Raw genomic sequence first — 204,140 nt, forward strand, 5'->3', positions numbered from 1 at the left:
GCTCTGGGTAGCCAAGCATAGGCAGATTTACAAATTCAAGTGTATGTGTGCATGCGTAGCAAATTCCAGAGGGGCCATCCTGTTAGGCTGCAATAGATTGCAATGAATTGCTTTGAAGTCACTTCAGCACTGGATGGGAGGGGGGAATGTCCACCAACTGCCCCACCCTGTCCTGTATCTTGCCAGAACAAAGGTGGCAGGTGGCAACCCTACCTGGGACAGAAGAGGACAAGTGAGATCAAGCACATCCGGTGAAGCCCAGTGACGCTGGGTTTTAGTAATCACCGCGTCCTTTTCCAAGTGCTCACAGACTGTTGAATTATCTGTTCTAGGACCTTTCCTGGTATTGATGCCAAGCTTACCAGTCCGTAGTCACCCGAGTCTTCGCCCCACCCTTTGAAGAAGGGGACATTGTGTCTCCCTCCAGTCTGTAGGGACCACACCTGTTCTCCAAGAATTCTCAAAGATTATAGACACAAGCTCTAAGATTACACCTGCAAGCTCCTTTAGTGCATCCTTGGGTGCAGCTCATCAGGCCTTGGAGATCTGAATTCATTTAAAGTAGCTAGGCATTCCCTTACTACCCCTTTTCCTATCTGGGCTGCAGCTCCCAACTTACATAATTTCTTATGATATCACCAGGTTGGGCGTTGCTTTCCTTTTGGGTGAAGACAGAGGCAAAGTGGGTGTTGAGCAATTCTATCCAATAGCATTTCTCTATCTTCTCCATGCAGAGGATTTGCTTGGTCTTCCTCTTGCTTCCAACATAGCCAAAGAAACATTTATTATTTTAACTTACCTTGCAAGCCTGAGCTCATCCTGAGCTTAGCTCGCCTCACATTCACCCTGTAAGGTTGAGCCCCAGCACCGAGATGGTCTCAGTGTGTGTTGCCTGGTACACTAAAACAGTGTACAGTGGTACCTCGGGTTACAGACGATTCAGGTTACAGATGCTTCAAGTTACAGACTCTGCTAACCCAGAAATAGTACCTCGGGTTAAGAAATTTGCTTCAGGATGAGAACAAAAATCGCACGTCAGTGGGAGGCCCCATTAGCTAAAGTGGTACCTCAGGTTAAGAACAGTTTCAGGTTAAGAATGGACCTGCAGAACGAATTAAGTTTTTAACCTGAGGTACCACTGTAGTTCCCTTTCCCGGGAACGGTCCCCGGATTTACACACCAGTCCCCATACAAAATCCATTGAAGTTGAAAAGTGTCCCTGGATTCATTGAAAAAAATCTGGTAACCTTACAGTGCAATTGCAAAAACAGCCGTACTTGTGGTTAAATCTGGATCTGAAGTCACATTTTACTTCTAGGATACATTACCAGAGACCCCAAACTCAATTAACTGAAAGGATTCAGTCAGTTGATACACAGTGCTTTATTCGGATATTATCATCTTCATGGCTTACAAAACTATGAATAAATCATTGAACTGCACATTTGCAATGTTTTATTAAAGAATATTGCCACTAGGTGGCATTGTGCTGCAAGCTTAATGCACTTCAACAAACCTTTTTATTGTTAACATCGGTAGGAATTTGAATGTTATTTGAATGTTAATGTTATCTGAACGTTATTTGTAGCCAACAGCATTTATCTGCTTCTGTTAAAAGACATACATGGGTAGGTGCAAAAACAACAACAACCCCAGCCCTGTGTCCAATAGCAACTGGTGTCTATAAAACTGAACAGGATAACTGGAGTCTAGGCTGCTGCAGAGTTGAGACCCCACACCATGTGACTGCTGAGAAATCCTGCATGTGTAGACACAGAATTCACTTCCAATATAGAAACCATGCCGCCTAAACAAAAGTGGGAGCATAACATGTTTTGGCAATCCGACACTGGAAGTGTGTCAAAGGTCTTTTCGTGAAGAACCACTTATACAACAGGGTCCCAGTAGCTCATCTTTCTTCCCACTCCCAGATGGATTATTATCAGTCATAGTCCATGTTTATGTAGGTCCATCCATGTGAACATTTATATACGGTATATGGGGGAAAATATGTTTCACCAAACAATCTGTAATGCAATGCTACTTATTGGTTCCTAGCTCCAGACTGAATACAGAGGTGCATAACCAGCATGAATAGGGTGCTAAAGGGACTGTCACTCCCTGGCTTACCACCTTACCCTTCCTCTCACTTTCTCATAGCACCTCTCCCATCTAAACCATACATTTAATGCACATTTAACACACGGCTTCCCCCAAATAATTGGAACCGTAATTTGTTAAGGGTGCTGGGAACTGTAACTTTGAAAGGAGTAAAGATTCATTCCCAGGATTCATTGGGAACAGCCAAATGCTAATGCTTTAAATGGATGGTGTGTGCATGTGAGCAGAGCCTCTGATTTATATGTACTGTGCGCAACTCCAAAGTCTACCCCTTACATATTTATTCCAGTATTTTTTGTCAAAATGCATGCTTCAGACTGCGGAATAACTAACATACCATTTGAATTGTAACAACCAATAGTTAAATAAAAGCTTTTTAGTATTATAGCTGAACAAAACATATCAAATATGCAGCTACCTGTACTTGTATTTTGACAGCTCATTGGTACATATTTGTGTGTGGCATGTGTAGGTTGTCTTAGAATACCTGTGTTGGGGTGTCAGGCTCCTGGGTTTCCTGAATCTATGTTTATTACAGAAGGGTGGGGTCGGGAAAGAGAAGTCAAGAAATAAACATCAGACGATGTCGCAAATCCCATTAACTGTGACAAGGGTAGTAAAGTCAAGTGAGCTGCTGAGCCATGTTGCCCGAAAGCAGCTTTGTGCTTCAGATTTCACTAGAGAAGGCAGGAGACCGCCTGAACAAAGAGAGAGGGACACCAGATTGTTTGGTTTACTGTTCCTTATCAGGGTTCCCTTTATACGAAGCTTGGGATACCAGTTTGCCCGTTCAGGTGCTGTTTCAGAGCATAAGTAGCAGGAAATTCTAGCCATCACAAAAAAGGCAAAATACCTATTCAAGTTGCAAATGAGCCAGAAAACACAATTATCATTTGAGTAGTAGTCAACAGTACCCACAAGACAGCTCTAAGCAAAGCTTTAAGGCAGCTTTAAGCAAAGCTCAGCTAATAACTCTTGAAGAAGCAATTCTCCTGGGCTCTGTGTCTGATTCAGAAAACCAGACAATCAAGAAGCTTCCCTCTTCCTTTTCCCAAATATGTCTTATGTCGGGACCATAGCTGCCAAGTTATCCCTTTTTAAAGGGATTTTCCCTTATGCTGAATAGGCTTCCTCGCGAGAAAAGGGAAAACTTGGCAGCTATGGTCGGGACTGATGGAAACAAGGCAACTGAATCATGAAATTCCTTATTATCTTTTATAAGCGTTGCAAGCTGGGGCAAGGAGTGAGTAAAAAAAAGCCTCACGGTAACTTTCTGCATGGTAAATTGTCAGTGTGTGCCAGTAGAGTAGAATGTGGGTTAGGTTTTGGTATAATGGACAATTAAATTTTGCTCATGAGTTTTTGCTTGACATTGCTTGACTTTTTGCTTGAGCTCCAGTCAGCGGAACCCTGTGATCTCTTAATCCCAGATGTGTTTGGTCTCAAAACAATCACCAGTGGTGAGTAAAAGTCTCTCTGCACATGCTCAGTGGTACTCTCAAAGTTATTCAGCTGGAGTATGTGGAGTAACCCTCAGCATATAAACAACATGCTTAAATCTAATTAACACATGAAGGAGTTAATACTATAGAGTAAGCTGTCCTCCCAGGCTTAGCTATGTCCACTTCCCCTCTCCATGGAACTAAGTAATCAATTTCTATGTAATTTGTTTCCCCTCTTCTTTTTACCTGAGAAGCTCAGAGTGTGGGGAGGTTTGAGCTGGTTGTTCCACCTCAACAGCATGGCTCTCACAAGCCACTTGAGTTCCTATACCAGTGGTTCCCAATTAGCTAATTACCGAGGACCCCCTATTTTTCAAAAGCCAAGCCACGGACCCCCTACTTTTGAAACAATTTTTTGCAAAACAATTCTTTTTTGCAATTGTTTTTGCAATTGTTTTTGAACAAAATGTGCTGACCTTTAAAGCCCTAAACAGCCTCGGTCCACCCCCATTGTTCTGCCCGGACACTGAGGTCCAGCGCTGAGGGCCTTCTGGCGGTTCCCTCGTTGTGAGAAGCCAATTTGCAGGGAACCAGGCCCTGTGGAACGCCCCCCATCAGACGTCAAAGAGGAAAACAACTACTGTACTGTACCAGATTTATAGAAGACATCTGAAGGCAGCCCTGTTTAGGGAGGTTTTTAAAGTTCAATAGATTATTGTATTTTACTTTTCTGTTGGAAGCCACTCAGAGTGGCTGGGGAAACCCAGCCAGATGGGCGGGGTATAAATAATAAATTATTATTATATTAAACATTGGGATATTGCAATATATCACAATGTCTGAAACTGGAGATCAGGTGTGAGGATGAGGGAAGCAGCAGCCGCAGAGATCAGATGGGTGGAGGGAGGAGAGGAAAAGCTGCTCCACCTCGGTACTGCCACGGTGCCCTGAGGTGAAAGCGATCAGCTACCCTGGTCTCCCTCATCATGAGGGAAGGCAGCCCAAATCAGCAGCATTATCAGCTGAGATCAGCGGTGCCTTGAAATCGGCTGCCCTGTTCTCCGTCACAAGAGGAGTGATATATTGCTGCGTATTGCCAGGTCAAAATCGTTATTGTGGTGTGATTTCAAAACCAATTTTGGCCAAAATATTGAAAAATCACACAGCGCTAAAACAGACCATAAAATTTGTAGTATCGCCATGCAAAAATGACAAACATTTAGTTTGAGGGAGGCAAGGAATGGGGCAGTGGACCCCTTGGGTGTATTCCACAGAACGCCAGGGTCCCCAGACCGCTAATTGGGAACCACTGTCCTATACCAATAATTTAGGAACTTTCACTACTTTGTAACTTAGCTATGTTTTACTGATTGTGCAACTATTCTGAAGCACATGAATCTGATCTTTGTAGAGTTTGTAAGTAAACCATTTTTTAACTTGCCAAACGTGTTATTTTCCTATGCTGGGATAAAAGGGAAAGTTTGGAAAGAAACTTTTTAAGGGGACAATTTGGTGCTCACTTGGAACGGTATATTTTAAAGGTCTAATGGCCTATGTTTCCATTCTTTTCTTTGTTGCATGTTTTGTGACTTTAAATCTCTGCTAGGGCTTTCTCACCGAAGAATACCCTAAATTAGTTAACCGTTTTGAATGAGGAGCCTCTGCATAAATTCAGACTATTGATTGACTGTTTTTATATACTGCCCTATACCTGCAGGTCTCAGGGTGGTTCACAGAATATTGAACCACCTAACTGTAGTATACTGATTGGCAGTATAGTTTTACAGCTTCATACAAGATCCTTCCCAATCCCAGTCTTAGCTGGAGATGCTAGGGATTTCATCCAAGACCTTCATCTATGATACGTGCTCTGCCACTGAGCTATAGCTTCTTTGCTGCAAAAAAGTTGTCCAATGGTACAATACAGGTATCAGCTTTCAACACTCTTCTGGAAATGTCAGCGATAAATACTGGAAATGTTGTAGGGAAAAATGTGACCTTATTCAGTACTTGTGGGCCTGCTGAAGAGGCAAGCAAATAAATGTAGAAGTAATGTGTTGGGGCACACGTGTGTGTGTGTGTGTGTGTGTGTGTGTGTGTGTGTGTGTGTTAACCCTTCTCCTCCCCTTATTTGAAAGCCTACAAAACAGGCTGTTTATTGCTCGAGTAACACTGGACAGAAATGTAATGAAAAACCTGGATATAAAAGCCTAAATTTGTTCTCCTCCAGCCCATAATAATAAATGTAACCCTATAAAACTATATTTATACAAGTGTAAAATTTTATATGCATCTAAAATAAACTTGCTAACGTATATAAAAAACACAAACAGCACAATCCCACCTCATTAAGCATGCTTGTGTTCCACTTATTCTAATAAAAGGGTTACAGAAAACCCTATACACCAGTTACACTGGGAGCAGGTTGGGAGACATAATACCTCTACACCAGCAGAATGGCTGCTATATCCTATGCTCCCTCAGCCCAGGATGGGAGAAGAAAACCACCATTTGGAAAATCCTGAACTAGCTCCCTATATGTCATTATAGTGAGGGTGTACCTGCTGATGCAAATCCTATAGCTCATCAGCCAGTGTGATTTGAGTATGGGATTGTAGAGCTACCCACAAATTTACAATATAAATATGTATTTTCATGCCATAAGAAATAACAAATACCTCTTTCTCAATAATGGTTAATCAAATTATGGAACACAATCATTATGACTAAGCTGGTAACTTCTGGCCGGAGAAGTCACCAACTTTTAATAGAAGCTCTAGTCACAAGGAGAACCTGTTGGGCATCAGCTATGACAATGAGAGTCCAGCCAGAGGTTTCTTCCCCCACCCTACCCTAGTTAAGAATCCAAAGATACTCAGATAGTAAAGCTTTTAATTCCTTGTTGCATTGTACATATGCCATCAAACAAAATATTCATTCATCAATTTTACCAAATGGTGGTATTTTATCCTTAGGCTATAGATAAATAAGGCTTCTTCTCTCTCAACAACACTACTTTTATAACGTTTTAGGGCTATCATGCTAAGTGGCATGACTGTTATATAAAATAGCAAGTACTGTATCACGAGTTTAAAAATAACATATAAATGGCATCCAGCTTAGGATCTGGAGCCCTGAAATAGTTGTTCCTTTAAAAGGTAAAGGGGCCCCTGACCATCAGGTCCAGTCGTGTCCGACTCTGGGGTTGCGGCGCTCATCTCGCTCTATAGGCCGAGGGAGCCGGCGTTTGTCCACAGACAGCTTCCGGGTCATGTGGCCAGCATGACAAAGCTGCTTCTGGCGAACCAGAGCAGCGCACGGAAACGCCGTTTACCTTCCCGCCAGAGCGGTCCCTATTTATCTACTTGCACTTTGATGTGCCTTCGAACTGCTAGGTGGGCAGGAGCTGGGACCGAGCAACGGGAGCTCACCCCGTTGCAGGGATTCGAACCGCTGACCTTATGATCAGCAAGCCCTAGACTCTGTGGTTTAACCCACAGCGCCACCTGGGTCCCTAGTTGTTCCTTTATCCTCTCCCTAAGCATGATCTCCAGAGTGTTGGGGCTCATCAAATGTATTTTGCTGCTGCATGTGCAACAGGGAAATATTATCTCCACGTGAAATGGGACTACTAATCAGAACCCACTTATCACATCACAAAGGATTCAACTGCAAATGTTTCCTATATGCAGGGAATTGGGCCTGAAGTGATCCATTGCCGTCGCTTGAGGATCAGCTGGCCTCAGTGGCACAGAGCGCCTTCCACCAGCTTCGGCTAACTTCTGTCATCCATGCTCTGGTAACCTCTACGCTAGATCACTGCAGCACATTATATGTGGAGCTGTCCCTGAAGATAGTTCGGAAACTTCAGGTGGTGCAGAGTTCAGCAGCCAGATTGTTCACCAGAGGCAAGCCGTGTTTTTTTTTTTGAGCCGACTGCACTGGCTGCCAATTACTGCCAATTACTGCCAATTACTGTCGTTTCTGAGCCCAATTAAAAGTGCTGGTTTGAACCTATATAAAGCCTTAAACACCTCAGGACCGCAATACCTCAAGCACCACCTCTCCCCATATGAACCAGCAATCATCATCTGAGACGATAGGTTCAGAGGGTGGCAGATATCTGATTATCTGAGACGATAGGTTCAGAGGGTGGCAACACAAGAATGGGCCTTTTCTGCAGTGGCTCCGTGTTTATGGAATGCTCTCCCCTGGGAGACTCACTTGGTGCCTTTGTTGCATATCTTTAGGTGCTAGGCGAAAACATTCCTCTTCTCCCAGGCCTTTGGCTAATTAAACGTACTGTATGGCCTTTTAAACTGTATGTGACGTGGGGGATATAGTTTTTGTTTGTTATTATGGTATGTCATTGGATGAAGGGCAGTATAGAAATGTCATACAGTAATAACAAAATAATATTTGTTTGGTTTTGTTCAAATCTACTGTACTTATCATCCACCAGTACACTCCATCTGAACCCATGATGATTTAGTTAACCAGGAGAAATTGTTTAAGGCTGTTAACTGTTAAAAGTCAGGCATCCCCAAACTTCGGCCCTCCAGATGTTTTGGACTACAGTTCCCATCTTCCCTGACCACTGGTCCTGTTAGCTAGGGATCATGGGAGTTGTAGGCCAAAACATCTGGAGGGCCGCAGTTTGGGGGTGCCTGGTTAAAGTCATAGCTGAACAACACAGCACAGGTGGCTTGGAAAAGGTGGCATTGTAGAGCTTGGTTTGGGAACCTTTTCCAGACCAACAGCTACATTCCCTTCTGGGCTCTCCAGTTCTCAGGTATGGAGGCTGATCTTAGGGATAAGTTACATACATAGTTTGTTAGAAGTCCAGCAATTATACAACTCAATTCTTTAAAGCCATCAGGACCCAGCAATCCGTTAGTTTTAAATTTGTCAGTGAGGCCTAGAATGTTGTAGCAGCAATAGTTGTAATAATAATAATAATAATAATAATATAATTATTATTTATTTATTTATTTATACCTTGCCCATCTGGCTGGGTTTCCCTAGCCACTCTGGGTGGCTGCCAATAGAATACTAAAAACATGACAAAACATCAAACATTAAAAAACTTCTTGTCACCACTGTTTGCTTCCAATTGCCAGGCTCCCTTCCTGATGGAGTTTGTTCAGGAAAAGGTATCTGCCCTACCTCTTCCATAGTGAATGAAGACAGATGCAAAGAATCCATTCAACTTATTAACAATCTTCTTTTCCTCCTGTTAGTTAGACCCCATTTAGCATCTTGGGAGAATGGAAAGCAGCTGGGGGGGGGGGGAGAAAATGTATTTTAGTACTGAAGATAATGTTTTCAGTTAAAAATACATCTTAAGTATAGTAAACCTATTTAACCATAACACTTTAATATTAAGTTGTCACCCATGACATGAAAACCTGATTGTCAGAAGTCATTAAAATAGGGAGATTTTTGCTATAGTGTACACAAAGTAACAGCAATCTTCTATTGGTTAAATTCCATCATGCTCACTTATTAAGCTATGAATACCTGGAAATCCTTTAATGGATTAACCGTATCTGCCTGATAAGCTTTCAGAGGTTGTTAAAAATAGCTGGAGACTGATTCTACTGACACACTTTTAAAAGAAGCCTGCTCTACATAAAAATAAAAAAAAACCACGAACACACTTGATTTTTTTTATCTTTTAAAGCAGGCAATTCCACTTGCATCTTCTTCACATTTCCAAGAAGCATGCTTCAGGAGCAAACACCATTGAAACTCTCTCAGCCTTTTTTTGTCCTCTTGGCAGCAGACACCAAGTGACCCGGACCCAACAAGAGAAATCTGTGTGCGTCATTGGCCTCCAACGTGTGCTGCGAAGGCAGACATCCTTCTCCACGAGCATCTGTTTTGCACTGCGATGTTCTTCCTAGCCGATGTCTGGCTATATTGTTTGACACAAACAGGGATGCACATGTGCAGCCAGCCCCACCAATTGTTAAGTTGCCCCCCTCACTAAAACTGAACCGGCTGAGCTAATAAATACATGCCATGCTTTAGTAGTAGGTAAAATGACAAGCGGAGCGAAAATAATCTAATTTCAAAAATGCAAAAAAAATACATAAAGCATTCTTTCTGGTCTGAATAATTTATTTAAGAAAATAAGAAGAGCCTGCTGCACCAGGCCAATGGCCCATCTAGTCCAGCATCCTGTTTTCACAATGGCTGCAGCAGGGAGCGACAAGTGCAGGAGGCAGGGGGTGGGGTTCTCCTGGGGACCCCAGATCTGCCAACTCTCCCAGCTGTCCCCAGCCTGCCGCCTGAGGCAACTGCCTCACCCAGCCTCATGGGTGGGCTGGCCCTGGTTTCTGAGCTCCTCACAGAACTCTAGGACCAAAGTCTCCATAGCTACTTTCCTAAGTGGCACTTCAAAGCACATTTGAACCATCTCTCATTTTGTGTATGTGTGTCCTGTACAAATGTGGTTCATGCAGAAGAGAATGAAAAGAGGGAGAAAATGCCTAAGAGCAAGAGCTGGGATTTGCAAGCAGTTTTGTACTTCCAGCCAATTAAATAGTAACAGGCAGGAACACAGTTACAGAATGAGAAGTGCTATTTTTTTTCAAGGGTGGAGTCAGGATTTTAAAAGGTGAGGTCATGAAAGAAAAGCTGACTGAAGCAGAAAATAATTGTCTATGTTTTGAGCAACACGTTTGGCTGGTGCCTAGTTGGTGGGGATGATATTTCAGTACTTTGGGCCAATTTATTGTAATTGTGTTCAGCTTCAAATACAGTACCTTAGTCTAAAGGAGAAAATGGGATGAGGAAGAGCAAGCAAGGAAGAGCTAACATCCACATCCTCTTAGTTTCTGTTGTTATAAAACAGATTTCTCAGTTACTTCCTTCTTTATACATGATTTTTATCTACCCTCATTCACACTTCCTTTTAAAAATCCTCATGCAGTCAGGAAAGCTGTTTCTCATCAATGCTGTGTGTCTTGAGTGTGTTACACAAGCACATTGCACATGATGCTATATACAACACACTGAGAATATGCCTCAGGTGTCCTGACACGGATAGAACTGATGCTCCTTCGGTCATTGATTTTGGCTAGGAATTTGCTTTGTATAAGAAAGGTTAAGAATGAGGTGTGTGAATGAGCTTATTGGTGTAACATAGCAAAGCTCTCAACACAGAGGACTAATTGCGATGGCATACAACCATATAAAGTTATAAAAGAGCTAATTGACAACCAGTTATTCAGACTGGTCAGAGTGCAAATTCAATGTGTTTGTCTTTGATTTCTCTCTTCATGTTTATAAGTTGAATTTTTGTATTAAATGTCTAGTAGTTAATTTACCTCTTCATCTGTGCAAATAAATCACTGGACTGTTAGGACTGATCAATGCAAGCATGCACATCATTTTATATCTCGTAGATCATTAACTTATTGAGGTACAACCACCTCCTGAGTACATCCATTTTCTGGCAACCAGAGAAAGGGTCTTTTCAGTGGTGACACCCAAATTCTAGAATGCCCTCCGCAGTGGGTGCCTCATGCCGCTGCTACTATATTTTAGGCACCAGACAATGTTCACCTATTATTTTAGGTTTTTAGTAGATTATTTGCTTGGAAGAGTATGAGTTGCTCATTGGAAACTCAATAATTGTTTCAATGACTTCCTTGATTTTATTGATTGTAATTTATTAATTCTAATTTTGTCAAAACATGTTGACTGTTGCTGATTTTGCTATGTTGTTCTGTGTTGTGTTGTTTAAATTTGATTATTTATATTTTAACAAAACACCTAAATATTTTTGTTTCACAGTGGGCTATATATCTCAAATAAAATCTTTCTCACTCATTTTCTTTCTGCCACCTACTTTTTCCTGTCGTCCTGCCCGCCCACCCCTTGTAGTCATATGAAATTAGGCAACGGGCCACATTAACTGGGCAGTGGCAGCCCCAGGGTCAAAATTTGCCCACCATTGTTATAGAAAGTATTGGAAAATATTGCACTACTAGTAAAATGTGACTGCAGAATGCACTGGTCACCTGGGTAAATTCTGTATTAGGCTGTCAGCCACACACATTTACAACTCAATTTTCTAAAATGTTTGCCTTTATGTAGGATTCTGAAACCTGAGTTGTGCTTTTACTTCTCTATTTACAGGGCACTTTAAACAGTGTTCAGTATATAAGCTTCTCTATGATTCTCTGATTAAGCTCGGGAGGGGTGGGGAGGATCAAAGATTCAGGAAACACCAACTCACTATATGTGCTCATATAGTGCTGTCTCTGAAACACTTCTACGTATTCTGTATTAGAAGACTGCAGCTGATAGGCACAAATATGATAGGCTGGTCCACAGGTAGTTGTTTAGCCCAAAGCCATATTAAGATCTTCAGAGGCCCTAAGCACTGAAAATATTGTGGTGTCGTGCCCCCAACATATGCAACTCTAAATAAAAACAATACTAAACCATAAAATAAATATCTATTGGTTAAATTAAATTGGTGGCAAGCAACCACTTGCAGAGTCAGATGGTCCTACCTAGCCCAGTACAGTCTAGACCAGGCATCCCCAAACTGCGGCCCTCCAGATGTTTTGGACTACAATTCCCATGATCCCTAGCTGACAGGACCAGTGGTCAGGGATGACGGGAATTGTAGTCCAAAACATCTGGAGGGCTGAAGTTTGGGGATGCCTGGTCTAGACTCCTGCTAGAGCAGCCAACATGGTGCTTCCAAATACTGCTGGACTCCAACTCCTGTAATTCCTACTCATTAATGCTGCCTGGGGCTGATCAGAACCAGAGTCCAACAGCAACTGGAGAGCAGCATATTGGCTCCTCTTGACTATAAACCAGGCATCCCCAAACTGCGGCCCTCCAGAAGTTTTGGCCTACAACTCCCATGATCCCTAGCTAACAGGACTAGTGGTCGGGGAAGATGGGAATTGTAGTCCAAAACATCTGGAGGGCCGAAGTTTGGGGATTCCTGCTATAAACAGCCCTTCAAGGTATTGGGTAGTAACTTATTTTCCATCACAGCTACCCAGGATCTAATTCAGGGCTGGAGAACTAGATCTGGCCAGCACGTCACATCATTATCTTGCCAACTCTACCCCGTGAGCCTAATTTGACAGGTGGGTGGGGCTGCCACCTGTCCATCACCTAATGTCACAATGATGTCTAGTGATCCTCCTGCCCCCTAGTATGAACAGGAACCAAACACCGCAGCCTGGGAAGCGCCTTTCAAAACACAGGAGAATGATACATTGCAAGGGGCATTGTAAGACCCAACAATCAGCTGATCACTGGGCTTTGCAAAGCACTTTGTACAGGTTTTGGCAGGTGCCACTGGTTGGCTGAGCCAGGTCTTAGCTGCCCAACATCTGATGCCATATCAGGTGTGGGGCAGGTGGGTGTGGCTTGGACAAAATGGCTTTGCAGGCCAAATTGGGAGGCCTGGTTGTCGGCTCTTGTTTTACTTTGTATTTATGTAATTAAGCATAGATTATTTTTTGTAATATTGAATTTTGTGTTTGCCAACTTGTTGGTTTTCGTCATTTCTGAATTTACTGACATATTCTGTATTTTAAATACAGTGGTACCTCGGGTTAAGAACTTAATTTGTTCTGGAGGTCCATTCTTAACCAGAAACTGTTCTTAAACTGAGATACCACTTTAGTGAATGGGACCTCCCGCTGCTGCCACACATTTCTGTTCTCATCCTGAAGCAAAGTTCTTAACCTGAGGTACTATTTCTGGGTTAGCGGAGTCTGTAACCTGAAGTGTCTGTAACCTGAAGCGTCTGTAACCCGAGGTACCACTGTATTTGTATTTCTAATGCTCTGGATTTCAAAGTTTTGAATGTTTGCTTTAAGCCGCTTTGGGTTTGGACACAGCCTTTTGTGGGAAAGTGGCCTATACTGTATAAGTAAACTCAATCAATCAATCCCTGATTCAGTTGGGAGTGTACAAGGACTGAACACAGAGCCTTGGACATATAAAGATTGTGGAGTTGTGAGAATTATATATTATATATATATATATATATATATATAGAGAGAGAGAGAGAGAGAGAGAGAGAGAGAGTATATATATTCTTTGAGAGAGCCTTAAAAAAAAGACACCCCTCGCCTCACATAACTATAGTTTCCAAAGGCCTCTAGAGAGATGTAATGACTATTAGGCTACAATCCTGCTCAATTACACTTACTTTGGGTAGACATGTATGTGATGGTGCTGTTAACCAAAAATCCTATGTATGCTTATTCAAAATAAATCCCCTTGTGTTCAGTGGGGTTACTCTTAGGAAAGTACATATGGAATTGCTTGGTTTATAAAGGTAAAGGGACCCCTGACCATTAGGTCCAGTCATGACCGACTCTGGGGTTGCACGCTCATCTCGCATTATTGGCCGAGGGAGCCGGCGTACAGCTTCCAGGTCATGTGGCCAGCATGACAAAGCCGCTTCTGGCAAACCAGCGCAGCACATGGAAACGCCGTTTACCTTCCCGCTGTGGCGGTTCCTATTTATCTACTTGCACTTTGACGTGCTTTCGAACTGCTAGGTGGGCAGGAGCTGGGACCGAGCAACGGGAGCTCACCCCATCACAGGGATTTGACCCGCTGACCTTCTGATCAGCAAGCCCTAGGCTCAGTGGTTTAACCACAGCGCCACCTGGGTCCCTACTGCTTGGTTAATAGAGGTCTTTTAAATGTAGACATGCTGAATAGGTAAGGATTAAAGTGTATGTAGTTGCCTGCCTTTTTTCCCAAGTGTGGCTGCCCTGCTCCACCATTGCTTTTTTAGTATAGCACTCCCGTACCACAAAGAAGGAACATTATGAGTACTGTTATCATTTTTCTGTCTGACACAAATGTATGTGCAAAGGCACTGCTTTCCTCTACTGCTTTCTGCTGATTCTGAGCCTGTGCGCTGATTCCTAAATCAGCACAAATGACCGAACCTTTTTCCCTTTATGGCTTCTGCTGGGAGTAGATTGTGTGTGGGAAGCCGAAGCATTAATGGCAAACAATGACATTTCAAGGCTATGACCATCTGAACAACAGTGTGACAGGATATATAAATAGCCAAGAGGAATCAGTGATAACCACAGCAAAATCCTGCATTGCAAAAAAGGCCAAGCAATTAAAAATAACTTTTAAAATATAGCATAAATAGATGCAGAAGGAAAGGCAAGAATAGGGATGATGCCTCCAGCAAAACGAATGAAATCTGGCAGGTCTGTCACTAGCTATATATTTTCAGGAAGGAATAATGGCCTGTAAGGATACAAGAGAGTCTAGAAACAGCATTTCTCTGCATAGCTCTGTCCTCCAGTGATTCTTTTACTATCACCATGTGCTGTTACAGGCATATTTATATGTTTTTACTTCAGGCAGCCAAAGGTTTCTACATCCCTCACACTTTCTCTCCACCCTGATTTAGCTAGTCATTTATTTTTAAAGTTGCTTCTTATAGTGGCCTCACCAGATACAAATCTTTATTTTTATGAGGTTCCCAAAAGGGCAACATGGATGGGGATCTAACCCATCTGCTGCAAATAATAAACACTACAGATGCAAATAAATATTGACCGGGGCCACTTCTGCCAGCATTCTGTGTCAGGGTGCTCAGTTTAAATAGAAGCAGTAGCATTATTAAATTAAATTAAATTAAATTAAATGTGATTAATTTTAATTTGTGTTGGGCTGCTGTAGTCAAAATCAATTAAAACAAAAGATAGTTAAAAAGACTCTTCTTAAAAACATAAAAACTCCCTTAAAAGAATCAAGTCTTCAAAAAAGTTATATGATCTAAGAAAGTCTTTAAAAGAATCCTTCCTTTTGGATTTTTTTAAAAGTCCTTTTAAAAGACTTTCTTAGATCATATAACTTTTTTGAAGACTTGATTCTTGGCTAATGGGTGATCTGCACATAGCTAGTCTTGGAAGCCACACAGGCCATCTATAAAATCGGACAGTTTGAGCAGTTTCTTTGAAGCTCATGCACGGACTGATTGGTCCAGGGCTGTGCAAACTGAGGCTACCTGGGGGAGTCTCTTCACCACTTCTTGCTGTCCCTTATGGGGATCAAACCTGTAATCTTGGCGTTGCTATCCGTGCTACAAACTAACATGCTACCCCTCTCAAAATTTTATCTTTAAACATTACAAATAAGGATAAGCATCAAGATTGGAGCAGGGGGGGGGGGGCTATGGCCCTACTCACTGCAGACTTCTGGCATCTCACACCGGCAGCATGCGGTCCCTGAAAAGTTACCCAAGGGAATGTGGCCCTCAGCATAATTTTTTTCACCCACCCCCAGATTAGAGTATATGAAATAACATGCAGTTTATATACATTAAAAGAATGAAATAGTGAGCTGCCATTTGATTAGAGGCTTTTAACTATGAAACTCTACAATAATGTGTAACATTGCTTACCATTTTCAAACTAGACCTAAAAACACATAAGTCTTCTGTGATGCCCATTCATTTAGGGAAGTCCATATAAAGAACATTTTACAATATGGATTAGCAATGTTGCAATTCCATAATGAAGGACAGAATGACTGGAGAGACTATAAATTTCATAACGTGTTGGCATATTTTGGAATGTGTCCAAAAAAAATATATATATTGACAATCCTGAGTCAGCATACAAAAGGATGCACAATCACAGCATATTTCAAAACGTGTCAGAATAGGATCCGTGCTCTCAAATCCACAATCATTTTCAGATTTCACCCTCCCATACTTTCTCTATGCATGAAGTCGGACAGAGTTCCTTTGCCCAATCATGAGCAGAGTGAGGATTAAACTATGTGTGCATCTCTCCATGTCATTTTTATCTGCTGAAAGCAGTAACATGGGGTTCCCATTTGAGATTGCTACCCTAGGCTCCTCTGGGAGGAAGGGTGGGATATAAATTTAATTAAACAAATAAAATTTTAATAAATGGATAGTTTAAAACTTACAGTGCGGCACAAACTATATATGTGCGATGGTACCTACTGTGTTCAACATGCCAGGAAGGTTCTCTCTGTGGCAATAGATATATTAATTTACGGTATATACATCACCAGTGACATAGTGGTGCATTTTAAAGTGCAGGAGCTCATGACATCCCCATAGTCACACCACCATAGAGTTTATAGTTATGCCCCCAAGCACAGTGAAATAATGGAGACAGTTGTGTTGACCCACTCCTGTTTTAGTGTCAGCTGACAGTAGAATAGTGAACTGGCAAAGTGTGGCGTACTGGTTAGTTTGTTGGACTTTGGCTGAGGAGACCTGGGTTCATTTTGCTGATCAGCTTGAACCAGCCACTGTCTTAGCCTAACAAAAAGATCATGTGCTGGACCTGAACTTCCTTCACCCTCCAAATTTACAACACTGGCAAATACCGCTCCAGCAGATAATGCCTGTGTTCTAACTGTGAAAAAAGCACCAGAACTGCACTCACATGTGTGCATGCCCTGAACAAAAGATTCCCGCATCACAGAGGGGTTGGACAAAATAACCATTCAAACTCTGCAATTCTATGATTCTAAGTCAGTAGTCAATTTCACGGTCAATTTGGTAACCAAGATACAGTACATGTGTAACTGTTCTTGAATAACCAAATCTCGTCTGTCAGAGCAGCAGTCCTTCCATGAGGCAAGGTGAGACAGCTTTATTACATAGCAGTTTCTCAGTGTCATTAAGGGTGGGAAAGTGGATCTATTAAACATGAGTTGTGCTAGAACATGGGACCCTTGAGAATTATTAATTTGGTCCATTTGGATTTTCCACCTCGGACATCAACGCATCTCAGGTTCAGGCTAATGGCAAGGTTCATATGTTAGAGGAGAGGCAGACTTTCAAGTTTGGATGATTATAAATTCCAGTTGGGCAGCAGCTGTTACAGCAAATATTTAAGGAAGAGTCTTGTGGATGGCACCTTAAAGACAAACAGATTTATTGTAACAAAATAAAAAAATTCCTTCCAGTAGCACCTCCTTCCAGTAGCACCTTAGAGACCAACTAAGTTTATTATTGGTATGAGCTTTCGTGTGCATGCACACTTCTTCAGATACAGTACATATCAGGTATCTAAAGAAGTGTGCATGCACACGAAAGCTCATACCAATAACAAACTTAATTGGTCTCTAAGGTGCTACTGGAAGGAATTTTTTAATTTTGTTTCGACTACGGCGGACCAACACGGCTACCTACCTATAACTAGATTTATTGTAGCATACGCTAAAGCCCATATCACCCATGCAAATATTTAATGCATCGGTTGAAATGGATGCCAATCCAGGAAACCTGTGCCACAACAAACCTGCTGCGCTTCAGGTGTCACGAAAACAAAGAGTCCCTCCGCATATCAAAGACTAGCAAATTTCATTATGGCATAAGTCTGTGGACCAGGGAGTGTAATCTCAAACTCATGCATCTGATGAATCGGAATGTTCCACAAAAGATCATGCGGTAATGAATCCGTCAGGTCATGAAAGGAGCCAAAAAGACTCTTCCTTGCTTTTATTGCAAACAAGACCTGGCTCAGCTTCCCCTCTGGAAACAGAATGGAAGGTACTTCCAAGCAGTGCTTATTTCTGGGGGTACACATACCCCTAAACATTTTGTGAATTGAAGTTTGGCCTCATTGAGGAGCAGTATTTCAATATGAGTAGGAAAATGAGAGTGCCCCTAAACATTTTATTTATTTTAGAAAAAAAAAACTCTGCTTCCAAGATTCCTGTGTTTTCAGGCCAGAGGCGGCGGGTTTCCATAGAGGGCAGGGCTAGGTCATTGGTGGCGCCTCTCTCAGAATCACAGTAGGGAAGGAACCCCGGGGGTCATCTAGCCCAACCCTTCTCAAGGCCATTTTCAGGCTCCGTAATCGATACCTGCGCTTCCCGCCGTCGCAGCTACTTCAGGGGATGCTTTGAAAGAGGCGTTAGCCCTCACCTGTCCGAAAAGCAAAGCCGCTCGAAGACACCTGAAAAGGTGTGGCAGGTCGCTGAGGCGGCTGTGTGAGCTCTGCCCAATGTGCCATGCGCGCCTTTTCCGGGTTTTTTTTTTTGGTTTCGTCACACGGCAAGTCAACGTCAACAACAACAACAAACAACAACAACGTCCCAGTCAGGGAGGTGGGCTGCGCAGAGGCAACCGGGGTGGGGTGGGGGCGGTGCCGCCTCTCCCTCGCGCCTCGCAGGCCCGCCTACATCCGGGTCCCTCGGCAACGCCGTGTGTCGGCCGCCTGGCCCAGCTCCTCTTTTTCCCTCATTGAAGAGAAAGGGAAGGCGTCGGCGGCGCGCGCCTGCCCTCTGCGCGCTCTTGCGACTCTGTGTGTGTGCGCGCGCGTGTGTACAGCGAAGATGGCGGCGGCGATAGGAGGGCGAGCCGGCTCCTACGGTTCCTCTTCCTCGCCGGGGCTGGCCTCAGGCTACGGGGCTGCGGCCGCTTTCAACGCCACGAGTAGCGGCGGCGGCGGCGGCGGCGCGGACTCGCGAGCGGGTGGCGACGAGGACGACGGGCAGAATCTCTGGTAATATTGAGGACGCCCCCCGCCCCTTCACCCACACCCGGTCGCCTCGCCTCCTCAGAGAGGGACCGTTACTACCTGGTAGCTCCTCTCCATTCCTATACCCCCCACCCCACCCCCGCGGCTGCACTCCAGTCATTGCGGGCAAAGGTGCTTGCCTCGCCCTCATTCCCGCACCTGGCAGATTCCCGAATCCCTTCTCTTCACACCCCGCCTTTTGTTTGTTTTTAAGTGGGGCGTCCCGTGAACGGGGGAAGAAGAAGAAAACCCTTGTAATGCCCCCTCCGCCATGTTGCGGGTCCTCCCCTGTCGCCCTCTCTGAGGTGGGCGGGAGAGGTTTCTCTCTTCTTCCTTCCCCCCTACCTCCCCATTTCCTCCTTCTCTCCCCACATCTCTCACAATCCACCCCCACATCTCTCACCCTCTTTCCCCCTATTTCCCTCACCTCCCCATCTCTTTCATCTCTCCTGCACCCCCATTTCTCTCCGATCTTCCCCCTACATCCCATCCCCCCCACATCTCTCCCCCTACTCCCCACATCTTCCCCTAATTCTCCCCACTTCCCTACTCCCATTTCCTCAATTTCTTCCCCATCCCTTAATCCCCACCTTGCCCATCCTCTTCTCCCGCTGCTTCTCCTCGCCTCCGCTTGACAGGAGCTTGTTCCTCTCGCGCTGGACCTTCCCTCCTCCCTCCTCACTGCCTTCCTCGTTTCTCTTGTTTGCCCCTGCAGGTCCTGCATCCTCAGCGAGGTGTCGACTCGTTCCAGGTCTAAATTGCCGCCGGGGAAAAACGTCGTGCTGCTGGGTAAGCGGCCCTTTCTTTTCCTCGCCTTGTTTCTGTTCCGTTTGTTTTTTGCCTGCACGTCTCGTTTCCCGTTTGCGATCGTTTTCACTTGTTGTTAATGAGGGCGGAGGGTGTGCGCGCCGAATTGCTGGCCGTGGACCTGGTTGTGTTTGTAAGCTGTGCAGGAGGGAGGGGCATCCGCAGCGGTTCATTGATCGCACCGTTGCCTTCCCACCCACCCCCAGCCTTGTGCAGAAACTGGCAGTTTCCCTTCCACAGAACGGGAAATGCACACAGGGCTTAAATCCCTTTTCTGCTTATTGTTTCAAGGTACAGCTGCATGTTGTGTGATACTTCAAGCCTGACTTCCAAAATCCATAGAGGCCTCTACTGTTTGTTGGCTGGCAGGCTAGGGTAGTGAGCTCTGCCCATATGCATAAGGCCTGCCAAAGGCATTGTTGTCACATTATGTGTCAGCATCAGCCTGTCTGTCTGTTGCTGGCTTGTCTCATGGCTCCACCCATTTGATATGGTTAGCACCTCCTTCTGTTTTTTCTTTCTTGGCACTTAGAGGTGTTGCTTTCATTGGGGTGCTTGGGAGAAACTGAAAATTGGGTGTGTTAGGGTACATCTGCTGCATCAGCTGGTTTTTTGTTTTGTTTCTTTGGTGGGATGTCTTGTGCTATCTGTATCTTGTACTGACTGATGTCCCTGAATAGGTTCTGGGTTTTGTCGTTGGAGAAGTTAACTTCTCTTACTAGCTTCCCTTGAAACATAGTACTCTCAATAAGCTTGTTGCTTGAAACAGTAACGTTAAAGCAGGGGTCAGCAACCTTTTTCAGCCATGGGCCAGTCCACCGTCCCTCAGGCCATGTGGTGGGCCAGACTATATTTTGAAGAGAAAAAAGAACAAATTCCTATGTCCCACAAATAACCCAGAGATGCATTTTAAATAAAAGCACACATTCTACTCATGTAAAAACACACTGATTCCCGGACTGTGCACGGGCCAGATTGAGAAGGCGACTGGGCCGCATCTGGCCCCTGGGCCTTAGGTTGCCTACCCCTGCTTTAAGGTGTTTATGAGTAGACCCACATGTGGGTAATCCTTCCAGCTGGCTTTTTCAAGCAACTCCTGGCTTAGTTTTCACACTTTGGGGGTGACATTGATGAGAATACTGTAACACTTGAAATTCTACGTACTTGCAGTCCTGGTTGTAAAAAAACACACTACAGTACTGTACTAATAGATATTACAGAACAGCAGTGTACAAAGACAAGGAGGAATTTACCTCTCCATTTACTAGAAAAGCTTAGGAATGAGAGGTGATACAGAGGTAGGATCTTCTCTGTGGCAAATCCTTGTTGGTGGAACTCTCTTATTGAGAAAAAGCTGTCACCCTCAAGGATTTTTATATAACGACTTGAAACACATACTTTCGCACAGGCATTTGAGGGAAATCTGTGAGTGGGCATAACTTTTTTATGCTGCTCCAGAGCACTTCATTGGTTTAATGAAGTTTAAATTAATTGTTTCATAGTTTAGTTATGTGTCTTCATTGCCCTGAGGTTCTATGTGACAAAAGGGGGGCAATTTATAAAGGTAAATAATAAAGTAAAAAACTGAGAGAAACACATGGTTCTGCAAAATACAGAATACAGAATGTGAAAGGACTGTAGACAAGGCCATAGAGAGAGATAAAAATACATAATGTTTCATAGTCATAATATCATGCTATAGTCCTCTTACTTTGCACTACAAGTTTTTTGTGGCAGAGAGATTTTTTAAAATCAAAATGACAGATATTTAGCATGGATTATTTACATTATTTCATTCATAAAAAACATAGTATGAACTCTTTTTTTAAGAGTTAGATCAAACATCCAGACATTCTACTGGTTTGTATTCAACACTGGTTGGTCAAGTGCTTCTGGGAAATTTGCAAAAAGAACATAGTGGGAAAGCATGATAATACACTGGATGGATATTGATATTGCACTTGTAACTATCATGCCTTGTTCTAACCATTGATAGACTGATGTTCCCATGAACGTAACTTTTTAAAAAACTGTTTTTTTCTCATGGCAATGAATTCAATGAGTTAATTATGCATAAGCAACCATTGGATAAGATATGATGTCATCCCACAGCTATATCTTATGGGCTGGTAACTGATTAAAAAATAGGAAGCAGAGAACAGAAATACCGGTAAATGGATAGTGCTCCAATGGAAAGATATAAGAAGTGGAGCCCCACAAGCATATGTATTGGGACCAGTGCTTTTTAGTAAGTTCATACATGATATGATATTAGGGGTGAGCAGTGAGGTCACCAGATTTGCTGATGTCACAGAATTATTCTGTAAAAGCAAAGAGGGATAGCAACGAGCTCCATGAGGACATCTCCAGACCAGGTGAATGGGCATTAAAATGGAAAATGCAGTTCAGTGTATAGCGATGCACATTGGAGCAAAAAGCCATAATGTTGGGGAGGCAGGCAGTGATTTATCAGGAAAGGGATTTTGGGGGCTCATGATAAGTAGCTTGCCTTTACCAATTGTGAAAAGGGCAAATTATCCATTAGATAAAGGAATCTAATTACTTATGGTGCCTTTATATAAATATGTAGCACAGCCACACTTAGAATAGTCCAGTCATTGCACCTCAGAAAGGATATTGAAGAGCAGGAAAAGGTGCAGAAAAGGACAACCAAAAGTATCAAGGTGTTGGAGCAACTCTCCTATGAGGAAAGGTTGCAGCATTTGGGGCTTTTTAGTCTAGGAAAAAAGTGAGCATGGTTGACTATGGAATTTGCTACCACAAGGTGTAGTGATGTCCACCAGCTTGCATAATTTAAAAGGGGATTAAACAAATTCATTGGGCATAAGACTATCAATGGGTACTAGTTTGATTGAGGAGATGGTATATAGCCACCAGGGTCAATATGCTGCCGAATACCAGTCACTGATAAACAATATCAGTAGAGTGCTATCACACTCGTGTCTTGCCTGTGGGCTTCTTAAAGGCATGTGATTGACCACTATAAGAAACAGGAAGCTGGAGTAAGTAGGTCTGATCACGCAGGGTTGTCGGTTCATTTAAAATTTAGTTCTGAGCATCCTAAGTTTTATATTTACACTCTCAGTAATTTATAACTTTATTAAACCGTTTAATGTTTATTTATAACTTATGCAAGGTAGGTGGCGCTGTGGTCTGAACCACTGAGCCTCTTGGGCTTGCTGATCGGAAGGTCAGCAGTTCGAATCCACATGATGGTGATGAGATTCTGTTGCTCAGTCCCAGCTACTGCCAACGTAGCAGTTCGAAAGCATATCACTGTGAGTAGATAAATAGGTACTGCTGTGGCAGGAAGGTACACAACATTTCTGTGCGCTCTGGTACTCGTCATGGTGTCCCGTTGCACCAGAAACAGTTTAGTCATGCTGACCACATGACCCAGAAAGCTGTCTGTGGACAAACGCCAGCTCCCCATAGTTGCCTTTGCCTGGACTTAACTATCCAGGGGTTCTTTACCTTGCCTTTAACTTTATTAAACCATTTACTAGACCATTCTTTTGTCTTAAATTTTAAAATAAGATCTTTTCTAAATATGGATGACTATATGATGACCAGTGAAGTTGTAAAATGTAATATGATGGTAGCATTGCTTGCTTTAGTTAACCAAGGGCTGGTGTAGTCAAAATGTTCACTATTTGCAAGCATGCTTAAAAGATTGGTCAGCCAAGGCTCCTCTTGTATTGCGAGCAATTTCTTTTCTATTCATACCCCTCAGTTAATTATTGGCACCAAAATTAACTATGGAGCTTGTTGGGTGCAACCAGAGCAGTACCATCCCAGCAGCGATGTCACTGTCATTACCAGGAGAAGGAAGAGTGTAGTTCGGGCTGTGTGGATGCACTGGAGGCAGTACTGGATTAGGTTGGCCAGTGTGGCCCAACCTTGCTGCCATCTTGCCCCTTCCCTTCTCTGGCCTGGCAAGTGGCAGCAACTCTGCTGACACAGGAGGCTATTGCTACACCTCCACCCCACCAGGCAAGCCACTTTGGGGGTCTTGTCAGGGGTCCCACTTTACCCTAGTTGTATTATTAACAGGGAACCATAGCTGCCAAGTTTTCCCTTTTCTCGCGAGGAAGCCTATTCAGCATAAGGGAAAATCCCTTTAAAAAAGGGATAACTTGGCAGCTATGCAGGGAACTCTAGCTATCCTTGTGCTTAGTTTGCCTGTGCAAAGCTTCACTGTAATAAAGTGAAGTGGAATGAAGTGATAGAGAGGGATCTGGTGGTGGAGTATGCAATTTCATGGCTCATTCCCAATCACTTAACTGTGCTTATGAAGTTGAAAAGCATTATGTCTACACTGGCACTTACGATTGCTCTTTCTTTTGATTCATGCTCATCAAATTGTATTGGTGGTGGTGTTTTTTTACAAGATGATGTATTTATAGGAGAGCACAAAGTTTATTTTTGAAGTATGTATGTGTCAGAATTGAACCTGTTTTGCTAAAATACATTTTATCTTGACTTCTTTTTCCCCATAGCATCTGATTATACTGAATTTTTTATTTACATTATGAAAGGTTAGGTTCTTATAAGCACTACATAATACCAGCAGGCTTATCTTCTGCAACTCTTAAGACATAAAAAAGCATAAGAAGAGCTTGCTGGATAGGGCCAATGATCCACCTAGTCCAACATCCTGTTCTCACAGTGTTTACACAGATGCCTGTCGGAAACCCACAAGTGGGACCTGAGCACAAGAGCACTCCCCCCCCTTGATGTCCAGCAACTGATATTCAGAAACATGCTGCCTCCAACTGTGGGGGCAGAGCACAGCCATCATGGCTAGTAGCCATTGATATTTCAGTTTCTTTTACACACTAAGGCCTAGGGCAGAGTAGGGATAGAGATTTTCATTGGGATTTTCATTGCATTTTTAAATGAATTGACCCAATTCACACATCCTGGATTAATAAATAGATTAGACCATAATTATCCTTCAGAGTTTGCATTTCTCTAGTTCTCAGCTCAAAAAAGTACCTAAATGCATATTTTAGCATGAAATATGTACATTGAAATAAATTATGTATTTAAGTGCAATTTAAATACAATCTTTTGCACACTTTAAAAAATGCAGGTCAAAGATGATTTGGGACAGATTGGATTCATGAATATAAGCACATGCAAAATTGGCACAGACTGGAAATAAACTCATCTGTTCATGGCAAGCACAAATGTAACAATCTCAAACTGATCAACCATGGTTTTATCTGCCCAAGAATTAATTATATGGCTGCATATTCTTTTGTGTTCCAAGATTCAGTGCTGACATTTTGGTTTGTTTAAGCCACTGTTTCCCATTACATCTTAACTGAGAAACTGTGATTTTATTCCATGCTTCCTAATATGGTATTGAACTGAGGCAAGGGGTTAGAAGGGAACATGCAGGAATGTACCGGTATGTGTTCTTGGGCCAATAAATGGTGGTTTAGCAGCCTAAATTACAGATATGCCTTGCAGCTAACTTTAAAAATGATTCTTTGTGGCTATGTTTTTATTTAAATGTTATGTACCCAAAACATTGTATCAATATTTGTGATACAAAAACTTTATTACTTGAAATTTACTAGTGCAAATTTGTTATAAAAACATTAGGAATTGCATATTTTGTGGAGAATACTTTATAAAATATATTCAAAAGTGTCTGTGGAAATCAGAGTTGCTCTGTTTCTAGGTGACACCTCCAATTGGGCAATTCAGACTAACTTGATAGAGATTTTTTTGTTGGTTGGAAAAGGTTAAAGTCAGTGGCTTCCAAGGGTTGTATATTCCTACAAATGTTATAGAAAATATATGCAGAAAAGCACCTAGAAAACAGAAGATTTGCATATATAATGTGTAAAAGATCTGAAATGTGGGGATGACAGTGAAGCTTCTGGGAACTTTGCCAGACTTCTCTGACTACTCAGAAACTGACTACTTGCCTGTCATTTCTTAGACATTACCACCAAAATATCACAATATCTCATTATATCATGATATATATCTGCGGTGGCGGAGGGTCTTGCTGGGCCTCCCTATGGCAGCAGAGGGTCCTGCTGTGCATCCCCACAGCGATGGAGGGTGCATTGCACTCCCCCGTAGCAGCAGAGGGCTTTGCCACACATCCCTGCGGCCACAGAGGGTCCTGCCGTACCTCCCCGTGGTGGCAGAGGGGCCCGCCGTACCTCCCCGCAGTGGTGGAGGGTGTGCCACGCTTCTCCGCAGCAGGAGAGGCTCTTGCTGTGCCTGTAATATTTCCATTTCAATTTGTGAAACCTATTTTGCTTTAGGACATGTACAGCAGAGGGCCCACCTTACGTCCCCATATGAATTATTAAAATTACAAATAAGATAGCAGCAACAGGACTTGTTCATGTGCTTTTCTGCTAATAATGCAGTACGCATGGCAGAAGCATGGGTGAGCATATACCATGTCTACATGGCAATGTTTGCTACAGACTACTATTTTGGCCCAGTGTCCTAAAGCAAAAAAAAGTTTCACAAATTGAAATGGAAATAGTACAAGAAATATATTTCATATATCTTATTAATAAAGTCCACTTTTAAACTTTTTTCCAGGGGAAGACGGTGCAGGTAAAACTAGTTTAATTGGAAAACTTCAGGAAATTGATGGATACAAGAAAGGAAGAGGAATGGAATATTTGTACATAAATGTACATGATGATGAAGACAAAGAGGGTAAGTACCAGTTCTGATAACAACAACAGTGAGTAATTATTCATTGCTTGGGAATATTCCAGATTTTAAAAATGTATGGCATTTTCACTAGTCAGCAACTTCCAGATTCTGTCTCCAACTTATTATCACTGCCTTTCCTTGTTTTCTATTTGGGGAAGGGATGAATGGTATGGGGAGGGTGACTTCAGGGAGAATGAATGGGGTTTTTTTTGGGTGGTGGTGGTGGTGAGTTAACACCAGAGTGGAATAAGACCTGAAAGAGGACCCTGCTAGATCAGGCCAAAAGCCTACCTTGTCCAGCATTCTGTTCTCACAGTGGCCAACCAGATGTCCATGGTAAGATCACAAACAGCATAACATTCACCTGCTTGTGAACCCCAGCAACTATCACTTGGAGGCTTGTTGCTTTTGATATAGGAAGTAGCATAGTCATCAGGACTAGGTGTCCATGAATTTTTCGAAACAAAATAAAAACTATCCTTCCAGTAGCACCTTAGAGACCAACTAAGTTTGCCATTGGTATGAGCTTTTGTGTGCAAGGTGTGCATGCACACGAAAGCTCATACCAATGACAAACTTAGTTGGTCTCTAAGGTGCTACTGGAAGGATAGTTTTTATTTTGTTTCGACTACAGCAGACCAACACGACTACCTACCTGTAACATGAATTTGTATAACCTTCCCTTAAAGCGAATTCCATCGTTTAACTAGACATTGTGGGAAGTTCTTCAATTTAATTTGATGATCCCTAGCTCTAGTGCTATGAGATAGGGAAGGAAGGAAAACTGTCTATTGACTTTCTCCACACTTGTACACTTCTATTATATTCTTTCCCTTACTTGCCTTTCTTTCCAAATTAAAAAAGCCTTCAATTTGTAATATTTCCTTAATTTTGCCTCTTTTCTCTGACCTGGTCTCTCACCTTCTACTTCCCGTTTCCCTTCTCCCCTTTTATCCTAAATCTTCTCAACCTATTTTTCCTTTAGTCTTCCTGCCTTTTCCTTTTATATTTCTCCTTCTCTCCCTCCTTTCTCCACGCTCTTAATTTTTTTGTGTGCGCTCTGAAATATACATAAGAATCCAGATTGTGTAGCTTAGAATACTGAAAGCTTTATAAACCTGATCAACATCAAGATTGTCTCACCAGGCATATTGCTAGTCAAAAGATTTAATAACCATGCTTGAGAACTATCTGGTATCCAAATTCATTGAAGTGTTTCCTAAAACCATTATCATTCTAATAGTATATTTATAAATACTAGCCCACCTAGCAGTTCAAAAGCACATAAAAGTGCAAGTAGATAAATAGGGACCGCTCCGGCGGGAAGGTAAACGGCGTTTCCATGCGCTGCTCTGGCTCGCCAGAAGCAGCTTTGTCATGCTGGCCACATAACCCAGAAGCTGTCTGCAGACAAACGCCAGCTCCCTCGGCCTATAGAGCAAGATGAGCGCCGCAACCCCAGAGTTGGACACGACTGGACCTGATGGTCAGGGGCCCCTTTACCTTTAAATACTAGCAGTGAGTGATAACCAATGGTAGTCATATTTCAAGAAGAGCCATTTAAAGCAGTTCATTGTTTTTAATGAGTGAAAATAACTCATTTGGATATTGTCCACTGATAATAAACTATGGTACATGTTAATAACACCATGTTTATGTTTTTTTACAGATCAGACACGATGTAATGTATGGATACTGGATGGTGACCTCTATCATAAAGGTCTACTTAAATTTGCATTGGAAGCCATCTCTCTAAAGGACACTTTGATTATGTTGGTGGTGGACATGTCTAAGCCATGGGCTGCTTTAGACTCTTTACAAAAATGGGCAAGTGTTGTAAGGGAGCATATTGACAAATTAAAAATTCCGCCTGAAGAAATGAAAGAAATGGAGCAAAAGAGTGAGTACACTTTATAGATGCTAGGAAAAAATATTGAATTCATCTTTGTGTAAATGTACCCTTTTGTGATGTGTTTGTCTATTACAGGAAATGTAATGCCAACATGTTTGTCAGCTGATTTAACTATATTCACTCTTATGCTTTATAACAGTTTTATAAGAGGTTTCTCTTGACCATGTGAATTCTCATTATAATATAACTGTAGTATCTAATGTATGTAGCATTATCTTTGCAACCTGTCTTGGGAATATCATGGTTTAGCACATCATAATAGATTCAGTTGAATATTTGTTGTCAATATAAGATTTTTAAATCCATTGTAAAACTTTTTTATGTGAAATTCAGTGCCAGAGCAAAAAAGTTAGTTACATCTTTTTAATTCTGATAATTTTACTGGCTTTTTAGCTTTAATAATGCTGAAATGTTATCTGGACTTGGGTGCACTAAAATGTTAGTCATGTGGAGAGGGTGATTCAGTAGGCTCAAAACTTCTGAAAGCAAATATTACTAACATCTATTCTGCTACAGCAGCTCATTTTGTGCATGCATGGAGCTGTTGAGAGCTTCTCTGTATAGTTTTTGATAAACAAATAAAAGAGAAGTCCTTACTCATGCAGAATCATCAACACTGGCTTGCTATATCTATTGAAATTGATCCCTTTAGATTGTAAGCTCCTTGAGACAGGGCCCTGCCATATTGTCCATTATTATTATTATTATTATTATTATTATTATTATTATTATTATTATTAGAATTTATATACCGCCCTATACCCGGAGGTATAAAGTGCAATGCACATAAGTGGTGTTTAACAACAAATCTTAAATTGATAAACAATTCTTAAAATGATAAACAACAACTGGAAAAACGAACTGTGAAGATGTAATGCTTACGTTTAATGGGCTTGGAAGGGATGCATTGGGGTGTGTTCTCTGTTCTGTGGAATCCAAATTCTTCACCCAGAATATCAAAACCTGTGCTCAACAAATTTTATAGTAACTCAATTTAATCATTTTGAGTGCAGTATTTTTATTTCTCATATAGTTCAGGGTATTTATTTATTTTTGTAGAAAATAGTGAAGGAGAATAGTAAGTTCTGTGCATTAGTAAGAAGAGCAGTTTTATTTAGCAGAGGGCTTACCGCTGTCACCTTTGCTTTGACTTTTTGGAAGGTTCTGCTTTCATACCTTTTTCATACTCTTCTAAGCAGCTTCCTGGGATAGAAATTTCCTGTATTGTATAAAAGAAAATAGAAATGCTTTGCCTTCTAAATTCAGTGCACCCTGTACACGCAGGGGTGAAGAACTAAATTCAGGCCAAGGACCACATTACTCTAGTGGAAAGCTGACAGGAACTGCATTCCAGCCACAATAGTGTTTTTAATGAGACCTACACATTGTTAACACACCATAACATTCACACACAAAAGTCTTTCTTTTTGGAGATGGAAGTATATATTTAATTTTTAGTATTTACTCAGGCTTCATTTTCAATTTTCTCCATAGGTTTGTTTTTATAACGTTTGCTAAAGTGTGTTGGCGAGCTTTTTTCTGTTTTGACTTTACCTAAGGCACAGTCGCAGCACAAGAATTAAAATAACATCAAAGTACAGTTGAACTGTGAACTGCTCAGAGTCATCAACTTCAATATGCTCTTGCATCACAAAAATTGCATGCAATCACAAATTACTTGGGCACTTTTTGTATACAGTGGTGCCTCGCTTTACGAATGCCTCGCACAATGAAAAACTCGCTAGACGAAAGAGGCTTCCGAAGCTGCACCCCACACCGGGGAAGGCAGGCGGGAGGCGGCGGGAGAAGCTTCCCCCGCCGCCGCCTCTCGCCGTACACAGCCGGCATGGAGCGCAACTTCGGAGGTCTCCGAAGCTGCGCTCCATGTCGGGGGAGTCAGGCAAGGCGCTGGCTGGGAGAAGAGAGCTTCTCCCCCAACCGCCTCGCACACAGCCGGCATCGGACGGGGCTTCGGAGACCTTCTCCGAAGCCCCGTCGCATGCCGCCGCCAGTCCCCCAGAGCCTATAGGAACGCATTGATTAAGTTTCAATGCATTCCTATGGGAAACTGGGACTCGCTAGACGAAAAATTCGTTACACGAATTGACCCATGGAACGATTTAATTTCGTCTAGCGAGGCACCACTGTATTTGTAGGAAACCCAAGTCTCTCTCTCTCTCTCAAGATGTTTTCCCTTCTGCAGCTGATGTTCTTGCAGAGGAAGGAGCTGTTTGAAGCTTTACACACCATCACAACACAGCCCCTTTACTTCACAACAGCTCCCTACTCAACAGCTGGTGGTTTGGAGGATATTTATAGGGCCAGCTGAAATTCTGTTGATGGTTGAGGGTTCCTTGCCCCTGCTGTACTCATTCTGCATCATGTAGCAGGTATCTGAAATACACATTGCATTAGCATACCTCTCGTTGCAAGTTAGTGAAAGGAGTGATCTTTGAAATAATTATTTCGGGTGTGTGTGTGTGTTAAATAAATGTTACATACAAATAGGCATATAAGAGCACCAAAAGAGAGTTTCTCATCTTTTCACCCCTGTTTTAATTTTAAAGCAAAGCAGTTTTAAGAGAAGATTACTCAGACTTGGATAAATACTACCTGTTTCTCATATTTTAAGACATACCCATAAAATAAGCCATAGCAGGATTTTTAAGCATTCAAGGAATATAAGCCATACCCCGAAAATAATACATAGTGATAGGCGCAGCAGCAATGCCGGCCGCAGCAGGAGGAGGAGGAGGAAAAAAATAAGACATCCCTTGAAAATAAGCCATAGTGTGTTTTTTTGAGGAAAAAATAAATATAAGACATGTCTTATAATATGAGAAACACGGTAGGGAGGAAGAGGTGATTTGTCCCCTACCAGCTCCTTGTCCCAAATCACACCTTTCTGAAGTGGTTTCTAAAATAATGTTTGTGCTTTGACATGTACCTTTGGTCCATAATGTGTACTGAGCCTCTTAATGTAACTAGTCAGTTCCTTGTAATTACTATATGGGCTCTTCTATATGGCCCTACTATCTGTACACATTTCATAAATACGATCTCTTTTAATTTTTGTGTTCTTCCTGTATTTTAATTGTTGCAAACTGTTTTGATATTTTGTATGCAACTAATATAAAATATTTTTAACATTCCAGCTGCTAAGAAGAAGTTGGCTCTATAAAGTTAAAAAACAAACAAATCCTTCTTAAATTAATTCCAAAATAAGTTTGTGGTGGTATGATAGTGGAAGCTTGCATGTGTTGTTAGGAATCTGAATGTCTTCTCCATCCTACAGAATAGGCCTTATAAGAAGTCTTATAAGCATTTTGTCTTCCCTTCCATATGCTTCTATTGTCTTTTTACCATCTACTTTTCACTGACCAATCAATATACCATCCCCTGAAATTAATAGGTGTTGTTGACAAAGGGGGTACAAATCAGCAACAACAAAACAACAGTTTTCGTCACTTCTTTTCTTGGATACAATCTAAATTCTGGAATTTCCAGCACAAACAATATTGGCTTAAAGCCAAACAAATTAGTAATAAAGCTGGCATTGAGGGAGTTTAAGATGCCTAAAAGATCTGCATGGGAGGATTTTTTTGCTGTATGTATCTTTAATTTAGTGTCCAGAAGTAAGTTAATTCCAGTGTTGTTGAAAGTTTTGTTTTTTGGGTAACTTAGCATCTTTTTAAAATGCCATACTCTAGATTTACCAGTCTTCACTGAAACATTTAGAATGTAAATTCGATAACCTATTACAGTCTGTATTTGAGATAAACTTTACAGAATTTGGGTTAAATAAAATAACTACTGCTGCCCTTGTGGTTAAAAAACAAAACAAAACCCTAAAATGTTTGGGTTTGCCTCTTTATATCTACTTATATTTATATATGTTTTATCTATTAACTAGCTTGCCTTAGTTCATAACTTTTGCTGTCTATTGTGTAGTATAAACTTGTGCCAAAGAACTTAGTTACAAGTAGAGTATATTTCAAAATGTTTAGAACTATTAATTGAATTAAAATTGTTGTTTTGAAAGACTGATTTTTAAATTTTGCAGCTATCCCTATCTATCCCTTTTAATTGTATTTTTGGGAAGGGGTTATTGGTTTGATTTTGTTTTTATTATGTATTTTGTGTACTCATTTTGTATTTTTATGCTGTGAACTGCCATGTGGTCTTTGGATGAAGGGTGGTCTACTACTACTACTAGTAGTAATAATAATAATACTTTGACTACTTAGGAAAACATAAATTGACATTTAAAAACTGGCAAAGCTAAATAGAATAAAAAGTATTTGGTACAAATACAGACTCCCAGGAACAAAGTACTTGCTTGATTCATTTTTTTCTTTCTTATTTCAGTTGTAAGAGATTTTCAGGAATACACAGAACCAGGGGAAGGCTTTCCAGCTTCTCCACAGAGGAGAAATACTTCATTACAGGAAGACAAAGATGACAGTGTCATTTTACCATTGGGTGCCGATACACTAACATGCAACTTAGGCATTCCTGTAGTAGTAGTTTGTACAAAGGTTTGTTTCATGTTTCAGATTATGTTTGTACATCAGAATATTTTTTAAATGATTTTTAATTTCAAGTAACAAGACATATCTATACAAGGAAAACAGAGCGTACAGAATATTTTTTCAAATGGGGTGAGGGTGGGAAAACCTCTATTAAATGAAACCATTTTGAATACTGCACATTGGTTTTCCACCACCTTAAGTATTCTTCACTTTCTCAAGTGTAATATTTAACACATTGTTTGAGCAACTGAACAAAGATGCCTTGTATAGATTTTAATTAATAGCCTGAATTCTGCAAGACTGTATAATGGATGGCAGCCTTTATATAAAAAATTAGAAAGTTATTTTAACCATTTTTTCCATATAACAAAAATGTAACAATGTCATTGTGTAGCACCCATTGGAGGAGTTGTGGTGCCACATCATAATCCTAGATTTGCATGAAGTCAGGGCAGGGTAGGGGAACAAAAGTGAAGGCAGGTTGCACAATTGCAGGGCCATGGCATGGAAGTGAGAAGAGAAGACCACTGAGAGGGGGAAACCCACGGTTTAAAATAATGGCAGAAGTCTGAGTGAAGCAGGGATAGAAGTAACTGAGGAAAACGGCAGAGGTTTGAGTAAACTGGAATACTTGAGGGCTCCACATCCTTTATCTCTCTCACATGAGGCAGCTGAGGAATGAAGGAGGGAGAAGTTTGAGTTCTGCAAGGAGGGAGGGACATTGAAAAGTTAATATTAGATATAATTTTAAACAGTGCCAGAGGTTGAAGTAAAGCAGTTATGGAGAGGCACTGGGAGCAAAATGGCAGTTTTAAGCTATGATAGAGGTTTGAGTAAAGTTGTCTGAAAGAACCATTAGTCTAGTAAGTGGGTCAAGGAGTGCAGCTAAGTTATTATTTAAACTAAAAACTTGGCTGGAATTGTTCGGAAGGAAACCCCCCCCCCTCAATATTCTGTTGTTTATTCTATATATTTTATCACCTGTCTTCTCTATATCAGAGAATCTTCCAATGCAGTAAGAAAATGCATACTAGACAAATTCTTTAGAATATATTTTATCCTATAAATATTTTTACATGTTTTACCAAATGCCAAATATTGGTTCAGGTTTTTATTTATATCTCTTGGATTTCAAATTTTTATGTTCTAAATCTTAATGAGCTAAGTTCCCAAGAACCATAAATTAGTTCCACGTGCTCCAAGAAGCCTGAATTCCTAAAGCCATCCTGAAGAGACTTTCAGTTTCTAATGTAGCATCAAGGCAACAGTGTGTGAGAGATTGCCATTAAAAAAAAAGGAATGAAAAATGCTGCTGAGTGCATTGTAGCCCTGGAATGTGCTGAAGTAGCTCTTTGGATCCTGGCCTTTGGATTCCAGAAAGAGAGAAATATTAAAATATCTCTATAGAAATTTTTCACATTGGATGTAGTATAATGCAAGGATTATATATTTCATAGCTAATATGAACAGTGGAAAGTTCTGTAATTGCAATGATGGTAAGTTACAGGTGCAATCATGATTAAAATTGCATTATTATTATTATTATTATTATTATTATTATTATTATTGCTCCACAGTGTGATGCCATTAGCCTGCTGGAAAAAGAGCACGATTACAGAGATGAGCACTTTGACTTCATTCAGTCGCACATCCGTCGGTTTTGTTTACAATGTATCCTTTAAAATGTAGATTTATTATTAAAATTACAACTGGATTCAGATAATCTGAGAAGCCCCATGATTTGCTGGGTAGTCTTTTATCAAGTTACTGTAAGTCTTGGGCTCTCATGTAATCTGAATGATAGTGGTAAGTGCTGAGTTTATATTATCAGCCCTCTGTTTACTAAACTAAGCTATGAATGGCCTTTACAGACCCTCTGAACCAAAAAACCTCTAATCAACCATAGTTTCCAATTTCATCCAAACTAGGAAACTAGATTAAAGTATAGTTTGAATTGGTTTTATATCTTGAAATCCTTCCAGCAGTACCTTAGAGACCAACTAAGTTTGTCATAGATATGAGCTTTCGTGTGCATGCACACTTCTTCAGTGTATCTGAAGGAAGTGTGCATGCACACGAAAGCTTATACCTATGACAAACTTAGTTGGTCTCTAAGGTGCTGCTGGAAGGATTTTTTTATTTTGTTTTGACTGCGTCAGACCAACACGGCTACCTACCTGTATTTAATATCTTGGTTTGTTCTTGCAACCATAATATCCCATTTTGGATGTAACTGCAAACTGGTTAGCTAGAGGGTTTGTTCCTGATTGGTTTGTTAGAGTAGTGTAGGAGTTTAATATACAGGCAAAAAACTTCCTATCTCAGCTCACAAAGCCTGGATATAATGTTGTCTGAACCAGTGGCTCTATGAGAGTTGATAAGCAAAGCATATTTGGTGGTGCACTTATGTGCCATGGCCCAGAATTATTTCAGGGATGCCCAAGGACCTGGCCATGCCTAGGGGAATTTTTTACTTCGTATGGTAATCTATATCAGAAACTGCATTTTTAATAGTCTGTTTCCAAAGTGGCTATCTGTGTGGTATGAAGAGCTGCTGTTTGAGAAATACAATGCAAAAGCAACCCCTGGACATGCAGAATAAGCTTTATTGTTCTTTGGAGATTGACCATGTTACTACCGTTTCATAGCAATTACCATATATTGTTCAAAGTTAGTTTTGACAAAGCACATACAAATGCTGTTCTTCAGTAATTGGCATTCACACCAGAGCTGAAACATGGTGATTACAAGTATTAAGCACAGCAATAATTACTGGTATCCTGTTCTGCTTCCAAGACTCTCAGGGAAAGAAACACAGCTAGGCATGTGCCTTATAAGTCGAGATGGGAAGCTGGATAGTAACTAGTTAAGATGGGTGCTTTATGCAAAGGATATCATTTCAGTGAAGGAAAAGCTGTATACCGTGTAGATAGCAGCATGTTTGCCCATCACAAGGGTGATGAACATTTTTCAGATTATGACTAACCCCTTGCATTTAGGTAGGTAGAGCTGACTATCAGACGCAAACAAATGCAAACAACCAATTCTGCCCTCCCCTCTCCATCTCAAAAGTCTGTTAAGAACCACCTGAAAACCCTCAAGGGAACTGTCTTTCTTTGTCCTTTGCTTCTCCCAATGAGAAAAGTCAACATGGAGCTACGGGGAGGGGAAGAAGACAAGTACATGTAGTAGAACATCACAAAACCAGCAATGTCAAGAAAATTCCTTCCCTCACCTCTCCTTTTGGGGCTGGGCTTTGAAGACAAGGTGGGCCTTTGGTGGGTCAGATGTGGAGAGGCTTTAGGGCCCAGAAGAAGACTGGGGGCTGCCAGTAGTTCCCACCGCTAATGTAGTGTAGGTGCGAAGCCTTCATACCTACATGGAAGTGCGGCTTGTGTAGGAAAACAGTACAAAAGTTAGGAAGGCACCCAATTTGTCTTTTAACAGAAATGGTTGATGAAATGAAATTTCTCTTCCGCTTGAGAGTTTGGGCAAACCTGCTTTCCCCTAACAGTTTCTGTGTCAATGTTTGGCTTCTATACTCTGATGCATGTTTCACAAGAGGAGGTAATATACACAGATATTTTTAAGTATGTTATCACACACTTAATGTTATAACACTTTGTCACTGGATGAATATTACAGAAGTATTGAAAGTATCGTGAATAGTTTCTTGCCACTGCCAAGCAGAAAAATGCATTCGCATTTTCTTTAACAAATAACTCAGATGGTGCAGCACTTATTTACACTTCAGTAAAGGAAAATAAGAATATTGATTACGTGTATAAATTTATTGTCCAGAAATTATATGGATTCCCCTTCAATATATCTGCTGCTGTTGTGGAAAAAGATGCAGTATTTATGTAAGTTACTTAGTTATTGGGTGTCTTGCTTCATTAAAAAAAATGTAAGTGTTTCATTGTATCCCTAACCCCTAATAAGAGCGCTCCTGTTCAGGAACCAAGCCTGTCTGAAATAAGAGCATTGTAACAATGTTTGTAGTTCAATGGTATGGTAAAATTTCAGGAGGCGGAAGAGGAAATATGACACTACTGTTTTATCTTTTTCCTCTCTGCTGTGCTATATTTAGTGCTAAGGACTTCCAATTCCAAACTAAAGTGCTTTATTATTATATTTTGGGTTGGGGTTGCAAAAAGAAAAGAAACCCTATGTTTCAGGGGGGGGATTTTTTAACCTCATGGTGAGCATCCATCTTGGACTTAAAATGAAAAATAAAATTCCTGCTCTGCCTTAAGAAACAGGGTTCTTTGTATAGGATGGCATTGGACAGAAGGTGAACCAAACCTTGAACAACTGAAATTCAAGATGTGACACTGTATTTGCTTTCAGTCCTGCAGGATGGGACAATGAAAAGAAGATAGGAATATTACATGAGAACTTTCAGACTTTAAAAGCGGACGACAATTTTGAAGATATAATAACAAAGCCTCCGGTCAGAAAGGTAACTGTTTCCTGTGTTTAGAAGAAATACCTTTAATTTAACACATTGCCTTGTTAGTGGTCAGTGGGGTGGCAGGAATTCGTAACACTGATTGCTCAGTGCAGTGACAACAACTCAAGGAAGCTTATCACTGATAACAGCATCGTAACTTCTTTTCAACTATAAATTGGCCATCTCTATATTAATTTAGTCTACATAGCTGATCTAAATGTGTAATAAGGGTTGTCAAATAAATTAGTGTCATTTATTATGTGCCTTTACACTACATAACAACAAAGATACAGTTTTTAAGGAGTTGTGCCAGCTAAAAAAAACCTGCACACAATAAAGCAGGCAAAATGCCATTGCCTAATAATATATTGTAATGAGCCTCAGTCCAAAGATCTTGGAATTACAGATAAGAACAGTCCTGCTGATCAAATCAGCAGTCCGTGTGTTCCATCTTTTTTTATACAATAGCCAGCCATTTTCCAGGGAAGCTCAGCAGGAATAAAAGCAATAGTTCACCTTCATTTGTCTCCATCAGCTGGTATTCACTGTCCACATTCAGACATTGTGTTTGGAGAGAAAACAAGTAGGGGGTGTGAGGCTGCATGTGCCAGCCCCACCTGCCCAATACCTGACTTTCCTGCCTTGAATAAGGAGGTCTGAAAGGGGCTTCTAAGTGCATTTTGTTGAACATGCTTAGAAGCCTCCCTATGATCAGGAATCATGAAAACACAGGTTTGATCACAGAGGTCTCTTAAGTGCATTCTGCTGAATGTGTTTTGAAATCCCCTTCAGCCTTCCCACTCAATATGGGACAGGGATATTGGAGGCAGGGACAGTGCATATGCCCTGTGAACCCTATTTGTGGTGGTGTTGCATATTCAGATGTAATATCCTGAACATAGGAGATCTCTTTAGTAATCAAGCTGAATGGAAGAGCTTGATAAGGATCTCAACAGCTGTAACAAAGCTGTAAATCATCATTGTGAGGTGGAGACCTATCCTGACTCAACAGTGTTTTATAATGTCCCAATAAAGGATAAGAGCAAGGCTTCCCTAGCAGATCTCTAGAAAAATGTATTATTCACATGGGTAGAGACACGCCCAGACTGGGTCCAAGCTGTACAAGGCTTTGAATGAATGGGCTGCTGCATTGGGGATCTTCATGAGCTTTTCATCCACTTGTTCCAGTAAATATTTGTGATAGTGCTATTTTTAAAATTACTTAGTTGGACATCTCTTAATGGCTCCCCCCCCCATTGCAGTTTGTACACGAGAAAGAGATAGTAGCAGAAGATGATCAAGTATTTCTTATGAAGCAACAGGTACATATTCATTTAATCTACATTTCATTTAAACTAAAATTAAATTTGTGTTGGAATTTGCCAACAACTTCTTGTTCCAAAATTTCTCTTTCATTTTGTTTTTCAGTCTCTGTTAGCAAAACAGCCACCTACTGCAGCTGGAAGACCAGTGGTTAGTAGTAAATACTTAAATATTAATAACTTAGCAGTACATTTATTTGGATCCAATTTTGGAGCTCATTTTGGGTGAAGTATTTAATACATTAGTAACTCTGATTTATGTAGCTGAAAGCTTGCTTGCTGCTATTAGGCTTCAGTCCTGTACCTACTTACCTGACAACAAGCTCCAATGAACAAAATGGAACTTACTTCTCAGATATGTACAAAGTTGGGCTGATAATGGGTTGTATCCAACGAAGTCAGCATGTTTGTATATATATATATATATATACAATATATATATATATATATATATATATATATATATATATATATATATATATATATATATATATATATATATATAATTTTGCTATGAATTTCTCATAACTTGGAAATGTCCCTCTCAAAATGGAACTGACAACTCAGTATTTCAGTCTAAGTACTTCACTGTATTTTCTAATTCTATGTAGGATACCTCACCAAGAGTCCCTGGAGGATCCCCTAGGACACCAAACAGATCGGTTACTTCCAATGTTGCCAGTGTTACAACCATCCCTGCTGGATCCAAAAAAATAGATCCTAGTATGAAAGGTAAAACATAATAATAGTTTTGCAACCTAAATATTCTAAACATTGACATCATAGTCAGTAGCAAAAGTGTTGCATACTTCCCCCTTTCTAAAATAATTTTACTCTATTGAGTATTGATAACTTTTAAATTTCAAACTAAGGGAAGCAATTACTTATACTTTAATCGGATTAAATTTGCTGTAATTTTTAGATGAGGATTTCTTTTTTAAAATAGGAAGCGTTCTTGTGAATTGAATGGAATTGAATGAATTTAAGACCTTGCGAGAAATAACTTGATCTGTTAAGTAAACACTAGGAATGTGGTCTGTTGAAGAAAAACTGTTCTGGTAATTAGGCAGTGACTCACTGTTTCTAATGTACTCCGGGATGTTGACATTTATGTTCAGCATGCAAGGTAATCACTTTGATATAGTTGACTTCCTCAGTGGGTTAGATCCAGACTAAGTTAATTGAACTGGAGTCCCCTAAAAACGTGAGACAAGATAATCAGTTTTATTTATGGGTTACCTTGGGCTAGCCACACTTCTTTGAAGTCTCTCAGCCCCACTCACCTCACAGAGTGTTTGTTGTGGGGGAGAAAGGAGATTGTTAGCCACTTTGAGACTCCTTAAGGGGAGTGAAAGGTGGGATATCAAATCCAAACTCCTATTATGATTAGTATTTGGATCCCACTGAAATAAATGTAACAGAAGTTGATTTACATCTGAATCCAACCATGTGTGTTTAATATTGCCATTTCATGTTTTAAGAGTTCAGATACAATTAATATGCATTATCAAAATATCTGGGGGGGGGGGGTAACTTCTTTTCAGCTGGAGCCACAAGCGAAGGAGTACTGGCTAACTTTTTCAACAGTTTGCTGAGTAAGAAAACTGGCTCACCTGGTGGACCTGGTAGTGTTGGTAGTCCCGGAGGAGTAGGGAGTCCTGGAGGTGGGGGTGGCAGCAACTTGCCACCATCTGCAAAAAAGTCAGGTAAGAACAGTAAATAAAACATTTTGGTATTACATAGAATGGACACTCCAAGCTGGATGCAGTTTTTTGCTGAAGCAAGAGTATTTATACAGTACTGCCAAATGTATGACATAAAAAAATCATTTAAAATATTACTGTTATTTATCTGATCTCACCTTATAATGTTATGTGCTGGTTAGGATCCATACATTCCTGTGCATATTGGATTGTGTGGTATTCTGTGTACTAACTGTCTCTGAATTCCCAAGATAGATGGTGCTGTTCCCCCTTGACAGTCTCACTCAGCTATTGGAGGGTGGGTGGGTGCGCAGGACTAGATTGAGTTTTGTCATTTCTCAAAACAAATGATGGATCCTGTCAAAACCATTGTGGATGTGTGTGTGTGAACCTGATAAAGAAGGATCACTATGTGAGCAGTCCTGCATACGAAATGCGTATGCTTTTTTTTTTTAAAAAAAGAGCTTTGTACATTATCCCTCCTTTGCATGTGTGGCCCCTTTGTAATGATATCTGTGTGCAGATAGCCCTTGTTTGATCAAGGAGCAAGTTGATTATATACCTAAGGGAAAGAATTCACGAATGTTTGCCTTAGCAATCTCTGAACCCACACCTTTCTTGAGTCCTCTGTGGTTGCTAGAGAACTTGGGGTGGGGTGGGAAACTGTCTCGTATTGCATCAGGGTTTGGAATACATAACCTGAGCATCATGTAACCCCTGGATAGACTTATGGCACTGAGATACGCACAAGGCACATAATGGGTAGCCAGGAAAAACATTGGGTTTACCAGTGTAAAAACCTGGACCTTTCACCAACTCTAAAGTTTTACTTGCATATCATATATATGGGACATATTGGTCTTCCTTACTGTCCTTTCTGTATGCTATGAGGATCGAGCTTAGGGGCCTTTAAGTACAGAAGTTGAAGCAGATCCAGAGGTAAAAGCCATGAATGTCACATCATTGTTTAGCTCAGATTCTGTCCTGCATTCATGGCATTCTACCTGTATGAGCAGATGACACACACAGAGAACATATGGCTGTTCACATATATTGTAGGTACACTGTGTCTGCATACATGGTGGCTAAATGTGGGGGATTATACCCCCCAAAACTGCTCTTTTCTCATGTGTTGGTGTAGATCCATTTGATTGTGACACTTGTTTTGCAGACTTGTAAGCAAATATACTTTCCTATCAAACTTATCCTAAGACAATCTAGCTAATGGTAGCAAGAGCCTTGAATGTAGAGTACTGTAGTAATTAATCTTGGAATTACATGATCTCCCACAGTGGGACTGAACCTGTTGTGTTGTGTTTCACCTTAGTTTTGGCCTGTCTTTGTGTGTGCTACTTGTGAAAAACATTTAGCTTAAAATCTTATGTTATGTGCCCTCCTTTATGTATAGGCCAGAAGCCTGTCTTAACGGATGTTCAAGCTGAACTGGACAGAATGTCACGGAAACCAGATCTGGCCTCTCCAACAACACCTACATCCCCCACAGAAGGTGAAACATCTTGAAGACACCAAATATAGCAATTTATTCGATTTTTTGGGATAATTTAAACTTGCCTCTGCCTCTTCCTTCTGTGACTGGGACTAGGGAGCTGAACACGTTCAGAGAAGGACAAGCAGTTGATGTCTTTTGTGTTGCCCAACTTTGTAAAAGGGAACTGTACAGATGGAAAATTATCACACAATATAAGACTGCTGTTCACAGTACAATGTGGCATTCAGAAATATCGAATTCTGAATTTTGTTTAAAAGTCAGTGTAATTCTGTAAAATTGAAAGTGTCCACTTAATCATTTGTAATGCAAAAGGCTGCTTGAAGAGTTGGAATGGTGATACTCAACATGGGCACTTAATTTATATTGATCACCCAAACTTTTTAGTTTAATGCAATTTTGCAAATTAACCTCGAGAGGATTTACTAGTTTTTGTTGGAAAGAGATGGATCAACTGTTGTTCTTTTGTGCATCATCAATAAACTAACTCAAATAAAATTTAACACTTCATTTGGAATATGACTTCAGACTGTGCTGGTCTCATTTGAAATCTAAACTGTTTTGAACAAACTTGAACTCTTAAACAAGAACATATTGTTCTATTGAGGATTTCCTACCAAGCTCAGTGTGGTTTTTATATTACTAGGCTTAAAGCTGAATAAAATTTGGAATTTAATAATAAATGTTTCCAGTGTAACTGGAGGAGGTCCTGAAACTAAATTTGCTGGGAAACCTTTTTGGAGCATGGATGTATGTTGAAAATAGCAAAGGTTGCTCTCAAATTAAACAGTATAATCATCTGCAGATATAAATGTATAACAGACCTACCATACTTTTCATTTTTAAGGGTATATTAGTTATCCATAATCAAGCAATTTCTTCTCAACACATATATTTATTTCATAAAATTTATACACCACTTGATTGTAAAAAAAAAAACACCTTAAAGTGGGTTACAAAGATCTGTTTCTCAATACATTTAACAAAAGGCCATGCCAATTTTTGCCTTTGATAATGCCTACATCTGTTTCACACATTCCTCTAAAATAAGCTGCCTTCCGGATCAGTTAAATAAGTGTTAATACTTCTGGAAGACAGTGCTGTGTTCACTGTTTCTTATAGGACTGTTCACTGTTCTCTTATAGGACTCCCAATTGTCTCCCATCCAAGAAACTGATTAGGTTAGTACCTGCTTATCCTTAATGATTCTGCAGCCTTTGGCACTTCCAGGCCATTCACTGGACTCCAAACCAGAATTTCTAACAAACGCCTGTCAAATGCATAGATGTAATTGCAAATGAAATGTTTGCTTTCAGATCAGAACCTTTGCCACAAGACCCACACTTTATGACAGTGAGCAGTTAACTGGTAGTTTTCATTAAGATATACATGGGTTGGGAGCCTTACAGCTACTTTAGAATTGTCCACAGTCTTGTGTGTCCTCAGTAGATTCCACCCCCTCCTTCAAACACTGAGCCATGATGGCATATTCAACAGCTTTTGCAATTCCCCTCACTTTCAAAAGCCATGTAACATGTAAAGATGCTGAACAAAGAAACAAGTCCAAAACACTCTTGCACATAGACTGGCAATGATCTGTAAGTAGATCCATGTGTTTATGAATACTTTGGGCTTGTTTCTTTGAACAGAAAATAAACATGGAAGAAAATAAACATGAATATGTGAACAGTATAGCAAACTTGAAAGTGCTGCTTTTAAAACTTTCAGAAAATAGGAAACTTCTCTACTGTAGAACATCTACATTCTTGGGCCAGCATTGCTTGAAAAGTTAGTAGTCTACTTTGGGGCATTCTTCTTTGCATTTCCAATTATTGTTATATATATTTTAAAGAATAGTTTATCAATGTAAAGCTCTATGGATTGACATTCTGCCCCCCCTCAAAAAAAGTTCCTTTCTGAGAGACTTTAGGGAATTCCACAACTCCTTGATGGTTGTAGTATTTTACATCATTTAGATCTAACTTTCTTGACTGAATGCTTAATATGACAAGGAGCAACTGTATGAAAGGAGCAACTCTACAAAGCTTTTCATTTCCAATCACATGCATGGCACAAATTGTACTTTTGAACAGATTGCTACTATGTAACACAGCGAACTATTTGAGTGTATTTAAGATGTGCATGAGTATATGCTACTGATGTGGTAAGTAATGTATCTTTATTTCAGTTACTTTGTATCCTAGAGTTGAATTGTTTGTTTAATATATTTGTAATTCTTATGCGTCATAGGAGGTATCTTTACTGTTCACATAATAATATATGAAATGGCTTATCTAAAGACACTAAACAAATTATTTAAGATACATATTACACACTGTGGAGTTTATTAGAAAGTATCCCTCTTGCAAACAAAAATATTGGCAGATACATTTCTCTCTGCTGGTGTGAAGTGCATTAATAGCAATAAAAGCTTTGAAAGGACAAAAAGGTGCCAGAAGCACTTTTACTTTGTCAGCTGCCAATCGTACACAAGAAGCTTGAGGGGAGGAAATATGAGGGAGCATGACACAGATAGCAACATCATAAAATGAGTAAAAAAATAGGTAGCATACAGATGTAAAATATATTAAGCTTAGTTGTGTACACTAAGTGCTGGTCAAGCCTAGCATAGTTTTAGAATGTGCTCTATCTGCCTTCCAGAGAAAGAGATGATTGTGGAGCTACCAGGGGAAAAGATGATTGTGGCGTTACCAGGGGAAAATATAATTGTGGAACCATCACTGAAAATGTCATTATCCATTCCTCCTTCATTTGAATTTTGCACGTGGTTTGTGTCAAATAGTTCAGAATCAAATATCACAGTGAGATATAGCAGAAGCATCTATTCAGGTAGGTTGGAGTCTAACTGTTGCATTCAGTGTTTTTTTACTCGCTATCATTAGCGTCTTGCATTGTAGAAAAAGTACAGGGAAATTTAGGGCCATATTTTGCAAGGTGAAAAACATACACCTTATTGATGTACTGACATGAAGCTCCCTTCTAACTTTTTGTACATAACATTAAACCATAGCTTAACATGCACACTGCTCAGAAATTCCCATAACTCACCCCTTTTTCCTCCTGCACTGTGGACGAAAGAAGCCAGTGTCTGACTTCTGTTTGTCTGATCTTGTGCTTGTGGTCTGTTTCCCCCCAAGAAGTAATGAGAAGTAAACAAGGTTTGCTATTAGTTTGCTGCTTGTGGTTTATTTGGATAAAACAAGCTAGCCTGGGTTTGGATGACATGATAAGCCATACCTGGCTTATTTTGTCTGTGGCACAGCAGGAGGAGGAGTGGGGAAGAGCAATAAATATGTACATAAATGCTGTATGCAGCATCAGAAACAGTGTGACGTATCACTTAGTAACAGAAAACTGCACTTGACAAATAACATCTAAATTAGTATTTCTTTTCTTTAACTACTGGAATTTCCCCCAAAGTGCTCAGAATAATGTTTTCTTAGAAATACATGCAGTGCCCAATTACTGTTTATGGTTTGAAATCAAGCCATGCAGGCAAAGGTACAGCCTGCAAATTGTTGAGTCTTGCAAAGCACTGCATGGAGCTCCGCAAGACCTGACAACCTGCTTTGCACAGGGCTTTGTAGCCACTGTGGATCAGCTGTGCCTGAAGTATTGGTCCAGCTGCATCTTTCCCTGTTTCATTGCTATCATCATCTATGGCATCAAATGTAAGGCAGCTAGTGTGGCTTGGTGGAAATGGGCTGGCAGACTTAATTAGACCCATGGGCTGGAGGCCCACTGCTAAAGTATAGGATTACAGCCTTAGTCATTAGTTTATATTCCTAAATCATGTAATGACTCTAAAATTAATTTGAGCTCTCTGGCAGATATGACTTAATATTTTATAATTCTCTCACACACTTGTCATCTTCTTGTTTACACTAGATTCTATCAAGAAAGGGAAGCTTTATTATTTAAATGTAAATTTAAAATAATGCTAAATAAGAGTTTCTCACCTAGTATTGAGGCTGGAGGAAACCCATGCACACATACACCCCACTCAGGGGTGTGTGTGTAAACAACTGTTTCCTGTGTTTGCAGCAAGTTTCTGCGTTTATTTCTTAAACATCCTGCAGATTTCCATTTTGACCCAATGTTGCAACAACTTCCACACAAAAATAAGCTGGTCAGATAGTATGAGAGATAACTACAAGGAAGACTTGCTTTACTGTCTTTATGTACAAGTTCAGTCTTCTCTTGTACATTTTGGCCTGGTTCCCCATATCCCTTAGGGCAGGGGTAGTCAACTTTTTTATACCTACTGCCCACGAATGCATCTTTCTTGATGGTAAAATTTCCTTACCAGTGCTCGATGGAAGGAGGATTCAGCTTGTGCTGTAGAACCCCCTACCGCCCACCTAGAATCCTGAAATGTCCACTAGTGGGCGGTAGGGACCAGATTGACAATCCCTGACCTAGGGTATCAATTGACATACTGTACATTAAAATATGGAAGGAAAATGTGTTGGTACTTCATATAGATGTCCACAAGGGGGAGGTAGCACATTTTTGTGTAAGCTTAAAGAAAAAAAATAGTAAAGATCAAATCATGTAGATTGGGTTTCCTGTAACGTTTTCAGGATTCAAATATAATTGTGAGAGTTGGAAGGATGCATTGATCCCCATAGCTTTGTGATGCATGACACTAATCTTCTAGTGCTACAATTCTGAACATACAGTATTTACCTGAAAGTAAATCACATTGAAATTAATGAGGCTTTTGGTTTGAGTAAGTGCAAGAGCGCTTTGCTCAAGGTGAACCAGTAGAACTAAAATCCAAGTCTGCCAGCTCCAAAAGTTAAACACTCTATTGTACACACAATAAATGGGTCATCTGGAGCCCTTACCCTCTTTACCGGTAACATCTGTGCCACCTGTTAAAGCAGGAGGGGGTAAATTTGGTTATTGGTCTTTCTCTCCCTGTCAGCCTTAACTATGGTAGTACTGTATGGCCAATGGTTGGGGATGATTATGGGAGTTGGAGATCACAGCATCTGGAGGGCCCAGGCTTCCCACCCAGCTTTTTTGTGGATGATGTTTAGCTACACTGGCAGAGAAGTGTGCATGCACACGAAAGCTCATACCAAAATATAAACTTAGTTGGTCTTTAAGGTGCTACTGAAGGATTTTTTTTATTTTGCTTCGACTCAGACCAACACGGCTACCTAACTGTAACTACACTGGCAGAAATAGCCATTGCCTGAGAGGGTCCCTTAAAGAGACTCTTAATCTCAGGGTCTTGGGTTCGAGACACATTTGGGCAAAAAGATTCCTGCACTTTGGATTCAAGGATTCTATGAAATGGAAAGAGGAAGAGTCATGTTAAACTGCAATGTCGATATCAGGCATAAGTTCTGATAGAGGCTAGAAATATAGAAATGTTGCTGTATCATTGCAGAAGTTTGCTGCTTAACTTTTTTGTATGTGGGTACTGTAGGGATAATAGCTTGATTTGCCAAATGCAGCGGCTGAAACCTCTTCATAAGTTAATACCTTGGTTCTTTACCGTCTGTGCTCTGAAACACACCTTACCTTTACTTAACCTGCTCTATCCATTAAAAAAATACATTTGCTCTGGGTCAGTATGGGGTGGAAACTGTGAATTACAAGCAATAAATGTAAGTAGTGGGAAAATTCTGAAGCGTGGGGCTTCTTGAACACAAGCCACACCCCTTCTAAGCCTTTTTTAAAAACCAAAAGACCTATAATGGCCTCAATACAAAAAGCCAGCCTTGTTCTCTTTCCCCCCCACTTCTCCCTTTGCTTAACATCCAGTCTGATGAAGAATTCAGAGGGAATAAAAAAACAAACAAACCGTGCTCCCTATTTTGTGGCAGCGGGGCTTTGCAGTTTTATGTTAATAATGCAACTTAGTTGGCGGGTTCGTCTCTTAAGAAGGGGGGGGAAAGCCTATTTATTCGGCATGTAGGGAGGGCTAGCCAACGGCAAGAGGGCGGCGCTTGGAGCCTGCTCTCCAATGCTTCTGGGCAATAAATGAACAAGGTGAAACGGCGTGAGGTGAATTTGGCCGCCGGGTCTGAGGCAAAAGCCCCATTTCTCCTGACAGGAGACTGATTCACCTCTTTCCGCGGGAGGAGAGAGGAAAAAAGGCGGGGAAATTTCGACGGCCCTCCTCCTCCTTCCTCGAGGGTTTGGCGCCCGGCCCTCTCTGGGGACAACTCCTCCTGAAGCTGAAGTGGAGGCCGCCTTTCCCTTTCGTTTTCCTCGCAGGGCCTACTCCCTTCGCGGCCATGGAGAACGGGGCGCCGGTCTACGCCGACACCACCGTCCCCGCCGAGCAGCCGCCGGGGAAGGGCCCCCGCTGCACTGGCTGCACCGCCGACAACTTGGGAGCGAGGCGGCTGGCGCTGAAGGCCTCGCAGCTGGTGAGTCGGCGTGAGGGAGGGCGGGATGGCGGCCCTCCTCCTCCTCATACCTTTCCCCTCAGCCAGGGCTTCTTTCCCGCCTAGCCGACACACACACAGAGCACTGGGGAAAGGGAGGGAGCCAAGCACGGCCAGGCCCACAGCAGCCTCCCTACGGGGCTTCGGGACTACGGTACTAGCCGGCCTCTCGGCCCGCCTCCCAAGCTCGGATCTTGTGGCAGAGCCGAGAGGAGAGTCCGCCCGGCCTCATGGCGGCGCTGCAGCAGCAGCAGGTGCCGCTTTCTTCGCCTCGGACGAGGAAGGGAGAGCGGCCCTGGCGCTTGGCGTCCTCCGAGCTCCGCCCTTGGCTCGCTCACTGCCGGAGTTTTAGGGTTATGGGGCGTGCTTGGAAAAGGGGGACCCGCAAACGCTCAGGCCATTGTTTCTCAGCGTTGGGGCGCCGGCTGTCGTTGGACTACAACTCCCATCTTCCATGGCCGCTGGGCCTGCTAGCTAGGGATGATGGAAGTTGTAGTGCAACAAGAAGTGTTTTTTCAAATGGGGGGGTGGTCTTCTGCCGTTGTTGGACTACAACTCCCATCATCCCTGGCCGCTGGGCCTGCTAGCTAGGGATGATGGGAGTTGTAGTGCAACAAGAAGGGTTTTTCAAATGAGGGGGGGGTCTTCTGCCGTTGTTGGACTACAACTCCCATCATCCCTGGCCGCTGGGCCTGCTAGCTAGGGATGATGGGAGTTGTAGTGCAACAAGAAGGGTTTTTCAAATGAGGGGGGGGTCTTCTGCCGTTGTTGGACTACAACTCCCATCATCCCTGGCCGCTGGACCAACTAGCTAGGGATGATGAGAGTTGTAGTGCAACAAGAAGGGTTTTTCAAATGGGGGTGTCTTCTGCCATTGTTGGACTACAACTCCCATCATCCCTGACCGCTGGGCGCTAGCTAGGGATGATGAGAGTTGTAGTCCAACAACAAGTTTGCCTGGTGTTTCTCAAACTGGGGGGGGGTCTCCCACCATCATTGGACTACATCTCTCATCATCTCGGGCTGCTGGACCTGCTACTAGCTAGGGATGATTGGAATTGTAGTCCAACAACATCCAGGTTTGAGAAACACTGGGCAAAGTCTCCTATTGGGGCTGGGGGCAGGATGCATGGGCACAGCCTGGATTTGTGTTAGGGGGAGCAGAACGGAGCTATCTGTGATGCGATTGGTCAGTTAGTTAAGTATTTTTATTTACTGATTTGGGGAGGGGCAGTTGCCCCCTGGTTATGCCGGGGGGGGGGAGTGTGGCACCTTTCATACAAACACACATCTATAGGGTCATAGAATAGTAGTGTTGGTAGGGACCCCAAGGGCCATCTCACCCAACCTCCTTCAATGCAGGAATCTTGCCCAACGTGGGGCTTGAACTCACATCTCTTAGGTTAAGAGTCTCATGCTCTACCAACTTCAGCAGCAGTAGAATCACAGAGTCATAGAATTGTAGGGTTGGAAGGAACCCTGAAGATTATCTAGTCCAATCGCCTGCAATGCAGGAATATGCAGCTGTTCCATACAGGAATCAAACCTGCAACCTTGGCTTTATCAGCACTATGGTCTAACCAACTGAACTAGCCTGGGCACCTGTCATATAGGGTTCCAGTGTACGTGTGTTGTTGATTTGATACTGAGGGAAACATGGCTGTACGAGCAGAAGTTAAATTTGTCACCTAAACACAGGTGGCTTAATTTGGGGCTTCTTAAGAGCAGAAGAAACTGCCTTGGGCCCATTGCTCTGGCTTGGTATGTCTCTCATTGTTCTTTACTAATTGGTAGTGGCTCTGAAGGGATTCAGAAGTGTTTTGTCTAGCCCCACTTGGAAATACCAGGGATTGAACCAGGGTCGGCTCTAGGTAGAGCCCCGGTGGCGCAGTGTGCCAGGGGGCTGGTAGGTGGGGCGCTGCGCAGCAAAGCCGCGCGGAAACCATGCTGCGCCTTGCGAGGGGGGGGGGCGCCAGAGCAATTTCTGCCCCTCAGCGCCAGGGCGCCCCGACCTGCTCGAGACTGCCCTGGATTGAACCTGGGGTCTTTCTGCGCGCAAAGCAGGTCTTCTAACATAGAGATACAGCATGTTCTTTCCTCACCAGAAGCCCTTAGTCCCCCCTCATGTTCCTTGGTGTGCAAATGTGAATATCTATAACACAGTTTAAAATGTGTGGGAACTGAGGCTTATATCCTTCTAGACAGATGGATTCAAAATTGCATTTTGACTTAACTTCCCTTTGTTTGCACTGCATTTGTGATTGAATGCACGTACAGTAGAATCACAGCAACACACACACACACACCCAAATATGGGAGTATTATGTCCAATGTGTGTGTGTGTGTTGTTTCTAGAAATAGCTTACATATAAAAAAACCAATACTATTACAGAGCACTACTCTAATTGGCTAACCAGAGGTAGGTCCCACTGAGCTGAATTGGACATACTCTTACAGAAGCTTATGTGGGGTTGCAGCCTTGCAGAGGAATTGTAACCCCCATATATGGTGGCTGGAGAGGTTAGGATATGGTGCCTGTCCGTTTCCCCCTGCCCTGGCCGAGCTGACCTCAATAATAAATGACTTACCATAATAAATGACTTACTTATACTGGGTGAGAGGAAGTTAAACCAGTGGAAGTTATGTTGTGTGTAGAGAGCAATAAGGTGTGTGTCAGGAGCCAGGGAATTGGCATATTGTGGGCAGGGAGAGGGATAAGCAAAGTTCCGCTGCATCCTATCCCATTTCATTTACTGGTCCTCCACACAGAGCTCAGGAATGCAGGTATTCGCCCCAAAGGATTCAGTGGAAAGGCAGGAAATAAAGGTTTACACTGCCCCCTCTTCAATGAATACACCCTCACCAGAAGCAGTTAGGCTGCAGCTTAATTTACACAGGAGATACGGGGGGCAAAGCACCCCCCTGACATATTTGGCTGCTTAGGATTGCTTGTGCCATCCCTAGCTGAATCTCAAGAGAGTGGTATGCCGTTCAAAGCACAGCATGGAAAGCTGGGAGATTTTTACAGCCCTCCCCACTAGCATGCATTTTCCCACCTGAAATGTCTGGTAGACATGTAGCATGGTCTGTATGAAAGCCACAATGGAATTTTTTTTTTGTTCCCGCAGTAGTGCTTGACTTCTTAATTGCTACTCTTCCTATGTGCAGCATAGCCTTGTGGCATAGCCTTGAAGGCTCATTTATGATGGCATAAGCTTTTGTGGACTAGAGTGAGTCCATCCACTTCATCAGTTGCAGGAACAGTTTTCATCAGATGGCAAGTTTAACACACACATATACAGCCATGCCTTGGTTCTTGAACAGAATGCGTTTCGGGAGTGTTTGGATTCTGAAAATCGTTTGAAAAGCGGAACACTCACTTCCTGTTTTCGATCATTCGGGAGCCGAAATGTATGAGTTCTGGGGCGTTCGACAACCAAGATACATTGTCTGTCTGTACCCAAAGCCATGTTGGTGCATATTATATATGCACACAAGCATGTCTAATGCACCTGCTAGTTGCCTCTTGCATCTAATGAAGTCCTCTCTATTCCACAGACTTTTATGCTATAATGAATCCATTAGCCTTTAAATTGCCACAAATCTCTACATTGTTTTCATGGCTACTGACTAATATGGCTACACCCTTTGGAAGTTGCTACTTAGTACAGTTTTAAGTTGATGTTTCTTTTCAAGGCAGCACTTCTGATACAAGCAAAACAGTTTTCCTCATCACTTGATACACTTTTTGTCACAGGGGAAATGCATTCTGCTTCAACTCCAGGCCAGCACAGTAATTTCTACTGTATACTGTACAGTATTTTACATAGATATAGCTCAGTCAGTAGAGCATGAGACTATTAATCACTGGGTCGTGGCTTCGAGCCCCATGTTGGGCAAAAGATTACTGCATTTCAGGACGTTGAACTAGATGACCCTTGAAATCTAGAATAAGAATAAGAATCTATTATTTATACCCCGCCCACCTGGCTGGGTTTTCCCCAGCCACTCTGGGCGGCTTCCAACACAATATTAAAATACAATAGTCCGTCAGACATTAAAAGCTTCCCTAAACAGGGCTGCCTTCAGATGTCTTCTAAAAGTCTGGTACCGGTAGTTGTTTTTCTCTTTGACATCTGGTGGGAGGGTATTCCACAGGGCGGGTGCCACTACCGAGAAGGCCCTCTGCCTGGTTCCCTGTAACTTGGCTTCTCACAGCAAGGGAACCACCAGAAGGTTCTAAGATTCTACAAATTTAAAACATTTTGATATCAGCCTTAATTGAACCACTGCAATCTACAGCAGACCACCTAGATACTACACAACCCAATTATTAACATAGCCTGCAAATACCTGGGTGAACAGAAGGGTCTTTGGCAATCATCAAAAGCATATCAAAATGCTTTTCTTTTAGAGGGGAGGTGATCCAACAGGCTGGGTGCACCAAATTGGAACAGCTCCTCCCCAGGGTTTTCAATACAAATGCCAGCAGACTGAGACACAACCAAGAGGGCCTCATGCAGAGATCTTAGCATATTTGTGTGAAATGTCTTCTGCATTCATCTTTAAATATTTAATGAAAACTTTTTAATGCCACCATCAATTAAGGAAATAATAATAATTCTGTAATACCTGTAGCTGGTAATCTGCAACAATAGTTTTATGTGGTTTTTATTGTATATATAATTGTTGTAAACTGCTCTAATATTCTCCCCACCCCGAAATTGTGATATGTTAAGTATGTTTTGTAAATCAATAAGGACAGGTCTACTATATAGGAGAAGCGTTCCTTTCAAATATCCAGCTCCCAAATTGTTTACAGCTTTAAACAAAAGAACCTCATACTTTGGCTTGGTAATAAATTGGCAGCTGGTGCAGTTCTTTCAGAAGTGATAATGCATGCTTGCATTAAGATTGCCCTCCTCATCCACTGCGTTTTGCAGTTCCTGCTGCTTCCAAACCTACTTTTAAGGGCAGCCCCACACAGGGTATGTTACAGTAATCTAGTCTTCATAGAATTCTAGTGTTGGAAGGGAAAATGAGGGTAATCTGGTCCAGCCCCGTGCAATGCAGGATTAAGAGACGCATGCTCTACTGACTGAACAATCCCAACTGGTAACCAGTGCTTAGGCCACTGTTGCCAGGTTATCCTACCAGCTGAAGCTGATAGAAGACACTTTTAGTCACCATGGCCACTTGAGCCTCCAGTCACAGTGATAGATCTAGAACAGGCATAGGCAAACTCTGGCCCTCCATATATTTGGGACTACAATGCCCATCATCCCTAGCTAACAGGACCAATGGTCAGGGATGATGGGAATTGTAGTCCCAATATCTGGAGGGCCGGAGTTTGCCTGTGCCTGATCTAGAAGCTGGTTCAGTAAGATACCAGGGTCAATGGTATCAAAAGCCCCTGGAAGATAAAGAAGTGTTGCACTCCCCTCCCCACCAGCCACCTTCTAATAAGGGTAATCTGGCAGGTCAACCAAGACTGACCCAGTTCTGAAACCAGGCTAGATTAGAAGGCTTCCATAAGTGAATATCGGAAATAATAGGAAGGCTATTACTCTACCACATGAGTATGTTCCTGTGCAGCAAGACCCCACCCTCGAGATCATAGCTGGGAGGGTAGGGATTGGATATCATCTGGGAAGTTCGCAGTTGTTGTGAAGCACTAGGCTACACAGTGCGGTACAAATGACAGTGTATCCAGCTCTGGGGATTTCAGATGTGTCTCAAAGGACACTTCTTTTAAGCTTCAAAACAACAAGCTCCCATGCACCCCAAAGCCAGGCAAATCAAAAGGCAAATCCAACCCCACATATTCCAGGAATATTCCTCCAAGTGACTTGTTCCCCAGGCCAGACGTGTCTCCTGAGTTTGTAGCTCTCAAGTGATAAGTGGGCTTGTTTGACACAATAGTAGAGTTTTTGGTTGAGTCCTGGTTGCTTTTGTGATGAAGAAGCTAGTTGTTTTACCTGTGTGAAGCAACTTAATACCATATGTTAACATTTCAGGAGCTCTGAAGAAAGTTATGACCCTAAATATATTAACATAAACCCTTTTATGTACAGGGAAAATGCAGCCCATCCTTGTCCCCCAGTGTAGAAATATGCTAAGTGCCTGACCTACTTGCCTCCTAAAAATGTGGTTCTTGTGCCTAAAAGTTTGAACTGCTTCTTCAGCTCTGTGCAGCGTTCATAACTTGAATTTGGTTTGTTGGCTTCTGAACAGTTTGTTGGTGGTGACTCTTTGCTGTCCTGTTTTGTCCACCAGCAATTGTTTGTAGATAAATAGCGTTGGCATGTGGTTCATTTTGCAATGTGGTTATTAGGCAATTTAAGAGACCAGTTCATTCTAGTGTTTTCTAACTAATCAGCTTACACAATGCACCTCTTTTCTCCCACCCCACACCTCTGCTTCCTGGTCTTGCTTAGTGCATTTGCCAACACATTGTCGTGGTGTTTCTGCATGTCCCTCTTTTTGTGGCTTAAATTTTAAATAAACTTGCATGGTCTCAATATAGCTGCCTTTCTGAGGAAATTGGTAGATGGAGGTCATTTCCCAAGTGTGAGAACAAGGTAAATAAATGAAAGCCAACAGCCCACTTTGAAAGGGGAAACCCATCTGTCAGATTTTGTGTTTTTTTAAAAATCACATTTGAGAGAATGGAATGTTTCCCATTACAGTAAGATACCAGAATCAAAATGACTTAACAAACCAATAATCCTGCAATACTGTGGTGGTTTCAGATTTAAACTTTGTGTTCACTTTGATTTTTTTTTATTTAGTGCTAGAAGGAAAGCAAGCCACAGTCATTTAATGCAAAGTATTTGCTACCTTTAGACACAGACTGTAAGGAAAAGTCTTCTTTGTTTTTCATGACATATACACTGTACAGGGTACGTCCCTTTAAAACTTACAGCCTCTCTGGTCACCCTTACTTCCAAGCAACCAAACAACATAACTCCTCCCATGAGTGCACAATGCTCTGAGCAGACCATACTCCATCTAGCAGTAATAGAGCAAGCAATAAAAAATAAATAAACAAGCACCTAACCAGCCTAATCTCCTGGCTCCTAAAGGTGTTAAGAACACCTTCCTAACTAGCAGCAACTCAGCCAATTAGTTGCACTGGGCAGTTTGTCACTCAAGGCCTCCTCGGTGCAAACTTCCTTAGTATGGAATATTGTCCCCAGATTTATTTGTCCCTACAGGATGCTGCATCAAGGTTTTTAAGCAGAGGTTGGATGGTTGTCCACCATAGATGCTTTAGCTGAGATTCCTGCATTGCAGGGGGGCTGGACAAGATGGGGTCCTTTCCAACTCTACGATTCTGTGATTCTATGTTGTCTCGACATTGAGTGACACTACCTGTCAACAGGACTGTCTTCCAACAATCTTTGGTTGTTTATGACTTCTTGGGTTTTTGCTTTGCTTTTGCAAGCATAAATTGTGTTCTAGATTGCAAGATTGAATAATACCAGGGAAGAAAAGCCATTGACACTGTACAGTGGGACCTCGACTTACGAATTTTTAAATGCAGTTTCCTCGACTTACGAATTTTTCTGTTTCCAATGCATTCCTATGGGAAACTCAACTTACGAAGTTTTCAACCTACGAGTGTGCATTCGGAACGGATTAAATTCGTAAGTCGAGGTCCCGCTGCATATGGTGTAATCACTTCTTATCTGGTGGTATGAAAGTGTTCTTGGTTTTGCACACGGTATCACTAACCATGGTACCGTACCTGTAAATGCATTTCCGTAACCAATACTGTTTGCATACCACCAGGAAATAAATTTACTGCACCGTACACATGGTGTATGATGATGTGTGACCGTATCAGTGTTTCCTAGCAGGAATTAGTAGGTATTGTACTTCTCACTAGCCCTTCCTTCCAAAGCCAAAACTTGACTACAGAGAACTGTACATCAAGCATGGGCTTGGCATACTGGAGAGGAATATAGGAAGCTGTGCCATATGAGGTCAAGCCACTGGTCTGTCTAGCATCATATTATTCACATGGACTGGCAACAGCTCACCAGGGTATGGCCAGCATCTCTCCCAGCCCTACATACCAGGGATTGAAGCTCTGACCTTTTGCATTTCAAGCTTGTACTTTACAACCGAGCCCTGACTCTTTGTGAGGCAGTGCTCAGCTGGTAGGTGGATAATATACATGACAGCTGAGTTTTTAGCTGGAAGAGCCTAGTAGGGAGCACCTGTGCTTTTCACAAGCTTAATTGAGCTTACAGTTGGCAGGTAGTTTTGGCAGCCTCCAAGTATACTGCTGGATGGAGGATCTGTATTGATGCATACTCAGACAGCTCTGATAACTTGTCAAGAGTTGGAACCAATAAAATTGGTCGTGTGCATGAGGCTTCTTCATCAGTTCCATTTCTATCTACATGGACAAAGGTGTAATAATTATGTCACTGCTGCTGCTAATTTTAAGCCACATTTATGAGCAAGGAATTGGAAGCTTGCATTCTAGGAAGAACAGTTGAGAGCAATCATCCATGTGCATTGATTTCTTGAGAATATCTGCTGTTGCTTCAGTCATAGCATCACTAATCAGGGCTGGGAAAATTTCAGTCCTATGCTTTAGTATCTTACTTTGATACTATAAGCTTGATGCTTAGTAGTAATTGGATATTTATGCCCTCTTCTGTGCCATTGAAATACGTGTCTAGTAGAAAGAATTGATCCATTCTAGAATTTAACCAGATTCCAGATTACTTTGCACATTTATTGTGCAAGGCCAATTGACGTTATTTCTATGTAGGCTTGGATTTAATCACCTACAGCAGTGGTTCCCAACAGGTGGTCCGTGGACCCCCAGGGGTCCGCGAGCTATGCCAGAGGGGTCTGCAAGATGCTATTAGAATAAAAAATATATTAAATATATTTCGTATGATAACAGATTTTTTGTTTTGGCCGCTTCCTGCATGAGCAGAGTCTAGCGCAAAACTAGAATTATATAGAGGCAGTAGTTCTGCTGTATGCCGTTAGGTGGCGCTTTACAAACACTACTGTTTTGCAAAGAGGCAGTGCACGCATTCTACTAACACTCACCTCCCCAAGATGCTTTGCGCGTGTCGGCTTCATTTGTGCGCTACTGCGCAGGTACCCTGTCTTCTCCATTCCCCTCCCTCCTCCCTGGCGCGCGCTGCCTCTTTGCAAAACAGTAGTGTTTGTAAACAAAGCGTTGTTTTTCGCGGAAGCTACAGTTCGCGTAGTTAAAAATGGACCGTTGGTTAAAAAGTGGTTCGTTAAAACGACAAAGGCCTACAGATGAAGAGGAAGATAATGCATTTGATGTTCAAGCAAGTAAGTCAGTGACTCTCGAACCGATATTGTCGGCGTCCCTTGAACCTAAATTGTCGGCGTCCCTTGAACCTAACCCTTCCAAGATCAGTGTTAAGCTTACTGGAAAAAATAGATTAGGAATTAGGAATTAGATTTAGGATTAGGAATTAATGGGGGTCCTTGTCACAATAGCGGCTCGATGAGGGGTCCTCAAGAAAAATTTGTTGGGAACCCCTGACCTACAGTAAGTCTGTTTTGAGGCAGAGCTGTTGGACAATTTATACCTGCTTCTTTTTGTTGTTGTGCAGCAGTGATTGCTAGCACAGAGGGCAAAAACTGAAAGTAAAACAAAGCAGGAGTCATATTGTCCCCTGTTCCCTCGGCAATCGAGAGAGGAAGGCAAGAGGCAGTCAGGAAATGGGCTGCAGTGAGATAGACAATAAGTGGAAGAATTCATATGTAGCTGACTTCTGGAAATGATGAGAATCTGGAGCAGTGTGGCAGTACCCAAATGTTCTTGGAAAGTCACGTGAACGTCATTTTGCTTTGTTTTCAGATAAAGCAAGGAATCTTAGAAACTCTCCTGTGACTTATAAATATTGTCAAAATAGTATTCAGACCAAGAATTGCCTGCAGTGGAGCTTCTTATTCCCAAGAACATGCATTGCAAAACTGGCCGGCAGTCGCATGCCATCATATTTAGTTTTCTGCACCTTTGAGGTACTTTGCAGTTTGCCTCTACAGTTGCCGGGGAAATGGACGGCTTAATGCAGGGGTCAGCAACCTTTTTCAGCCATGGGCTGGTCCACCATCTCTCAGACCATGTGGTGGGCCGGACTATATTTTGAAAATAATAATAAATGAATGAATTCCTATGCCCCACAAATAACCCAGAGATGCATTTTAAATAAAAGGACACATTCTACTCATGTAAAAACACGCTGATTCCCAGACCGTCCGCAGGCCGGATCTGGCCCCCGGGCCTTAGGTTGCCTACCCCTGGTTTAATGCAAACTTGTAGCATGTGTGGCTCAAATGTCTCTGGTTCAGCTAAAGTCCTGTGAAATGGGAACTTTTAAAGAACATTTCTCACAAGGTTGCAGGAGATAAGATTGTAAAGCATTCTATATCTTAAAAGTGCTTTCATAAACATAGTGTTTGAGTCGTGGTAACACCATGCAATCTGCTAAGTGTCCTCCTGCTGAAGGGATGTTCTAACAGCCTGTGGTTTTTCTTCTTCTTCTTCTCCTCCTCCAACAGGCCCTGTCCTTCCTAGCCTTCTTGTGTGAAGAAATCGTGCAACATTGCAGCAGTTGCGGTGGCCTTTACTTCTTTGAATTTGTCAGCTGCAGTGCCTTCCTCTTGAACATCCCGATCCTGGTTACATATTGCACTTCTTTGTACGAGAGGACAGGGAAGGAGAAAGTAGCAACTGTGGTAAAGGGAGCTGCTTTTTATATTTCTTATGAATATCATAATTTTTAATAGCCATAGGCATGCTCAGGATTAGTCAACATGGCCTTGTTTCAGCGCTTGGAGGAGCCTGGAAAAGTTGCAGTTAGGAGAGTCCAAACTTGTATTGGCAACTTAAACATGTCATGCTAATTTGCTGAGAATGTCAGCTGGTGGGCAGGGCATAGACCCTGTCCGACAAGGAACAGTGATGGCAGCTTATGTTTACAGGGTCTATTGCCACCACCCCAGGCGGTTGCCTGTGGAACAATGACGCCGCTAGGACGACTAGGCGAGATGTGTAAAGGTAAAGGATCCCTGGCAGTTAAGTCCAGTTGCGGACGACTCTGGGGTTGTGGCGCTCATCTCACTTTACTGGCCGAGGGAGCCAACATTTGTCCGCAGACAGTTTTTCTGGTTCATGTGACCAGCATGACTAAGCCGCATCTGGCAAAACCAGAGCAGCACACGGAAACGCTGTTTACCTTCCCACCGGGGCGGTACCTATTTATCTACTAGCACTTTGACATTCTTTCGAACTGCTAGGTGGGCAGGAGCTGGGACCGAGCAACGGGAGCTCACCCCGTCGTGGGGATTTGAACCGCTGACCTTTCGAATGGCAAGCCCTAGGCTCAGTGGTTTAGACTGCAGTGCCACCCGTGTCCCAGGCAAGATGTGTAGCAGTGCCTATATTAAGGGTGGGGATCCTTTTTCAACTCAAGGACCGCTTCGCTTTCTGGGTTAATCTTCCAGGAGCTACAAGTTAGCTGATGGCATGGCTAGAGGGAAATGTGGGTGGAGCAATAGATAGATGTGGCCTTTGCACAGTAGGCAACATTCCAGGGACTTCTGACGTACACATCACCACCCTTCATTCATTCAGGCAAGCAAGCAAGCAAGAAGCATTATCGTTACAGTTCAAAGACACATTCCAACCAGGCAAAAGCCCCGAAGGCAGGCAGGAAAACTAGAGAGGATGGGGAATATGGTCTGGAAAGTAGGCATTTCATTTCGCAACCCGTACCTAAGGTTCTCCAGTCTCTGCTTTACAAAGCCAAGCATGTGTCATGTTCCTGTGTTTGCATGGGTTTACAAAAGCCCTTTTTTATCTCCAGAGGTTACCAGTTAAGATGCATTTAAAGCATCTTGGTATGCTTTACTACCATGCATCACTAGTACAGTATATTCCTGCATATAAGACTACTTTTTAACCCAGGAAAATCTTCTCAAAAGTCGGGGGTCGTCTTATACACTGGGTCGTATCTCTTATATGTCGAGTATATCCCAAACTCTATATTTTAACTGGAAAAGTTGGGAGTCGTCTTATACACCCAGTCGTCTTATACGCCGGAATATACGGGTACACATTTTTCACATCCAAGCTTCCTTTTGACATTTTCCTAATGAATACCACCAGCACTGAAGTTTTTGCTTTCCAATTTTCTCCACTTGCTTTTGGTGTCTATATTTACCTTTGCAGTTGGTGGAAGAGATTCTGTTGAGCATTTACAGTTAAAATATTTGGAGGGCAAGAGGGGCTTTACTTTGAAAGCAAGCATGGCGAACTGATCACAGTGGCATACCTTGAGGAGGGTGAATGCAGTTTCAAATTCCACTCAGCCACAAATGTACTGAGTTGCCAAGAGTAAGTCATTAGCTCCCGACTTCACTTTCCATCTGTAAAATGGGAGTATTAGTGATCTCCCTTGGCAGGTTTATTTGAGGGACAACAAGGTAAAAGTTGAGGCATTCTGGGCATCAAAAGTGCAGTAGTACTAGATTATAGAAATATTTATATGCATAATTTTTATTGTGTGCTAGGAATGAGGAGCAAAATAAACAAAGAACAAATTATTGTTCTGAAGCTACCTTTCACTTTCCCCCCCCTTTTGTAGGATTTCTTGATTGTTTCAATAGTGGCAGTCTTTTTCCTACTAGCTTCAATTGTGTTTGCTGCAACCAACGATAAAACACCCCCCGAAAGTGCTGCTATTGTAAGTACATGGCCCTTTTCTCCTCATTATTTGTGTTTGATATCTCATGGGTGGGATCAGTTTTGCATTTCCAGGCCTTCCCTTCTGCATGTACAGGAAGATGTGGCACAGGTGATGCAAAAAGAACGCAGTAGGATGCTGCTGCCACCTGGGCTGTTAAGACCTAGTGAAAAAGTTGCTGTGGAATAAGAGTCAATTGAAAATTGCTTCATTCCTTGCATGTGGCTTCCCCTCTGCCCAAAGCCTCCAATTATTGGCCCATTTGGGAAGAAAAACTCTTGTGCATCTTGTCCATATGGATAGTCTTGGTGTTACTTTTAAATTTGGTGTTCACTGCATACTTGTCTTTTGATAAAGACCAGTTATTCTTGCTCTCTGCACCCTTTCTTTCTACAGGGGATCTAGTAAGAAAAGAAAAATATCAGTGCCTCAGGTCATTTTATGAGTTATGCTATCCAGGACAATGATTTCTTCAGACATCCTAAAGTCTAGATTGGGGCTTGTTGATGCTAGGGGAAAATTCACCCCACCTTGATTTTGTGTGTGAAAGGAGGAATACCACTGGTTGTTTTGTACAGCCTGCACCACAACATCATGTCGGTTCCCAGTTGTTTTCTTGTGCTAAAATGAGGACCTCTGAGAATGGTTCTTACTATTGCCATGCTGTCCCTTCAGTGCTACTGATGGTTCCCATTTGAACAAAGGTTGTGCTAGTTATAAATTTTCTGCTAGGTCATTCCCTCCTAGTTCCTCTTGCCATTTAAATAAAATGTTTAGCCTTGATGTTCTTATGCACTTTCCTTTTAATGGCTGTTCCCCTTTCTTCTTCTTAATAATTTTCCACAACACACCCATCTGGATGTGTGCCAAACTGCTGCACCACGCTTTTAAATCTAAGCTTGCCCCCAAAGTGCATATCATTATCATAGCCAAGTATTCACGAGAAGATGATAATGCAGACAGTATGCATGGAGCTTTTGACAGGTGCTGCACTGTGAAAAACTAGGAAATAAACCAAATGAAATAATGTGTTGAAGGGAGGTGCACTGGCAGAAGCACAGAATGCACTTGAGGAAATGAATACAAGTGGAAATGCAGCACTGCAGTAGCAAAAAAAACCCGAAACCCCAATACTTTCAGACTAGCTCAACATATGCCAGATGCACTGTGCTGGTGAGTTGGAGGCTGCGATGTTGGTACCCTGCTTTAGGAAGTTAGTGTTTGCATTTGGAAAAGAGCTTCTAAATGGCACGATGTCATTACAGCAGCGTAGAGCCACACACTTTTCTGCAGCTCACACTTCATCAGACGGTGCAACATATGGCTGTGTAGGGATTTGCCAAAGCTGGGGCTGCCACAAAACTCTGACTTTAGTAGGCCTAATAAATTTCATTGAGCTCGGGCAAGCATGTAGTCTCTGAACCTAAGGGGAGAAACCTGTACTGTACTTGGGGCTCACTGTGTGGGAGATTTACCTTCATTGCAGGTGTCTTGCAAAAAAAAAAAATCCCGTTAAAATGTCACCAATCCTTTTATTAGGGATTGGAGATATATGGACTAGCCGGTTTCCTCTTGTTTTGTTCCTGGATGTCTTACCAGGCCTCCTACTCTCATCTCATCTATTAGTTTGCACTGCCTAAGTGCCTATTGACAGTAGTTCCAAACACTTTCGTTTTCCAAAACCCGCAAAGTGCCTTTCAGCATTCATCACCGGCAAATTTTATAGCAGGGATGGGGAAAGGGCTACAGCCTTTTCTGGGCGACGTTTTGGTGGCCCATGTGTCCGTGGTGTGTGGAGCTAGAGCCAAAGTGGGTGGAGCAATGAATGCTTTTATGTTTTGCACAGGGGACTGGTAGAAACTCGCACATCCCTCTCTATCCTTCATCTAGGCAAGCGTTATTAGAATTGAAGGACACAGTCCAGCCAGGCAAAAGCACTTAAGGACGGTGCAAAGGAGGGCCAGGGAGGGGTGTGGCTGAGCAGGGGAAGAGTAATCAGGGCCAGAATCCCACCCCTTTTTTATAGAGACCAACAGGAAAATGTACCTGGAGATAATCAGACTATTCTTGTATACTTTTGAATCTCAGTTGAAGTTATATATATATACTCTTCTCATACTTTGTTTAACAGGTATTTGGCTTTCTTGCAACGATAACGTTTTGTGTGGACGCTGTTCTGATGTATCTGAAGAGACGTAAGGCAGAAGAAGAGAGAAAGACAGAAAACCCAGCCAATACACTGAATCCAACAGAGAATCAGCCACTGAATAACTAGAAAGTCTGAGGTCTAAACCACCCCTTATTGTTATTATCCAATCCCGAGTGAAGCTGAAATGATTCTGCCTTTTAAAGAGTGCCCAGATAGTTAAATTTTGTTTCAGTTTTCAACTCGCTGTCCTAATCCTGCGTCTTTGCACAGTTCCCACACATAAACAGTTCAAGAATTGTGGGCTTCTTTTCCCCACACACACTCCCAATAAGCACTCGATTTTGTGCAATTGCACACTCATTTGTATGTGACTGTACATCACCAGTATGCAAAGGAAACTTGTGATAGGATCGTGAAATAATTGGGTTTTGCTTCTTCCAGAAGAAATTTTTTGACAAGTGAAAAATGGTTCAAGTTCAGAAGAAAATTAGTTTCATAAGGAAAAGGCCCCAATAATGAAGGGAATGGGATGAGCTAATAGCGGAAGAGAAAGGGACAGTGGGAAGTTTCCGCCCAGATTAATTGCAAAAGGGATACATGTCATGATTTTATATGGGGAAAACTAGAAAATGGAGAAATAAAAACAAAGACAGGAAATTAGATATTGTGTGGCCTGTGGAGTATCCTCATGTGAAAATCAGTAGGAAATCGATCAATAGCTCTCTCGCTCTCTCTCACACACAAAAACCAGGATGTGGTCCCAATTCTTTACCTAGGAGATTGTTTCCCCACTTAAATCATGTTCATCTCCCTGCCCATAAACTTGGGATTTTTACTGGCATTTTGAGAATAAGGTTTTTATAATGTAGCCAGGGGCCTGCAACGTAGTCTTGCAGCATAGTGTGTCCTCTATTCAGGATTACAGCTGTTTGATTTGACTCCCACCCCCCAATAGTTAATCAGCATTCTGACCCCATTGGGGAGTGGCATTCTCTACTGAAGGTTTTTCCCCTCTAAATATTTTTTAATACATGTGAAAATCTTGGGATTCCTTCATGTTTGCTGGTGCCCTGGCATGTGTGGGTGGTGTATATGATTTTTCATGATAGTAATAATTGATACTGTCCATATGGTCTTATACCATTTTGTAACATAGCAGTACATACAACTTATTTTATTTCTGTGTGTTTGTGTGTCTTCTAAGTCCAGGTTTAAATTATGTACAATGCAGTATGTAGACACCTGCATTTGCTGTATGTTCAGGACTCTGAAAGAGCTGTTACAATTTTAAGAAGTAGACAAAGGGAAGCACTCAGCCAAGAGGAAACAACTTTAAAACTGTAACAATCTGCCTGAAAGGAGATTGTATTAATATAAAAAGGGCTTGGCTGATGTGTTGAGGAAGTATAAAGAGCAACACTTGTCGCCTCCAATCTTATTCATAAAACATTTAATAGTGCGATGCTTTGGGGCTATTTATTTTGTGTAGTCAATTGCATGTGCAGCTTCTCCTGCTTATGAATGAAATGTTGTAGGCTGTGGAAGACTTTGGGGTGGGGCGGGTGTGCTGTGGGTGACAGGAAGTTAACCTCAGCCTGAAAGCGAGATGAGCGCTGCATCCCATAGTCACATGACAGGACTTAACCGTCCAGGGGTCCTTTACCTTTTTACCAATGAGAAGCCCACAAGCAGGATCTGTGCATAACAGAGCTCCTCTTCTGCTATTTCCAGCAACTGGTATACAGATGCATAATGCTTCTGACAGTGGAGGGAGAACATAACGGTCAGGGTTGGTAGCCATTGATAGCTCTATCCTCCACAATCTCTCATGTGTTAATTGGAATTGTCTTTGAGCAAACAGTTACAGGCAACTGACCTCAAGCTTCATTTGTCAAATATTCCCTTTCCCTTTCCCTTGAGGGGCTGGGATGCAATAATGCAGTTTCCCTTGTATAGTTCCCGGGTGCCCGAAACTATGGGGTTTTTTTTGGGAAGAATTGTGAAAGCTGTTATAGGCTGCTTGTTTCTACTAAGCATATAAAGGGAGGCCAGGGCTGCAATTCTGTACCCAGTTACCTGGGAGTAAACCCTACTGAACGCAGTGGAGCCTGCTTATGAGTAAATTTGCATAGGATTATGCTGTGAATTTCTGTTTGCTATCATGGTAGGTTTCTGCAAAACAGTGAAACATGAGATGCCCTAATTGGCACCACCTCAAGCAAGCCATACTGGTAATCTTTCCACATAGCTGGGCGATGCCAGAAAATGTGACAGCTTAGAGCCTCCTGCTTGTTCAGGCTGAATTTGCATAGAAGAAAAGGTACACAGCAGCGATTGCTTAACAATGTAGGTTTAGAAATACTCACTTGCCTGGTTTTCCATGGAGAGTAATGATCGCCTCAAAGTGATCTGGCAGGAAAGCTCTTGTAGATGGGAAGCTAGTTAGTGTCATCCCCACCCCGCCCCCCAGCTTCAAGTTGTGAGTGTTAGAACTTTAAAATATCTGTGGATAGATGAACTGCTTAAAGAATCCAGATACTATATCAGACTTGCTGAAATCTTGCTCATGTGAAGGGATCCAGTGGGTCTTAATTTCAAGTAAATCTGTTCAAGGTTGCACCGCCAGGCAACTTACTGTGGAGTCTCTGAAAATACACTAGCTTATTTCCAGTGTGTGTAAAGCTGTTTTGGGATTAAATAGGAATTGCCAGGGGTTTTTTATTACTGCACTTTCTGTTTCAAAATCTCATGCAGATTTTGATCGTACGGCCTCCTAAGTTTCCGTCCTTAATGTGCCATGTGCACACAAACACACTCCTTGGTGGCTCAAAGCAATCATACATAACCCCCCCCCCCTCAATTCAATAATCTCATTTTTATACCAATAGTTCAGCGCCATAAGACCAAAGCCTTTGAACATAGGTAGTGAGTAACTTGTTGCATAGATTTCTGTAGGACTAAAGCAGAGGTAGCTAACTCATGGGCTGTTTCCAGCCTCCCAAGCTGTCCTTTGTGATCCCCCAGGATCCACCAAATTAATCCTTTTAAATTAATTATTTAAAAATAATAAATAAAAATTGAATTCTCCTATGGACCCACGTCTATGACGCCATGATGTCAAAAGGTTTTTAAATGGCCTCTAGACCCCTCCAAAACATTTTCATTAAAAAAATTAATCTTGGATCAATGCAGCCACCAGCTCCCCCCAAATGTCAGCTGCCCCTCCCCTAAAGGAAGGCTGACTGTTTGGCTCCAACCCATTGTATTTGCAGTGTCCTACAGTAGAAGGGGCACAGGCTGAGATCCAAACAACTACTTGTGGCACCGCCAAGAGCTTGAGCACACTTGGTGGGATTTTTTTTTTTTACTTTCCCTGTTTCATACAGCAGATCCCCATCATTTCCCCAGGAGATAATGTCAGAAAGCCCCCTCAGTTTCAGAAGTGGTTTCCCACATGCCATGGAGATCCACTCTTTGGATAAGCTTAAAGGTGCCTAGGGCACCCAGAAAGGTGCTGTTCTTTGGATCTCAGCCCCTGTATAATCACATGCATTCCATCCATAATACAGGAAAGGTTTTGAAGAATGGCCCACTGTGAAGATGGGAAGATACTCAGCGGTTTTGAAAAATCATTTATAATGGGTGTGTTTTTTTAAAAAAATGTAGGCTAGGCGCAAACTTTTCTAATAGCATATGCTTCGTGAAAAAGGTTTGGGTGATTTTGAACTGTGAAATATAGCATTGTCTTAACTTTGGAAATGTGTAATGACAAACCACTGTTTGCCTAAACCAGGCATCCCCAAACTTCGGCCCTCCAGATGTTTTGGACTACAATTCCCATCTTCCCCGACCACCGGTCCTGTTAGCTAGGGATCATGGGAATTGTAGGCCAAAACATCTGGAGGGCCGGAGTTTGGGGATGCCTGGCCTAAACTGTTACGTACTGTATAAACTCCTATTGTAAACTGTATGCTATGTCAACTTTTTTACATTCTCTATTGTAGCCTGGCCTTTTTACTACCTATTTTTTATCTTCATTGGAATCACTTGATTACGAAATAATTATGTTTTTATTAAAAGTTGTAGAAAGCATGTTGCTTTGGAGTATTTCTCTTTTCTGCTGTTGGTAACTGGGCAGCAAGAACCCACTTATTCTTGAAGAAACAGTAATGTTCTTTCCCGCCCCGAGGGCTAAATCATTGACCTGTGTTACAAGGGAGCCCTTTGGAGTACCTGCCTTCCTTTTCCGGTGTGTTTTTTCAGGGAAATCTCTCATGAAACCATCCTGAAAATATCCCATGGTGCACTACACTCTTCCTGATGCAACTCTTTCTACAGATCACAACTCAAGACTTGTTTCGCTATATACAGGTGAAACTCGGAAAATTAGAATATCGTCGAAAAGTGCATTTATTTCAGTAATGCAACTTATTATTTTTTATTTTTCTTATAATTTTTACAAATGCTTTCTTTCGGAAATTCCACAGTAATAAAACAAATAGTTACAATAATACAAAAATGCTATTACATTTCATTAATTACATTCCATTTATAATTGATCCGCCTAACGGCAAATAATTACAATTACAACAAATAAAGGCTTGACATATCTTGCTTTGCATGTCATGCATCTATCTCATATATTGGTTTCACCGTTTAAGTTGCCTTACTGAAATAAATGCACTTTTCGATGATATTCTAATTTTCCAAGTTTCACCTGTATTATATTTTTTTCTTTAGGGCCACAAAAAGTGTTATCGAGCAGGACTGGAAGCTTCAAGGTTGTATTTCTGGTGGATCATATCCAAAGAAAAATGTGGGTGATTTCTAAGCGAGCAGAGCAAAAAAGTGTGCTTGACAGAAACAAGTCATTAAAACTTCCAGGCACACATGATGTAATCTGTTTTCTAGGTATGCTCCACCAGCCGTCGTGCAGCCCATATTTTGATGAGATCCCTGCATAGTGCTTCGTACGCTGCTTGTTGTTCTTGCTCTATGGATTTCCCCCCCTTTCAACCAAGCATGTCCCAGATACATTCCTGCTGTTGATACATTTTATTTTTAATGGAAAAAAATTGCTAATTACATTTTGTTTCTCCAAGGCTAATTACATTCTGTTTCTCCAGGGTTCTGCCACCCCTGTCTATCCTCACAACTCCTCTGAGGTAGGTTAGATAGAAGGGTTGGCCCAAGTTCACCTAGTGCGCATCATGGCTGAACTTGGATTTCCACCTGGCTCTTCCTGGTCTTAAGTCAGACATTCTACTACATTGGCTCAATTGATTTTTCTAATGTATTCTGCTGCTGTTTAAAGTGGTTAGACAGTCTTCAGTGTGAATTGTTGTGTTACATTGGTATCTTTGTAAGCCACCTTACTCAGGTAAAACAGGAAAGGTATAAAGTGCCAGTTTAATTTATAACCATTTGTGTTCTTCGTTCAGTATTAATTTGCTTAGGCACTGCACTTTTGTCCATTTCTAAGTTTGATGTAAGGTTTGGAAGCCTGTTGGGATTATTCCATCTTGGAAGCAAGACCACCTGTTCACACTGCTGTGAACCCAATGCCAATTTGGCTCATGATATTTTTGGGATGCTGCACAATTAGATAATTTGGGTGAGGTGTGGGAGCTAGGATTAATCTTGACTTCCCTACTGAACCAGTACTTTAAACTCTGGAATAGTAATCAATTCTTTGGCCATTCCCTAAATATGTCATATGGATTCAGAGCTGCTTTGGCAGCCATACTCAGAAGTCTCATGTTCCCCACCTTAGTAGAGCCCAGAGTTAGCTATATGCTGCGTCTTTGTGCTAAAGCAGGGACGCAATTATTTGCAGGATATTCCCGACACCTTTACTGGAATACAGCAAACGGGCTAGGGGTGGTGAGGTGGGCCCCCGCCAGGGGCGCAGGCATTTGGGGGGGGCGCAAAATCTGCTAAAAAAACAAGTCTATAAATGTAAATATTGATTATTGCCTCATAAGAAATAAGTTTAAATAGAGGGTGAATTGAACTGGGGATGGGGGTGGAGGAGAGGCAAAAAGAACTAATTTGTCCATGGCTAGGGGGCGTAATCTGGATGGTTCTGCCAGGGGCGCAAGATCACCTAGCTATGGGTCTGACTGCAAGGCTCTGACTGCAAGGCTCCCAGAGACTAGTGATTCCACGTATTCTCCAAGTTCAACAGCTGTTGAATTTCCCCTTTACTTTTCTCTGCCTTGTTTTGTTTTTTCTCCATTAACCAGCTTTTTCTTGCCACATCCTATTATCTGGCTTGCATGCTCTGTTTTGCTTAGGCACCTGAGCAACTGCTTCTTTTAAAGTAATTTTTAATTTAAAAGATGGAGATAACGATGATAAGTTTAAACCCTTGCTTTGAGGGGAAACGGGGTTGTTTTTGCTTACAGTTTGTGTAGCCTGAGCCTGCCAAGGGCATAATTACTTTGATGTCATGCATGGTAAACTGCTGTGCATGCAGTATTAATGACGGTTTTCCGTGAGCCTGTAGCACTAATGGCCAGTCTTCTGCACCCTTGCTCTGGCCTCTGATCATGCAAAAGCAAGTCTCCAACAGAAAGCATATCACATGAACCATCTCTGGTTACCTAAGCCTTTTTTGAAAGGCGTACTTCTATTCATGCATTGTCCTTTTTTTTCTCACTAATAGTGCTAGTGTGTTATTGGCAACTTAAAAACATAAATTACTTGACTGATCTTTAATTAAACATTACGGAATCCCCCCACCCACCCTGTTATCCTGAAACAGCAATGAGATATGCTGCCAGGCTGTGAAATGAAAGCACTGGATTAAATGCTTACTTACTTCCAAGTAAGCAGGCATAAGATTTTGCTGCAAGCCCCACTGAGTTATACAGGACTTGCTCTCAGCTAAGCAGTTTTAGATTATCTTGTGGAAAGGTTCCAATCCTTTTGCAGATTTGTTTATTCAAATGTTTCCACTCCGCTGTTTCCTGTAGATTTGCAAAGTGGCTAAAAACATTAAAAGCACAATGAAACAAAATAAAACCACACAATTTCACAAACACACCAGAGACATGCAGAACAGCCTGCAATGATAATGTTAAGACCATCTAGGACTCAAAAGTGCTCTGGAAGTGAATTTTCCTAAATTGGTACCTGAAGGTCATGAAGTTAATCCTCACTGAAGGCGTTCTATTAGCTTGCTGCTACCATAGAAAGAAGACACTGTCCAATGTATTGCAGTCAGACAACGGGAATACAAAACAAACCATCAGCAATAGAATCCCTATAAATCGAAATAGCATATTGAACACTGAAATAATGAAACAAGAAAACTTGCTTCTTCTTTTTTTTACATAGCTGCCGTAAGGAATCCCCATGAACTGCTCATTTGCAACACAAAATAAGATTTGATTGCATTCAACTGGGGCCTTCCAGCTAAAAGAGCTGATCTTCACAGACCAAAGGCTACTGTATTAATAATGCCAAGCAACATACTATCAAAACTGAAAACTTAGGGGAGTTGGTTTTGTCAATGGATATGGAAGTGAGTGATGTTTTTGAGGTATAAAATTTATTTAAAACTATTTTGTCGAGAATAAAAATACTTAAAAAAACAGAAGAAACACTAGGACACAAAGGAAACTCTTTCACTTCTGAAGAAATATTCACAGTAAGCCAGTCAAAACATAAATTATCAAATGCCTTTTCTCACACCGGGAGCCAAGCCAGGAAAGGCAGAGGTAAGCAACAGACTTTGCATGTATAACTTAATATAAAGCAGCTGCTGGTCCATGGTGAAATGTAGCATTTTCAAGCTGCAGAAGAAAGAGAAAACAGTACATTTCCCACCTTCAACCTTTATATGCAGGTCCCAGTTCGGATCACTCAGGTAGCTTGAGTTATATCAACGTGAAGAGAGGGAAGCTCACTCCTACCAAATTGTGGCATAGAATAATCATTTTTACATTTACACCCCACTTTTCCTTCAAGGAGCTCAAAGTGGAATATACGGTTACCCATCACCCTCCCCATTTTATCCTCACAACAATCCTGTGAGGTAGGTTAGGCTGAGGGAAAACATTTGGTCACCTAGTTAACTTCATGGCTAAGTAAGAATTTCAATCCTGGTTTCCCTTTGTTTGCAGAAAGAAAAAACAGATTCCCTAATACTTAAGCAATACAAGAATACTGGTATTAAGACAATGCAGTATAGAGGCTGCTGGTACGTATTAACAATCTGGACAAATGAATACGAGGAGTGTAAGACCAGAGCCCTCTGGTGGTCAGTCAGCTCACTTAGTAAGAGGTTTCAGGAGTCATTACAAAAGCAAGCCCTCAAGAAGATCACCAGAACAAAATTCCATCTTACATACATTTGCTGTCTGTTAGCCCAGTGTTTCTCAACCTTTTTTGGGCCACGGCATACTTGTTCCGTGAAAAAAATCACGAGGCACACCACCATTAAAAAAGTTTTAAAAATTAACTCTGTGCCGCCCTATATTATAATTATGACTGTAAGAAACACTTGCCAAATATTGCTTTCCGGCGGGTCAGCGCTGCCGAGTTCTTAAAAGATCCGGGTTTCTGATCCACCCCACCCGACCCCACCGTCCCGTATCTTACCCTGTGCGTGTTCTCGGACTTGTGAGAGGACGATTTGGTCTTCATGCCTCCGTGAATTAGCAACAAACTACCTTTTGAATGATGGAGATTGAATATTTTAAAAGTAGCTACTTGAGGTCCGCTCGATTTTCCAAAAAAGAGACACACGTGCGGCACTATTAGCTGGGGGCTGCCATCTTGGCTAAAGGATTCTGGGATGATCCTGTCACGTGAGGCATGGGGAAAATGGAAATAATGAAAGCTGATTGGTCTGTGGAAACTAGAAGGGGCGAAGAAATAGGACGCCCAGGGAGGTGGAGTTTGCAGCTGCAAAATCGCCCTTCTCGTCGCCGCACGTCTCGCGGCACACTAGTGTGCCGTGGAACAGCAGTTGAGAAACGCTGTGTTAGCCTATGAGATCCTCAGTTTGGTGGGTGCATCATGAGTGCCAAAAGACTCACACAGCAGCATCTGAAAAAGAAACAAAGAGAATGACTAGAATAAACTTGTCAAGCAAATTACAGACACAATTTATATAACTGCTCCATAACATGAATTTTCTAGGCAAGCTCACAAAACAATTTCATCTGATGAAAGAGGAGAGCTTTGTAAATGTTTGGGACATGAAGATGTAATGGTAGATTTGTCACATACTTAAAAGAGCAAGGGGCGACTTGGAACCACCCAATATCCATTCTGTCTGCATTGATGCCTCTACTGCGAGACCCCATCTCTCAATGTAGATGTGATATCATCCTATATACATAAAAATGTAAGGCTGTCATCACACTGCAGTTTGTGTAATCACTGGAAGGCAACTGCCAAGTCCAGGGTGGCAACAGAAGAGCAGGCAGGCAGATGAGTGCAGAAGCAACACAGGTGGCGAGAGGACCAGTCAAGCTGTTTAAACAGAAGGTGGGAGATGCTTCAGAGAGCAATTGGTCAAACCATACTCTGAAGTGCTTCTCCCCTCCTTTAAAAGAGGGAGGGTGTTTGGGTGACCTACAAGGAAATGGGTATGTTTGGGTGAGCTGTGAGGAAATAGGTGAAGGGGTACATTGATGTGGAAAGGGAGGTGGGGTTGGTCAGGGGTAAACTAAGGAGTTGATGCATAGATGGTATTGGTGGGGGGGGGAAGAGGTTGGCAAAGGGATTTGCAGGTAGACAGGGTTGGTACATGGAGCAAGCAGGTGTAGGAGCTTCTAGTAAATATTTTTAAATGCTGAACTATATACAAACAGTACCAAACCAGAAGATTTTTGTCTTATTTTTTAAAAAATATAGACATGAACAGGAAGAGATTAATACAGAATGAGAATGCAAATGTTCAGGCATGAGTAAAAAATTTTTTTGAATGTAAACAAGTGTGTTCAAATGCTTTTAGCCCTGATAAAGGTCACCAGCTATAGTTAACTGTGAGTATTTGTTTAAAATATTTTATTCCATCTGCTCAAAGCAGCTAATGAGCAGGTACACTTTTTTTAAAATTCACTCCTTTATATAATGAGTCATTTATTGAAGGGATGGCATGAATAAAATCAGAGGTGTCTGCACATGAGATGGAATTTTATAGGTACCAAGCTTATGCTTAGCAGGCCAAGAATATCTTACAATGAAGGGAGCCAATAGAGGAAGCTCTAGTGGTGTCAGTCTGCAGTATAATTTAAATGTGAGCTGGCTTGGGTCAAACATATTGCTGAGTTATTTGTTGAACCTTGCAACTACAACAGGAATGGAGTATCTAGGTCCCTCCAGCTTTGTAACAGAGGTTACAATCTAGGTTGCAATAGTCAGAGAACACAAGTGAACAAGACAATCCATGATGCCGCTGACAGGTTGGGGAAGGACAATGTCTTGGGTAGAATCACTTTATCTTTCTTGTCTAAGGGGCTCTTGCTTGTCATCCTCACCTACACTCAGACAGTTTTGCCGATGGACCACCAAATGGTCATTCCATGTTCAAATAAGGCATGTTAGCTATGGTTGGTGCAATTTAATTTGACAAGATACTTACCTGTTGACTGAGTGACACAAGAGACTTTGTAGGATAGCCATATACTTAAGATACACAGAAATGAAGCCAAGAAGCCAAATACCTGTTTAAAAACAAAACAAAAAGAGACGTGTGATAACTAAACCTTCTAGTATAGAGAATCCAATATACCCACATTTAAGATTTATCCACTAAGGATTCTGTTCACCTGCATGCATCCAATTGACAGATCCTACTCAGGATAAATTAGGCTTCAACATGCTGTTTCATGAACACTGCTGGACTAACATACTCCATGTTGCCAGCTTATTATGCAGCCCAAAGAGTGGCCATTAGCAGCTACAACCCAGAAACTCTGAAATCTGCATGACCCCAATGGCCCCATGATGTAGCCATATAGTGTGGAATCTGGCTGGAGAGGCAGAGTTGTAGAGAACCTAATTATAATTTAAAATGGGCAAAGCTTACACAGCCCTTGTTATTGCATGGAAATGTCTAGTACAGTGGTACCTTGGTTGTTGAACTTAATCCATTCCGGGAGTCCATTTGACTCCCGGAACTGTTCAAAAACCAAGCCGTGGCTTCTGATTGGCTACAGGAGCTTCCTGCACTCAATCAAAAGCTGTGTCAGATGTTCGGCTTCTGAAAAACGTTTGTAAACCAGAACACTTGGGAGCCGATTTGTTCAGGAGCCAAGCCATTTGATTCCATTGACTTCTAGGAGAAGTCCATCTTTAGTTTTGATGGACGAGCCTAGCTTTTAATCACGGTCAATTTGTTTTCCCAGTGTACTCCAGTCACAGTGATTTAGAGAAGGGATGTTGCAGTAAACTTCTGAGCTGTATGTCTCTGAGTTTCGACTGTGATAGCAAGATGTAAGCAGCAGAATTAGACTGCTGAGGTGACCTGCTTCTTTCCTAGTTGCTCCTCCTAACAATTACAAATCCTAGTTGTTGTTTTTTCCGGGGGGGGGGGGTACTTCCAGGAAGTGTGGGAAGGGAAAATATAATATGACTACGACTTAAATAATGGAAGGTAAAAGGGCCTAGCATGACAGCCCCTGAACCTAGTAGTCTGAAATTAGGGAGACCCCAGAAGGAGTGACCATACCTGCAACTTGCACCCAATTTTGGCAGATAATAATAATAATAATAATAATAATAATAATAATAATAATAATAATAATAATTTATTATTTATACCCCGCCCATCTGGCTGGGTTTCCCCAGCCACTCTGGGCGGCTTCCAGAAGGATATTAAAATACAATAATCTATTAAACATTAAAAGCTTCCCTAAACTGGGCTGCCTTCAGATGTCTTCTAAAAGTCTGGTAGTTGTTTTTCTCTTTGATATCTGGTGAGAGGGCGTTCCACAGGGCGGGTGCCACTACCAAGAAGGCCCACTGCCTGGTTCCCTGTAACTTGGCTTCTTGCAGCGAGGGAACCGCCAGAAGGCCCTCAGCACTGGACCTCAGCGACCTCAGTGTCTGGGCAGTTAGAGTTAAAATAAAGTTAGAGGCTTCGTTAACAACCCCCCCCCCATTTTTTTTATTGTAAATGTGGCAGGCTCAATCCACTGGAGGAGCTCCTTTGTCTGCACATTTCATCCACTTTAGTGAAAATGGGGGGGGGGAGATAGCCATTTTTAGATTTCCCATTGAAGTCAATGGGACTGAAACTGAGCTTCAAATTTAACAGTTCTGATTTGCATGTGAATAACAAAATTGTAACGGCACAGAGCGGATACAAAACAGATTGGGCTGCTTCCCAACGATACAGATACAGGGCAAATCTTGTGGTTGCCGCACACCGCTAGTAAAAAAGTGAAGTAATAAGAAGAGCCAGTAATGGATGAGAACAGGTAAAATAGGATAAGGCAGACTTCAAGACTTGCATTGGCCAACGGTACAAAAATATTGTAGCTTTGTACAGTCGTACCTTGGAAGTCAAATGCCTTGCGAGTCGAACGTTTTGGCTCCCGAACGCAGCAAACCCGGAAGTGAATGTTCTGGTTTGCGGATGTTCTTTGGAACCCAAATGTCTGATGCGGGTTCCACGGGTTCCGATTTTTTTTCCGGGGGGGGGGGGGAGAAAGCACCTTGGTTTCCGAACGTTTTGGAAGTTGAACAGAATTCCGGAACGGATTCTGTTTGACTTCTGAGGTGCCACTGTATGTGTACAAGGTTTTGTCAAAGTACCTCCAATACTCAACCCAACCAGGATACAGAGCACAAACAAGGGACAGATCCTGACTTGTGGTATAGACTGCAGCTCTACATGCAGCTCTACCTTACATGCATACAAAGAGTAATTATGCAGAAAAAACTTGGAATCTGCACTAAAATCAGATCCCAGCAGTAACAATGTAAAAGCAATTCCTTGTCGATAGTAAAAATAAAATAAAATAAAAGTAGCCTCACCGCTCCAGCTGTAAGACTTGCTGACCCAGAGCTCCTTGCTACCACCACCACAGATCCAATGAGAAGAAGGGTGGTGCCTATTAGGTAATGAAGAAACTCCTGAAAAGAAACAAGCACAGAACAGTTAGACAACACAATAAAAGGAGCATGTCAATGTGGCACAACACTGCCAGCCAATGAGATTATTTTGCTTTAAATCACATGTGAAAAAGGAAACATGGGACTGCCGTCTCTGACCCAAATCACATTTCCTGAAGGAAAGACAATGTTCTGCTGAAACAGATAAGGTTACTATCCCTTGCTCTTCCCACTCCCTGCCAAAACAAACAAACAAACAAACAAACAAACAAACAAACAAGTTCTTTTCAAGATTGCACAATGGGTAAGAACATGGGTAGGCAAACTAAGGCCTGGGGGTTGGATCTGGCCCAATTGCCTTCTAAATCCGGCCCGTGGACGGTCCAGGAATGAGTGTGGGAATTAGTCCGGCCCCACCACAAGGTCTGAGGGACAGTGGACCGGCCCTCTGCTGGAAAAGTTTGCTGACCCCCCTGGGTAAGAGAGATGCTGTAGACTTGCTGGTGCATGTTATTGATGAGGAGAGCGTAACTCCCAAACAGAAAGGCAAAGCCCTATTGATCTCTGAGGGTTCTGCTTGCTTCCCTTCCTCACTTTTAGTGTGCATCTGTGGCCAAATTGTCATTCTCTCTTCAGGCTTTGGAACAGACGGGGATCCTTTTTGGTCTTTAAACCATGGCGTATGCAGCATGATTTGCTGCCTGTTTATATTTGCAACTTTGCTATCTGAAGCAGCATTCATATCCGCTGTCACTTCCATTTCAAGAAATGAACCAACTTTTCTTTATTCCTCTGGTGTGAGCTTCTTGGGGCATAAGGTTAAATATATTCACAACAGATCCATGTTCTAACTCTCAGCTGAATATCGGGGCTGTGCATAGGAATACACTTGCATGTGGATTCACATCCCCCACCTTGTAACAATGCCACTTTGAGCTCCTGCGAGGAAAAGTGGCATATAAAACTGTAATAATACGTACACCTGATTTTAAAGCCTTTAACAGAGATGCTGCAGCTACATTTCCGAATGTTTCGACACCAGGGCTAGAAATGCCCTATGTTAAGAGGCAGCTCTCAAAGGATGGCAGCCACTAAAAAGCAGATTACAGAATCACATGTCTGAAGGCTACTGCGGAAAGTTAGCACATCACAGAGGTGGGTCTAGTCTCCACACACCCATGCTACTTTTTGACCTGCAAAGAGGAAGCATTTCAAAACTGGCAAGCATTTCCAAAGTGGTATAGTGGTGGTCCCAGGAGGTTTTAACTACAGTGGTGCCTCGCTAGACGAATTTAATTCGTTCCACGGGTCTTTTCTTATAACGAAAAATTCATCTAGCGAATCCCATAGGAATGCATTGAAAAAAATTTGAATTTTTTTTTTGCCCATAGGAACGCATTAATTGAATTTCAATGCATTCCTATGGGAAATCGCGATTCGTTAGACGAATTTTTCATAAAACGAATTCGTCTAGTGAGGCAACCTCCGCTCGAAAAATCCTTTCGTTAAGCAGAAATTTCGTTAAGCAGGGCATTCGTTAAGCGAGGCACCACTGTATGTGATATTTCTGAAACTGGGACTTTACAATAGGAAAGTGATAAAATGTCACCAATACACCTCTTTCTTTCTTTCCCAGAAAGACCCGAACTGCATGAGATGTTGTTTTTATTCTCTTGGGTACTAACACAGAGTTTGCGCAGCTACCTCCAGAGGGCCTGCAGTGGTTGACTCTTGCCCCTGAATAGGAAGTGAGAGAGACAGAGCAGACTCATCTCTCCAGTGGGTGCTGTATGCAGCAATAGCAGCAGAGAAGGTTGGGTCAAATCAGGAGGGGGGGAAATGCCATCGTCATGCATGTACTCTACAGTATAGTCTTTGACCATCTGCACAAACTGAAATATCGTGGCAGATGAGCAGCACAGCCGACACACATGCATCCCCTTCTAACTTGCTTGTTGCAAATGCAGATTGCAGAGCTCATCACATTTTAGGACAGCTGGGAATCACGGGACTCCTGCCGTTTCAAAAGGGCCTGAAAGTGTGCTGGGGGGAAACCCGAGGTTCCTCTTCATGTTCTGATAATGTAAATTTTCTTACTGTGAAAACTGATGACTGGGAACAGATCACTTACGATTTAATTCTCTTTACGTTTGGACTTTACCTAGATCTCACCATCACATTTTATGGCTTTTTGGCCCCACTGTCTTACTAACTTTTTTTTGTGGGGACAGGGGAAGCTTTTGTTTGTCTTTACAAGTGCCATGGGTCAATTTAATAAAAGCAACTTGTAGCTCCCCCCCCCCTGAAATTAAAAACAAAAGCTGTTTTAACTATGAGCAGGAACTTACTGCAAGTGGCCAGTTGATGCAAGTCAGCATCCGGTAAATTCTGAAGATATAGACGATGTAGAAAATGAAGATCATAACTAAGTCAAACATGGAGACAATTTTGAAGTAGGTATATGCACTGTGACTGGCCACCGGAGAAGCAATGATGCAGATAAATCCGATCAGGAGCAATAGCTGAAAGGCAAGAGATGAAAGAGGGTGAGTGAATTGGAATGCAAAAGAAACAAACTTCCAGGTTCCAACTCACAATAAAATGCTCATAATGAAAAAAAGAAAAGAAAAACCACTTTTTGAAGAGTCAAACAGAGGAAAACAATTCCAACTAAAGCAACAATAATAAAACTTAAAAGTTTAGATTACAAAAATATATTGGGGGAGGGAATATCACTGGGGTACAATCCTAAACAAACTTACAGCATGCAACTCAAGTTTGAAGTCACGAGTAAATGTTTGTTGGGTTCAAACTGCCAAGAAGGACTGGCAACAGTTACTACTGTTTTGCAAACAGAGATCCCGAACACAATGGCTGTATGCTAACACTATGTTTCATTCTAGACTAAATGAGGAAAACCTTGCATTTAAGAATAATTTACAGCTGTTTTTAAATATGAAAAACACCGCATGTAGTCCAGTATCCTCTCCCCACAAGAGCCAACTAGATGCCTATAAGAAGCCTGCAATGTTGACCAGAACTCAGTAGCACCTTCCCCTCCTCTTGTGCTACCCAGCAAATTATATTCAAAAACCCACGACCTTCAGTACTTAAGGAAGTACACATAAGAATCCTTAAGCTTCAAAATTCCAAGATCCTCCACATTTAGAGATGTCCAGCCTTATTTACACACTTCAGAGTCTGCCAATCTTTCTGGGCCTGTGAGTACATTTGCAAACCAGAGAAACTGTTCTGGGCACCATGTACATAATCAGAACACAGATGCAACACACAAATACACTTACCGGTAATTCTTCCCCTGCCAGAAATTCCATTTAACAGCTACAAAAAACTATGTCTTTCAAAACTAATCTCAGCTTGGCAGGTGGGGGAGGACAGGACCCCATAGGTGCTGGGGAAGGCATTTGCATTAGATACTGGGAAGGTTAGCAAACTCTACAACCAATGAATGTGCTTCTGATTTAGGTCGGCGGTTCGAATCCCTGCGACGGGATGAGCTCCCGTTGCTTGGTCCCAGCTCCTGCCAACCTAGCAGTTAGAAAGTACATCAAAGTAGATAAATAGGTACTGCTGCAGCGGGAAGGTAAACGTCGTTTCCGTGCACTGCTCTGGTTCGCCAGAAGCGGCTTAGTCATGCTGGCCACATGACCTGGAAGCTGTACGCCGGCACCCTCGGCCAATAATGCGAGATGAGCGCCGCAACCCCAGAGTCGGTCAAGACTGGACCTAATGGTCAGGGGTCCCTTTACCCTTTACCTTGCATTATACAACCCAACATTACATAGAATATGCAAACAGGGACGAGCATGATACCTCTGCCTCCATCACTGTACAAGAGTTAGAAGGCAGAGTGAAGGCATTGTGCTCCTATAGATTCCCCACAAGATGCAGAATACTGGAGAAATCCAGGCTCTACACCAGCCCTCCAGATGTTTTGGACTACAATTCCCATCATCTCTGACCACTGGTCCTGTTAGCTAGGGATCATGGGAGTTGTAGGCCAAAACATCTGGAGTGCCACAGTTTGGGGATGCTTGCTCTACACTGCCATAGGAAGCTTCCATTAAGTACCAGAGGTTCCTCACTGCAGACGGTTGTCCTCCAATTCATACAAGCTGATAGGGACAGGTGGAACAGAAGTGGCACTTTCCCCCCCATCCACATAGTCTACTAACTCATCCATATAATGCCTGAATTGAACTGCTCTTTCACACCAATTCAACAACCCCTCGTGGAGATAAACGATTCCACTGCAGAGCTGGTCCTCGACCGTAATAATAAATAAATGAAAAAATGAAATGAAATGAAATGAAATGATTCCACTGCACAGATGGAGATTTCAGAACCTTCACTTCCATGAAGGGTAGCTCTTCATGCAAAAAAGGAAACCCCAGCAAATGCAGCTGTATTCACTGAGGTGCATACAGAACCTTGATCTTCCAGTACACACCAGTCCACTAGTTCTTAATCAATATGCATTTTTGAAATAATGATCTGTAAAAAAAAAAGTCCTCCTTCTAGAGAAAAGTTAAGAGACCATATTTAATCCCCTCTCTCTATGTTTGGGGGGGGGGGGTAATGCAATTCCACTTGAGAAATCCTCAAAAAAATAATAATGAAAGGGATAGGGAAGAGATCCTGGAAAACTCATGCACCTTCTCTAGTGAAAGATGGATTCCAGTCCCCACTGAGCAATGCAACAAGTGCAAGATAATAAATTTGATAAAATAAGCCATAACGCATTTGAGCAGAATTCCCTTTTTAAATCTCCAGGTGTCGGGGTCACCATGTGCAATGCTTTCTCTAGCTTTGTTGTTCTTTTTCAAGGTTAGAGAAAGTAGTTGACAGTAAAACACCTCAATTCCCAGTGTCTTCTTTGAACAGGAAACACATTTTTGTGCCTTCCTGTTTTCACTCAGCTGAATCTTCTATTACTAGTTCTTTACAATACCACTCAAATCACAGCAAATCTTTCAATATTTATAGAGCCCTCCTTTTTTAAAAAAAACAAGCAAACAATAAAGCCATACTGAATTTGTTTTACATTTTGAAACCTCGGAGGAAATTCAGCTGCAGCTGAAATCGAGAGAGCCCTCACATGGGGAAAAGATTACAGCAAAAATGTTTCTCTTTCTAGCAAGTGATGATTTTTAATTCAGTCTTTCCAGAGCTAGCCTCCAAGCTAAAAAAGGCAAGGGGTTTAACAATCTTGAGCTTTAATTCTGTCATGTCCTAAAGAAATCTTAAATTGACATGTTTTCAATTCATATGCAGATGTAAAGCTTCCCCTTATTATTTTTTCTTCAGCTCTAGAAGAGAACCATGCACAACAAACACAAAACAAAGGGAAAGGACTGGATCCAAATGTGTCCTTCTTTCACGAGGAGGCTGTTTCTGGGGAAAACCCTAACAAGTGTAGCTCCCCTACCTGTGCCCCAAAGTACTTACAGTAATTTATCAAACAGTCGCGGCAAGCTTGTAGGTCTCTGTCCTTTGTGGTTCTTCCAGGGCATCTAAGCGGTGCTATTAGAAGTGTGAGATGCAGAGAGAAGGCGAGAGTTGAAAGACGAGGAAAACGGTAAGGAAGGAAGGAGGCTGAAGGAAAAGCAGTAAGTGGAGGGAGGAAGGCAGACAGACAGCTGGGCCGTCGGAAAGGCTGAGCAGAGCAGACCCGACCTCATGGCCGCGGAGGAAGTCGCTGGCGGAGCGCGAAAGACGACGGAAAGCAAACTTTTTCTGAGTTTCTGGTCCATGGTCTCTCCCGCCTTCGGAGGCGCAGATACAGCTCCTCGCCACGGACGCACTAGGGAGCCTAGGTACGCCTCTGCGTAAATATAGTAAGTCACAGTTGCTAGGCCATCAACTTTGAAACAAGCAGCCAGCTCAGCTTTCCCTCCCCGCCAAACAGGGTTGACCAAAGGCAGAGTGGAGCGATAACAGCGCGAAGAGCCGCGCTTCTCCTTCGCGCGCTCGACGGCGCAATGTGGCGCCCGCTATTCTTGCAGAGAGAGACGCGCTGGCGGGAGCAACACGTGCAGCAAACCCTCCGCCTCTCATTGGAGCGAGCGAGCGGCGCCAGATTTAGGCCACGTCGTACTTTCTTGAAAGGGAAAAAAAGGCGCTCAGCAAAACAAGCCAGGCGCGGAAACTTTCGAGAAGGAACTCGGACCCCCAGAATCCCTGGACCTCCCGCCTCGCCCCCTTACCATCTGGGCCACTTTGAGCAAGGCGGAGCAAGAGCCCGCGTAGCCTCTGTCCAGCAGCCCGGAGTCCGGCCCCGAGGCCGAAGGCGCCGCCGAGGATGTCGACGCGCCGCCGCCGCCGCTGCTGGCGTCGGTGCGGACGACCTGCAGCCCGCGAGACATCTTGGCGGGCGAGGAGACGGCGCGGCCGGCCCTTCCCTCGCGCGCTCGTCTTCTTCCTCCTGCTAGGACAGCTATGGGGCTCCGGAGGCGGGACAGGGCGGGGTTGGCTGGCTGGCTGGCTGGCTGCAGCGTCTCTTTGCACAGCTGGAGCGGGGCGGAGAGGACGAGCACGGCCCCGGCGCCCCTGAGTCTCTTCCACCAGGCGGCCTGGTGGAAATCTGTGGCGCGCATCCTGAAGAGGGAAGGTGGGCCTCAGCGGCGACCGCCTCAAGCAGAAGCAGTTTCCTAAAAGGGACGACGGTGGGGGTGTCAAGCAAGCCAGAGCTTCAGTCGGGAGACAGCGGGGCTCGGTTGCATGGGACGAGGAGGGGAAAGCAGGAACGAGGAGGGAACCCCCACCCTTGTTAAAGAACAAGAACTCTTAAAACTTGAGTTTACACGGTGCGAGAGTTCACACGGCCGAGGTCTCTCTCGCGAACGCTTTTGTTTGCCTATCCTGCCTGAGGCGGCGGGACCGACTCTCCTGTTTTGTTACTGAGGGAAACTCTTCCTAGAAAACTTAAGTCCACCACAATACATACCGGTATTTCAGTCGTCGAGGTGTCACAAGACTGCTGGGCTGTTCATTTCTAGAAGCTTTAAAAACAATGGCGGTGTCTCTCTCTCCCCTCCTTCCCCCCCCCTAATATCCAAAAGACTTTAGCTTTTAGCTTTGCAACTTCCTTTCCGAAAGGTCTCTCAGGGTTCACTCTTCTGCTTAATAAAAGTAGGTGGTTAATTACATGGAGGTGCAAGTGATGGATTTTCCATTCTGTGCTACCAACTTCTTCTCCAAAGGTTAAGCTCTGGACTGTTTTTTTGTTTTAATTAGATCTTAATAGGCAGCAAATAAAACTAGATTGTGAACAAAATATGCTAACAGGAGGTTCTGGTGGAAAAAAATAAAAACCCTTCCCTATTTATCTCCTGCTGCTTGTGCAAAAATAATGGCAAGTTGAGCCTTTTAGTCAACTTCTCCTTTTATAAGGCACTATGTGTGTGTTTTTTAAGACCGCTCAATTGTTTCAATTGAAGTTTTTACTCATTATCGCCAACTTTCCCCAACAAGGAATATAATTGAGGTGAGTAATAATGTAGGAAACAGTTTGGGAATGTCAACTTCCCTTTATCATTTCTACAGAGGGAGAGCCATGTTAGTCTGTTACAGCAAAATCAGCAGGGAGCCTTGCAGCACCTTACAAAACCAGCGAATTTTATTATGGCATAAGCTTTCATCAACGAATACTTACCACACAATTAATTTAAGGAGTTTGCTGTCACAGCCTACTTAGATGGGCTCAACACGCCATTAGGAAACAGGCACTGCCCTAAAGCTAGTCAGAACATTGTGGCTTGGTACTCCTATAGAACCAGAATTGTAGAGTTGGAAGGGACACCCCAAGGGTCATCTAGTCCAACCCCCTCCAATGCAGGAATCTCAACTAGAACATACGTAACAGATGGCCATCCAACCTCTGCTCTGAGGAAGGAAGAGTCTACCACAGGCATCCCCAAACTGCGGCCTTCCAGATGTTTTGGCCTACAGCTCCCATGATCCCTAGTTAACAAGACCAGTGGTCAGGGATGATGGGGATTGTAGTCCAAAACATTTGGAGGGCCGAAGTTTGGGGGTGCCTGGTCTACCACCTCCTGAGGGAGTCTGTTCCACTGTCCAACAGCTCTTTACTGTTGGAAAGTTTTTCCTGATGCTTACTTGGAATCTCCTTTTTTCTAGCTTGTATCTATTGGTTATGGTCCTAGCCTCCCGAACAGGAGAAAACAAGCTTGCTCCACCCTCCATGTGGCAGCCCTTTAGATATTTGAAGATGGCTATCGTATCTCCTCTCAAGTCTCATCTTTTCCAGGCTAAACATACCCAGTTCCTTCAACCGTTCCTCAAAAGGCTTAGTTTCCAGACCTTTGATGATCTTGGCCACCCTCTGACAACAATGATGAGCAGTGCCTCTCCAGGATTTCAGGCAGAGATCTTTGCAGCCATAGCCTTATATATCAGGAATTGAACTTCTATCCTTATTTTGCCCATACCCTGTGGGCCAGTTATAACAGGTTGGAACAGTGCCCACCTGTCAAAGTTCAAAGGGGCTTGCTGAGATCAGCAGAAATTTCAGCTTCATCCCAAATACACAGGAGGAATACGTAATACTTCTCCCTGCTAGTGTGAATAAAGGACCTTACTATGCATTTCTTCCTCTCTTCGTGGTGGAGTTTGTCTAATTTCTGGGGTGCCTTTCAGTGTGCAGGGGTGTATTATATAAACAGAGATAGTGCACATGGTCTCCACAGAAATCTTACCTTCACAGTAACATTCCAAGGGACCACAACGAAGGTTCATTTATCTCTCATTCAAATGTATGGGGGTGGGTGGGTGGGAGCATTATCATATCACAGCGACCCCAGAGACCAGACTGAGAAAGAGCATTAGCCCACCAGACCAATATACCATTTCCCCCCTTTAAATCAGGAGAGGAGAAGTATTTTGGCTTCATGGGCCAGGTCCTTATTAGGTCCATCAATCAGCTTCCTCCACCACCCATCCAGAAGACGACTTGGTTCTCCTGTCCAGGAGGGGTGATTGAAACCCCTGCTGAAATGGAGGAAAGGATTTGCCTTTTCTTCCCCCAAAGGTATCACGCGAGGCAGAGGGTATGGATTTTTCCTTAGGGTTTACTCCTGAAGCCTCTTTCTCACGAATGAGTATAATGGCATGCTAGAAATGTAAGAATGTGGAAGGAACCTTTTACCATATGTGGTGGATTGGCCCCAAAGTAAAAGACTTCTGGGAAAAGATTTATAATGAAATGAAAAAAGTGTTGAAAAACACCTTTATTAAAAAAAAAACCAGGAGCCTTTTTTATTGGGTATAGTCAAAGAGGAAATCCCTAAAAAAGACATTACGTTTTTTCTGTATGCCACAACAGCAGCAAGAAAATTGATAGCTAAGAATTGGAAGATGAAAAATGTACGAACAGTGGACGAATGGCAAATGAAGATGATTGAATTTATGGAATTGGCTGAGCTGACCAGGAAACTGCATGATCAGGGAGAAGAGTCAGTGGAAGAAGATTGGAAGAAATTTATACTAAAGATGATTTACAAGGAATCACAGTGAGGGGGGGCACAAGGAAGTCATAAACGTTAAAATATAAGAATTATAAATATGAATTTCTTCTTTTTCTTTTTGTATTTTTGTGTTTTATGTTCTCTTTTGTGTATTTTTGTATCTTGTATTTTTATAAAATGAATAAATATTATTTGAAAAACACACACAAATGAGCATAATGGCAAGGCATCATCTTTCCCTTCTAGAAGGGCAACCTTCCCAGGCTGACGAGCCCCATCTGCCCCTCCCTCCCTTCTATAGCACGTGTAGAAATCACTGCCTTGACCATTGGATCCTCTATTGGTCTCTTCCACTCAACCCACCAGAGCCTACTGTAACAAGTGACCAAAGTGGAGCACTGCCAATGTACGTGCAGCTGTAAGAGGCCTTCCCTGATACCCCTACAGTCCATGGCACCTGCTGAAATTAGGCATGAAAGGTTTCTGCTATAGTTAACGTAATATGTTGTGGTGCATGCTTGGTTGTAGTGTGTGTGCACTGCAGGGGGTGGCTCTTGGGGTCGCTTCCAACTCTACAATTCTACTGCAGATAACAGGATCACTCATTTGCAAGTGTGCCCAGAGACCCAAAAAGGTTGGTGACCCCATGTCTCACAGCAAAAGAGAGGAGAAGGGGTGGCTCTGCCTTGTTTGGGGCTCTCAGACTTGCCCAGCATGCTGGTCCTTGACAGATTGGTCCTGAAGAAATGAGACCTTTGACAGGAAGAAGGCCTGCTCACCAAGTCAAAGATCAAGGTATATACAGTGGTGTCTCGCAAGACGAAAGTAATTCGTTCCGCGAGTCGCTTTGTCTTGCGATGATTTCGTCTTACAAAGCGTGGTCTGCTGCGGCAAAAAAACAAAAAAACGCCGAAAAACTTCGTCTTGCAAAACGCTTTTGTCTTGCAAGTTTTTCGTTGCGCAAGGCATTCATCTTGTGAGGTACCACTGTATAATGCTCCTTGGATTGACATTCCATAATTTTTGAATTAGTAAGTGAAATAAAGAACACTGCAACAATTAATTTTTTTTAAAAAAAGCATTCATTTTTATGTACATTGAAATGGTTCGAGGGAATACAAATCCAATACTTTACAAAATGTGCAAAGGAGGAGGAGGAGATAGCCCGGCACTACACAGGTTGGAAGTGGTTTGCCGTTTTATATATATATATAAAATAGCTTGGTAATCGTAATACGCAGATTTAAAGATAAAAAGGAAATAATCGAATCATCTCCCAGCATAGATTCTGCTGTAATATCATAGCACCGATGTTGCTACTGGACAAATCCATAATCAAGGAAGGACTTGTTTGTCAACAATCAAATGAAAAAGAACTTATGTCTGAGATAAGAATGTATAAAATGTGAACATCCAGAGGATGTTTTTCTGTTTCTTCCACATAGCCACCCAAAATGAGCCACTTACTTAGAAAGTAATTTCTTTAAGGCTGCAATCCTAGACACATCTTCCTTGGGAGTAAGTCGTATTGAACTCAGTTGGACTTATTTCTGAGTAGACACATATAAAATTGTGCTGTGAATTTACAGTGTTCCTACTGCTTCTAACCATCTACCATCAATGAAAGCTGATTGGCCTACCCATATTAATTTGAAAAAGGATCCACTCTACAGTCTTGAAGATTTTCCATTCTAGTCATATGTTTACACTGTAGCAGCTTCAGAATAGTGCTGTACATTTAACTTTGGCCTTTGGCACTATTAGGTGGTTCCCTCTCATAAGCAATTGCCGAATTGTGTAACCAGAGGCAGAATATTTTCTTCCAGGCCAATCTAGAAACACTAGCGCTCCAAGGAGAATCTCATTTAGGTCTCTAAATCTTCAAGACTGTGTACAGTAGCATTTAAGCAGGAAAGTTTTCCTAAACACAGAAAGTTAACGTGTATAAAAATATGATACATTATTCTAATATATATCTCATCACCCCTTCTAAAGGTGCAGTCCTATGCGTATCTGAGTCAATATACACAGAATGGGACTGTGACAGTTATATTTACAAAGTAAAAAAATAAAGGGAGGCACATTTTGTTACAACAGAATACATGCACTGCCTTCTGAAACATATTAATTGATGTAAAATATTCACAATACTTCTTAGGCAGAGGACACTATTGCTCCTTGCTAAAAACGAGACACACTCACAGCGGCATTGGTGTGGGGACAGGAAGATAGGTTTGGTGCAGAAATTGGGCCCAGATCACACCCACGACTGGCCAGCACAGGCTAAGATTCTGAGCTGATGAGAAATCTTCAGGACTGATGAGAAATCAGTGGGTGGAACACTTTCAATGGGCAGAAGGGGGAAGGTCTGTGCTGGCAGAGTGGCATTAGTCAGCAGGAGATGAGATGAACCGGCAGAATGGGGAAAGAAATGTCTTCCCTCCCTCCAAAGTACCCCAGTCCAGCATAAGGGGTGGTGGAGGAGGATTCCAGTCTTAATCCCTTATATTTTCCATCTAATTGAGGCTTCTTTCTAATAATAATAATTTTATTATTTATATGCTGCCCATCTGACTGTCCCATCCACTCTGGGCGGCGCTCAACAAAATAGTAAAAACACAAAATAGTAAAAACATCAACCATTAAGAACTTCCCTGAACAGGGATGCCTTCAGGTGTCTTCTAAAAGTCAAATAGTTGTTCATTTGTTTGACGTCTGATGGGAGGGCGTTCCACAGGATGGGTGCCACTACCGAGAAGGCCCTCTGCCCGGTTCCCCGTAGCTTCATGTCTCACAGTGAGGGAAGTGCTCAAAGGCCCTCAGAGCTGGACCTCAGGCCGGGTGATGGAGGTGGAGACTTCAACTATACAGGGCTAAGGCCATTTAGGGCTTTATGGATATTTACTTGGAAGTAGGCACCATCAAACTCATTAGTCTCTGGTTCACACTAGAATAATAGAATTGTAGAGTTGGAAGAGATACCAATAGTTATCTAATCCAACTCCCTATGATGCAGGAATCTCAACTAGCTCATGAATGACAGATAAGTCACCCAACCTCTGCTTCAAAACCTCCAAAGAAGGAGAGTCCACCACCTCCTGAGGGAGTCTGTTCCACTTTCAAAACAGGTCTTGCTGTCAGAAAGTTATTCCTGATGTTTAGTCGTAATCTCCTTTCTTGTAAATTGAAGCCATTGGTTAGGGGCCTAGCCTCCAGAGCACGAGAAAACAAGCTTGCTACATCTTCCCTGTGACAGTCCTTTATATATTCGAAGATAGCTATCATAACTCCTCTCGGTACTTTACCAGGCTAAACATGCCAAATTCCTTCAACTGTTCCTCATAAGGCTTGGTTTCCGGATCATAGACTCCCCTTGGCCTCACATATTCTCATCTCTTCCTGCACGGCCAGGATGACTTCGGAAACCTCTGCTTCAGTTTCCCCTCAAACACAGCTTGTCACATTACACTAAAATTGGGGTTTGTAATTTATACCAACTATGGTTAGTTTAAACAAGACAGCTTCCTAACCCATGGTTTGAAGTTTGCTTGTTCTGAAATTGGCCAGAATTACTGTTATAGCATAAACCCTAATCCAGATGTTACAAGCCTTGCTTAAAGAAAATTAAGTAAAACTTTCTGATGTCCTCCTCCAGCTCACACAGGAGAAAGGCAGAGTGCATTGTACTACTGAATCTTGGTTCAGTATTAGATGCTAACATGATCACTGGTTGAGTTTAGGTATCATAGCCATACCATGAGTTTGGCCATTGAGAACATGCTATGAGCTTCCATGCTTTCTTCTCACCATCCCTCATGCTAATCCATAATCAGTTTCTTCATTTATGGTATTCTACGATTTGGAAGCCACAGGAAACAATGGTTACCACAAATCAGGAAGTAAGAGGATGGAATTAGCTTGCATGGGGGAGAGATAGGAAGGGGCATGCAACTCCACAGCATGCTCCTGACAGTCAACTATGGTTTGGCCATAATGTGAGCCATTGAAATTCTCTTGAGTAAAAATGCTTTGCCTGAGCATTAAGAATAACCACTGCAGGAATTGATAATTTAAAAATGATGCATTATACCCAAATGTGTTTTTTTTCCTTAATTTAAAGAGGACATTTATTGCAAGTTCCGCGATCTCCAAGATACAAAACTAAAGTAGGCATTTCCACCGTAGCAGGAAGTCACAACGAATGCAAAGAACTGTGAGGAAAAAAGAAAACAGCTGTTAGAAAATAATAAAAACCATTTAGCAGATTTATTTGTATCCCCAGATCATTCATGGGGTACAATACAAGGGTTTTAAAATAACCACTCATTGTTTTATTGTCCTTCAGGACCTTGTCTTGAGCACCCCTGTTCTGTTCAGCTTCACATGTGGTTAAAATGTGCTGGTAGTTCAGCATCCTTCACTGCTTTAATGGTCTCAGTTTAATGAAACCTCTTTGTTTCATATCCTGGTTTGTAAGCAGAGCTTAAACCACAATTTCCCCCTTTCGATGTGGCAAGAAAATTGGCACCTGTCTGTCTTGGGAGACAATGTAGGGGATGTCTTAAGGGGTGAATAAAAGTGTGTTTTAATAAACCCATGAGGTTTTGAATTCTAGTGTAGAAGAAAAATTACCATGCAGACATAAGGCTGAGTTCTGGCCTAATAAAGCATGGTTTATTAGACAGTGATAGTTATGTCTGAACCAGCCACTTGCAGTTTCTGTGGCTCAGTAGATTAGAGAACAATCAGTAGTACCGTGTTTCCCACATTATAAGACACCGTCTTATATTTATTTCACTCAAGAAAATAAGCCTATGGCTTATTTTCGGGGGGTGTCTTTTTTTAAATTTATTGTTACTGTAAGTACGGTACCTCCTTACTGGGTCCTGCTGGCTCAGGGCTCGGGACGCGCAGCAAGCCACCTCCTGCTGCTGCCGGATCCCGGAGGCGGCCTGCTGGGTCTGGTTGGCCTGCATGGCCCAAAGCTGAGTGGCGGCAGGAGGTCCGCGGGTCCTTCCCTGCTGCCAGGGCGACGGCGGAAGCGCTGCTGGCCCCTTCCGCGCCGCCGGAGCGTCGGGGGCTGCATGGCCCGAAGCTGAGCCCCGTGCTGAGGCTGAGTGGCGGCGGGAGGCCCGTGGGTCCTTCTGCACCGCGGGGGCGATGGACGCCAGCGAGAGCACTGCTGGCTCCTTCCGCGCCACCGGAGTGTCGTGGGCTGCATGGCCCAAAGCTGAGCGGTGGTGGTAGGTCCGCGGGTCCATTCGCGCCGCCGGGATGACGGGGGGCGGGAGCACTGCTGGCCCCTTCCGCCGGATCAAGGAAGCGGCCTGCCGGGTCGGTGCCCAGCAGCGCCGCGCAGAGCACCAGATCGAGTAAGCGGCCTGCAGAGTCAGCGCCCAGCAGCCCCGTGCTGAATTGAGGAGGCGGTGCTCCGCGCGGCCGCTTACTCGATCTGGTGCTCCGCGCGGCGCTGCTGGGCACCGACCCGGCAGGCCGCTTCCTTGATCCGGCGGAAGGGGCCAGCAGTGCTCCCGCCGCCCGTCATCCCGGTGGCGCGAAAGGACCCGCGGACCTCCCAACACCGCTCAGCTTTGGGCCATGTAGCCCACGACACTCCGGCGGCGCGGAAGGAGCCAGCAGTGCTCTCGCCGGCGTCCGTCGCCCCGGCGGTGCAGAAGAACCCACGGGCCTCCCGCCGCCACTCAGCCTCAGGCCATGGAAACTGGCAGGGATGGGGAAGGGGGGAGTGCCTTCCCTCCTCCGCATCCCTCCGTGTAACTCTACCCTGCTCGGCGAGCGCTTGCACAATGCAGCCGCTGCTTCACCCGGGCCAAGTGCTGCTCGGCTCACACACAATAGCGCTCTCCTTTTCCCGCCGTGCCGGCCTGTGCAGTTGCAACGCGGCACAAGTTGCTCCCAGCGCGGCTTGCCTGGTGACACGCTCAATTCATGCACCCCCTCCCACCTGGTCTCAAGCCTCTCCGAGGCTCTAAAGGAACGCAACAAGGTATGGCTTATTTTCAGGGGGTGTCTTGTATTTCACAACTGCTTAAAAATCCTGCCCTGGCTTACTTTATGACTACGTATTAAAAAAGGGGAAACACGGTAGATAACCATTTTGAAAGCTGGATGTTCTGTGTAAAGCAAAGCTCTCTTCTTATGCTGACAGTATCCACATTTGCCATGAACATTCAATCATTTATTTCCAGTCATGAGGACTAGAAACATACTTTCTTTTCAAAATGAAAAAACAAACACTTCAACATGACTTTCCAGCGTGATGACTTGCAAACCCAGTACCAAAATCCTGCTGTGACTGAATGGGTCCAAAGAATATGAACAGTGCTGGTAGTAATCCTTGAAGGTATCAAGGAAGAAATACCTCAAGGTCATATGTAAGAAGGTTGTTCTAACCGGAATGGAGGCACCAAGCACCGCACCATTCATCCGTGTGCCAAGAGTGTAATAATTACACACAAGTAAGACCCATCAAGAGAAATACAAACTTAAACAACCTACTTGCTTTGTCTAATTCCACTGTCAAAACAAGCTACCTTTGTGCATAGTCATAAAAAGGGGGAACAGGATCGCACCTGCTAACCACATCCCTGGGCCCCTGCACTCAGAACCAAAGCTCTGTAGAACAGCACCCACTTATAGATGCATGTGCATCGAGCACCTGTATCATCAGGAAGGCAGAACGCATAGGATTCCTGATCACACAGAGAACCAATGCACATGCACCCTTCTTCAAACTTTTGTTGCATATGCAGAGCCGAGACAACAAAGCAACACTGGGAGAGCAGGCAGAGTCTTCCACCCTCCTGATGAGCTTTCTTTGTGCATGGAGGCACTTGTGAAATGGGCCTGCGGAGAGCTTTTTTTTTTAACCACCTATATTCATTTATTTTGAAAATTCAGAGACCATTTATGTATTATATAATTTGTGAAATTTACGCAAAGCTGCCCATGAGCACTTTTACAGGTGGAAAGGGAGGACGAAAAGGTTACTTAAAGAAATAAATAAAAATAAGGAAGATGCTGCGCCAGTCTCTTTATTATGGTATCAACAATACTTATGTACAGTGGCACCTTGACTTATGAAGACAATCCGTTCCGTGGCCGTCTTCGTAAGTCGAGGTTTTTGGATGGCGAAGCGCAGCTTTGGCACATGTGCGAAGTGCGATTTCGCGCCTCTGCGCATGGGCCGACCGCGCACGCGCGGCGAAAAAACTTCTGGAGGTTGCCGACTTCAGAAGTCGAAACCTTCAGAAGTCGAAGCGTTCGAATGTCGAGGTATGACTGTATCTAGGTTACCCCACTTTCAACCTGCACCAATTTAATACCTCGTTCCTGAATATTTGTTGGAACGCATAAACAACTTCCTCCGCCCACTTCCATATTTTGAGAACTATTCATGATTCAACGATTTAAAAACTAACTTACTGAAGAAGCTGCCCAGCTGTTGTAGTTGTGGCTGTCCAATTCCTTGGTGACGGCACACGCGTCTACAATGGCAGCAATGAAGTACAAAAGAAAGGCACTCCCGTTAAAACACAGGCCCTGTAGGGAGGGGAAAGAAAGACAAGAGGGTAGGTTTTTTTCTCCATATACAGTGTTCTATAGATGCTTCCTATCCAACTGGAAGCAATGCGAATAACATTGAGAGACACCCCTGACCACCGGTCCTGTTAGCTAGGGATGATGGGAGTTGTAGTCCCAAAACATTTGGAGGGCTGAGTTTGCCTATGCCTGATCTAGTCCAACCCCTGCAATGCAGAAGGCCATCCAACCTCTGCTTAAAAACCTACCAATGAAGGTTTTAAACCTCCAGTGGAGGTCCGCAACGCCAAAGAGTAACAAAGAATGTTCTGCAAGGAGAATGGACAAGGAGGAAGAATGTCACATTCCTCCTTAAAGTAAGTGTGACGGGAACAACTTATTACTGTACCTTCCAGAAAAATCAAATGTTTACAATTCACACGGGCTTCCCTGTTCACTTAGGTGAGAGGGGCAGTTTTACACCTACATCACTACCACTGTGTGCTGGTTGGGTTTCTCGAGTGTGGCCAACAGAACACAACTGTATCCATTCTTTCAAGGATGTCAGATCTCCCACTCTCAAGCAGCCCCTCTCTGGTATGCTTTGTGTTTGATTTTGTACGTCAGCTGTTCATCACTTGAATTCATAGGCATGTCAAGACATGGAGTTGTCCAATTCCCCAAAGGGCTTATCCCGTCTACTGCACTCTTCCAAGAACTCAAGGAAGATTTTGCAGTTAGAACTGGCTGTCCATGGGGTAACCCTCCTGCCCCTTCTTCTTCTTCTTCTTCATGCTTCAATCAGAGATTAATATTCCATCCACACAAGGACAGCTCAGGCTTCTTCCCCTTTTAAGTGGCTTGAAATCAAGAGGGCTTTTGAGACACACAAGTTCTGGGAGCCCTCCCTGCCACCCCATTTCTGCCAGACAGTAAAGGAAGAAATGTCCTCCCCAAATTCCAAACACTTTATACCTGTCTTCTTTTAAGGTCTTTGAGCTTGATTATCTCTGCTTATGTACACGCTTGGCTTCTGATTTGTGGGGAATTATTATTCTTTGTCATTTTCTCTCCTGCTGGTAACGTTTTCTGTTTAAATTATTTTGTGTGTTGCTATTAAAGCTTCCTTTTTTATTATGCATTTTGAAACTTTATTCTTTTTAATTCCCCCTCCCCCTTTGAGTTATTTATAGAGGGATATTACCACCTCTGTTTTCATTTGAAATAAACCCAAGGCTTTCTTTTAAAGCCAGAACTCACAGGAACTCAGTTCCAGCACCTCTCAGCTGGGCTCCATTGCCATTATAAGAGAACAAGGGAGCTCTGGCACCTCTTTTTCGAGAAAAATAGCACTGAATAAACCCATGTCATTTTTTCAGTGCAGGACTGCTCCTTTGTCTCTATCCTTTGTCTGTCCTCACCAAACTTGCTATTGCCTCGGCCCAATATACCTGAAGGAGCGTCTCCAGCCCCATCGTTCTGTCCGGACACTGAGGTCCAGCTGTGAGGGCCTTCTGGCAGTTCCCTCCCTGCGAGAAGTGAGGTTACAGGGAACCAGGCAGAGGGCCTTCTCGGCTGTAGTGCCCGCCCTGTGGAATGCCCTCCCATCAGATGTCAAGGAAATAAACAACTATCTGACTTTTAGAAGACATCTGAAAGCAGCCCTGTTTAGGAAAGTTTTTAATGTTTGATGTTTTACTGTATCCTGTTTTTAATATTCTGTTGGGAGCCACCTAGAGTGTCTGGGGAAACCCAGCCAGATGGGTGAGGTATACATATATTATTATTATTATTATTATTATTATTATTATTATTATTATTGTCCAATACTGAAAAATTGAGGGGATATTTGTTAAAAGAGAACTTCGCCGTGTGTATAGGGGCTCAAGCACCTATGTTGACTCTTTCTGGTTTTTGGACTTTTTAAAAGAAAGAGGTAGCGGTCAAGGTTGAGAAGCTGAGGAGAAAACCCTGCTTGGTCCTCAGTCTTGTGTAACAATAACCCCTCCAATGAAGTGAATGGAAGGTTTTCTTGAGGGTGGGGAGCTTGGTGCACCCACAGGAATTTCCTATATGCATAATGATATGCTGTTATCATGACATACCCGTGCTCCCTTTTCCAACATAGATGAAAGCTGATACTCACAACAGTGGTCCATGGCACTTGGGGGATCCGAGTGTACGTCATTGTCATGTAGATGATTAGGAAGAACAACGTAAGGACCCAGTAAAACACAGCCACAAACATTACCCAGCCGAAGACAGGATACAGGAAATATTCTGTTCCAGCAATCAGCGTCCATACCAACAACCCCAACACCTGCAAATATGCAAAGAAAACAGGATAGTGTTACCCAGATGGAAGGCATGACATGTACAAAATATTGTTCTGCTTCATGAAAATGGGTTACTGGAATAGAAGGCCAACTCTAAGCAATTATTTGCTGGCACAGAAATCACAGAACATGACCACAAGGACGGGATAGAGCTCCTATCCTGTTAATGGGAATTAGGTTTGACTTTGCGTAGTTAGGATTTTACCCCATTTAGGTCTATCGTAAGAGGCATTTCTATACAAAAAGGGTTCGTACAAATGTTAGCGTAGCAGATTTGTTTCCAAAGCAATTTAAATAATATTTCACAGCAAAAAAACCACATCCATAGTTAAACAAGAGGCAATTTCAGTAGACAGACTGCTTGTATCGTCTAAAATAATGAAAGCTAGACAAAACATCAGGTAAACAGCTCTATAGTAAGGTAGGATAACAAAAAAAAAAGTTTGGAATCCTTTAGTGAGAGCTTCGTTTTGTCAACTCAGCAGAGACTCTACATTCAAAGTAATGTATGGAATCGTCTACTCTCTTCCTGGCTATGACCTTGAGGAAAATGTAAGTCTGAATAGCTTTAATCTATCTTTCCGAATCAGTAGGATTATATCAGTTCCAAATGCCCATATTTAACAGGCCTTAAAACCAAAAATTACATACATTTTCATATTGTAGAAAGAGGGGAAGCTGTTTTACTTTGGCTTAATTAAGGACCTACTATTATATTATTATTTGAGCGTTGCTCTGGATATATCCAAATGCAATGCTAACTTACACTGCAATAATAGAATTTTAGGAATATTTCACATCCTACATACATGTTCATTTTTCTTAATTCTAATTAACGCTTAAGAGGAACAACAGAAAGGGGCTACTATACTTTCAGGCACGCTTATCCACACTCTTAAATCTTAGATTTGTTCATTTATATGTAGGAGTATTTTATGCAAATGAAAAGCCTTTTAAATAACTGACGGGTGATTCCTTTAATTTGATAACAGTCCATATTAATATTCATTGTTGTATTTTTATATAGGTTGCCATCAGTTGCCAACTATCATTTCTAGAACCATTCAGCTTCTTCTGCCACTGGAGGTCACCATTGTTCTACACAGAAATGTGTCTTCTGCAGTACAGTATTAAAGCAGTTTCTAAAAACAGATGATAGAATTTTTGGTTGTGATTTTTGCCTGGATCAAACTTCCAGTGGTAAACATTGAGTTATCCAATTCTTCACATCTTCCTTAATGATCCATAACTATAATTTCTAATTAATCTAGAATAGTACCTAGTTAAAGTAGTTCTAACTGCCACAGCCACATAAGGGTGCAACAGCTTTTCTTTTCTCTTGCATTAAAAACAGTTGTGAGCTTGACTGTAGCTTTTTCTTTCCCAAGATGCTAGCTTTGCTTTCACTGGTCTAGTTTTCTCATTGGTCCAGTTGCAGATTTTAACATTGGCTCCTGTCACAGAGGAGGCGTTGTGACTACTCTAGAGTAACGACTCTCCACGCCGTTGCCTTTTCATGCTTTTATTATGTGCAGGCTTTTTTTAGTGCTAGACCTGTACAGGATACATGTTTTCAGTCTGACCCAGAACCCTGGAATGGAGGTTCCCGCGTTTTCTTCCAACATAAGAGCCGGGGCACTCCAAATCTCCTCCCCCGTTTCCTCCGGCGTAATTCCGGAACCGGAGGGAAGAAGGCTCTCCTTTCCATGTTTTCCTTCTCCCCCTCTTCCCCCTCTCTCTCTTCCTGTCTCACGTGCAGCAGAGGCCCTGTCCCCTTCTTCCTCCTCCCTCGCTGGACTCTTCCCCCTCGCCGCTGACGCTGGTTCTGGTGGAGGAACTACTCCTCAGGATGGAAGGGGGGGTGTCTGTGTACCTTTTGTCCCTTACAGCTCCCTAAATGGAAAAAAATTAAAAATGATGCTTTGCCGGGACGCGGGTGGCGCTGTGGGTTAAACCACAGAGCCTAGGGCTTGCCGATCAGAAGGTCGGCGGTTCGAATTCCCGCCATGGGGTGAGCTCCCGTTGCTCGGTCCCAGCTCCTGCCAACCTAGCAGTTTGAAAGCACGTCAAAGTGCAAGTAGATAAATAGGTACCACTACAGCGGGAAGGTAAACGGTGTTTCCGTGTGCTGCTCTGGTTTGCCAGAAGCAGCTTTGTCATGCTGGCCACATGACCTGGAAGCTGTACATCGGCTGTCTTGGCCAATAACGTGAGATGAGCACCGCAACCCCAGAGTCGGTCACGACTGGACCTAATGGTCAGGGGTCCCTTTACCTTTACCTTTAAGTTGGCAGCCAGACTCCTATCTTGGTACACGTTTTGCTTTCCCTTCCTCTTTTAACTTAACCATTGCTTAGAGGTAACCTGTCTACATAGGTTAATAACTGCTCATTATTTATTTTTGGCTTGAGAATCCAGCAAGCAAGGCGACAAGAAGAAATCACAACATATTCTACAAACCACGAAAGGGGCAAAGGGCTTGTAACACAGAGGACAAGCAGGATATTATGAGGCAGGCTTGCCTAATAGTGGTAGTCAACTTTTTTGACATACCAAACTAGTAAATAATGAATGGGTTGTTCTGGTAAGTCCCCTAGATGTCTCTTGATCAGTGTGTGTGTGTGTGTGTGTGTGTGTGTGTGTGTGTGTGTGTGTGTGTGTGTGTGTGTGTGTTACAGCCTCATATATTTTCTTAGCTGGCTGGGCCTGTGAATATTTAAATCAATTTGCCGGAGACATTTTTAACACTGTGGAAATGCTGTATTTCACACAAGTATACAGATATGGATTGAGCATAAGTCATCAGTCAACAGCCAGCCTGACCTTTTCGAAATTCTAATCAAGAAGTGTAATGTTGTTTTGGAGTTTTGTCAGGCTCAATAAAATACAGTGTTCAGCTTTCCTGAAACAGCTGAAAATGTCAAACACCCCTGAACCCATTATATCTCAAAGCTGAGACCAAAATTAATGAAGTGTGCCTCAAAGCTCACACGGAGCCTAGAAGAACATCTTGTTGGCCATCTTTATCAGGAAAAAAAAAGTTTTTGTCATGGATGAGGACTAGAAATATTCCTTCCTTATTTCAGAGAATCATAGAATGGTAGAGTTGGAAGGGACCTCTATGATCATCTAGTCCAACCCCCTGCAATGCAGGAATCTTTTGCCCAACATGGGGCTTGAACCCACAACCTTGAGATTAAGAGCCTCACATTCTACCAACTGAGCTATCCCAGAGCTTTTATGAATCTTTTCCCATAAGGCATCTCAAAGTGATTTGCAATGTAACTAAAAGAGCAGTCCTACATGGAAAGGGGATGGCATAGCCATGTCAGATGAAACATCAATCAAAAGCACTGCCAGCCTCACACGTGGGGAGGAATCTTTCCTTTCTTCTCCCTTTTAAAGAGACATTGGTCACCATTTGTAAGTATTGAAAGTAAGTATGTCAACTGGTGCCCTTGCTCTCTTTCATGGTGTGATGTCAGGCAAACAGAGGAGGGGTTTTGCATTCTGCATATCCAGAGCCCCTCCATAGATTTTTTGCCTGGTCCAAAAGAGAGTGTGGTCTCATTCACATAATGGCCTGGTACAGATTTCAATTTCCCCAGTTCAATAATTTTGGTTTGTTGGAATGGGAGTGAGTCATGAGATGAGGTGCTCCCCCTTCTCTCACACACCTGCCTTGAGAGGATACTTTCTGTTTGGTTAAACTACAGTTTCCCATGGTTCCTGCAAACCATGGTTTGCAGTCCTGGTTTTGGACGTCACCATTTGTTGGGCCAAGTAGGTTTCAGATGCACCAGGTCATTGCATCTATGAAACACCCTGTCTTCAGAAGCAACAAGATGCAACTTGCTATCTCTTGATCTAATCTGCTTCATAAAGCTACTACAATGATAAAATGGGAATACATCCTATAGGCTCCTCTGCATTTCTTAGGTGGAGGGTTCGTTTACTGAACGATCTCAGAAGTCATCACAATTACAAGTTGGAGAGAAAGTTAGTAACACAATAAAGAACTTTCATGTCCATAAACCTGCTATTCTTGAACCTCTGCCTAGATATTTCTTTATGAAGGAAAGAGCAAGTTTGTAACAGCATATAAAGGATATGATGCATACAAATCTATTGCTGGTGTGATAGTTTCTAATCCTTGATTTGTTATAGCAGTGTTGGATCCTGTTAACACATAACTCTCCCCCGCAAAAAAACCACCCCATAAACACCCCAAAAAGGTTTATGTTTTCGGACTTTATTCTAACATAGAACTTGGATAATCAAATACATGTGGACTATATTTCAGAGATCCATTGTGAAAAATAGCTGTGAGCGATCACTTGTTTAACCTTTGTTGCCAGCAACGCATACATTGATGAAATAGGAACATCTTTGTGCAACAGAATAAATGGACAAAAATCAGGCATTACATATGGCAAAGCTCAAAAACCTAGTGGTGCAGCAATAAAACTGCTTGCACATTTGCAGAGCTAAGCAGGGTTCAGTATGGATTCAAATTGGATGTGTTGAGATTCCAGCATTGCAGAGGTTTGGACTAGATGACCCCCGTGCCCTTTCCAACTCTACAATTCTATGACATGCTGTAGCAGACTTGAAAGCAGCTGTGCTTCAACACAAGGGTATTTAAGGAAGATAAGCTCCAAAGTTGGAATTCATGTGCACTGTTAGACTTGGGCTCAAGACAGGGAGCAGCTGGCTGACTACAGGAAGCAATTGTCTCAATCTAGACTTGTACACACAATATTCATCTGGCTTTGCAAATTCATCGCTGGTTGGATGGTGGGTTGCACCAACACGGTTTGGATCTTTTATTCATTTTGACTAATTCTCCTTATCATTTATGCCCTGCATAATAAAGTGACAGACACATGCACCTCATTGTCTTGCCGGGCCCCCTGGCTTCACTTTGTAATAATTTCTCCCCACTTTCTGCTCTGCTTTGCTTAGTACCAGTGTGGTGTAGTGGTTGAGAGCGGTAGACTTGTAATCTGGTGAACCGGGTTCCGTCTCCACTCCTCCACATGCAGCTGCTGGGTGACCTTGGGCTAGTCACACTTCTCTGAAGTCTCTCAGCCCCACTCACCTCACAGAGTGTTTGTTGTGGGGGAGGAAGGGAAAGGAGAATGTTAGCCGCTTTGAGACTCCTTCGGGTAGTGATAAAGCGGGATATCAAATCCAAACTCTTCTACTCATGACTATACTGTACCTAACCCGTCAGCTAAGAACATGTCATGTAACTGTCAAAGGGGGCACTGGCCCAGGATGGCATGTGCCACAATAAGACTGCTAAGTCTTTTAGATGTCATAGACTCATAGAGTAGGAAGGGACCCCAGGGGTCATCTAGTCCAACCCCCTGCAATGCAGGAATCTCAGCTAAAGCACCCACAACAGATGGCCATCCAACCTCTGCTTAAAAACCTCCAGGGAGGCTCTTTCTTCTCAAAGAAGACTTTTCATTGGTTTAACATGCACCCTTCTAAACTATAATAAACATATTCCTGTTTCTCAATGGAAAGCTGTGACACATTAGTGGGTTTTTTTTATATGTTCCAGTACTTTTCGTACCCAATTAAGAATGTTTGTTTCCTACAGTGGAGTACAATGCAAGATCACAGATCCACTGGGGAGAAAAGACTCTGGTTTTCCTTCTTCAAGCCTTGTCCCAGTTTGCTTCTGGCAGAATATCAGAAAGCCAAGGCCTCCATCCTTGCAAGGATCTCAGCTTGACCTTACACAAAAGGGACTGTCTGCTCCGTTCTCTTACAATTGTGACATAATCAGATCAAAGAAACACAGCTTTCCTCTCTCCCCACCCCCTTCCATCCTCCTTGCTGAAATGAATCTCCTTGAAATCTTCACTGGCACCAGTATTGTTCTTCAGCACACACCAAAGCATACTTAGGTTTCACGAGAACAAATGGGTCTGAATTTCACTGAACTGCAGATAAAATCTGGACTCCCTAAGTAGCAGCAGCTACCGGTAGTGCAAAATGCAAATAGATGGAAACTCACTTGGACAAAGGTACTCTGAGTATCTCCAGCTGTTACGTTGATGACACGTCCAAATACAACTGAGTTCAATAGCAGTTAAAGGTAAAGGGACCCCTGACCATTAGGTCCAGTCGTGACCGACTCTGGGGTTGCGTGCTCATCTCGCATTATTGGCCGAGGGAGCCGGCGTACAGCTTCCAGGTCATGTGGCCAGCATGACAAAGCCACTTCTGGCGAACCAGAGCAGTGCACGGAAACGCCGTTTACCTTCCCGCTGTAGCGGTTCCTATTTATCTACTTGCATTTTGACGTGCTTTCGAACTGCTAGGTTGGCAGGAGCTGGGACCAAGCAACGGGAGCTCACCCTGTCACAGGGATTCGAACCGCTGACCTTCTGATCAGCAAGCCCTAGGCTCAGTGGTTTAACCACAGCGCCACCTGGGTCACTAGCAGTTAATACAGCTAAAACTCTACTGCAGGATCAAGAAGTATTTTTTCTTGAGGGCTACATTCCCTCAAGAGCAGGGCCGGCTCTAGGCCCGTCTCCGGTGGCGTGGGGCGCCAGACCGCCAGTCCCCCAGGGGCGCTGCTGCGCCCGCTGAGAGGCGCGGCTGAGGCTGTCCCAGGTGCGCCTCCGCTGTTCAGCGGCTTCAGGCCGCTTTCCAGAGGCGCGTGGGCCTGGGGCCGCCTCCGCCGCACGCAGGGGCATCGCAACAGGGGGCAGGCAGCGCCCCCTGGCCCAGGGCCAGCCCTATGGCAGGCTAGGTGGCGCAGTGCAGCTACGCCGGGGGCTGCTGCGCTGCGCACGGCGCCCGCTGCACTGTGAAACGGGGCGGGGGGGCGCCGGAGGGATCCGTTGCACCACAGCGCCCAGCACTGGGCATGCTTAAGACGGCCCTGCTCAAGGGCAATATGTTAGGGGATGCATACTGGTGGTGGGAAGAACCAGAGACAAAGGTGTTGTGGATTAAACTAATTCAAAATAAAGGATGCGCTGCTTCAAACTTCATCATGACAACCTCAAATTAGAACTCCTAGGCTTATGCAAGTTTATTCAGAAGTAAGCCCCACCAGGTTTGGTAAATTTGCTCTCAAATGGGTAGAGAAAATATTATTTCAGTACCAGAGACCAACACAGCTATTGTTCTGGAAAGCAAGTGAAAGTAATTCTGCTCTGACTTTGATGTGTTTATATATCTACACACACACACACACACACACACACACACACACACACACACGGCAGGAACTTACAAGTCTGTTCTCAGAGAACTGGCAAAAGCCTCTCTTACCCAAACCATACAACCAGGGAAATGTTGTGGTTTTTTTAAAAAGAGCAATTATTATTTTTAAATGAAATACTGTCCCTTGTAATTGTTCTGAAACAAAAAAAGGCAGAAAAGACACTTTCATGAGCCAGATCTTTTAATAGGTAAGCTACCAAAATGTGGGTCACAGCTGTGGGAACTCTTATGGTATAAACCAGAGGTTTTCAACCTCTTTGAGTCCATGGCTCACTTGACCAACTACCATTCTTCCTGCAGCACCCATGTGGGGCTCAGGAGCCCAGTTATGTCACCCCTTGCCTGCAGAGCCAGTAACCTCTCTTTCACCCTTTTTCAAACACCTTCCTTTGCTGAGTGTTCCCTCAGCCTCCTCTCCCCTTTCCTTGGGAGTCCTTGGGCAGCGACTGCCGCAACAAATAGCTGTCCAAGCCTTTGGGAAGCAGAGACAGGAGAGGGCATCAGAAGAGGGATGGAAGGAAAGAAAGAGGCAGAGAGGCTAGTGTTGCCCGTGGCACCCCTGACCATCATTCAAGGCACCCCAGGGTGCTATGGCACACCGGTTGAAAAGCACTCCTATGGACCAACAACTCTGATGCCGCATTTCTTTCCTCAACCAAATCTAATTTTAAAATATGGAATAACTTTTCTCAGAAGCTGGCGCCAGGTTCATCCCCCTCGTCTTCCACACTAACAAAGGAGCTTGCAGAGAACTAGCCATATTCCACCATAAACTTATCAATTAAGGGGCTGTATCTTGTCAACTGGCTCAAAGCTGGGTACATAACTTCATAAAACCAGGGAGCAGTCTTACAAAAACAAATGAAGACCTTCACTGTTTCAACTTGCTTTTACGGTACTTTGTTTTCCAATGTACCGAATTTTTCTGTGTATAAGATGGTGGTTTTTATTATTTATTTATTTATTTATTATTGGGCAACACCCCCCCAAAAAAGCTCACAATTCTGGGCAATCTCCCCCCATTTCCTTAATTTGGTGTCCCCAAAAAATAGGGGTCGTCTTATACACAGGCGTGTGTGTCATATACACGAACAAATACGGTATTTCATATCAATAAAAGCAAATGGTGAACGCAATCAATAAAAGCAAATCCGCGAACAGGTTTTTATTCTGAAACTGGCCTAGAGAGACAAGTTTGAGAACTACTTTGCTAGAAAGATGTCTGGTCCTGCGGAAGCCTCTTTCTGATCTCACTTCCAAGTACATTTACATGGATGCACATCTCATCCTGTTTCTCAGTAGTTTGATTGTTTTCATTCCATTTCCCTTTTGCTTTGAAATGAGCTGCTTTAGGGACCCTTTGTAAGAGCCAAAAAGCAGTACAATATATTTTAAAAGTTTATAAATAAATGAATTCCAATTCCTGGGACTTACACTTTCAACTAAACAGGATGAGGGCCAGGCTGTCAACCTATGAGAGACTTAAAACATTTCATATGCCACATGAAAAAAACAATGTGTGGAATGTAAAATACTAAAGTATGTCCTTTGTGTTAGCAATTGCATAAAATATTCCATTTGAAAAAGAAACTGGGATTTGTTTTTTTTTACTTCAGTCCTAAAATTTGCCCTTTAATATTAAAAGGTTTTATTTACATTGCTATATTGTTTAAATGCAAATACACCGTTAATGAAGAGTTTTTTTAAATGGCTGCAGATTTAATATCCCATTGTATTACTGAGCCAGTGCTATGCCTAAATAATATCTGAGTGACATCCCCCCCTCCCCTGGCCCCGGTTTCTTTTCTGTTGAGGAATGTTTAACAGTGGCTGTTAATAACTCCTGACCAAAGATTTATTTACATTGGTTTGTTTGTTTAAAGAGTTTCTAACCATTGCAAAAGAACAATGCTGTATACATCTGCTTCATTAATAGTGGCAAGCTTTTTTGTTGTTTTTGAATCTCCACCTTCCTGCTACACCATCTATATATAGCTGGCACCATCATTGTTTTCTGTGAATCTGTTTTTACCATGAGAAAAAGCTTTTCCTAACACTTGTTAGAAACAAAATTTGCATTGACTCCTGTTGCAATAAAAGCTGAACATCTAAACAAGGCAGAGACAAAATGGAAACATGGTCCAACCAGACAACAGATGTATTAACATCTTCTCAAAGAAACCATTTAAGAACAATTCTAAATGTTTGTACTGTGCATCTTATTTATGACATTTGCATGCTGCATCACAAGTTTTCTTGGCAGCTTACAAGAAATAAGTATGAAAACAATTTGAATGCAAAATGAAACATGAATACATAAACTGAAAAGTGAGATAAATGCAACAAGAAAACAAAAGTCAATCCACAACCTCAAAGTTAAAAACAAAACAAAAAACAAATTCTAAATCCCTTCTGCAAGACTATTGATGCTTTTAAGTTAGAAGACTGGAACCTTCATTTATGCTTGTGAAGTAAAGTACTTTCAGCTACTCTGCATAATCCAACAGAAGCGTGAACATTCTCCTCTAGACAATTTGGAGCAAAACACATTCAGGGTAGACCAAGGCTCTCTTAACAGTTAAGCAGTATTTTCAAGCAGTGCAAACATTAACTTCTCAAACACCATAGAATCATAGAGTATGAAGGGACCCAAGGGTCATCTAGTCCAACCACCTGCAATGCAGGAATCTCAGCTAAAGCATCCCTGAAAGATGGCCATCCTACCTCTGTTTAAAAACCTCGATGGAAGGAGAGCCCACCACCTCTCGTGGGAGTCTGTTCCACTGCCAAACAGCTCTTACGGTCAGAAGGTTTTTCAAATGTTTAATTGGAATCTCCTTTCTTGTAACATGAAGCCACTGGTTCGAGTCCTACCCTCCAGAGCAGGAGAAAAGAAACATGCTGCCTCCTCCATGTGACAGCCCTTGAGATATTTGAAGGTGGCTATCATATCTCCTCTCAGTCTCCTCTTTTCCAGGCTAAACATACCCAGCTCCTTCAAGCACTCTTCATAAGGCTTAGTTTTCAGACCCTTGATCTTGCACACGTTCCAGCTTGTCAACATCCTTTTTAAATTATGGTGCCCAGAACTGGACACGGTATTCCAAGTGTGGTCTGACTAAGGCAGAATAGAGTGGTGCTATTACTTCCCTTGATCTGGACGCTATCCTTCTGTTGGTGCCGCCTAGAATAGTGTTAGCTTTTTTTTTGCTGCTGCATCAAAACTGTAACCCAATGGGCAAATTTGGAAACAAATTATTTTGCCTATGGAACAAGCAGCGTGAACTTGGGCACTGCCTGTCAGAGCAGAGCCCCAATCTATGTCCAGCTCTCCTGTTTTCCTCAACTCAAATTTCCAGCCAATTCTGATGAACCCTAAAAATTATGGACTTCATATTGCTCTAGGATACAGTGGTACCTCAGTTTAAGTACACAATTGGTTCCGGAAGTCTGTACTTAACCTGAAGCGTACTTAACCTGAAGCAAACTTTCCCATTGAAAGTAATGGAAAGTGGATTAATCCGTTCCAGACTGTCCATGGAGTACTTAACCTGAAGCGTACTTAACCTGAAGCGAACTTTCTCATTGAAAGTAATGGAAAGTGGATTAATCCATTCCAGATGGGTCCACAGAGTACTTAAACTTAAAGTACTCAAACCGAAGCGTACTTAAACCAAGGTATGACTGTACACATAAGAAAAGCCTGCTGGATCAGGCAAACCACATGCCTATGGGAAGCCCGCAAGCAGGACAGCATTATTCCCATCTACAATTCCCAGCAAATGGTATTCAAGGCCAACTGCCTCAGGCAGCAAAGAAGCCCCGATACACATACCTTTCATGAATTTGTCTAATCCTCTTCTAAACGCAGCCAAGATGGCGGACATCACTGGCTCCTCTGGGAGCAAATGCTATAGTTCAACTATGCCCTGAGCAAAGTAATTTCTTTCATCTGTCCAGAGTCTCCCAAAGTTTAGCTTTGTTTAATGCCACAGAGTTCTTGTATATTTTGAGAGGAACAAACACTTTTTCCCATCCGCTTTCCCAGCACTGTTTGTCGTTTTATTGCACAGTCCTTGGAGAGGTAAAACGCATTCCTTTCAGGTCAAAAGAGGAGCCATAATTGAGGCCTGTGCACAGAACTCTCTCTCTTGATACACACCCACACAGGATTCTCTGTTTCTTTTTTCAGTTTCAATCCCACCAGAGGGTGCTCAAGGTGGCTGACCACAGAAAAAGAGAGACCAAAATACCAAGCGAGAGTTAAACACCTAAAATCAGACAGGTAGAAAAATCCATAACAACAGCCATCAAGCAATCTGCTTGAACAAATGGCAACGTATTGACAGCGGCCAAAACACCATTCATTCATTCATTCATTCAGCTTTTTATAAGGTCAGGTGTCTGCCTGCCTCCATAAATACATATTTGCTTCGCAGAACAAGCGGTGGCTGCCAGGGCCGAATAATACCGGTCCTACATTGGTTCCCAGTATGCTTCCGAGCACAATTCAAAGTGTTGGTGCTGACCTTTACAGCCCTGAACAGCCTTGGCCCAGTGTCTCCACCCCCATCGTTCAGCCCGGACACTGAGGTCCAGGTCCAAGGGCCTTCTGGCGGTTCCCTCACTGCAAGAAGTGAGGTTGCAGGGACTCGGGCAGAGGGCCTTCATGGTAGTCATGCCCGCCCTGTGGAGCACCCTCCCATCAGATGTCAAAGAAATAAACAACTACCTGACTTTTAGAAGACATCTGAAGGCAGCCCTGTTTAGGGAAGTTTTAAATGTTTGATATTTTACTGTGCTTAATGTTTTAATTGCTGGAAGCTGCCCAGAATGGCTGGAGCAATCCTGTTAGATAGGTGGAATATTAATAATAACGCACCCACAAAAAGTTACGTTCTCCACAGCCTGCCCAAAAGCTGTTTGGTAAACTGGGGAAATGTAATTTTGTCAAGAGAGAATGGTGCACAAATGGGGAGGTGTGCCTATATGAATGTCTATGATATTACCCCCCCCCCCAACACCAGTTCAAGCCCCACCCAGCACCACATATGGCTTCACAGAATGAAACGGTTGCCCACCCCTATTCCACTCCCATGAACAACATAACACTGGTGGATGAGCTTCTTAGAACTTTAATCGGCTAGACGCCCTGTTTCACTGGACATCCTGTTCAGCCAAGGAGATCTGCAAAGCAGCACATATCCTCCTTTGGTTTCCCTGTGTTACACTGTTCATGTGAGGAGTAAAATGCATAAGGGAGCTAGCGACAACACCCCAAACCAGCTCTTAAGCAGAATAACATCATAATTTAGTTCCAACCTGAACACGTCGTAAATTAGCATTGTTGTTTGTATGGAAATGCTTTGTAATTGCTTCCAGCGGACCTTGTGAAAACTTACGAGCTAAAGAAGTGCCACATCAGAGCAGGTTCCCAGTGCCGAGATACGGGAAATTGCCAAAGGAAAGCAAGGCAAGAGAATCTAAAGGCAATTCCATTGACTGCAGGACCTGCAGACCTTTTCTGGCATTTAAAAGCCACTATATGTCAAGACTGTCAAGTCCAATATTGTTCAGCACAGTACACTATGCAGAGCCTGAATTATTTCTTCTCTTATCCCACAGTTATTGTGAGTGTTGAGTGTGTGGAGGTTTTTTTGGGGGGGGAGAGGGAGAGGCACTTGCTCAACCTGTACTTGCTCAAAATCAGTGCTCACCACCTCTGCATATAGTTTAGACCAGTGTTTCTCAACCTTGTGCCTCCAGCTGTTTTCGGACTACAATCCCCATCATTCCTGACCACTCGTCTTGCTAGCTAGGGATGATGGGAGTTGTAGTCCCAAAACATCTGGAGGCACAAGGTTGGGAAACACTGGTTTAGACAGCCAAGCTCACAAACCGTGGCATACAAATATTTTCTGTTGTGAAGTGGTGTTGGGAGGTGCAGTCTAAAATAAAGAAATAGCATTGCTGGAAAAGGGTGGGTTTTTTTATTGCCCAGCCCGTTTTCTTTCCACCAACAATCTCAGGTGCCAAAGATGCTTATACAGTATAACTGCTGGCGGAAATATCAACATGGTAGGGGGAGTGAAGATTTCTTTTTTTCACCGTGTTGCAGTTCCAAATCCAGAATAAGAAGTTTGAGTTCTTGTTACATTTAATCTCCCTGTAGTGCGGGACTGGGGAACATCTGACCCGTGGACTAAATGTAGCCTTGCCACACACACACACACACACACACACACACACACACCACCTGATGTCACAAAAGACACCAGGTGTGGGGAAGGCAAGGGTGGGATTTCAAAGCTCCCAGTTGCTCCACTGATCAAGAAAGGCATGCTGTTGCCTCCAACCTCACTTCCTGCTTCTTCTTTGAACTGTACAGGGGTTTTTATGACAAACAGACACAAGTCAACTCACAGGAGGTTTCCTCTAGCAATACAGTACAGCTCAGATGGTACATGAGGCAACATGGTGCCTCTTTGCTGGTCTCGGGCATTTCATCTGCCTCATCTGGATTGGGGCCTGAAAGACCAAGGAAAAGTTGTTGTTGCAGAAGGTTAAGTTGTAATTACCGTAAGCACAGTTTGTGATTACAGCGTTGCAAAATATATTTGCATTTGTGTTAAGGCATCAGCCTTCACTTCCCATTTCCTGACTATGTGGATCTTTGCCAGAGATGGTCCATCAGGGTTTTCTCTAATCATTGCACTGAAATTGCTATGCTGATCCAATAGGATTTAGTTATACCAACTATGACCAAAAACCCACCCCTTTTTTTTTTAAAAAAAGTGTGCTTTTGCATTAACCACCATGCAAACGTCACCTGCCTTCCCAAGTCATGGCAGGAGGACAACCGCTATCTCCCCACTATTTCCAGTGAGCAGATGCAAGGATTTCCCCCATTTCCAACCTTTAAAGCTTTCAAAGGTAAACCAGGTTTTGGGGAACATTTGGAAGTCCACAAGGTGTGTTGGCCATAGTACCTCTGAAATATTTAGGGGAGCTTTAGAACACGGGGGTCTCTTTCCCTCATGACCCCATCTTTCCTGGAACTCAGACTCTACTGTACATTCCTGAGGAAGGTTTGGAACAGCCATGAGAAAGGGCACCTCCCCTATTTCATCTCTCCTCATTAAGTTTTTCTTATGTTCTGATGCAGCAAAGTAATGCTTATGTTACTATTTCAATTTGAAACCATGAAAATTTATCTGCTTGATTATTTTCTGATCTAGCTTCTGCACCAAAGAGGCCCAAAATTGTGAAAATAAGAACTGAATTCTACAAGTTTTAGAAACCAAGGACACAATTCATGCAAAGTTAAAAGCCCTTTTTTAAGCCTGTGGAAAATTGAAGGATGTGCTTAATGCTTTGCTGAAACCACAAGGTCTTAGAAGTGCTTAACTTTCCCTAGGTAAATTTTTCTAATTTATTTTGCCATTTTTACTGTTTTGCCTAATTTATCCTACTGCTAGGAAGACCCAATGCAGTGGTACCTCTGGTTAAGAACTAATTCGTTCCGGAGGTCCATTCTTAACCTGAAACTGTTCTTAACCTGAGGTTCATTCTTAACCTGAAACTGTTCTTAACCTTAACCTGTTCTTAACCGGAGGTCCATTCTTAACCTGAAACTGTTCTTAACCACTTTAGCTAATGGGGCTTCCTGCTGCTGCCCCGCTGCCGCCCCCACCCGATTTCTGCTCTCATCCTGAAGCAAAGTTCTTAACCTGAGGTACCATTTCTGGGTTAGCGGAGTCCGTAACCTGAAGCATTTGTAACCCGAGGTACCACTGTATGTTACATGAACACTGTGATCCTTTCAAACTGCTCAAAAACTGCTCCAGAAATTCCTATGGCTTCTGAGATCTTACCAAGCATTGAAACAGAAGACAGTACATAGTCATATCACCTCTGAAACTCTACTTCTTCACGTAATCTTATAAGGGGAACATAAATGCCAACATGTAACTAACTTAAAGAATTTGGCTTCATTAATCACTTGTGAGTGATGAAGTGAGTTTTGACTGGTCTCAACAATGGCACTTTCTAAAGCGGGGCCATTACCTCCCAGAGATTATCTTGCTCTGCAAATATTTGCCCCTACAGCCCTTTTCCGCCGGACAAAAAGACAGGCCAGTGGGTTTTGCACAATGCGTCTGGTCATGTCTGATGATAACCAGATTCTAGAAATAAATCCCCAACAAGCTCATTAAAGTATTGTGTGACCCACTGCATATTGTCTGGTTTGATCATTCCCAACAGGTGAAAGAATCAATGACTTCTTGCTCTTAGACATTTCTACTATTAAGAGAAAGGGAAAATAAGCTTTAGACATGCATCAATTGATATAATCTGTAATGGCAATTTGTCCTTATAAAAATGGGGATGGCAGTCGGAGGGCAGCCCCCTCTTTCTGCCGCCACCTTCTCTCTTCTTCTCTCTCAATCCCTATCTCACCATTTTCATCGCGCCTTGCCACCCCAGCAAAACTACCCCTCTACCCCTTTTATATAAAATATCATGGGGTTAACAGCTGATATTTTATAAACAGGAAGGCAAAGACTCAGCACACTGGGACCTTTACTCTTTTTGACTGATTCTCCGTGTCCTTAGTACTCTAAATACTTTGACACATCTGCTACTAACTCTAGGGTTGTTAGGCCCTCTGGTCTCGCTTTGTAATAGCATTTTGCTCCCTATCCCATCATTTTCCATGCAGACGATCTGCTGACTATGGGCAAGACTTTAGTGTTTTTAATGAAGTGGGCTCTGGCCCATGGAAGCCCATCCTACAAGATTTTTTTAAATATAAATTTCCAGGTGTCAAAAGACTTCCTGTGCTTTTGTTGCATATCATAATTGTTACCCACTGGAATAATGAATTTGTATCCAGTCGTTATTGTAGAACAACATTGCCTTAAAGGTAAAGGGACCCCTGACCATTAGGTCCAGTCGTGACTGACTCTGGGGTTGCAGCACTCATCTCGATTTATTGGCCGTGGGAGCCGGCGTACAGCTTCCAGGTCATGTGGCCAGCATGACAAAGCCGCTTCTGGCGAACCCGAACAGCACACGGAAATGCTGTTTACCTTCCCGCTGTACAAGTGCAAGTGTATCTACTTGAACTTTGACGTGCTTTCGAACTGCTAGGTTGGCAGGAGCAGGGACCAACCAATGGGAGCTCACCCCATCGCAGGGATTCGAACCGCCGATAGGTGAAAGAGTTAGGGCACACAGCTCATGATGCTATTTTGCATTTGTATGTACAAATTTATATGCATAGTTACCTCTGGTACCTATGCATTTACTGCACAGGTAGATAGCTGGAATCTCACAAACACTGTGCACTTTGAAGCAATTTGTAATAATAATAATAATAATAATAATAATAATAATAATAATAATAATAATAATTTGCATGTACAAAACAAAATTTTAAGTACAACTTTATATGCATAGGTACCTCTGGTACATTTAATGCATTTACTGCATTAAATCTAATCAACACTGTGCAGTTGCAGCAAATAATAATAATAATAATAATAATAATAATAATTACAAGAAGGCACAGAAAGGGCCAAGAGATCTAGCTACTTTATATGCCCCGTGCTTATGAGTATCTCTAAAGAGCTAGGTAGGTTTTACCTTTGGCTAAAATGTCTTGATTAATCAGCAGATAGGAATTCAGAAACGTCTTTCTCAGGGATCCAAGACAAGGAGCAACTTTGTGAGATTTGTAACCTTAACTGCTGTACAATTCACTTGACTGAGCAAGTTATGCACACAGTTATACAAGTACAGTTATACGTAGCAACATGTTTTGCGGTTATGTGTCCTTTAATAATTAAACTAGTCATTCACAATTATATGGCACCGATTGTTCAATAGACGGCTTGAGGAGGGGGCCCCTTCGCAAACAATCACAGGTGCCGATTCACAAAATGTATTAAGAACAACTGTTCATTTATTTCTGCTTTCTGTCTCTATGGTCTCAAGTCATGCGTATCGAAGGATGGATTATCCATCACACTGACATTTGCTAGTTTCAGATATAGCAACCTCTACCTGCATATGACTGAAGCCGAAAACTAAATAGGAAGAATACTTTAAGACTACACATTTACTTAGGAGCAGGGCTTAAATTTTCAGCCGAAACTCACTTGAACCGAGTCCCCGCACCTCTCAGGTGGGCGCCATTGCTATTTTAAGAGAACAAGGGAAGCATTCATGGTGAGTTCCAGCATGTCTTTTCCCAGAAAAAATAGCACTGCTTAGGAGTAAATCTCACTGAACACACTGGGGCTTACCTTTAAGTAAGCTTGCATAGGTTTGCGCTGCAAGTCAGGGGTTGTTCACACGCACTTTTTTTTTAAAGACCAGAGAATTTCCTCCATATGAGCACTGAGTACACATTGCTGGCTTGGTGTTTTTTGTTTCATTAGCTCTTCATTCAATCCAAATCAATCTCTCCATCATTTTCTTGATGTGTCATTCCATGTGTCACCTTTCATTTTTTCTGTCTTTGACACCACCAATCCCCTGCTTTTATCACACACACACACCCAAAAAAAACACCCCACAATAAAGCACAGCAAATTATATTTCTCAAGGAAACATACTGGACAGTTGTAGGTCTGTCAGGAGACAGAGTTTAAAATAATGGTACATTTTCAAAGCAACCTATCATGTATGGACACACGCAAACAAAAACACAACATGGAACACGCTCACGTAGAGTTCTGATTACTGTATTCATTATGAAGAAAAGATAATAACCATGTAACTTCTTTTAAAAGACCACCCAATAGCCACCTTGTTAAGAAAAGAAACAAACAACTCAGACAAAATTTACAGATCTGCTACCTTTTGAAATTTGACTACACAGGGAATTTTACCTGAACAGGAAGAGTAGGTGCTGAGTCAAATATTCACGGAGTACTTCGCTCCCCTCCCCACTTTTAGTGTATATAAAACAAAGGTTTCTAAAATGAAGTGACCTTAAGTGTATAGGACAGATGCAATCAGGAGATCGATGTCCTCAAGACTCTGTTGCTAGATCTTCTTGGGAAGTAAAATCTGCAGTTGACATTCAGCAATAAAACTGGTTTGGAGGTGAAAAACTAGTATGGCTGAAACACTAGTTTCACTGCTGGAAGGTAAAGGTAAAGGGACCCCTGACCATTAGGTCCAGTCGTGAGCAACTCTGTGCTTGCGGCGCTCATCTCGCGTTATTGGCCGAGGGAGCCAGCGTACAGCTTCCAGGTCATGTGGCCAGCATGACTAAGCCACTTCTGGCGAACCGGAGCAGCACACGCAAACGCCGTTTACCTACCCACCGGAGCGGTACCTACCGTGTTTCCCCTTTTTTAAGCCGTAGTCATAAAGTAAGCCATGGCAGGATTTTTAAGATTTTAAAAATATAAGACATACCCCGAAAATAAGACATAGGTCTACCTGCAGGGTCGGCGCCCAGCAGCGACGGTGGGAACGGGGCCCGAGGACGCCTCTGGCCAAAACTTTAAGGGGGGGGGTGTCGGGAAGTTCCATTTGGCGGGGGGGAGTTGGAGGGAGGGAGACGCCTCTGACCAGGCTTGTTGCCTCATTTTTCTTTTCACGTTGTCTGTAAAATGGCAACCCCCGGTCCAAAGCAATTGATCCTCGCCTCCGTCGCTTTCCAGGGTGGTGGGAGGGGGGAAAGAAAGAGGGGAAAGGTGTCGGTGGGGAGAGAAAACGGCTGTTCTGTCATTAGAGATGTCGGCGCGATTGCTTCGCCCTGCCCTCAAGCCAGCTAAGCAGGAAAGAAAGGGGAGAGGACTTGCGCATTTTCTCTCCCCACCCACACCTTTTCCCTCTTTCTTTCCCACCACCCTGGAAGCTTCCTCGATCCGGTGCTGGGCACCGACCCAGCAGGCTGCTTCCTTGATCCGGCGACCTGCCGGGTCGGCGCTGATCAGCGCTGCGCGGAGCACCGGATTGAGGTGCCTGTCTGCAGAGTCAGCGCCCAGCAGCACCGTGCTGGATTGAGGAGGCGATGCTCCGTGCGGTGCTGCTGGACGCTAACTCTGCAGACTGGCTCCTCGACCCGGTGTTCCACGCAGCGCAGCAGCAGCAACAGCTGAGCGCAGCGCGCCGAGCCGGCCAGCGCCACCGTCGCGGATACAGGCATGTCCCCCACCAGCGCCAACGTGATACAGGCATGTCCCCCACCAGCGCCAGCCTCAGCAGCAACGCCAGCAGCAACGCCCGCATGGTGCAACTCAGCCCCACGGCAGCCCCTGCACTCCCGCTCCAGCCACCTGCGTGAGCCATGCTCTACAGCCTCGGCCCCCCGCTCAGCACCGCCAGCAGGTCCACCACGGCGTTGGGGGAGGAGGGACTTTTCTGCCTGTGCCATCCGTTCTCGGCTTGGTTTGCTTAGGGTCGCCTTTGTCATATGCCACCATTGTCGATGATGTCCTCCGGTTTCACAGAATTGTGGAATTGGAAGGGACAACAAAGGCCCTGCAATGGAGGAATATTGTGCCTCCAACTCCCCCCCCCCCGCCAAATGGAACTTCCTGACACCCCCCCACCTAAACTTTTGGCCAGAGGCGTCCTCCTTGCTATGCGCCCTGAGCCAGCGGGACCCAGCAGCAGTAATGCTGGCCGCGGTAAGGAGGGGTACTTACAGTAATAATAATTTTTTTTAAAAAAAAGACACCCCCTGAAAATAAGCCATAGGCTTATTTTCTTGAGTAAAATAAATATAAGACGGTGTCTTAAAATGTGGGAAACACGCTATTTATCTACTTGCACTTTGAGGTGCTTTCGAACTGCTAGGTTGGCTGGAGCTGGGACCGAGCAACAGGAGCTCACCCTGTCATGGGGATTCAAACCGCTGACCTTCTGATCGACAAGCCCTAGGCTCTGTGGTTTAACCCACAGCGCCACCGAGTTGCAGCTATTTGCAGCTATTTGCCCTTTTGTGCCAAGTGAAATAGTTCAGTTGCCCTCATGCACCCCCCCTAGAGAGGTCCACAAAAACCAGACAGGCCAGGATTTGCAAAAGGCACATAATTTCACACAAAATGCCATTAAATATTTCCCCTTTTGAGATAAGAAAAATTTGTCTCAAAATTCCACATTAAAAAGTGTAGTACATGGAACTCCAATGCAATCATTGGCAAGAAATTAGTCAATCTGCAGCCTCAGCTTCTGCTTTTTCCTGTAACAATTCTACAGTCAGGTTTTGGTAGCCTCTGAACATTCAGCTTACTAGTAAAATGTGTGTCCTCTCAAACGTCCTGTCAAGAAAGTAAACACATGGACCACATCCTTGGCAACCTGAACATTCTGCAACAGGATCTGTAACAGCTTGGAAGTGTCTCATTATTTAATCATAAGATTACTGGAAAAACAAACATAATGCCTTATGAGGGCACCACCTGCATGACAGGAAAAAATAAACAAGGGAAGCTTTATGGGAACAGACAGAGGGATGGAGAGAGCTTGCCCTATGTATAGTATTCAAATCATTTACCCAAAAGGCCCCCAGAGTTTATTACAAAAATCAGGAGTAAAACAGTCCCTGCCCTCAGAATAATCCCTAGTTTGCGTTCAGTGGCAATGATCCAATTTTAAAATAAAACAAAATATTTTTACACTTAGCCAGTGTTAGAAACTCAGGTGTGTAAGCTAGGAGCCAAATGGCTCCATAAACCAGGGTTGCAGCCACCAAAACGGAATGCCTAGTTGCCATTTTGGGGCAAGGCTGCTCGAAAGCCATAGTGTCATAACCTCAGTTTAAGTATGCTTCAGTTTGAGTACTTTCAGTTTAGGTACTCCGCGGACCCATCTGGAATGGATTAATTCACTTTCCATTACTTTCAATGGGAAAGTTCGCTTCAGGTTAAGTACGCTTCAGGTTAAGTATGGCCTTCCTGAACCAATTACACTCATACTTCGGGTTAAGTACGCTTCAGGTTGAGTACTCCATGGACCCATCTGGAACGGATTAATGCACTTTTCATTACTTTCAATGGGAAAGTTTGCTTCAGGTTACGTACGCTTCAGTTTAAGTACTCCGCGGACCGTCTGGAACGGATTAATGCACTTTCCATTACTTTCAATCGGAAAGTTCGCTTCAGGTTAAGTACGCTTCAGGTTGAGTACAGACTTCTGGAACTAATTGTGTACTTAAACCGGCACTGTATTGAAAAACACGACTTTTGGGTTCCTGAAATTCATTCCAATTGTGCAGATAAAATATAACTGGTAGAATTCTACAGGATGGGGTATTAGTGTGTGAAAACAGTCCGGATCCAAGGATCCTCAGGTATGACACCTCCAGAAGGCAGGGATGCCCAGGCATCTTCACTTGGCCACGAGCGGCCAATAGCCAGGTGCAAAATGTAGCTGGCACCTGGCAAATTTCGAACACTGCTCTTAGCTCTATATTAACTTTCACTCTTTTAACAAAGAAGATAACAACATGTTTCTAAAGGTACAATAATGGCACCAAACAAAACACCACTCAAGGTCTTTTTTGGCACTCTCAGCAACATCTGATACCCCCCTTCCCCACCAACAGCCCTCCTGGGCTTTGAGAAGGTGGCATGAGGTCTCTAACAGGGTCCCAGAGTCGTCCTGTCTCTTTGCCAAAGTCTAGTTAGAACTTTTCCAGCTTTGGGAAGAAGGTAGGAGGGCTCTAGGCTCTCACACCTTCTTCCCTTTGGGCTTCACTCTCTTCCCCGTGCAATAAGGCACTATTTTAAAGGTGTACTTGACGAGGAAGAGGGACACGCACACACACACAGAGCCCCGGCTATGAATTCCATGTTGAAGTACTCTTGCAGCCCACTTGGTATGAAAAATTGGACCGGCAATGACCTAGAGGAATGGTGTTGCAGAAGGGAGCTTGGTGTATGGTTCCATCCTTTACAAGAGATAGGCAATAATTGCAAGAAAGAGCATAGTGAAGGTGACCATAAACACTGGCATGGAATCATAGAATTGTAGAGTTGGAAGGGACCACGAGGGCTATCTAGTCCAACCCCCTTCAATGCCAGATTCTTTTTTCCCAACTTGTGACTCGAACCCATGATCCTGAGTCACATGATCTATCAAATGAGCTATCTCAAAATTTCAGGGCAACTGTCCCTCTCATATGTCTGTAACTATTTTCTATTTTGCTGCAAGGAATCAAATGTGTGTTGTTGCTATTGTTATTATTTGTTGTTGTTGCCGTAATTATCATGGAGAATTTTTACCCATCCGTTTCCGATTATTTCCTTTGAAGCAGCTATGCGAAATAACCAAATCAGCGAAGATGGGACTCCTGCTCCAAAAGAATCCCACAGACTTAATCAAAATACTGCTAACAATTCCTATAGATTGCAGCCACTACGTGCTGCAAATATGAATAATAACTACCTGCAAACAACAACAACAACAGTTTTATGAAAGAAGAGGAAAGCAACTTTGAGAATTCAGCTGCAAGTTAGGAGAACGCTTTGAAGAAGACTGTTTTGGGGAATACAGTACAAAACAACAAAGCTTGGTATATGAACTATTTTAAAGGTGTACTTGATGAGGAAGAGGGACGGACACACACATGGACACACACACACAAACACACACAGCCCTGGCTATAAATACACCTTACAGCTAATAGCACATATTACAGTGCAATCCGGTTCATGGCTACTCAGAAGTAAATTCTATCAAGACTTGTTCCCTGGTTGCGTGGCATAAGAACTGCAGATTTAGTCAACATTTTGTAACAGAGTTCTTCACCCGCCCTATTCCCAAAGTTCTAAAATGCCTCTGTTTCCTATCAGACCGCTTTTGCTTGGAAGCCATGAGGAAGTGAGCTGAGCATTCCACCAATCCATTGTTTTATCTGCAAAGCCAACAGCAGCTTTCCACTCCCATGGCGTCAAGGTATATGTGATCAAGCAAACAGCCTATTTACATCATCAAAGCCAAACAGTCAAGTAGAACAATTCATAAAATGTATAAAGGAGGACTTGCAAAGAGAGAGGAGCAGAACAAAGGGTTTTTGGTCCCCTAATCATTAACCACTTAAAATTAATTTGTGCTAGGGGTGGGCACCCAAAACACACACACAGCACTCTTTCTAATGAGCTGAAGCACCAACGGTCAAGAACATAGCAGGAATGTTTCCGACTTTATATTTACATAGCCTGACTTAACTAGCTTATGGATCGCTGTTTGCAAATAACAGCATTTTCTGCTGTTTTGAATGTTTCTGTTTTGCGTAGCGAGGTGTCGGAAGTATTTGTTGAAAACATTCAAACAAAAAGCACCCTGGTCTCTCTAATAATTTTCAGGAACTTTGGCAGAACACAGCACTGAAGGCGTGGCAGCTAATAAGTGTGGCAAGAGAGAGAGCACTGCCTCTTGAGTACACTATGGAACAGGCTTTAGAAGAGAGGTTCTGGATGTGTAAATAAACAAAGGCCCAGGACAAAAACAGAACAGAACAGTTACTCCTTGATCTATGTGGGCAGATCTTCAGACTCACATGGCGTTCCCATGCAGTAACATTTCCCCCGCAGGAGCATTCTTGATACCATTGCAGATAAAATGCATTTATTTATTCTAAAGAAATAAAATATTGGGCTTTAAGCAGCCCTTTCAGGCATGCTGAAACCAAACCAAAAGTTATGCTGCCTTCAACGTGGTCCTCAAAAAAGATACTGTGCTTCAACCTTTTGCACCAACTAGGTAAAGGTAAAGGGACCCCTGTTAGGGCAAAATTCTGGGTGCGAGAATGCTCAGCCACCCAGCTCATCAGGCAAGGGCCTGTGGTCGTTGCGGAGTATAAAAGGAAGGAGTCCAGCCATGATCCGGAGCAAACAGCAAGGTTTATTACTGCGCAGCAGGTTCAATGCCAGACTGAACACTGTGAACAGGGCTGCAAGAACTTTTAAAACTTCCCACCACCATCCCATAATGCACATCGAAAGCATCATACATACATCACTTGTGACAGGGTAAAAGGTCAGAAAAGGGGAAGGTGCAAGGGGCATTAGCATACAGGTAAACAGGAGGTTGCATAGGAACCTGGAATGTAAGAACCATGAGTGGAGGTAAGCTGGATGTGGTCAAAAATGAGATGACAAGAATAAATATCGACATCCTGGGCATCAGTGAACTAAAATGGAAGGGAATGGGCGAATTCAGTTCGGGTGACTATCATATCTACTACTGTGGGCAAGAATCCTGTAGCAGAAATGGAGTGGCCCTCATAGTCAACAAAAGAGTGGAAAAAGCTGTAATGGGATGCAATCTCAAAAATGACAGAATGATCTCGATACGAATCCAAGGCAGACCTTTTAACATCACAGTAATCCAAGTTTATGCACCAACTACCAGTGCTGAAGAAAGTGAAATTGACCAATTCTATGAAGACCTACAACAACTTCTAGAAATGACACCAAAGAAGGATGTTCTTCTCATTACAGGGGATTGGAATGCTAAAGTAGGGAATCAAGAGATAAAAGGAACAACTGGCAAGTTTGGCCTTGGAGTTCAAAATGAAGCAGGGCAAAGGCTAATAGAGTTCTGTCAAGAGAACAAGCTGGTCATCACAAACACTCTCTTCCAACAACACAAGAGACGACTCTACACATGGATATCACCAAATGGGCAGCATCGAAATCAGATTGATTATATTCTCTGCAGCCAAAGATGGAGAAGCTCTATACAGTCAGCAAAAACAAGACCTGGAGCTGACTGTAACTCAGATCATCAGCTTCTTATAGCAAAATTCCAGCTTAAACTGAAGAAAGTAGGAAAAAGCACTGGGCCAGTAAGATACAATCTGAATCAAATCCCTTATGAATACACAGTGGAAGTGAGGAACAGGTTTAAGGATTTAGATTTGGTGGACAGAGTGCCTGAAGAACTATGGATGGAGGCTCGTAACATTATACAGGAGGCAGCAACGAAAACCATCCCAAGGAAAAGGAAATGCAAGAAAGCAAAATGGCTATCCAACGAGGCCTTACAAATAGCGGAGGAGAGGAGGCAAGCAAAATGCAAGGGAGATAGGGAAAGATACAGGAAACTGAATGCAGATTTCCAAAAAACAGCAAGGAGAGACAAGAGGGTCTTCTTAAATGAGCAATGCAAAGAAATAGAGGAAAACAATAGAATGGGGAAAACCAGAGATCTGTTCAAGAAAATTGGAGATATGAAAGGAACATTTCGTACAAAGATTACCATAATCAAGGACAAAAGTGGTAAGGACCTAACAGAAGCAGAAGACATCAAGAAGAGGTGGCAAGAATACACAGAGGAATTATACCAGAAAGATATGGAGGTCTCATACACCCCAGGTAGTGTGGTTGCTGACCTTGAGCCAGACATCTTGGAGAGTGAAGTCAAATGGGCCTTAGAAAGCATTGCTAATAACAAGGCCAGTGGAAGTGATGATATTCCAGCTGAACTATTTAAAATTTTAAAAGATGATGCTGTTAAGGTGCTACACCCAATATGCCAGCAAGTTTGGAAAACTCAGCAATGGCCAGAGGATTGGAGAAGATCAGTCTACATCCCAATTCCAAAGAAGGGCAGTGCCAAAGAATGCTCCAACTACCGCACAATTGCGCTCATTTCACACGCTAGCAAGGTTATGCTTAAAATTCTACAAGGCAGGCTTAGGCAGTATGTGGACCGAGAACTCCCAGAAGTGCAAGCTGGATTTCGAAAGGGCAGAGGAACCAGAGACCAAATAGCAAACATACGCTGGATTATGGAGAAAGCTAGAGAGTTCCAGAAAAACGTCTACTTCTGCTTCATTGACTATGCAAAAGCCTTTGACTGTGTCGACCACAGCAAACTATGGCAAGTTCTTAAAGAAATGGGAGTGCCTGATCACCTCATCTGTCTCCTGAGAAATCTCTATGTGGGACAAGAAGCTACAGTTAGAACTGGATATGGAACAACTGATTGGTTCAAAATTGGGAAAGGAGTACGACAAGGTTGTATATTGTCTCCCTGCTTATTTAACTTATATGCAGAATTCATCATGCGAAAGGCTGGACTAGATGAATCCCAAGCCGGAATTAAGATTGCCGGAAGAAATATCAACAACCTCAGATATGCAGATGACACAACCTTGATGGCAGAAAGCGAGGAGGAATTAAAGAACCTTTTAATGAGGGTGAAAGAGGAGAGCGCAAAATATGGTCTGAAGCTCAACATCAAAAAAACCAAGATCATGGCCACTGGTCCCATCACCTCCTGGCAAATAGAAGGGGAAGAAATGGAGGCAGTGAGAGATTTTACTTTCTTGGGCTCCTTGATCACTGCAGATGGTGACAGCAGTCACGAAATTAAAAGACGCCTGCTTCTTGGGAGAAAAGCAATGACAAACCTAGACAGCATCTTAAAAAGCAGAGACATCACTTTGCCGACAAAGGTCCGTATAGTTAAAGCTATGGTTTTCCCAGTAGTGATGTATGGAAGTGAGAGCTGGACCATAAAGAAGGCTGATCGTCGAAGAATTGATGCTTTTGAATTATGGTGCTGGAGGAGACTCTTGAGAGTCCCATGGACTGCTAGAAGATCAAACCTATCTATTCTTAAGGAAATCAGCCCTGAGTGCTCACTGGAAGGACAGATCGTGAAGCTGAGGCTCCAATACTTTGGCCACCTCATGAGAAGAGAAGAATCCTTGGAAAAGACCCTGATGTTGGGAAAGATTGAGGGCACTAGGAGAAGGGGACGACAGAGGACGAGATGGTTGGACAGTGTTCTCGAAGCTACGAACATGAGTTTGACCAAACTGCGGGAGGCAGTGCAAGACAGGAGTGCCTGGCGTGCTATGGTCCATGGGGTCACGAAGAGTCGGACACGACTAAACGACTAAACAACAACAAAACAGGAGGTAAGCAGGATTAGCATAAGGATGTCCCAGGACATTGTTAAGCAAGTACCAGTAAGTATCTGGGAAGGGATCCTTGAGTACCTGGTGGGGGGAAACAATGGGTCCAGTTGTGTGTATTGCCTCTGGCTTCGGAGGGTTGGGAATGGCAGGAGATGGTACCTGAATGGATTATGGATATGCAGAGGAGCACCACCCTGGCTACCTGACCTCTTGCTTAAGGGATTATGGCTGTTCCCTGCATCCCTGAGAGCCCTTGGCCAGAGTCGCAAAAAGGAGGTTTCATTTAGAAATAAAGATACACTGTATTCATTCATAAAGAAATATGGTTACATAGAGTCTCAGGCAACAGAGAAAGGGTAGGAAAGGGAGCCTTTATTACTCAGGGCTTGATCTTGAGGGGTTCGTGTTGGTGCGATACTAGAGTGGTGTTGTAGGATCAAATGGGGTCCCCTTGAGGGCATTAGTGCCAATCTTGATTCCCAAATGAAGCCTCGTTTGGGTGCCCCCCCCCCTAACAACAAGGGTTAATACAATGCATGGCACAACAAAACACAGGTACACATAAACTAAAACAATTCCTTTAAATAACCATCCTAGGTTGGGGGGGGGGCAGCCCCATATGTCAAAGTCCGAAAGTCCTTCATGTTGAATAGCTTCCAGTTGTCCAGCCAACTTATGGATATTGTTCAAGTATCCCGGAATATGTAGAGTCTGGTCTGTGACATACGTGCAGCACTCAGAGTTGATCAGGGCACAAGTCCCGCCCTCACTGGACAATAAAGAGTCCGTAGCAATTCGGTTCTGTTCTGTTCTGCCTTCTGCATGAATTTTAAAAGTACGCCTGTAAGTTTAAGATGTCTACATGGTTGGAGCTAGCTCCATACACAGGGAATAGTGCCCTGCCCCATGTTTCCCTATTGGCAGCCACGTCAGAGAGTTTGGGGAGGGATTTTGATTTTCCCTTATTCCTTTTCCTTCCCGCCGGTAAGTCGCGAGTGATAAAGCAAATCAGGTTCAAGAAAAGTTGGATCTGCTCCGAGCTGGCATGGGGCTGTACTGGTAGGGTGTGGGGGTTAGGAGTTTAAGAGGGTTATGTCCTTTGCAATCTCCCCGCAGCGCTGTGGTCCGGTGTGGTCCCATACTGGAGAGGTGGGTGAAGGGCCTATGGGGTGGTACCAACCCTCAAGGTACTCTTCCCCCTTTCCAGCCCTCTGTGTGTCCAGGATTCCACAGGCAGCAAAATCGCCTCAAACAAATCCCTTGTAGTTGGGGCTTTGAAAGTTTTGGGGTCAAGAGGAGGCACTGGAACCCAAACATTAGGTTTTCCGTTTGGTGTTGCTTGTCAGTATAAACATGCACAGCCCCTCCCTGCTCTATTTCTGTCCAATTTGGGTGGCGAAGGGCCTCACCTTGTCCATAGAGGAGGTACGATCCATTAGCACAGTCCATATGGTAGTATTGTTGTTCCATGGAAAGGTTGGCATATAGAGAGTTCCCAGTACTGAGTCCCAGTGATTTTAGGCACCAGCGAGTGACGTAGTAAGGTTTGGGAACCCGGGTGACAGAAGTTGAAATCCCCCATTCGGTCAGGGTTGTGGTCGCCCCCTAGGTCTACAGTGTGGTAGTCGAGGAAGTGGCAGTCAGCTTGCAGTCTGGAGCATTGGTCCGACAGGACCAAGGCAGGTTGAGAGCAGAAGAACAGGGTAAGGAGGTAAAGGATGGGACCCATGTTCAGTTCAACGTGGAGCGACAAACAACTGACAGCTGTCAAAGCATGAGTTGTCAAACGAAGCGATGAGTGAGCGGCTGACAGCTGTCAAAGCAGGAACTGTCAAAACAAAGCGACGAGTGAGCGGCTGAAGCGACGGTAGGAAGCAGGAGCGAAGCGAAGGCTGAAGCGACTGCAGGAAGGCTGAAGCGACGGCATGAAGGCTGAAGATAGACGGCAGGAACTATTCACGTCTTAGGCGCAATTTGATGGTGTTGGGGTCTGGAACTATCTCCGAGGTCCAGATGTCCAAAGCGGTTTAGAGGAGATCCTGGTCTGGTCCGGTCTGTTGGGCCCGATCTTGGTCCCGATTCAGGTCCGGTACTGTTTTCTTACACCTAGTGTGATGCAGCCAAGAGTTCTTCTCCCCTATTTTAGAGCAGTGGGTGAGGTGAGGAGAACTTGAGATGGTCCCTCCCAAGGTGGTCAAAGTGGCTGCTTCTGGTACACTTTAACTGAAATCCAGTCTCCAGACTTCATGGATTCTGAAGCCTCTTTTTTTGGTCAAATGAGTTAAAACAATTAAAAAAGATGTGTAGAGAAGGTTGGCACACTGCAGAGTGCCAGGTGGGACAAGAATATGTGGTGATAAGTTGGTCTAACTTAATAAATTGGTCTTAACAATAGCCTGATCTACTGGAAAGTATAAAAATGCATGAGAACCCTCCAATGGGGTAAAAGCAAAAGTATGGTAAACATAAAAACAATTACACAAAAACTGTGATCCCCCCTCCCCCCATGGAAATAACACACTATCAGACATAGTTCAGCAATTCTACATAATAACACATAATATACACAACATACAATTATTAATTCCACCCCAGTTGGATGTATTTGAGGAAATCTGTGGTTTTGAGGCAGTTCTTGCCTTTTTCACACATCTTTAGCCATTTGGCACATTTGCTTGAGGTTAGAAAGGGACAGAAAATGTCCTTACAATTCATCTCCCCCCCCCTTTTTGTCAGTCCATATCCTTTTGGAATGTGATTGTTGTGGCCAGAGTCTTCTTGGGAAGCTGTAAACAATAAAATCTTAATGCATTTAAGTATTTTATTCATCGCCTTTCTATATAGTTACTACTGTTATTACCTGCTAAGTTTGTTTGGTTCTTTTGCTAAAAGAGAACTTTATGAAGATAACTTAAAGGTGCTACCTGACAGAATGCAGTTACAAAACAATACTGTATTTGGAAGTACTTAGGTTAATTTCATAGACATAATGGAAAAATAAATAAATAAATGAAAGCAGATTATTTGCAACCTAAAAAGAAGCATCAAAGCCCAAAACAGAGGGAAGTCAACTTTATATAGCAGGGGGGAAGAATGCCTGTAAGGGAAGAAAGACTAAAAGAATAAAAGGGATTACTGTTTGTATCTCCTCTCTTTTTTTTTTTTTTTTGCTGTGGAAGAAAACAAGAGGCAAAATACACCAGGATTAATACCAGTATATGGTAGAGGTAAATGTGAGATTAGTACATCTCAAGGAAGCATTTACTGACGAAGCATTTGCCCAGTGACCAGAAGATAGCAATTTTCTATTAATTTACAAGTGTGGAGGGGGCGTCCCCCCTTTTGTGTAAATAACATACTGTCAGACGTACAGTAGTTCAATGTTTTTGTTGAATATCACACAACGTAAATTATATATCAGTTGTATGTCTTGAGGTCATCAAGTGAGCTTGAGACAATTCTGGCTGCTTTTAAATCCTAGGGCACAGAGTCTTGAGGTCGAAGAGAGAAAATATCCTTGTAATTCATCATAGTTAAGCATTTTATTCATTTAAATATTATTATTATCATTTATATTTAATTACTGCTGTTATTGTCTACTCAGTCTGTTTAGTTTACTTCACCTAGTTTGGCTGTGGAGGAAACAAAGGACAAAAATGTTGTTAATTAGGACACAATTGATAAGTTATTAACATTTTCCTTATGTGGTTCTGAATTCTCTTTGAGGTTCGCGTATCCTGTTTGAAAGGGACTATTATTACTATTATTATTTACAGGAAAGAATGACTTAGATGCTACATTCGTATGTACAGGAAGAAAAGGTAGAAATGCAAAAAAATTGCATAAATAAAACAAAATGATATTTAGATTACCACTCAAACAACATTTTTTTCAGATGGACTGGACACAAAGATATCAGATTAAAAGGAAAAAGTTACTATCAATTAATACGAAGACATTATAAAGACCACACATGTTAATATTGGACTGTAACCTTAAAGATTTGAAGGTGAATGGGAAAATAATGGAAAACTGATTTAATAAATGGAAGCTAGGAAAAGGACCCATACGTCACAGAAGGGGTGTAGCCCAAGACCGCCCTCCCTAGATTCATCATAGGTACATCATGAAAGGGGAGGTCTGGTAGCAGTAATCTGAGCAGTCTGGACCCTGCCCCCTGCCCCCAAAACCCAATCAACAAGAGATATTTACATTTCCCTGTTTCCCAGCCAAGTTAATCACACCCTTTTGTCTGGCACTCGGGTATCAGGATGCCAGGGATTACCTGAGACAATGAGAAGGTTCCCCCCACCCCCTTCTTCCTTGCAGAGGAACACCTGCTCAGAGAGTCAAAATGGTGTCAGTCAGGCCTGTCTTCCTGTGCTGCTTCAGACATGTGCCTGTACATTCATGTACATGTTTTATGAACAATTATTATATATGTGACCTTAAAATTCTTATAACAGAGCCTTAGTTTGCATAGTCTGTCTGTCAACTGGGTGGATCTGACCATCAGGGTAGTATGAAGAGAAGACAGCTATTTTCTATGAATTTCCAAGTGTGAAGGGCGCTTTACATTAAGAAATTTGAATAATATTTCATGTGCAGAGTATAACCTTGACACCTCTTAAGTTACAACCTTCTTTTTCTCCTCTCTTTCTCTTCAAGCTGACATAGTCTCTGTGCATGTACAGAGTTCATGATTTAGAAATCCATTGTACCAATTGAAAGTGTTGCAGCTGTTGGCTAAGTCACCATTTGAATAGAGGAAGGGAAGGGTGAATAGGTTAGATTTTACCCAGAAACCCAGCAATTTACACTTCCACCAAACCAGCAACAAAAGTGGTCAAATTAAATTCTTTGGTAAGTTTAAATCCATTTCTTTAGCCTTTGTGTCCTGAGATATTTCTGACCTCTTATTTCCTGTTCCTTGCTGCTTAGGAAGCAGGCTTATAAATCTTAAACTTTAAATATATAAAACTTCAATATCCAGACAACGCAATATTTTCACCAGAAAGCTGCAAGAAAAGTTTGGTCAAATTAAACTCCTTAATGAAGTCATGGCACTAATTAGCCATGTTTACTGTACTATATAAACATCTCATACCCCAGGCAAAAGAAATCTAGATTTGCCCCCTTTATCTACAGGGTTTTTGGGGTGCAGACTTTTATTCAAAATATTTCACAAATGTGGATTATTATTATTAGTGTGCTTTCCCTCTAGTCATTAGCGGAACAATGACCCGCCCCCTTATGTACGGGTAAATGACCAGTCAGAATTCATAAATTGCAAATGTTTGTTTGTTTTAAATAACTTCAGCCATGGGCAGACTAAAATTCCCTGCCCCCTCATATATGGGAAAATGGCTACAGGGTCACAATTCATAAGATATATTCTGCCATTTATTTACAAGGGGAAATGGTCAAGACTTTTATATGTGCTTAAACTTTAAACCTTAATAGACAAAATGGTAAAACTCATATAATCACTCCTTAAAAAAGACACTCTTGTTCTAACTCTGAAAACCAATAATCTTTCCTTGCCAGAAAGCAGAGCTGGGCTGAATTTCAACCCATCACCACATCAGACACATTGCCTTTCACATAGCTCTAAAATGGGAGTTAGAAGGGACCCTGTGGTCATTTAGTCTAACCCTCTAAGATACAGGATCCACAAGATTTGAATTAAAATACCAACTTTATACAGAACCCTTTAGCAGATGAGTTTTTCCTTAAGAGGTTATATCAGGAGCCCAACACAATTGAAGTTAAAACTAGACTCAGATAGACAATTCCTGGCTAAGGAAGCTCTACTTTTGACAAACAAATCACCTTTATAGGAATAGCTGTTCAATTTTCCTTTAGTCAATATTCCTCTAGTCACTTGAAGAAAGACTCCCCTTTTGAGCCTCTCTCAATAACAAACATTTGCACACCTCATGAAGTGAACATTTTCAAGTTTCAAAATATTTTCAAAGTATTGAGCAAGCATTTTCAAGGTTACTTACAAACACATTCTCTTTCTCTCCTACCTACCTAGCACCTTCGCATCACATACAACATACAATTTCAGACACATTCTCTCTCTCTCTCCTTCTACCTACCTAGCACCTTCACATCACATACAAAATGTAATTTCAAACACATTCTCTCTCTCTCTCCTTCTACCTACCTAGCACCTTCACATCACATACAAAATGCAATTTCAAACACATTCTCTCTCTCTCTCCTTCCACCTACCTAGCACTTTCATATCACATACAACATACAATTTCCTCATTTAACTCCCCCCCCCCATTTGCAAGAGTCTGGTAGGGTTGGAAGGGATCTTGAGTAATCTAGTCCATCCCTTCTGAAATATGGGGATCTCAACACTATCATCGCCCTTTCAAAGCAGGATACACATACATTTGAGTACAGATGGCTAACTGGGAAGGAAACACGGGCTATGCCCTATCACGGAAGCACACATGTGTACTAAGGGAAAAGGAAGGAAGGGGAAGATTAAAAGTACCAACTTTACATGGAGGCCTTTAGCAAACCTGAGGGTTGGATAAACAGTTTTAAGAGGGAATTTACTTTCTCACTACCACCATTCTGTCCAACTGGACCAAGGTTAAACTGACTCAGATAGACATTTGCTGGCTATGGAGCCTCTACTTTTAATAACATTTCCCTAGAAGGAACACCATATTTCATAGTCACATGGTCCTAATACTTCCAAGGATTCCTCATAACAACAACACTCTTCTCTCAGAAGGAGACCTACCTAAGGCTTTATGAAATATAGACACTGCATTTTAGCTTGCAAAGAGCTGTTGTGCTCAATGAAGCTGGTTGCAGCAGAAACATTACATACAGAGCACATGGCTCCCTTGTTACACAGACCTTAAACATTGTGAGTTCACAAACAAACATTTTCAAAGTTACAATCTCCCTTTTCCTAGCTTCCTGCTCCCCCTTTCTGTACAGAAAGGGGTAGGTATACACACACACCCTCTTTTACTCTCTGGAGAAAGATTGGCCTTCTACAGCCTCTTACAACCAACAAACATTCACACACCACTTCCACCCTTTTTCAATATTTGCCATGTTTTTGGGTTGATCAATCCCTTAACATAAAATTATTTAAGCAAGCTTGCATTATTATTATTTTTAAACTTTTTTTTTTTAACTTAAGGAAGGCAGTCTGTAGAGGTCATGGCCAATTTTTAAACACAAACTCCTTACATTCCCAAACCTTGATTACATTTCTTATTTATTTCAAGGGAAACAACGATCTCTAGCAGACACAAGGAACAGATGCACACACACTTAACAGACAAAACAAATAACAGACAACATGTAACGTGAAAACATATATATACCATTCCTATTGTTTCTCAGTCCTAAATAAAGTTACCTAGCTATTTCACAGAGTTTCTCCTGAGCCCTAGCTATCTGGTTTCCTCCCCAGACCTTTGGTGCTCACTTTTCCCGTTTCTCTTTGGGGTGCTTCCAACCACTCTGCCATGTCCTGCCTAATCCCTGTTAGGCTACCCCTCCTGGCAACCTCCTACCTATCGTCACAATCTTGAGAAATAGGGGACCCTACTGGACGCCCACGCTTTGCGGTGCCAGATCAGGTACCCCCTTGGATAGAATTTTCGCTCCGGAATACCCCCCTTGCTTTTGGAAGCGGGCTCACGCACGATACACGTGTTACGTGGCTCGACCAGTGCGGCTGGGGTAAAGACAGGACAGAAAAGGCTTCAGCCTGCTGGCTGAAGTGGTTGAAAAAGAGCCTTTGGTCCCTTGCTTTTGGACAGGGCCTTCCTGCCAGGGCGGCTGACCAAAGGACCCCCACTCTTTTCTGGAAAAGGGGGGGTGGAGAAGCAACAGAGATAGAGCTCAGAACTCCCCTTTCGAGTTGAGCACGGCACACGGTCCGGAGAGACAGGACAGAAAGCACGATAGATAAGAGGGCAGAGAATTCAGTTGCCAGGAGATACCACCCCGCTACCACCAGTGCACTGGGTTTTAACCTTATACTCACACACTCCTCCGTGTTGATCCTGGGGATGAAGAAGCTGGCCGGCCGGTTCTTGCCTTTGCTCCCTGGCTGGGTCCTTCGAGACTTGCAGATTACCGCCTGGAGGATGGCCGAGGGTCCAAAGGGGTCTTCCCAGGCAAAAGGGCCTGGTGCCGGCTGAAGATCTTGGGGCCCTCAGTCAGCCACACAGGAGAACCGCAAGTCCCTGTTCGGGCGCCAAATGTTAGGGCAAAATTCTGGGTGCGAGAATGCTCAGCCACCCAGCTCATCAGGCAAGGGCCTGTGGTCGTTGCGGAGTATAAAAGGAAGGAGTCCAGCCATGATCCGGAGCAAACAGCAAGGTTTATTACTGCGCAGCAGGTTCAATGCCAGACTGAACACTGTGAACAGGGCTGCAAGAACTTTTAAAACTTCCCACCACCATCCCATAATGCACATCGAAAGCATCATACATACATCACTTGTGACAGGGTAAAAGGTCAGAAAAGGGGAAGGTGCAAGGGGCATTAGCATACAGGTAAACAGGAGGTAAGCAGGATTAGCATAAGGATGTCCCAGGACATTGTTAAGCAAGTACCAGTAAGTATCTGGGAAGGGATCCTTGAGTACCTGGTGGGGGGAAACAATGGGTCCAGTTGTGTGTATTGCCTCTGGCTTCGGAGGGTTGGGAATGGCAGGAGATGGTACCTGAATGGATTATGGATATGCAGAGGAGCACCACCCTGGCTACCTGACCTCTTGCTTAAGGGATTATGGCTGTTCCCTGCATCCCTGAGAGCCCTTGGCCAGAGTCGCAAAAAGGAGGTTTCATTTAGAAATAAAGATACACTGTATTCATTCATAAAGAAATATGGTTACATAGAGTCTCAGGCAACAGAGAAAGGGTAGGAAAGGGAGCCTTTATTACTCAGGGCTTGATCTTGAGGGGTTCGTGTTGGTGCGATACTAGAGTGGTGTTGTAGGATCAAATGGGGTCCCCTTGAGGGCATTAGTGCCAATCTTGATTCCCAAATGAAGCCTCGTTTGGGTGCCCCCCCCCTATAAAATTCCCTAACACCCCTGACCATTAGGTCCAGTCGTGACCAATTCTGGGGTTGCGGCGCTCATCTCGTGTTATTGGCCAGCATGACAAAGCCGCTTCTGGAGAACCAGAGCAGCACACGGAAACGCCGTTTACCTTCCCGCTGTAGCGGCACCTATTTATCTACGTGCACTTTGACATGCTTTTGAACTGCTAGGTTGGCAGGAGCTGGGACTGAGCAATGGGAGCTCACCCCATTGCGGGGATTCGAACCGCCAACCTTCTGATTGGCAAGCCCTAGGCTCTGTGGTTTAACCCACAGCGCCACCCGCGTCACCAACTGCTTTAGTGCAAAACAAAGCCAGAGTTTCAAACACCTTCCCAGCAGCGAAGGTAATTAGCACTTGAAAAAGATGAAAAATCAGCAATAATAAAATTAGAGTTACCTGCAAATCCCATGAACCTTTCAAGAAGAATTATTTTATTTCAGGATGCATTTTTTTTTAGTTTGTGTATCAGATGATGTGCTTTGGTTGCTGCTATTTTTATCAATGTGTTTTCAGGATATTTATCAATGCAATCTGAGGGCTGTTTCATTTTGTTTCAGTTGCTTAAACCATGTATGCCATCTTGGGTATATCTGTACAGTGCTAGAACTGAGAATGAGACTGACTCGATCCAGAAAAGAAAGAAATGCCCTTGAGTAATAGGATTGCTGATCTTTGGATAGGAACAGAATCCATTCTGGTGCAATGGGACATCGTGATGGAAACCAGGGTGCATGGAAACACCATTTATCTTTCCGCCGCAGTGGTACCTATTTATTATTTGCACTGGTGTGCTTTCGAACTGCTAGATTGGCAGGATTTGGGACAGAGCAACAGGAGCTCACCCCGTCGTGGGGATTTGAACCGCCAACCTCCAAGCCCAAGAGGCTCAGTGGATTAGATTACAGTACTATATAATATTATACGACACTACTATAAAAATACAGGATGGACGTATAGACACAACCTTATACCGAAAACCAACTGACCGACAAACATATCTACATGCTTCTAGCTAACATACCAAACAATCCATCGTATACAGCCAGGCCCTACGCTACAACCGCATCCTTTCCAACTCTACAGACAGAGAATCTCACCTAAGAGATCTACAGCAAACCTTTTTAGAACTAAAATATCCACCTGATGAAGTTAAACAACAGATCAACAGAGCCAGACTGATACCTAGAGAGAACCTGCTGCAAGACAGACCTCAAAAAAGAAAATAACAGAACACCACTAGTTATCACATACAGCTCCCAAGTTAAAACAGTACAATGAATCATCAGAGATCTACAACCTCTCCTGGACAATGACAGCTCTCTTTCTCAAGCTCTGGGAGGAAGACCTTTCATTGCCTACAGACAACCACCCAATCTTAAACAACTCCTCACCCACAATAATACAACCACCAGACTTAACATGGACACTGGTACCAGAGCCTGCAATAAACCCAGATGTCAACTTTGCTGCCACATACACCCGGACAACACCATTACAGGCCCCAACAACATCCAACATACCATCTCAGGACTATTTAATTGCTCATCTTCTAACATTGTGTATGCCATCAAATGCCAACAGTGCCCTTCAGCTCTCTATATTGGACAAACAGGCCAAACCCTACGCCAAAGGATAAATGGACACAAATCTGACATCAGGAACCACAAGACAGAGAAACCAGTAGGAGAACACTTAAATCTCCCAGGACATTCTATACAAGATCTCAAAGCAGCTGTTTTATTACAGAAAAATTTCAGAAACAGACTGGAAAGAGAAGTTGCTGAATTGCAACTTATCACCAAGCTTAAAACCATGGAGCCACCTGGAATGAACAAAGACATAGGATTCTTATCCCATTATACATGATCAAGCTTTCCTTAGCACCTCAGCCCTTGCCCCCCCCCCGCAAGACCAATTGCAGTCATTAACAGTCGTTAACAGTCATCAGCAGGTTTACCACTCCTATCAGCCCATCACCCATTCCCATCACCCCACCCTCTGAATATACATAAGGGTCTGGTGACTTCTGTTTCAGTGTATCTGAAGAAGTGTGCATGCACACGAAAGCTCATACCAAAATAAAAACTTAGTTGGTCTTTAAGGTGCTACTGAAGGAATTTTTTTATCTTGATAATGGGAGTTGTTCAAGACACCTCTGGGCTCCCATCTCTGGGCTCCCCTACAGCACACATTCTTGGGAGTGGATATCTAGGCTGTTAGGCACATTCCTGAGCAGCTTTCTTCCTCTTCACTACAAAGGCTTAACAGAATGCCATTCTGACCATCGGTACTGAAGTGCTTACAGGAGATAAAACTGTTGTGAATGTGCCCAGCCAGCCCAGCTTGAGTTATTCAGGATTCACCTGACTCCAGGATTCTAATCTTGCCTCAGGTGACCTATTAAGGGAAACAATAACCTGCCCAGCCTACAACCACTTTAGCACCTCCATTTCAGCAACAACAAAAAAACAACCAGAGGAAATGGCCTGAAGAAGCTTCCGAAAAAGCCTATTATTCAGATAGCTGGGGAAAATGAGCCCCCTCCCCTTACTCCAGGGCATAGGTTCTTTGTATAACTCTCTGCTGCCCAAGTGATCTGTCAGGCTCGAATGAATTTGCAACAAGTTGGGAAAGATGTGTTAAGAACCTTCAGTGGAGAACAAGCACAGAGCAAAAGCTCAGGTAAGAAACAGAAATGGGGAGACGAAACTGTTCTTTGGTAGATTTGAAAGCAACCGTCTGTATTACTCCTGTATCTTCCAGATATCTCATAACAAAATTAAGGAATTGAGGTCCCTTAGTAGTTAAAATGATCCTGCTCCTTCTCCCACCCCTGCATTCTTCTAGTTCTTCCCTTTAGGAGGTTGCTCACAACAAAAAGTTACAATGAATAAACACCCAGGGAGTCGTATCCTATTTCCACATCGCAAATGGTATCTCCAAACAAGCGTTACACCTGTTCAGTTATATCTAAATCAGTTCTTATTAATTGGTGCAGGGTTTTTTGACTAGCTAGCTTACAATGCTGAAGTCTTGGCACTCTTAAAGCAATGGGCGTGCCTCTGAGCATGTATAAAGTCATCTTCTTCTCTCTTCCCCATCCACTAAAAGCCACACACCTCGATAACTCAGTCGGCAGAGCATGAAACTCTTAATCTCAGGGTTATGGATTCGAGCCCCACATTGGGCGAAAATATTCCTGCGTTGCAGGGGGTTGGACTAGGATTCACACTTGGACTAGGATTCACACCTTCGCACTTGGATTCTATGAACTATTCCAAAGGAAGTGATGGATCTCTCTCCCTTGCACCCCAGCTTTATTTTATAAACACATCCCGTTCCAAAACACTCCTGGGACGGAGCCAATTCCATGCGAGAGAGGCTTCAGATATTTGATTTTATTGCATTTTCTACTTTACACCTGCCCTGGGGGCGGGAGGGAGGGAAGAGTTCTGCATTGGCGCTAGAAGAATGAAGTGGCAACATCAGGAAGCATTTGGACACATGTTTGTAACAGGAGCGGAAACCTAATTATAATAATTATTTTTTAATTGTATTAAATTTAATAATTTGGATATATTTGTTTTAATTTGGGAAACTAATAAAAATATTTTTTTTTTAAAGAGAGAGAGATGCACTGGCGAAGGGGATGTGGACAAAAAGAAGAGCGGAAATCGCAACCGTGTCTACTCGGAAGTAAGCGCTATTGAATTCAATGGGGCTCCCTCCCGGATAAACGGGGAGCTCCGGGTTGTGCAGCCAAAGATCGGCCCCAGCGAGTGCGGGCTGTGGCGGCAGCAGCTCCTCCTGCGCGGCGCACGTTTCCTCGGGAGCAAGCGAGACGCGCTGCGCTGCTGCTGCTGCTCCTCCGCTTGGGCTACTTACAATCTCGGCCACCATGAGGATCCCGGGCAGCGTCCTCAGGAACTCGCGGTCGTAGGCGAGCGTGCTGGAAGCGGACGACCAGTTGGCCGTGAAGGAGCTGCTGGCGGTGGTGGTGACGGTGTGCGAGCGCGAGCGCTCCTGCGCCGGGTGGCGGTGCGGCTCGTGGTTCGGCTGCTGCTGATCCATCGTCGCCTCGGCTCCCGGAGGAGGGCCGCTGCCCGAGCCAGGGCGCCGCCGCCGCTGCTCCCCGCAAAGTCAGGCCAGCCCGCTCCGGACTCGGTGCCGCCCGCTTTGCCCGCCTGAGGGGAATTGCGCGAGGCGGCGGCGGCGGCACTGCTCGGCAACAGCCCCGGGACGAAGCGCCTGAGGGGGAAGCGGCGGTTTTTGTGCGGCGCCTGTGAGGAAGCCCGTCGTCGGGACTCCAGGGGGCAGAGCTAAGGAGCTGGGCGCGCGGGGAGGGGGCGAGGCCTGAGGCAGCCAGGTCCCTGGAGGGGGGGCGTGGGGCGCGGGCTGGCTGGAAGGGAAGGAGACACCCGGTAGCGCGCGCGCGCCAAGCCCTGAACTGGCGTCCTCTGTTCGCCTCAAGTTTTTTCCCCGACTTCTACGGGACGAGCTCCCTTAGGGAATATTTGAATCCACCCCCAACCCCAAAAAAGTTGATAAGCATTGCCATTCAAATTGTGTGTGTTGTGTGCGCCACATCTTTTGGGGCAGGGCTTACCTGGGGATAGTACCGGATTAAACCCTGTGGAGGCCCCCCTCTAGGTAGTCGAAATATTGGGGCCCCCGCCTGCAAATGGTCTCCTTTTTAAAATAAATTTATTTATTTGATTTTTTCAGATTAAGATTTTACAGTCACATATCCAGCATACCACATAAAAACAAGTTACCAAAGAATCTCATGGACCTCCCTCTTCCTCTTTGTGGGTCCTATAGTTAATCATTTCCTCCTGCATCTTTTATGATCATCCAAAATCTTTTACCACTCCATTGTGTCCAAAATTCGCCATTAAACTACAAGTGACATTCCAATCCTACGAACGACTTTAACTGTTTACAATGGTTTTTAAGATAAGTTATAATTCCCCCCCTTCCTTATTAAAATTTTGGGCTTTCTGATTTCTGATTCTTCTGGTCATTTCTGCCATTTTGGCAAAGTCCATCAATTGATCTGCCTTTCTTCTCTGGTAGGGACTTCTTTCCATCTCTGGGCCAATAACATCCGCGCAGCCGTGGTCACATACATAAATAATCTTTTCTGCTCCCTTGGGATTTTGGCAACTAGAATTCCTAAAAGAAGGGTTTCGGGTTGTTTTTTTTAAAAGAATATGTTATTTTAAACATTTTTTCCAGCTCATTATATATCATTTCCCAAAATTATTTTACTACCTTACATTCCCACCACATATGATAAAAGGTGCCTTCTTTTTCCTTGCATTTCCAGCATACATTTGACCCCGTTTTATCAATTTTTGCTAATTTACTAGGAGTTAAATATCAACGGTACATAATTTTCATATAATTTTCTTTCAACGTGTAATTTAAAATGCACAGCATGTTACCCGCAAATGATCTCCTAATACGTTTTTTTATTTTTACCGAACAACCATTTTAACTCACCAATTTTATTACACAATATTATTTTGATCTGTTTCGAGGGGCCCCTAAAAGGCATGGGGCCCATAGGCTGAAGCCGGCTTTCTGCCTATTTGGTAATCTGGCACTGTCTGCCACCACCACCACCCGCCATATTTTATTCAAGTTGGCACCCCTGGTCTGACGTGGCAGGAAATGTTGCCCTGAGCCTGTCGGTTATTACCCTGTAACAAGAGCGGTTTAAGCCAGATCTCGACTGAGGGCCATTCAGTTCAATGGGACTTGCTTTTGAGGGGCTATGAAGGCCGCAGTCCTATGTGCATGCCACCCAGGAATAAGTCCCACTGAAGCCACTTGGAGTTACAGTACTTCAAAGTAAAACGAAGAAATATTAAATTGTATAGATTTGGGGCTTGATCTTACAACCCTGAAACTGGGAGCCTCGTGCTCTACCGACTGAGCTTACAGAACCTCCCTGTAATGAGCAAAACCTAGCAAATATAAATATTATTTTTAAAGGGCCTTTCTCCCCCCCCCCCACAGAGCTCAGCTCCAGCACCTCTTAGGTGGGCGTCATTGCCATTCTAAGAGAACAAGAGAGATGAGCTCCAAGACCTGTTTTTTAAGGAAAATAGCACTGGTTAAAAAGCAGCGTAAACAGACTGTGCATTTCAGATGTGCACAAGCCATGCAGGAGTTTGTGCAGTTTAGCATGTGCTAGGTTAGCATCTGCCAATCTAGCAGTTCGAAAGCACGTCAAAAATGCAAGTAGATAAATAGGAACCGTTACAGCGGGAAGGTAAACGGTGTTTCCATGTGCTGCTCTGGTTTGCCAGAAGTGGCTTAGTCATGCTGGCCACATGACCTGGAAACTATACGCCGGCTCCCTCGGCCAATAATGCGAGATGAGCGCGCAACCCCAGAGTCGGTCACGACTGGACCTAATGGTCAGGGGTCCCTTTACCTTTACCTTTAGGGAAAGCAGAATGTCTAGAGATGCACTTGCAAAGTGCCTATTTTTGGTGACAGAATTAAAAGAATAACACAGCTGCTTCTCAGTGCCGTGTTTTAAGTTTCACTTGGTTAATAGTACAATTCTGTATGCCCCACTGACTTCATGGGATTTGTTTCTTGGTGCAAAGGTAGTTAACCCCTCATTTGGGGTATTGATGTGCTCTATGCCACTCTAGTGATTTTGGCTGCGGCAACCTTTTTTTTTTTTTTAAAGTGCACACAATTCTGGGGTGGGCAAAGCACATCATCCTGATCTAGATACATGCATAATTTTAATTTACGCCACCTTTCCATAGTTAAAACTATTCTCAAGGCAGATTACAACATGTTTTTTTCATAATTACAAACTTACCTAAAGTAGTCATAAGCAATAAATAAAACAGCCAAAAGTACACAACCATAACAAACAATTTCCACATGAATCATAATCTAAAGATCTGAACCATATAAAAAATGGGAACAACCCCGCTCTCCCAAACAACACCCCAACCCAAGAATCTGTTCAGCAACCTCAGCTTTTGTAGCTGGAGTCAGTCAGAGCCCAACCCTCCCGGGCCAGGTAGGAAAAGGCCTGCAAGGCAGGGAGCAGTTCTTCCGGGAAGACCACCTCTTCCTGGTCATAAGATTGAGCATTTGATTAGCTCAGAGGTGGCAATTATCCCCCACCCCTCCTCGCTCTCTGCCTGTGTGCTGATGACATCTGGTGTGCGCATGTGAGAGTGTGCGCATGATTGTAGAACAACCCAATCCACTTCTGGGTTGGCCAAGGGTTAATGCAGCACTTGCTTGGTAAACACTAACCACTTTTTGGGAACTGTCTGCAGCCTTTTTTTTAAAAAAATCAGATTGTATTAGTTTAAAAGAATCTGAACCATTTAGAACCTACTGTATTTAGTTTCTTTCTTTTGAAAGGTAGGTAGCACATTTCAGTATAAGAAACTGGAGCATATCACTGGCTTTTGAACATGCAAGTTTGAATGGTAGGGAGCACCCACATGCAAAACGACAACTGCAGACGTCATCATGTTTTGCATGAAAAACACACTTCCAAAGCCAGCAAAATAAGAGTACGTGCATGGCACACATGGTGGGAGAGAGAAAATGTCAAGGACTGACTATCCAGAAGGATTTCTGGTCGTAAGATTGCCCTGGCAAAGTTAATATGAATAACTAAGGCTTCTTTCTGATGTGGCAAATGCATTTTATAATTGTGGCAATTTTCACATGGGGATGCTGTAAGGCAAATGTGAAACATAAGGCAGCATGGAGCCTGCATAAAAGCGTTGATCCACAATTACATCTCAGGGCTAATCTACATTAAGTAACAAACACACACACACACACACACACAGTTGCAGTCCTCCATGGATTTACATTTTTGGAATACAGATAGAGGTCTGCATGGCTGTCAGTTTCATCACACCATGTCCCCTTTGCTTATTGGGGGCTAGCATATGATTGGGGAGGGTTAACACCTACCGTAGCTTTATCCCTGCCCATAATAATTGTGTGCATGGAGTCTTTAATGTGTGGACGGGTGGGCTGAACATGATTTTTCCTTGCCAGCATTCTGAAGTGGTACAGTGCCCCCAGGAGAGCTATGCCACATGCTTTTTCTAAATGTGTAGAGCCTGGCCTCAGTTTCGAAACCATTGGCAGGTGCAGACTGTTTTATTCCGATAGGCTTTTGGGAACTGACTGGTTTGCTTGTTTTTTAAGGAAAGGGCTTTTCATAGTGTGTGTGTGTGTTGTTGTTTTTTAACGGATTTGTTTTATGTTTTATTCCTGTTACCGTTTAATTCCTTTTTAACAGTTTGTTTCTGTATGTTTTTAGTTTTATGCATTTTATCTACATTGTTTTGCGTAAGCCGCCTTGAGTCTGGGGGAAAGGCGGGCTATAATAACAATAACATAACAACAACAATAATAATTTACTGTTGTAAGGAGGGGGTTATGCTTCTTTGTGGCTGCTTGTTTTACATCTTCACCATACCAGACTTACTTTCTGGACCTTTAAATCAACATACCGTAGGAATCTGTGTTGCATAGGCCAACTATGCTTAAAGTTGGATCATTGCAATATTGGAAGGCATAGATCAGGGGTCAGCAAACATTTTCAGCAGGGGGCCGATCCACTGTCCCTCGGACCTTGTGGGGGGCTGGACTATATATATTTTTGGGGGGTGAACAAATTCTTATGCCCCACAAATAACCCAGAGGTGCATTTTAAATAAATGGATACATTCTACTCATGTAAAAACACGCTGATTCACAGACCGTCCACGGGCTGGACTGAGAAGGCGATTGGGCCAGATCTGGCCCTTGGGCCTTGGTTTGCCTACCCATGGCATAGATCAGTGGTTCCCAACAGGTGGTCCGGGGACCCCCAGGGGTCCGCGAGCTATGCCAGAGGGGTCCGCAAGATGCTATTAGAATAAAAAATATATTAAATATATTTCGTATGATAACAGATTTTTTGTTTTGGCCGCTTCCTGCATGAGCAGAGTCTAGCACAAAACTAGAATTAGATAGAGGCAGTAGTTCTGCTGTATGCCATTAGGTGGTGCTTTACAAACACTACTGTTTTGCAAAGAGGCAGCGCGCACATTCTACTAACGCTCACCTCCCCAAGATACTTTGCGCGCGTCGGCTTCATTTGTGCGCTACTGCGCAGATACCCTGTCTTCTCCATCCCCCTCCCTCCTCCCTGGCGCACGCTGCCTCTTTGCAAAACAGTAGTGTTTGTAAACAAAGCGTTGTTTTTCGCGGAAGCTACAGTTCGCGTAGTTAAAAATGGACCGTTGGTTTAAAAGTGGTTCATCTCATTAAGAACTGAAAATTAAAACTAACTGTATACTGATGGAGTACTCTGTTGTAACTGTAAAAAACGTATAAATATAAAATATAAAAAGACTTAATTTGGCTCTCACGTTTTAATTTTAGGATTAGGAATTAATGGGGGTCCTTGTCACAATAGCGGCTCGATGAGGGGTCCTCGAGAAAATTTTGTTGGGAACCCCTGGCATAGATGATGCAGCGCGGACCTATTCATAGGCCTGTGCTCAGAGGCTTGGGCATCAACATGGCATGTGGATGTTGTCGATGCCAAGGGCCTAAGGCTGATAGGTGTGATCCTTCTCCTTGCATATGTAAGCACAGAGGTTAAGATTCTGTAAAAAGCCTCTGGACCATCTATTGCTTGTCGTCTATTCTGCATCTGTCCCCCTTAATGTCTAGGCATGCAATGCCGCACTCAGTATTTAAGATGAAGGAGCTAGGACCCGCACGTCCGATAACGAAGGGTTGGCTAACCAAAGTTGTTGGAGAGCAGCTTCCATCAGTCCCAGTCATAATGGGCAATGCTCAGGGATCCTGGGAGCTGGCAGATGGAGCATTATGCAAGGTAACTGGTGGCATATAATCCCATTTTCAAAGTGTAGCTCAACCTCCTTGAGGTTTTTCCCGCCCCCTCTCGAGAATTTCATTGCAGAAGTAATGTGCTTCCCACAGTCTGTGCTTTGTGATTCGAGTGCCAAGGGCTCTTTACTTTTAGACAACAAATAAATTGCTTTGGGGTGTGTGGGGAGGGTCAGTACAGTAGTGGGAAAGAGCTACCCTGTGTTTTCTTCCCAGTAGGACATTTCAGACATTATTTGTATAGCCATCACTTTCCTCAAGTTGACGAGGCTTAATGTGGCTTTCTTTAAACATATCAGGACAATTATTCCAGCAGGAAACGTTTCGCTGTGTTGCATTTCAGTTTGCTGAAATTCAACACAAGAACTATAGCTCTCTTGCAGTTCTTTTAAAATTGTACCTCTCTAGGTAGCCATCTGGCATTCTTAAATTGTTCTTTCCTCCAACAGCAATTATTGCAAAAAAAAAAATTAATTTAAAAAATGCAGCAGATGGAATCACCCTTTTATAGCTGTGCAGTCAGAATGAAAGAAGGGGCCCATTTACCTATATATATATATATATAATGAGCCTTTCAAGTAAGAGTGCAAGCCAGGTCACTATGATACTTCAGTCCACACTTGGAACCTGAGATAGGCAGCTGTGCTTCATCATGCACCCTATTTACAGATTCATCTATAATTTAGAGATTCATCACCTGGGACCCAGGTGGCGCTGTGGGCTAAACCACTGAGCCTAGGGCTTGCTGATCAGAAGGTTGGCGGTCCGAATCCCTGTGACGGGGTGAGCTCCCGTTGCTTGGTCCCAGCTCCTGCCAACCTAGCAGTTCGAAAGCACGTCAAAATGCAAGTAGATAAATAGGAACCGCTACAGCGGGAAGCTAAACGGCGTTTCCATGTGCTGCTCTGGTGCGCCAGAAGTGGCTTTGTCATGCTGGCCACATGACCTGGAAGCTATACGCCGGCTCCCTCGGCCAATAATGCGAGATGAGCGCGCAACCCCAGAGTCGGTCACGACTGGACCTAATGGTCAGGGGTCCCTTTACCTTTACCTAATGTGCTACACCAGCATTCCCCTCAAGCTAATTTGGGGAAATAAAGCATAATGGATGGCCCTGAAAGCTGCAGCTGACAGAGACGTAGATGGTTATGAGCTCTAATCCATCACATGGTTTTAATAAATAATATGGAGTGCAGGTGAATAGCTCTGAACCCTGAAGGATGCAATCCATATGCATGGTTAAGAACAGTGGTACCTTGGTTTACAACCGTAATCCGTTCCAGAGGTCTGGTTGTAAACCAAAACAGGTTGCAACCCAAGGCGCGCTTTCGCCAATGGGGCCTCCCCCCCCAAAAAAAGAAATTGGTTGTAATTTTAAAAAATGGGTTGTAATCCCAAAAAGGGACACGCACTTCCGGGTTTGACGTGGTTGTAATCCAAAGCGGTTGCAAACCAAGGTACCACTGTACTCTGGAGTCACTTATAGAGAATTTGCTATCTGTAGACAAGAAATGTTTACCGATAGATTAACGCATGAGAACAGGTTCCCAGAGCACAGGAGATAAGAGAGGCAGTATCTGAACAATGCAATGTTAGTATGATTAGTGCACAAAGTGCTCTGCAGTCATTTCCTAAACCATACTATTTTTCCTTTGTACAAATGGGGGCAAGTGGTTCAATCAGGATATGACTTGGGGGCAGCACTCTATGGCCCTATTCAGCAGGAGAGCAGAGCAAGTGCAGCACAGATTGCCACCTTTTGCAAGAAGTGAAGCAATGGATACCTATTGCTATCTAAAGAGGCAGGTCCCCATTAGAATTTTCAGTCCTCTGTCTAAAATCACCTAATTGCAGCATTGAGCTGAGCCTCAGCGATATATCCCATGCCATGGTAGGATTTGTCCCAGTTGGAATCTTAACAACAACAATATTATCATACTGACTCTGATGAGCAGTACACTTTAGCATTATTTCCAGATGATTACCAATACATAATGTACACCTGAAGTATAGGATAATATTTACGCCCCCCCCCAAAATCGCATCAAGAGTTCTATGGCTGCCGGTACATCACCTGGTTATGTGTCTGTTGCTTCATCTTTACCTGAAACAGAGGCTTGACTGGTCCTCCCCCCACCAGTTACCCTATTTTAGCAAAACCCTGGATGTAATGTTCACTTCCAGTGCATCATGAAACGGCTGGATGGAAGAGAAAAATCAGCATATATCTGCCTATATTTTAGGTGTAACAGAGGCTGCTGAAGAGTATACAGTAAGAAACTTGGCAGCTTCTAATAGTTCTGTGATAGAATAAGCACAGAAGGAGAGTATAGTGAAGGTAAAAAAAAGGGGGGGGTAAAGGACCCCTGGACGGTTAAGTCCAGTCAAAGGCAACTATGGGGTTGTGGCACTCATCTCGCTTTCAGGCTGAGGGAGCCGGCGTTTGTCCACAGACAGCTTTCTGGGACATGTGGCCAGCAGGACTAAACTGCTTCTGGCACAATGGAACACTGTGACTGAAGCCAGAGTGTGCACGGAAACACCGTTTACCTACCCGCCACAGCACTACTTATTTATCTACTTGCACTGGCGTGCTTTCGAACCGCTAGGTTGTCAGGAGCTGGGACAGAGCAATGGGAGCTCACTCCATCGGGGATTCAAACCGCTGACCTTCCAATTGCCAAGCCCAAGAGGCTCAGTGGTTTAGACCACAGCGCCACCCACGTCCTTGCATTGTGAAGACAATGTGTGCAAGACACTATTTCCAATTAGCCAGTGCTTTACAAACTACACAGCAAAATGCTTATCCCATTCTAAGGTCCAAAATGCTAGCAAGCAACGGAATTTATTGAGTTTACCTATGACTCTACTACATACCTCCTCTCTCTCTCTCTCTCTCTCTCTCTCTCTCTGTGTGTGTGTGTGTGTGTGTGTGTGTGTACACAAACACTCACAGAGTTTACATTAATTGTATGCTCCTGTTGATGTGAAAGCATGAAATACAGCACTTAAACAAAGCAAGTAATTTAATATGACACACTGATTACTAGCAAAGCCTTAAAACAGACTACAGCAGTACAATGCAAAGACTTATATTTGTTAATGTGAGCCTGATCTGGGCTTTGATAACTCTCTAACAACAAACAAGCTGATGTGGTCTTTTGATAAAAAACCAGCCTCAGCTGGTGGGAACAAAGGTTATGCAAAGAATCATCTACTAAGGCTAAAAAAAAACCCCGATAATGTGTCCCTCCAAACCTCTGGTGCGTGTTCTGTTTTGAAATAATGAGGTAGAAATAAATTGTGGAATAGAAGCCTGACAACAGCTTTTGACAAAACCAAAACAATGATAATGAAATCCCTTTCTTGGTATGGGGGAGAACAGCCGAAAAAGCATGCCAAATAGATAGCTCTAAACCCCCAAATGTCTTTATTTACCAGGTTTGAGAACCTACCTTGGTTCTCAAACAGAATGCATTCCGGGAGTCTGTTTGACTTCTGGAACTGTTCGAAAACCAAGACGCAGCTTCTGATGGACTGCAGGAAGTCACGCCAGATGTTCAGCTTCCAAAAATCGTTTGGAAACTGGAACACTCACTTGTGGTTTTCGATTATTTGGGAGTTGAAACGGCGTTCGGCAACTAGGGTACGACTGTATAGTCTTACTTATCCCATCCTTGTCCCTGATCCCTGTCAATGGAAGTCACATCAATGTCATGTGCTTATATTACATGGCTTCCCTCAATAGAATCCTGGGAAAAGTATGGTAATTTGTATTTGCTAGTTACCAGGAAGTCAATAGCTTTAAACAACAGTTGTTTTCTAATATGTGGGATTTAGGTAGGGTGAAGTAGTGCTTTCAGCCCTACTGAGTAAGAAATCTGGTTAATTAATTGATACACTTGCAGTCGGGGCCTTATTAAACTTATACCTGCGTTGTCAGTAATAAATAGCCACATTTTTAGTTGCAAAACCTAAATGTTTCAAACACTGGTGAAAGTCCAGCTCGAAGACGACAGCTGCGAAAGTCTGCCCGGATGCTGAAAACAAGACAATTATGATGCAATGCAATGCAATGCAATGCAATGCAAGCTTAATTGAAAGTAAGGCCCACTGTATTCAATGAGGCTTACTCCTTAATACGTATGTTTAGGCAGCCTTTGTATATTACAGATCTAACTACTTTCTGCCTTGCAGTTGATGTGGACAGAGCAATTGATCTTGTCTTTTTCACAGTATATAGATATTGTTATGTGCCACCCATATCTCCAAGTGGTGTGAGATTCCAGGGGTCCCAGGAACTTATCCAGAATTTCCTTCAGAAATTAGGGACGGCAGAGACTGTGGTGTCTTTGATATAAGGTTTTATTTTACACATATATGCAACCTGCACCTAGGTAGAGGAATTGCACAGCATTCACATCCTATGAGGGCCTGGCTTCCCCCTTAAGGCCAGCATTGCATTCAAAGGACAGCAATAAGGCGTCCCCTTGTGTCTCTCTGTTCCAGCCTGTCATCTCCAGCTAACTTGGAGTTTACTTGGAGTTATGCCCTCCTTCTCCTCCTTGCTGCTAACCAACCCCAAGGACACTCTCCCCCAGCTTACATAATTCAAAGTTGAAACCCTAGTTAGCATAGCTAAATCCAGGGGATTCCATGTTTGGCAATGTTTAATCAAACCTTTTTTTTGAGCAATTTCGCCCCCGGGACGCTCGACCCGAGGTTCTACGGGGTGCAGCGTCGCTCTCGCTGCCCTCCCCCCTCTAGCGAAGACGGGCTGTCTCGGAACGAGACAAAAACCCCGCCGATCGGCGCTGGCGCTGGACCGGAAGCCTGTTTAATCAAACCTTGATCAATTCCAACTTTTACTAAATCCAGGAATTATGGGGAGGATCTGGCATCTTGGAATTTAGGGAAATCTGACACCCACCCACAAACCATCATGTATAGTGTTTGGGTATAGAGACGCACGTGGCGCTGTGGGTTAAATCACAGTGCCTAGGGCTTGCCGATCAGAAGGTCAGCGGTTCAAATCCCCACGACGGGGTGAGCTCCCGTTGCTCGGTCCCTGCTCCTGCTAACCTAGCAGTTCGAAAACACGAAGTGCAAATAGATAAATAGGTACCGCTCTGGCAGGAAGATAAACGGTGTTTCCATGCGCTGCTGTGGTTTGCCAGAAGCGGCTTAGTCATGCTGGCCACATGACCGGGAAGCTGTATACCGGCTCCCTTGGCCAGTAAAGCGAGATGAGCGCCGCAATCCCAGAATCGTCCGTGACTGGACCTAATGGTCAGGGGTCCCTTTACCTTTACCTTTATAGTGTTTGGGTATAGAAACATCCAATTCCTTTATTTTCTTATGCAGACTCTCTCTCTCTCTCTCTCTCTCTCTCTCTCTCTCTCTCACTCACACACACACACACACACACTATAACTATATATAAACAGGTCATTTTTAATGTTTAGCATACAGTGGTTGGTTGGGTGCTTGTCAAGCAGCTGTGTGGTTGTGGGGGTGGAGAATCTATTTTCAGCAGCTGAAAAATGCATATTTGTTTGTAGGTAAATACTGCAAGATCAGAGGGGTTTCAACCCATTGATCTCATCATATCGCACCGAGTGCTATTTCCAGTTATCTTCAGAATTGTGCAGCCTACTCAAGACAAATCCCAATGGCAAACACAAAACATTGTGGGGGAGGGCACTGTGTTACTCTGTTGCTGCTAAAACAAAGAGCCTTGGGGCACATCAGCTCAGCTTAGACTAGCAGACTTTGCAAAAATTCTGCATTATCAGTGTCTCCTTTCTATGGCATTCTACAGCTGCTGTACTTCCTGCTTGTAGGTAATTTCAGCTAATGCCTCTAAATCAGGCTTCCTCAACCCTGGCCCTCCAGATGTTTTTTGCCTACACCTCCCATGATCCCTAGCTAGCAGGACCAGTGGTCAGGGATGATGGGAATTGTAGTCTCAAAGCATCTGGAGGGCCAAGGCTGAGGAAGCCTGCTCTAAATGGAACTTTACGGGGCAACCCCAATACACCTGGAACTTCCTTAGATGGACAACTTGTATAAATCAGAGCTTTAAAAGCTTTGTAGGAAAAAAAAAAACCCTTTACATCGAATCTTTGCTGGAAACCCCATAGTTTCAGTGCCCATATAGATTGTTATTGACACAGGTTATTCCATTGTTTTATTTCATGGTTTTCTTCCTATTATTATCAAGCCCCTTTGCATTCACTTGGAATTCATTGGGCTGCTGTTGTTGTTTAGTCGTTTAGTCGTGTCCGACTCTTCATGACTCCATGGACCATAGCATGCCAGGCACTCCTGTCTTCCACTGCCTCCCGCAGTTTGGTCAAACTTATGTTGGTGGCTTCGAGAACACTGTCCAACCATCTCGTCCTCTGTCGTCCCCTTCTCCTAGTGCCCTCAATCTTTCCCAACATCAGGGTCTTTTCCAGGGAGTCTTCTCTTCTCATGAGGTGGTCAAAGTATTGGAGCCTCAGCTTCACGATCTGTCCTTCCAGTGAGCACTCAGGGCTGATTTCCTTCAGAATGGATAGGTTTGATCTTCTTGCAGTCCATGGGACTCTCAAGAGTCTCCTCCAGCACCATAATTCAAAAGCATCAATTCATCGGCGATCAGCCTTCTTTATGGTCCAGCTCTCACTTCCATACATCACTACTGGGAAAACCATAGCTTTAACTATACGGACCTTTGTCGGCAAGGTGATGTCTCTGCTTTTTAAGATGCTGTCTAGGTTTGTCACTGCTTTTCTCCCAAGAAGCAGGCGTTTTTTAATTTCGTGACTGCTGTCATCATCTGCAGTGGTCAAGGAGCCCAAGAAAGTAAAATCTCTCACTGCCTCCATTTCTTCCCCTTCTATTTGCCAGGAGGTGATGGGACCAGTGGACATGATCTTGGTTTTTTTGATGTTGAGCTTCAGACCATATTTTGCGCTCTCCTCTTTACCCCTCATTAAAAGGTTCTTTAATTCCTCCTCACTTTCTGCCATCAAGGTTGTGTCATCTGCATATCTGAGGTTGTTGATATTTCTTCCGGCAAGCTTAATTCTGGGTTGGGATTCATCTAGTCCAGCCTTTCGCATGATGAATTCTGCATATGTTAAATAAGCAGGGAGACAATATACAACCTTGTCGTACTCCTTTCCCAATTTTGAACCAATCAGTTGTTCCATATCCAGTTCTAACTGTAGCTTCTTGTCCCACATAGAGATTTCTCAGGAGACAGATGAGGTGATCAGGCACTCCCATTTCTTTAAGAACTTGCCATAGTTTGCTGTGGTCGACACAGTCAAAGGCTTTTGCATCATCATTGGCCTTGTTATCATCAAATATCTACTGGCATGTCAGCTGTTCTTGTTACCCAACTGTTTTAAAGGCAACAAATTGCAGGTAGCACAGAGGTGGATTCCTCAAATTTACACTTGCCTATAAGAACCCTGCAAACACTCACACTATTATGAAGTTGCACTGCAGTATATACCTGCTCCTAATTCTCACTATTGCTGCTTTTTAGAACAGGAACGAGAGACCTGTGTCAGAATGACAGTTTGCCCAGAGATGCTTCATCTTAGCAATTATCTTATTAACCTAATCGAGACCAGGTTAGAGAGAAAAAACATGGGTTTCTTGGGGTGTGTGGAATAATTAAAGTAAATAGATGTGCAATGGTTGTTCACAGTTTGAAAACAGCTGTGTTCATTAGCACTGTGTTCTTTATGTCACTTGGAATGATTCAAAAAGGGACGCCTTAAAATTTATCTTTCCGAATCTCTTTTTCTTTAAACTCTTTATAGAAATGCTGATTTGTTCCTACAGAGTTCTCTTTTAAATGTTTCTATGGAGGGACCATAAAGTGAGAGCTGGACCATAAAGAAGGCTGATCGCCGAAGAATTGATGCTTTTGAATTATGGTGCTGGAGGAGACTCTTGAGAGTCCCATGGACTGCAAGAAGATCAAACCTATCCATTCTGAAATCAGCCCTGAGTGCTCCCTGGAAGGACAGATCCTGAAGCTGAGGCTCCAATACTTTGGCCACCTCATGAGAAGAGAAGACTCCCTGGAAAAGACCCTGATGTTGGGAAAGATTGAGGGCACTAGGAGAAGGGGACGACAGAGGACAAGATGGTTGGACAGTGTTCCCGAAGCTACGAACATGAGTCTGACCAAACTGCGGGAGGCAGTGGAAGACAGGAGTGCCTGGCGTGCTCTGGTCCATGGGGTCACAAAGAGTCGGACACGACTAAACAACAACAACGTGGAGGGACCCTTAATCAGCAAGATAGCCTAATTTAAAGCTTTGTGGGCGAAGGAGAAGGGAAGGGATATTTGGAGGGGAGAGAGTTATTTCCCCTGCAGGAATCCAGTGAATTTTCTTAACCTATACTGTGCCCACCAACCTGGGAGCAACCCAGTGGGGCTTACTTCTCTTTCGGGGAAAAAACACCACCTTAATATTTTTCATATATAATGGCAACATATTAAAAATGCAATATGTAACAGTCCTATTTGGTTCGATTGGTCTGGTATACACCCCTACCGTTGTGTCATTATTCTTATTTACATATTAAAAAGGTAAAGGGACCCCTGACCATTAGGTCCAGTCGTGACCGACTCTGGGGTTGCGCGCTCATCTCGCATTATTGGCCGAGGGAGCCGGCGTATAGCTTCCAGGTCATGTGGCCAGCATGACAAAGCCGCTTCTGGCAAACCAGAGCAGCACATGGAAACGCCGTTTACCTTCCCGCTGTAGCGGTTCCTATTTATCTACTTGCATTTTGACGTGCTTTCGAACTGCTAGGTTGGCAGGAGCTGGAACCAAGCAACGGGAGCTCACCCTGTCACAGGGATTCGAACCGCTGACCTTCTGATCAGCAAGCCCTAGGCTCAGTGGTTTAACCACAGCGCCACCTGGGTCCCCTATTTACATATTACAAAAGGAGAAATTGAAGAGCAATGCATTATTCCATTTCAGCCTTTCCAGTCTCTCCATGAAACTTCTAGGTGGGGCTTACTTCTGATTAGATGCGCACAAGATTGCACCGTTAAGACACTATTTCACTCCTCAGTTCCTAATCTACTAGGTACTTCTTACCTCCACCCTGTGCAGGTATTTATTTACAATAGATTAGCCTGTCCATCATGTTATTGCTTCACGTGTTTGAATTCCGGGGCGACATACAGACGGCAGGTACGGGTATAGGAAGGGGGGAATTTGCCTGAAGCAAATACTAATCCACTTGTAATATTATCAGTGAGAAGAATAGCTTCGACTGTGTAATGTAAACTTTGACCAAACCAACATTGTATAAAAGCTCTTGGCAACAGGACTAATATGAAGAGCTAGGTGCTATGCAGGAACTCAAGTAAATCACCATGTCAAGTGCACATGTGACTTCTGATGGCATGTTTGAGGCCTGAGCTATAGCAACAGGAGAGGTACAATTTGAGGAATGATTTATTAGCGTTTACACCAGTTTTCCCACAAGTCTGTGCCTCTAGGTCAATACAAGAAAGGTGTAACATCTGGTGTGTAAGCAAAGAGGCGGCAGGTTAAATTCCCCTTTTAGCATGATGAGGACTAGTCGCTTATTATCCAAATGGTCAGAAGCAAAAACAAATTGGCTATTTCTAGTAAATCTCTGTTAAGCCTTGCTTAGGAAGTCTCTATTATGCCTTGCCTATTTACATTGTAGATGCCCTGGCTGTATTGTTTTAGACGCCTGTTGAAAACTTTTGCTTGTTTTAAAAGCTTTGTTGATTTTATCTTTACATAAGATCATAAGAAGAGCCTGCTGGATCAGGCCAGTGGCCCCATCTAGTCCACTGTCCTTTTCTCACAGCGGACAACCAGATACCTATGGGAAGCCCCAAAACATTTATAATCATGTTTCTAATGATAGTTTGTTGTGTACATGCCCTCCAACATTTCTCCAATGGAAATAGGAGCGTCCTAAGGAAAAGCGGGACATTCTAGGTTGAAATCAGAAACCAGGACAGCTTCTGTAAATCCAGGACTGTCCCTGGAAAATAGGGGCACGTGGAGGGTCTGAGAAAGTAGACTTCAGAACACAATCATATGTTTAAAACAGTGGAATAGTAATAATAATAATATTATTATTTATACCCCACACCTCTGGCTGAGTTTCCCCAGCAACTCTGGGTGACTCCCAATCAAGTGTTAAAAACAATACAGCATTAAATATTAAAAACTTCCCTAAACAGGGCTGCCTTCAGATGTCTTTTAAAAATAGGATAGTTGTTTATTTCCTTGACATCTGATGGCAGGGCGTTCCACAGGGCGGGTGCCACCACTGAGAAAGCCCTCTGCCTGGTTCCCTGTAACCTCACTTCTCACAGGGAGGGAACCGCCAGAAGGCCCTTGGTGCTGGATCTCAGTGTCTGGGCTGAACGATGGGGGTGGAGATGCTCCTTCAGGTATACAGGACTGAGGCCGTTTAGGGCTTTAAAGGTCAGCACCAACATTTTGAATTGTGCTCAGAATTGTACTGGGAGCCAATGTAGATCTCTCAGGACCGTGTTATATGGTCCCAGCGGCCACTCCCAGTCACCAGTCTAGCTGCAGCTGCCGCATTCTGGAATAATTGCAGTTTCCGGGTCACCTTCAAAGGTAGCCCCATGTAGAGCGCATTGCAGTAGTCCAAGCAGGAAATAACTAGAGCATGCACCATTCTGGTGAGACTTTGTTCGAACAGTGACAGAGACAGTCTGCGGGCAGGTAGGGTCTCAGCCTGCGTACCAGATGGAGCTGGTAGACAGCCGCCCTGGACACAGAATTAACCTGAGCCTCCATGGACAGCTGTGAGTCCAAAATGACTCTCAGGCTGTGCACCTGGTTCTTCAGGGGCACAGTTACCCCATTCAGGACAAGGGATTCTCCCACACCCGCCTGCCCCCTGTCCCCCCAAAAACAGTACTTCTGTTGTGTCAGGATTCAACCTCAGTCTGTTAGCTGCCATCCATCCTCCAACCGCCTCCAGGCACTCACACAGGACATTAACCGCCTTCACTGTTCTGATTTAAAAGAGAGGTAGAGCTGGATGTCATCTGTATACTGATGAACACCCAGCCCAAACCCCCTGATGATCTCTCCCAGCAGCTGCATGTAGATGTTAAAAAGCATGGGGGAGGGGACAGAACCCTGAGGCATCCCACAAGTGAGAGCCCAGGGGTCTGAACACTCATCCCCCACCACCACTTTCTGGACATGGCCCAGGAGGAAGGAGCGGAACCACTGTATGACAGTGCTCCCAGCCCCTCTAGACAGTCCAGAAGGATGTTATGGTCGATGGTGTCAAAAGCCGCTGAGAGATCCAGCAGAACTAGGAAACAGCTCTCACCTTTGTCCCTAGCCTGCCGGAGATCATCAACCAGTACGACCAAGGCAGTTTCAGTCCCATGGTGATGCCTGAATCCCGACCGGAAGGGATCCAAACAGTCTGCATCCTCCAGGCATGCTTGGAGTTGTTCAGCAACCACCAGCTCAATCACCTTGCCCAAGAATGGTAGATTTGAGACTGGGTGATAGTTGGCCATATTGGCCGGGTCTATTAATTTGATTTTCAACAGCTTTAGATGTTGTGTCAGGCTGAAAGGCAGCATCTACAGTATTTTAAAGAATGAAATTCAGGTGAATGAGGTGTAGTCATGTTTTAGCTTGAACCAGACTAGAACAAAAATGAAGATAAAATTGTTCAGGTGATACTCGGCCACTTTAATTAGATACTATTTCTCTCTCTGCCAAAAACTTGGTGGCAGCCCTGAACTATATGTGCTTGCTTGAATAATTTGTCTATCCTAAAGTAGCTCTGGGCTACCTGAAATCTCCTTTGGGGGAATATTTGCTAGAACTGGCAGCCCCATTTGTCTGCAATGAGAATATAGGAAACTGAATCAACTATATGGAATGGCTTATTATATACTTTCTGCTTTAGCTTGATTACTTTCTGAGTAAAAGGGGGACGGAAATTCTCAGATATCTCTCCTCGGAACCAAGTATATGGCTACTCCTGAGTTTCATGCAGGAATGACTTCAGCTACCTTCCCCCCGCCCCCTCCAGCTCCATGAACATCAAATAACAAAATGAGTAAGAACCAGTTATAGCATGAAAGAGAACTTGTGTTTCCCCCTGTACTTGAAAAACTGCTGGCTTTCAGTGTTTGCATTGCATTGTTTATATTCCAGGGTTCTCGACTTACCGTATTTTCCCGTGTATAAGGCGCCCCCCATGTATAAGACGCCCCCTACTTTTGGGGACCCCAAATTTAGAAAATGGGCATATGCATATTCCGTCTTATACACGGAAAAGTACGTTACTTGTAGCTTGTTCCTACTGGTTTAAGAAACTATACGGAGGTTTGCATGCATGCCCAAACTCACCTGTTCGTGTATGTGATGTGGGAGTGGGAATGCACTTACTAATGGCCCTTCCCCCGAGCACCAACATGCACATCAGCCGTGCACATGATGGCCTCGGTCTAGTAAACCTGAAGGAGCGTCTCCACCCCCATCGTTCTGCCTGGACACTGAGGTCCAGCCCCGAGGGTCTTCTGGCGGTTCCCTCGCTACGAGAAGCCAAGTTACAGGGAACCAGGCAGAGGGCCTTCTCGGTAGTGGCACCCACCCTGTGGAATGCCCTCCCACCAGAGGTCAAAGAGAACAACAATTACCAGACCTTTAGAAGGCATCTCAAGGCAGCCGTTTAGGGAAGCTTTTAATGTTTGATGGATTTCTGTATTTTAATGTTTTGTTGGAAGCTGCCCAGAGTGGCTGGGGGAACCCGGCCAGATGGGCGGGGTATAAATAATAAATTATTTATTATTATTATTATTATTATTATTATTATTATTATTATTATTATTATTATTGGCACCTGTGTGAAAGGGCCATGCAAGTGTACAGATGCACACAGAAGGAATCATTGACATGAGTGGGAATCCTAGGAGAGTTCAGGATCAATCATCATGCAGACCTGACCCCTTCACATGGGCATCAAACATGCCGGCTGCAGGTGCAATTCTGTTCATCCCATGCACATGTGAGGAGGTTGTGTGAACCACTCTAATGTAAACTCCTTGTACGCTGGGATAAGGGGAGATACTGCTGAAGGTTAAGTTGATGAGGGTTGCATTTGAAGAGCCTGTTTTGCACCATGCAGTATCAATCTCTCCAGGGCAGCAGAAGGTGGCAGCTTATGGGTTTTTTTTTTAAGAAGTCCTGGCAGCGTTCCCCAACACTGCCTTTTTTGTAACGTTTCTGCTGTTGCACTATTAGCATGAAATTATTGAGTAACTTTGTTTTGGAAAAGGAACCCTTGGCAAACTTCTGGTTTTATACATGCTTGTTGGATAATTTCTGTCTTTCTTTGTGTTGCTTGAATACCTTGGATTTTAAGGAGCTGCTTACAAAAGAGCAGCCTCAAAATCGCAAGTACAGCGTACACATACACACAAATACAGAGCTTAGAAGAGCTGAATTAAAAACTTAACAACTACGCTTTGTGGCACCTACAGGAAATCAATGCTTGCAGCTCCTTTTAGAATAAAGATGTCGTCTTGGGCTAACTGTAAAGAATTTAATAGAAGTTATAATTAACAAGGAACAGATGGAAACTGGGATTTAGTACTTCGAACATGAAAAGCTGTTCAACCATCACTATATATAATACATATAATAATGCTACAATATATGCAATTAGCTCCCCAATTGCATATATGTAACAAGCCTAGTTTTAAAAAAACAGGAGTTGTGGGCAGGACTTGCTGTTTCTCATCTATATAGAGTGGGCGCCCTTTAGACTTTCACTGAAAAAGCTAAAACTACAGTATGCTGTGTGTGTGTTTGTGTGTAACTAATATATAGCATTACAGTATGATATATATAAGGGACCCAGGTGGCGCTGTGGTTAAACCACTGAGCCTAGGGCTTGCTGATCAGAAGGTCGGCCATTCGAATCCCTGTGACGGGGTGAGCTCCTGTTGCTTGGTCCCAGCTCCTGCCAACCTAGCAGTTTGAAAGCATGTCAAAATGCAAGTAGATAAATAGGAACCGCTACAGCGGGAAGGTAAACGGTGTTTCCATGTGCTGCTCTGGTTTGCCAGAAGCGGCTTTGTCATGCTGGCCACATGACCTGGAAGCTATACGCCGGCTCCCTCGGCCAATAATGCGAGATGAGCGCGTAACCCCAGAGTCGGTCACGACTGGACCTAATGGTCAGGGGTCCTTTACCTTATGATATATATATATATATATATATATATATATATATATATATATATATATGGAACTAATACTAATTACAAATTATTGAAGCCTAGCTTTCATTCTTCTGTGTTTTTAAATAAGCCACGTCCAAGTCTTTGGAATGGACAGAAAGTACCGTAGCAGAATTATATTTATTTTAATATAATATACTGGGTTCTAAGAATACCATTCACACCCACGCTATTCATTTAAAGTGCATAGAGCATCAACACTGCAAGATAATTAGGAGTCTCTTTAGCTTCTGAAAGCCTCTTATTTGGATTCTAGGGCAAGTGTATGGGAGGAACACCAACCTAGCCCATTTTCATTTTTTATTTTAAAAAGATTAGTGAATGACACTATGAGGAAGCAGGGTGTGGCCTGCCCATCTCTCCTAATTAACCATGCATGCACTCCACACTTCCATCGCAATGAGCTGCATGCAGTCATGCCACTGTGCACCAAGTAGACCAGGGGTCCTGTCATACATGCCCTATCAGTCAAGACACATCACCTGGTTGGGCTTTTGTTTGTAGGGAGTAATCCACTCCATATGAACAAGGATTGGCAAAAGCACCAGCAAATACTTGTCTCTTTGCCTTTAAGAGCAGAAAGTAGCAAAGGTGCCACATCAAGTCACAGAACAGCAGTGAGCATGAGAACTTGGAATAAGCTGAGAAGGGATGGCTCAGTCAGTAAAGCATGGAGACTCTTAACCACAGGGCTGTGGGTTCGAGCCCCGCCTTGGGCAAAAAGGTATCTGCATTGCAGGAATCCTTGTGTAGGGCTGCCATGTTTCAAAAAGTGAAAACCCGGACACAAAAAACTGTTGAGATTTTTTGGCCAAAGTTGTCCTAAAGCACTAGCAAAATCTCAAAAACAAGGAAAAGGAAAAATGGTTTTGAGTTATTTTTTAGGAACTTTGCCAAAATCAAGACTTCCGACATGGGTCCAGATTTAACCAGACATTCCAACTATTTCCACCCAGACACTGGTTCCGACTGCTGTATTCTGGCTATGTCTGGACGCATGGCAACCCTTACTGTGGTCCCTTCCAACTACTACCGGTAGTCTATAATTCTAACCCCAGCAACTATTGCAAAGAAAATACTAGGGTGACCACCCCAGCAATTTGCACAGCAATGCCCTCTAGTGGAGCTTCACATTATTGCAATGAAATGTGGTGGTGTACAATAATCTGTGCAATGGTTGAATAAACAGGAATAGAAACTGGATGGTATGCCACAGGTGAAAGTCTTAAGTTTCATAAAGATAATCGTAAGTGTACCTTTCCATTGCTCTGACTGGCTACCAATGTGTGATCTTGACCACTTGCACAGCGGCCCATTCATCTTGGCAGATGCTCATACACAACAATGCTTAGTGTACTTAGCATTCCAACCTTAGAGACACATTCCAATGCACTTCGTGGCAGGCATAGTGTTCCTTCAAACTGCAGGCTTCTGTGACTTTTAACACCATGCCAATTTTGTCTCCCCCACCCCCACCCCGCTGTTTTGCTTAATATGCCGCATAAAGGAGACTTCTGAAGAACTCAAATAATTGCTGCTTATTTTGTGACATTTTGGCTGACCTTAATAAAGGCATGCTGTACTTTGGATTTTGCGCTTCCCCTTCAGTCGACCAAGGCAGCCGCCTATTATTTTGCGTGTTCGTTGTGTAACTTTTAGAATTATGGAATTATAGAATTGTGGAGTTGGAAGGGTCCCCAAGGGTCACCTAGACCAACCCCCTGCAATGCAGGAATCCTGCTCACAGCTGTCCCTCGGTGGGCTCGAAACGCCAACCTTTTGGTTAACAGCCAGATGCACTGCCCCATTGTGCCACCTGTGGGCAATCCGAACTATGTCTACCTGGGAATTAAGTCCTATTGGATTCAATGGGGTTTACTCCAGAGTAAGAGGTGTAAGGACTGCAGCTTAATTTAGGAAATCCACGGGAAAGAAACGAGTCCTTTCCAGCCAACCTTCTGTCCTCCACCTCTAAGTCATGTTAAAGTGTAGCAGAAAACAGCAATGAAAGGACAGAGTCTTTGTAACACAGGAGTATTTAGCTGGGCAAATAAATGCCTACAGGAATAAACACAACACAAAGCAATAGATTATTACGTTTTACTGAAAAAACAATGACAATAATAATGAGTGGAGCTTGGAGAAATCATTCAATGTTGCTTCCATTGCATTTCAAAACCAACTGGCTTAACAGAAACAAAACAAATATTCATTTCATTAAACAGAGTTAATAGCTTTTTAAGTGATTCAACAGTACATGTAATTTGCTACATTCGGTTTACATAGCCCTTTATGTACTACACAAAACATAAATGGACATGCACATTGTATGTTAATAATAATAATAAAGGCAGATCCATTATTAAGCTAGATAATTAAAATTTAAAAAGAAATGTCATAATTTCCCATAAGACTCAATAGGGATTATGCCATCAGGGGAGTGTGTGCTTTCTGCCCAATATAGCCCACCAACAGCTGGATCACCCATTCTTTCAAACATGCTCTCCTGAGATTCTAAACAAATCTCACAGTACCACATTAAATTTGAGCTACTCAAGTCCTTACCATCTTTCCTAGTTAACAGAATAGCGGAATCAAGAAAATGGAGGCAAAATGCATCTCATAAAATTAGCAGCTGTACACCCGCAGTGTAGAGAGTTAACGAAACATCTTTACAAAATGATTTTTTTTAAAAAAAATTACTATAGCAAAGGCTGTTTCACATGTGCTTTTATTACATGGGGGGGGGAGGTGTGCAATTCACTTATGTGACTATGGGGAAGGGGCTGTAGCTCAGCAGTAGGGAATTTGGTTTGCTTGCAGAAGGTCAGAGGTTCAATCCCTAGAATCTAAAGGGTAGGGCTGGGAAAGACTCTCTCTTACCAGAAATCCTGGGCAACGTCTGCCAGTTAGTGTAGACCAGGAGTGAGGAACTCCAACCCACAGGTCAATCATGGCTCACCAGGGAGCCCAAGTTGGCCTGTGACATGATTTCCCCCAAACCACGGCCACCTGTCAGAGTTCTCCTGCAGAAGGAGGGAGAGATAAAGGTCTGGCCTACTGAGCAATAAAAGTTCCCTATCCCCTGGTGTAGGCAATTCTGACCATATGGGTGAAACTCGGAAAATTAGAATATCGTCGAAAAGTGCGTTTATTTCAGTAACGCAAATTTAAAGGTGAAACTAATATATGAGATCGATGCAAGACGTGCAAAGCAAGATATGTCAAGCCTTTATTTGTTGTAATTGTAATTATTTGTCGTTAGGTGGGTCAATTATAAATGGAATGTAATTAATGAAATTAATAGCGATTTTATTTTTGTATTATTGTAACTATTTGTTTTATTACTGCGGAATTTCCAAAAGAAAGCATTTGTAAAAATTAAAAGAAAAATTAAAAATAATAAGTTGCATTAGTGAAATAAACGCAGTTTTCGACAATATTCTGATTTTCCGAGTTTCACCTGTAGATTAATCCAGTGGTGTAGCATGGGTTGCCAGTGTTCAGGGCCACGCGGACAGGCTGGGTGGGAGGGAAACGGACGGAGTACACATGTGCATTCAATTGCCTAACGGCATCTGCATCACCCAGGAGATTGTAGCCACAGAGATTAGAAAAGAGGGGTCGTTCCATTGTCTGGAGAGGTCATTACCTCATTCTCATGGATAAGGCGTTTTCAACGGAGCCCAGTGACGGAAGTGCACAGCTGCAGTGAGGCAGCACCGCATGTTGAAATTTTGCGCCCCTACAATTTTGCGCCCCTGTGGCCTCCCCCCCCCACTACATCACTGGATGGATCAATGGTCTAACACAGTATAAAGACGCTCCCTATGTAGCAAATACATGCAAATCCAATTAGCACACACAAAGAACACCATGCTCTGCTTCCATCCTTTCCCCTGCATGGCGGGAGGGGCATGTGAAAGAATCTCCATTCTCAGGTTTTAAGCACTATCTCAGCTGTGTAAATAAATGTACGCGAGGCATTCATTCCCAGGCATCCATTTTGTCATAACACGTATAACCTCAAAAGGCTGCACAATAAAACTACTCAGGGCACTTCCGTAGTCTTTAAGACAGGACTATTCCGGGTCTTCTGAATCATATAGGAGTTGAACTTCCAACAAGAAAGACCATTATTACCACACCCAATCCCTTTGAGGGCTAGGAGGGTATGTAAAGGTAAAGGTAAAGGTACCCCTGACCATTAGGTCCAGTCGCGGATGACTCTGGGCGTTTGTCTGCAGACAGCTTCCGGGTCATGTGGCCAGCATGACAGTCGCTTCTGGCAAACCAGAGCAGTGCACGGAAACGCTGTTTACCTTCCTGCCGGAGTGGTACCTATTTATCTACTTGCACTTTGACGTGCTTTTGAACTGCTAGGTGGGCAGGAGCAGGGACCGAGCAACGGGAGCTCACCCCGTCGTGGGGATTCGAACCACCGACCTTCTGATTGGCAAGCCAAAGGCTCTGTGGTTTAGACCACAGCACCACCCGCGTCATGCGTAGAGGAGTCTAAAAAGCCCAGGACACAAAATTTCGCGTCCCTCTAGTAGCAATGGTGGCTCATGCATCAGAAGTAAAATATTTAGCATTAACTCCTCTTATGAGGGTATGTAAAGGTAGCTTAAAAGCCAGTGTGCTGGAGTGGCGAGAGCATGCTGGTCTACAACTGGGGAGACCCAAGTTCAAATCCTACCATGAAGCTTCACTGGGTGACCTTAGGCAAATCGCATCTCAGCCTAACCTATTTCACAGGGTTGTTAAACTTGAGGACCACACACACCACTTTCAATCCCTTTTAGGAAAAGTGGGGTATAAATGTATAATAATTTCCACTCTGAAAGTTCCATAATCAGCACAGGATTGTCTTCTAGTACTTGTCATACTTGCATTCATCTCCAGGTTATGAAATCATATTAATACACCTGACAACATCCCCCCCCCAAGTTTTTGGTATCTTTTCTTCCAACATAAATAGGCGAACTATTTAATGTCCAATTCTAACAAGGGAATTGAGGGATATATCAGATTCTTCAACAGCTCTAAATCACGATAAAGTAATTATTTCAGTCTTTAAGACCACGGTCCTATACACTCTAACTTGGGAGCAAGTCCCATTGCACTCAGTTGCACTCAATGGCACTTCTGATATAGGATTGCACTGTAATGCCTTTAAGACGCCAGGGAGGTCAAGGCAGTTTTGACGAGGAAGAATGCCCAGAAACATTTCTCATTTTAAAAGTCAGTGGGTTAATAGATTTCAACAGCTGGGCAGAGGAGTCATAACAGGCACTGAAATAAACCACAGTCATAACTGAACAGAATTCGCTGATTATACAGTCATGTGCTAATGAGAATTGCCATCACATTCCTCGGTGTATGGTATTCTGAGCAACCCCTGGTATATTACCTACACCAGGGATGGGGAGCCTGTGCACCTCTAGATGTTATGGACTACAACTCCCATCATCCCTTACCTTCAGCCATGCTGGCTAGGGCTGATGGAAAATGCAACATCTGGAGGGCCACAAGTTATCCACCTAGTCTGACCTACACTAAGCACAACATACTAAGTGCTGGGGAAGCAGGGCCTGTGAATCACAACCACACAAGTTGCTGTCAGATAACAGCATAACAGCACCAAGTTCCCTGTGTAGGAACCTTTCTGTGGGATACAGGAGAATTTGCTGTTTCTAATGTAACTTGAGGAGTGGACAAACAACTAAGACAATGAAACCGCAAGAGGTTTTTCCTCTCCGCGTACTGGCCATTTCCAACACATCAGAGCATGCCAGCAGATCAGAAGCAATATTGTGTCTTGAGTATCTTTTGGGAATGCCTTTGAATAGCTTTGCAAGCCAGTTTTGCATTCTCATGTTCCAAAACCACAGTTTTGTTTTGGTAATAAACGTGGGATGATGCTAAGCACCAAAGCCATATCTATAAAGCCCCTTGCTTGGTACACAGGCCCTGTCTACATTACTTCCCCTTTTTTAAAAGATGAAAGATATTGCAACTATTTAAAGACATTTGATTCCCCCCACCCCACCAATTTCTTAAAATCTCTTTTAAAATGTAAGTAAGTTAAAAGGTCAAAGTGCTCCTCCCTCGCCTAATAAATGCTATCAAATTGATTATCATCAAAACATTTGTTAAAGAAAAGAAACATTCTCAAGGAAAGGCATGTAACCCCGATTAAAAGCTGGGCATACACTACAGAAGCTCTTTTTAAAAAAATAGCAAAGAGCCTCAATGCAGAATGCATTTCAGGCCATCTCCGATGCCCATAAAAAAGAAAAAGGATCTGTCCCTGTGTCTCTCCCAGTAATCACTGGAGTGCTCCAGTTGGGTCCCTTTATAAAAAGAAAGCATCAGAATGAAGGCTACAAAAACATCAAGCATTTTCCATACTGCTAAGACACATACATGGAGTGTGAAAGCCATGCTTGGCGTTATTCTGAAATCTACCCAAAATGTTAGCCAGTAAAAAAAGACTGCTGACATTCTTGGCGTTGCACTATTACATCAAACTGAAAATTACCTACAAATTGACATTCATTTTGCTATGATTGCTTAATGGAATGAGCGCTTTGCAAAACTTCATTATATCCATTTGAACCCACATATTACTATGAAAAGGCAGGAACTGTGACAATGGCAAGGCATGCGTTATACATGCTGGGGGTGACTCTGGAGACAGGAAATCATATCCTGGACGGGTTTCCCTTCGTAGCAGATTTGGTAGACAGCAGCAAATAGTGGAAACCTAAAAAAAACAGACACAAGAGGAAGGCAAACATCTTACTAGATGGAGAGGAGAAAAGCTAAGAATGCCTAGCATTCATGATGCATTGATGGCAGAACAAAATTTGATACCAAAATATATCTATCTATCATCCATCTATCTATTTATCTACTGTATCTATTCTATCTATCTAGGGAAGAGGTTTGTTACTGAAACAGAGCTTGAGGAATGTATATGAATTAATGCAAGAGTTCTTTATGGGACATTTTAGACAACTGCCCATCTAACAAAAAAATTCATCTCCCCAGAAAAGTTAGTTGTAGATGCCAGGGTCGCCAACTCAGGGCTGAGCTTTCTTCCCTCACCCCACCCTATTTTCTAACCCTTCTAGAAAGTCAGGAAGCAAAATATGCATGTATCCTAAGCTATTTCGGTGAATTGAGCCAACCTGGCTGCTTCCACCTGTCAGTGTTTTCAGACAATGAGTGAAGTCCGAGTTGACAGGAATCTCCAGGGTCCTGAAGAGCTGCTATTGTCCCACCCCCTTTAAGCACACTTCTTTTCTCTGTAATTTGTCCTTTCCCCTAGCAAGCAGGGGGCGCATCTTCCCCGTGGTGGGTTTGTCTGAGATCAGGTAGATCCCCAGAAGTTATTTTGTGCAAACCCTATGACACAATAAGCATGGGTGGATGTTAAATAATCCCTCCTCCCCCTTCAAAGGAAAAGTGTGAAATCTTTGCAACAAGGCTTAGGCTGCTATTAAGAACGTGCTGCCATTCCTGGGAACCGGGTAACATTTTCGTTTGTGGCAATAAAAATGCTGCCTTGGACTCAGTAAGCAAGGTAAGAGTACCGTGTTGCTGGGTTGGATCTAGCAGAATCCTTCTGCAAACTGACGTAGTCCTTCCATTTGAGAAAGGAACTTCAGTTTGGCGGAGGCTTTTGTAAACAGAGCTGAGAAGTCAATCTTCCTCAATTCTACTGTACACCTGTAGCCACCTCTAATATCATCCCTCCACCCTCCAGAGCAGATTTTCTGATGCAGGGGGAACTGGCTAACACACCTTCTCTTTATGGTAGCCAAATGTGCCCTGTTCCACAAGCAGAGTTCTGCTCATGGATCTCCTTAATTCCTTCTAGGAACAAAACAAATCTTTTTTTTTAGGATTGAAATTGTCGAGCTTTTTTTTAGGATTTTACCCCAGGAAATAAACTGCCACAGGGGCTGGATTAAACCAAGCGGTGGGCAGAATTAAGCCTCCAAAACAGACTTTGGGACATGTCTGACGCATTTTTCTTCCTTGCTTCCTGCTGGGTGTTAAAAGGTGGGAGCAGATGAAAAAAAAAGAATACTGAGATCTGAGTTGGCATAAGTGGGAGGACCAAACATTTTTCAACTTTTTTGGGGGGGGGCCAGGGGGAGAACAAGAGCGGAAAACCAAATTCAGTGGGAGCTTCAAAGTTCCTCCAATAAGCTACTACATGCATCTTGTTCCTTGGTAAAACTACAACAGCAACCTGTAATATAGAAAAAGATGACAATTCAAGAGAATTGCTTTTAAAGCTGATGGATAGAAGCGGCACTCCTAAAAGGAACCACCAGTCAAACGCACCAATTATTTGGCAGACTAGACTGAAGAAAAAGAACAATGAAAAAGTGATTGAAGCGGGGGGAGGGGGACCACTCGATTTCTAAGGTCTTTTGGTAAAAGTCCCTGGGAATTTCTCATGATTATTCAAAAGACGATTCCATCTTTGGGAGCAGCCATCTATTAAATGCACGAGTACTTGAATACAATGAAACCAGTGCTCATCTTTTCCACCGAGACAGACATGAAGAGACAACTTATATTTTAACTTTACCTTTGCGATGAATCTTTCGTCAATACATTAACGCCAGTGGGTTCTGTAGAAATGTTTCTTTTATTTGCATATAAACCAGGCACAGGCAAACTCGGCCCTCCAGATGTTTCGGGACTACAACTCCCATCATCCCTGACCACTCACTGGTCCTGTTAGCTAGGGATGACGGGAGTTGTAGTCCCAAAACATCTGGAGGGCCGAGTTTGCCTATGCCGGATATAAACAGTGGATACAATTTAGTGAGAGGTACCAGCTGTTCGTTTGTAATAGAGGTGGCTAACCCTTTTTCTTTTTGCCTGAGGGCCGCATTCGTGCTTAGCCAACTACCTGAGGGCCACATGCTAGTCGTGAATGTGCTCACCCACACTTTCAGACACAGACACAGCACACACACACAGGCACATAACCCCCCAGCGGATCCATCCAGACTATTTCCCCCCCCACCCTGCTCATCCAATGTCCAAGCCCATGCCTTGGGCGGGTGGCCAAACTGCATCTTCATCAGGGTACTGGGGTATAATTTGCTCTGGAGATTATGTTAAAGAATAATTTGGGGTGGGAGGAAACAACCAACAATAAAGTTACCAGCAGCTAGTGCCAGCATATTTGAGAAGGAAAACATTTTAAACCATGGGTTGAACCCGATCTCACTTACTTCTCCACTAATCCTTTCTGTTGAAGAATGCGATACACCTCTGCAGACGTCAGCGGCCCTTGAAGCTTTTGTCCATTCAGCATCTCCTGCTCCAATTCTTCAATAGACTGAACAATTTTTTAAATAAAAAAGTGTATCTTTTAATGATTCATAAGATGTAGATAACCGATATATCTCTTTGTTGTTGTTGTTGGGGGGCGTACCACCTTGGCTACCCCAGATTTACATGTACCCAGGCTAACCCACAAAACACAGAAATTGCCTTCTTAGATCACACCACTTTGTCTTCAACTATGGGTGGTGGCTGCCGTAATCCAGAAAGATCTGGAGGGCTGGATATTCCCCATTCTGGATTTAGAGGGAAAACTTAACAACTCTCTGGACCAAGAGGAGAACCAGTGCAGACTGAACCTGAACAGAGCAGCCCATGACCCAAATCAGAAGAGTGGAGATGTGCTCCAAATTCAACAATCCACAGGATACAGAATCATAGTACTGTAGAGTTGGAAGGGACTCTCAGGATCATCTAGTCCAACCCCTGCAATGGAGGAATAGGCAGCTATCCCATCCGGGGATCAAACCTGCAACCTTGGCGTTATCAGAACCACAATCTAACTCTGAGTGTTTCCCAACCTTGGGTCTCCAGCTGTTTTGGGATTACAACTCCCATCACTCCTAGCTAGCAAGACCCATTGGTCAGGGATGATGGGAATTGTAGCCTCAAAACAACCGGAGACCCAAGTTTGGGAAACTCTGATAGTACAGTGCTAGATTTACTGAAGGGAGGGGAGAGGGAATCGTAGAGGACACCTTCAGAAAATTCCCATGCCTCAAACCCTGACTCTGTCCCCCCCACCCCAATTTTAAATAAGTAATATTGGCCCTCCTGTTCCCTTCTAAAATAAATTATCTAAGGAGCCCATCACACTGGGTAATGGAGTCAGGTCCGATCTGATACATCCTGCAATGGAACACTACTTAAGAGAATGAGATAAAGTGGTGCCTCGCTAGACGAATTTAATTCACTCCACGGGTCTTTTCTTATAACGAAAAATTCATCTAGCGAATCCCATAGGAATGCATTGAATTTTTTTTTGAATTTTTTTTGCCCATAGGAACGCATTAATTGAATTTCAATGCATTCCTATGGGAAACCGTGATTCACTAGACGAATTTTTCATAAAACGAATTCGTCTAGTGAGGCAACCTCCGCTCGAAAAATCCTTTAGTTAAGCAGAAATTTCGTTAAGCAGGGCATTCGTTAAGCGAGGCTCCACTGTACAAGGCTGTGGTTGCCATTATTGTCACCCCAAGACCCCAGCAAGTCACCACGAGACCCGCGTTGTACTTTTCCCGCATCGCAGACAATTCTTTTACTCTACGTGTCCACCTGTCGCAAGATCATTCCAAACAACGGACGAGATTCAAGAGTCAGTCACAGGAAAGCAAGCGAGTGAGAAGAAGAGCGAGTCCCAGGGACTGTACCTTTCCTGTTTTAACAAATGCTTCGGCCACTCTCCGATTGCGGCCCCCGTAGCACGTGGTGATCAGGTCTGCCACGCCACAGCTCTCCAGGAAAGTGGCAGTGGACACCTGCCCCTTGCAGAAGAACTTCGCGAAGGCAATCATTTCCATCAGCCCAAGCCTAATGACAGCTGCTTTGGTGTTGTCGCCGCAGCGGAGGCCATCGCAGAAGCCAGCTCCCACAGCCACAATGTTCTAATGGAGGATTGAGGAGGAGGAGGAAAAAAGGGAGGGGGGGAAAACTGTTTGAGAAATAGACTCTGAAGCGGCAAGGAAGGTGGAAGGGCTCTTGCTTAGTGACAGAGCTCACTGGGTGACCTCAGTCTAATCTACCTCACAGGGCTGTTGTGAGTGAATGTGCCTGAAGAACCATGTGTGTCATCCTTAGCTCCAAGAAAGCAGTAGGTAAATTTTAAAGCAATCTTAAATGCAAAAAGGGACCCAGGTGGCACTGTGGGTTAAACCACAGAGTCTAGGGCTTGCTGATCAGAAGGTCAGCGGTTCGAATCCCTGCAACGGGGTGAGCTCCCGTTGCTCGGTCCCAGCTCCTGCCCACCTAGCAGTTTGAAAGCACATCAAAGTGCAAGTAGGTAAATAGGGACCGCTCCGGCGGGAAGGTAAATGGCGTTTCCGTGCGCTGCTCTGGTTTGCCAGAAACAGCTTTGTCATGCTGGCCACATGACCTGGAAGCTGTCTACGGAAAAATGTCGGCTCCCTCGGCCTATAGAGCGAGATGAGCGCCGCAACCCCAGAGTCGGACACGACTGGACCTGATGGTCAGGGGGCCCTTTACCTTTACCTTAAATGCAAAAAAGATGTGCAATTCTTATTTATCCCTACTACACCTACTCTTAAGCCAAGCAACACTGACTTGCCCAAGAGAACTCAATGAGTTTGCAGTTCTGGACCAGGAAAATAAATCTTCATGCTAGAAATGCTGGCCATCTGGTCCAATCCCCTGCAATGCAAGAATCCAGCATGGGAATCGAACCCATGACCCTGAGATTAAGAGCCTTATGCTCTACCGACTGAACTATCTCAGCAGACACTGAGATGACAATGACAGCTATGCATGCAAAAAGGCCCAGGTTCAATCTGATATCTCCAGTTCAATCAAGTATTTTAGGTAGAAACCCTTTGCCTGAGATCTTGGAGTTCTACTGCAAGACCAATGGTCCGATTCTTCACAAAGTAGCATCATATGCTCATGATGTAAATACCGTGGATATATCTATAGCTGTCTGAGACTGGCTTTCCCGTTCAGACTGCACATAGCTCAGGGAGGCAGGCAATGGATCACAAGGTTGAGCTCAGATTCAACGAACCGCAGAGAACTTTGCCAGAAATGAAATAAATTCAGAATGGATGGCCAACGTGCGCCTTGCCAAGCTTAGCTGAGAGCTGTTGTGAATAATGGATTCCCTCATTTCCAGGGCATGGAACAGCCAGAAACAAAGCTCCTCAACAGCAGATGAAGCGCAGATATATATTTACATCACATAATTACTGCTGTTACCCAATTACCCTAAAAGAATCTGGCAGCATTTCACGTTAGTATGGAACAGCCGCAAATCTGCACCACGTGAGGGGACTCAAAAGGGGTGGCAAAACTGGGATTGTTCATCCTAATTGTCTCTCCAGCAGGTATTTTTTGGCAGTAAAGGGGAACTGGGACACAAAGACACCAATTCTTCTCTGTATATCCTTTCAGCAGGACCAAGTCCTTTCACATGGCAGTTGGAAATGTCCCAGGGGTCTCCTGTACTGCGACCCCTTGCATTGGCTGAGGCCAAATAATCTCATTGGCTACAAAGGAGAAGTGATCCGTTTTCGCTGTCAAAGAGTGTGCAGAGAGGGGGGGAACAGGAACTCACCGCGAAGGAATGAAATAATAAAGTACACTTGGACCTTCACCCTCCTTCTCTCCCTCTAACGATCTGCCATTCCCTACTTGCTTTTGCATATTGTGGAAGGAAGGGTTTAAATCACTGAAAGACCTACATCGGCTCCCAGTACGTTTCCGAGCACAATTCAAAGTGTTGGTGCTGACGTTTAAAGCATTAAACGGCCTCAACCCAGTATACTTGAAGGAGTGTCTCCACCCCCATCATTAAGCCCAGACACTGAGGTCCAGCGCCGAGGGCCTTCTGGCGGTTCCCTCACTGCAAGAAGTGAGGTTACAGGGAACCAGGCGGGGGGCCTTCTCGGTAGTGGCACCCACCCTGTGGCACGCCCTCCCATCAGATGTCAAGGAAATAAACAACTACCTGACTTTTAGAAGACATCTGCAGGCAACCTTGTTTAGGGAAGTTTTAAATGTTTGATCTTTTATTGTGTTTTTTAAAATCCTGTTGGAAGCCACCCAGAGTGGCTGGGGAGGCCTGGCACTGCATTTAGATGTGCTTTTAAGGAATGCCGTTAGCTAAAAATTATCATGATTGGCACATGAATCCCACCTGCAGAACTTTTTTTTTTGGTGCTTGGCGCCGGAGCGATCTCCGCCCCTCAGCGCCAGGGCGCGCAACCTGCTCGAGACTGCCCTGACCAAAATTCTTCTGCTTTGGCACAAAGGAAACAGTTGTTAGGACTACAAGTCCCATAATCCCTTTCCACTGGCCCAGCTGGGTGGAGTTGATGTGAGTTGAAGTCCAACAACTTCGGGAAGGCTGCAGGCTTCCCTATCCCTACTCTTGTGGTTTGTTTGGGGTTTCTTACTGCATAGGAAGAAAGGAAGATCTTGAGTATGGCATCACAGTACTTCCCCTCGGACACAAAATATGAGGAAGCCGTCTGAGAGAAGGCAAGTTGAGTGGAGTTTTGTCATCACGCTCTAACCGAGCTCTAGCATCAAGAGGAAGCAAGCATCAGGTGTTGGCCTAGTACCCAACTTCCCATAGCTCCCTGCTCTCTAGTTTTAGTGCATGTGATTTTGTTTAGCTTTTAATGTCACCCCTGCCCCAAAACAAAGATTACCTTAAGAGCACCACAAAGCTCAACAGTATCGGCATCGTCCACCACAGTTATTCGGAAGTTTGGAGTCTGGAGAAGTTCTTTGAAGAGGAAGCCGTTCTCCAAAATTTTGCAGCCTGTTTTTTTGGGGTGTGGAGGTGAAGAGCAGAAGGAGAACGGTCAGCTTTATTTTAGCTAGCATGCTGGCATTTAGAAACAGGACAGAACTGTTCAAAACAAGGTACTAGGCAAGTCTTTATGTCTACTTTTATATCCTTTAAAACCCTTGATCAGGCATATACTGCATTGGCCCAAATATAAGCCACACTTTCCCCTCCAAATTCAGACCATAAAAAGTTAAAGTGCAGCTTAAATTCGCGACCTTACAAAAATTATATTTTACGATATTGCTGCTGAAACAGACATATGGTAAAACGGAACAAAAAAAGTTTTATTGCCGATTTGTGAGCTTGAGACTGTTCATCTGCCATATACGGGTGCGAGTGGCTGCGGAATTGTAGCAGTTGAATAGTGATTTGTTATTTTAGCGACTGTGTAGTAACTTTTGTGGGCTTGCAAGATCAAAGGCTTAAATTGGCTCAGAGTTACAATTCTACCAACCGCAGCGATTTTCAGCCTGTAACCCGATTTTAAGGGAGAGGCTTATATTCGGTTATTGTCTCCCCTCCCCCGAATTTTAAAGGTGTGTCTTATTTGCAGGTGCGGTTTATATTTCGGCCAATACAGTACTTCTTTCTCACCTTTCTTCCATAGAATCCAAGTGGGCTTACAACCCTGCGAGGGATGACAGGCCTAGAGACAGCAACCTGGGCTCAAGGCCCATCCAGTACACCTCATGACTTGAACCCAAGTCCTCTCAACATGCTCCGTCCCCATCCAAGAGCCAGTTTAACTATCAAAAACTCTCAGCCTTCTCTGCACATCCTGGGATATGGGCTCTTAAAGCGAGAGGACCTGGATCATACCATTGCCTTACGGGATTCTGAAAACAAGCCTGATGGAGAAATCTAAGGGCCACAAGTTGCCTACCGTAATCTAGTAGGGCTTTATATAATTTGGCCCATCCCTGCTCTGTTTTAATAAAATTCCAGGTACAATCATGAATATATTAATGAAGCATGACTGTGTTTTTCAGTAGACTGTGCCTTCCACCCAAAATACTATCTTATATACATAGGTCCCTCATGAAAACAATTTTCAAAAACTCAGCCAGGAATATATAAATATAGATTATAAGCATGCCCCTTCTTCAAGCATGTCATTCACCCCTGCGCAAGACGTCACTGTTATTCCCCGGATCTCTACCATTCCTAAGGGTAATCCACAGAGGAATCAGATTCTAACGTTAGCGTCTTGGATGAAGGATGGGATAAAATAAGGTCATAATAAAATCTAAAGTCCTTAGAGGATTGGTACCAGATGACAGCAGGGAGATGACCCTATTTAAAGCATCCTTAAAAAAAAATACCTATCGTGGTTTCGCAGAACTTCTCTGCTGCTACTTCATTGGCAATATTTGCTCCCATCAGCACGCTGATGTCTATTCCCATTTTCTCTCGGATGATGTCAGATATGAGTTTGAGACCCTCTGGACCTTCGTCTATTCCCTGCAGTAAACATTAAAAGGTAACCACTAAAGTCAGTTGAGAGTCCCATGGACTGCAAGAAGATCAAAGCTATCCATTCTCAAGGAAATCAGCCCTAGGTGCTCACAGGAAGGACAGATCCTGAAGCTGAGGCTTCAAGACTTTGGCCACCTCATGAGAAGAGAAGACTCCCTGGAAAAGACCCTGATGTTGGGAAAGATTGAGGGCACTAGGAGAAGGGGGCGACAGAGGACGAGATGGTTGGACAGTGTTCTCAAAGCTAGCAACATGAGTCTGACCAAATTGTGGGAGGCAGTGGAAGACAGGAGTGCCTGGCATGCTCTGGGCCATGGGGTCACGAAGAGTCGGACACGACTAAACGACTAAACAGCAACATAGTCAGTTATCAACATCAGACAGAAGACTGATAATTATCCTCACCAAAGGGTGAAATTTTGTCTACATGCCATTTGGGTGGAATCTACACACACATAAAAAACGCTGTGAAAAGGCTTGATTTTAAAACCGTTTGAAAAATACATCAAATTTTTGCATAGCTCACTTTCGCCATCTAGTGTCACATTTGTATACTGCACTTAGGTAAAGGTAAAGGACCCCTGACAGTTAAGTCCAGTCGCAGATGACTCTGGGGTTGCGGTGCTCATCTCGCTTTACTGGCCGAGTGTTTGTCCGCAGACAGTTTTTCTGGGTCATGTGGCCAGCATGACTAAGCCGCTTCTGGCCCAACAGAACACCAAAACCAGAACAGTGCATGGAAACGCCATTTACCTTCCTGCCGGAGCGGTACCTATTTATCTACTTGCACTTTTGGGGCGTGCTTTCGAACTGCTAGGTTGGCAGGAGCTGGGACCGAGCAACGGGAGCTCATCCCGTCGTGGGGATTCGAACCGCCGACCTTCTGATCGGCGAGTCCAAGAGGCTCAGTGGTCTAACCACCCGCCTTAGCTGCCAAGTATCCCGTTTTTTCGTGGGAAACTCCCGGATTTTAATCCCCCGGATTTCCTACCTGCGACTTCCGGTGCCGCTCTGCCCAATTTCCGGTGCCCACACATGGGAAGAGCAGCCCCGGAAGTTGCTTCAACTTCCGATGCCGCGCCGCTGCTGATCCCACATTTTTCAGCGGGAGACATGGCGTCCCACCCCATATTGCACTTTACAACACATTTAAAACATTTCATTTGCAGATGTGTAGCTGAGTCCATAGATTAGGTTGAATCCGTAGAACTGCAATGACCATTTAAAAGCTGTGGTTTTTTTGTTTTTGTTTTTTAAAAAAATCAGAATTCATAAACTGCTTTGCAGAGAAGACCCAAGGGATGTGCGGAAATGAAAAACACAACAACACAAATCAAGGAGCAGTGTTAAAACATAAAAATCAACAATGAACAAATTCAGAAATAAAATAGGAGTACTGTAGTCTGAGAATGCTTGGGAGTGGGGGAATGTTTCCACCAACATCAAAAACAGAACAATGTAGAGCTTGCTTCACTTCTAATGGAAGAAAATTCAAGAGGGAGGGTGCCACAGCGCTACAATGATGAGCTCTAGTCACAGCATGTTTGCCACAGGGGTGTGTGGCATTATGCCACAGCATCACTGACTCGCCATGTTATCATCTTCACATAATTACATGATGCACAGTGCCTTTCAGAACTCAAAACTACTGATCCAAATGAGCTGGATCTATATTGCCGTAAGTCGAGGCATTTTACATCTCTTTGGCTCTTCAGAATTGTTTTTGCTCAACAGCCCATTGAACTACTCCAAAGGATTCCTTCACACCAAAGTAAGGCTTGTATCTGTTGTACCTTAATGAGAGTTATACCGACAGCTTTCTTGGCTACGCGCCCCGTGATCTCATCACAAATTTTATGAATGAACTGGTGGGGAATGACAAAAACCAGCAAGTCTGCGTCTTGTACGGCATCCTTCAGATTTGGGACAGCAACCTATGGAAATTTATTCAAGGGAGGAAGAAGGGGAGAGATGAGAAAGAGAGGAGAAAGAAGACATTTCTCTCAATGCGCCAATTTTATTTTGTTTGTAGAAGTGCTCTTTTTTATTATTATAATGGCCGTAAAATTTAAAGCTTTTAAACCAAGCACAGATTGGTTCTATTCCAAAAGTGACATTTCTGTTGGCTGGCTTCGACAATTGGCAAATGCATCCAGCTGGTATTGCGGAAAACTTATTTGCACAGCAAATATTTTATATTGCCAAGAAGCTAATACCTGGCGAGCCAACTGATAATAACAGCAAATTGCAAGTAGGAAGACTTGCTTATTGCGGATAGTAAACGGTTACTATTCTCTGTGGGTTGGAATCAGAGGTTTGTGAGCAGAATTCCACTCACAGAATGGAAACAAATTCTGTCCCCTCCTCCCTTAGTTAGCCCCCTCATGCCTCAATGAAAATGAGCTCCAGATTGTTGGTGCAACTTCCAGGAAAAAGAAGAAGTTTTGCGACGCAACACAGCAAAGAAACCATCTCTGCTCACTTCTGTTCATGGAAGCCCTGCCAGACCCAGGCCCCTTCCACAAATGGCAGAACTCCTGTTCACTGAGAGAGCACAGTGGGTTCCAATTTTTGCAAATGACTGACAGCTATTCTTTTGGAATTTAACAAAACGTAAATGTGAATAAGAGCTTTTGTTCTTTTACTTTAAGCCTATTATTTTTACTATGCGCCGTTCCACTCCTCACACAAAAACCAGCTTCTGAAGAAGTTTGTTAGTTGGGCGCAGTGGGGTTGGACCCACGCTAACTTTACATATGCACATCTGCATTTGAAGCTCTCTTATTACACTTCAACAGGCATAGCTTCCCCCAAAGAATCCTGGGAACTGTAGTTTGCTAAGGGTGCTGCGATTTGTTAGGAGACCCCATATTCCCCTCACAGAACTACAATTCCCAGTGGTTGAGCAGTCAATCCCTCTTCCCAGAGAACTCTGGGAAATGCAGCAGCGTGAGGGGAATAGTAAAACTTATAAAACAATACTTTCAGAATAGTAAAATGCTTAAAATAAACATAGATAACTAATATATATGTCTTACCACATTGTCTGGAAGCTTGTGTCCAGGGAGATATTTTACATTCTCGTGATCATTATTTATGATATCGGTTAATTTCCGTCCATCAACGTTTTCCTCAAAAACCCACATTTTCACTGTAGAAGCGAACTTTTGCAGCGTTTTTACATTGTTGCCTATTATTTTAGCCACAGCAGAACCCCTGTAATAAATAGAGAGAAGATGACACCTTATTACATATGCCACATTAAGACAGAGGAAGGAAGTTCATTTTTAGCATCAATCAGGAAGTCAGATTCCTTTAAAAAATGTTTTTAATAATCATTATAAAATAAGAATAAAATTGTGCACCCCAACACCGAGACCATTCCATTGTATCTATCCAACCTCCCAAAATTTCAACACCTCTTGTGATGGTTTGACCCCTTTCTGTTTTAATAGTACAAATTCTACAAACACCCTCCATATCTCCTCAAAATCATTTCCCCTGCATATCCCCTGCCTTACCTTAATGACACATATTAATTTATCATTAATAACCATATCCCACACCTCTTTATACCAGGGCAGTCTCGAGCAGGTCGGGCGCCCTGGCGCTGAGGGGCAGAGATCGCTCTGGCGCCCACGCCCTAGCAGGGCGCAGCATGGTTTCCGCACGGCTTTGCCGCGCGGCGCCCTGGCGCACCGCGCCACCGGGGCTCTACCTAGAGCCGGCTCTGCTTTATGCAATTATTCCATTTTATATTCTGCTTGCTCCTTCCTCTTCCAAGCTATAATAATTTGTGCAGCTGTCGATAACTGACAGCTGACATTGACAGGAAGTTGAATTCCTTTTTTTGAATTATCAGATTGAGGGATACCTAGTGAGAAAGAAATGCAATGGTGGCCATTTAGTTAAGCTGCTTCCTCTCATGTCACATGCTGTTTGTACGCCTGCCTAAACCATCGTATCAATAAAAATCACATTTACCCTTCTTCAAACTTACATTGGAAAGTCAACTCCTTATTTCCTTGATATTTACTAGCAGAACATTTGACACACACAAGGTCCACACTAAGAAGATTCTTGCATGGTTGGGGTTAGTGCAGGTGTCGGCAACCTAAGGCCCATAGGCCACAAGCAGCCCACAGGGGTCGTTTAACCGGCCCACGAGCCGCCCCCGAATCGAGCCGCTTGCTCGGTGAGTCCCCACACGCTGCACTAAACCGGCACAGCGCAGCACGGGGGCTCGCTTCCGCGGAATCAGAAATCTCATCTACGCAGATGCCGGAAATCGAGTTAGCAGACACCAGAAATCATGGGCACATGCGCTCCCACACGCGATCCAGCCCATGGAGGGATCTGCGCTGGAGTGAACCGGCCCAAGCGAGGTAAACCTTGCCAACCCCTGGTTAGTGTAGACAAAACTCTGTGCCTACAGCAGTCCAATTACATGGGCAAATTGCACAGCAAGGCATTTTGCATTAAGCACTAGTTTGGCACCTTTGGGTGAGGAGGTTAAACTTCTTTAACTAATAAGCAAGGTAATTTGAGAGGCATAAAACTCTGCCCCAGTTTAAATTTATGCCCTTTGAACAATGACAAGTGCCTCAAAGTCACTAACACTCATGCCTGAAGCTTTATATCATAAAGCAGAGCAGAGCAGTTTTATGTTCTCAACTTGCCTCCAGTCATTCTGTACTTGTCACATGTCTTTTATATGTTAAGGATAATAAGGACTGGTATTTAAACTGCATGTGCTTTCCTTGACGCAAGGCCCCACTGAGCCACGAGGCAACGGATAAATTTAAAAAATGCATCTGTTAAGAGACTTCTTCCGTCTTACATGTGCAACCGTCTCTTTCACACACAACTCTCTTTCATGACTTCTGCCTAGGAAGTGTCACATGGGCTACAATAAATTTAGAAATAGAAGAGGTCTGATATAATGAAGGCTTTTATAGATCACTAAAACAATGCACTGAGGATACAGCTCTTTCTTCTTCTTAGCATCAGCTGCCTTAAAAGGGGGGGGACCCCTGTGGAAACAGATGAAACATTGACGCTTAATACTGAGCTAAATGCTAGACTATCGAAGCCGCTAGTCTTTAATTAGGCACTCTCTTGGGTGCGGTAGGTAACTGACAAAATCCATTGCTAGGGAATCAATTCTTTCTTATCAGGAGGTATTTTTCCAGTGTTTTGCAGTGATCATAGACTTTCAAACTACCACTAGGTTCAAATATCTCAATTCATGAAGCTCACTTAGTGACTCTGGACTGACCATGTTGGCATGTCAATGACTTAGCTTGAACGCACTGTGTAAAACAATTACCGAAACAGCTATTAATATTCGTAGCTTAATATATTTAGATTAAACTGAATGATGCAAGGCAAGACAAATACCAGCAGTTCTTAAAATGAGGGTTATGTGCATGTACTTGTCAAATCCTTAACTGGAAGAATTAATGTTCAGGGTGTGCTGAGAGAGCTTCCAAGCCCCACCCCACCCCCAAATGGTTGATCTCTTTGGAAATACCGTACATAAACCTGTTGCATGCCAGGGAGCTGAATTTGTAACCATCTTGATTTTTTTTTTGTATTTACACAATTGGGAACTTCTTTTTGCTTGTCTGTCCCAACATATATTTGCTCTACCTCAAATAATTTTGCAAATTTAAGATTGAAACAAACGATTAAACAGGGCTTAAGACCTCAGTCTCACTCAAAAGTACACTTTCCCTCTTTAAATTCCTTGGGGACATCCAACAGAGGAGAAGCCCCGTGTAACTTTAAAATATTGCATCGTGCATTGTGAACATGAGTTTGCCCTCATAAAAGCTGTATGATAAATTTTGCTCCAACGGGCCAATATATAAAATAGGTCAACATTGCTAAGCTTTGACCAATATGCTACCTGTAAAAAATGTAATAACGTATTCATGTAGAGCTTTACGACGAAGGAAACAAAACAAACAGCTAAGGCATCCATGTTAAAAAGCAGTCGTGTTACTGAATATATTTACAGTGCTACCTCGGTTTATGAACTTAATCCGTTCCAGAAGTCCATTCTTAAACTGAAACCGTTCTTAAACCGAGGCACGCTTTCCCTAATGAGGCCTCCCGCCGTTGGGTCCCCTTCTACCGCTCGACTTCCGTTTGTAAACCGAGGTAAAGTTCACAAACCGGAACACTACTTCCAGTTTTGTGGAGTTTGTAAAGAGGACTGTTCGTAAACCGAGGTACCACTGTACTGCAGTATCACGATGGCAACTGATGAAAGCAGGTAACCAGCATAGGAACACAAAATTGCAAAATAGCAGACCACTTTCTCCCATTTCCTCATTCCCAGTGCTGAATAGTGTGTGCTGTGTAGTTTTGCAACTCTCTGCAAAATGCTTCTGACAGCTCCTACAAGTGACCACGAAATAAAGTTTTATCTCTGCAAGTTTGAAATGGGGCTCATGTAAAACTTATGTCCTTCAGGCAGTAAAGTCAGCACTAATCTCCTGCCAACATTCAGCAATTTGAACAGGCTCTGTCAGCTGACACTGCAGAAGATATCTCAGTGGGTGCAAGACAAAAAGAAAGTTAAAAATATCCCACTATTCCGCCTGGACATAAACACCCCAGCTTTTTTTTTAAAAAAAATAAAGTAGTACTAAGCACCCTCATGGGAATGTTATTGAATTGTACAACTGACCCTGGTGATATACAATCATACCTCGACATCCGAACGATTCGACTTCCAAAGGTTTCAACTTCCGAAGTCGACAACCCAGGAAGTCTTTTCGCTGTGCGCGCGTTCAACACCTGCACAAAGCGGCGCATGCGCAAAAGCGGCGTTTCGACATCCGAAGACTTCGACTTACGAAGACGGCCGTGGAACGGATCGTCTTTGCAAGTCGAGGTACCACTATATATAGAAATGAACTATTGACCCAAACCCATCTTGTGATGAAGCATTCAGATGTGCTGATAACAAAGGTTTACCAAAGACACGTTTCAGAAATGTCACAAGCCATGGGTGTCCATATATTACCAGAAGCGAGAAACGCAATGAAACCAAAGGAAGATAACTCTTGCCAAAGATGACCAGTAGAACCAATGATGAGAAGGTTCATAATGGGATTGTGTTGCATTTTGTGTTTTCTTGATTTCTGTAAGCTACCTAGAAGACTCGGTTTATGGGCAGTCTAGAAATATAATTCCTCCTCTAGGGCTGGGCGATAGATATATGAGTATATCATCCAAATGAGTTTGAAGTCCATATTGTGATATCGGTTTCATAATTTTTGACCTGGCAATATATCATGAATCATGATGTGTGTGTGGTTGCTATGCAAAAATAACAATGCAGGAAAAACTGTGAAGCCAACCAATGCCTCTACATAGCTCCATCTTTTCTTCAGACATTGTGATATCAGTATATCACAATGTTTAGCTGGTGATATATCACAACGTTGAAAACCAGATATCGTCCAGCCCTATCCTCCTCCTCTATAGACAGACCAAAACATCATCCAGTCTCCTTAAATAGCAATCTGAACTGCTCCCCTCCCCGCAAAAAGCGGTCCCGTTCGAAGGGAGAAAAATGCTATCCCAGTAATATCTCTATTGGATTTGAACTTGTTTTTATATATGCAATTTTTCTAGGTTTTATTGTATTGTAGAATTGCTTTGAGGTGCTTCACAGGAAGCAATTTGCAAATAAATAAGTAAGTGCTTAGCCAAAGGCGATAAGAGAGTGTTGCTGTAAACCTTAGTCACATGTGTGAAGTCAATTTCAGTTGTATACACATGCAGCTTTATGCAGTTGACAACTTGCCTATTTTATTTTTATGTATAAAAATACTGCTGTTCATAAAAATATCAGTTATACATAAAGCCATACACTAAGCTTGATAATAATAATAATAATAATAATAATATTGTACCCCCCCCTGGCATACAAAAACGTTAAAATCAAAAATCAGCTAATAGAAAGGTGAAATGCCTGCATAAGCGCAGCAGGCATTTAAAAGCTGACACAGGAGGCGCCTGCTGAATTTCTATTGGCAGAGTATTCCACAAGGCTGGGCAGATGACACTAAAAGGCTTGTCTACTTGTTGCAGTCAGCCGCAGGAGCCTCACCCTCACCAAGGACGCACCTGCGGGTGAATGCCCAGAGGGCAAACTTTAGCTGAATGCACAGAGGGAGAGGCTGGCAGATCAGTAGCTGTGTGAGTGCCTGGAGGCGGTTGGAGGATGGATGGCGGCTAACAGATTGAGGTTGAATCCTGACAAGACAGAAGTACTGTTTGTGGGGGACAGGAGGCGGGCAGGTGTAGAGGACTCCCTGGTCCTGAATGGGGTAACTGTGCCCCTGAAGGACCAGCTGCGCAGCCTGGGAATCATTCTGGACTCACAGCTGTCCATGGAGGCGCAGGTCAATTCTGTGTCCAGGGCAGCTGTCTATCAGCTCCATCTGGTATGCAGGCTGAGACCCTACCTGCCTGCAGACTGTCTCGCCAGAGTGGTGCATGCTCTAGTTATCTCCCGCTTGGACTACTGCAATGCGCTCTATGTGGGGCTACCTTTGAAGGTGACCCGGAAACTACAATTAATCCAGAATGCGGCAGCTAGAGTGGTGACTGGGAGCGGCCGCCGAGACCACATAACACCGGTCTTGAAAGATCTACATTGGCTCCCAGTACGTTTCCGAGCACAGTTCAAAGTGTTGGTGCTGACCTTTAAAGCCCTAAATGGCCTCGGTCCAGTATACCTGAAGGAGCGTCTCCACCCCCATCGTTTTGCCCGGACACTGAGGTCCAGCACCGAGGGCCTTCTGGCGGTTCCCTCGTTGCGAGAAGCCAAGTTGCAGGGAACTAGGCAGAGGGCCTTCTTGGTAGTGGCGCCCGCCCTGTGGAACGCCCTCCCATCAAATGTCAAAGAGAAAAACAACTACCAGACTTTTAGAAGACATCTAAAGGCAGCCCTGTTTAGGGAGGCTTTTAATGTGTAATCCATTATTGTATTGTATTTTTCTGTTGGAAGCCGCCCAGAGTGGCTGGGGAAACCCAGCCAGATGGGCGGGGTATAAGTAATATATTATTATTATTATTATTATTATTATTATTATTATTATTATTATTATTATAGTGGACATGTTGGGGCTGGCTAGCATGTTCCCCTTCTCCTTCCACTTGTTCAGATAACAGGGAGAACAGGGCTATGTCTCCCAGTCCTGAATACAGACTCCATGCATGTGTACATAAATTGAGCATTTATCCATGTGCAGTCTCCCCTTTGTCCGTTCTGCGGAGGTGGGGGGGGGGAGTGGAACCAGCTAGTGTGATTCTCCCTCTCCCTCCATGTATATTCCGTGAAAGGATGAAGACAAAGGTGAGCAAAGGGAGTTCTACAGGTAATACTTTCTAGAAGAAAATGTATTCTTCTTAATGCAGCATGGGAAGTGGAAATATCTACCGTGTTTCTCCTAAAATAAGACACGTCTTATATTTATTTTTCTTGCAAAAAAACACACCACGGCTTATTTTCAGGGGATGTCTTATTTTTTATTTTTATTTTTTTTATTAAGCTCTGTCGGGGCTCGGCACAGCGCGCCGCTGGCTTTGCCGGCTCCCGCTCTGTCGGGGCTTGGCAGGGCGCGCGCGCTACTGCTTTTGCCGGCTCCCGCTCAGTTCAGTCGGCAGGGCTCGGCAGTTCAGGGGTCCGCAGTTCAGGGGTCGGCAGGGCGCGCGCGCCACTGGCTTTGCCGGCTCCCGCTCTGTCAGGGCTTGGCAGGGCGCGCGCGCGCGCGCTACTGCTTTTGCCGGCTCCCGCTCAGTTCAGTCGGCAGGGCTCGGCAGTTCAGGGGTCCGCAGGGCGCGCGCGCCGCCGGCTTTGCTGGCTCCCGCTCTGTCGGGGCTTGGCAGGGCGCGCGCGCTACTGCTTTTGCCGGCTCAGGGGTTGGCAGGACGCGCGCGCCGCTGGCTTTGCCGGCTCCCGCTCTGTCGGGGCTTGGCAGGGCGCGCGCGCTACTGCTTTTGCCGGCTGCCGCTCAGTTCAGTCGGCAGGGCTCGGCAGTTCAGGGCTCGGCAGGGCGCACGCGCTGCTGCCTTTGCCGGCTCCCACTGGGTCAGGGCTTGGCGCGGCGCGAGCTGCGGATCGCGCAGAGTCCTGCTGGGTCGAGGCTCTGCGCGGCGCATGCTGCAGCTTCTCCCGGCTCCCGGTCCGTCTGCGCTCCATGTGGCGCACGTTGCGCATCCGCTTCCTGACAGGAAAGCCATCTCCCTTTTCCTGTTCCTTACGGAAGCGCCATCCAGACCTGCTCCAGCACGGTAGGGTACCGGTACCCCAACATGTCTTATTTTGGGGGGATGTCTTATATTTTTTTTGCCGTTTAAAAATCGTGCCATGTCTTATTTTTTAGGCCCGTCTTATTTTGGGAGAAACACGGTATATGCAACAGGCATCGTGCAAAAGGCATGACAGTCACTGTGGTTCAACAGTTGACTAGAATCCAGGAAAACCAGGTTCAGAGTGTTGTTATTATTATTAATAACCCTAACCCTTAATAATAATAATAATAATAATAATAATAATAATAATAATAATAATACCTGGCTGGGTTTTCACAGCTACTCTGGGCAGCTTCCAACAAAATATTAAAAATACATTAAAACATCAGTCATTAAAAATTTCCCTAAACAGGGCTGCCTTCAGATGTCTTCTCAAAGTCAGATAGTTGTTTATTTCCTTGACATCTGATGGAAGGGTGTTCCACAGGGCGGGTGCCACTACCGAGAAGGCCCTCTGCCTAGGTCCCTGTAACATCACTTCTTGCAGTGAGGGAACCGCCAGAAGGCCCTCAGAGCCGGACCTCAGTGTCAGGATTGAATAATGGGGGTGGAGACGCTCCTTCAGGTATACTGGGCCGAGGCTGTTTAGGGCTTCAAAGGTCAGCACCAACACTTTGAATTGTGCTCCAAAACAGATACTGGGAACCAATGTAGGTCTTTCAAGACCGGTGTTATGTGGTTTTAGCCACATTCAGGTGACAGACAAGAGGAACTTAGGACAAAGTTTGTTACTGACAGGGGGAAATAAGTAGCATTCTGAAACAGACACTTCTGGTTTGTAAGTGGGACACAGAAAGCAGGAACATGGTCATCTTGCTGCTCATCTGATAGCTTTAAGCACAACTGCTGGAAGGACTAGACACTGTCATGCAAAAGGAGCCATCGTGGCGCAATGGTTAGCATACTGGACCAGAACCCAGGAGAAGGAGGTTCAAATCCCCTCTCCAACATGAAGTTCACTGGGTGGCCACAAACCTTGGAGAGCTATTTCTTTCTTGCGCATGGATCTTTAATCTTAGGGTCCTGGGTTTGAGCTCCACGTTGGGCAAAGGATTCCTGCATTGCATGCGGTTGGGTAGATGTCCCTTCCAACTCTACAATCCTATTATTCTACAGGTGACAGCCTTTTGGCGTTGCATGGACCCGAGTTCACGTTGAGTACACGGGAGTTTTGTGGGCTTTTCTCTGGTGGCGTGCGTCCTGCCCACCTGCCTCGGGAAAACCCTCCCAAACTAGAGAAACGTCATCGGTGCCCTTAGAATGACGCCAGCATTTTTCCACTATCATAAACCAGGGCGGGGACAAGAAAGAGGGGGGAAATTAGCGGGTGATCAGGCCCAGCCCCCGAGGTATTAAAACGAAACGCAAACCTTACGCACGTGCGATTAACTATTGGGGGGCGGGGGATAGTTGCCATTCAGAAAAAAAAGAGAAACTGTGCGATTGGCAAAAGGGTGTCGACTATTCCCGCCCAACAAGGAAGTGGAACAAACATGACTGCCCATGACCGCTGCATATAATATTTTGCAGTAAATTCTTTGATAGGAAAAACAGGCCTCGATCCAGAGCCAGAGGGATGGGAGACGCCTGATTCTCCGCCCCTGCCTGCGCCCCTAACCCGCACATCCTAAGCAACAAGGGCTGAGGACGAGGAAGCGCAGGTTCCTCTCGGTGCCCCGGTGGCCTCTGGGCGGGTCGCGCCCCCCACCTGCGCTCACCAGTTTCCTGAGCCCACGATGCTGACTTTCAAGGGCGACGCTGTAGCCATGGGGGCGCCGGCAGTGGCAAGAGAAGCAGCGCAAAGGTAACGGCGCCTGGAGACCTTCCAATGGCCGCGGCCAGCAGTCCTCCGTCTCCCATGCAGAATCGGCGCAGGAGACGATCCCGCCTCCCAGCAAGAGCCAGGAACCTCCTCCTCCTTCACCCGGAGCTTGCTGGGAATTATAGTCCTCTTCCGACTGACTAGGCTAGACGCGTGCCGGGTATTGCTTTTATTTTCATTTTTAAAATCTTGTTGAGGATGCAGCGCCGTTGCGCCGGATTTGCTTTGCGCTGCTCATTCTTTGCAAGCCCAAGGAAGCCCGCCCCCCATCGAGTTTAGGCAAGCGTTGTAGCTACCTGGGAAGGAGTCCCGTTGAACTCGATGGGGTTTACTTCTGAGTAGGCACGGTGAGGCTTGCAATCTTGGCAAATCAAATCCGTTTACGTATTTCTGTCTGTGCAGAGGATTGCTAGAAAATGAAAGCGCTGCATCTGTTTCCCTAGCAGGCACATTTGACTTACAGGAGAGAGAGAAATTCCACGTGGGAGTGGATCCTGCCCGTCTTGTGGATCAGAGACGCTGCTATTCATATTTATTTCCTCTCTAACACAGGATTAAACAAGGGCATCTTAAGGTTTTTACTGTAGCAGCAACTGTATATATTGTAGCAGAATAAATATAACTTGTATACGTGTGTGTGTGTGTGTGTGTGTTTTATCCTAAATATCTACATAAGGTAGGCTAAAGGTAAAGGGACCCTTGGCCATTAGGTCCAGTCGTGACCGACTCTGGGATTGTGGCGCTCATCTCGCGAGGGAACCGGCGTACAGCTTCCAGATCATGTGGCCAGCATGACAAAGCCGCTTCTGGCGAACCAGAGCAGCACATGGAAACTCCGTTTACCTTCCCGCTGGAGCGGTACCTATTTATCTACTTGCACTCTGACGGGCTTTTGAACTGCTAGGTGGGCAGGAGCTGGGACCGAGCAACAGGAGCTCACCCTGTTGTGGGGATTCGAACCGCCGACCTTCTGATCGGCAAGCCCTAGGCTCTGTGGTTTAACTCACAGCACCCTAAATACCTACATCCTTTCCCCAATATTTTCTGTGCATCAGAGACAAAGCCTAGCTAGCAGAACACCGTTGGGGAAAGTGTGCAAGAGGCATCATGTGACAGCAGAAAGTAGATTTTTCAGAAACACAAGTCACATGCCGTCTGATGCCTAGGCCTGCATGTGCAGGAGTCATAGACTCATAGAATGCCGGAATCGGGGACACCGAGGATTACCATATTTTTCTGTGTTTAAGACTAGGTTTTTCCCCTAAAAAATAATGTCAAAAATTTGGGGGCATCTTATACAAAGATACATGTCCCCCCATTTTCTTAAATCAGAGCCCCCAAAATAGTCTTATGGATGGAGAAATACGGTATCTATTCCAACCCCCTGCAATGCAGGAATATGCAGTTGTCCCATATGGGGATTGAACCTGCAACCTTGGCATTACCAGCACCACGCTCTAACCAACTGAGCCATAAAATGTCAATGGGGTTTATCACAAATAAGCATGCATATGATTGCAGCTGTGCAATGCAGCTCACCCCTAAGTAAGTCCTATTGAATTCAATTGTGCCTTACTCAAAAGTAAGCGTGTGCATAGTCTTGCAGAGAAAAGAGGAGAGCGGGCAAGGGCAATGTTGTTTAAGGGATTCTTGATTTAGCCTTTCCCAACCTAGGGGCCTAACTAATCGTTGGCCCTGTTGGCTGGGGATTATGTGAGTCTGACAACATCAGCCATAGTCAAAAGGACCTATTAGAAGTTGGGGAACAGATCTTGTCACATTTGTGTCTCTGAGCGACACGCTTATTCTCTTTCACATTTGGATGCATTAATATGGTGCCTTGAGAGAGGACAAAATGTGGTGCCTCCACTAAACGTTTCTTATTTTCACAATAATTCTTTTTTTTCATTTAGCACACACAAACGCAAATGTGCCTTTTTATTTATTATTAATTTGTGCAGGGGAACTGCCCATCCCACCTTAAATCCGGTCTTGCATAGTTGCATCCTTTCCTTTAGGGAGGCGCCCCCCCTCTCTTCCCCCTCTTTCCTTTTTTTGGCAAACTGTCACAAGTAAAATCAGATCAGATTGGAACCATCAATTCCTTTGAGAGGGCAATGCAAAGCTAGAAAAATACAGCCATACATGAAAGCTGGGAGATGCACGCATCATTGAAGGCTTAATGGAGTATGTCAAGAAGAGTAAGATATATTGGCTTGAAGGATTTACTCTCAAAGCACGAGAAAGTGCATTTAGAAGAATACAAGCCTTTTTGACGATAACAAGCTGTGGATGAGGCAGGATTTTAAACATTGCAGCTGACAGCTTGATGTCGTGTTGGCATACAGATATTTTAATTTCCATATGGGGGTGGGGAAGCATTTCATTTGCCAGAGTCCTCCCTTGTGTAGCATTAAGGTTGGTGCCTTAAAACTTTTGTCCGAAAGTTGGACGGGTGCACTAGTGCGGTAGCAATGAGGCAATATTATTGCTCCACTCGCAGCTGGCGTCTCTCTTGCTGCATGGCCTCACAAAGGCGTCCTAAGAGATAGAAACATGCAGAGAAAGGGATGTGGTTAGTCTGTGGGTAAAACTCAAGGCCTCTTGGACAGAGCCATTTAAATTGGCGGAAAAGGGAGAATTACATGTGTACAGGACATGACTTCTAGTCATGTGGAAGACTAGCCACGTACAGCTACATAAAGCTGGAATAAGAGATTATGAAGCCCCAAGCCATGCCCCTATTATTCTAACAGAAAGGACAATGAAAACATACAGTGGTACCTCTGGATACGTACCTGATCCATTCCAGGGTGCTATTCGCACCCCGAAAAGTATGCATCCAGAGCGGCACTTTTGAGCATGCACGAAGTGCCGCTAGAGCACATCTGCGCATGCACAAACTGTGCAGAATGCTTCTGTGCATGCTCAAAGTGCGCATAATGCTTTTGTGCATGTGCGCATGGTGAAACCCAGAAATAAACACTTCCGGGTCCGCCATGTTCTTAAGTTGAAAATACGCAACCCGCAGCTAACGCAACCCGAGGTATGAGCTCAGAAGCAAAGGGCCCTCAGTGCCACCCTTGGAAGGGATGACGAATGAGAAAGTGGGAGAAAAAGGGGATGGAGAGTCAATTGGGGAAACACCACTATTCCAAGAGGCTGCTTCCCCAAGCCTCTCTGTGAATAAAAAGCAGGTGGTAAGGGCTTTTCCTTGCCTTATCCGTTCCTGGCAACATGCCGTGGGGGTTGGTTCCTCTGGTGCCTGACAGCTGCATACACACCATAGATTTCAAGTACATGCTTTCCCTCAAGGAATCCTGGAAACTGTAGTTTATCCACTGCAGAACTACAATTCCCAGCACCCTTAACAAACTACTATTCCCACCCAGGATTTTTTTGAGGGGCTGGGAGCCATTTTCTTTAAACATATAGTGTATAAACAGCCATCGTCTCTAACCATGAGCCCCAAATATTTTTTGTCTTAAAGGGCAGCATCCTTAGACAAATCTGCAATATCCAAATCACTATTTATTTAAAAGAGGTTCTCCTTCTACTGGGGTAGGAGAGCTGGGGGGGTCATGTCTGGCAACCAATGCATTGTTTTGGTTTCAGATAGTACATGGGTAAAGGTAAAGGTAAAGGGACCCCTGACCATTAGGTCCAGTTGTGACCAACTCTGGGGTTGCGACGCTCATCTTGCATTATTGGCCGAGGGAGCCAGCGTACAGCTTCCAGGTCATGTGGCCAGCATAACAAAGCCACTTCTGGCGAACCAGAGCAGCACATGGAAACACCGTTTACCTTCCCGCTGGAGCGGTACCTATTTATTTACTTGCACTTTGATGTGCTTTCGAACTGCTAGGTTGGCAGGAGCTGTGACCGAGCAACGGGAGCTCACCCCGTCGCGGGGATTCGAACTGCCGACCTTCTGATTGGCAAGCCCTAGGCTCTATGGTTTAACCCACAGTGCCACCTGCGTCATGCGTAGAGGAGTCTGAAAAGCCCAGGACACAAAATTTCACGTCCCTCTAGTGGCAATGGTGGTTCATGCAGCAGAAGTAACATATTTAGCATTAACTCTGGAAGTGTATCCTTGATTCTGACAAAACTAAGCCTTCTAGAGTTCCAGAGTTAACACTAAATAACATTGCTTCTGCTAAATGAGCCACCATTGCCACTAGAGGGAAGTGAAAAATTGTGTCCTGGGCTTTTTAGATCCATGTACTATCTGAAACCCAAGGGCCACATTGGTTGCCAGGTGTGAAATATATTGGCATTATTTTCACTCTCCTGCCCCACTATTCACCACTTTACTTCAAACAGTTCCATATTACATGGACAGCTGTATCTTCCAGCCCACAAAGGCAGGTGCCTTGGAGCAAGATAGTTGGACTGGAAAGTCAACTTTGAGATTCTGCTCAAGCTCTTGGAGCAGAATGTGACCAGTTAAAGGGACCTACAGCCATTGGATTTTTCAAGGCAATTGGTTTTCAGGTTCCTAACAGTCTTGTTTACTGCAACCTGACCCATTGAGCCGAATGAGAGCCACGGAGAACTAGAAACCATTTTCCAGATGGTCCCTATTTACTGATCATGTAAGAGGACATGTTGTTGTTGTTGTTTAGTCGTTTAGTCGTGTCCGACTCTTCATGACCCCATGGACCATAGCATGCCAGGCACGCCTGTCTTCCACTGCCTCCCGCAGTTTGGTCAAACTCATGTTCGTAGCTTCGAGAACACTGTCCAACCATCTCGTCCTCTGTCGTCCCCTTCTCCTAGTGCCCTCCATCTTTCCCAACATCAAGGTCTTTTCCAAGGATTCTTCTCTTCTCATGAGGTGTCCAAAGTATTGGAGCCTCAGCTTCACGATCTGAAGCTGAAGAGGACATAAGTAAGAGGACATAAGTTGCCTCTATTTGCATGCACAACTGACATTAGTGAGATCCAGCAGCGGTGTCTTTAGACTTCAGCTCTGCACTCTAGAATTTAAAAGATTTAAAGAGCTCGAAATAAAAGGCACTGAAGGAACGATGCAAAACTACTCAGAATTCATTACAAGCGATCCAGCATTCTTAGACATATTAAATCACATTTAAGTTGATAACTGGGAATGTAGTAATTAACTCAGCACATGACATTACACTAGCCCTTATAATCTTTTAATGGCTCTTAACTCCTTTGTGATTCTATGCCTAATTGGATTAAATAACCCCAGCATACGTTTAACTTTTCTTTCAGAATCAAAACTCTAATTTATTGTGTCTCCTGGCATCAATGATGTAGTACATGTTCAGGAAATGGCAGCCTGACATTGAAGCATCTTCTGTTTACATTTACGAAACCCATCTTGATACTGAGATGATTGACAAGAGGGCCCTGCAGCCAAATATCGCAGTGGGGGCTGCTGCTGCTGCTCAGCCAGTCCATTCTATTCTGTCCATCCCCTGCCTGCTGCTCCTAACAAAGTCAGTCTGCGTTCTGTGGCCGCTGTACTATAAGACGATAAAACCCACACCAGCTGTTGGTACTAAAAGAATCCCCTTTAGAGCTCCTCCCCCCTTGAAAAAAAAGTTTGCATTTCTGTAAATCTTGGCATTTCCCTGAGATAGGGACGGGAACTATTTGCAATTAGAGGAAAGCAAAGGTAGGTTGAACAGAAGCCTGTGAAAAACTAGGAGCCCTGTTTAGGGAAGTTTTTAATATTTGAAGTTTTATTCTGTTTTTAGTCCTCTGTTGGGAGCCGCCCAGTGTGTCTGGGGAGGCCCAGCCAGATGGGCGGGGTATAATTAATAAAATTATTATTAGTAGTAGTAATTAAATAAAATAGCAAAATAAAATAGTGCCACCTACAGACCACAATGGCAACAAAACAGTCCAGTTGTGTGTAGCAAGGGAGATTCCTGGCTTTACTCAAGCTGGCTGGTACTCTTTTCTTATATTACCATGGGGCAGGGGCGCCCAGAATATTATTGGGGTGGGGGCTGAGGCACCCCATGTCCAAAAAGCGTGGAGGTGAAGTGCAGACTGTGGTGGGGGTCCAGTGGCCAGCTCTTCCTCCTCCCATGGAGGGGAAGGAGGGTTGAAACAGCCTCCTTCTGGTGGCAGCGCTAGGAGGAGATGGAGGAAGAGCCATTGGCCAATGAAGCCACATTCGGCTCTGCTCCCAGCTCCTCCTGACTTCTTAAAAAAAATATTTTTTAAAAAAATTGGTTTTCAAAAAAGAAAAGTGAGAAAGAAAAACAAAACAAAACAAACATACATTTTAAAAAAGTACAAAATTCAAATATCGAGACTGCTCTGAATCTCCTGACTTTTCCCCATCCCTTCCATGGGTCCTTTTGATTCTATTTTCAACTGCATATCAATACTACTCCAATTTTTCATCTTCCTAAGTACATTACAAGCGTATTTAAAATCCTGCTAATGTTTTGACCAGTTTGTATATACATTATAAACATTTCCCATTCTTTTTGAAACTTATTTTCTTCTTGATTTCTGAGCTTCTCGGTTAATTTTGGCATCATAGTCCATCAACTTGATTTGACATTCTTCTCTGGTCGGGGCTGTCTCTTCCTTCCATCTCTGGGCTAGCAACACCTGAGCAGCTGTTGTAGCAGACATGAACAGTTTCCTGTGATCTTTTGGAGTCTCAGTACCTATCATTCCTAATAAAAAAGCTTCTGTTTTTTTTTTATTCACAAAAATCGTTTTAACTCCCCCCCCCATTTCATTATATATCATTTCCCAGAATTTTCTTAGTTACATTGCAGTTCCACCACATATGATGAAAGGTACCTTCATTTTCTTTAATTTCCAGCATAAATTGGTACTTGGGCTCCTCCTGACTCCTGATGTCATATGCACTATGCCAGGACGTTGGTTGCAACAGCATATGCTTGTCCCCAGAGCCGTCGTAAAATTTAATTATTTTAAAGTTTCCTGCTGCGCTCTTTATCTTGGGCAGCCACTAATACCAGTAGCACTTAGAAAGGCAGGAACTCATTTCTTGCAGGGAAGCAGAGATATTATATGAGGCAGAATTAAGTACGCTAGGAGGAACAAACAATAGTTGTGTTGTTACAGAACAAACAGATTATGCAGTGCTAACCTGTAACTTCCATAATACGCTTCCTTGGTTTGCATATCAAGACTGAACGCTTGCTCTGTATGCAGTCCGCGTAGAACCTGCATGGACGGAGCCTACAAATCTCATTTCTGGATCAATAAGTGACACCATGAAATCATCTTTGTAATATTTCTTTGTTCTCTCATGAGGTTTCACTTGATTAAGCCCTTTCAACAGAGCAGTTTCCCCTCTGATCAATGAGGAGCCAAAAATATGCAACCGTGTAATAGTGTAGGTTTGTCTGGGGTTTTTACCTTTATGTTTTATATGTTAATAATTTTAGATTTCCTTTTGGGTTCTCAATAGATTGCAGCCTGGCCCTGAGTGATATTATTATTTTGATTCATTATCCTTAGCTCCCATGGCACCATACCCACCAACATTTCTCTGAGGAAAATAGGGATGTACTGTTTGATGATGATGATGAGATTTATACCCTGCCCATCTGACTGGGTTGCCCCAGCCACAATGGACAGATTCCCTATGCAGGGCTGCCTTCAGATGGCTCAGGGGTCGCATAACTCCATGCCCTCCAACATTTCTCTGATGAAAGAAGGGACGTCCTAAGGAAAAGAGGGACATTTCGGGATCAAGTCAGAAACTAGGGACGGTGTCTGTAAATCTGAGACTGTCCCTGGAAAATAGGGGCACTCAGAGGGTCTGCAGAAGGTCACAACAGTTTAAAACACAACATTAAACAGCAGCCTAAAACAAGCTACAATCACAATAAGAGGGTGGGTCCTAAATATATACATCTCAAGTGTCAAAGGGCAGGGGGAAGATAGAGGTGTGTATTAGAAATCTAAACAAGCAACCCAAGAGCAAATGCAATTAACATTTATGTAGATTTGTGTCCTCTTCTAGGGGTGCAGGAGGAAGACATTTCCTATTTGCATATTTACAGGTATGCCCTGTTAGCTAACATCAAGGCTAAAGCTCTTACAAGACAACCTCTACTTGGAGTGGGTTTATAAATGGCCATGTTGTGATCTTATTGCTGTATATCCATCTTCCTCAACATGGTGCCATCCAGATGTTTTGGCCTGAAACTCCCATCTACTCGACCCAGCATGACCAATGGCCTGGGATGGTGCAAGGTGTAGTCCAAAACATCTGGAGAACAATAGGTTGGGCAAGCCCGCTCTATATGAATATGTCTCCATCATTAGTATCTTGAGCATTTGCATATTTGCTCACTGAATGCAATGGGACTTACTCTCAAGTAAGTGTGCATTAGAAAGCAAGTTTCATTAGCCTAGTATTGACTCATTGCTAAACTCAGTATGTTAGTTCTAAGGATGTGATTCATTCAGCCCGAGTTCAGTGATGTTCGGTTTATTTTAAAAGTTAGTAATGTTGTTAAACTCCTCTCAAGTAAATCAGTGGTACTTGGCTGCACTCTTAAGCATACTCACCTGAAAGTAAGTTTTCAATAATAATAATAATAATAATAATAATAATAATAATAATAATAAATATGTGTGTTTCTCCCCTGTCATCTTTAACATTTAGACCAGGGGTGTCAAACTCAAATTCATCGGGGGCCGCATCAGCAGTTTGGTCACCCTCAAAGGGCCGGTTGTATCTGTAGGACTATGTGTCCACTCTTTATTATCATAAATTATTGTCACTGCATTCAATTATTACTGTTTTTTGTAATAATGTAAGTAATAACTAGCTCTGAAAGCAGAAACATAGTCAGAATAATGGCAAGTAGATATTCAAATGTACAATTATTGTACAATTTGTTGAAAAATGATTTTTGGTAACTGCACTGGGTGGTGGAGGCTCGCTAGGGTTTCATGCAGGACCTTTGCAGAGCTACTAGTACCTGGAGATGCTGGGGTCCTTCTGCATGCAGGACAGATGTTCTGCCAGTGAGCCACCACCCTTCACCAAAGGGACTGGCTGAGGTTGACTCACTGGAGCTGCTCTCCTGGTTCCAGGGTGTAAGGGCCAGAAGTATAAAGCAGCATCCTATGTTTCTGAGGAGAGGGAGAGGGAGGGGAGGGGAGGGAGGGAGGGAGGAAGAAAAGAGGGAGTGGGAGGGAGAGAGGAAGGAAGGAAAAAGGGGAGAGAAAGAAGAGTAGGAAATAAGGAAGGGAATAAAGAAGGAAAGAAAAAGAAAGAGGGAGAGAAGACGGAAAGGGAGAAAGAAGGAAGGAAGTAGAGGGAAAGAAAGAATAAGAATGAGGGAGAGGAAGAAAGATGGGAAGGACGGAAGGAAGGAAGGAAGAAAGGAAGAAAGGAAGAAAGGAAGAAAGGAAGAAAGGAAGAAAGAAAAGAGGGAGCAGGAGGGAGAGAGGAAGGAAAGAGGTGAGAGAAAGAAGAGTAGGAAAGAAGGAATAAAGAAGGAAAGAAAAAGAAAGAGGGAGAGAAGACAGAGATAAAGAAGGAAGGAAGGAGAGGGAAAGAAAGAATAAGAACGAGAGAGAGGAAGAAAGAAAGGGAAGGGGGGGTCGCCGTCTTGATGCAGCGCCAGAAAAGAGCGCAAAGGGACCCAGGGGCAAAAAGCATTTCCCGTGCAGCGTGAGGCAGCGGGTGTCCGTTTTAGGAGACATGCGTAAAGCCTCAGAGTTGCACGTTTGTGAGGCTGAGCCGCTGCTGAGCTCACGTTCATGAGGCTGAGCCGCGGCAGGAGGAGGAGGAGGTGAGGCAAGAGGAGGAGGAGACGGCTTGTCGGGTCGGTGCCCGGCAGCACCGTACGGAGAGTGCCGAGCCTCTGGGACGCAGCAGTGCTCTGTAGCACTTTGAATCCTCCTCCTCCTCCACGCGGCGCTGCTGGGTGCTTTGTCTGTGCTGCAGCAGCAGCAGCAGCAGCCGTTTCCAGGTGCCGAGCTGTGGCAGGAGGAGGAGGATTCAAAGTGCTAAAGAGCACTGCTGCGTCGCAGAGGCTCGGGACTCTCTGTGCGGCGCTGCTGGGCGCTGACCCGGCAAGCTGCCTCCTCCTTCTCCTGCTGTGGCTCGGGGCGCTCCACGCCGCGCTGCTCTGGCCGCCTTTCTACCTCCCCCCGGCCCCAGCTGTTTGTCGGCGCGTTGTCAGCACGGCGCTTCAGCAGCAAGGTCCCGCTGGCTGGGGTGCTCGGCGGGCCACATGACGAGGTCTGGCGGGCCGGATTTGGCCCGCGGGCCTTGTGTTTGACACCCATGATTTAGACTCATTTGTTCACTCAGCTCTGACAGTACTAATTGTCTGGTGGTTGTTATAGAGAGGTTGTTTACCTTTCTACATTCACCCAGAGTGCAGAGGAAATTAAACAGATGACATGACATGCATGGGAAAGTGCAAGCAGACACTTTTATGGGCCTGCCTTACAGTTTTCTATTTTATTTTATTTTATTTGAGCAGTAGATGCATTTGCCTGGAGAACTGTAGCCCGTGACCTTTTCCTTTTTGGTCTTTCTCTCCACTGAAACAAAGAGAGAGCACTAATGTTAGCAGAGAGGCAGGAGAAGTGGAATTATGGTTTAGGGAGAGCTACTGGTACAGTATATGGATAGCTGAAATTGGCCTCTTCCCAGAAGCCAGAATAAGTCTCAGGAGAGGTTCTTGATGGAAGAAGACTCCTGGGGTGGAGGATGACTGAAACTGCAGAGAGCTTTTGTCAGTCATGAGCTACCCTAGACCAATGGTCTGACTCTGTGTAAGGCAGTTTCCAACATTCAACTTTAAAGCACTGGGGACGCTCTGCGTCACACTCTCATCTCAGTTCACTCAGGTTGATAGGGAGCCCCTGAAGGTATCATGAGCTAAATGTGCCCTGTAGCACATGCCTCTGAGCTCAGATCTCCAGTCGGAGCAGAAGGAGGGTTGAGAAAGTCTCTGAAAGAAATCACTGAAGAAGGACTTAAAATGAGAGAAAGGACTTGCCTGGTCAAATATCTGATGTTAACCTAAAAAGATGTTCCAGACCTAAGCTGTGAACCTAAAAAAGTGAGGAAGACAGTGGCAGGTCCCAGGGGCGATGTCTCTTTGACCTCCTATTGATCTTGTAGTCTAGGCTGTATGTTTGCTGTTATTTATTGGGATGGGGATTTGTACAATTCAGGGGGTCCTTTCAAGACCTTCTTTCCCTCTCACACAACTGCATTTTCAAAGGGTGGCGGAAGTAGAGGTCAGGGGCTATCCCTTCCTTCACTCCATATCAAAGAGGACTTGTTAGGAACTTCTGTATTTTTCCAAAAGAAGAAATAGTTTAACAAACCAAATACGCACCCTAACACACACATAATGTAGGCCGACCCTAATGCACACCAGTGCAATCTGTCCCAAATGACGTAACTAGATAGCTGCTGTAACTCTGCTGGAGTGGAGGCCACACCCTGGAGGAAATATTTTATGATAATCCCATCCCCAGCCTTCAAACAATGCCAACCCAGTTCTGCAGAAAAATCAGAGAGAGCTCTGCCCCCACTCCTGGGGTCAGGATAGAACTGCCTTAAGGGGAAGGAGATCCTGCAAGAAGACTCTGTGTATTAAATGCTTGTACATTACATTTCCAAGTTTCCTACTACGTTAGTGTGTTGGACTCAACAATAACTATGGTGGGCAAATGTTGAAAGAAAATGCACCAGGAACATATGGGTTGGAAAATAAACGTATTTGCAATGCTTCTTTAGGGTGGAGCTTCCTGAATTGTGGACAGCTATGTTCTTGTTAAAATTATGACTCAAAAACATTTTTTTTAAAAGGAAACATAACAAAGAAGAGTAGGAAGACTTCCCTGCTGCCTCTCTGTGTAATGCATTTCTCTACAAGCAGCAAACGAGTCACAGGCGTGCTTTGTATGCATTTGAAATGCAGGAATGGCTGGTTAAGAGCAGTGCCGGATTTACGTATAAGCTAAACAAGCTATAGCTTAGGGCCCCACTCTCTTGGGGCCCCCCAAAAAATGTAAAGGGAAAAACTGGATGTACATTACATACAGCACCAGTGTTTTGTTTCGTGTTGTGTAGGCTTCTATGCTGCAAGTAATGGGCCCTTCTATGATGCAAGTAATGCTCCCTAAAATTTGCTCATTTCTATATATAGGGTGATGCGGGTGGCGCTGTGGTCTAAACCACAGACCCTAGGGCTTGCTGATCAGAAGGTCAGCGGTTTGAATCCCCACAATGGGGTGAGCTCCTGTTGTTCGGTCCCAGCTCCTGCCCACCTAGCAGTTCAAAAGCACGTCAAAGTGCAAGTAGACAAATAGGTACCGCCCCGGCGGGAAGGTAAACGGCGTTTCCATGCGCTGCTCTGGTTTGCCAGAAGCGGCTTAGTCATGCTGGCTACATGACCCGGAAGCTGTCTGCGGACAAACGCTGGCTTCCCCGGCCTATAGAGCGAGATGAGCGCCGCAACCCCAGAGTCGTCTGCGACTGGACCTTACCTTTTATATACAGTATAGGGTGCCTACATTCCCCATGTGCAAATGGCTTAGATACCTTTTAGGTCCATAAATTACCACATAGCATATATTCAACACAAAAACCAGTGACAATTTGTTGTTGACAAAGGACAGCTGGAGATGTAAAGGGCCCCATTACCTTCAGTAGCTTAGGGCCTCATCAAACCTAAATCCGGCCCTGGTTAAGAGTCAGGGAACGAGTGGCGTGCAGAGCACCAAGAGGAGATTCATTCTCTCAGCAGTATCCCTCAGGGCAGTGCTTTTCAACCTTGGGTTCCCAGATATTGCTGGACTAGTGCTTCTGTCCTCCCTGACCTAAGCTACCCGTATCTAGTGCTGATGGGAGGTTGTAGTCAGGCCACATAGCAAGCCTTAAGGCTGGAGAACAAAGCAGGAGTGTTTCAAATGGCAGGGGTTTTCCCAAACGTTCAACCCACAGGAAACCTTCCCTACATCAAGATATCAGCTGCAGAAGCTCTGTACAGTTCCGGGGGATTACTGGTATTCAGAAATATGTTGCCTTGGACTGTGGAAGCAGAGCCGAGCCATCATGCCTAGCAGCCATTGATACCCCTGCTCCTCTGTGAATTTGTCCACTCCTCTGTTGAAGTTGGCGACCATCGCTGCCCCTGTAGGAGCAAGTTCCACACTGGCTGTCACCAGTGTTGAAGTGAGATTCAATTGCCAGTCCTGCTAGCCTTTGTACACGGAATGTAGTACGAAAGAGGGTTAGAGGTTGTCAGCTTTGTAATTGCCTCTGGCAGCAGAACACCTACGTGTCCAAACATCTAGGCTACTCTTGGAGGATCTGTTCCCTCTGCCTTCCCAAGTAAGGCAGGTGATGACTGGGGAAAGAGTATTTTCTTTTGTTGTCATACTCCAACACTCTCCTCTAGAAGGCTTGCCTGGTACCTGAGCTCATACCAGACAAATTAGAAGAAGAAGAAGAAGAAGAAGAAGAAGAAGAAGAAGAAGAAGAAGAAGAAGAAGAAGAAGAAGAAGAAGAAGGCGGCACTCATCTGACTGGGTTGCCCCAGCCACTCTGGGCAGCTTCCAACAAATTAAACACATTAAGCACAGTAAAACATCAAACATTTAAAACTTCCCTATACAGGGAATTGATATATTTCCAGGTGCTTGCTATTTAGTTATTTGAGGCTGCTTTTGACCTCCATCTCCCAGCTCTGTTTTAATTTCAGATTTACGGTGTTTTGTTTTTACTTTGTTAGCTTCCTCGAAATGTAGGTTACTGATGGGCAGGGCATAAATATGTTGAAGAAATAAATAGCACAAAGATGTAGGAAAGAAGAGGATTGTTAAAGTTCTGAAACTTGCAGAGAATGTCTCTGCCTTTGCCATAGCAGCCATAGTGAGGGATAGGACTGAGTTTCCCAGAAACACTTTGCTATGCACACTTAGCTTGGAGTAGAGGATTGCACTGGTAAGGTCTCTACACATATCCTCTTGAAAGTACTTGCCGCCATGTAAACCTGCCTAGGATCGTGGCCAAATAATATTTGAAACTTGTGTTTGGGGGGGGGGGGAGAGAGAAAATCCCATTGTCACCTTCTGGGTCTTTGTATAGGAGGAAAGAGCAAAGACCAAATCTGTGGTGCTAAGTTTCATTTTATATTGGACAGAATGGATTCCTCTTGCAAGATTTGAACAAGAATTCACTTGGCAGTGTGTACCAGTTCATCTGAGTTCCAAACTATTAGCCATGGGCGGCTGGGCTTCTGAACCCAAGCCCACATTTTTTGGCATTGTTTTCTCTGCGTCTGCAGTCCTACAATAACAGATACATCAAACGATCCGGTGAACCATTTTGGCTTATTTTCTTGGTGCATTTCAGTAGTTTTTTTCTCCATCTTTGAAGGCTTTTATCATGACATTGACTTAAATTTTGGACAGCTTCCAATATTTGTATGCCAGCTATTAACTTTAAGGGGTGAGAAGTTTCTAAATATTAAAAAAATGAATCACAAAAGCTGAGTAATCCATTTAGGTAAAGGTAAAGGTACCCCTGACCGTAAGGTCCAGTCACGGACGACTGGGGTTGCGGGGCTCATCTCGCTTTATTGGCCAAGGGAGCTGGCGTACAGCTTCCGGGTCATGTGACCAGCATGACTAAGCTGCTTCTGGCGAACCAGAGCAGCACATGGAAACACAGTTTACCTTCCTGCCGAAGCGGTACCTATCTATCTACTTGCACTTTGACATGCTTTTGAACTGCTAGGTTCCCGTTGCGGGGATTTGAACATTTAACATGTTCCTAAATCATAAAGTGGCACAGGTGGTCTTGGAAAAGAAAAAGATAGGTCCTGCATTGTGCTGTTTATGTACCTTGATAGAATGGCACCTTTATCATAAGCATTTGTATTAGCATATATTGCAATGCTGAGTTGCTGTGAAACTGCAAATCTCCCACATCTCATTTGATTGGATCGAGCTACATCATGAGAGATATGGGGGAGACCAGAACTTTAGACAAAACGAAGGAGAAATCCTGACATGAAGCTCTGTGTGCTTTAATGGGGTCAGGCTTTTACCTCTGCTTCAATTAAGACACTTATAGACCGATCCATTAAGTGTTTAAGTGCAATGCACCATCAGTAAGAAGGCACTGCAAGCAGAAACCCTAATACTTGGAACCAGGTTGCCAGCAAGCACATTACAGCAATGTGCCTAGCAGGAACATTTATATACTTCGGTATGAACAATACAAGGGTGTTGGTATTCATTTTAGAAAAAAAATGCTACAGGGTTTGGACACATTTTTTAAAAAAACGAGCACCAAAACATTACTAAATACAGACTAATAACTCCTTTACTTACTCTCATGTTTATCTACGTGGTGTTGATTCACACATACGACTCTATGGAGGACAGCACCACGGTTGCAGTTATTCTGAAAAACTCACCATGGTGGACTATTTGCCCAGCACATTCCTTGCTGCAGTAGCTTTCTACTTGCAGGGAGTTTTCTTTGTGTAAGCCTGCACTCAACAAATGCTATGTGCTATAGGCAGCCTGAAGACCAGGGCCTGATTGGGATTTACACCAAGGAGACAAGCAAGGGTTGGATTATTCAAACACTTTCAAAAGCCCATGCTTAAGAAGTGGTTGCAAGGGACGCGGGTGGCGCTGTGGGTTAAACCACTGAGCCTAGGGCTTGCAGATCAGAAGGTTGGCGGTTCGAATCCCCGTGACGGGGTGAGCTCCCGTTGCTTGGTCCCAGCTTCTGCCAACCTAGCAGTTCGAAAGCACGTCAAAGTAGATAAATAGGTACCGCTACAGCGGCAAGGTAAATGGCGTTTCCATGTGCTGCTCTGGTTCGCCAGAAGCGGCTTTGTCATGCTGGCCACATGAACTGGAAGCTGTACGCCAGCTCCCTCGGCCAATAACGCGAGATGAGCGTCGCAACCTGAAATATACTCAGAGTCGAGAGTGAATTTCATGCTCTTTATTCAGCTCATATTCATCAAGGAGAAGAAGAGAAGACGAATGGCTCTTTTCCCAAAACCATCTGCTTATATACATTATTTACACAATGGGCCTTGCGTGATTGGCTACTTCAGGGCTACACCTGTGGGCCAATTATATTGTGGATTGACTTCTGCCTGCAGCCTGATTGGCTGCTCCTACAGGCCAATCAGGTAGCAGATTCACTTCTGCCAGCCGCCTGATTGGCTGCTCCAGCAGGCCAATCAGGTTGCGGATTCACTTCCACCTGGAGTTGGATTGGGTAGCTCCCGCTGATTCTGAATCCTATTGTTCTAGGATTCAGCTCAGTACATAACACCCCTCCCCTCTAAGTTCCAGTCCTGCCCGGGAAGTTGCATTCGTAGTCCCCAAGGTCTGCTGGCCGCCTCCGTGTGCGTTGTGGCCTGGGGTGTTCCTTGGTCAGGGGTTCTGGTTCTGGCTCGTGTTCCGAGGCTGCTGGCTGTGCCGGGGCTGTCTGGTCTGGCGCCACTGAACCACTAGGTTGTGACTCTGGTTCCGGTGTCCTTCCAGCCTCGGGGCGCCCCTCTGTGCCTACTGCTTCTGCTTCCCCTGCCCACCCCTCTCGCTCTACAGGCCTCACTGCCCTGCTGTCCCCTTGGGACCCCTCTGTCCCGCTCTCCTCCCGGGTTCCTCCTGGGAATCGTCGCCGTAGCTGGTCGCAGTGGCGGCGCCAACATTGCCCCCCTTCCGTTAGTACCTCGTACGACACGGGACCGGTCACCTTGGTGACTGTGGCGGGTACCCATGCTGGGCCTGCCCCAAAATTCTTTGCATACACTGGGTCCTGGGCCACAAATGTCCGGGGGTTCCTGCCTTTCCCCACCACTACCTCATCCTGAGCTCTGTCGGGGTGAAGTCGGTCCAGTCTAGTTGCAAGGCGCCGGCCCATGAGTAGTTCAGCTGGGCTCCGGCCCGTCGTTGTACTTGGGGTGCTGTGCTGTGCTAGAAGAAATGCGGCAAGGCGGTATTCCCAGTCCCCTTGTGTTATGCGGCGGAGGCTGTCCTTGGTGGTCCGCACCATGCGCTCCGCTTGGCCATTGGTGGCAGGGTGGAATGGTGCTGAGCGGATGTGGCGGATGGCGTTCTGCGCTGTGAAGGTCTGGAACTCCTCTGACGTGAATGCGGTTCCATTGTCCGAGACGAGGGTGTCAGGGAGCCCGTGGGTTGCAAACAGCTTACGTAGTACCCGGATGGCTGCCGCCGTAGAAGTGGACGGTACCAGTGCGACCTCCAGCCATTTGGTGTAGGAATCCACCACTATGAAGAATGTTTTTCCCTGGCAGGGGCCAGCGAAGTCCACGTGCAAGCGTGACCATGGATGTCGGGCGGACTCCCAGGGCTGGACTGGGGCCCTTGGGGGATCCGGGCGGGATTCTTGGCAGGTCTGGCAGTGTTGGACCCAGGCCTCTATCTCTCTGTCAATCCCCGGCCACCACACATAACTCCTGGCAAGGGCCTTCATCCTCACTACCCCTGGGTGTGTCTCGTGTAGGGCTGTGAGGACCCTTTTGCGGAGGGGCTGGGGAACAACAACCCTGCTTCCCCATAACAGGCACCCCTTGTGGGCCGACAGTTCATGTTTGCGGTTTGTGTAGCCAGCAAATTCTGGCCCGGGGCTGCTGCTGGGCCATCCTCGCCACACCCAGTCCAGGACCCGGGAGATGACCCTATCTTTTGTGGAATGGTGCGCAACTTCTTGTGCCTGAATGGGTCGGTCGGGAAGCAGCTCCAGGGTCATAACCTCTTGCGCAGGCGCTGGGTCGGGGCCTGTTTCTGGTAGTGGTAGCCTGCTGAGTGCGTCTGCGTGGCCCATCGCCTTCCCAGGGCGGTGGATTAGTGCATACTGGTAGCCGGCAAGGAAAATTGACCACCTGAGGACACGTGGAGACAACACTTGGGGGGTCTGCTTCTCGGGGGCAAACAGGCCAAGCAACGGCTTGTGGTCAGTCACTATGGTAAAGGGCCGCCCGTACAAGAAATCATGGAATTTTTTTACGCCCTTCACGATTGCCAGACCCTCCTTGTCAATCTGTGAGTAGTTTCGTTCGGCTGCAGCAAGCGTCTGGGAGAAGTATGCCACCGGCACCTCTCTTCCATCCGGGAGTTGGTGTCCCAGGACAGCGCCGATGCCATAGGGAGAGGCGTCGCATGCCAGCACCACTGGCAGCCTCTCGTCGAAGTGTGCCAAGACCGAGTTCGAGACGAGCAAGTCCTTGACTGCCTGGAATGCGGCCCTTTGTCGCTGGCCCCACACCCAAGGGGCCCTTTTATCTAGGAGTCTGTGTAGGGGCTCCGCTACCGCTGCCTTATGGGGAAGGAAGGCATGGTAAAAGTTCAATAGTCCCAAGAATGACTGAAGTTCGGGCTTGCTCTTGGGCGCTGGGGCCTCACAAATGGCCCGTACCTTGTCACCGGTTGGATGGACCCCTTCTGCGTCCACCTTAAATCCCAGAAAGTCCACCTGCGGCACTCCCAGTAAACACTTTTCCCGCTTCACCTTGAGGCCCGCCGACTGGAAACGGTGCAGGACGGAGCGGAGGCGGTCCTCAAATTCCTCTGGTGTGGGCCCGGCGATCAGTACATCATCGAAGAAGGGGGTGACGCCAGGAATCCCTTTAAGGAGAGAGTCCATTAGATTCTGGAATATGCCTGGTGCCACGCTAACGCCAAATTGCAGCCGCTTAACTCTGAATGCCCCTCTGTGCGTCACAATCGTCTGAGCCTCTGCTGTGGCTTCGTCCACAGGCAACTGTTGATATGCTTGGGCCAAGTCCAGTTTGCCAAAGATTTTTGACCCAGCCAGGGTGGCGAGGACATGGCTGACCACTGGCACTGGGTATGCATGGGCCGTGAGAGCCTTGTTTATGGTGCATTTGTAGTCTGCACAGATGCGGACCGAACCGTTAGGCTTGACGGGTGTGACAATTGGAGTTTCCCAGGGGGCGTTGGGCACCGGCTCCAGCACTCCTTGCTCCACGAGCCGGTCCAATTCCTCGTCTATGCGGGGTTTCAGGGCGAACGGGACCCGGCGGGCCTTGTGCCTGATGGGTCGTACAGCGGGGTCTAGCTGTAGGGCAATGGGGGGTCCTGTATATCGTCCCAATGCCCCATCGAAAACCCCTGGAAACTCTTTGCATATGGCGTCCACGTCCACTTGTAAGCTAGTGCGGTTCACCCCGGTAACGGCTAGCCCCAGAGGTCCAAACCATGCCAGTCCCAGTAAGCTAACGTAGGGGCCCTTAACTACCAGCAAGTCCAATTGTTGCTTTCGCCCTCGATATTGCACCCTGAAGGTCCCCACCCCCATTGTAGGGACCTTACGTTTCTGGAAGTCCCGGAGGGTGAATGGGGCCGGCCTTAGTTTGGGACCCCCATTAGGGCACAGTTCCCTTAATGTTCGGGCCGAGATTATGGATAGAGTTGAACCCGTGTCCAGCTCCATGCGGCATGGGGCTCCCTCTATCTTTACCTCTATATAAATTTTCTCTGTGCTGGGATGGGGCAACTGGAATACCTGGTAGTCCGTGATCTCCGTCGAGTTGCCTTGGTGCATGGTGCCGTGTGACCTGGGGCTCCTGGGTCGGTCATCTGATGCTTGTCGACGGGTGAGTCGAGCCCGACACACCCGGGCGATGTGTCCCAATTTTCTGCACTGCCTGCACTCTGCGTTGCGGAAACGACAGGTCCTCCTCTCGTGGTTCTCCCCGCAGCTTGCACAGTTCCCTCCTTCTCGTCGAGGCTGCTGTGGTGTGTGTGCTGCTTGAGTGCGCCGCTGTACTCGGTGTACTTCCTCCCTGTCAGATTCGGATTCGTTGGTGAGGTCTTCGTGGTAGACCCTCGGTTGGGATGGCGGGGCCGGTCGTGCCTCTTGCGTTGACCTCTCGGCGGCTTCGGTTGCCAGGGCTTCCTCCAGAGCAATCTGGAACGTGAGGTCTTTTTTGGCGTAGAGGCGTCGTTGCAACATCTCGTCCCTCAGGCCACCGACGAGGCGGTCACGAAGCATGTTCTCCAACTCTGAGAAGTTGCATAACCGGGCGGCTTGGCGGAGGGAGGTCACAAACCCAGTTATGGTTTCCCCCGGGGCTTGCTGCTTTGCGTAGAAGGCATTTCGGCAAGCTACCACCGAGGGCTGTGGTGAAAAGTGCTCCTTCAGCCGTTCCATTATTGTTTTGTAAGAGACGGTAGCGACATCTCTAGGTGCAAGGAGAGCCCGGGCGATTTCAAACGTCTCCTCT

General features: G+C 43.9%; 5 protein-coding genes and 2 long non-coding RNA genes across 9 annotated transcripts; 3 read left to right on the forward strand and 4 right to left on the reverse strand.

Annotated features, from left to right (window-relative positions):
• The first annotated feature begins 18,890 nt into the window (after nucleotides 1–18,890).
• DYNC1LI1 (dynein cytoplasmic 1 light intermediate chain 1) lies at nucleotides 18,891–42,572 on the forward strand. Its single transcript, XM_035128847.2, has 13 exons — nucleotides 18,891–19,084; nucleotides 19,815–19,888; nucleotides 26,507–26,626; nucleotides 28,296–28,526; nucleotides 32,907–33,076; nucleotides 34,648–34,741; nucleotides 36,798–36,933; nucleotides 37,421–37,532; nucleotides 38,786–38,845; nucleotides 38,952–38,996; nucleotides 39,457–39,577; nucleotides 40,390–40,551; nucleotides 41,957–42,572. Exons 1-13 carry the CDS (start codon nucleotides 18,915–18,917, stop codon nucleotides 42,067–42,069), a joined length of 1,608 nt encoding a protein of 535 aa, XP_034984738.1. The 5' UTR covers nucleotides 18,891–18,914; the 3' UTR covers nucleotides 42,070–42,572.
• Nucleotides 42,573–48,041: 5,469 nt separating this feature from the next.
• On the forward strand, nucleotides 48,042–67,482 carry CMTM6 (CKLF like MARVEL transmembrane domain containing 6). Of its 2 annotated transcripts, XM_035129558.2 has the most exons (4): nucleotides 48,074–48,465; nucleotides 59,056–59,232; nucleotides 61,143–61,241; nucleotides 63,373–67,482. In XM_035129558.2, the coding sequence occupies exons 1-4, from the start codon at nucleotides 48,331–48,333 to the stop codon at nucleotides 63,514–63,516; spliced, it is 555 nt and encodes a 184-aa protein (XP_034985449.1). In that variant the 5' UTR covers nucleotides 48,074–48,330; the 3' UTR covers nucleotides 63,517–67,482. The 2 variants fall into 2 exon arrangements, with proteins under 2 accessions (XP_034985450.1, XP_034985449.1); XM_035129559.2 differs by lacking the exon at nucleotides 61,143–61,241 and having other exon boundaries at nucleotides 48,042–48,465.
• CMTM7 (CKLF like MARVEL transmembrane domain containing 7) lies at nucleotides 67,050–83,441 on the reverse strand. 2 transcript variants are annotated; one of them, XR_009558372.1, is made up of 6 exons: nucleotides 82,695–83,441; nucleotides 78,816–78,989; nucleotides 76,390–76,488; nucleotides 73,991–74,072; nucleotides 72,381–72,447; nucleotides 67,050–71,757 (listed from the first exon to the last, which is right to left on the reverse strand). XR_009558372.1 is itself a non-coding variant. In XM_035130044.2 (5 exons), the coding sequence occupies exons 1-5, from the start codon at nucleotides 83,082–83,084 to the stop codon at nucleotides 72,434–72,436; spliced, it is 759 nt and encodes a 252-aa protein (XP_034985935.2). In that variant the 5' UTR covers nucleotides 83,085–83,441; the 3' UTR covers nucleotides 67,050–72,433. The 2 variants fall into 2 exon arrangements, 1 of the variants encoding a protein (XP_034985935.2); XM_035130044.2 differs by having other exon boundaries at nucleotides 67,050–72,447.
• A 2,808-nt stretch (nucleotides 83,442–86,249) lies between these two features.
• CMTM8 (CKLF like MARVEL transmembrane domain containing 8) lies at nucleotides 86,250–136,439 on the reverse strand. Its single transcript, XM_035129927.2, has 4 exons — nucleotides 135,994–136,439; nucleotides 95,662–95,835; nucleotides 93,420–93,536; nucleotides 86,250–90,184 (listed from the first exon to the last, which is right to left on the reverse strand). Exons 1-4 carry the CDS (start codon nucleotides 136,177–136,179, stop codon nucleotides 90,101–90,103), a joined length of 561 nt encoding a protein of 186 aa, XP_034985818.1. The 5' UTR covers nucleotides 136,180–136,439; the 3' UTR covers nucleotides 86,250–90,100.
• Nucleotides 109,897–114,659, reverse strand: LOC132592849 (uncharacterized). The gene is made up of 2 exons (XR_009558373.1): nucleotides 110,682–114,659; nucleotides 109,897–110,646 (listed from the first exon to the last, which is right to left on the reverse strand). It is a non-coding gene; the product is annotated as an uncharacterized LOC132592849 (long non-coding RNA).
• On the forward strand, nucleotides 136,436–138,806 carry LOC132592850 (uncharacterized). Its single transcript, XR_009558374.1, has 2 exons — nucleotides 136,436–138,310; nucleotides 138,566–138,806. It is a non-coding gene; the product is annotated as an uncharacterized LOC132592850 (long non-coding RNA).
• Nucleotides 138,807–158,424: 19,618 nt separating this feature from the next.
• GPD1L (glycerol-3-phosphate dehydrogenase 1 like) lies at nucleotides 158,425–183,957 on the reverse strand. The gene is made up of 8 exons (XM_035129661.2): nucleotides 183,779–183,957; nucleotides 174,761–174,938; nucleotides 173,516–173,656; nucleotides 171,569–171,707; nucleotides 170,104–170,216; nucleotides 167,092–167,325; nucleotides 165,607–165,713; nucleotides 158,425–163,109 (listed from the first exon to the last, which is right to left on the reverse strand). Exons 1-8 carry the CDS (start codon nucleotides 183,826–183,828, stop codon nucleotides 163,013–163,015), a joined length of 1,059 nt encoding a protein of 352 aa, XP_034985552.1. The 5' UTR covers nucleotides 183,829–183,957; the 3' UTR covers nucleotides 158,425–163,012.
• Between the last annotated feature and the right edge of the window lie 20,183 nt (nucleotides 183,958–204,140).

Source organism: Zootoca vivipara, chromosome 12 (assembly GCF_963506605.1).
Source record: "Zootoca vivipara chromosome 12, rZooViv1.1, whole genome shotgun sequence".
NCBI classification, from domain to species: Eukaryota; Metazoa; Chordata; class Lepidosauria; order Squamata; family Lacertidae; genus Zootoca; species Zootoca vivipara.

What these genes read in the sequence shown, in the direction of transcription:
- DYNC1LI1 (XM_035128847.2), top strand. Translation starts at nt 18,915, where the DNA reads ATGGCGGCGGCGATAGGAGGGCGAGCCGGCTCCTACGGTTCCTCTTCC. An exon ending in CAAAGCCTCCGGTCAGAAAG is followed by an intron (nt 37,533 to 38,785) that starts GTAACTGTTTCC and finishes CCCCCATTGCAG; the next exon opens with TTTGTACACGAGAAAGAGAT. An exon ending in CTGCAGCTGGAAGACCAGTG is followed by an intron (nt 38,997 to 39,456) that starts GTTAGTAGTAAA and finishes AATTCTATGTAG; the next exon opens with GATACCTCACCAAGAGTCCC.
- CMTM7 (XM_035130044.2), bottom strand. Translation starts at nt 83,084, where the DNA reads ATGCGCGCCACAGATTTCCACCAGGCCGCCTGGTGGAAGAGACTCAGG. An exon ending in TGCTCAAAGTGGCCCAGATG is followed by an intron (nt 78,990 to 82,694) that starts GTAAGGGGGCGA and finishes CTTGCCTTTCAG; the next exon opens with CTATTGCTCCTGATCGGATT. An exon ending in CAAGTCTTACAGCTGGAGCG is followed by an intron (nt 74,073 to 76,389) that starts GTGAGGCTACTT and finishes GTTTTTAAACAG; the next exon opens with GTATTTGGCTTCTTGGCTTC.
- GPD1L (XM_035129661.2), bottom strand. Translation starts at nt 183,828, where the DNA reads ATGGCTACAGCGTCGCCCTTGAAAGTCAGCATCGTGGGCTCAGGAAAC. An exon ending in GTTCTGCGAAACCACGATAG is followed by an intron (nt 170,217 to 171,568) that starts GTATTTTTTTTT and finishes CCAAAAAAACAG; the next exon opens with GCTGCAAAATTTTGGAGAAC. An exon ending in CATTTGTTAAAACAGGAAAG is followed by an intron (nt 165,714 to 167,091) that starts GTACAGTCCCTG and finishes AAAATTGTTCAG; the next exon opens with TCTATTGAAGAATTGGAGCA.
- CMTM6 (XM_035129558.2), top strand. Translation starts at nt 48,331, where the DNA reads ATGGAGAACGGGGCGCCGGTCTACGCCGACACCACCGTCCCCGCCGAG. An exon ending in CGCTGAAGGCCTCGCAGCTG is followed by an intron (nt 48,466 to 59,055) that starts GTGAGTCGGCGT and finishes CTCCTCCAACAG; the next exon opens with GCCCTGTCCTTCCTAGCCTT. An exon ending in CCCCCGAAAGTGCTGCTATT is followed by an intron (nt 61,242 to 63,372) that starts GTAAGTACATGG and finishes TTTGTTTAACAG; the next exon opens with GTATTTGGCTTTCTTGCAAC.
- CMTM8 (XM_035129927.2), bottom strand. Translation starts at nt 136,179, where the DNA reads ATGGATCAGCAGCAGCCGAACCACGAGCCGCACCGCCACCCGGCGCAG. An exon ending in AAGTGCCATGGACCACTGTT is followed by an intron (nt 93,537 to 95,661) that starts GTGAGTATCAGC and finishes CCCTCCCTACAG; the next exon opens with GGCCTGTGTTTTAACGGGAG. An exon ending in ACAGCTGGGCAGCTTCTTCA is followed by an intron (nt 90,185 to 93,419) that starts GTAAGTTAGTTT and finishes TTTTCCTCACAG; the next exon opens with TTCTTTGCATTCGTTGTGAC.